This window comes from Homo sapiens, chromosome 6, assembly GCF_000001405.40.
Source record: "Homo sapiens chromosome 6, GRCh38.p14 Primary Assembly".
In the NCBI taxonomy this organism is placed as follows: Eukaryota; Metazoa; Chordata; class Mammalia; order Primates; family Hominidae; genus Homo; species Homo sapiens.
Genome location: NC_000006.12, coordinates 87,123,326 through 87,367,118, shown reverse-complemented (window position 1 = coordinate 87,367,118; position 243,793 = coordinate 87,123,326). Strand labels below are relative to the sequence as shown.

Sequence of the window (243,793 nt, the reverse complement as noted above, 5' to 3'; positions counted from 1 at the left end):
ATGTTTGCTGGAAGGATTAGGGTTCTGAAACCACTTTTGCAAAACTTATGACAGTGAGAGAAATCTAACATAGCAGACTCCATCTTGCTTCTAACCTCACAAGCTTATTGCCCTTGCTCATTCCTGAGTGCAGGCCAAGCTAACCATGGGAGGAATTTATTGTTTAACATTAAAGCGAAGAAGATAACAGCCCCTTCCCAAAACTACCCTCCTCCTAGTTCAGGGACTAAAACCACCTTTGTAAAATGAATGAAAGGCCAAAAGGTTAGAATTATGGGAGGAGCTTGAATTCTGCTAAGACCTATGCATAGTTCAGTGATAACCAGCCATGTTCCCTAGCTTGCTTACTACTCAGGAGTCATGTCGCCAGAGGTCACAAGAGTTGTAACTTTCCCAATTGTTCCTACAGATAACATCACTATTGTAAAACCTAAGATTGTTCTTTGAGATATTTTTCAGATGTTTGCATCCTGATGAACTGACACCACTTGGACCCATGACTCATACCAAGGAAATAAATCAACTGGTCCTGTAACTCCCACCCAGAAGCTGACTCGGCATGCGAAGACAGTTCCAACACTCCTGTGATTTCATCTCCAACCAATCAGTAGCACCCATTCCCCAGCCCCCTGCCTGTCAAATTATCCTTTAAAAACCCTACCCTCTGAGTTCTCAGAGAGGTGGATTTGAGAAATATCTCCCATCTTTTTTTCTTTTACAACTGGCAAATATAGATGAGTCTGTAGCCATACCAGACCCATGTGGCCCAACTTTCACGTAACAAAGTAGTACAGTGTTTTTCAGTTGCCATGGACCCTCAGGTCATGTAATCTGAGCATGCCCAGATGGACCAAGTGTTCAACCACAGAGGGAACCTGATTGCTCTGACTCAGGAGTGGGAACTGAATTAAGAAGTGGACACTGCATGGCAGGATCCAGAATCCAACTGGATTGAGCTTTGGCATCACCCCATGGCAGGATCCAGTTAGATCATGCCTCCTGACATCCCCTCATTGCAAGACCCAGTCAGATCATGCCTCATTACCCTATGTTTATAAAACCTGACCCAGCCCCCAGCTCAGGCAGACACTGCTTTGGGGACTATCCCTGGTGTTCTCCTTACTCCTTATAAGTAATAAAATCCCCTTGCTAAATCTTCTTTGGTTGTGGTCATTGAGTTGACACCCACCAAGTGACTGAACCTGCTTGTTGTGTGGGTAGCAAGTCCTTCCTGAATTACTTTATATGGGAGTCCCAGAATTTAAATTTTATCCTACTGAATTTGAGAGAAATTGCTTTTTTAAATTCACAATGCTACTGCATTCACCAAATGATAAACTGTCTACTGGAACTTAGCACACCTGCCCAAAACAGGAACAACCTAAGAACACTTTCCTTTACTTGTTTTCTATGGCAATAAATGCTGAAATAATTAATTATATGTCTGATGTAGAAATGAATAAAGACAGATACAGAAGTGTGTTTAGGCTTCATCCAAGAAACCTTTCCCCTCTTAATCAGTTTGCTACCTCTCACTATTTTTTCTTCTCAGACTTGGCTCAATATAATCTGGAATGTGCTTTTTAATATTTTGGTTTTCCATGAAAATTCTTATAGCCCAATAGTACCCTGCACAAGGCTGGGGAATCAATACATGGTTTTTGAGTAAATTTATTTAGTCTGGAATGATGTCTTTTGTAGTGGAATTTCAACTGAAGACTTCTAATCAAGAGTTGTTTTGTTCTCCTTAATAACAAGATTAGAAGGTGTTTTCTTTCTTTCTGGCAGAATAAAATCTGCATGTCCTGGTGAAAGCTTAGGAAAGGTATAATTGATGTATTTTTGAAATGCCATCCTGGTTTCCTGTAATTCCTCCTCTAGGAAATCTTTCCAATTTGTCATGATTCCCAGTTGTTTTGCTATAGACAGCAGCTCCCCCTGGGTGTTAGCCAGTTTATCCATCATATTGCCAAGAGTGGCCTGATGTGTTTTCTCTGCTTCTTGAAGCACTTCCTGTACCTCTTCTTGCCTCTGCCTCTGAGCTATGCCATAGAGGATGCTCATTTCATGTTCTTTTTCCCTCATCAGTCGGGCCACACTGGTCTTCTCATCCTTAATAACTGTGACACCAGTATTCACAATTTCCTCCACGGCTTTGCTACAAAAGATAATATGGATTTATAATTTAGATGGATTGGCCACTAAAAACAAAATAATTTCATCTTTAAACGCAGATGAATGAGCAATTGTTGAGATGAGCCACCAGCCTGAGACAGGCTGATACGGATGAGCTTTTGGATTGCATTAGCTGTTATCAAACAAAACACATTTTCAGAGCAGGGAGGCTTCCTATGTACTTCCCTGCTGTGGGCTAGGGTGAGGCCACTAGTCTAACTTCTAACGGCAACTTTAGGAACCTGAGATCACCTTTTTCAGGAAAATATACATGCATTGTGCTTAAAAATGAGGAGATAAGGGTCAGAGTTCCAAACTCTGTAGAGAAAGTATTTCTTTATATTAATCCAGCTGCTGACCTTTAGCCAGAGATGAAAAATCCTTATACTCACAGGATAGATTTAGCTTTAATCTTGATTTTATCTGAGCAATACTCTATGACAGTCACCTCAAGCTTTTTGGTCTCGGGAGCTCTTTACAGTCTCAAAATTATCGAGGAAGCCAAAGAGCTTTTGTTTATATGAGTTATAGGCATTGACATTAACAGTTATATAAACTAAAAGGGAGACATTTTTAAAATATTAAAAATCTCTTATGAAAAACATTTTCCCAAACAATGAAATATTTCATGAGAAGAATGGTATAATTTAACTTTTTTTTTGAGACAGTGTCTTGCCGTCACCCAGGCTAGAGTGCAATGGCCTGGCCCTGGCTTACTGCAACCTCCAGCTCCCAGGTTCAAGTGATTCACATGCCTCAGCCTCCAGAGTAGCTGGGATTACAGGTGTGCACGACTACACCCAGCTAATTTTTGTATTTTTTAGTAGAGATGGGATTTTACCATGTTGGCCAAGCTGATCTCAAACTCCTGACCTCAAGTGATCCACCCGCCCTGGCCTCCCAAAGTGCTGGGATTACAGGTATAAGCCACTGTACCCAGCCTAATTTTTTTTTTGCACAACTCTTTAATCTCTGGCTTATTAGCAAAAAGCTGAATTTTCATACTGTTTCAATTTATTGTGATATCACACATCACAAAACCCCTGGAGAACACCATTTTATATTCATAGGAGACTAAGAGTGAAAAAGGCAAATAAAGTCTTAGTGTTATGCTGCTATAAAGACACATGCACACGTATGTTTATTGCGGCACTATTCACAATAGCAAAGACTTGGAACCAACCCAAATGTCCAACAATGATAGACTGGATTAAGAAAATGTGGCACATATACACCATGGAATACTATGCAGCCATAAAAAATGATGAGTTCATGTCCTTTGTAGGGACATGGATGAAATTGCAAATCATCATTCTCAGTAAACTATTGCAAGAACAAAAAACCAAACACTGCATATTCTCACTCATAGGTAGGAACTGAACAATGAGAACACATGGACACAGGAAGGGGAACATCACACTCTGGGGACTGTTGTGGGGTGGGGGGAGCGGGGAGGGATAGCTTTAGGAGATATACCTAATGCTAAATGACGAGTTAATGGGTGCAGCACACCAGCATGGCACATGTATACATATGTAACAAACCTGCACATTGTGCACATGTACCCTAAAACTTTAAGTATAATAATAATTTTTTAAAAAATTTGGAAAAAAAAAAAGAAAATAGTTTTAATGTCATGGACTGCCTCTTTAAAGAGTCTCAGGGACCTTGAAGGGTCTCTGGACCACATATTCAGAAGCACTGCTAAATGATTAATATACTTCTGGCTATAATGTAGGGTATTATATAAAATTCATAGCAGCCAACCATGTTGACCTCTTACCATGTCCAAGCAGGTTAATGAGCATTCTATGCATACATTAATTCAATGAATCCTCAAAAACAATTCTGTAGTGTGGTTCCATTACTGTGCTCTTTTTATGAAGAAGACATTGAGCTCAGGGAGGTTAAGTAATTGGACTAAGTTTGTTTAATAAGTTAAAGAGGCAAAATCTGCAACACAACTCAGGCAGTCTGAGACCAGGGCAAAAGCTCTTAGCCACTGTGATACATTTCCAGTGGATTTCTGCAGTTAACATAGTTTGAGCAGAACCTCAAAGATTTGAGGTTTTAAGATCTCAAATGTATGGCTGTTAATAAAAATCCTCCCCCTCTGCCTCCCAGTCTAATACAGGCTTTCCAAGATTTACCACTGGCCCTATCTCCTAAATTCCATCCTCCAAGATGCAATTCTCTCATCTTCTCTGAGTCTTTCCACTTGACTTTCAAACCTGACAGACTTCCCTAGTCTTGAAGTAAATCACATCTTTCTTTAGCCTCCGTAGCCACTATACTATTTCTCTTCTTCCTTTTCCCACCAACTAAGCTATTTCCAATATTAATAACAGGGGTAATGATTATTGAGTACTTACTGTATTGCAGGAACTGTGGTGAGCATTTTACATGCACGATATCTCATTTAATTTTCACAATAACCCATTGAAGCTGATACTTTATTTACTTATTTACAGATGAATCTTGCTCTGTTGTCCAGGCTGGAGTGCAGTGGCACCATCTTGGCTCACTGCAACCTCCGCCTCCCAGGTTCAAGTGATCCTTCTACCTCAGCCTCCCAAGTATCTGGGATTACAAGTGTGCACCCCCACACATGGCTAATTTTTGTATTTTTAGTAGAGGCAGGGTTTCACTATGTTGGCCAGGCTGGTCTTGAACTCCTAACGTTAAGTGATCCACCCGCCTTGGTCTCCCAAATTGCTGGGATTACAGGTGTGAGCCACCGTGCCTGACCTATTTTTACTTATAACCTGTGACTATTCCCTTGTAACAGGTGAGAAATGGAGGCTTAGAGAAGAGTGAGTTGTTGTTCAATGTCACACAACTGAGCACGCTGGGGAGTTCCTGCCCTTAATCATTACCTGCTTCAAGCTCATGAGTGGGCACTATACATTTTTCGTCAGGAGGGTAGCACAGTAAAAATAACATTTTAGACTTGTTATTCAGGTAACAGTGAGTGAACTGAATCTTAGTGGGGTGAGCTAGAGAGACCAATTGTATCATTTCATAATATCCTTGAGGTGCAATGATGAGGGTCTGAACTAATGACAAAAGAGAGGGTTGGGAAGAGGGAGAGAATGGGTTAAGCCTAGGAAATATTAAAAAGTCATAGCTGCCAGAATCTGTGACTGCAAGCATATGGGAGAAGTGGGAAAAAGAGGAATCAAAACCAACTTGCTGATTTTCAACCCGGGTCACAGGAGAATGGAGGTTCCATTAATAGAAGTGATGCTGTGTATAGAGTGGGCAGTGTGCATCGACACACATTCTAAGGATTTAGTCTGATGTCTGATAACATCCTCAGGCTGTTGATGAGATTGTCAGGGTGATGACCAGGGACCAATCTCCAAGGAGGAAGCTGTGCTCCCTGTGTCCTCTGACATAAGCAGGCATGAGTTTCCTGCCAGGTGGGGCTGACTTTCCTCTCACCCAAATGGGAGGTTTCATTTATGGGCTAACTGGAAGGCTCTACCAGAATTGAGTCAGGCAAAAGTGATCCAATAATGTATATCTTGGATGACGCCAGCTCCCACCCTCAATGACAGTCCCTTTCAGACTCCCTGATATCAAAATCTCTTACTGCTAACAGAATCTGGTACTTTAAAAAATCTTTCCAACTTTTCTTTCTTCTTTTTTTTTTGGTTTTAAACAGGGTCCCACTCTGTTGCCCAGGCTGGAGTGCAGCAGCACCATCTTGGCTCATGCAAACTCTGCCTCCTGGGCTCAAGCAATCCTCCCACCTCAGCCTCCGGAATAGCTGAGACTACAGGCATGTGCGACCATGCCCAGCTAATTTTTGTATTTTTTGTAGAGACAGGGTTTTGCCATGTTGGCCAGGCTGGACTCAAGTGATCCTCCTACCTCAGCCTCCCAAAGTGCTGGGATTACAAGCATGAGCCACTGCGCCTAGCCCCACTTTTCCCAGCCTGCCTTAGTGCTTGAATATTTGATCCTTTCATTCTGATGAGTTCCCTGAAGTTGTGGAATTGAAGCCAGGAGTGGGGTGGGGTGCAGTGCGTCGAGGGTGTGACCTGCAATGACCATTTATCTTTGTATCTCCCCTGCCTAGTGTGGTGCCCGTTGTGTATACAACAGGCAATCAATAAATGTATGAATGAATAAGTGGGTAATACAGACGAAACTCTCTCTAATACATGTTGTGCTGAATAACACTACAAGTTTAAAGCAGCTATATTGGAACATTACAAAAGCTTAAAAGAATTAATGAGGCTGGGCATGGTGGCTCACGCCTGTAATCCCAGCACTTTGGGAGGCAGAAGCAAGTGGATCACTTGAAGTCAGGAGTTCAAGACCAGCTTGGCCAACATGGAGAAGCCCCATCTCTACTAAAAATACAAAAATTAGCTGGGCATGGTGGTGAGTGAGTACCTGCAATCCCAGCTACCTGGGAGGCTGAGGCAGGAAAATTGCTTGAACCTGGAAGGTGGAGGCTGCAGTGAGCAGAAATCGCATCACTGCACTCCAGCCTAGGCAACAAAGCAAGACTCTCTCAAAAAAAAAAAAAAAAAATTCATGCTTAAAAAGGATTCTTAACATAAGCGAAATATTTGCCATAGGAAAATAGCCAATTCTTGGGATATGTGTAAAATGTTTTTCAATGTACATAAATTAGTCTACCTGTATTTTTTTTATCGAAAGAGGGCCTAGAAAGCTTATCATATGAGAAAGAACTGTGAAAGAACTAGGTATTAGTACTTTTTGGTTTTTCCTTCCCTTCTTCAAATTAAATCTTGGACATAATCTCTCTCCTCAAACATTTGAAGGATCACCACGCACAGAGGAGGAGCAGGGCCAGAAGCCAAGGGTAAAGGTAAGGCCCAGAGTTTTTGGATCCACATTAGGAAGAACATGACAAGTAGAGGTTGTTCAGCATTTGGACCAACCACCTCAACCAGTGACATCAAGGAGGCTCACCGATGACTGGCTGGCATCTGGCAGAAGGAATGGCACGTCCAGCTCCATAACCCCCAATGCCCATTCTGATGTGAAGTGAATGTCTATGCTTTCTGTGAGCAGTGAGGTTCTTCTGGCATCTCTATCTTTATGAGGCTGTACACTTGTAATTTTGAAATACACACCGTATTTCAGGGTGGCACTGGCCAGAAAAGTAACTATTTTCAAAATAGTTGTAGTGTGTGTCCAAATTTATAGGATTCAGTCTGATATTTTATAAAACAGACTCTTGGAGAATGAAAACAACTTACTAAATAAAAACATAATCTGATATCTAACAACTCAATCTTAACTAATAGGGAAAAAATAAACTACGGAAAGTCCATAGTAGCAATTGATCCTTTGCCTGGTTAGTCTGTAAATAAGCTATTAATCTACTTTTCATTAGAACTATAGGACTGTTAGTACTATTTCAATCAGGTACAACCACTGTGTTTACCAGTAACCTATGTTCTGATTTTCCACCTGGGACATGGGGAACCCCTGGCTCTCTGGTCTGGCAGGAGACTGCAGGCATTTCAGAAGTTACGCAGGTGAGGGACATCTCCAGATGCCAGCATTCAGCAGTGCATTTCTATCCCCGGGTTGTTAACACTCTTGAACCTCCCCTTGGCTCTGCCTCATTATACATCATACTTTCTCCTTCCATGGCTTTGCGCATTCGGTTCTCATTCGTTTGCCTCTCTCACAAGTGGGACCTCTTACCTTGTCTCTAAGGCCCAACCCACGACTAACTTCCTCCAAAAAACCTACCTCACTACATACCCCACCCATACTGCTTGATCTTTCCAGGACTTTGAACTCTTGCAGCACCTATGTGCTATTTGTACCAGTCCATCCAGCCTTGCTTGTTGGGGGCAGCCATGCTCTAGTGATTTTACACAATGTTGAGGAAGGGCTCTTAATTTGTGCCACATCCACAGAAGGTACTTGATGAGCTCTGGTGAAGTGAACAAACCCTCTAGAAAACTCACATAGCTTCTCTACCTGTAAAGCAGGTAGCATAATGGAAGGTCATAAGCTTTGGCATCATAAAGGCCAGGGTTCAAATCAGGCCCTGTCACCTCTTTCCTCTGTGACCTTTGGCAGTTTGCTTAGTTTCCCTTTAAGGCCTTAACCCTCCAGGGTCTTTGCCTGAAGATATGTAGGATGATACAATCTCCTAGGAAGGGACACCCAGATGCAGGGAGTATACAAAAGGCCTTGCATGTGCTGGGAATTGAATAAGGGAAGCTGTCAGTAGGAATTACAGCCATGACCACAAAAAATCCTGAGTGGTCACTTCATTCATGCCTTGCCTTGGGCTAGAAAACAATTAGAACCTTTACAAACAGATTTTTTTTTTTTTTGAGACAAGTCTCGCTCTGTCGCCCAGGCTGGAGTGCAGTGGCGTGATCTCGGCTCACTGCAAGCTCCGCCTCCCAGGTTCACGCCATTCTTCTGCCTCAGTCTCCCGAGTAGCTGAGACTGCAGGCGCCCGCCACCATGCCTGGCTAATTTTTTGTATTTTTAGTAGAGACGGGGTTTCACCTTGTTAGACAGGATGGTCTCGATCTCCTGACCTCGTGATCCGCCTGCCTTAGCCTCCCAAAATGCTGGGATTACAGGCGTGAACCACCGCCCCTGGACTTTTTTTTTTTTAACTTTAAGAGAAAGAGTCCAGTGTCTCCTGGGCAATCTGTTTAGAATCTAATCACCTCAATCCACAAAACGGTTTTCTGTATAGTTAACAAATTTCTCATGATATATAAATGTTCTGAATCCTTAAGTCTTGATGAAAGTTTATAGTAAAATAAAAAATCTGCATAGAATTCTCAACAGTGGTCTCTCTCCATATATTAGTTTCTGCAAATTCTCTAAAGAACAGAGGAATCTAGTACTTTCTAGAAATAAGATCTGGTGTGCTGAAGAGTGGCTTCGACTAATTGGAAGAAATTTAAACCATTTGTTCAATAAATATTTCAAGAATGCCTACCATGTGCCAGACTTTCTTCCAGGCACTTGGGAAACATCAATAAACAAAATGGGCATTCTAGCTGGATATATTTTAACAGTACACATGGCAGTTCCTTAATCCTAGTCTACAGATTCAATAAAAGGCAGACATTGAAAACCTTCCATCAAACCTCACAGAGGAAAGGGCTGGAGGGGGCGCAAAAACAATCTAGCAAGAGAGGGAGGAGACCGCAAGTGTGTGTGAGGAGGGGACCCAGAGGCTCCCACAGGTGAGACAGAGCTCCTGCAGATGGCTGGCAGGAGAGAAAAGAAAAGAGGATCCACCTTCCAGTGCATTGGGCCATGACTCATTCCCTAACCCCCTCCTGGTATCCCCTCTCATCTTCCTCTTCTACCTCCACAATGACCTGCAGTCTATGCAGGAAGAGAGGTACCAGTTAAACTGTCACAGCTGCAGCTCTCATTCTCATTTATCTGTACCTCCTCCAGGATCTTACCTGTGTCCCTGTTCTAAAGAGTTCTAATGAAAAAGATTTTACCCATTAATTATATAGAAATGTATCTGTTTGTTAACTCAAGCAGCAAAGCAAAAGGGACCAGTCACAGACTAGGAGGCCAAATAGGGAGGTCTCAGTCTCAGCTCTGCTGCTACAAATCAGTGATCATGGGCAGGTAAATGACCTGGTAAAAAAATCTGGAAATTATGGTTTTTCTCTTGCACCTGACAATCCCTGAGCTCCTAACTGCTGTCCTGTTCCAGCAAAGAATCATTACATATATAGAAATAGTTACCGTGGTTTTCTTAAAATATATATATGTATGATCTGATCTGTGATTATGCACATACATATGGCTGTAAACACATCAAAAGGGCATGGAAGGATATAGACTCTATTGTTTAAAATAACTGTCTCTGGGAGGCAGGGAGGGTGTAGGGGAAGCAATGCATCAGGACTTGCAATTTTTGCTCTATATATTTCCATAATGTCAACTTCTTTTGCAACATATATTACTTGCATAATAAGAAAAAGACCAAAAAGTAACACAAACACAATAGTGTATGATCTAGGCTAGAGAATGTGAAGATTGATTTTAATGATGTGTTTATGGGAAACTGTTTCTTGATTCCTGTCCTTGGCTTCTTAAAACTGGTGATACAGAATGAAAAATACCATATTTAGAGAGTAGCTATCTTTCAAGCAGGGACAAGAAGAAGATATGATTGAGGAAGAACACACGAGAGCTTTAGAAAACAGCAATTTTCAATCCCTTAAGCTGGGTGGTAGGTTTTTGAGTATTTATGTTATTATTTTTCTTTAAACCACACACATACTCTACAATATAAATTGTTCCCTATGTTTGGTATTTTCCATAATAAAAATGTAAAAACACAAAAACTGGGCAATATCTACCTATGTACTGTAACCTTATCTGTTTCTCCAGGTTGATTTTGATAAAGGAAGTTACTAATTTGTAAATGAGTTCTCTGGAATACCTTTTCTGGGCCTGGATTGCTTCCTGGGCGATGTGTCTTTCTTCAGCCCTGGCTTTCTCCACAGCTTCGACCTTCTCTCTGTGGCATTCCATCATAATCCTTTGGATTCTGTGGACCATGCGCTGTTCTGCAGCCAAGTGCTCTCTCTTCATTTCGTCATCCATGTTTTGATACATCTCTGTCTTAGTTTTAGCTGTCACTTCCTGAAGCAATGGCAAAACTAGGTTTAGCTATTACAGACTTAATGTTTAAAACTGCACATTAGGAGGCTATTTAAACCATAGTTTTATCTATCTGCTAGCAAGTGTACCTGTTAACACTGATGATTTAAAAGAAGAGTGTGTATGATATGGAAAACTTTTATTTATATGATGTTAGGTGAACCAAAAATGTACAAACTATGTAGCATAAATATCTACGTAGATAATATTGAAAGGGAATATGGAAAAAAGAAAATAGTTGGGTTAGAGGGGTAGGGTTAAAGGTCTTTTTTCTTGATTGTCTAAATATTCTAGTATCATATTATCATTATACATAATTACATAATGCAATTCTGCTTTAGTAAGCCAGTCCTGGAAAATGGCAGAAATAATTACTATGCCTCGTGTCTCCTGGGTAGGAGGGAACTAAGGAGAGGAACCACTAGTCAAACCAAGACCTGTGGAAAACAGAGCCACAAATTGTGCTCAAGGAAAACCCTGTCACCATTTTGGAAATCCACAGTGTGCCTGGCAGTCCGAGGCCCAGAAGCTACATATACAAGAAGGTGGGGATCTTAGTCCTCAAGGGATTCACTGTCTAGTGAAGGAGGCCAACAACGTAACTGTGCAATACAGTTACAGAAATATAACAATATGTAGAAATATAACATTATAAAGAGGAGGAGCAATTCATTCTGTCCAGGTATTTTAAAACTTTCATTTAAAGGTAATTGTTTTTTTTTGAGACAGGTTCTCATTCTGTTGCCCAGGCTGGGGGGCAATGGCACAATCACAGCTCACTTCAGCCTCCACCTCCCAGGCTCAGGCAGTCCTCCCACCTCAGCCTCCCATGTAGCTGAGACGACAGACACTTGCCACCATGCCTGGCTAATTTTTGTATTTTTTGTCAAAATAGGGTTTCACCATGTTGCCCAGGCTTGTCTTCAATTTCTGGGCTCAAGTGATCTGCCCATCTTGACCTCCCAAAGTGCTGGAATTACAGGCATGAGCCACCGTGCCCAGCCCAAAGGTAAATGTTTATCTCTATTTGGGAAGACATCAAAAGAACATAGAGAAATTAAGTTATTTCATATAGCACATCAATGGAAGAACTAGGGATAGAAGCCAGGATTGCTGACTGCCAGTTTCTCACTTCATTCCTGGCTGTGATGCTGGAGTCTTTCAAGAGATTCATCAATTGTACAGTCTTGTAAGATATAGTACACTGGGTTTTCTTTCTTTTTCAATAGCTGCAGAATCCCTTCTTTAAATGAAATCTTACCCAGAATAGAAAGGAATAAAACCAGTAAGAGTTCTCCTGGCTGAAGATTGCTCAACTCCCTTTAGCACCATTTCTATGGGAGCCCCTGAGAGAGCCAGCTCTGTTTACAGCGTCCAGAGAGAATCCTCAGCTGAAGCTGAGAGAAAGTCAAGAGAACTCTAAATTATAAGGGAAACTGAAATTGCTTCAGCTTCTTAGAAGATTATTTCAACAATTAAAATATTTGTTAAGACAAACCTTTCAGCTTTTTCATGAGAAAAAGTTCTCAACTTCTCACTTTGGCTACTTCAAGGGTGAAAAGTTAAAAAATGAAACAGACACTAGAAATCAACTTTAAGAATCTCTCCAAGTGGCCTCAGTTCATGTATTTAGAAAATCTTTTTAGGAAAACATTGGCCATTTAGAAATGCTAGCTGGGTTTCCTACACTGCAGAAGGCTTTGTCTCTTAAATCACTAAAATTTTTTTGACAAAAGAATATTTTGAATGGAAATGTTTCTAAATGTCTTTAACACCATAAAAAGAACATTTTGAAACAATCTAACACTTTCTTAATGATCCAGGCTTGGTAGACAAAGATGAATGATTGTACTGGACCAAAAACTTCATGTGGCATTTAATAATTGTTGAAGTTCATGGAGCCCCTTGTATCTGTCATAAATGACTCCAGATTACTTTGCTTTTTGAAATTTAATCTTTGCTCTTTGTAGGTATCAAATCAAATTTTTTCTTTTCTTCAAAGAACAAGAAAATTACTTGCCATCAGGCTGAGGATGCTGCTGTAGCTTCTATCAGTGAGCCCCTTTTTGTTATTTTTACTTTCCAATATTTAATCTATTTCCAAATTGAAAAATCAAGCAACCCTGCTGGGTGTGGTGGCTCATGCCTATAATCCCAGCACTTTGGGAGGTTGAGGAGGGCAGACGATTGGAGGCCAGGAGTTCGAGACCAGCCTGGCTGCCAGGCCAACATGGCAAAACCCTGTCTCTATTAAAAATACAAAATTAACTGGGTGTGGTGGTGCACACTTGTAATCCCAGCTACTTGGGAGGCTGAGGCAGGAGAATCACTTGAACTCAGGAGGCAGAGGTTGCAATGAGCCAAGATCACACCACTGCACTCCTGCGTGGGCTACAGAGAGACTCCATTTCAAAAGAAAAGAAAACAAAATAAAAATCAAGCATCTAAGTCTGTTGGGTTTAGGTTGCCAAATAAGCATAATGACATCTGAGTGGGGGTGAAGAGGTTCTGCTGTGTGTAATAAGCCTGAGTTATTCTCTTGTAGTCAGAGGCCTTTATTTAACTCCTTAGGGGGATATTTTAACTTACTTCTGGGTTTTCAAGTACATTCTCAGTAATTCAGACTGCTGGGTGGTGGTTGAGTTTAAGACAGGTGAAGTACTACCATAATATATTCCTATATGAATCAATATTTTTTTTCAGAATGAAATGTATTTAATGGAACTCTTGCAAACATCTATTGAAGAAGGAAAAAAAGCCAGTGTCAATAGGGTGGTGTAAGACCGTTGTATGCCTGAATTTTTTTGGCACAAAGTGATTGTGTTTGTTTTTTTTTTTTAATTTTCAATTTTTGTGGTGTATGAGGTATTTTGATATAGGCATACAATGTGTAATAATCACACAAGGGTAAATGGAATATCCCTCACCTCAAGAATTTATCCTTTCTTTGTGTTACAAACAATCCAATTACACTCTTTCAGTCATTTTTAAATGTACAATAAATTATTGAATCATAGAATTTAAAAATGACATTCCAGCCCTTTATTTTGGCTGGGTTGTGAAGTAGGTATTCAGATAATTAGAAATTATCTGATTCCTAATTAGTAACTAGGAATTCAGATAATTGAACTCAGTCCCTCTTTTATGTAATGATTTAATAAAACCAAAATTCATTTACTGCCTCACATAGCATGTGGAATACATATTTAAAGCTCCAAAAATTATTAAGTAACCTGCTGTTTGTCAATGTTCTTATTTAATGTAAGGAGACCTTACATTGAAATAAATTGCTTTTACTGAAATGCATCTTGAGTGAGTCACCCCACGTTTTGAGATATTGTAAGAAATAGATTCATGGACTCCATCATGTTAACTGTACAGATGTTTGACAGGCATTTTTACATAATGTCCCCCTCAGGAGATATTGCTCTGAGGTTTCATAACTAGGAATATCTGAGCCTCTCAAGTGCCTAATTTGCCTGTACCTTATGGGCATGGTGAGTCACAACATTTCTCTCTTTGCATTGGCTGCCAGAAAGCTCAAGGCCCAATCAGTGATAATTGCACAGGACATCATGGCATATATACATTTTTAAGTTTTAAATTTACCTATGACTTTACTATATTTTCTACTGTAGTTTTTCATTTATTTTTCCTTTAGCTTTCATCTTCTCATTTACTTTTTGATATTATTGTCTTTCAATAATATAAACACCTTTTCAAAAGATTACCTATCCATCAAACAAGATCTAGAAATTTTATCTAACAGCATGCATTTGAGACACACCAAACTCTTAACATCACGTAAGAGTAATACCTGGTGGTCTTGACACATCAAAATTTAATATTTGGTTCTAGAGGAACTTGGTTTTCTGCTATACATTGGTAATCTCAAACTTTAATATGTGTGAGAATCACTTGGGATGCTGATGGAGTCTGTAGGTCAGAATGAGGCCCAGGAATCTGTATGTCAGGACCCCAAGTGAATAGATTCTGATGCAAGTGGTTCACCGACAAGCCCTGAGAAGTAGTACTGATGTCTGTATCTTGGTATCCTACAGATATAACAGGTTGAAATAACCCCACACTACTCTTAGACAAATCATTCCTTCATAAGTAAAAAATATCTGAAATGGTGGTATAAATGTAAATTCTCAACCCCCGGACAAATATTTCAGGAAGGTCGATCCCCCTTTAACTATTTACCTTTAAATAGGGCTTCTTTCTACTGATGCACTAAGTACCTCAACTCCACTCAAAGGCTGCGTGGGGTACAATAACATTATTTAAAGAAAGACTAGCATGTGAACCTTGAAACAGGAATCACATCTTCCTTATGTCTTTACAACCTAATGCCAGGAAGGACATTCAAAATGTGTATCAACCAGCACAGTAGGGCCCACCTATCTGAATGGCCTCTGGCTGCAGCATTATAGCAGGGAACTAGAGCCCCTTGCCAAGCCATGAGTTATCCTTTTAAATTGCTGGATTGGGAGAGGTCCAGGAGTCTGCTGGGGAAGCAACCAGGGTGACCAAGGTGATAGAGGGCTTAGCGGGTAACTATTTATCAACTGATAGAGAAGTACTTTAATACTTTAATTGCCAGTATGGCCATACTTGTACATAGCAGCTGAAGAGCAGGCCTGCCTAAGACATGCTATAAATGCTCTTCACATTTTGAACTGAAATGGGGAATGGGCAATGGGCCACCACAGCCAACCCCTCAGACACCATACCAACCCTGGCTGAGGTAGGCCACTGGAGCGAAGCAGGGAGCATCCCACTAGCCTTCAGGACTCATGGGGAGGAGCTCCCCTTCCTGACAGCAAGTCCTCTCTGGGTAAAGACAGTTGATTTTATCTCACCCGGTACAGATCTAATATACGGTAGGTGCTCATTGTTGCAACAACGAATAAATTGGCCTGCAGTCCCTGAACTGCTCATTACTGTTCCTAAGTTAGACCAAACCTGGGTCCGGACCTCTGTCACTTTCCTCCAGCTTCTGCCCGTGTATTGTCATACCTGTACCTTATCCTGTCCTGTCCCTCCCTTGACCAAAATGTGAAAATAGTTCTGTAACATTTTCCTTTGAGCAGATTTTGTAATCGAGGTACTGAACTAACAATGAATCCTAGGGTCTCCACCTGAAAGTTTGTAAGTTACCTAGAGTCATGTACTTGAACAGGCTACAGGTTAGTAACCTTCATCTGTGACATCTGGCCCTGCATTAAATTATTGAGGGACAGCTCAGATGTCCCTCTTAGCAGTACAGTAAATGCAAAATTTAGAAAAAAGGATGCAATCAGAGAAGGAGGAGAACAGCCTGCTTCACTTGTTCAACTATTTGAGCACCTACTAAGTCAGGGAATTGTGCTGGGCACCAGGGCTAGTCCAGTGATGAGACAGACACCCCTGCTGAAAGCTGCAGTCATGTGGGGGAGTCAGACACTCAACAACTAACCACACAATCATTTATTTAATTACAATGGTGAAGACTGCTATGAAAAAGATCAGGGTGTCATGGACAGTGTGTGGGTGGCAAGGCAAGGTTGGTCAGGCAAAGCTTCCCTTGGGAAGTAAGCTATGGGGTTCTTCTTCACTTATTCATCACTGCTCTAGAGAGCTCAGCATCTCTTCTGAGAACCTCCCAGGGGATCCCAGCTAATGGCCATGAAACACCAGTCTAGATTTCCTTATTATTTTTTTCTCATTCCCTTGCCAACTTTTCTTTTTACTAATGTAATTACTTTTAAAAGACAACAAATAAGCCACTATAAAAACCTGTAAATCTTTCTGATGTTCCTCTTTCAAAATCTGAATTTCAATTTTGTGTCTGTCATTTGCTTCTTCAAGTGCTTTCTCCACTGCTTGTTTTTGACGTTCATTAGCCTTTGAAAGAAAGAGTCCATTTATCTATTAATGTATCAGAATAAGCACAAGCAAACTTGGCTTATTTAGGATGTTGGTAAATCAGGTTTTCAAGTTTACTGAAAATTAGCAACAACCATGGAGTCCCTAATTTCTTGCCCCATTCCCATCTCAAACCTCCCATAGCAAACTGTCTGCCTTAGCCAGAGATGCTCTAATGCATCCCAATCCAGAGCTAGCCTTGCTGTTTTTGGAATCGCTAAAGGCAAGGCAGCTTTACTGTATGTAGGCTGCTGGGTTGCCTTTTCTCTTTGGCACTTTATTTCTTGCTTGATTGACTCTCAAAGTAACATATGTGCATTGTGGAAAATCTGGAAAACACAGTGAAATGAAAAGACGCACAAAGCTAGAAGGAGCTGAGTAAAGAGGCAGAGTACCATCCAGGTCCCCCACATTCAGTCTTCAGAAAGAACTTTAACTCTATTTGAAAAGAATACACAGAACATTAGACCAACTTACATTCAAATTGTAGACTATTTACAAACGCATCACCTTGTATTAGGGTGTATAATTGATGGTTCACAATCAGTTTGAATTTTACCACTAATAAAAATAGATGACTACAAAGATTTTGAGATAAATCAAAATCTGGGGTATACAGAACTGGAGTATTCATAAAGAACTGGAGCATTATGTATGTTCAAAATATTTTCATAGCAAGCTTTTGCTGGCATGAATACTGAGCAATGCTAATACTATTTGCTATAATGTCTATTTTATAAAGAAACTGACAAACATTTTTCTAAGCACTGTGGTTCTGCTCTCAAGGAGCTGTAATTCTTTTACGGGAAGTTATTGATGTCATTCTATGATTGGAAGAAGTAGGGCTACAGGACTGAGGCTTTGCTTCAGTTTGATGCCTTGGATCCCACTGTGAGCCCCAATATTCAAATTGCCCTTATAGTGCTCAGCAGTCATATCGACGAGGTATCAAGGATTTGGGAGAGAGGGGAGGAAAAGGGGAGTAGGCCATAATGAAGCATTTGAGGAAACAGGAGTGTTACATGCTCCACAAATGGATGGTCTATATATTAAATGTTAGGCCATAAGAAACAACTATCAACAAGGAGTTTTCTTAGACATTTTTTTTTCTTTTTAGTTTTGGTTTCAATCAAATCAAAATAAAGGGAGCAGGAGTCCTCCCTACAGAGAGGGCAGCTGAGAAGGAAGGAAGCTCCTGATGATGCCGGCTTCTTACTAAGCACCTACTGTGTGCCAGGCATATTATTTCACTGAACCCTCCCAACTATCCCACAGAATGGGTACTATTATTACTTTTTTACAATGAAGAAACCAAGACTACAGAGGTTGTAGAACTTGCCCAATGTCCCACAGCTAGCCAGGATTCAGTCAGTTCTGACTACTACACTATACAATTGTTTCAGACAAATCCAAAATGTGAAAGAACGGTAAAGATGGACTTTAGGTTGACATGTAACTTCTTTTACCTGAGCCCATACTTCAGCTTCTGCTTTCGCAATGTGTTCTCTGAGTATATCTTCTTGAAACTGCTCTTCTTTTTTCAGAATATTTGCCCCAATATCTGTGTATTTGAAGAGCAATGGTCACAAACCTCCACCGACTGCTTCCTGGCTTTCCTTTCCACCATTATCTAGTTATTTATGAGGGCTATTTAGGAGACACGTCCTTTTAGGAGATGCCAGTATATATATTTCAAAGATACCCATTGAAAGAGTAAGATTTTCTCTGATTAGGAGGGAATTCACAGCACTGTCAGGCCTGGATAGAGTTGGTCATTCCCCTCATCACACCCAGTCCACACAGCAGACAACTGGGGAGGTGAAATAAATGCCCGAAGAAAGGGACATATTTTGTACACCCAAAGTAGAATGATGAGTGAATATTCAAGAGGTCTTAGCACATTATACAGCTCTCTCTCTCCCTGTTCCTATTTGGGTGCTAGGGCTAGCATCAGGAGAAGGGAAGTGGAATGCCTTCACATTACATGCCTTTCTTTAGCATGTGGTTCTTTGTGGGTTTAACTGCTTCAGTATGGAGTGAGCTAAGGGGTAGAAGTTTACTATTTTTCTGTCAATGATCTAATTTGATTTCCAAATAATAACATTCCCATAATAATATCCTCTCTACCCAGACAAGGTAATAAAAGTCTAGAGAGGCTAGAGGACCACGCAATATCAGACAGCCAGGTCTTTTTCCACTGGGATTTCTCTTTTTTTTTGAGAGGGAGTCTTGCTTTGTAGCCCAGCCTGCAGTGCAGTGTCGCCATTTCGGCTCACTGCAACCTCCGCCTCCCGTTTCAAGTGATTCTCCTGCCTCAGCCTCCCGAGTAGCTGGAATTACAGGCGCCCACCACCATGCCTGACTAATTTTTGTATTTTTAGTAGAAACGGGCTTTCACCATGTTGGTCAGGCTGGTCTCGAACTCTTGACCTCAAGTGATCTGCCCACTTCGGCCTCCCAAAGTGCTAGGATTACAGGCGTGAGCCACCATGCCTGGTCTTCCTCTGGGATTTCTAAGCTGAAGGTAATAGATTCTTAGAGCTATCTGGATCCACATTCCTCCTTTCCCAGCTGCCGGAGTAAGTCTAGCTGCAGCAGTAAACCATTAAGCCAACTCACTAAAAGGGTAAGCATGGACAGATTGAAAGCCTTGATGCCAGATTTCCCTTGGGTTTCTCTGTTAAAAGAGTCAAGAAATTCCATTTCATGCAGTCTATTCTGAGTTATGTTTCTGTCACTAGCAATTAAAAGTATATGTTTGGCGGCACAGAGTCTCCTACTAGTTCATCAGCGAATCTTAAAAACACAGGGCAGCATATATTACGGTGGAGATGGACACATACTGCAAAAGCCCAACATTGTGTAGAAATAATTAGAAAAGATTTTCTAGGACAAAATGTGACTAAGCATGGACCATCAACGTATTGAACTTCATAAAAATGTGATACAAGTGTAGGCTATCACTATCCTCTTTTATGTTTAAATCCCATTGGTTTTATTAGTTGTTCTCAACCCTGATTGTACAACAGGATCCCTGCAAAGCTTTTTTTAAAAATGCACATACTGTAAAAGGAACAAACTATTGATAAACAACTTGGATGAATCTCAAGGGCATTGTGCTGAGTGAAGAAAGCCAATCTCAATGGGTTACATAATCTATGATTCTTTAGATAGCATTCTCAGTGATAAAATTATAGTGATAGAGAACAGATTAGTGGTTGTCAGGGGTTCAAGTTTGGGGAGAAGAGAGTGACAGCTAAGGGGTAACACGAGGGAGTTCCTTTGTGGTGATGGAACAGCTCCATGTTGTGATTGTGGTGATGGCACATTAATATACACACATGATAAATTTCATAAAACTCTATGCCGGGGGAAAAAAGTGTACATAAGGTCTGTACCTGAGTTAATAGTATTGTTTCAATGCCAGTGTTCCAGCTTTGACAAAGTGCCAGGATTATGTAAGATATCAATGGAAGCTGGATGAAGGGTACAGGGGAACTCTGATCTATTTTGCAACTTGTGAGTCTTAAACTATCTTGAAATAAAAAAGGTTATTTAAACGTGAAGGAAAAAATACACATGCTTAGTCCTGACCGTAGAGGTCCTAATTTAGTGGCTCTGTGTTAGATTAGTATTAAATCCAGTGGGTCTGTGTTTGGATATCTGTATTAATATTTTTTTTCAAAGTTCTATATAGTGCACTGCCAGGATTGAGAACTATCGTCCTATGAAATACTCACTAGCTCTTCTACGGACATTTCAAAATGCTTATAAAGAACAGACAATTTCAACTTTCTTTCTTTTTTAACTTAAAACAGTTCAATGACAAAGGTCACTGAATAGAAAAGATTAATTTCTAACAATAGATTTAACTTATCCACTTAAGGTTTGGGTTAGATATTCCATAAGGCATAAGGAATCAATCATTAAGGTATATCTAAGAATGGAGATACACTGTCCTGGGTATGAAAAGTCACTTTAGAGATCATAATGAATCATTCATACTAAGCACTTACTAAATGCTAAGAAACAATTTTGGAATTGATGTTTTTAGAAGATGATTCCAATTTGATCTCCCCCTACATTTTAGTTTTTTTTTCCAAACACCTCTGCTCTCCAGCTTCTTATATTTTCAAATATCAGGAGTGAAATGAAATCACCCTTAGTTTACCATTTTAAAGGAAGAGAGGATCAGAGAAGTATTGTGAGAGTTCTTAGGAAAATACCTACAAGGCTCAAGGTCAGACTGAAAACTCTTACGGGGATAAAAGAGAGATGGAAACCTATAGTACAATTTGATTTGCTTATTATATATACATACGTATGTACAGTAAACGTCCTCATGTTATCTATATGTATCTACTTTTATGCTACCAGCTACTATTTAAAGGTTATATAGTTTCTTTTACCCATTTATTAGGGTACTTTAAAATTTTTTTTTTTTTTTTTTTTTTTTGAGGCAGAGTCTCGCTCTGTCACCCAGGCTAGAGTGCAGTAGCACGATCTCAGCTCACTGCAACCTCCACCTCCTGGGTTCAAGCAATTTTCTTACCTCAGCCTCCCGAGTAGCTGGGATTACAGGCGCATGCCACCATGCCTGCTTAAATTTTTTTAGTAGAGACGGGGTTTCGCCATGTTGGCCAGGCTGGTCTTGAACTCTTGGCCTCAAGTGATCTGCCCACCTCGACCACCCAAAGTGCTGGGATTACAGGTGTGAGCCACTGTGCCCATCCAATTAGGGTGTTATTTAGAGATAATATTTCCTCTCCTACACATACTGAAAGGTGCTCAAGTATGGCCAAGGGCAAAATGAACTCACATTTACTATTATGTGCCAGGATTTATAATAGATACAAATACTTCATTAAAGTCTCATAACAACCTGTAAGATAGGTATTAGTATATTTATTTCCACATAAGGAAACAGATTGAGAGGCTAAATACCCTGCCCAATACATACAACTGTAAGTGGAGAAGCTGTATTCCAACCCATATTCTCCTCAAATATCCCTGTAGGGACAAGCAACTCTGAAGAGAAAAAAGCTGATAAAAGTCTATGTAACAGAAAGAATGACACATAAGGCTATGAAGCATTAGAACAAAGGAAAACGATAAAGTCACTTACCTAGTATGTCTTTGTGAGTGTAAAAGCGTGTCTTAAGTGGCTTGTATTCATGGATCCGTTTGAAGGTTTTTCCAAAAGGGGCTGGTGGAATTATTTTATTACAAACAGCACAGCAAACAAAGTTTTTGTAATCTGAATTTCTGATCATAGTTAAATTTCAGATGTCTTCTCCTACTTACAGTTAAAATAATCTTAGAATCAGAAAAAGTCGTTTCAAGAAAAGCTGAAAGTTTAAGAAAGCTGGAAGAGGTTCAGGGTTTTAGGATAATGCTAGAGGCTGGTAAGGATTAAATGGTTCAAGTGATTAGGCTGTGGTTATGTGTCTAACGTTAAAGAATGGTGCTAAAAGCCCCTGCCATAGAAGGTATGGGCACCAGATTTGGGAAGATTTAAGTAGTTGCTCCTTCCCAGACTCTAGCATTAAGTTGTTAACTTACTTGGCAACTGTTGCTAGGTAAGACAAGCTTTGCTCATAAAAGCAACTTCAAATAATGACAAAAGGGAGCATGATACAGCCATTCATTTTCCTGATACTTTCTATATTAGTTTCCTATTGCTGCTGTCTTACTCTGTTTTCTGTTGCTTATAATAGAATACCTGAAACTGGATAGCTTATAAAGAAAATGAAATTATTTCTTACAGTTTATGGAGGCTGAGAAGTCCAAGGTGGAGGAGTTGCATCAGGTAAGAATCTTCTTGGTGGTGGGAACTCACTGAAGATTCCTGAGGTGGTATAGGGTATGACATGGCCAGGGGCTGAGCTCACATGCTAGCTCAGGCCTCTCTTCCTCTTCTTATAAAACCACCAGTTCTCCTCCCATGATAATCCATCAATCCCTTAACCCATGAATGAATTCACTCACCCCTTAAAGGCCCCACTTCTCAATACTACCACGTTGGGGATTAAAGTTCAACATGAGTTTTGCAGGGGACAAATATTCAAACCATAGCACCACTGTGACAAACTACACAAACTTCATAGTTTAAATGTAACACAAATTTATCCTCTTGCATTTCTGGAGATCAGAAGTCTAAAATGAGTCTTAGGGGCTAAAATCAAGTTGTTAGAAGGGCTGGTTCCTTCTGCAGGCTTCAGAGGAGAATGTGTTTGCTTGCCTTTTCCAGCTTCTAAAGGCCATCCATATTCCTTGGGGTCATGGCCTTGCATCATATAGCCTTTTCCCCCAGTGCTTCCATAGTGACATTGTCTCTTCCTCTGATCTTCTGCCGTGCTTTAAAGACCTTGGTGATTATACCAGCCCCATCTAGATAATCCAGGATAATCTCCCCATCTCAAAATCCTAAACTTACCCATATCCGTAAAGTCCCATATTTACAGGTTCCAGAGATTAGGATCTGGACATTTTTGCAGGGAAGGAGAGCATTAGTCAGCCTACCACACTTTGTTTTAAATTAGTTTTTAAAGAATTAATTTCTTTTAAGGCCAGCAATGGAGGTAGCTTAATTTCTTTTAGGTTTTTAATAAACATGATGTGTTGGTGCCATGGTAATAAAACTGGGAAATATCATGGTATCTTGAAGAAGAAATTACTTTCATTAAGGCAGCATTCAAAATTACTAAGCCTGGTTTTAAAAATCACATGGTTAACTAATTTGTTCCTATAATTTTAGATAAACAGCCATAGAAATTCCACCTATCGCAAAAATCTGTGCAACTGATTGTACCAAGTAACTGAATTTATAAAATTGCCTGACAATGTCATATGCTGCATCTACTTGGCAGGACTATTTTATAATAAGTGAGTGCCATCAGTGAAATTAATTTCAACAACAGGACTCCCATAGGGCCCTGAGCTAAGTGTACCACAAGTTACTCTATAATTTATATTAACACATACGGCCTGATAACTGGCTGAAGACCTTAAGTAACTATCAAATTGTGCCAGATTTGACTTCAAGAAAAGGGTTAACTGGGACTTGGAGAGGAATTAAAAACAAAGAGATGAATTAGTATGAAGAATGAGGATTACTGCATCCACACAGTTAATTATCTGGATTGAGAACTGAGGCTACTTGTGCCAATAACTTTCCTATCTGTTACTAGAAATTCTTGCCCAGATGGAAGGATAACTAACTGGCCTTGATTTGCCTGGGACTGTCCCTGTTTTAAAACTGAAAGTCCTGAACTTCCTTAGTGTCTGGCAAATTGGAAGAGTTGGGCCTCCTATGGAAGATAAGGCTGTAAAACCAATAAATACTTTCAGTGTTTGCCTTAGGAAATCCTTGAAAAACAATTTATCAATTGGACAGCTTGCTGATCTAGGCAAACAGCTCTTCCATCAGAAGATTAGACTACTCCCCTGGGCAAAGAGTTCACTTAACATTTATTGAACAATAGTTTACTAATCAAGACTTGCTTCAAGATCTAATCTGTTCTGTCAGGTACCTTGCCCATTCTCAACCAGATTCCTGCATTGAAAGACCCTTCTTTAATCACTTGAACTCAGACTTCCAAAAGACTTTAATATCTTCCCCTGACCATCCCATTCTTAAATACAGCTAACTTTGTAAAAGTGGTATTTCCCTTTAGTGCAGTAGATTTAATAAGCTTAGTTTTGTTTGATCATCAGGTTGTTCTGATGGTCTTGTGAGGGAGCTGGCAGTTAACAGTCCTTTACATAATTCTGTTTTAAAGTACAGGAGTGTTTCTCTACTTAAGATCTAAACTTCTTATTTTTAAGGGCTAATGTGGCTGCTTTATTATTATGTGCACATTTACACATAGAAGGTGGTATAGTATGGTGAAAAGATCCCTAGACTTTAGAGCAAGAAGATACAGGTTCTACTCCTGACTGAGAATCTCCCTGATCTTTGGTAAATCTCTTAGCCATTCTCAGCCTATTGTCTTAACCATAAACTGACAGGATTGGATCAGGTGAAGTTCAATGTTCAGAATCTTTGGACTATTTGAAAGGTATTTTATTTTTGATGGTTATACCCTCATTCAACAAAGAAAGGATGAAAACATCAACACATAGGCAGGCAGCTGTTGACACTCAGCACACACAAAGACTGTCCTACAACTTGTAGTCACTCTGTAAAAAGTATCATAGTCAGGTACTTGTTCCTAAAATTCAGTATGATTCTTTCCACACACTACTTTTCACAGCTTTGTGCTTGACTGACTCTAGTTACTTTGGTTCATTCACATAGATCTTACATGACTCAAGTCTGCACCTTGTACAGTTTCTGTTGCCCTCCTGCACTGCAATCTCTTGACAGTTCACGCAACTAATAACTCCTCTGCCACCAAACATCAGCTTATTCTGTTGAATAGTAAAAAATTCTAAAAGATGGCAATGTGTCATTAAATGCATAAGTTAAAAACAGAAGAACCCTAGTTTTGTGATAGCCAAAATACACAGGGAAAACAAAAACAAAAGAGTCTTTAAAAGGGATTTTGTATCACTGAAGTGCATTTTAAACTATATGAAGTACATTATACAGACAGGCATAGCAAATACATATTTGGGGCTCAGTAGTAAAGATTTTATTTAGTTTCATGTAAATTCAATTAGCTAAGTTCTTTAATACCTACAAATCACACATAATTACATTTTCATGTACCTTACAAAACCATAATAAAGTATGACAAATTAAAAATAACATTATGATAAACTCTGCCTGTGCTGTTATTATTACTTGGTAATATTAATAGCGACTGAAGCAAGACTTCAGAGGTAAGATTTACTACTGAGGCCCAATGACAATGATTTGGAGAATTAGGTATATATCTAGAAATGAAACGGGTCCAGAACCCTTGTAAGAAAGATTTGAATTCTATAAGGCAGAATCTGGCCAGACACAGGGGCCTAGCCTTGACCTCTGTCCTAGGCCCCTGGGCCAGGTGCCAGGACAACCAAGGCCATTCTGCTTCTCACCTCCAGTGGGTACTGACCGTAGGGCTAGGCTTTGTTTACACTCATTTTTACCCCCATTTCTGTCCCCACTTCCATAAAAGACACTTCAAAATGCTGATGCTTCAGAGAATAAGAAACATTCTGAAAAGGAAAAAAACAAAAAGGCCTGCTGGCATATAAACTTCAAAAGAAAAAAAAGGTACAATAAGGAGACCTTATCTATTCCTTATCCATTGAGTAGTTGTAGTTTTTAAATAACTATAAGAACACTTGGTCTTATGTTTATAACATTACAGTAACATTAATTAACACAAATTAACATAAACAAAATTAATTAACATTAATTAACATAAACACTAAAATAGATAACATTTAGTTGTAGTCAAAATCATCATACCTCAGTAAAACATACTTTTTTTTTTTTTTTAAAGAAAAACTCCAATTACTCTGGGATATTCTTAATCCTTATTTTAGTAGCTGAGTGGAAGGATCTTTTCCATTAAAATAAAATTCTGTCCCAAAAATAGCTAAAATGGAAACTGAAATATATGAACCATTTGTGACACTATAAAAACTACTTGTCAGAGCCAACTCAGTTTCTCATATCTCATATTTTTAATATTGACTTCAGGCCTTAAAATTTCTATTTATCTTTCTTTAAAAATATAGGTTCTATGCCAGGGAGAACATGAACATTTCCTTTGCAAGTAGCAAAACACAAGTAAACTTTCACGACAGCTGCACCGGCATAATTCATCTTAAAATATTTAAAACATCATGCAAATTTAACAGCATGGGTACTTTTATTATACAGAATTTAATAATTAACAAAAACAACTTCCATTCTCATGGCACTTTTATAAGAGGTAAGGAAAGAAAAATATTATGACGCTCACTCTGTGGAAAAAGAATGAGATAATGGCTGCAGCTGTGAAAGGACAAAATTTACGACAGTTGTCTGGTTGCAACTGCTATCTTCTCTCTTCATTAGCATGTTCTAGAACAAGAAACATGATACTGTACACTCACAAGGTCTTTCATTTGAAGATTTCAGAACCTTTAATAAAGGTCCATCTGCACTAACCAGCACTACTAATCCCATTTGGATGTTTTCCGCCTCATATAACTGTGCCCCTCACTATCAATAGCTTCATAGAGGTCCTTTTTATTCTCTTGTATTGCATGTAGATAACCAATATATGCCACGCAAAGTGAAAGAGTTACCAATCCGAAAGCCATTACAGGTTTGTTCTGTCAAAGAAAAAAAAATTATAAAGCTTTAGTAAGACTAACAATTTGAGGAGACCCAAATATCGGTTGCACTTTCCTCCTGACATGCCACATCTTTATTACAACACTAGCATTACCATGGCAATATTTCAATTAAAATCATTTATTCAGTTCTTTATTCAATTAGCTAAGCTACTGATTATCTAGAGATTATAGAAGACTCTTGCTTCTCCTCTCCAGGCTTTCTCCCATCTACACCCTGGACATCTCAGACCTCTACTCTCAGGAAGGTGACAGCTGGGAAAGGAGTGGGGCAGGAAAACTGGTCAGCACCCGGAGTTTTCAATGTTATCTGGGTGAAGTGGAGGAGCTGCTTAACTTCCTGGGTCCTGGGCCCAAGTCTCTCCATTTGCAAACTTCAAATTAGTTCATTTTATTAGGAAGTGAGGAATGAACTAGACATGCTATTCTTCTTGCCCAAGTCATGAATAACTGGCAAAAAACCTTTTATATAATAGGCACAGAAATGATGATGATGTATACACTCTTCTCTGGGAAACTACTCCATTACCTCAAGAAATTTAGTGATGGGAACAGCTATTATGCTGTTAACCTTGATTTACTCTTGGACAATCCAAGACCCTAAGAGGCAAAGTGATGCTTTCAGGTTAAAACACACACACACACACACACACACACAAACACACACACACACACACACACGCTGTGTTTTGTTGTTGTTAAGAGGTTAAGAGACAGGATTTCACACACACACACACACACACACACACACACACACACACACACACACGCTGTGTTTTGTTGTTGTTGTTAAGAGACAGGATTTCATTCTGTTGCCCAGGCTGGAGTGCAGTGGTGCAATCATAGCTCACTGCAGTCTCAAACTCCTGGGCTCAAGCGATTTTCCTGCCTCAGCCTCCCAAGCTGGGACTACAGTTGTGCACACCATGCCTGGCTAATTTTTTTGTATTTTTAATAAATACAGGGTTTCACCATGTTGGCCAGCTGGTTTCAAACTCCTGACTTCAAGTGATCCGCCCACCTTGGTGTGAGCCACTGTGGCCAGACTAATTTTAAATTTTTTTGTAGAGATAGAGTCTCAGTATGTTGAACTCCTGGCCTCAAGAGATCCCTCTACCTCAGCCTCCCAAAGTACTGGGATTGCAGACATGAGTCATGATGCCCAGTCAAAAAAAAAAAAAAAAAAAAGCTTTTAAATACAGGAAAGATGTTCACAACTCCAGAAAAGTATTTTGTCTATTAACTTTGTTACTCCTGAAACTGTACCTCAGACCCTTTTCTTTGCATGTTCACACTCAACGAGTTGGTCTTTCTTAGGTCAATGTAAATGCACAGTAGTGATATAAATAACAGTTTCTGCTTCTGTCACCATACCTGCTGTACCACTACTGAGAAATAAAAGAAACTCTTTAACTGTGGAATGTGAGCCCCCTTTAAATTATCAGGCCCAGAGAGGCATTGGAATGAGACAGTAGTCATGTCTTGAGCTAAGTAATAATTTTGAAGCCCTTGTTATGTGGGCTCTGGACTGACACAACCAATAGCTATATATTAACCTTACAATGCCCTCCACTAGACATTATAACTCATACTCTGTAGTTCAACAATGTATAATTACTAATCAATGTCATTTCTGCAAACCAATGAAAATTACTGAAAAGCAACTTTTGTACTTGCCCCCTCTCCTGATTCATCTTTTTTCTTAAAAACTCCAGCCTCTCTTTTGCTCTCCAGAGTGCTTCCCAAGGTTACTCTGAAGTGTTTCCCAGGCTGCAGTCCTCAACCTTGGCCCAAATAAACTCCCTACCTATATTAATTTGCCTCAGTTTCTTCCTTTAGGTGACACTTCTATTTCAAAATAAGGGTCAAACTTTTTCACTTAGATGAACACCTAAGAAAGGACACAGACTCAGAGCAGTTTAAATTTACAATTCTTGAAATGCTTTTAGCAATTAAAAGAACACATTAGTTCAAAGCTTTTAAAATATTTTACCTTGATTTAATGATCTGATTAAGTTGATCTATTTAACTTTAAAAGTTTACATTGATAACTATGTTACTAAAATTCTAATCAGATTCAACACACTTAAATATTTATCATATTTTATTTTAATTTGATTTTACATTTATTTTAAAATAGAATCTACATTTATTTAAAAATAAACTCAGCCAGGCGTGGTGGCTCATGCCTGTAATCACAACAATTTGGGAGGCTGAGGTGGGAGAATCGCTTAAGGCCAGGAGTTCAAAACCAGTTTGGGCAATATACTGACACACCATCTCTACAAAAAATTTTAAAAATGAGCCAGGCATAAAGGCGTGCACCTGTAGTCCCAGCCACTCAGGAGGCTGAGGTACAAGGATCCCTTGAGCCCAGGGGTTTGAAGCTGCAGTGAGCTGACTGTACCACTGCACTACAGCCTAGGTGACAGAACCTCTAATAAATAAATGAATATCATCAAATCAAATGTTTTGGAATTTTTCACAAAGTATCTGTAATATTGCTTAGATAAAAATATTACCTACAGGGTAGAATTGCAGTATGTTAAGAATGGTCAGATTTTCATTTTGGTTTCCTTGCTTAAATGGAAGGTCTTATTTACCTAATAGTACCTGATCAAACAACAAAAGTTGTCTTCAAATTAATGCAACTATTAAAATAGTACTTTAGATAGTTTGAGAAGCCAATCCAATAAAGGGCAACCATTTTTCATTATAACTCTCAAATGCCCTTAAAATATTTACTTTTATATGTGTATTTATATGTGAAACAGCATTTACAATCGTCCTTCCACCTGCTTTTATTCACAGAGAGGTCTTACTTGTCAACATAAAATTTCCATGATAAAATCAAATACAAGAAAATTAGAACTTTCTGACAGTCTGGTTGGATTAAACACAAAGTCTTATCCTGGATGTATTTCTTACAGGTTTAATGAAGAGCTCTGGATTCACAGCACGAAATAAGGTTGTTGTGCGCACCCCTCTGAGCCCTGGGCTTTGAAACTCTTTCTCTTTGGGTGGTTCCTTTTTGAATGTTGGAGGCTCAGGTGCTGAAGACATCTTGATCAATGATGATTTATTATCTAAAAACAAAATAATATATTTTTTCCCTTCATAATTGTGCTTCTCTGATAAATTTCTTTAAAAAGTAATTCTTAAATTCCTTCTTTGAATTCCAACCCAGATACATACCAAATGTGATTGTCAGTTATCTTATTACTTTGTATAATGTACTTTGTAAATGGTGCTTTAACTTTAATTTGTTAATTTTGTTCATTATTTTAATTTTCATCTCAAAATAAAAGTGGTGGGCAAAGGTTGTTTTCCTGCTTTTATAGAAGACTGGAGAATTGTTTGTTGCTCTGAGTCACGTCGTATCATATGCAACCAAGACTATGAGTAGGTGAGGCCAGTAGGTTATCCGTTCCTTTCCTTAGTTCCTTGCTTTCACTCCTCCTCACCTTTCAACAGCCCCTCCATAACACCAACCTGAGAGAATGACCAGCATTCCTTTGCTCATTATCTTCTCCTACAGATTCACTCCTGGCCAGTTTCCCCCACTGCTCCTCTGTCTTCCTCCACTAGCCCACACACGAACTCATTTTCCCAAGCAGTAAGGATAAGGAGCTGTTTGTACTTACTCTTCCATTGCCAATCAGCAACTTTCTGGGTAGGTTATGCCCTGCTATCTCCTTAATCTGAATATCCTTTTTTATCTTAGCTACTGTAAATCTATCCTATTAAATCCAAGTGTGTCTTTTGTCTTCTTGTTTTCCTAGCTGAAATGTCAGCACTTTGGGAGTATTTTTCTCTTCTAGGTATTATTAGGCAAAAGCTTATTTTATCCTCTCTGCCATCTAATGCTGGGATGGGAGGTGAGGGTTGAAAGAGGGGAGGTAGAGAAAGAAAGCTTCCAAAGATGGACATAAATGACAATATAGTAAAATTATTTGGGGGAAATGCTGCAATCGCTGTACAGTAAATGTTATAAAATAAAAGTTAAGAGCCAAACATTCATACTTAAACACACATTGGGGCTTTGTTTGCACAAGTATTTTTTTTTTGAGACAGTCTTCTTACTCGATTGCCTAGACTGGAATGCACGTGCAGTGGCGTGATCATAGCTCACTGCAGCCTGCAGCCTCAAACACCTGGGCTCAAGTGATCCTCCCACCTCAACCTCCCAGGTAGCTAGGACTACAGGCATGCACCACACCTGGCTTTTTTTTTTTTTTTTTTTTTTTTTGGTAGGGACGGGGTCTCGCCATGTTGCCCAGGCTGGTCTCAAACTCCTGGCAACAAAGCAAACCTGCTTCTGCCTCCCAAAGTGCTGGGATTACAGGCATGATCCCATGCCTGTATACTTATACCACACCTGGCCAGTATAAGTATTCATTAAGCTTACTATTTTATAGACTTTATAAAATCAATATTTTCACAACTTCGTAGTTAAGGAGAAAACTAGGAACTTGGCTTTTCAAAATACTTTGTGTTGCAGTAGTCGCTGAATGTTCATCTATATCATTTAATTGGGTATGCACCTCAAGAGGAACATCTGCTTGAAGAAAAAGGAACGTTCTAAGCACTTTCTATACTTGCAAAGGCTTCAGAAATGTTCACTGTTGCTGGTTCCATCACTTATTCCTCATGCATATCATGATTATCATTGTTGCCTTCTTCATCGCTATCACCACGGCTTTCTGGTTCAATTTTTACATCAGTTAGCACTCCTGTAGCAACTTCAGGATTTGGTAACTTGGGAAATAGTTAAATTGCTATCTGTAGCCACACAGTCTTCAAAATTAAACTGGTTTGAGACATCAATGACAGCAGCAGTTGAGTGCTAGATTGGTTCAAATACCACATTTAGTTGCAGTCTTCTTACAGGAGGACCTCAGGGGATTCCACAGGAATCATGCCTGTGTTTTGCTAACATTTCATGATTACAGATAACTTTATAGATCACCAAGTCTCTGCAATCATGTCAATGGCTTACTCATGTTGCTTTTCTCCATTTTTCTCTTCATGCTCTACATTTAGAAAGAGTTGTTCCAACTGCTTTCAGAAGTGAGCTGTCACTGTGCCAACTGTACCCTGATCCAATGGCTGCAGAATGGCTGTGTAGTTCAATGGGAAAAACTCAACCCCTACATGATCCAAGTGTAGGAGTATGTTGTGGGCAGACCAATTGTCTACTGGCAAGAGCATACTGTGTATTGCTCCTTGCATTCCCTTGTCAATCTTTATCAGCTATTCAGTAACACATCTCTCATTATTCAGGCATGTGTATTGGCTTGGTAATCACGGAGGAACATTTCTGAAGCACTGAGAGTTAGCTGACTTGCCAAAGACAATTGTTCCAAAATGCATTACAGTAGAAACACCAATCATCAATCTGTTTATTTCCTTTGCAAAGTCTACCTTTGGCATGAAGCATATGATAAGGTAACAAGAACACCTGTTTCATCAGCACTTAAAACACCATTCAGGCTGGGCGGGGTGGCTCACACCTGTAATCCCACTATTTTGGGAGGAAGAGGTAGAAGGACTGCTTGAACCCAGGAGTCTGAGACCAGCCTGGGCAACAGGCTGTATCCTGTTTGGATACAGCTGGACCCTGTATCCAAAAACAAACAAACAAACAAACAAACAAACAAGCCACTGAAGCTGTAACCAGCAATTTTTGTTCTTGTTTTTAAATTTCTCCTGCATGTAAGTTAATAATTTTCTCTACTGAAACAGTGTTTTCTTCACTACAGGCAACTTGTGAAACAATTCCAGAATATGCCCAAAGTTTGTTCGGGCAGCCCGCACTTGCTTGAAACTCACCATGCCTGATAAGCTCTGGATGTTTGTCCCCTCTAAATCTCAAGCTGAATTGTAATCCCCAGTGTTGAAGGTGGAGCCTGGTGGGAGGCATTTGGATCATGGGAGCAGATCCCTCATGAATGGCTTGGTGCCATCCTTGTAGTAATGAGCGAGTTCTTACTCTATGAGTTCATGTGAGATCTGGTTGTTTAAGTGTGACACTTCTTCCCCTCCCTCTTGCTTCCTGTCTCACCATGTGACATGCCTGCTTCCACTTAATCTTCCACCACAACTGAAAGCTTCCTGAAGCCCTCACCAGGGGCAGATGCTGGCACCATGCTTCCTGTACAGCCTGCTGAACCGTGAGCCAATTAAACCTCTTTGCTTTATAAATTACCTAGCATCAGGTACTTCTTTATAATGACGCAAGAAGAGACTAACACAATTCCTAAGGTTGGCAAAAATCCAATGCTTTCTACAGCACAGTTACATGCCCATTTCTTGCATGAACCTGATATCATGCAAAAACAGTGATAAAAGGGACCTCACATTCACTTTTGCTTTAGTCCCAGAATCCCTTTTTAAACTTTCTCTTCAATCTTGGCTCAATCTTTCAAAAATGTGAACAATGTTGGGGTAGTGGTGTTAAATTCCTTTGCTATTTCTCCTTTGTTGTGGCAGCAATCTACTGCTTCCACTACTACCATTTTTTTCTTCTAATGAGAACTGCTGGTGTTTCATTTTTCTTCTCTTAGCCACGATGGTGTTTATAAAGGTATTTAGAATTTAAGTAACAAATGTTGGCCACCAGGTGCCTATAACAGGTGTCAGTGATGTTTCTCCCTGTGCTAAAAACTTGTTTGACTATAAACGTGGGTGCTATAGTTTGGGTATTTGTCTCCCAAACCTCACGTTGAAATCTGACCTCCAATGTCGGAGGTGAGGCCTAGTGGGAGGTGTTTGGGTCATGGGGGTGGATCCCTCATGAATAGATTAATACCCTTCCTCGGGGAGCGTGGGGAGCAAGTGAGTTCTCACTCTATTAGTCCCCTGGAGAGCTGGTTGTTAAAAAGAGCCTAGCACCTCCCCTCTCTTTCTTGCTTCCTCTCTTACCATGTGATCTCTGCACATGCCAGATCACCATCACCTTCCACCATGAGTGGAGGCAACCTGAGCCCCTCACCAGAAACAGAGGCTGACACCATGCTTCCTGTACAGCCTGCAGAACCATGAACCAAATAAACTTCTTTTCTTCATAAATTGCCCAGCCTCAGTATTCCTTTATAGCAACACAAATGGGCTAAGATAGGAAAAGAAAATGCAAAATGAAGCAGTCATTAAAGTGGAAGCAGTATTATAGTCTGTCAACAGCCAAACCTATAAGGAACATTAGGAAGAAAATAGCCCATGGCCATGTTATTAGGGCTGAATCTCAGCCTCAGAGTGTGCCACTACATGAAACTGAGGCATTAGATAAAAATACTACAAAGGCCTGAAAAAGCAAATATACAAAGGTAAAAGTCATTGTAACCAGAAACTGACATAAACAGCATTTTTCCAAGGTGATGGAAAAGATGGGTATAGAAGTTCATATTGCAGAGCACAGAAGGGTCCTCAGAGCATAGTTTATTACATATACTTTGTGTGGATGATAATGTGCCAGGAATTGAGGAGGATGAACTCACTCCACACCTGATGTCCAAAATTATATAAAATTATGTTACATATAATTATATATTAATTATATGTAATTTATTAACATAATAAATTATATATTAAACAATAATGTAATATACAATTTACATTATATATTATTATTACTCCACTCCTGGGGTATATAAAATTATATACTGTATATAATTTTGGACTTCAGGTGTGGAGTGAGTTAATCATCCCCTCAGGGAGGGCATTAATCTATTCAGAAGGGATCTGCTGTCATTTATATATATATATATACATATATGGGGGGGGAGGAGAGGAGGAGAAAGAGAAAGAGAGAGACTAGTTACAACTAACAAAAATGTCAGTATTTTAAAATTAAATGGATGCAGTGATGCTGAGTGTTATGAAATTCAACCTATATGAAATATGTCTGTAAAAAACTATATAGTTATATAGCATTCTAACACTAATTGTGATGACTTAATTTTATTTGTAAGATTGCTTGATCTCCTTTTTTCCTTAGCAGAACCTATATTTCCTTTATAATGAATCAATAAAATAATCAGGGTAGTATTTGTTATATTGCAACTCCCAGACACTCACATTTACCTTAATAATTCACTGTTTATGTTAAACTCTGCTAGAAATGACAGAATATTTTGACTGGAAACTCACATGTATATTTTTAAAAGATTTAATATACCACAATTTCCACTGTTACTGACACTTTCTGGAAAGTATGAGAGTAACATTTTCTATTATTTATCATTCTTTTATTAGAAGTGGGATAAAACAGCTCAGTTTTATTGCTGCTTCTCCTTTATGAGCCACAGTCACTGATGATACAACAATTCTCCCAAAATTCCATGAACTTATTTACACCATCTATCAAACTAAGACTTTTTAACAACCATCTATACTTTGTTAAAAAAAATTCAGATTACTGAGACCAGAAAGGGTCTTAGCAGCCAAGAATTTGTTATATATAACTATTTTAAAAACAACAACAAAAACAAAAACAAAATCTTTTCTACATACGAGAAAATTCTTCTGTATTTGTTCACATGCCAGCCCACAGAGCTGTACAAGTATGGCTGACGAATAAATTCAAGATGTGCCAGGAATAAATAAAACAGGTAGAATGCAAAACCTTAGTCATTTCTTCACACATGTATAAATTGTTTTGGGGAAAACAAATCTGTATTTTAACAAGTAAACTTTTAATCCTGAAGTTTAAGTTGACTAGCTGTTTTCAAGTACAAAACTAATACAAGTTTCAATTTTAAAAGCTGCAGAACTAATCATAAAGTCAAGGCATGGCAATAACTTACTCTGACATTACCACTCACCTAAGACAAAACCAGTTAATGTCCAGCACACTTCCATCAGAACTTTCTTAGTCTTCCCACTAGTTTCTCCACCTTCTTCTCTTACTTTTTGTTTCCACTGCAGCTGTCACTCATTTACTTACATATGATATTGACCAATCTCTAGTTATTATCACTTTGAGGATCTATTTATTTTTAAGCTGCATTTAAAAACCTCATTTACTGTGTTAAAACAGTAATGACATAAAACATACATACACATAGATTAGCAAGGATGCTGGGAACCTGGCATTACACTGCTCTTGGCTAAGTAATTTTGTGATTAATTTGTGTGCGGGCCTACCTGCAAAATAATTAATCAGGCACCCCTGGCTGTGCAATCTGCCCCACTCTTATTTCTTCTTCATTTTTCCATCACCCACTTCTTGTTCCCTTTTCCATGCATGATTAAGAAACTGTTATTTATCTTTTCTTAAAAAAAAAAATAGAGGAGAGTAGAACATTTCACAGGTGCCTGTAAAAAAGGTCTAAACTAAGGGGTATTTGCTTCATTTGTTTCTCTCTGGTAAAATGTTCTTTACCTTTTTCTTCTGTCCATCCTCCTGTGACGGAAGCGTGCAATGGAAAAAGGAAGAAGCAAAGATAAAGGACTGCCCGTTTACCCAACTCCATGAGAGTCATTTACATCTCAAAGTGTAAGAATAGTAAGCCCCTGAAATTAATAACACACAATGTGAGAGGCTGTACAGATGGTCCTACACCGAGAGTCAGGACTAGTCATTTTTGAATGATTTTCCCTTCTTTAGCAAAATTCTTGCTCAGGGAGTTATTCCAGAATACTTGACTACCTATTAATATATTGTACATGCAAATTAGACTAAGATATAAAGAATATAAGAATTACTTTGAGGGAAACACTTAATCTTCAAACATACATTTTAGAAATAAGCACCTCAATAGAAGACAAAACAAAATGACCAGAATCATAAAATGTTAACGAGCAGGAACCTTATTAATAATGAAAGCATTTCCTTTAAAAGACAGAGAATTATAAAATGGGCAAAATATTTTAATGAAAGTATAATACACTTTTTTATAGTTTCACATGCCACATTATCTTAATACTTAAGAAACTAACTTGAACTTTGGGGCAGAAAACCTTAAAAATAATTTAAATTAGTTTAAACAAGTTTGGGATAGAATCAGAGGACTTCATGGCTTGAGGGGAAACATAGCATAACCTCAGATTCTCACTTTGCTACTTATAAGCTGTGTGTCTTTAAGTGACAACTCTGATTCTCAGTTTCTACCTTTATAAAAGGAGCAATACTATCTATTGCATAGATAGGTACTAAATGTGTGCATTAATTAAGATGACACATTTTAAAAGATGCAGATGTTCAATGAATGGTAGCTACTTTCATACTCACCATTTAGTCTAACTCCCCCTTCTAAACCCCTTTCTGAGAAACCCAGACCCAAGGAGATGTCCTTACCAGGAGGGTGCGATCACCTAGGTCTCCCAATTACCAGCCCACCAATATTTCACCACCTCACCCCATCTTACTCTTGAATTGATAAAAGGCCTTTGCATGTATATTACAATATTTAAGAAAAAAAATTATAATCACTTAAGTTTTAAAAATTGATTATATATATGTTGTTTTTAAGGTAAAACATACTTTCTAAAAAAGTATCTTTCCTGCCGGGCAGGGTGGCTCACGCCTGCAATCCCAGCACTCTGGGAGGCCGAAGCGGGTAGATTGCTTGAGGTCAGGATCACTTGAGGTCAGGAGTTTGAAACTAGCGTAGCCAATATGGTGAAACCCCGTCTCTACTAAAAATACAAAAATTAGCTGGGTGTGGTGGTGCGGGCCTGTAATCCCAGCTCCTCGGGAGGCTGAGGCAGAATAATCGCCTGAACCCAGGAGGTGAAGGTTGCAGTGAGCCGAGATCGTGCCACTGCACTCCAGCCTGGGCGACAGAGCGAAACTCTGTCTAAAAACAAAACAAGAGGGGAGGAGCCAAGATGGCTGAATAGGAACAGCTCCGGTCTACAGCTCCCAGAGTGAGCAACGCAGAAGATGGGTGATTTCTGCATTTCCAGTCGAGGTACCGGGTTCATCTCACTAGGGAGTGCCAGACACTGGGCGCAGGTAAGTGGGTGCGCGCACCATGTGAGAGCCGAAGCAGGGCGAGGCATTGCCTCACTCGGGAAGTGCAAGGGGTCAGGGAGTTCCCTCTCCTAGTCAAAGAAAAGGGTGACAGACGGCACATGGAAAATCGGGTCACTCCCACCCGAATCCTGCGCTTTTCCGACGGGCTTAAAAAATGGCGCACCACGAGATTATATCCCGCACGTGGTTCGGAGGGTCCTACGCCCACGGAGTCTGGCTGATTGCTAGCACAGCAGTCTGAGATCAAACTGCAAGGCGGCAGTGAGGCTGGGGGAGGGGCGCCCGCCATTGCCCAGGCTTGCTTAGGTAAACAAAGCAGCTGGGAAGCTCGAACTGGGTGGAGCCCACCACAGCTCAAGGAGGCCTGCCTGCCTCTGTAGGCTCCACCTCTGGGGGCAGGGCACAGACAAACAAAAAGACAGCAGTATCCTCTGCAGACTTAAATGTCCCTGTCTGACAGCTTTGAAGAGAGCAGTGGTTCTCCCAGCACGCAGCTGGAGATCTGAGAACAGGCAGACTGCCTCCTCAAGTGGGTCCCTGACCCCTGACCCCCGAGCAGCCTAACTGGGAGGCAGCCTCCAGCAGGGGCAGACTGATACCTCACACGGCCGGGTACTCCAACAGACCTGAAGCTTACGGTCCTGTCTGTTAGAAGGAAAACTAACAAACAGAAAGGACATCCACACCAAAAACCCATCTGTACATCACCATCAACAAAGACAAAAAGTAGATAAAACCACAAAGATGGGGAAAAAACAGAGCAGAAAAACTGGAAACTCTAAAAAGCAGAGTGCCTCTCCTCCTCCAAAGGAACGCAGTTCCTCACGAGCAACGGAACAAAGTTGGACGGAGAATGACTTTGACGAGCTGAGAGAAGGCTTCACACGATCAAATTATTCCGAGCTACGGGAGGAAATTCAAACCAAAGGCAAAGAAGTTGAAAACTTTGAAAAAAGTTTAGAAGAATGTATAACTAGAATAACCAATACTGAGAAGTGCTTAAAGGAGCTGATGGAGCTGAAAACCAAGGCTCAAGAACTACGTGAAGAATGCAGAAGCCTCAGGAGCTGATGCGATCAACTGGAAGAAAGGGTATCAGTGATGGAAGATGAAGTGAATGAAATGAAGCGAGAAGGGAAGTTTAGAGAAAAAAGAATAAAAAGAAACAAGCAAAGCCTCCAAGAAATATGGGACTATGTGAAAAGACCAAATCTACGTCTGATTGGTGTACCTGAAAGTGACGGGGAGAATGGAACCAAGTTGGAAAACACTCTGCAGGATATTATCCAGGAGAACTTCCCCAATCTAGCAAGGCAGGCCAACATTCAGATTCAGGAAATACAGAGAACGCCACAAAGATACTCCTCGAGAAGAGCAACTCCAAGACACATAATTGTCAGATTCACCAAAGTTGAAATGAAGGAAAAAATGTTAAGGGCAGCCAGAGAGAAAGGTCGGGTTACCCACAAAGGGAAGCCCATCAGACTAACAGCGGATCTCTTGGCAGAAACTCTACAAGCCAGAAGAGAGTGGGGGCCAATATTCAACATTCTTAAAGAAAAGAATTTTCAACCCAGAATTTCATATCCAGCCAAACTAAGCTTCATAAGTGAAGGAGAAATAAAATACTTTACAGACAAGCAAATGCTGAGAGATTTTGTGACCAGCAGGCCTGCCCTAAAAGAGCTCCTGAAGGAAGCACTAAACATGGAAAGGAACAACCTGTACCATCCATTGCCAAAATGTAAAGACCATTGAGACTAGGAAGAAACTGTATCAACTAACGAGCAAAATAACGAGCTAACATAATGACAGGATCAAATTCACACATAACAATATTACCTTTAAATGTAAATGGACTAAATGCTCCAATTAAAAGACACAGACTGGCAAATTGGATAAAGAGTCAAGACCCATCAGTGTGCTGTATTCAGGAAACCCATCTCACGTGCAGAGACACACATAGGCTCAAAATAAAAGGATGGAGGAACATCTACCAAGCAAATGGAAAACAAAAAAAAGCAGGGGTTGCAATCCTAGTCTCTGATAAAACAGACTTTTAACCAACAAAGATCAAAAGACACAAAGAAGGCCATTACATAATGGTAAAGGGATCAATTCAACAAGAAGAGCTAACTATCCTAAATATATATGCACCCAATACAGGAGCACCCAGATTCATAAAGCAAGTCCTGAGTGACCTACAAAGAGACTTAAACTCCCACAAATTAATAATGGGAGACTTTAACACCCCACTGTCAACATTAGACAGATCAACGAGACAGAAAGTCAACAAGGATACCCAGGAATTGAACTCAGCTCTGCACCAAGCAGACCTAATAGACATCTACAGAACTCTCCACCCCAAATCAACAGAATATACATTTTTTTCAGCACCACACCACACCTATTCCAAAATTGACCACATACTTGGAAGTAAAGCTCTCCTCAGCAAATGTAAAAGAACAGAAATTATAACAAACTATCTCTCAGACCACAGTGCAATCAAACTAGAACTCAGGATTAAGAATCTCACTCAAAACCACTCAACTACATGGAAACTGAACAACCTGCTCCTGAATGACTACTGGGTACATAACGAACTGAAGGCAGAAATAAAGATGTTCTTTGAAACCAACGAGAACAAAGACACAAAATACCAGAATCTCTGGGATGCATTCAAAGCAGCATGTAGAGGGAAATTTATAGCCCTAAATGCCCACAAGATAAAGCAGGAAAGATCCAAAATTGACACCCTAACATCACAATTAAGAGAACTAGAAAAGCAAGAGCAAACACATTCAAAAGCTAGCAGAAGGCAAGAAATAACCAAAATCAGAGCACAACTAAAGGAAATAGAGACATTAAAAACCCTTCAAAAAATTAATGAATCCAGGAGCTGGTTTTTTGAACGGATCAACAAAATTGATAGACCGCTAGCAAGACTAATAAAGATAAAAAGAGAGAAGAATCAAATAGACGCAATAAAAAATGATAAAAGGGATATCACCACCGATCCCACAGAAATACAAACTACCATCAGAGAATACTACAAACAGCTCTATGCAAATAAACTAGAAAATCTAGAAGAAATGGATAAGTTCCTCGACACATACACTCTCCCAAGACTAAACTAGGAAGAAGTTGAATCTCTTAATAGACCAATAACAGGAGCTGAAATTGTGGCAATAATCAATAGCTTACCAACCAAAAAGAGTCCAGGAGCAGATGGCTTCACAGCCGAATTCTAACAGAGGTACAAGGAGGAACTGGTACCATTCCTTCTGAAACTATTCCAATCAATAGAAAAAGAGGGAATCCTCCCTAACTCATTTTATGAGGCCAGCATCATCCTGATATGAAAGCCGGGCAGAGACACAACCAAAAAAGAGAATTTTAGACCAATATCCTTGATGAACATTGATGCAAAAATCCTCAATAAAATACTGGCAAACGGAATCCAGCAGCACATCAAAAAGCTTATCCACCATGATCAAGTGGGCTTCATCCCTGGGATGCAAGGCTGGTTCAATATATGCAAATCAATAAATGTAATCCAGCATATAAACAGAACCAAAGACAAAAACCACATGATTATCTCAATAGATGCAGACAGGCCTTTGACAAAATTCAATAACCCTTCATGCTAAAAACTCTCAATAAATTAGGTATTGATGGGACGTATCTCAAAATAATAAGAGCTATCTATGACAAACCCACAGCCAATATCATACTGAATGGGCAAAAACTGGAAGCATTCCCTTTGAAAACTGGCACAAGACAGGGATGCCCTCTCTCACCACTCCTATTCAACATAGTGTTGGAAGTTCTGGCCAGGGCAATTAGGCAGGAGAAGGAAATAAAGGGTATTCAATTAGGAAAAGAGGAAGTCAAATTGTCCGTGTTTGCAGATGACATGACTGTATACCTAGAAAACCCCATTGTCTCAGCCCAACATCTCCTTAAGCTGATAAGCAACTTCAGCAAAGTCTCAGGATACAAAATCAATGTACAAAAATCACAAGCATTCTTATACACCAGCAACAAACAGAGAGCCAAATCATGAGTGAACTCCCATTCACAATTGCTTCAAAGAGAATAAAATACCTAGGAATCCAACTTACAAGGGATGTGAAGGACCTCTTCAAGGAGAACTACAAACCACTGCTCAAGGAAATAAAAGAGGATACAAACAAATGGATGAACATTCCATGCTCATGCGTAGGAAGAATCAACATTGTGAAAATGGCCATACTGCCCAAGGTAATTTACAGATTCAATGCCATCCCCATCAAGCTACCAATGTCTTTCTTCATAGAATTGGAAAAAGCTACTTTAAAGTTCATATGGAACCAAAAAAGAGCCCACATCGCCAAGTCAATCCTAAGCCAAAAGAACAAAGCTGGAGGTATCACACTACCTGACTTCAAAGTATACTACAAGGCTACAGTAACCAAAACAGCATGGTACTGGTACCAAAACAGAGATATAGATCAATGGAATAGAACAGAGCCCTCAGAAATAACGCCACATATCTACAACTATCTGATCTTTGACAAACCTGAGAAAAACAAGCAATGGGGAAAGGATTCCCTATTTAATAAATGGTGCTGGGAAAACTGGCTAGCCATATGTAGAAAGCTGAAACTGGATCCCTTCCTTACACCTTATACAAAAATCAATTCAAGATGGATTAAAGACTTAAACGTTAGACCTAAAACCATAAAAACCCTAGAAGAAAACCTAAGCATTACCATTCAGGACATAGGCATGGGCAAGGACTTCATGTCTAAAACACCAAAAGCAATAGCAACCAAAGCCAAAATTGACAAATAGGATCTAATTAAAGAGCTTCTGCACAGCAAAAGAAACTACCATCAGAGTGAACAGGCAACCTACAAAATGGGAGAAAATTTTCACAACCTATTCATCTGACAAAGGGCTAATATCCAGAATCTACAATCAACTCAAGCAAATTTACAAGACAAAAACAAAGAACCCCATCAAAAAGTGGGCGAAGGACATGAACAGACACTTCTCAAAAGAAGACATTTATGCAGCCAAAACACACATGAAAAAATGCTCACCATCACTGGCCATCAGAGAAATGCAAATCAAAACCACAATGAGATACCATCTCACAGCAGTTAGAATGGCAATCATTAAAAAGTCAGGAAACAACAGGTGCTGGAGAGGCTGTGGAGAAACAGGAACACTTTTACACTGTTGGTGGCCTGTAAACCAGTACAACCATTGTGGAAGTCAGTGTGGCGATTCCTCAGGGATCTAGAACTAGAAATACCATTTGACCCAGCCATCCCATTACTGGGTATATACCCAAAGGACTATAAATCATGCTGCTGTAAAGACACAAGCACACGTATGTTTATTGCGGCATTATTCACAATAGCAAAGACCTGGAACCAACCCAAATGTCCAACAATGATAGACTGGATTAAGAAAATGTGGCACATATACACCATGTAATACTATGCAGCCATAAAAAATGATGAGTTCATGTCCTTTGTAGGGACATGGATGAAATTGGAAATCATCATTCTCAGTAAACTATCGCAAGAACAAAAAAGCAAACATCACATATTCTCACTCATAGGTGGGAATTGAACAATGGGAACACATGGACACAGGAAGGGGAACATCACACTCTGAGGTCTGTTGTGGGGTGGGGGGAGGGGGGAGGGATAGCATTGGGAGATATACCTAATGTTAGATGTCCAGTTGGTGGGTGCATCGCACCAGCATGGCACATGTATACATATGTAACTAACCTGCACATTGTGCACATGTACCCTAAAACTTATAATAATAACAAATAAATAAATAAACAAAACAAAACAAAAGTATCTTTCCACCTCTTGGATGTAGTACTGTCTCTGAAAAAAGGGGAAAGGCTTTGCTGGCGACAGCCTGAGTACTGACAATCTGAGTCTCATCTGGCTTCCCCCAATGTCATGGACTACTGTTCGGTGCCGAAGGCTTACTCAAAGACAGACGCATTGGAAGCCTCCAAAAGAAAACTTCATTCCGTTAAGTTCTACACATTGTGTTGCAGGGCTGAAAAAGCACGAGTGTCCGCACTATGACAAAAGAAAAGCGGCGTCTCCTCAAAACACCACCATGTTCCCCTATGAGTCTGGTGAGCCAAGACACTAAGAAACTGCAGGAAACGAGAGAGTTCTCGGGGTGGGGGTGTCCATGGATGAAGCACCGAACAAACTGGAGCCCGCAAGGTGAGTACGGGAAATGGGCTCTGTGGGGCCAGAGAGCTTCACCGACTTGGGGTGCGGGTACAGGGAGTCCACGGAGAGGCAAAGATTTGGGCTATCCGAGAGGACGCTCCCTCCCTGGGAGGGAGACCGGCAGGGCAGCTGGGAAGGGCAGAGACGGGAGCGTGATGGTGCGGCCGCCCTGGCCCCTCCAGGCCGGCGCCCAGCCACTCAACACCACCGAAGCCGCCGCTTACCTTTCGCGGGGTCACCTCCTCTCCTCGCCCGAGACGCCCCGCCCCGCTTCGCCGCCCCGCCTGCTAGAGAGAGCGGCGGAGGGCGCCCCGCCCGGCGCCACAGCGTCCCCTGTCTTCCGGAGGCTGCGGCGCAGCGGCGCGGGGCTGCGGGGACCCATCCAGTGCTAGCCTTTCCGGTTCTGAGGACCTCGCGCCCCTCCTTGGGGTCTGCGGGCTGAAGTGTGCAAGGGACGTTTTTGCTTTCTTCCCTTTTTGACCTTTAGTTTTCCACCTCCCAACTTCAAATTACGTTCCAGTTCGGTGTGTATGTTTGTATAAATAAAAGGAGACATCTCCTAGAAGTATGTTTATTTCATGAAAGTGGAAAGCATTCTGATTTGGGAAAGAAAGCTAGATCTGATTTCTTCCTACCCCTACTTTAGGGGAACAGTCATTTAAGTGTAGAGTTAATACTCTGCCATTACGTTAGGGCCTTGAGAGTCCAAGATGCAGGATGTATGCAGGTGCAGTTGAGACAAGAATAGATATAGGGATGCTGGTTTGCACATACTTTGCTGATGTTTAAGTTTGTTGGGATACACGTGAAAACTGATGTGGTTTGGCTCTGTGTCCCCACCCAAATCTCATATGGAATAATAGCCCCCTTGTGTTGAAGGAGGGGCCTGGTGAGAGGTCACTGAATCATGGGGCCGACTTCCCCCTTGCCATTCCCATGATGGAGTTCTCAGAAGATGTTTGTTTATAAGAGTGTAGCACTTCCCCCTTCACACTCTCTCTCTTTCTCTCTCTCTCCTGCACCACGGTAAGACGTGCTTGTTTCCTCTTCCACCATGATTGTAAGTTTCCTGAGGCCTCTGGAGCCATACCTCCTGTACAGCCTGTGGAACTGTGAGCTAATGAAACCTCTTTTCTTTATAAGTTACCCAGCCTCAGGTGGTTCTTTCTAGCAGTGTGAGAAGAGACTAATACAAAAACCAAAAATAAAATTCTAAGCACCACCATCACCAACCCACCCCTGAAAGGAATGGACCTCTGTCTTGGCCAAGGTAATCTCAAAAAAACCCTGAAAAATGAGTTCAGGCCCTGATGGGAAGGGGTGGGCGGTTGGATATGCCTCATTATACCTTCCTCCCGTTGGAGGTTAGACACAACTGACCAGCATTAACATTAAAACGGAGATCGTAAGACTGGTAAAATATACTGTAGCAATAAGAAAATTCCAACCTGACTCTGGAATAACATCACGTGACACATAGTGGGACCTGAAAGAAATAAAAATATGTTACCCCAAAATATATTTATTTGACTATTTTGAAATGGCCTCGCAAAGCTGTCTCTTGTTGGGGAAAACTTACATTCTATAGAAAATCTCTTTCCCTTACTAGATCTTTTTTTTTTTTTTTTTTGAGATGGAGTGTCGGAGTGTCACTCTGTCACCCAGGCTGGAGTGCAGTGGCATGATCTCGGCTCACTGCAACCTCCACCTCCTGGGTTCAAGCAATTCTCCTGCCTCATCCTCCCGAGTAGCTGGGACTACAGGTGTATGCCACCAAGCCTAGCTAATTTTTGCATTTTTAATAGAGACAGAGTTTCACCATATTGGTCAGGCTGGTCTCGAACTCCTGACCTCAGGCAATCCACCCACCTCGGCCTCCCAAAGTGCTGGGATTACAGGCGTGAGCCACTGTGCCTGGCCCCTTACTAGGTCTTTTCCAGAGAGTCTGACATCTTTTAAGGTCTGATAAGAGACATTCACATCTATTCTTTGAAGCCAGCTACCCGGAGGCTTTATCTACATAAGGAGAACCTTGGCTGCCACAACACCCCCGCTTACCTTAACTCCAGCTGGCTTCACATCTTCAGGCAGAGCTTAACTCTTTCAACTAATTGAAAATGTGAAAAATCTTTGAATTCATCTTTGACCTGGAAGCCCACCCCCACGCTGCTTTGAGATGGGCCAAACCAATGTATACCTTACATGTATTGATACATGTCTTTGCCTGTAACTTCCATTTCTCTAAAATGTATAAAATCAAGCTGTAGCCCGACCACCTTGGGCACATGTTCTCAGGACTGCCTGAGGCTGTGTCACAGGCCATGGTCCTTAACATTGGTGAAATAAACCTCTAAATTGATTGAGACCTATCTCATAGACTTTCTGGTTTACACAAGTTATATTAAAATGAACAGAATAGTTGGAATAGAAGGTACCAATATTTTGGCATGGGTTTATGTAAAGCTTTGGTAAATATGTTTCGAATTTAAAACTTTTTCTCCCAAGCCAAATTAACTTCACATTTGATTTGAGGTTTAATTTTTAAAAATTTTTAATATTTATGTGTATGTATTTATGGGGTACATGAGATATTTTGGTACAAGCATACAATGAATAATAATCACATCAGGGTAAATGGGGTATCCACCACATCGAGGATTTATCATTTATGTTACAAACATTCCAATTATACCCTTAGTTATTTTTAAATGTACAATCAACTATTGCTGACTGTAGTCACCGTGTTGTGCTATCAAATACTAGATCTTATTCATTTTATCTGACTATACTTTTGTACCCGCTAAAAATCCCCATTTCCCACTCCCCCCATCCCCACTACCCTTCCCAGCCTCTGGTAACCATCATTCTACTCTATTTTCATGAGTTCTTTTGTTTTAATTTGTATCTCCCACAAATAAGTGAGAACATGCAAAGTTTGTCTTCCTGTGCCTGGCTTATTTCACTGAAAATAATGTCCTCCGGTTCCATCTATGTGGTTGCAAATTGTTTTTTATGGCTGAATAGTACTCTGTTGTGTATATGTACCACATTTTCTTTATCCATTTATCTGTCGATGGACACTTAGATTGCATCTAAATTGGGTTATTGTGAATAGTGCTGCAGTAAACATGGGAGAGCAGATATCTTTTTGATGTGTTGATTTCCTTTCTTTTAGGTATATACCTGGCTTGAGGTTTAATTTTTAAAAGTTCATTGACAACTGGTATTACAAGGCAATCTTCTGACAAAATAAGTTAAATTTCAATTAAAAAGCTGTTACTGCAGTAGCTAAAAACAATTGGAAGGCTATAAAATATTATTATGTTGCATCCTAAGCAGACCCAAACTTTTTTCTTATCCCTTAGGGTTCTCAGTGATCTGTAACATGTCAAATATCACTATGGAAACAAAGTACTTTTACTGTCATGATCAATAGAAAGTGATCAGATGAAAGAATACAAGAAACATAAGCATGTGTAAGAAAAGAGCACAAGCTGTAGGTAAAGATAACAGAGAAAAGCCTGAAGGCCTTGCCCATTTCATGGATATGAATACAATGTGAATGATAGGACGTGTTTAGTCATTTTTGTTTATAATTCATTCCATTTTATGCTGCTTTTAAGAAATTACTTTGAAGAGTGATGCCAATCTGATTCGGCTTTTGTAATCTTCATTTTGAGCAGGGCCATCAATATTTAATAATATTTCCAGGAGATTTTGTATTTGATGGGATTGCATAAAGCAAAGATTAATCTGTATGAAAACACATTCAAAGGGACCAATGATATCTATTTTAATCTGGGGTTCCCAAAGTGTGCTCTGGGAACAACACTGGTGGTCTGGGAGCCTTCTCAAGGGACCACTGATGCCACTAGCGCTTTTTAAAATTCAGGCAAGAATAGTTGGTTGACAATATTTAATAAAAATCATACATTACTGGTATTTTGTCAAAGCCAGGTCTTTTTTTAAAAAATAATAACATAAATGCTGGCACTTATTTCTTTTCCTACCAGAAAGCCAAGCCAAAGTAGTTGATATGATCAATGTGAGCCAAGGATATCTGACTCCCTTGAATGAATTATTAGCTGACAAATGAAAAAATTACACGTTTTGGTAATTTGAAAAAATCTTCCTAATTCTTCACCCCTCCCTGTGTCCCCACCTTTATCCATGCTCTCCCACTCTGACTCTGGGGGGTCACCCTTGTGATTTATTTTTGCTAATATGATATTAGCAAATGTCACACAAAATAAGCTGGAAAAACACCTGAACTGGTAAACATACTCCAGCTAGCCTGCTGGAGATGAAAAACATACAGAGCAAAGCCAAGTCATCCTAGTCATTCCAACTGAAGCCACTGTAGATTGACCAGACAGGTGTGCAAGCCTTGAGTGAGGTCAGTCAAGCCTGCCCAGATCAGCTGAACTCTGCAGATTCATGAACTTAAATATGTGTATTTTTGTTTGCCACATTGAGGTTCAGTTCGTTGTTGTGCAGAATTATGGTGCCAATAGAAACTGATAATATGCCCTCCATTGTAAATTCCCTGGGATCAAAGAGTATTTGCCTGATAGCTTAAGGAGCAGTCTGTTTTCTAGTGGTGCTTGTAAGAAGGACAAACATCTTGCTATTTTTGAAAACTGTATAGCTGTCTGGCATCACAGGAATGTCTGACCTGGGAAGAAAATGAAATCTATCAAATGGTGTGATATATAAATTAGTAAAAAAAAAAAAAAATAGAATGGGGAACTGATATTATTAGAGGATCACAATTCATTACTCTTTTTCTTCCATATAATTTTAGCAGAACTGTTTTTAATACTTTTCATGTCAGGTCATTTTGTATTTACTTCTCTCACATTTTGAAATATTAGAAATAATAATAATTTATTCTATATTATTTAAAGTCTTAAAGTACCTTAAAAGTGATATGAGATGAAAACATTTTAATTCTAACTGTTCTTCTTTTGAAAAAAGCATAAGTTTATTATCAGTGTAGTTAGGCTCAGGTTAGCAGGAAAATTTTTGGTGCATTCAGTGTGCCACATGCTTTCCTGGGCACCAGGAATTCAAAGATGATTAAGACATAATCTTTGCCCTTAAAACTCTTAAAGATTAGTGAGGGAGGCTGGCCACCATGGCTCACGCCTGTAATCCCAGCACTTTGGGAGGCTGAGGCGGGCAGATCACCTGAGGTCAGGAGTTCAAGACCAGCCTGGCTAAAATGATGAAACCCCATTTCTACTAAAAATACAAAAAATTAACTGGGCATGGTGGCGCGTGCCCGTAATCCCAGCTACTTGGGAGGCTGAGGCAGGAGAATTGCTTGAACCCGGGAGGCGGAGGTTGCAGTGAGCTGAGATCACGCCATTGCACTCCAGCTTGGGCAACAAGAGCGAAACTCCGTCTCAAAAAAAAAAAAAGGAAAAGATTAAAGATTAGTGAGGGAGACAAATTAAAACAGATAATTTCTTGTTGTTTGTTTGTTTGTTTGAGACAGGGTCTTGCTTTGTCGCCCAGGCTAGAGTACAGTGCCGCAATCTTAACTCACTGCAATCTCTGCCTCCCAGGCTCAAGCAATTCTTGTACCTCAGCCTCCTGAGTATCTGGAGTTATAGGCGTGTGCCATCATGCCCGGCTAATTTTTTTTTTTTTTGTATTTTTAGTAGAGACAGGGTCTCACCCTGTTGGCCAGGCTGGTCTTGAACTCCTGATCTAAACTGATCCATCCACCTCAGCCTCCCAAAGTGCTGAGATTACAGGCATGAGCCACCACGCCCAGCCAGATACTTTCAATATAAAGTGATTTGCACAAGATTCTATGGAAGCACAGAGAATTATATGTTGTTTGGCCTGGATATAACACAGAGGATGGTATGTGGCTGATGACTGAGCCCAGAATCACAATCAAAGTGATAAGCAAGGCAAAGAAGTTAGAAAGGATGTTTCAGGTCAGAGGAGACAGAATGAACACAAACCTCAAAGCATGAAGCCATATAGTGTGGTGCGGTGTGTTTCTTATTGCTAAAGAATGGATAATAAAATGGAACATGAGAGAAATGACACTGGAGAAACAGATGGGGCCAGTCCAGGAAGGCTCAGATGCATCCACGTTTAGGGAATGAGTACAGCAGGAGACCACAAAAGGGTTTGAGAAGAAATGGTCAAAACAGAGTGAGGAAGATCAAAAGTGGAGTGTTTTGAAAGCCAAAGGAGTCAAGATGATTAAGAAGATTAATGCCCCAGTGGCTTTGCCACCAGCCAAGCTCCCCTACAAGCTGTTGTCCTCCTTTCTAAAATATACATCTAATCATGTCACTGTTTGGCTTCACACTTCCTGATGGAACACTCTTTCCTACACCTGCCCTTTGCCTCACTCCTACTTATCCTTCACAAGGATAATCAGGGGAGGCATCACTCCCATAGCTCAGCCCTGCTTGGTGTGTAGGAATTGTATTCTCTGGGAGCTGACTTTTGGAGAAGAACTGGAGCTATGCAAGAAAAAGAAAAGGCTAAGAAACAGAAATAATTTTATGAGGAGGGGACTAGAGCAGGACAATCCTGAGCTCTTGCAGAGATTGGGCACATGGATCCAGCAACTTCTACCCCCACCCATTCAAAATATCTAGTGACTAGCATAGGAGTTGATAGGAAAGGCGATCATTTCCTTCTTGCTTAAGTGGGAGGGAAGATATCTGCGCATCAGCTCATGTATACAGAAGAAATTGAGAACAGCAAGTTTTCTTGTTCCTTGGCCAACTGAAAACAAATCTGATCCCCTAAAGGGATGGTGATCAGGAAGAAGCTGAAGAGAGAATTTGTTGAATATAGGGTCTTGAAGACTCAGCACACACCTGTTATTTCAGTTGCAAATGACAGAAACTTGACTGAAACTAACTCAAGTTCAAAAGGAGTTATGTTACCATATGTAATGGGAAGTCTATGGAGGGAACAGATTTCAGCAGTGAGATATGGGACATCCAAACATGTCAACAGGAATGTCTTGTCTCATGTCTCCATTCTGTTTCTTTCTTTCTTTCTTTTTTTTTTTTTTTTTTTTTGAGATAGAGTCTTACTCTGCTGCCCAGGCTAGAGTGCAGTGGTGTGATCTTGGCTCACTGCAACCTCCACCTCCCAGGTTCAAGTGATTCTCATGCCTCAGCCTCCCAAGCAATAGTAACTACAGGCACACCCCACTATGCCCTGCTAATTTTTTTTGGTATGTTTAGTAGAGATGGGGTTTTGCCATGTTGGCCAGGCTGGTCTTGAACTCCTGACCTCAGGTGATCCACCCGCCTTGGCCACCCAACGTTCTGGGATTACAGGTGTGAGCCACCGTACCTGGCCTCTATTCTGTTTCTTAAATACACTCATTTCATATATTGGGCACATCCCTGCTGGCAGCTCCAGGTTTCTATCCTGTTAAAATACATCCAAGTGGAAAGGAAGCCTTCCCTATCACCCATATATCAAATCTCATGGAACAACTCTTTTGGCCTTGTTTGGGTTTGTGCCCTTTTTCAGGACAAATTGCTTTGGACAGGAGGAAAGATATCATTGCTGGACAGGCCAGGGTTAAGGTCACATTATCATAATTGTGGAGGTGCAGTTCCCCACCAGTTGGGTTGGGAAACAGATGCTAGGAAGATGAAATCAGCAGACGCCCACTTCACACAAGGGGTCGGCGGGGAATATGCTCCTGAAAAGCAGCATCCAGAAAACAACTCTTTTCCACTGAGTGGTGCTTTTGCCACATTTTTGTGGAAAAGAGATGCTTTCTTCCAATGGTGGCTAATTAAATGAGGGGGCCAGAGTGGAAAGATAGCTGGGCCTATCTTTGCTCTGAGTACACATGAGAGAGCTATCGTCTCTGAGTGCACAAGAGAGATTCCTGAGTTACCTAAAAAAAGTTTATTATTTCCTGACATCATATGATTTATTTCTTTATTGTTTCTCTTCTCCATTAGAATGTCAGTTCTGTGAAGGCGTGGATGCCCCAGGAAAGTTCCATGGAGCTCCATGCAAGCTCCATTCCTAAATGCGTTAAGTTTTGCTTACAGCTGGATTCCCAGATATATTAAAGAGTTCCAGAAATATTAATTGAAAGAATGTTGAGTAGACTAGGGAGATGTTAAGTAAGGAGGTGGGGTGCCATGGTGAAGTGAAGTAACCAATGCATTGCTTTGAATCCATAGACCCTGAGGGGCCACTTGCCCAGAATGAAGGTGGGAGTGAGATAAAGTCAAAGAGGGCTAAGTGGAAGAGAGTGGAACTGGTCAGGATGGGCCTACAGCCTCTATCCATGTCCTAAAAAATTCCGTAGCTTCTTCCCACAGCACCCAGGGTTACAGAAACAACTTGTCTCAAGGTGCTGAGGCACAGGTCTCTTATTTCTTCATAAACTTCATCCCATAACTGAAATAAAAACACAAAGAAACCCCTAAACTCACCCTTCTTCTTACTTTTCTACCCTTGCCCAAACCTACTTCCCAGAAAGGAGGGAAAAAAGGGGAGCCCTCTGAGATAGAGAGGGGCCCGTGTGAGGCTTTGTTGCAGATCTTTTGTAACTAGCCACACCCTTGGGTAGGGAGGGCTAAGGTCCTAAAGTTTCCAGGGAGAAGCAAATAAGTCAGTGAAATGCCAGTATCAATGTTCTAATGGCCTTATATTTACCCAGATACTAGAAAAGCATGGAAACATTTAGGTTGTACTAGAAATTGCTGCTTACCATACAGTGCCTGTGAAATAAAACAACTTTAATGTAGATATAAAAAGCAGTACCTTATGAAATGTATAGCTATTTAGGGGAGATGTCCCAGAGCTTAACAGATGAACTCACAAGATTTCTTAGTGCTTCTGAAGACTTGTCAATTGGTCCAAAACATCCACATCCCCTCAGCATTATCCTGCATGAGGAGTTCTCAAACTTGAGCATGCATTAGAATCACCTGGAGGATCTTGTTAAAACACAGATTACAAGATCCCATTCTCAGAGCCTCTGATTCTGTAGTCTGGAGTGGGCCTGGGAATTTCCGTTTTTAAAAAGTTCTGAGGTGCTGCTGCTGCTCCTCAAACCCCACTTTCAGAAACGCTGACCTACATGATAAGGTGATTTCTTTCCTTTTCCATTTGCCAAATAAGTCATAATTGCTTTTTATTACATAGTTTCTACTTTGGGGAGAGAGACGTGTGATATTTTAACTCAAAAGAATTCTCTGAAGATTTATATTTCTGACCTAGTGAAGCCTCCAACACAACAGACATAACAACCATTTCAGATGGTTGAGATTTGAATATGATTGGAATTAATAATAAATCTTTATGGATTAGGAATGGGGCAATTTTATTTGAATACAGTGACATTTATCCTGAGAAGGTACTTCACAAGACTTACAAGAAATACAGAGATTTTGGGAAGATTAAAACTCTATTTTTAACTCCATCCTTTTAGGGCATAAAGCAAATAATTGAGTTACTTACATGCATTAGCTATAATAAAGTCCTTTACTGTAATAGTCCTAAAAGGGTGTCCCATAATGCCTCAAATAAAACTGAAAAGTCTTAAGTTCAATAAGTAGTAGGAAGAATTCCTTCTCTTTTATTTTTGTCTATCTTTTTATCCCCTTTCTTCTCCTGTTCCTTGATACATTTGAAAACTTGTGAGGTTTTCCTCAAATCATTTAGAAGTTGTTATACAATAGATGACACACAGGCAGGATTATTTGTAGATTACCGTCATTGTTTTATTCACAGCAGAGCTGTGAATGTGCCAAATTAAGATAACCCAGTGACAAGCTAAGTGCTTTTCTTGATTAATGATAGAAGTTGTTTAAAATGCACAGTGAAAAGACTGAAATCTCCAGGAGAGGACAGTCTCACATGGTAACAGGACTTTTGGGTTTTTCTAATCTGAACAAGATGCTCACCTTATTTCTGTTTCAGATCACTAAACCTCTACCACTCATTCCAAGCAACTAGGAATGCCCTGTCTCTTTCAGCCATGGCTCATAAACATCATATATTACACGTTTTCTTCCTGAAGAAAGTAGAGCTTTGATCAATACAATTTGAATAGGGAGGCGGGTAAAGAGTGTTCTGCCATTTCCCCATGAATGTCTGATAAAATAAGGCAAAGTGGCAGCAGGTATGTAATAACGGAAACTGGGTGAATCAAGGCAAAAGGGATAATTGGCTTGTATACTTGTAAGAGATTCTCTTCTTTTGTTAAAATGTTCTTTAATACTGTTGTTGCATTTATTTTCAACAACATACTTAAGGCATAAACTGGTGCTAAACTTAGAGCTTTGCCTTGACCACCTCCAGTTTTTTTTTTGTTTTTTTTTTTGTAGACAGAGTCTCACTCTGTTGCCCAGGCTAGAGTGCAGTGGTGTCATCTCGGCTCACTGCAACCTCCGCCTCGCGAGTTCAAGCAATTCTTTGCCTCAGCCTCCTGAGTAACTGGGATTACAGGTGCCTGCCAACATGCCTGGCTAATTTTTGTATTTTTAGTAGAGACGGGGTTTCACCATCTTGGCCAGGCTGGTCTTGAACTCTTGACCTCGTGATCCATCCACCTCAGCCTCCCAAAGTGCTGGGATTACAGGTGTGAGCCACTGCACCCGGCCCGACCACCTCCAGTTTTTAAGTAAACTTTTTGTTTAATTGAAGTATAACATATGAATAGAAAAGCATACAAATTCTAAGTCTACTGCTTGATGGATTTTCACAAGTGAACATACTCAGGTAACCAACATCCAAAATAAGAACTGGAATATCACCAGCATCCTAGAATCCCTTATGTCTCCTCCCACTCACTATCCACTCCCTCCCCTGGGAACTGACTTTTTTATTTCTATCACCACATACTAGTTCTTTTTTAGTTTTAGGCTTTACAATTCTTCATACTGATGCATTTATTAGTTCATTATTCATTCCCATTGATGTCTAATATTCCATAGTATTAAGAATCAAGGGTACCTGCATCAGCCTGAACTTAACTATGGGACTGAGAGCTGAGACCACCTGTGTCAATATTATTGCTTTTATTCCCCAAGAAATTCTTGCCAGGAAAAATGTGATTGCAGAACAATAAAGTACTATACTGTTTGTATCAGCAAATTCTGCAAACCAATTTATACAATCAGTTTGCTTACTGAGGTAAACAGCTCACTTAATCAGGACAATAGTTTGCTCTTCATAAAACTCATCTCCAGACTGTCACCTTACTGTGTCCACCAGTCCTAAAATACTGTGTCATGAACTTCACACATTCCTATCAATTCCCCACCTTGAAATACCTGCCTTAACCTCATGAATCCAGAATCCCAAACCCTGTATATATTCCTCTGTGATTTCTCTTTTTAGAGACACTAAGACTGTGTAAGCTTTGCTTGGTCAACAGGTTTTTCTGGTGGTCTTTGTGAGGAGGTTGACAATATGAATATTTCCCAATGTATCTACCCATTCTAATGTTGATGGGCATTTGGGTATTTCCAGTTTGAGGCTATTATGAATAGTGCTGTTGTGAACATTATTGTATTTTGATGCACATATGTATATATTTGGGATTGGAATTGCTAAGTCATTGGTAACCATATGTTCAATTTTAATAGATTCAATAGTTTTTCAAAGTGATTGCACCAATTTATACTCCCAGCAGAAGTGAATGCAAGTTTGTTTCCATATCTTCTCAGCAATACTTAATAGTGTCAGTCTTTTTGGTATTAGCCATTCTGGTGGCTGTGTAGTGGTAGCACATTGTGGTTTAATTTGTATTTCCTTGATGGTTATAATTATTCTCTTTTCATATGCTTATTTTTAAACTTTTTATTTGGAAATAAAGATAGACTTACAAGAAGTTTATTCCTTATTTTCTCTTTTGGCTCCTGCTTTTGGAATCATCTCTAAGAACTCTGCCTATCCCCAGTTTGTGAAGATTTGTTTCTGTGTTTTCTTCTGAAAGTTTTATAGTAATATAATATGTTTTACATCTAGATAGATGATTCATTTTGAGTTAATTCTTATACAAAGTGTGTTTAAGTTAAGATGTTTTGGTTAAGGTTCAATATTTTGGCGATTAGTATCCATTTATATGCTTATTTTCCATTGGGGTATCCTTTTTTACAAAGTACCTGTTTTTTGGCTTTGATTGAGCTTCTCAATTTTTCTTGTTGATTTGTATGAATATTTGGTTTATTTTTTTTTATTTCAATATGTTTTGGGGGAACAGGTGGCTTTTCATTACATGGCTAAGTTCTGCAATGGTGATTTCTGAGATTTTGGTGCTCCCATCACCCAAGCAGTGTACATGGTACCCAATGTGTAGTCTTTCATCCCTCACCCCCCTCCCACACTTGTTTATGTTTTCTTATTAATTTTTATGAATTCTGTATAGGTGCTGGATATAGTTTTCTTGTCAGATACATGTATTGCAAATATCTTCTCCCATCCTCTGATTGCCTTTTTACTCTCTTGATGGTGTCTTCTGATTAACAAGTTCTTAATTTTAATGAAATTCAAGTTATCAATTCCTCGAAACACTGAAATTCAATTTATTAGGCCTTATGATTAGTGCTTTTCATATCATATCTAAGAAATCTTTTCCTACACCCTGGTAATGAAGATATTCTTCTTTGTTATATTCTAAAATCTAGAAACTTTATTATTTTATCTTTCTTGATTACATCTACCATCCTTCTACAGTTGTATTTTGTGTATCGTGTGAGTTAGCAATCAAGATGAATTTTTTTTCCATATGGATTTCCAATTGGCCCAGCATTGTTTATTGAAAAGACCATTTTCTCCCCCATTACACTGCAGCATCACCATAAAAGATTAAGGACTATATAGGAAACCAGCCTGTTGCATGAAAGAGTGATCCATCTTGATGCAAAATTACCATGATGACCAATGTTTGACTCTTGCATACCAAGGTGTTCTGCAGCAAGGTCTTTAAACAATGCTCATAGCACAGACAACCCCTCATAAAGCTGCTTCTCTGACCTCTCCAGTAGTCACAAGTTTCAGCAAGAAAGTCTGAGATATGAGCAGCTGTATGTCTTACCACAAAAGCTTCCTATAGAAAGGATACTTTCTAGAGGGTGGATGCAGGGATTCACTGTCTTACAGCCACCAGAAACATGGTTTCTGTTTTTAAGTCCCTATTAAATATTTTCTTTTTTCTTCTCTGATCAATACATCTCAAAACAGAAGAAAAAAAATCAATATTTTCTTTCTGAGAAACTGGTTTTGTCAGCCTCTTCCTTCAGCCTTTCAGCTCCCTTGGCCTTTGGGGTAGGTTGCATATACCTGCTCACCACGGAAGAGACTGTGTATGTGTGGGTCTGTTTCTGAGCTTTCAGAGAATTGGACTGTGCAATTGTGGGAGCTGGTTGAACAGTCTCTGTGAGGCCGTTGTCTCCATGTGTGATGCTGGAGTGGGAAGTCCACGATGCAGGCAGTCAGGCAGGGAAGACTCTGGAAGGCTGGAACTCAAAAGCACAAGCTGGAAATCCATAAGGAAGAACTGAAACATTTGTCTTGTTGCCTCTGACCTTGGTGACAAGGGTATCCTGCAGAAGCCTGTGCCCTTCATTACAAAGCTAAACACGTACCTGGCCCATGAGTCAGGGAAGATGAAGGAGGATCCAGGAGAATGTAGAGCAATTGCAGGCCCAGCTGCTGCTTCACACCAACAAGGTGAATCAGTGTGACAGCAACAACGTGTGTCAGCCGCCAAGGCTGTGGCTTCTCTTCCAAACCTCCCACATCTCTCCCTGACTGTCCATGCCAATCGGAAACATGCAAGAAAGGGAATTCAGCCCAGCCAGAGGGACACTTCCAGTATTCATTACAGATGATTCATAATATCTTTGTCTTTTTTTGTCAGGAAAAGGAGATGGAGATGTGTTCCCTATAAGATTATTTTAATTGGGTAAATTTAGATTGCAATTCTTTTCTTTCAGCACGTCATATATGTCATTACATTGTTTTTCTGGAATCCTTTATTTTTATTATTTTGTTTCTTTAAAAGTCATGCATTTTTTTTTATCTGGTTGCCTTTAAGGTCTTCTCTGTCTCTGGTTTTCAGTAGTCTTATCACGATATGCCTCAGTAAGTTTTCCTTTGTGTTAATCCTCCTTGGGATTCATAAAGATTCTTGAATATATGTCATGATAATTTTTGCATGATTGAGAAAATTCTTGGCCAATAATCAAAATTATTTCTCCCTATTTTCTCTTTTCTCTCATTTTGGACTCTGAGGATTTATATTTTAAACTTTTCATTATGCCCCAAATGTCTTTTTCTTTTTTGTTAAATACATATTCATCTTATTTTCTCTCAATGCTTCAAGTGACATTTTCTACTGATTTGTTTTCCAGATTAATAAATCTTTTTTCAGTTAATCTGCTGTTAAAGCTATCTTTTGCAGTCTTAATTTCAGTTACGGGATATTAATTAGAATCTGTAATTGATTTTTTTATTATACTTTAAGTTCTAGGGTACACGTGCAGAATATGCAGGTTTGTTACATATGTATACATGTGCCATGTTGGTGTGCTGCACCCATTAACTTGTCATTTACATTAGGTATATCTCCTAATGCTATCCCTCCCCCCTCCCCCGACCCCATGTCAGGCCCCGGTGGGTGATGTTCCCCTTCCTGTGTCCAAGTGTTCTCATTGTTCAATTCCCACCTATAAGTGAGAACATGCGGTGTTTGGTTTTTTCTCCCTGTGATAGTTTGCTGAGAATGATGGTTTCCAGCTTCATCCATGTCCCTACAAAGGACATGAACTCATCATTTTTTATGGCTACATAGTATTCCATAGTGTATATGTGCCACATTTTCTTAATCCAGTCTATCATTGAAGGACATTTGGGTTGGTTCCAAGTCTTTGTTATTGTGAATAGTGCTGCAATAAACATACGTGTGCCTGTGTCCTTATAGCAGCATGATGTATAATCCTTTGGGTATATACCCAGTAATGGGATGGCTGGGTCAAATGGTATTTCTAGTTCTAGATCCTTGAGGAATCGCCACACTGTCTTCCACAGTGGTTGAACCAGTTTACAGACCCACCAACAGTGTAAAAGTGTTCCTATTTCTCCACAGCCTCTCCAGCACCTGTTGTTTCCTGATTTTTTAATGATGGCCATTCTAACTGGTGTGAGATGGTATCTCACTGTGGTTTTGATTTGTATTTCTCTGATGTCCAGTGATGATGAGCATTTTTTCATGTGTCTGTTGGCTGCATAAATGTCTTCTTTTAAGAAGTGTCTGTTCATATCTTTTGCCCACTTTTTGATGGGGTTGCTTGTTTTTTTCTTGTAAATTTGTTGGAGTTCCTTGTAGATTCTGGATATTAGCCCTTTGTCAGATGACTAGATTGCAAAAATTGTCTCCCATTCTGTAGGTTGCCTGTTCACTCTGATGGTAGTTTCTTTTGCTGTGCAGAAGCTCTTTAGTTTAATTAGATCTCATTTGTCAATTTTGGCTTTTGTTGCCATTACTTTTGGTGTTTTAGACATGAAGTCCTTGCCCATGCCTATGTCCTGAATGGTATTGCCTATGTTTTCTTCTAGGGTTTTTATGGTTTTTGGTCTAACATTTAAGTCTTTAATCCATCTTTTTTTTAATAGTTTTTTTTTTTTGGCTAAAAATTTTTTTTTAAATTTTATTATTATACTTTAAGTTTTAGGGTACATGTGCACAATGTGCAGGTTAGTTACATATGTATACATGTGCCATGCTGGTGTGCTGCACCCATTAACTCGTCATTTAGCATTAGGTATGTCTCCTAAAGCTATCCCTCCCCACTCTCCCCACCCTACAACAGACCCCAGAGTGTGATGTTCCCCTTCCTGTGTCCATGTGTTCCCATTGTTCAATTCCCACCTATGAGTGAGAATATGCAGCGTTTGGTTTCTTGTTCTTGCGATAGTTCACTGAGAATGATGATTTCCAATTCATCCATGTCCCTATAAAGGACATGAACTCATCATTTTTTATGGCTGCATAATATTCCATGGTGTATATGTGCCACATTTTCTTAATCCAGTCTATCATTGTTGGACATTAGGGTTGGTTCCAAGTCTTTGCTATTGTAAATAGTGCTGCAATAAACATACGTGTGCATGTGTCTTTATAGCAGCATGATTTATAGTCCTTTGGGTATATACCCAGTAATGGGATGGCTGGGTCAAATGGTATTTCTAGTTCTAGATCCCTGAGGAATCGCCACACTGACTTCCACAATGGTTGAACTAGTTTACGGTCCCATCAACAGTGTAAAAGTGTTCCTATTTCTCCACAGCCTCTCCAGCACCTGTTGTTTCCTGACTTTTTAATGATGGCCATTCTAACTGGTGTGAGATGGTATCTCATTGTGGTTTTGATTTGCATTTCTCTGATGGCCAGAGATGGTGAGCATTTTTTCATGTGTTTTTTGGCTGCATAAATGTCTTCTTCTGAGAAGTGTCTGTTCATGTCCTTCGCCCACTTTTTGATGGGGTTGTTTTTTTTCTTATAAATTTGTTGGAGTTCATTGTAGATTCTGGATATTAGCCCTTTGTCAGATGAGTAGGTTGTGGAAATTTTCTCCCATTTTGTAGGTTGCCTATTCACTCTGACGGTAGTTTCTTTTGCTGTGCAGAAGCTCTTTAGTTTAATGAGATCCCATTTGTCAATTTTGGCTTTTGTTGCCATTGCTTTTGGTGTTTTAGACATGAAGTCCTTGCCCATGCCTATGTCCTGAATGGTAATGCCTAGGTTTTCTTCTAGGGTTTTTATGGTTTTAGGTCTAACGTTTAAGTCTTTAATCCATCTTGAATTGATTTTTGTATAAGGTGTAAGGAAGGGATCCAGTTTCAGCTTTCTACATATGGCTAGCCAGTTTTCCCAGCACCATTTATTAAATAGGGAATCCTTTCCCCATTGCTTGTTTTTCTCAGATTTGTCAAAGATCAGATGGTTGTAGATGTGTGGTATTATTTCTGAGGGCTCTGTTCTTTTCCATTGGTCTATATCTCTGTTTTGGTACCAGTACCATGCTGTTTTGGTTACCGTAGCCTTGTAGTATAGTTTGAAGTCAGGTAGTGTGATGCCTCCAGCTTTGTTCTTTTGGCTTAGGATTGACTTGGCAATGCTGGCTCTTTTTTGGTTCCATATGAACTTTAAAGTAGCTTTTTCCAATTCTGTGAAGAATGTCATTGGCAGCTTGATGGGGATGGCATTGAATCTATAAATTACCTTGGGCAGTATGGCCATTTTCATAATATTGATTCTTCCTATCCATGAGCACGGGATGTTCTTCCATTTGTTTGTATCCTCTTTTATTTCCTTGAGCAGTGGTTTGTAGTTCTCCTTGAAGAGGTCCTTCACATCCCTTGTAAGTTGGATTCCTAGGTATTTTATTCTCTTTGAGGCAATTGTGAATGGGAATTCACTCATGATTTGGCTCTATGTTTGTCTGTTATTGGTGTATAAGAATGCTTGTGATTTTTGCACATTGATTTTGTATCCTGAGACTTTGCTGAAATTGCTTATCAGCTTAAGGAGATTTTGGGCTGAGACAATGGGGTTTTCTAGATATACAATCATGTCATCTGCAAACAGGGACAATTTGACTTCCTCTTTTCCTAATTGAATACCCTTTATTTCTTTCTCCTGCCTGATTGCCCTGGTGAGAACTTCCAACACTATGTTGAATAGGAGTGGTGAGAGAGGGCAAACCTATCTTATGCCAGTTTTCAAAGGGAATGCTTCCAGTTTTTGCCCATTCAGTAAGATATTGGCTGTGGGTTTGTCAGAAATAGCTCTTATTATTTTGAGATACGTCCAATCAATACCTAATTTATTGAGAGTTTTTAGCATGAAGGGCTGTTGAATTTTCTCAAAGGCCTTTTCTGCATCTATTGAGATAATCGTATGGTTTTTGTCTTTGGTTCTGTTTATATGCTGGATTACGTTCATTGATTTGCATATGTTGAACCAGCCTTGCAAACCAGGGATGAAGCCCACTTGATCATCGTTGATAAGCTTTTTGATGTGCTGCTGGATTTGGTTTGCTAGTATTTTATTGAGGATTTTTGCATTGATGTTCATCAGGGATATTGGTCTAAAATTCTCTTTTTTTGTTGTGTCTCTGCCAGGCTTTGGTATCAGGATGGGGCTGGCCTCATAAAATGAGTTAGGGAGGATTCCCTCTTTTTCTATTGATTGGAATAGTTTCAGAAGGAATGGTACCAACTCCTCCTTGTACCTCTGGTAGAATTTGGCTGTGAATACATCTGGTCCTGGACTTTTTTTGGTTGGTAGTCTATTAATTATTGCCTCAATTTCAGAGCCTGTTATTGGTCTATTCAGGGATTCAACTTCTTCCTGGTTTAGTCTTGGGAGGGTGTATGTGTCCAGAAATTTATCCATTTCTTCTAGATTTTCTAGTTTATTTGTATAGAGGTGTTTATAGTATTTTCTGATGGTAGTTTGTATTTCTGTGGGATCGGTGGTGATATCCCCTTTATCATTTTATATTGCGTCATTTGATTCTTCTCTTTTCTTCTTTGTTAATCTTGCTAGCGGTCTATCAATTTTGTTGATCTTTTCAAAAAACCAGCTCCTGGATTCATTGATTTTTTGAAGGGTTTTTTTTGTGTCTCTGTCTCCTTCAGTTCTCCTCTGATCTTCGTTATTTCTTGTCTTCTGCTAGCTTTTGAATGTGTTTGCTCTTGCTTCTCTAGTTCTTTCAATTGTGATGTTAGGGTGTCAATTTTGGATCTTTCCTGCTTTCTCTTGTGGGCATTTAGTGCTATAAATTTCCCTATACACACTGCTTTAAATGTGTCCCAGAGATTCTGGTATGTTGTGTCTTTGTTCTTATGGGTTTCAAAGAACATCTTTATTTCTGCCTTCATTTCATTATGTACCCTGTAGTCATTCAGGGGCAGGTTGTTCAGTTTCCATGTAGTTGTGTGGTTTTGAGTGAGTTTCTTAATCCTGAGTTCTAGTTTGATTGTGCTGTGGTCTGAGAAACAGTTTGTTACAATTTCTATTCTTTTACATTTGCTGAAGAGTGCTTTACTTCCAACTATGAGGTCAATTTTGGAATAAGTGCAACGTAGTGCTGAGAAGAAGGTATATTCTGTTGATTTGGGGTGGAGAGTTCTGTAGATGTCTATTAGGTCTGCTTGGTGCAGAGCTGAGTTCAGTTCCTGGATATCCTTGTTAATTTTCTGTCTCATTGATCTGTGTAATATTGACAGTGTGGTGTTAGTCTCCCATTATCATTGTGTGGAAGTCTAAGTCTCTTTGTAGGTCTCTAAGGGCTTGCTTTATGAATCTTGGTGCTCCTGTATTAGGTGCATATATATTTAGGATAGTTAGCTCTTCTTGTTGAATTGATCCCTTTACCTTTATGTAATGGCCTTCTTTGTCTCTTTTGATCTTTGTTGGTTTAAAGTCTGTTTTATCAGAGACTAGGATTGTAACCCCTTCTTTTTTTTGCTTTCCATTTGCTTGGTAGATCTTCCTCCATCCCTTTATTTTGAGCGTATGTGTGTCTCTGCATGTGAGATGGGTCTCCTGAATACAGCACACTGATGGGTCTTGACTCTTTATCCAATTTGCCAGTCTGTGTCTTTTAATTGGAGCATTTAGCCCATTTACATTTAAGGTTAATATTGTTATGTGTGAATTTGATCCTGTCATTATGATGTTAGCTGGTTATTTTGCTCATAAGTTGATGCAGTTTCTTCCTAGCCTTGATGGTCTTTACAATTTGGCATGTTTTTGCAGTGGCTGGTACTGGTTGTTCCTTTCCATGTTTAGTGCTTCTTCAGGAGCTCTTGTAGAGCAGGCCTGGTGGTGACAAATCTCTCAGCATTTGCTTGTCTGTAAAGGATTTTATTTCTCCTTCACTTATGAAGCTTAGTTTGGCTGGACACGAAATTCTGGGTTGAAAATTCTTTTCTTTAAGAATGGTGAATATTGGCCCCCACTCTCTTCTGGCTTGTAGAGTTTCTGCCAAGAGATCCGCTGTTAGTCTGATGGGCTTCCCTTTGTAGGTAACCCAACCTTTCTCTCTGGCTGCCCTTAACATTTTTTCCTTCATTTCAACTTTGGTGAATCTGACAATTATGTGTCTTGGAGTTGCTCTTCTCGAGGAGTATCTTTGTGGCATTCTCTGTATTTCCTGAATTTGAATGTTGGCCTGCCTTGCTAGGTTGGGGAAGTTCTCCTGCATAATATCCTGCAGAGTGTTTTCCAACTTGGTTCCATTCTCCCCGTCACTTTGAGGTATACCAATCAGACATGGATTTGGTCTTTTCACATAGTCCCATATTTCTTGGAGGCTTTGTTCATTTCTTTTTACTGTTTTTTCTCTAAACTTCTCTTCTCGCTTCATTTCATTCATTTGATCTTCAATCACTGATACCCTTTCTTCCAGTTGATGGAATTGGCTACTGAAGCTTGTGCATTGGTTATGTAGTTCTCGTGCCATGGTTTTCAGCTCCATGAGGTCATTTAAGGACTTCTCTACACTGGTTATTCTAGTTAGCCATTCATCTAATTTTTTTTCAAGGCTTTTAGCTTCTTTGCGATGCATTCGAACTTCCTCCTTTAGCTTGGAGAAGTTTGATCGTCTGAAGCCTTCTTCTCTCAACTCGTCAAAGTCACTCTCCATCCAGCTTTGTTGCATTGCTGGTGAGGAGCTGCATTCCTTTGGAGGGGGAGAGGTGCTCTGATTTTTAGAATTTTCTCTTTTCTGCTCTGTTTTTTCCCCATCTTTGTGGTTTTATCTACCTTTGGTCTTTGATGATTTTGACGTACAGATGGGGTTTTGGTGTGGATGTCCTTTGTGTTTGTTAGTTTTCCTTCTGACAGTTAGGACCCTCAGGTGCAGGTCTGTTGGTGTTTGCTGGAGATCCACTCCTGACCCTGTTTGCCTGGGTATCAGCAGCGGAGGCTGCAGAACAGCGAGTATTGCTGAACAGCAAATGTTGCTGCCTGATCATTCCTCTGGAAGCTTCGTCTCAGAGGGGTACCCGGCCATGTGAGGTGTCAGTCTGCCCCTACTGGGGGATGCCTCCCAGTTAGGCTACTCCGGGGTCAGGGTCCCACTTGAGGAAGCAGTCTGTCCGTTCTCAGATCTCAAACTGTGCTGGGAGAACGATTACTCTCTTCAAAGCTGTCAGACAGGGACATTTAAGTCTGCAGAGGTTTCTGCTGCCTTTTGTTCAGCTATGACCTTCCCCTCCAGAGGGGGAGTCTATACAGGCAGGCAGGCCTCCTTGAGCTGCAGTGGGCTCCACCCAGATAGAGCTTCCCGGCCACTTTGTTTACCTACTCAAGCCTCAGCAATGGCGGGCGCCCATCCCCCACCCTCGCTGCTGCCTTACAGTTTAATCTCAGACTGCTGTGCTAGCAATGAGTGAGGCTCCGTGGGTGTGGGACTCTCTGAGCCATGTGCAGGATATAATCTCCTGGTGTGCTGTTTGCTAAGACCGTTGGAAAAGCGCAGTATTAGGCTGGGAGTGACCCGATTTTCCAGGTGCCGTCTGTCACAGCTTCCCTTGGCTAGGAAAGGGAATTCCCTGACCCCTTGTGCTTCCCGGGTGAGGCGATGCCTCACCCTGCTTTGGCTCACACTTGGTGGGCTGCACCCACTGTCCTGCACCCACTGTCCGACAAGCCCCAGTGAGCTGAACTCGGTACCTCAGTTGGAAATGCAGAAATCACCCGTCTTCTCTGTCGCTCATGCTGGGAGCTGTAGACTGGAGCTGTTCCTATTCAGCCATATTGGAACCGCCCCTCTAATTGATTTTTTAAATGTATTTTCATCCTCTGATGAAATTTTCCATCTTGTCATTTATTTTCTTGAATACATTAATAGCTATTTTAAAGTCCGTATTAACTAACATCAGTATCTGGATGCTTGTCAGTCTGTTTATTTTTTTAGCTTAAACAAATTTTTACTACACAAAGTTGTCACATAATTGGATATTTTCCTAGTTTGTACACAATTCTTATTCTCTACAGAAAGGCTGCTTAACTTTTCATCTGGTGATAGTAAGCACTAAAATTCTGACTTATAGAATAGTAGTAAAAATACCTCTGTGATTTAAGTTGAAAGAAGTACATTGGTACATGGTGGTTGCACCCAATATCAGGAATGCACAAATGTCCTTTTATACAAAAATACAAAATAAATTATTTGTAGGCATGGACAATGGCAGCAGTAACCCATTATATATTGTCAACTGAAACCAGTAACTGATGGTTATAGTGATTTTCTTAAACATCAGCCTTCAGCCATTTTCTCCAACTGACTTCTCTGAAGTTATTGGTGAGGAACACTGCCTTGAGCTTCCTGTCACAGTTCATTAATAAAGCACTATTCTAGGAATAAGAACATCTCACCTCCCATTCCACCCACTGCACCCATTCCAGGGTTCTTCCCTTTAGAAATTTCTGTAATTACAGCTTATGATTTAGTTAACAGAGTGCACCCCAGCAGCGCCCAATAAAGCAGTTCTCACAATGTTTGTTGGGTCAATTTTTCCTTTTTCCACCATATTCATAACATAGCATCATCACCAACTTCTTAGGAACTTTGCATAATTTTCTCAACTATCAAAAATCCTTCAACACCTGCATTCTTAACAATAGTCACTGCAGGATTTTTGAGTGTTCTTTTAATAACTTCTGTACGAATTTTTAAATCTTCATTAGCTGGAGTTAATGAATCCAAGGCTCAAGTGCACTGGAGCAAGGCACAACCCCCTCCCAGAGCAATGCCTTCTTCAACAGCAGCTCTTACAGCATTAAGGGCATCTGTAACTCTGTCTTTCATTCATTCACTTTGACATCACTTGTCCCACCAGCCTTCAGCACTGCTACTCCATCTGAAAGTTTTGCCAGACATACATTCAGTTTTTCCTTTTCATATTCACTAGTTGTAACATCTAACTGCTCAACGATTTCTTGAATATATTTTTCAATTTGAGCCTTAAAAGGAAAAACATTTTCCTTTTAAAAGCATAGCATCATATTTGGTCAAAATGACCTCTCCAACTTTTTCTAAGTTACGAGGCTAAATAGCTTCAAAATTTAGGGCTAACCCCTCTTCACTAAACACCAGACCACCAGTAGCAATAGCTGTATCTTCACGTTGGTTCTTTCTGTTGTCACCAAAATCTGGAGCTTTGACTGCTATGATCTGAAGACCAACTTTTAGCCTATTAAAAATGAATGTACTTCGAGCTTCTCTATCAATATCTTCAGCAATTATGACCAAGGACTTACAGTGAGGATTGGCAATTTAAAGAGCAGGTACAGTGGTCTGGACACTAGAAATTTTCATTTCATTCAATACAACATAGGCATCCTGGAATTCACATTTCTAACCTTTTGACGTATTAATAAAGTATGGAGAAATATAGCCTCAATCAAACTTTATGCCTTTAATAATTTCTAATTCATCATTCAGTGTTTTTCCATCCTTTACTGTGAGGACACCCTTTCTTCCAAATTTATTTGCATCAGAAATGATGTTGACAATTTCTTTGTCTCCATTTGCAGAAATCGTAGCAACCTGAGCAATTTCTCCAGGGGTTGTCATGGTTCAGACAGCTTCTTAAGTTCAGCAATTATAACATCAACAGCTAACATCACACTTCTGATTTCCACAGGATTAGCACTTTTGCTAATCTTTTCAAAGCCTTTCTTGGCAAAAGAGCATGGCAGTACAATAGCACTGGTGATGGCCTCCCCAGCTTCTTCATTTGTGTTATTAGCAACATCTTGAACAAGTTTAACTCCAATATTTTTATGTTTATCCTTTACATCAATTGACTTTGGAACAGTCACACCATCTTTTGTTACTTTAGAACTTCCCCAGTTGATCAATCATTGTTTTTGGCCCTATTGTAACAGCTACAGCATCTGCTAAAAAGTCTACACCCTGAAGCAGTAAGGCTTGGGAATCTGCACCAAATTTTACATCTTTGGCAAAATCCTGTGAGATAAGGGGCTAGTACCCTGGACACCGGTCTCATCTGGCAAGACTGTGGGTAATTGAAGCATTTCTGTCGGATGGCAGCGAGGCGTGGGTGCGGTGAGACAGGTCGTCAGTGGCGAGTGAGGGGCGAGCCCATTTCCATGGTTTTGATTAAATGGCTGAAATTATGCATTTTACACTATAGAAGTTAGTTCTTTCTAGATAATGCTGTTTTCCTCTTGAGAAGTATTTTTTTGTTTTGTTTTGTTTTTAGCTTCTGAGACACAGAGTAGGAACATATCATCTTCATCAGATAAGGACTCCATGTGATTTAGAGTTGGATTTCAGCCCTTTCATTTCTTATTTGCCTTACTGAAATTCTGGGGTATGTACCAGGACTTCTTTACGTTGGCAAACACTGAAGACTAATTTTAACTCACTAGCACCAAGATATGCCAATAGCTCAACTTCAGTCCTCAACCTGACAGTATTCACTTTCCTCTTGGTTCTCCACTTCTTGGCCTGTGCTGCTTCTATATCAGTGAAAACCTAAGGGAAATAGAGAAGGTGAATGTTGGGTTGGCTTCAGTGAATTTTCTTTCTCTCAGTGATCTTGGTTCCACAATCCCCAGTTACACTGGTGGCTCTCTGATGCCTTCAGACAATTTAACTTTGTTTTGTTTTTTAGTTATATTAGCCATTCTAGTTGTTCTCAGCTAGAGGATTGATTGGCCACAAATCTGTCATAGCCAATAGGAGGAGAGCCCTCCATTCCCTTTGATTCTGTCTCTGACTCCAGCCAATACCTGCTTTCAAGGACCAGAACACTTTTACTTACTTTTGATTGATCAAACCTCTTTAATTCTGGTGACAGAGTTGTTCAAACACTCTTTATCTCCTTGCCTTGTCCAAGACAAGCCCTTCTCTGGAGGATCATCATAAGAAAACCAAAGAGAAAGATGGCCCTGCATTCTAGGGTCAAGTGAACTGTTTCTACAAAATCTTTAAGTCCTCAAACCCAGTCTCCTCATTTGCCCTGACCCTGCCTGTCCAGGTGGAGTGAGGAGCACCACTAACTCAGTGCTCATCCTACTAGAAGCTCCTGCCTCATGACACTGTAATCATTTGTGGAAGCCTAGAAATGTTTCTATAATCTACTAGACTAAATTCCTTAAGGAGCTTTTATTTTCTGTATATTCAATTGCCTTTTCATGTGACAGTAACTTGGTTAAATTTTCTCTAGAGAATCAACAAAGATAATTCAGTCATTTCTCTAGTGTAGTTGTTTAAAATGTGCTTTTTATTATTAACAATTTTTAATTTTATATTCTTTTTTCTGATTACTTTTTACTAATAATATTTACACTGGGAATGATCAATTTGTGGAAAACTTCCATTAAGTTTCTCCATATTTGGAAGATTTTTCCACAGACTAAAATCTGCCTTGATATATTTCTCTTCCAAACTCACATTCTTTTGATGCTGGGTATCACTGGACACATCCAAATTGCAATGAGACATTGATCTCTGCTCCTTTGGTTACAACATTGGGTGAGTCAGCACAGTGGGAGGTAGTATGATTCTTGGAAGCTACCCCTATACCATAACACATAGCCATAAATTAACTGTAAATATGATTGAATGTGAACCACATAAATACACCTCACTAAATCAAAACTAAGCCCAAATTAGCTTACCCAAACCCTTCGTTGGGTCCTGTGGCCACTCCAACTCTATCTAACAGGAGGGGAAGTGCAATGAAGGAAAAATTACAGTAGAAAGAGACAGCTGTTTTGACTGATTATGGTTAAAATGTATTTGCAGATTTTACAGAAACATGTTACTATGAGAACATACTGCCCAGGCCCTTCCCAGGGCCTGACAGGGGCCATGAAGCTTAAACTTCATTAGCTTCAGGGTAAATCTACCTTGTATTTAAATATTATTAAAGATCAGCCCCTGCAAAGAGTTGGCTAATTTAGAATGTCGGCTCTGAAATAATCATAGACCAAGAAAAGATGGCTAGGTCTTTTCCCTTTATATAAATTCATACATACGATCTTGGAGAGATTCAGTACCACATCAACCCCCTTCCCCTAATAGTCTCATGTCAATAGGACTTCCCAAGAGGAGGAACAAAAGAGTAATAGTTATTCCCCAAATCCTTTCTCTCTTTCCCTCCAAGTCTTCAGTCCAACACACTTGTAATATTATTTATACTTTTCCTCTTTAACCTTAAATTGAACTAACATTCATTAAATACCTATTACCTGTCAGACGCTGTTACCCAATACCTTCACATTATTGCCAGATAATTAGGGCAACAATTCCTGAGGACATAATGAAGATATAGTTGCAATGAGTCTATTCCAATCACTCTAGATGGGAGATCATTACTTATGTCCATATTTATGTTTCATATATTAATCTACAGGGTACATTTAAAGTATAAGGATTTATATAAATTTTCTAGAATAGGATTCTATTGCCTGTGTTTATGTCTCTATATAAAATTTAACTCTTAAAATAGGATTCTTCTTGGGGGTATGTGTGAAAGTGGTTAAGAATTGTTTATTTGGCAAAAGTTGGTGGAGATCAATTTTTTGTTTGTTTCCCAACACCTGCATTAACATCCCTGTGCACACACAGTTTTTCTTAAGCAAATTCAAATAAGGAAGGAGCAAGATAAAATCCTAGATTTATCTGTCACCTGACTATAGTCACTATTGTACTGTATATACAGCAAATACATTAGTTGGCTCTAAATGTTTTCTGATACTGCACACTTGTTTTCTTAAGATCCACAAAACGCTGAAGAGTGAAATATGGCTTTTCATTTGTTGACTCAACAACCAGAAAACTAATTAGGGCTGGAGGCACATGCCATCATCAACTTAAAGCCCTGTCAAACCCTGAAAGGTCTGAGGCAGTGGTAGCTAAATTGATGTTAGGTAATATGTGAGTTCTTCTTTCTTAGGAAAAATAAGATCTCAAAACATTTCTTGGACATGGAAATTGCTTAGAACATATTTAATGCTTTAAGTGCAAATATTGAAAATATGAGCCCTTCAATTTCTGGGAGGAGACAGGGTATCTGGCTGGGACCAGAGCGGTGGCTCTGCTGACGGTCAGCCATGGTGTGGGGCAACGTCCTTCATGCCACTAGATTGCCAGGCAGCAATGAACTGTGATTAAAATCAAGAGATCAAGACTCACATTTTCATTTGAAAAAGGTTGAAAACTCACTTCAGATATAGAAATGGTGCTAAAATGTGACCATTTCTATGCCCCTCAGATATTCTGTACCCACAGAGTATTTCCCCTCCATTCTTTCCTACATCAGGCAGAAGATGGATGAACTACCTATGGCACCAGAAGAGGCAGCAGCTGAAGGCACAGAGCCCTTCACCCCATTCTTCCCTGAACAGGAAACCTCAAAAACACTTGTCATTTGACAGATTTGATGTCACAAATGTCAATCATTACTAAGTAATGATTATTGCATTCCTGAAGTTGCTCTAGATGCTACAAATAATCTCCTACTACTGGTATAACTGAGAATTGCCAGGCACTTCCTTCTTCATGTAGGTATCTTATGTTTCCAAATTGTACCAAAAAGTAGTTGTTCTGAGATGTGGAGGCAGCCCTCCCCACAAGTGTTTTGCTGCCCAGTACAAAAGGTAGTTGTTTTTTTCCCCAAAATCTATGCATACTTCTCTCATTTCTTATGCCATTTTTTTTTTTGGCCAGGAAATTATACAACCAAAGGTCAGTGTTGCTTACAAAGATAATGATAGCTGTCATCTATTGAGCAGCTGTTGTTTCATTTAACCATTATAAAAACACTGTGAAGCAAGGAATGCTTTTCCCATTTTGAGACAAGGAAATGGAAGTTCAGAGAAGTCAAGCATCTTGAGCAAGGCTACGAAGTTAAGTAAGAAATAAGTCCAGGATTCCAAGCCCAGTTTGTTTGAACTCAGAGTCTATGGGCTGGATATGTATTGTGGGGAAAAAAACAAACAAACCTGGAATTAGAAATGACACCAAATTCTGATAAGTAACTCCCCCGTACCTTGCCTCTCCAGGCTAAACATCTCAAGTTGCTACAATCCTTCTTTCTATGACATAGTTAGGGATGTCCTCATCACCCTGGTCACTGTCTTTTAGACCTACTTGAGTTTGTCAAAGGCCCTATTCAGGCCAGAACAAAACACAGTGCTCCAACTGCCTCTAACCAGTGCAAAAAAGACCAGAACCCCTGGCTTCTCTTGGGAGGGATACTGCTGAGAAATAAAGGTCAAGTTTAAAGCACAGTTCTACATGTGTGATGGTTCCCAATGCATAATAGTGCTTATACCTCCATCACTGCAGCCAGCTCTGGTGCTAATGCTTAGAACCTTGACCATGTTCTTCTCATAGGGCATCTGCATTCAACACAACTCTGTGGTCTTTCTCGATAGAGTGATCACTCAGATGTGTTTTCCTGCAGCCTCCACCCTTGTGTGGTTCATTGAGGGGGACACACCAGTCATTCAAAGGCTCTGGCTTACACTGCCTTTGTCTGCTCTGGGCTGTGCACTTTCTGATTATCTTGCAGCGTCACATATTCACACTGAAGAGGCAACTATTAAAATTGAAATCCAAAAGGGGCAGAGAAGAATGAGGCTTATAGTATTCATCCCATTTCTCCAGTTCTGCCTTTCTTATTTCGCTTTATCCTTAGCCTTTTGACTTCAATATGGTGTTATTTTCTATTACAATGCTCCACTCTTTCTGTGGTCATTATTATATTTGTTTCTCCCAAACCAAAGATGGAGGTGGAAGAATTAAATCCCTTTGTCAAAAGTGTAGCAGAGGCACTGTGTCCATAATATGCCCATGTTAATGCCTCTCTTTCCATAAAGATCCAACTTGTAACCTGCTCTCCATAGAACCTCTTCTGATCAACCCCAGCCCCTGGTAATTTCTCCGTCTTCCAGCTTCTGTGTGAGATACTGCAAGATACTGGAGGGATCTTTGTCTGGAAAATTACACCTCTGTCATACTGGATTCTTGCATGCTACCTTTGTTTGGGTTAGTGCTGACATTTTTAGAAGGCTGGGATCCTCTGAATCATCAGTGCCTGGGGCTTCAGTACAGTCACCTTCAAGGTTGTGGCAACAACAAACGTCCTCAGCCCCGCTGCTGCTAGCAGAAGGTGTCTTAGCACAAACAGGTGATGCTTTAAGGTCATGGATAAAGTCTGGTGAGTGCCAGTAATAAACAAAGGAGTGGAAACTGAAAGGGACAAACAATTCCAGAGACAAGACTTTGGGATCTTATCACGATGGAAACCCTTTGGGAACTGGGAACTGGATCGATATTCTGGGATCCTGGGATCTCTGTAAAAAAAAAACAAAAACAAAAACAAAACAAAAACCCAGAAAACAAAGCAATATCTGCTTTATTGGATTTATCTGGTAATTTATCCAGTAATTGCCCAGTAACATAACTAATAATATAAATTGATGATTAAAAAAATAAACTGTAGGCTGGGTGCGGTGGCTCATGCCTGTGATCCCAACACTTTGGGAGGCCGAGGCGGGCAGATCACGAGGTGAAGAGATGGAGACCATCCTGGTCAACAGGTGAAACCCTGTCTCTACTAAAAATAAAAAAATTAGCTGGGCGTGGTGGCGCGTGCCTGTAGTCCCCACTACTCGGGAAGCTGAGTCAGGAGAATTGCTTGAACCCGCGAAGGGGAGGTTGCAGTGAGCCAAGATCGCGCCACTGCACTCTAGCCTAGCAACAGAGCGAGACTCCGTCTCAAAAAATAAAAAATAAAAAATAAAATAAAATAAACTACATTCTTCTTTGGATTTTTGGATTGCATATATGGATATATGGAATAACCAAGGGTTGTGAATATGAAGAGCAACCAGAGAGAACCTGTGCTGAAACTCACATGGTTTGTGGATGTGGACATCACAATGTGAAGGAAAGAGCTCTGAGACATGGGTTTCATCTCTAGCTCCTTTCTATACTTTTCATGCTGGCTCTGAGACCTAAAGCAGGCCACTCTCTGGTTATGTTTTCTCATCTCTAAAATGAAGGAATGAAGGTGTTAAATTTCATACCATCTAAAACATTTCCAACTGTAAAATTCTCTTCCTAAGCTATTCTCATTCTAGCAGGAAATAATTTTGTTTTCATTTCTACATATCTTTAATTTTAGATGATCTCATGCCTAGAAATGGTTCCATAAAAGGATAAAGTACTTTAAATCACTCCCTCTCTCTCTCTCATCTGTTTTTTATATACATAGAAAATGTCTGTTATCAATGATTTCTGGGGTTGGGAAAGTGATTTTTACTTCTCTCTACTGCTGTACTATTAGCTTTTTTTATAATAGTATACATTACATTTATTAAAAATATGAAAATGAAAACTATGCCCTTTTACTTTCTGGATTTCCAAGAATAGGACTTATGAAGTGAAGTTAAATTAAGCTCATCAAAGATAAATTAACTTAAATTGTTATTTTGCTCATTGAATTTTGGTAAGTAGCTTTTGATAAAATGTTGGAAAATCATTTAAAGAGATGAAACACACTCTCATTGTTCCAGCTTCTTTGTGTAGATGATAGCAAGGTTTTATACAAAGTAATATTCAATGAACTGCGTGTATATGAGCGATTTTGGATTTTTTCCAGTTTCAGTTCTCTTTCAATACATATTGAAAACAGCAGAAACCCAGGAATTCTCATCTAAGTTATGTGCCAAAACAAATGATCAGGTTACACCTGTTTGGCTTACACTACCTTGGAAACCACTGGGCTTAAAGCACTAGTTTGCTCTCAGGGAAACAATATAACCAACTCATGCTTTTTTAAATCAAATGAGTAACTGACTGGATCTCTTATTAATCTCCACATCTGTGTAAAGAGGTAAGTTAAGCTTATTTCTCTTATGATAGGTTTTGTCTATTTAATGGGAAAATTGCATTTCTTGTAGTTTTGTCTATTTAATGGGAAAATTGCATTTCTTGTAGTTTTGTCTATTTAATGGGAAAATTGCATTTCTTGTAAGTGGGTAGTCATTACTTTTTAAAAAGTTCCAGTAAGAGAAGTTATCCAAATTATTGCAAACCTCATCATACTGCCATTCAGTTTTGTGCCGCATCACATGTGCTCTTTCTGGATAAGCTGCCACGAAGTAAGGTTGCCTATGTGGAATGTGTGGTTGACTCTAGAGCTTTCAGAGGGTGTAGCCAAGAAAGAATGCCAGGCCTGAGCAAAAAGTGTGAGGGCTGATGTGAATGAGCAGGACGAGGGGGAACAGAGGAGCAGTCCAGGATCTTCTAGGGACATTTTCTGTGTGGATGGAGGGCAACTTTAGCACTGTTTTTAATAGGGGATTCTCTAAAAATGACAATGCTTATACAGGAAATTTAAAAACCTTGCAAGTGGTGTGTATGCACATGTGTTGGCCTATGTGGGTACTGTTCTTTCTACTCAGTATTTCATGGATTCCTAGTGTCGAAGTGTTTTTTATATTATTTTTTTAATATACAATTATTTACATGTATCAAACCTAAAACTACTTGTAGATTTATGGCTCTTATGCATCTATATTTACAAAATAAAAATTGAACATTACAAAACGAGTACAATTAAAATAATTAAAGTTTAACAGACAAAAGACATCATGTTGCTGAAACTAAATCACTGCTCATTGAGAGAACCAGCTACTGACTATAGAAGCCTGATTCTTTGAAGCTAGGCTCACTTGTTCTGTGGGCCAGGTAATGGCTTGTTTGTCGTCTACCACTCGTCTCCAATCAAACTACTAGCAGGCTTCATTCCTGCTGTACATCTACCCATCGTGGCTTCATTTATTTGGCTTTCTCTTGAGCATACCCGTTATGTGTTGTTTCTCATAGGCTAAAATAATTAAAGTTCTGGTACTTGGTTCCATTATGATTTTAAGTACTATGTAAATGTTTTGTGCAAAGGGCGAGATAGTAAATATTTTAGGTTTTGAGGGCCATACTGTCTCTGTCGCAACTACTCCACACTGCAGTTCTAGCATGAAAGCAGCCATCGACAACAGTAAACATTTAGGCGTGGCTGAGTCTCAAAAAGTGTTATTTACAAAACAGGTGGTGGACTGGATTGGGCCTGAGTGCTGTGTAGTTTGCAGAATGCTCATAAATATGAGTGCAGAAATGCTGAAATCCTCTGGCAGTCCTTAAATATGAGCTGGTCATTCAGCTTTTTTGCTTTTCTGTTTGTTTTTTAAAAGCTTAGGAATATGAACGTACATATAAACTTCTTGTAGACACTTAAGAATATAACAACAAACCCTCAGTGGGCCACAGATCCTGGGTTTGGGAAACACTGTTTTAGGGATTTTCCAAATAGGCCATCTTCAAAAATAAAAATGCCTCATTCAGATGGGGAATGAGAGTTTGCTAGTGTCAGCAGGCACAACAGGACTCAGAGATGGAAAGATGCCCCTGGGAGGAAATGCTTTTCTTCAGGGGTTAGATGATTTGTGTGCAAGGCAGAACAGAGTTATGAATGTACCAGAGAATCCAGCACTCAGGGGAGAGTAGAAACTAGCCAGGCAGAACTTGGGTTCTTCTACTGCTGGATTTGCTACTGACTTATTGGGAGTGTTGGATGAGTATCCCACCTCTTTGAGTTTTTCAGTTCTTCCATCACTAAAATGAAGGTTGTACCATACATCCTGCTTACTACTGAGGATGGAGGTAAGCATTGGATGAGATGCTGTGAAATGCTGCATAAATGGTCAAGTGCCCAAGGATGAGCATTTTGTTACTAAGAGGTGAAAGGAGCTGTGTATGAAGGCTGAAGGATTTTTCAGGGAGTGTCGCTGGCAGTCTGCAAGGCAATTGGAAATCCAGTGCTCCTCGAACACAAGTTTCAAACCAGCACTTTTGGGGAATGACGAAGCAGCTCTCTGGCTCCCAGCAGTGCAAGGGCTTTTTGGACAGTATTTATGCAGGTAGCCTTGCCTGTCTTCCTCCCAGAGGCCAGCTTGACATTGCCTGAACCTCGCAGGAAGTTAAAGCCTCCAGTGTTGGGCAAGAAGTTGCTGGTGTGGCAAAGCTCATCCTGCAATAAGAGAAGAACAAGTGGGCTGCTCAACAGGGGTTTCAACAGTGTCACCACAGTCAGAACTGGCACTCATTTCCAAAAGTTCAGAAAGTCAGGCACATTGTTTACTCAATCTATTCTAAGGGATTCATCCACATGAGCCAAGCCCAGAGACCTGATCTATAAAATGCATCTCCAGGAACTGGAACTCTTGTATCTAATTTCAGGAGGACTTCCTTGCACAGCATAAACAATTTCAGCATGAAAAAAATTATTACTCAGAAGCTTGCTTGGTAAATTGGCGTAATGAGAATCAATTGTTATGTGTAGTATCTGAAATTCAAAATTTCCTGTGCATTCTACATTTTTGCTTCATCTGGCAACTCTAGTTCCTTCTCTTAAAGAACATGTGGTCTGTACAGATATTAATCACGAAAACAAGTATATGATTACAACTTATAAGTGGCATGAGGGAAAAAAAGCCAACATAATGAACAAGAATACCAAGGAAGACCTAATTTAGATTAGTGGGGTCAGGGAAAGCCACTCTGATTCAGGTTAAGGGGACCAGAGTATTGCAGGAAGGAGGAACAGAATGGATGTAGTGTCTAAAGGAGAAACTGAAGGAAGGAAAGCATGTCTGGAATCCAGTATCCTTTGGAGATGTGCAAGACAAGGTTGGAGATGCAGGCATGGGCACCACTACACAGGCTATTGTTGTCCAGATAAGTGTTTGGCCTTTTTTCCCCTACCCTCAATGCAACAGAAAACCATGGTAGGGCAGAGAAATGAGAATATACAGTCTCCATTTTAAAAGTTAATCTGAATGGATAATGGGTTGGAGAGGGCAAGAATGAGAAACAGAGTGACAGATAGGAAGCTATTATGGTGTTCCAGGCAGGAGATGAAGGTGGCATGGATTAGAGTGGTGGAAGCGCAGATGAAAAGAGTGAAAAGTTTTGGTATGTATTTCAAAGGTAAAAACTTTGGCCTTGAATGTAGATTGGATGTGGGGTTTGAGGCAAAGAGAAGGATGAAGAATGACTTCCAAGTTTCTGGCTTCAACACTTGGGCGGATGGTGGTGCAGTTTACTGAAGCAGAGAACACTGAGAAGGATCAGTGCTTTGGATGGTGCTTCATAAAGTGAAGAAAGTACTGGCAAGATTTCACTTTTGAATATTTTAAGTTTATGAGATGACATCCTATTGGAGATGATAAGAAGGCAGCTGAAAGTCAGAGATGAGAGGTCCACACTGGAGATACATAATTTGGGAGTCATTGACATATATGTAGAGGCAAGAAAGATTTAAAAGGATTCACTATATGATTTTCCGACATGGTAACCTTCCAGATGTCCGTTAATTGGCTTGCTTTGTAAACATTATTCTATAAACAGCTTTCTCCAATTGTTACAAGAACCAAATATATACATATGAAAGAGTGATAGGTCTCTGATTTCATAGTGTTTATTAGGTTTATTTTTTTCAGATTTAATTTTGTATATTCTTATTGTAAAGAATAAGAATGCCATTGTCTTTCCATCCTTTGAAAATAGGGGCCAGGCACGGTGGCTCATGCCTGTAATCCCAGCACTTCGGGAGGCTGAGGTGGGCGGATCGCAAGGTCAGGAATTCGAGACCAGCCTAGTCAATATGGTGAAACTCCGTCTCTACTAGAAATACAAAAATTAGCCAGCCGTGGTGGTGGGCACCTGCAATCCCAGCTACTTGGGAGGCTGAGGCAGGAGAATCGCTTGAACCCGGGAGGCGGAGGTTGTAGTGAGCTGAAATTGCACCACTGCACTCTAGCCTGGGCAACAGAGCAACACTCCATCTGAAAAAAAATTTTTTTAAAAAAATAGGATGGACATTTATAAAATAAAAGTCATAATTATGACATTTGATGCCATCATCCTCTGATTATATTCAAAGATCAGTCACTTTTTTTTTGTTGCCTTTCTTTTAGCAACACAGTCTCTTACCTTCCTCCTACCTCTAAAATGCCCAACAAGGTACTTTCAAATGTTTAGTAAGATTACATAAATATCCTCTTGAGTAATACAGACAAACGCCCAATGATACATGTCATAGGGAAACATATTTTTTCCTTTTTAATCTTTGGGGCTTTGTTTTAATAATTCATAAAGACATTAACCTTTCCGGTAGGCTTAAGAATCCTTTTTATTTAATACAATTTTGTTTGTGTTCTGAAAACCAAGGACATTGAAGTATTTATTCCCTGCTGAATAGGGCATTGTGTACATGTAGCTTTGTTTTCCCTGAAAATACCTCTTAGCCTTCATTTGCCTTCTCAGGGCTCTGGAATGTGGGCTTGCTCTATATTGCTTCCTCTGTAAGAGAACATGTATTATGCTCCCAACATGTGTGCTGTTGGAACATCTCAGTTTTCTTAACTCCCCGTTTCCACTCACACCACCATTTCCATGATTCTCTTTTGGCTGAGTCTATGCAGAAAACAAGAAGTATTAATTATTGTACTATAGGAAACAGGACCTGAAAAGGCAAAGTTTTCACCTGAGAAATTATAAAGTAAATTCATGGCAGGCCTGGAGCTCTAGCCCATATCTACAGGTTATGGTAGAAAGTTAAAGCAGTGGCTCTCAACTGGGAAGATTTTGTCTTCTCTCTCCAGGGGACATTTGAAAATATATGGAGACATTTTTTGTTGTCACAAATGGTAGGGGACAGGGTTGGCTACTGGTTTCTAGCTGCTAGGAGCCAGAGATGCTACTAAACTTCCTACAATGCACAGGACAGCTGCTGAAACAAAGAATTAATCAGCCCAAAATGTGTATGGTGCAAGTGTTGAGAAACCTTGCTGTCAGTTAATGGAAATTAGACTTGAGCCCTGCTCTGCATCTTACTTTGTGACCTTGAGAAAGTGTCTTCATTTCTGAGTCTGCCTTTTCATTTGCAAGAATAAAACCACCACCATCATAAGGCAAACAAAGACAAAACAAAAACAAAAACAAAAACCACCTTTCAGAGTGGTTTTGAGAGATCAACTCAAAAGCACAGAACAGAGTTCTGAGCATATCATGGACCCAACAAACAATGAATCAGGCCCATCCCACGAAGTTCAATGATAAGATGGAAGCAGTCAGTGCCAGAAAGAAAATGTCACCGAAATGAAAAAGAAGGCTCTTCAGATTCTTATTAGCTTTTATTGAGAAAAGAGCAAGAGATGCGAAGAAGTTTAAGAGAATTAAATAGCATCGTGGATGTACTAGAAGGGGAGGGAAGGAGATAATGAGACTGGAAATAGAACCTAATGAGAGTTGTAGGAGTGACAGAGATTTCAGCAGTGACCTGGAGATGGATTTGAGATGCATTTAGGAGGAATCTGAAGAACTTTGTGGGCAATTAAAAAGGTCATGAGAGAGGAGTCTAGGATGAATATGAGATTTCTGACAGGCGCTTGGGTGTTGGTGATGCCATTCAATAAGAATGAAGTTGAAGGGCAAGGAAAAGAATAAATTCAGTTGTAGATGTATCAAGTTCAGAATTCTTGTGGGACATTTAGATGATCATCATGAGGCAGGGAGCTGTGTAGGTTTAGGGAGAGTCAGGAAGGTGAAAGCAGAAGTCGAATCCATGGGGATGAGTGAGATTTTCTAGGGAGAGCATAAAGAGTAAGAAAAGAGCAAAGGACAGAATTCTTAAGAGGTGGACAACAAAAACGAAGATGAAAGAATCAGGAGGCGTGAAACAAGAAGAGAGGGTAGAGTGGTATAGAACTCAAGTCTGAAGAAGTTTCAGGAATGCAAGCACAGGCAACAGTGTCAAATGTCACAGGAAAATTACATAAAATCCAAGTGTCCAGAAGATTTGGCAGTTGCATGACAGTGCTAACTTTAGCATAAACGTTAAGTACAATGATGAGCAGAAAAACTAGACTCAATGAGTTGAGGAGTAAATAACAGTTGAGGAAGTAGAAATGAGGAATAAAGGAAGAAAGACTGTCAACAAGATAAGCTATGAAGATTCTCCCTCTCCCCCACTAAAAATGGACAACACTTAAGCATATTTGTATACTGAGAGAAAGGAGACGGGAGATTGAAGACCACAGAATACAAAACACAGAAAACTGATAGATCAAGAATGGGATATAGAGCGTGAATGATTATTTTGGGGTAAGAAGAGGGAGACTCTCTTTCCAAACTGGGTAAAGAAGGTAAATTTGGTATGAATATGTCAGTCTGGAGGGTGAAGGAGCAGAGTTTAAGGAAATTTGTATTGGGGAGCTTCACTTTTCATTATCAAATTGGTGGCAAGCTGAGCTGCTGATATGGGATATGGGAACCAAGAAGAAGCAGGGGCAGGTAATAAACCTTAAGGACTGGGAAGGGCATTAACGAATTAGAGAAAGTGAGTAGAGACTATAGCGTCAACAATCTGGTATGTGAAGGACATCTCAAGATACCAGGATCACCTTGATATTCATGTCTAATTCTCTTCATATCAGTAACATGACCCATCCATCTTTAGAGGGAAGCAATAAACTAGAAAGATTTTGCCAACCACAGAATTGTTTGAAAATGGGGTAGTGGGCGGTGGGGTAGATGACCAACCAAATCTCAAATTAAAGTGGACATGGGATTAATTATGTCCATGGGCCAGTTGTATCATCTCCTTGTATGTAAGACAGCATATCCTTCGGGATTCTTAGAGAGCCCTAAACCACCAGAGTTGTTATAATGCAGAAATTGTAATTTATCTTACATAATCCCTCAAATAGTAGAAACGATCTGTAGAATAGAAATAAATGGATCCTGATGAAATTGTCTTATTTTGCAGAGTCTTGCCTTCTTTTGAGCCTAAGTCATGAGTTGGATGTTCCTCAGAGATCTCCTGAGTGGAGTAAATAAATACTCCACTGGGACTGGATGGATTTGGCTGGCTGTCGTGTTTGTCTTCCGTTTGCTGGTCTACATGGTGGCAGCAGAGCACGTGTGGAAAGATGAGCAGAAAGAGTTTGAGTGCAACAGTAGACAGCCCGGTTGCAAAAATGTGTGTTTTGATGACTTCTTCCCCATTTCCCAAGTCAGACTTTGGGCCTTACAACTGATAATGGTCTCCACACCTTCACTTCTGGTGGTTTTACATGTAGCCTATCATGAGGGTAGAGAGAAAAGGCACAGAAAGAAACTCTATGTCAGCCCAGGTACAATGGATGGGGGCCTATGGTACGCTTATCTTATCAGCCTCATTGTTAAAACTGGTTTTGAAATTGGCTTCCTTGTTTTATTTTATAAGCTATATGATGGCTTTAGTGTTCCCTACCTTATAAAGTGTGATTTGAAGCCTTGTCCCAACACTGTGGACTGCTTCATCTCCAAACCCACTGAGAAGACGATCTTCATCCTCTTCTTGGTCATCACCTCATGCTTGTGTATTGTGTTGAATTTCATTGAACTGAGTTTTTTGGTTCTCAAGTGCTTTATTAAGTGCTGTCTCCAAAAATATTTAAAAAAACCTCAAGTCCTCAGTGTGTGAGTGCCACAGCCTCAGATATGTTGAATGTGGTAGGAGAGGGACCCCTCCCCTACTCCAGAATCTTCACACTTGGCCATAAACACACTCCCTCTACCTGAAGCAAAGCTACTCTGTGACACACAAGAGGGTTAAACAAAGAAAACCTGCATCCCTCCTCAGCAAGGCCTAAGCTGAGTTGGAAGACAAAGCACATCAGCCTTAGTATCATTTGGGAGGAATTTTTTTACATTGTCAATATGCTTTCAGTTATGAGCTCTAGACAGAGGTCTCATTGTTTTGTTGTAGGGTTCTCCAGTATGTGGATAACATTAGTTGTTTTAGAATAGGTAATTGCAAATTAGTCTGAAGAAATCTAACAGGATTCTTTTAAGAGCTTAGATTTTTCAGGGAAAAAAAAAAAAAAAGAAACCCTGTGTCAGTTTTCTGTTTTTTCTAACTATCTCATTACAATTGGTGCACAATGAACTGGAAAATATAAAAAGTGACACTTTAGGCAAATGTGATGGCCTCCGAGCTGAAATGAAGGAACTGGCAATCTTTCCAAAGTGGCAGCCAAGGCCCCACTCCCTGTCCTACTCAATCTCTGCAGGGAAAAACTGTGGGATAGGATAGCAGCCAGCTGGGGACACACAGAGGAACATTCAACAGGAAGGTCCCGCCTAGGGAAAAGGCCACAGAGCCCAGGCCTCTTGCCGATTCAGGGATCCTTGGATATAAGTGGATTAGAGGAGAGGGAGGAAAGCTATCATTTCAGTGGTCTCCAAATCAAGTAGAAATATTACTGGGAGGTATCCCACTTAAGCCTGAACCAGCAGACATCCGAAAGGGTCACTCTAGAGTCAGAAAGGAAAGCAGGTCCCCCAGAAGGCAACACATTGATAGGAAGTGGAGGCCACAGAAAAAGAATGTGCCCACTTGATAATTACTTAAGACTTCTATTTAACCAAAAGAACATTGAAATACTTTGTAAATATTCATATTGTTGAACCTTTCATAATCAGGAATTCACTATGTACTATACTGTAAGTCATAGTTCGCCTATAATTTACTAGTATATCTCCCTCTAGGACAGATAGTAAAATGTGTACTATGTTGTTACAGTGGTGCAAAAATGTTTTAAAAGTTTATCACTTGTTTTGAAGACTAGAACTTTCTTTACTTTTCTATATTTTCTTAGCAATTCACAGATATGTTCTCTTTGGATTTAGTACTTTAACATATGTACATTTCTTCAGAATAAAAATAAGGGTATTTCACAATGCTCTTTGGCTGTCATTGGTATCTTTGCTAGACTGCAGTAGGTATGATTACTATGTGAAATAAAACATGTTCTGACAACTTTAGAACAGGATTTGCAACACTGCTTGGCTAAGAAATTATTCTTCTCCCTCAAGAATTTAACAGAAAATCAGGGCATAAAAATGTAATTTTAACAAAAACCAATTATGTCTTCCATACCTTGCCCTCTTTAGAATATAATCTCATTACAAGTCATGCGCAATGAAGGTTATTTGGGTCATTACGTGGTCTACAGACCATGTCAGCAGCAGCGGTCATTATTTCTATCTTAAAGACTGTGTTCTAGACAACAGAGAGAGAGGTGAAATTTGTGGTTTACCCCTTTCTTCAATTTATACCACAGATCACTGCTGGACTTGAGCTTACAAACATGTACTTTATCATTGAATATGAAAACATCTAGCCTGCATGAATGCAGGTAATCATGAATTTTGTGTGTGTATGTGTGACAATAATAGATGGTTAAAAAAAATTTAAGGTTTTTGAGACCCTGATCACAGCACAGAATCTAGAAAACAGGGTTTCAGAATGCAGAACTGGAATGGAAATAAGGGGCTTTGTCAGTCTGAGGAAGAGTTTGATGCCAAAAATGTTTTGGGGGAGCTCATCCTCTTCATATCAGTTATGGCAAGTTCTGCCTAAGCAAAAAAGTCCAACTGCTTGGCCATATATTCTTTGCATTTCCACTTTGTATAGAAGAAACTGAAAGGTAATGTGAGCAAGGGCAATGGCATTGAAGATGTTTAAATAGGAAGGTGAGTGATTTTCGTTCCTTGAGTCTTGCTGGTAGTGCCTTAATTTACAAAGTGAGTTTCCTATGAGAACATTCTGATGGCTTTCTTGGGGTCAGTGAGGACCCAAAGTATTTGATTGAGAGAAATTGGCAGTTAATTTGTACCATATTGTTTCTCTTATTGGTAAATTAATATTGATTGAGCACCTGGGAGCAAGACACTGTGCTATGTACATCCCAAGATTTAATGCATAATTCCTGCTCAAGAAAATGTCCACTTCTGTTAAGGCTCATGGAGGGTGAAGTATCTTAAACCTGTGTCCTGGTCTCACTGGCCCACCTCAACTGTTCTACTCCGAAACCTTCTGGTGTCCACAGAGCAGACAGTAACCTTGGAGATGGGGAAAAAGCAGTCACTTTTCTTCAGGGACATGCAACTAGTACAGGCAGACTGAACAATCAACCATAGGTCTTCCCAGATCACTAAACAGAGGTCTCCCTAATTTCATTTAAGCCACTCCCAGCTTGCAGTGATTATTCCGACTGCTCTGCACTTGTCCCATACTCTTTCTAGTTACAGACCTTGTTCCTGGCCACAGGAGTTCTCATTAGAGCTGGCAGGAAATGTTTTCAAGCACTTGTACAAAAGAATGCCCAGAGCTCTAAGTGGCTGTGGTTCCAGTCTTCCCAGTGGAATGAAGCCAATCTAGAAAAAAGACTGTGAAGATGAGAGAGGAGAGGGAAAAAGGCAAAGACTTGAGGATGTTTGAACTCCTCAATCCCATTGTCCCTGAGTCTGGCTCTACCCCTAATCTTTCGGTGGTTAGTTACATGAAAGATAAATTCCTTTTTGCTTAAGCTGGTTCAAGTTGGATTTCTGTGTCTTGTAACTGAGAGTCCCAATAAAGCCACCTTCTTCATAACTTTCTTTCCTGTATAATACAAAATTTTAATAATTTAAAAGCCTATAGTGCCCTGCCTCTCCTTATTCTAGCTCATATCCCATCACATACATGTAACACTTTTCTTAAACACTGATGTCGATTTATTCCTAGTTTATTTTGTTTGTATATTTAACACTGCACAGAGCACAAAAGTGAGGAGCACTTCATAGCTCTTTAAAAGACTGATTAGAGGGCAAGTGCAGTGGCTCATGCCTGTATTTCCAGAACTTTGGGAGGCCAAGGCAGGAGGATCCCTTGAGTTTAGGAATTCAAACTTGAGGTGGGCTATGATCGCGCCACTGCATCCAGCCTGGGTGACAGAGCAAGACCCCGTCTTTTTTTTTTTTTTTTTTTTTTCGAAATGTAGTCTTGCTCTGTCCCCCAGAGTGAAGTGCAGTGGCATGATCTCAGCTCACTGCAACCTCCGTCTCCCAGGTTCAAGCAATTCTCCTGCCTCAGCCTCTCGAGTAGCCAGGATTATAGATGCCCACCAACATACCCGGCTAACTTTTGTATTTTTAGTAGAGACGGGGTTTGCCATGTTGGCCAGGCTGGTCTCGAACTCCTGACCTCAGGTGATCCACCCGCCTCAGCCTCCCAAAGTGCTGGCATTACAGGCCTGAGCCACCACGCCTGGACAAGACCCTGTATTAAACAAAACAAAAAAACTAATGAGGAAAGAAAGAAGCAGTGGTGGAGCACGTAGAGGCAAAACATGTCAGAATTCAATTGAATTTTTATGACAAAAGCCCAAGGAAGGTGTTCTAGGAAAGACCTGCCAGAAGTGCTTTCTCTAATATAAATTGGGCCTTTTTTCACAAAGCAAATCTTCCTTTGGCTGTAAAAGATATTGGTGACCGTGAGGAGCTCTGAGAATTTTCTGCAGACCCATCTTGTTTCCACAGTGTTAGACAGTCTAATAAACAACTGAGATACTTATCTTTTAAAAATACTACAATCTTCCCAAATATTGTTTGAAAGCAAAGTAAAATGAGTTCTGGATGTTACTGACATAGGTCTATATTCCCATCTATTTAAAGGTGAAGTATCAAATCCTGCTCCAGCTACAAATAATTTTTATTTTTTTTCTATTAAAAAGGAAAAATGTTCAGAGGAAATATGTAATTTGTTAATACTTTATCTTAAAAAACCTTCAGATATTAATGCCTCCTATCAGAGTAAAGAGAGAGAATGGCTGTTGTGTAGAATTGGGGATGAATCAAAAACAGGACATTGAAAAAGTGGACTTGATTCCTCTTCTTTTGTAAAAGGTCACTATTAAACTCTGTGCTGTGGATTGGGGCCAGAGCAGACAAATATTAAGCAGTACAACTACCACATTCTTGGTATAAAAATGTTAACTAAATAGATGATCAGTAATCCCGTGATTAAAAGAGGTATTAATCACTAGGTTAGCCAAGAGTTTTCATTCATATTTATCTCAAAGAAAAGTGCAGTAACTTGAGATTTGACTTTCTGTGGAAGATAAGCAAACCCGATAAGCTAATTCTCTTAGAGAAGATTGTTCCTAATTACATTAATTTGATATTAAAAATTAATCACTGTGATTATGGTCAAGGACTTTGTCTTATTCATCTCTTTATATCCCTATATCCCCACAGGTTAGGTCCCTGCACTTAGCAGCTCAACGTTTCTTGGAAAAAAACGTTGTGTTCCTCTTCCCTCTCCACTTAACCCAGATTTTGTTGGGGATGTCAATGTGCCCAGCTAAAAAGGTATATTTTAAAGTCTCCTCTGCATGTAGAGGTAGCTGTGTGACTATCTTCTTGTCAAAGCAACAAGGTGCTTTGGGGAAAGTTGCTTAAAAAGTGTGCTGACCTAGTTTGCATGCATCTTTTTCCTGCCCCCACCCCTTCCTGCCTGAAACATCATAGCTTAATGTTGCCGGCAACATCTTTCTGCCATGAGGTGACTCTGAAGATGGATGTGAGACCTTCTGAAGATAGGCAGGCTTCTGGGACACTGATGCCACTATGAAATTGCCTTATCAGCCTCGAACTGCCTATTTTCCTACTGTCTGCTTGTTGTTATGTGAGAGGCAACTTAACTCCTACCTGATATAAATCACTGACTCGTTAATTTCTTTTACTTACTGCTCCAAACAGTTCCAGAGTACATTCACATTAGTGACTAGGATGAAGACACAGAAGGCATGCCTATATCAACTGAAGACAAAAGAAATGCCTAGTATTTGAAACATTTAAAAATTGAAACATTTAAAAAATTGAATTGAAACATTTAAAATTGAAACATAAAAAATCTCAGCAGGGTTAATTTTGTTCAGAATTTAAGTCAGGTGAAATGGAACAAGCAATCATTCTGCAGATTTAAGATTTTAGTATGAGACCAAGATGATATTAGTTCACGATATGAATTTCTTGGAATTTTAGCTGTCCACCACCTTAACATGAGCAAAGTGTAGTATGAGACTTTTTTGAGCTCATTTATACCTGTATTAACAAAGGTGTGTGTCCAGACTGTAGTGAATTGTTTTCCCAATGCTTCAAAGACAACTTATTTTGTGTTTCAAAGTTGCAGAACCAGGACCAATGGTTGAAAATAAGAGAAAAAGATTTTTCTTTTTTACCTAATAATTGGAAAGTTTTATTAATTTGAACTGCCTCAATGAAATGGTTGCCCAATAAAGTGGTGAGATTCCCTAACATTGAATAAGATGTTCAATAATATTTCCGGATTATATAGAAGGTACAGCTAGATGACCTCCAAATTTCTTTTAAACTCTTCAAGATCCCATGTTTCTAGTAACTAAATATTGGACAATGGCAAAATAAGACTTTGTATTGGCTGTATCTAAACCTGAGTCCACAGAAAGATCTCTGATGAACAGAATCATCTTTAAGAAACAAATTTCACGTATGACAGGGCAGCTCATTACAACAGACAATTTAGGTAGTCCCAAAGAACTGGTTATAATATGATTTATGTTCTTTAAAATCATGGCATTATAGTTAGTACCTGTGAGGTACTTAATATTTTGTGTGATTTAATTCTTTTCTCCACCTTGAGAAATTGTAAGGCTTCGATCAAATATTTCTGTCAGAGAGCAAAATGTGATATAAAATGGGGATAAGTGATAATACATATCTCACAGGGCCACTGTACAGATTATATGACTCATGCAAAGCACGGCATGTAGAGATTATTTTAAAATGTTAGGTGTTGTAATTAACAATACATGGCTTTATCATATCACTTATCTCTATGTTATTTGCTTACACATTTGTATCCCCCCCTCTAAATAGTGAGCATTTTGAATGCAGGCAAGAACTATGTCCTCCATCATTTTACCTTCAGGGGTTAACCCACAGTAATTGCTCAAAAACAATGAACATATTTCTGAATTTTTCAGCATAACTGTGTTGTATGAAGTAACAAAAATCACAATATTCTGGAACTGGAAAAAATCTTCAAAATACTTACGAATCAGACTACAACCTAGAATGATACAGTGACTTGCCCAGTTACCTGAAGTGACTGAGCAAGAATTCAGTTTTTTTAAAACTCCAAATTCAGTCTTCCAGAAATTTCCTGTAAAACATTTTTTCAAAGATCTTTGGAATACTGGCATATCCACATAATGACCGTTACTTTTCTTTAAAGCTTATTAGATAACTAAATATGTATAATCAAAACATGATGGCTTTAGCCTTTTTCCATTATGAAGGCTGGTCTATTAATCCTAAAATGGACCAATAGCTAAAGTGTCATAGTCATCTCCCAATAAAAAAAACCTGTACTTTAATAACTGTTTAAGTACCCCAAAATATAAATGACTACCACATATTAGCCCATGTCCCCTTTAAAATATAAATAAAAAATGGGAAGGTAATTTCTGGTTCAATTTTCAGACCTTAACTGTACATACTCCTTTCCAGTGTTAGTTTGCCATCTTGTGGCCTCTTAATCCTGTGCAATTCAGTAACTGAGCAACATGTATGTTAAGTTAGCCTATGAAACTGACAAGCTTTATACACTCATCACACACCTCCACTTTTAAACTTACTTCATATGGAGCCATGTAAGTTACTGTACTTCCAATTTCACTCCAGACCCAACTCCAGCTACAAGTGAAGCAAATCACCTAAAAAAAATATTCTGAGAAAAGTGCTCAAAGAACATCTGAATATTTATTGATTATGCATACACGTTTGCTGAAAAGGAGTGTATGTAACTTTGATGAAGCCAATATGAATATGGCCTCTGATAAAGAAGAGAAAGCAAGGTAGTAACAGGATTTGAATGTAAATTTTGCCAAATGGTGACATGGTCTTTCTCACTACCCTGACAGGATTATAAAATCTACCACAATGTTTGCTTTGTTGAAGGTGTGTGTATATAGTGTGTACATACACACACACACACACACACACGCTATTGACTACTATATAAATTTTCCTTCAAGCAGTATCTAGGATTGTTAACCTGACTCAGCAAGAACACACTGGTCCCTTGGAATAGTCAGATGGTGATAACACAAATAAGACTGAGTTACCTCCAGTGGTAGCTAATTCCTTTCTTAGTTATGAGAAATGAATTGCCATACAAAGAGCTCAGAACAGTTGCTGACACATGATTGTTTATTAAATATTACCTATTGTTCTATCTAGAGCCAGTCCTCAGCCTTGGGCTTCCCAAGCTTCTCTTCCAGGATCTTTGAGCTCGGCACTTTGTAACTGAGGGCCCAATTCTGTGTATGAGACTTGAAAACTCTAAGAGAGCGTGTCTGCCCTTTGCTTCAATGTTGTATTTCCAAGGAAAGCTGCCTAGAGGTTATAGCTTGGTCAGTAAAAAGAAAAAGAAAAAAAAATGTAGCTAGGCCACAGGAATGCTGGGTTCCAGATTATAGTTTTAAAATCAAAATTCAGTTTTTCTCTCATTGTCAGGGATATCAGCTTAGAGAAAGGCAGTCCGAACAACACATACCTAAAGCTCAAGGATTACACAGAGCCAACCAGCCTCTATTTTGTGCTGCTAAGAGCACATCATGATCAGAGCATTCTAGGTTTCTGGTCTTTTCACTTCTGGCAGAGCAGATGTTCTCTTTCATACGGTCCTCAAGATTTTGTTGAAATAAACTAGAATTACTTGTTTCTCATTTTATAGTGATAAGACTTTTTAAACTGAAGACATTAATGTATGACATAACTTCTAATTTTGCCTTATTTACTGAAATGAGAAGTGTATTGCACTACTTCCTGTATTTACAATGAAAACCTAAAAACTTTCCCTATATATTTCTGACAATCTCAAGCTTCATTCTTCTGCCTTGAAATAAATGGCAATACACTCATCAGCCAGGACAATGGAGAACATTCTGAACTAGGGGCCAGAGACCTATTTCATAGGTTTGCTGTTAAAAGTCTTTAAATTTTCCCATGTGACTGTCTTTATAAAATGGGGTTGCTAATTTTCCTCTTCTTATGGGGCAGGGGTGGTTGTGAGGATCAAATTTTAAACTGCATAAATGAACACCCAACTGCCATACTTGATTAGAAATTCTCCTTTAAGAGTACACATGCTTGAGAGAAAATTTTGTACTGCTGCAGCTGAGGTTTTAAAATCTTCAAATAAGTAAATCTAATGAGCCGATCAGTTTTAATAGGGTTGGAAGTAGCAAACAAGGATTGCCAAGAATGACTTAAGTATTTGGATAATGTAAAAGTGTACTGAAAAAACATAAACAAGACTGATTCTCTGTATATCCTTCTCCCATCCAAATCTTAAGTGTCAAGGAGTTGGTTAACATCTTAAAGGCGGCCGGGTGCGGTGGCTCAGGCCTGTAATCCCAACACTTTGGGAGGCCGAGGTGGGCGGATCACGAGGTCAGATTGAGACCATCCTGGCTAACATGGTGAAACCACGTCTCTACTAAAAATACAAGAAATTAGCCAGGTGTGGTGGCAGGCACCTGTAGTCCCAGCTACTCGGGAGGCTGAGGCAGGAGAATGGTGTGAACTCGGGAGGTGGAATTTGCAGTGAGCCGAGATAGCGCCACCGCACTCCAGCCTGGGTGACAGAGCAAGACTCCGTCTCAAAACAAGAAACAAAAAAAGAAAACATGTTAAAGCCTCTGTATAAAAGAAGCAAATCTGACTTGGCAAGAAGGGGGCATTCCTCTTGAGAGGATGACTCACAGACATCTCCAGTGAAGAACTGCCTGGTGTGATCTGCTCCTGAATAGTTTGAAACACACTTGTGTCCTCAAAAGCCCAGTGGCTTCTTGAACACCTCACTGCTACAGAGGGACCTAGGGACATGAGGGCCATCATCATCGTGTCCACTTCTTTTCTCCAACTTACGCAGGGGAAGAGGAGGATCCAGGAGACCTATGGGTGGTAGCACTAAAGACAGTGTAAGTGCAGCTTGCACAGTGAACATTCTTTTGCCATGTTCATAGCTATTCTGGGGAACAAAAAGAACCTGGTAGCAAACAAAACCTCTGACTACAAGTTTCTATTATAACCCTCCCAATTCACACTGACTAGAGAATTCTACTCTAGTCAGAGTCCATTAAATTCCTGCACAATTGCTTCTCATTTCCATTTCTCTCTTGGTTTCTCTGGTTTAAGAGTACACACTGCAGTGCAGACCTCTTGTAGACAGCCCCTTTGTTCTGTGCTCCCTACCTTCATCAACACAGCCACCTCCTTCCTGGCTCCAGAAGTTTATTCTTTTCCTTTGGAACCAATGTTAATTAAACCATAAGCAAAGGTGAATAGGTATACATATATATATACATGCACACATATATATATTAGTAAATAAATTACTAAGGATGGTTTTGAAATTTTCAAATAAGTAAATTTCTATTATATATAGAATACATGATATATATATGATATATATGATATATATATATAATATACATGATATATATATAATACATATACTGTGGGTCTTAAAAAACGAAAATCACTTACTAATCAGCTCCTAACACTGCTTCGTAATCACCTAGAGAAAATTCTTTTCTGATACTAGGATAATTTTTATGGAATCTTCCAGCTAAAAATACTAAGCAACCTATTATCTCATTTGGCTAAGCTCTGGACTGTTTGCCTGGTTTCAACTCTCAGCTCTGCCACATACTATCTGTGTGATCCTTAGGTAAGACCTGTAGCCTTTCCTCATATTACTCAATTTCCTCATCTTAAAATAGGGATAACAGCACTTAACTCTTAGAGTTAGTGTAAGAATAAGCAGAAATACAAGAAAAGTTCTTGGTGCAGTGCCTAGCAAATAGTAGCAGTCAATAAATGTTAACTATCACTAGCAGATCCGATGCACAGGGCCTAGGCAAGCCAGACAGACCAGATTCCTTGGACTTGAAGAATTATAAAGTTTATCTTTTCTTTTGGCCACTAAAACCCAAAATCTTCCTATTACCTATCCTCCCATTCCTACTATTCCAATTCTTCTTCTCTGACTTCCTCCAAATATGCCTGCCAATATTGTTAATTATGTTCCCTAGGGTTCCCTCTATTCTCTCTAGAACTCTTGTTCTTTACTGCTGCAGACTTATATACGGCAATTTCATCTTAACTGAACATGGATCTCCCAAGACAATACTCTCAAGAAGCTGCTTTCCCAAACTCCTTACGTGTACCACACAGCCTGTAGGTACACTCCTTATCAATTATTTTTTATTTGAGACAGGGTCTCATTCTGCCACCTACCCTGGGATCATAATCCACTGCAGCCTTGAACCCCTGGGCTCAAGCGATTGTCCCACCTCAGCCTCCCAAGTCACTGGAATTACAGGGATGATCCACCAGGCCTGGCCCTGCTAAAGCAAATTTAGGACTTCAGCATTTCTCACACTGGTTTCTACTAAGGGCATCTTCTGCGTACAGTCCATCCAATAAAATGGACCAAAGTTAATCTACATCGAATTCAGGAATCTAATTGTATGGCCATTTCCAGACACTGTGAACTGTACTACTCCTAAAATCATAAATTTCAATGTCCCAGTCTTCCATACCTCATTTTTAGCCTTATTCCCACTATACCCTCTTTGTCACCATTAAGACCTCCAGTTCCTTGACCACTCCCTTTTCATGTGTCCTCTTGGCTGTTTCCTTCCCTATCCAGACTCAACTCATCAACATATTACTTCTACCAGGACTACACAACCACCTCCTTCTTTCATCCAACTGAGGAACACTATCAGGTATACCATGGAATCATGCAGAGGGTGCTACTAAAATATTATGCTTTCCTAAATCACCTGGGCATTGAATGTGAGAAACAGCATTTATTAGCTGATTGGTAATCCTTTCATATCCCCTACTCAGCTCTTCCTCCTATCTTTTGTTTCAAATTTTCACCATTCAAAACTTCATTTTCTACTTTCCTAAGGCTTGCTGTTGAGTGGTAATGTTGTTTCTTTCCTTCCTGACAAGGAGCTCAACATTTCTACTTAACAGACTTAGTCTAAGAGGTATCCTTCCTACTTTGTAATGTTAATACTCCCAACCTGTGTTCTTGGACCAGGTTCCATCCACGACTTACCTACCTACCTAAGTAACAACTACCTGCTTTCACTTCCTTAGCTCATTCAATTAAACTAGAAAATAAACAGTATTTGGCATTCTTTAAAACTTCTCTAATGATCAATGACCACCAACAGTTAATTCTAGTAGTCTTTATCTTACTCTTAATTATCTCTCAATGGCATTTGGCATGACCATTGACACTTCATCATTCTCCCTCTTCTGGCTTCCATAATGCTCTGTACACTCACTCCCTTTCCTAGTTCTCACCTGACTCTTCCTTCCCAAGTCATCTTTGCTGGTCTCTTCTGCCTACTATATGTTGGTGTTCCTCATGATTTTCGCCTTGGCTATCTTTTTCCGTGGGCTTTCTGGGCATGCTGTCCTTTCTTTCCTCAAACTAAGGTTAAAAATGGCTAACTCTCAGACTTGTATATTAGATCTAAAGACTGATTTTGCTTCTCCCTTCAGTTCCAATAAAATGTAATAAATACTAACTATACCCCAGATCCTGAGCTAAATGCTTTGGAGATAAGACAGACCACTTGCCCTCAAGTAATTTAAAATCCAGAACTGCAGTTTCAGAGTCTCATATAAAGTACTGATCACTAATTAGGTTTAGCCATGGGATGCAAGGTTGGTTCAACATATGAAAACCAAAAATGTGATTGATCACATAAACAGAACTAAAGGCAAAAACCATGATTATCTCAACAGATGCAGAAAACGCTTTTGATAAAATTCAACACCGCTTTCATGTTAAAAACTCTCAATAAACTAGGCACTGGAGGAACATACCTCAAAATAATAAGAACCATTTATGATAAACCCACAGCCAACATCATACTCAATGGTCGAAGGCCGGAAGCATTCCACTTGAAAACTGGCACGAGAGAAGGATCTCCTCTCTCACCACTCCTGTTCAACACAGTATTAGAAGTCCTAGCCAGAGCAATCAGGCAAGAGAAAGAAATAAAGGGCATCCAAACAGGAAGAGAGGAAGTCAAACTATTCCTGTTTGCAGACATGATCCTATATCTAGAAAACTCCATAGTCCAGGCCTAAAAGCTCCTTAAGCTGATAAACAACTTCAGCATACTCTCAGTATATAAAACAATGGAGAAGAGTCACTAGCATTACTATACATCAACAACAGTCAAGCCGAAAGCCAAATCAGGACACAATCCCATTCACAACTGCCACAAAAATAATACAGTACCTATGAATACAGCTAACCAGGGAGGTGAAATATCGCTACAAAGAGAACTACAAAACACTGCCCAAAGAAATGACTACCCAAAGAGATGATTGGGCTGGGCGTGGTGGCTCACACCTGTAATCCCAGCACTTCGGGAGGCCAAGGTCGGCAGATCACCTGAGGTTGGGAGTTCGAGACCAGTCTGACCAACATGGAGAAACCCCGTCTCTACTAAAAACACAAAATTAGCCAGGCTTGGTGGTACATGCCTGTAATCCCAGCTACTCAGGAGGCTGAGGCAGGAGAATCCCTTAAACCCGGGAGGCGGAGGTTGCGGTGAGCCGAGATTGTGCCACTGCACTCCAGCCTGGGCAACAAGAGCGAAACTCCATCTCAAAAAAAAGAAAAAAAAAAGAAAAAAAAGAAAATAAAGAAAGAAATCAGAGATGACACAAATGGAAAAATAGTCCATGCTCATGGATAAGAAGAATCAACATCGTTGAAAGGGCCATATTGCCCAAAGCAATTTATAGATTGAATACGATCCCTATTAAACTACCAATGACTTTCTTCGCAGTACTTGAAAAAACTATTTTAAAATTCATATGGAAACAAAAAAGAGCCCAAATAGCCATGGCAATTCTAAGCAAAAAGAACGAAGTTGGAGGCATCATGCTACCCAACTTCAAACTAGACAAGAGGGATACAGTAACAAAAACAGCATGGCACTGGCACAAAAACAGGCACATAGACCAATGGAATAGAATAGAGAGCCCAGAAATAAGGGCACACACCTAACACTATCTGATCTTTGACAAAGCTGACAAAAACAAGCAATGGGGGAAGGACACCATTCAATAAATGGTGCTGGGATAAGTGGATGGTCACATGCAGAAGATTAAAATGGGACCCCTTCCTTAACTCAAGATGGATTAAAGACTTAAATGTTAAACCCAAAACTATAAAAACTCTGGGAAGGCACCTTAGTATCATTCAGGACATAGGCATGGGCAAAGATTTCATAACAAAGACTCCAAAAGCAATTGCAACAAAAGCAAAAATTGACAAATGAGATCTAATTAAACTAAAGAGCTTCTGCACTGCAAAAGAAACTATCAACAGGGTAAACAGACAACCTACAAAAGGGGAGAAAATTTTTGCAAACTTTGCATCTGACAAAGGTCTAATGTCCAGCATCTATAAGGAACTTAGGCAAATTTACAAGAAAAAAAAAACCCTCAAAAAAGTGGGCAAAGGATACGAACAGACAGTTTTCAAAAGACATACACGCAGCCAACAAACATATGAAAAAAAGTTCAGTATCACTGACCATTAGAGAAATGAAAATCAAAACCACAATGCAGTACCATCTCACACCAGTCAGAATGGCTATAAAAAGTCAAAAAAATATATGTTCACTGCAGCACTATTCACAATAGCGAAGACAAGGAATCAACCTAAATGCCCATCAATAGCAGACTGGATAAAGAATATGTGGTACATATACACCATGGAATATTATGCAGCCATAAAAGAATGAGATCATGTCCTTTGCAGGAACACAGATGGAGCTGGAGGCCATTAGCCTTAGCAAATTAATACAGGAACAGAAAACCAAACACTGCATGTTCTCACTTATAAGCAGGAGCTAAGTTATGAGAACACATGGACACAGAGGGGGAACAACAGACACTGTGGCCTATTGAAGGGGAAGGTAGGAGGAGAGAGGGGATCAGTAATAACTAATGAGTACTAGGTTTAACATTTGGGTGATTATTAAATAATCTGTACAACAAACCCCCATGACACAAGTTTACCTATGTAACAAACCTGCACATGTACCTCTGAACTTAAATTAAAAAAAAAAAAAAAACTGATCACTATACATCTCTGCATGGATGACCTACAGGAATCTCACACTCAACATTATCCTTTCCTCCAATCCAATTCCTTCTATGTTATCTTGGTAAACAGCATCAACATTCACAAATACTAAAGACAGAAACTTATGAATTTTATAAGATATGCTATTCCTCACATCGTAACCTCTACCAAATCCTTTCACTGGCACTTCAATATATTCTATTTTGTCCATCATTTTAAGAACTTTGATGAAATTCCATGACATTTTTCAGCCACCAGTCCATCTTTCCCTCCCCTTCACAAACTTTCAAATATAGGCGTTTAAACTTGCTTTCTATAATCCTCAACCTTCTTCTGGCTTCCACTAAAACTAAGTAATTGCAAAGGTCACTGATTATTTTCTTACCACTAAATCCAAAGGACACTTTAAATTCTTATGTTGGCAGAATGTAACAGAGCTGTACATGCCTCCTTTAAATATGTCCATCCTACTGTTGCCATGATTCTATTTTGCTATTAATCTGCTTCTAAGTACTGAGTTCTTCTGGATTCAGCCCTTTTCTATATTCTCTTTCCCTAAGCAACCATCCATTCATAAAATTGCTCCTCTTCATCTTAGCTTCATGAAGAAATGGTATGTCTTCAACCATTTATTTAAACCAAAAACCTCACATTTCTTTCCCCTCTCTCCTTTCCCATAATCCTTAATGGTCAAGTCCTGTCCAATATTTTAGATCTCTCAAGTCCATCAACTTTTCTCTCTCTCTGCCAGCACCAACCTATTCCAAGCCAGTATCTTCTTTCCTGGATGACTTGGACAGGCTTCCTAACCAGTCTTCTTGAATTCCCCATTGGAATGCTTCCCCTCCAGAGTAAACTTTTAAAACTCCAAGTGTAAGAAATCTCATTCCTCTGCTTAAAAACCAAATGTGAACTCATTACTTAGGATAAAGTCCAATACAAACAATTAGGTCTTCCTAAGACACTTAAGTGATCTGGCTCTTGCTTACCTTTCTTCACTTTAAATTTATCCTTAGCAACTTTCTATCATTTCCTCAAAAGCTATTCTTATCAGAGCTTTTTACACATGCTTTTCCCTTAGCCTGAGTTTTCACTGCCTTCCCTCCCCTAATTTTTACTTTTTTGAGATGAAGTCTCTCTCTTGTCACCCAGGCTGGAGTGCAGTGGTGTGATCTCGGCTCACTGCAACCTCCGTCTCCTGGGTTCAAGCAATTCTCCTACCTCAGCCTCCCAAGTAGCTGGGATTACAAGTGCCTGCCACCACATCCAGCTAATTTTTGCATTTTTAGTAGAGACGGGGTTTCACCACATCAGCCAGACTGGTCTTGAACTCCTGACCTCAGGCGATCTGCCTGCCTTGGCCTCCCAAAGTGCTGAGATTACAGGCATGAGCCACCGTGCCCGGCTAATTTTTACTTTTATAGGTAAGCCTTTTATTGCTTTCCCTTACCAGAGTATATATCATATTCTCACCCTATTATATATCCTGAGAATACCCTGTATTATTCCTTTATTGAACTTACTAAAAAATAAACATATTTTACTCAAAGTGCAGTGGGAAAATCATGAGTTTTCCTCCCTTTGAAATTACTTGAAAAAAAAAAAAAAACCAATCTGTCTGCTTGGTGGGGAATATTCTGGAAGTAAGCCAGTAGGGAGGCTGTTATAATAATTTAGGCAAAATATGATGGTGATTTGGATTAGAGTTATGATGACAAGAAAGGTTCCTTCCTACTTAGAAGGTAGAAATGACGGCTGGGTGTGGTGGCTCATGCCTGTAATCCCAGCATTTTGGGAGGCCAAGGCGGGTGGATCACGAGGTCAGGAGATCAAGACCATTCTGACCAAAATGGTGAAATCCCATCACTACTAAAAAGTACAAAAATTAGCTGGGTGTGGTGGTGTGCGCCTGTAGTCCCAGCTACACAGGAGGCTGAGACGAGGTGGAGGTTGCAGTGAATCAAGATCACACCACTGCACTCCAGCCTGGTGACAGAGCAAGACTCCGTCTCCAAAAAAAAAAAAAAAAAACAAAAAACAGAAGGTAAAAATGACAATTGTGACTAAACAAAGGGAAAAAACATGAATTGGTATGAGGACATCTAAAAGCCTAGCTTCAGAAAACCAGGTAGTGACTTCACTTATCAAGATAAGAGATATCGGGAGAGGAGCAGATTGAAAGTAGGACAAAGGACATAAAGGTTTGGACATGATATACTTAACTATGAAGTAGGCAGTTGAATATACAAGCAGAGAACTATGAAAACTCTGGTCTTCAGAGGTATAAATATGGGTAGGATAGATACATCGATCAGATACTAAACTCCACAGAATCATGCAAAGAGAGTGTAGAGAGAAATAGTGACCCAGAGGTCAGGTACTCGAAATGGAGCTAGGGATGGAATCAGAAATGGAGCAGCCAGAATAGGTAAGGAGAAAACCAAGAGAATATTTCAAGGAGTCATCAACCTTTCTGCATGCTCCTGAGGCAGTGAGTGGGGGCAGAAAAATAAACAATACATACGGCAGCATGGAAGACAGTGGTGATCCTAACAAGAAAAAATTTTAGGAGTGTTGTGGGAACACAGAAAGTGGCAGTTAAGTCAGAAGTGAGGAAACGGAGCATATATGAGCAGAAAAGTCACACTGGCTGTAACTGGGACCAAACAAATAGGGTTATAGTTGGATGAATAAAGTGTCTAACCCCTATTTTTTCAAGAATAGTAGCTACTAGAGTCTATTCATAAACTGTTGGAAAGGATCAAGTAAAAGAAATATTGATGAAACAAGAGAGCAACAGGAAGTTCTTAAGGAGATGGGCAGTGGGGGGATGGAATCCAGAAGAGGAATTTGTTTTTACTAAGTAGAATACAGTGCAAATACAAGCAGGTTTATTGATTTGGTGGTGAAAAGTTGAAAGGGTTCATGTCGTTTTTCTTTTTCCTCAGCAAAATGTGGTTAAAGGTCATGAAACGAGGGATGTATGTCATTTAAGCTTGAGAAAGCAAGTTACCAGAAAACTATAGAAAAACTGCCAGGTAGTGTTGAGTCTACTTAAGTTTTGGGATTACCAACCTATCTCCTGGAATAATTTTCTTCCATTCCACTGCTGAAGAGTAGACAGACGGTTTGAGGATTTTTCAGGATCATGACAGAGGGAGAGGTGTATGGTCTGAGGATATTTGCAAAGGAGTGCGTTTAACAATGGGATCTAGCTAGTTTCTAGGCTGAACAAGCTGAGGACAGGAGTAAGCTGATGAATAGTCAGCAAGTGGTAGTAATAAGGTAGAAGTATTCTTTTAGCAGAGATATCTTGAGCAGGTGAGCTACAAGTTTGTGGCCAGAAAAATAAATTGAATTCAAGATTTGGAAGTGATATGGGGTTTGATTGTGGCAAAGTCATTGAAGAACACAGGTATTATTATCATTTTCTTCATTGACTGGTAGTGTTGGAAGATATAGATTAAAGTAAGTATTTTTTAAAAAACTGTTGTAAAGAATGGGCATGTGAAACTTTATGATCTGGGTGTCTTTCCGATGAGGTGACATTTAAGCTGTGAACTGACGGGATATGGAGTCACCCATAGAAATAAGAGAAATAAGCATTCCAGATAGGCTTTGAAGTGGGGAAGGAAGGTTACTATGCGTTCAATGAAATGAGAAGAGTGGGAAATGGGAAGTAGGATAAGAATGTTTAAAGGCAGGGGCTTCTGGCAAGTATGACTGGATTTTAATCAACGTTTAATCACAATTACTTGAAATTCAATGAGCATTACTTGAATACCGGGTAATATTCAAAACATTAACAACCAATACAGCAAAGGAATCAACCCATTGGGATATATAAATTGATCAATCAGAATAATCACCATTTGCAAACAGCTGATACAATTGAATTGGTGTACACGTTGATTATCAGTCCTGGTTGAATAAATGCCATTTGAGATCAGCATTTCCCAAAGTGTGTTCTTTAGAATGCTAGTTCAGTGGGATATAACTAAGTATTAACATTAAAAGAAGAAAAATGTTCTCAGGGTCAATTAAGTCTGGAAAATTCCCTTTCAACTTTTTACATATTTACAGTAGAACTTTTGTCTTTAATATGCAAACATGCATTAAATTATTTAAGAGAGGCTGGGTGTGGTGGCTCATGCTTGTAATACCTGCACTTTGGGAGGTGGAGGTGGGTGATCACCTGAGGTCAGGAGTTCAAGACCAGCCTGGCCAACATGGTGAAACCGTCTCTACTAAAAATATAAAATCAGCCAGGTGTGGTGGTGTGCACCTACTTGGGTGGCTGAGGTAGGAGAATCACTTGAACCTGGGAGATGGAAGTTGCACTGAGCTGAGATTGTGCCAAAACTACAAAATTAGCTGGGTGTGATAGCATGCATCTGTAGTCCCAGCTACTGGGGAGGCTGAGGCAGGAGAATCACTTGAACTTGGGAGGCAGAAGTTGCAGTAAGCCGAGATCGTGCAACACTGCACTCCAGCCTGGGCAACAGAGCGAGACTCTGTCTCCAAAAAAAACAAAGAAAAAAAAAGAGAGAGAGAGAGAGAGAACTACAGCACACAATTTAGAAAACTTATTTCATCACAGCAATAACCTTCCACCTGCCTAGTATCTCACTACAATAAACATGCTGAAACAGGCTGCCTTAGACATTACTTTTTATTATCTCTCTTATCCATTAGTCTCTTCCCCAACTTCGTTAGCCTTTCTTCTGGCTCCCATCATTTTTTGCCTGGACTATTTTAGGTCCCCCTAATTAATCTCCAACTTACTCAATTTATCCACTATACCATGACAATTATCTTTCTAAAACTGATACTGATTAAATTGTTCAATATACATGCATCCAATAACAATTTTCAAAAACCAAAATAAAGACTTAATACAGCATACAAGAACACTCCTGATCCCACCACCCATCTGCTTCTTCAGCTTCACCTTCTTCAACTTCCTATCTTTCCAAGTGGCCCACTGGCAATACCGCAATTACGCTCTACCCCCAAGTCTGGAATTCCCTTGTCCCCCTGAACCAATGAGCATTCATTCATCTTTCAAAACTCATATTTTCTACAAAGACTTTCCCAACTACCTACCTCCTTTTCCAGAAAAATAGGGCATTCTTTCTGATGTCCCTAGGTATAGTATTATTGTACTTTCATATTATCTACAGCAACTGTGACTGCTCACTTGATAAAAATTTGCCTTAAAAATATGTCTAGCCCTTTAAAATAATAATGTACCTATGTTAAATTTAACACCGTTGAAAATTTCAAAAACTGTTACATTTCACTTAAGGTGATGTATTTTGAATAATACAATTCTGACCTGTAATATGCAAACTTTGCGGGTTCAGAAGAGGAAAAACTCCTACTTTTTAGTGATGAAACTTTAGCAAATTTAGGCTGTAGAAGATATCTCAAGACAATAGGCTGGGGAAAAGTATACCATGAAAAAAATATATTTTATGATTTTTTAATACTTAGACATTACATTCCGTATCAAAATTTACCAACATGCTATTCTATAAATTCATGTCTTTTTACCATAGTTTGATTTTTTTTGTTTCATGCTAAAAAGCCCACTCTCATAATTACCTTTAGTATACATTACCTGGAATATAAAAATTTCATTAAATGTTGGCAAACTCTTCCCCATGACATGTAAAACAATTAGAAATGTCTAGTTATAAATTTTCTTAAGCTAATGAGCAAAAGAAAAGCCCCAATACATTGGCATTTTCACTTAACAGTGGCTCATAGTTACAATGATCAGAAATAAACCTACTTGCTACTGTGCTATATAGGGCAGTTTTGCCAAGTGCCCACCTTTAAGAGCTAGGTCAATTTCTAAGAAAACTGTATGGAAACATTCAGTTGTTAACAAAAATTTAATATTAAAATTACTCAGTTATTTAAATTATTGTTAATTTAGGAAAAAGAAAACCCATGTATTAATCACCCATAAAATAACTTTTATTTTAATAAATAACAGTGGGCTCACCAAAGGGCAGGGATTTTAACGTGTCAGGTTTTATGCTTATTGGTAGTAAGTCTTAAACAGGTGAAATGAACTATTCAATAAAACCCAAAAGGCCCTAAAAATAAAATACTTTAATAATAAAAATTAAAAAGAAATTTCCAAAAGAAAATAGTTCACTCCTTGACCATGCTTATTTATTCAGAGTACCAGCGATTTCAGTAAGTGCTTCATTTTTCCTGCAAATCTGATGTTGCACAGGGAATGTACACATTTTCATACCATCACAATATCATCAATATCTCAGGCCAATAATATTGTGAATGCAACTGTTTTATAACAAACACAAAATAAAAAAAAACAATGTTACTATTTACGGCAAACAGAAACAAAAGTAAATATTGCAAAGATGTTTTCTTATGTTTCTACTACTGATTTTAGTTGGACTTTAAATGAAGGTCATCAACTCTCCTGGAATAACCTCTACCTCTCGCTGTGAATCCACAGTATAAATATGGTGAATAAAGCTAAACTGTAAGAGCTAACTATATACTGAATAACCAAAATAATTATAACTAATACTGTTCTTGAAGACCAATCTAATGAAAAAAGTATCATTAGATATGGTGAGAAATACAGACAAATCTGTACAATCTAACATCTATAAACAGTAAAATCAAAACATCCAACTTCCTTATAGAAAGTGTTTTATCTATGTAATTATAAATGTTAAGGACTCTTGTATTTTATAAACACAAGATGGGCTCACTTTGATGATATCAATTTTAAGATTTATAAAAATGTTTAAAAAAATCTTTCCACAAAACTTTATACAGTTTAAAGCTATACACCAATCTATAAATCTCAGAAAATGGAAAACAAAACAAAACAAAAAATCTTTATAAGATCACATGTATAAAACAAGAAATGAAATGTGATTTTATTTAAGGCAATACTGGGCTACTTCACAAATCACCACCTCAAATATTTACACTGCTCCACACTACTAGTTTTCTATCACATTCACAAAGGATTTTTTTTTAATACCAAATGTTTAAAATCTTCAATGTAGTAAATTCTTTATTCACATTTCCATTGTATTTCATGGACTCATAGTAACTATATCCAATTAGAAGCAATGAAAAAAAAAAACTGTAGCTATAGGAAACTGCTAGAGAATCTGCTTTAATTTCACATGAATACCACCCCAAAATCCTGGATGGCAAATTTACAAAGCAGAGCAAAGTGTTGATATAATGTGCCTATTTTGTGAAAAGTAATCTTGATATCATCTTGTAAATAAATGTTTCATGTAAAAATCAATGAACTATGGCAGAGTTTCTGGTTTTAGTTCAAAAAGTTCTTAATTTAAAACAATAAAAGAACAATTTAAAAAACTTGATCGCTTAGTTAAAAATTAAAATTCCAAATATAAATGTGTCATTTAATAGTTTAGACTTACAGACTGCTGGTGGCAGCACATGATTTACAATAATAAATATATACAAAAAAGGTATCTACAAATAAAGAGTACTGTTATACATGAGCAGTGACCTGGTGAAACATACCAATCACACAGATAATTGTTTAGTTCATGAAAAGGGCAACTGGGTGATAGAAATTTGAGGTTTAGCTCACTATTTACAATAACTGAAGTACTGATTCTGTTCCTCAAGTCCCATAGGGATAAAAAAAAGTTTTACATGACAAATGTCATGTTTTTTTTTTCTTTTTTGTTTTTGGCCAGGTTAATTCATGTCAACAACAAAAAAATATAATGAAAGTTTCACAATTCTAGCATGCTTGATGGCTTCCTATTTAAAATAAAATGGTAAATGATGTATTTATACTACATTAATTATCAGTACTGACCTCTGCCTGTGGCTTTACCTATACTGATATCTTTCATAACAGACATATCTGGATCATTTGAATGTACTTCAAGTTTTTTCAGACTGACGGTAGGTTTCATTTCCTGAAGTTGCTTTAAGACAAGCTCAGTGCAATCTTTAAGATTCTTGTCTAAAACAATTTTTACATTATCACTGCACTGAAGCTGTGATGGATTGGCAAACTGTACAAACGTTTCGCTTTCTTTACAAGGACATACATGATTTCCACTAGTCACAGCAGTCTTATCAATATTTTTTCTTGAATTTGAATGGGATCCTTTTTTGTTTCCAGTATTCGGATGGTCTTTGTCAGTATTTTTCTTCTGCTTCACTGCAGACTCCTCAAGAAACTTCAGAAATGATACTTCAAATCCCATTGGCTTAAAAGAGCTCCAGTCAAAAGATGCAGGATGCTCCTCAATGGTTTGAATGGCAACAGCAGTTTCTTCTTCTTTACGCACGCTACTTAACTCAGCTGCTGATGCTGGTTCAGCTTTTTCAACTTTCCTTTTTTTATTTTGTGAGACATTTTTTTCCTTATTAACTCTCTTCAAATTACTTGCTTTTTGTCTTTCTGACTGGCAGAGGTTATCTTCCTGAAAATCATTACTTACATTTGAAGAAGTATTAGCTTGGGTCTCTACACTTGTGCTATCTTCATTTATTAATTTTGTAATAAACAATTCTGTTAGTTCATCCATTTCATCTTTTTCATTTTTTTCAACTTCCTTTTGTGAAACTGTAGCTGTTGTTCTTGAATTATCATTGCTCTCTGATACACACGTGTCAGAATCTTTCACATCATTCTTAGCACCTTCTTGCTCAGACGTTTCCTTTACTTGTGAGTTGCAACACCGTTTGAATACAATAAGAAGATTTCGGTGTTGTGATGTAAATGCCTTAGATAATTTATGGCACTTATAATGTCTAATTATATTGCTTTCACTTGTAACAACTGAAGTACATCCCTTTATCATACATGGATACTGGGTTACAAATCTGCTTGTACACTCAGACAGGGCATCATTTCTAGCCTTTATAGAATATACATGCTTCCCACGTTTCAGAGAATAAGGCTTATTTTCTTCAATCTGCACAATCTTTGCATTCTTGTTTTCTAAATTATTTTTTTTCTTTCGTTTGGTCTTGGGCATTTTTATTCCTTCCTTTCCACATCTGCTGTGCTTGGTCCCCCGATGTTTAGACTTTGATTTTTCTTGGTTTGCCTTGCTTGACATATTTTCCTGGCCTGGTGTTAATCTTCTTGGACGAATCAAATGAGCCTTATGTTTGTCATTATGCTTATTAAAAATGTGTCGGAGGAGATTCGACCGGGTTGCATATATACGGTCACAGCCTTCACAATCACATTTGTATACACCATCTTCTTCTGTTTTACTTGCCCTTAGTCCAATCCCGTGGTCTGCCTCTAGATGAACAACATAGTTCAAATATGTAGTAAATGAAGATTTACACTCTAACTGGTCACATGGAAACTTCCCAACATCCACTGAAGCAGTCATACTTTCAATTTCTTCAGGAGTCATTTCATGAAGTTTCATGTAGTGTTGTATTAGGCCAGTAATTGCTTGGAAAATTCGAGAACAGTCACTTACCTGACATCGAAATTCTTTCAAAGTTTGTTTAGTTTCAGTTTCTTCACTTTCTTTACCAGCTTCACTTTCCTCTTCGACCTCTGCTGAAAATGCAGGTAGATCTGATTTGTGTACAGCCTGGTAATGGAGAATCAAGTTTTGCTGTATCGTAAAGGCAGCAAAGCATCCCTGGTGAACACATCGATAAGGTCTGTAAGGACTGTATCTTGTTGGAAACTCAAGGGATTGGGAAACTGGCTTCTTTCGTTTTTTCTCCTCCTTTTCTTTTTTATGCCTCCTAATCTTCCGTCCTTTGGTTTGTGTGTTTGTGAGTGCATTTGTATTACATTGTTCTGAAGTAACTGTAATCACTTGTAAAGAACTTTCTGTTTTGTCAGGACTTTTTTTTTCTACAAGTTGTTTTTCTGGGATCACTGCTACATTACTGTGGGTATTTTGGGTCTCTGCTCTCAATTCTAAAGCAGGCTGAGATTCCTTTTTATTTTCCTCTGTCATAGCTAGCTGTTTTTTCACTTGTGTACTTCGTGAGGCCGGCACATTTTCACTCTGAGATTTTCTTCCATAAGGCCTTTTAATTTTTAACTTTACCATTTCTTCAGTTGTAAAATGATGCACCAACTGACAGTGTGCCCGGAGGTTAGAATTTCTTGTAAATGTTTTTGTACATGTAGGTACTACACATTTAAAGGGAGCAAATTTCAATTGATTCTTCTTAATTTCAAGAATCATTTCTGGAGTGTATTGATGAATTTTACCATAGTGCTTAAATAGTGCATCCTTTGTCATAGCACTGTAGTTACAGCCTTGGTTTTGACACACAAAGGGTTTATTAACTTTGTCATTAAATTGAATGTTTATCATTTCAGAAACTGGCTGAATAACTGTGATATCTGCAGTTGATTTAACAGGCGTGGGAGTCAGTGTCACTGATGTATTTATCAGTACACATTGGGATGCTGGAGTGGATAGGTCATTTTCTAATTTTAATTTCTGTAAGCCTTCTAAAATTTCCTGTATTTGATCCTCCTTATGTGATACTTCAGACTGAGGAATGTTACTTTTTGTTGGCATGACACTTATAAAGGAGGAAAACGGAGAAGAATCGGGTAATTTGTTATTTTGCACAGTGTTTACTGAAGGAAGCTGAATGTTATAATTTATTTGAGCATTTTGTGAAGTTTCACCAGCACCCTGAGATCCACTTTTTACCTCAAGTATTTGAGAATTCATAGCAGTTTTAATAATTTCAAGAGTCTTTTCAAAGTTTTGTATAACATTGTCTTCAGAAATCTGCAAATCAGAATTTATTGAAGTTGTGCATGAATTCAAAGCCATCATTTGGGAATCACCATTTTCAGTTTTTAATGTTAAAGGGGCTAACACTGTATGGGACTCAAGACTGGTTTTGAAATTCTCTTTTACATCAGTCATAAATAACTGATTGTTAACATTATTTAATTTCTGTGTTAGATTTTCCACCAAACTCTGAGGTTCACAAGTTGGAATTACATTTGAATGAAGGTTAGTAGTTGGGATTTCAACACTCTTTGCTATGAGTCCCATTGTTGTTAAGTCACTTGTTACCAAGTTTTGGGAAGCGTTAGGTGCAATTAGTGGAGGAGCAACTTTCTTTCTTCTCTTAGAAGCACTGTTTCCCTTTTTATTTAAATGACTGGATCTTGTGTTCTGAGGACCACTTATAACAGAAACACGAGAACTGTTACTGGTAAAATTTTGTGATGGCCCACCAGAATTAGGAAATGAACTAGAGCACAAACCATTTTCAACAGTCTTCAGTAGTAAGTCATTCGTTGGAAAAACAGGCAAGCTGCTACATTCCTCAATGGAGGAAGTTTTGGAGTTTGACGTCCTATTCTGGTTGGTCAGCAAGGTGTTTGGATGGCATACAGTGTGCAACAGGGGTGGTACAGTTGGATTTGGCATCACCGTTGCATTTACTTGTGATGCATCAGAGACACAACCTGTTGAAACATGAGAAAGCATTTCGGCACCCTCAAATGTACTGGGAATGCCAGCAGTTTCCAAAGCCTGTTTAATAATTTCACTACCTTCTTGACTGACACTGGTATTAAAGTTAGTCACACCAGATCGAGGAAATGTATTTGGTAAAAATGCTGGCGAGCGATTTTCAGCAAGAAGCTGTAGAAATGATGGATCTTTAAAACATGCTTCTGGATTGAAGGTAGATTGTTGTGGCTGCTGCAAATTTACTGCATTTGTGGAGAGAATCATGCTGGCAAGAAGAGAAGGCTGTCCATTACTCTGTAGAAGTTCTTGAGCAATTTCGGCTCCATCCAGTGGTTTACAGTAAGATCGCTTGGATAAGTGCCCACCCAGTGATCTGGGATTAGTAAAAGCCCTGTAACACCTGCTACAGATAAATTTCCCATCTCTGATAATTGCAGGCCATTTAGCCCTTTTGTTGTGCTTAGGTTTTCTTTCCTTCCCATTTGGGCCCCGCCCACGGTCTTTTTTAACTTTTTCAGGTGCAGACTGTTGGGCATTGGTGCTACTGAAGTTATTTGCAACATTCACTTGTGAAGGAAAAACTGCATTTTCACCATTACCCCCCTTTAGAAAGGAGGAATTAGTGTTTCCTTCAATCTGTGAGGAATAATGATTTGTATTATTTTCCAGTTGGGAAAAAACAGAATTAGTCCCACTATCTGCTGGTGAAGGGAAGAGAGACATTGAACTACTTTCTGCAGGTAAAGGAAGGAAAGGATCTGAGCCACTGTCAATATTCAAAGGCAGAACTGTTTTGGTTAGATCTTCCATTTGTGCTGGCAAGGCAGTACTAGGTAAATTTTCCATTTGGGAACATAACATACCACCTTGTTCATTTTTATCCTGAGAAGTTATATTTGGATTTATGACACTTTCCATTGAGGACAACAATGGAGTTGACACACTTGCTAAATGAGCTGGAAAAATGGGTGGCGAGACATGCTGCAACTGGGCCGAACAAGCAGGATTCCCATTGGCTTTGGTCTGTGATGTAAAAAATGGATTTGAGCTGTTCACCGGTGATGGCAAAAAATAAACAAACTTTCCATTATTTGGTGTATTTAAGTTGTTAGCTTTCTGACCTTTTTTACTTTTGCGCTGCATTTTAAATGCAGCATATTGGTCAGGGTGTGCTGTCTTCATGTGTTTCCCAATACTCTGTGAAGAATTATAGGTTCGAGTACATCCCTCGACCTGGCAGCTGAATTTCTGAACTGGAGCTTTTGGAGGCACTGATGGAGTTCCTAATGAATTACTTAGGTCGGACTGCGGTGGAACAAATGCAATACTTTCTAATGTCTTAAGAGGTAAATTATAAAGATTGGATGATGTTTTAACATTATCTCCACATTCAAATTTGGAAGTTGGTAAATTGTTTTGAAATGCTGCCTGATTTTGCACAGAAAAGGTCATCAAGTTGTTCACTTGTCTTTCTAAGTTTTGTGGGGTAAGGTCACCTATTTTGAGAGTTTCTGAATTTACTAAAGAATTCTGAGTAACATGGGCATCATTAAAGCAATCTTGTTCTTTTCTCTCCTGGAAACCTGGATGACACAAATCATTACAAGTATCTTCAACTGGCGTATGTAAGTCTGTGACCAGTGCTTCACCACTGCCTTCCACAGTTGAGTTTTCTTGCTTTCCAAAGTTATCCTCAATCCCCTGATTGAGAGACACCTTAATGGACACAGCTACTTCACTGGATTGAAGTAGAGGAGTAGTAGCAGGGTTTTCCAAACCATTTGACAATGGTCCATTAGCTTGCCTGAGCTCAGAGGCAGAAATCTGGTCTTGTTTGGTCACAGCTGATTCTGCTTTGCTTTTATCCCAAGCATCACTTCTATCTGCTAGTAAGCTGTTTTCAATGTTATTTTCTGAAGGAAGCATAGATCTTTCTTTCTCAATATTCTCTGCTGTGTTCTGATTCACTTCAGAAGGCTGAATGGAATCTCCAGATGAATTAAGTTGGGCTTCAGGAGGCAGCACTTTTTCAGGAGGAGTACTGTGATCATCCAGATGCTTTTCCAGCTCACCCTGAGAACGATAAACTTTACCACAACCTGTGAACTTACAAGTGTACGTATTATAATGTTGTGCTTCATGATCATATAGTAAATAAGCTTCCGAAAAAATTCTTCCACATTTAGGAAACATACATTTTGCTCTAAAGACTTGATGCTCCTTTCGGTGGGTTAAAAGCTCGGCGTAACTATTAAAACCAGCTTTACATTTCATCTGTATACAGATATATGGTTTACTGCCACAGTGCATCTGTAAGTGATCATTGAGATGAGTAACACTCACAAAATGCCGCCTACAGTACTGGCAAATAACTTTTTTGCTCTGCATTTCAAGAAAGCGCTTGGCGTCTTCATTATCTTTATGCCCCTTCACATGAGCAATTAAATTTTTAAAGTACTTAAAGCCCTTTTTACAAAAAGTTACAGGGCAATTAAATTCATTAACAGGTACTGGTTTCTGGACTGGAATCACTTCTGGCTCATAGGATTTATCTTTGTCATCATTCTCATCATCTGAACCATCATTGTCATTAAACACTATAAAATCTGTTGAATAGAGACTATTCTTTTTTATAGGTCGCTGCTCCTGTTTAGCCACAGTATTAGTCTTCTGATTTTCATTGGTAGTTGTGATCTTTGGAGGCCTTCCCAATCTTCTTAATGGTTTCATAGCTGCTAGTCTCTCTTTACTAGATTGTTTAACATGCAGTGTGACATGAGGGACAAAAGTTTCTTTAGAATTAAAGTTCTTTGCACATATGGGGCAACTATAAATTCCATCTTTGTAATGTTTCTGAGCATGTCGTACTATTCTGTGACCAAGGAATTCTTTGTCACACAACACACAATACTGCATGTAGGCTTGCCAATTCCTAAACCGAGCAGATATAAATCCCCTCTCTCTTAACTGTTTTATCTCTCTCTTCTTCTGCTTTTCATCACCAATGTCTTTAAGAAGGCCAGAATTAGCACCAACTCCACCAGAAAGCCCATTCATAGAAGTTTCTTTACTCTCTTCTTGGTAGTCTACCACTTTTTCATATACTTCACTGTCATTTAGTTCATCTATTGAAGACACAATGGATGCTTCTTCTCCCATTAATGCAAGACATTGTCGTTTCAAGGTTTTCCAATCCCAGAATTCTGGATCAAAGGGCCATTGAGTTTTCAATACAAGTAACAGCTCACAGCGTAAAGAATTTGGTATTGGAAGATTCTCTTCATCATATTTCTGGTCTGGCTGATTATACAACATTTCCACAGCATAATACGCATCTACTGTAGGCTCAATAAGAAATTCACTCAGTTGACAAGCACGTTTAACTTCCAGATCATCAGGCAACAAACATGAAATGGTCTTGCAAATAGATATTTTCACTTCAGTATTTTCTGTAGACTCCAAGCGAAGAGCCTTTACACACAGTTCTATACAGGTAGCAAGTCCAGCCCCTTCAGTCTGTGAAAAAGCAAATAGGAAATGTTAATTTAATCTACACTAATCAACACTAATTTATTTCAGAATTTAGTTAAGATTGAGATTTGTTTTACTCAAATCTTGCAATAGCAACTTATGAAAGGATTCCCCTTCTAAAGCACTGCAGCTTAGTCTGGTATGTGTGTATGTAAAATGAACTGCATAGAAGGGCAGAAAATGTTTAAGTATTAGAAGCTAAGACTTTGGTATGGAATTATTTAATGGCTAGGCAAACTTGGAAGTTATTTGACTTTTCTGACCTTTCCCATCCCACTTATAAAACAGAGGTCAAAACAGCACTTAAACTTCATTAAACTGCTGTATTAAAGGAGATTAAATATGTGTTATAGTTTAGTATAATGTCTGGCACATAGTAAATGATCAATAAATGTCATCCTTATTGTAACTCTTACTTCCTGTTTGCATAAGCAATCTAACTGAAACAAAACCCTTCTAATCTAATTATAAAACTGAGAACATCCCCATATTTCCAAACTGATCAGTACTGAAAGAAATAGTTTGCTTCTATAAAATAAGGTACTAATCCCTAATAGTGGAGATTCTAGTGCTATCATAAAACCAAATGTCAAATTACCTACCTCATGGCTGGACCAGCTTAAGAATTAGGAGTAGGGGTAGACATAGCCCAACAAACTTTTTCTTTTGAATTAGCATCTTGAACTATTATTATTAGATAGCAATAACAAAGGTAAGTCATTTGAAAGACACATGGAGTAAAGAGATAAAAATGGGTTTTAAAGACCAGAAGGGAACAATGATAAATGAGAAATAAGATAGCCACAGGATGTGGCCACATTCACTGGAATAAAATATGTACGATACAGGATCAAAAGGCAACAAAGAAAATAAGTAGAGAGAACTGATAGGGCCTCTATTTTCATTAAGTTAAGAAGAAAATATTTTACTAAATCAGAAGCTTAAACTTGTAGGGCAAAAGTATTTTAGTATTTTTACTAAAAAGGAAAAGGAGCCTGGGATACTGAATTGGTCTTGATTTTAGAAACAGCAAGAGCACAATGACCAAAAAGAAAATGAATAGAAAGAAAAGTATGAAGAGACGTATTTTTAAAATGATAGGTTAGGCTGGGTGCGGTGGCTCATGCTTATAATCCAAGCACTTTGGAAGGCCGAGGCAGGAGGATCGCTTGATCTCAGGAGTTCGAGACCAACCTGGGCAACATAGGGAAACCCCCATCTCTATAAAAAGTACAAAAATTAGCCAGGTGTGGTGGTATGCAGCTGTAGTCCCAGCTACCTGTGGGGCTGAGGAAGGAGGATCGCTTGAACCTGGAAGGCTGAGGCTGCAGTGAGCAGAGATCGCACCACTGCAACAATCCAGCCTGCATGACAAAAGTGAGACCCTGTCTCAAAAAAAAAAAAAAAAAAAAAAGGCTGGGCATGGTGGCTCATGGTTTATGCGTGTAATCCCAGTGCTTTGGGAAGGCAAGGTGGGAGGGACTGATTGAGGCCAAGAGTTTGACACCAGCCTAGGCAATACAGAAAGACCTCATCTCTATCAAAAAAAAAAGAAAAAAAATTAGCTGGGCATGGTGGCATGTGCCTGTAATCCTAGCTACAAAGAAAGCTGAGGCAGGAGGATTGCTTGAAATTGGGAATTCGAGGCTGCAGTAAGCTAGGATTGCACACTGCACTCCAGCCTGGGCAACAGAGCAAGACCCTGTCTCTTAAAAATAATAATAAAAAAATAAAAAATGACAGGGAAGATGAAAACTGGGAAGGAAGTGGGACCATATGGGTGTCTCTTGATTTCATATAAACTTGTATATGTTATACTATTCCTAGATAGATCTGTGCCTTAAAACTTGTACAGTAAAACATCTGCATCTCTGTTACATGCCTTAAGGGGCTGCTAATGGTGAACAATTAGGCCACTCCTCTATTACGATATGCAAGAAAGAAAAAAATCACCTGTGGTCTGTGAAGCTGCATACTACACACAGAAAGACACAAAGAAAGAAGTCTGGGAGGAATTAAGGGCCAAGTAAACCATAAAGATGATTAAAAGTAATACTGAAGGCACATATAATAATGTCAGAAGAACTGGTACAAGTTCTTACTGGTGAAAGTTCTGAGAAGCAGTGTGATTATTCAGAAATTCAGGAAATGATGGAGAAATTTTAAAAAAGGATTAAGAGAGGCCTGGTGTGGTGGCTCACGCCTGTTAATCCCTGCACTTTGGGAGGCTGAGGCAGGTGGATCATGTGAGGTCAGAAGTTTGAGACCAGCCTGGCCAACATGATGAAACCCAGTCTCTACCAAAAATACAAAAAATTAGCCAGGCGTGGTGGCGGGCACCTGTAATCCCAGCTACTGAGGAGGCTAAGGCAGGAGAATCACTTGAACACGGGAGGCAGAGGTTGCAGTGAGCCGAGACTGCACCACTGCACTCCAGCCTGGGCAACGAGAGCAAAACAACGTCTCAAAAAAAACACAAAAAACAAAAAAAAAACAAACAACAAACAGAAAGGATTCAGAGAATGAAGGATTTCTGGATGAAGGGTATCTGTCTTGCAGAATATAACTATTTTATATCATATGAATATTGAGCCTTTTCTCCAGGAATGGCAAAAGCTGATTAAAGAATTCTACTTATTGCTCACAAGACACATCTAAAATTATTTAAAAGGGGAATTCCACTGACATTCTATTCTAATCCAGTCTGCAACTAAATTCAAAGGTTCATTTTGATTCATTAAGGGTGAGGAGCCTCAATAAATTTGCTTTAAAAACATTTTCATGTTATAATTAAACCTGAAACCTTTACATTAATGACAATGAAACAAAAGAAACTATATTTTACAATTTTTTTTCCTTCTGACCTTTCATGTGTGTACTTGAAAATAAGTGAACAGGCAATATTCAAATCATAAACTGGCTATACAGCAGGTAAGTTTTAAAAGTTGAATTAAAATTCACAACAATTTTCTATAAAGACAATGTAATTAAGTGATTTGCCCATAAAAATCTATTTAATTCATAACAGTTAATCACAAATACTAATAGCACAAGCTTAAATTGATGAGTCACAGGAACAGAAAGCTAAGTGACATTAATTCAGAGGAGGAACAGAAACTCAATCCCTTTCCAGGAAAAGAACAGCACCAGGTAAGTTCTGGAAAACAGAAAGGTTTGTCTTTTGTACCCTCTTCCCATTGCCTTTTCTGTTCTTTCCCTCTGGCTGCCTAGTATCCTTGACCTAAAGCCACCCAAGGCTTGCATGTTGCTTTCAGTTTCCCATGTAACATCCCATTCAGTTCTTCCCTGCCCACTCATAACATCATGCTTTACCCTGTTTTAAAACTCTTTAAATAATTACCATGTATTTCAGAATGAAATATAAACCTTAGTGTGGAATACGAAAAGGACTTCACAGTCTGACCACTGCCTCATCTGTTCTAGTTTCCTCTTTTATCTTTCCCTCTACTCAAACAACTGAGCTACCTGTAGTTCCCCAAATATTCCATTCTCTCATTTGTCTTGATACTACTTTATGTGTTTTTTTCTGTGACTAGGAACACTCTCTCCTCCCTCTTTAGCCATTACTAAGTGAGTAACGAAAATAGACAAGTGGGTTATTATGGCCCACTTCTTTTATTCATTCAGCACCTACTTTATACCAGGCACTGCACTAAGCAATGTACCCTCACTGGATATTCAAGATTCCACTCTAGTAGAAAGACCCATATAATATTGCTACTGGTTTTGAGTTTCCATCAACAGACTACAAAATCCTTAAAGGCAGGGATGTATTTTTCAACTCTTAAACCTCAAGGAGTCTAGTGAAGAGTATACTATATAAATAAAAAGATCCCAAGCCATCTGCTCCAATTCCTTTGCAGATCTCAATTAGGATTTAAGACATTAATTACAGTTGTCCTTTAGAATCTGGGGGCATTGGTTCCAGGATTCCTGTGGATACCAAAATCCACAATGCTCAAGTCCCTTATATAAAATGGCATAGTATTTGCATACAAACTATGGACATCTTCTCACATAATTTAATTCATCTCTGTATTACTTATAATACCTAATACAATGGCTACATATTACTTCATTTGCATAGATTCAATACAGTACACTTGTGGCAAACTCAAGTTTTGCTTTTTGGAACTCTATAGAATTTTTTTTTCCTTTTCTTTTTTGAGACAGGGTCTCACTTTGTCACCCAGGCTGAAGTGCAGTGGAGTGAACCTGGCTCAGTGGCATGATCTTGGCTCACTGCAATTTCTGCCTCCCAGGCTCAAGTGATCCTCCCATCTCAGCCTCCTGAGTAGCTGGGATTACAGGCACACACCATGTTTGGCTTATTTTTTTTTTTTTGGTAGAGATCAGGTTTCACTGTTTTACCCAGGCTGGCTCAAACTCCTGGGTTTAAGCCTTCCAAGGTGCTGGGATTACAGGTGAGCCATCACACCTGGCCCCTGAATATTTTCAATCAGTAGGTGGTTGAATCCACTGATGTGGAACCTATGAATATGGAGGGCCAACTGTATTTTAAATTAACATATGAGTAGCTGGTTGATAGTCTTCAATTCCTGGAGTTTTTTTTTTTGTTTTTTTTTTTTTAAGGGTTACCAGTTGGCTGGGTACAGTGGCTCACGCCTATAATCCTAGCACTTTGGGAGGCTGAGGTGGGCAGATCATCTGAGGTCAGGAGTTCGAGACCAGCCTGGCAAACATAGTAAAACCCTGTCTCTACTAAAAATACAAAAATTAGCTGGGCATGGTGGCGTCCGCCTGTAATCCTGGCTACTCAAGAGGCTGAGGCACGAGAATCGCTTGTACCTAAGAGATGGAGGTTGTAGTGAGCCGAGATTGCACTACTGCACTGCAGCCTGGGCAACAGAGGGAGACTCCATAACAAAAAGAAAAAAAAAGGTTACCAGTTAATTCAAATCACTACATCGAGGTTAACCTCTCTATATGGAAAATGAAGAGAGTTATTACACCAGAATCTAATCACTATAGCTTAACTTTAAGGTCTCTTCAGTCCTAAAATAATAATAATCTATGATTCTAGTTTTAAGATAAAACCTCTGCTTGATCAGATTTCAGAAAGTAGAAAAAAAAAGGGAAAAACATTTCATGCAACAAGAAGCAAGGTTTTTGGACAGAGCAATTACCATGGTGCATACTATCCCTGTCAAGAAGGCTGCTGCGAAGGTCATGTGTGGTGGCTCATACCTGTAATCCCACCACTTTGGAAGGCCAAGGCACGGAGAATTACTTGAGCCCAGGAGTTGGAGATAAATCTGGGCAATATAGTGAGACCCCATCTCTACAAAAAATAAAAAAATTAGCCAAGTGTGATGGTACACACCTGTAGTCCCAGCTACTTAGGGGGCTGAGGTGACAGCATTGCTCAAGCCTGGGAAGTTGAAGCTGCAGTGAGCTGTGATTGCAGCACTGCACTCCAGTCTGGATGACAGAGGAAGACTCTCTCAAAAACCAATGAACCAACAAAAGCAACAACAGAGAAGAAGGCTGCTGCCATGGCCAACTTCCAAAGCTATTCATACTTTTAACTGCTTTTTTATATACTCTAATTCTGAACCCAAACTCTCTGGAATAGTGTTACCCAACAGAACTATTAGTGATAACAGGAATGTTCTATATCTGTGCTGTCCAGTAGGATTGCCACTAGCAACATGGAGCTACTCAGCAACTAAAATGTGACTACCATAATGGACAATGCAGCTCTTGTCCAGTATTTTGCACCCCATCCTCTGGCCCACCATGGTCTCTTTATGAGTGGTGAGTAAGACTGAAGAAGGATGGTCACTTTTACCTAACCTCCTCCATTCATCTGATTTAATAATGAAACCTATGGTGATTAAGGTCAATTGCAAGTCAAGATTTATAGCCAGTTTGGCTTCTAGTTCCAAGTTCTTTCTACTCTACTCTGTCATGCTGCTCTTTAAGTTAGTGGCACAACCTATGATTTAAAACTGCATAGTAGTTTCATAGGAAATTTATTATTGGCCCCTTTCAGGTTTTTGTTTGTTTTGTTTTGGAGACAGGGTCTTGCTGTGTTGCCCAGGCTGGTCTTGAAATCTGGGGCTCAAGTGATCCTCTAGCCTCAGCTTCCCAACTAGCCTGGGACTCAGGCGTGCACTCCCATGCCCAGCTACTTTATTTTTTAACTGCAGCACCACAATATATAAATGAAAAATCAGGACAAGTTAACAAGGTTGACAGAGGAAAAACTGGAAAGCAGGATTCATTCATATTCTTTCCTCCTGAAAATGAAATTATTTTTAGAAGAGAAAAATGAAGATACATCTAAGACTTACTGACCAATGACAGATTTTAAAAGGTACTTATAAAGAGGGATAGGGAAGTATCTTTTGGTCTTTCCTTTCAAAAACAATTACAAAATACAAATAAAAAACAAATAAAAAATTCACTTAAAAATACTTCTTGTTATCATGCTGCATCTCAGTTTTTAGATTCTACACAATGGTAGCACCTTTGGAAGGTGTTTCCTATGTACATTTAAATGGAAATCAACTGCATTTCTACAAAGGTTACTATAAGAAAATCAGTAACTTTATGAAACTTGAGTTCTGATTTATTAATACTTAATAGTAAAAAATAAGTGGAAGCACATATACAACCTCTGTTCATTAACTCCCTCTTCAGTTGTGTCTAATCTGTATAATCCATCTGCTAAAATTTTCATTTCGATAACTATGTATGTTTATTTCCAAACGTTCTTTTGACTCTTTTTACGATCTGCTTGGTCATTTTGATACTTTCTCATACTTTAATTCCTAAATTTTAAGTGTTTAAATACATATACTTCCTAGATTTTTCCATAATTATATTATTTAAAGTATTAGGCAAGTAATCCTATTATTCCTTTGCTGAAAATCACTCAGGTCAGATAGTTTTGTATGTTTATAAATCTTAATGGTGAACTCATGTTAAAGCAGGGCTTTATGAGACGCCTGTGTTGACAATATGTCCCTCCTAAAGCAGTTCTGCATTTTCTTCTGCAGGAATCTTAGGTATTCATCCTCACCTTCTTAAACATTAACTTACTTGGCATACGGATTTCTGAACTACACAGCTAGGGTAAATGTGGCTCCCAAATCTGTATGAGGGTAGACTTGTAGTTATAACTTCCTAAAGATTTTCCTCCTCTGACCCAGAGTCCAGTTGGACATACCTAAAATTCCCTACCATCCATATGTGTTAGACAGTATTATTTTTCTAGTCTACCTTTTCAATAAAATTAAAGTACTTCACAGGTTCCAGCTTCATGTAGTGATTGTGCATGCATGCATGCATGCACGTGCGTGCGCATGTGTGTGTGTTGCGGGTGGCAGGGGGCGGTGGTGAGGGGGTGGTTGTTTCAGATCTACCTACCCAAGTAGACAAGAAGAGCTGGCCCAAGATCTTTTTTTTTTTTTTTTAAGACCAAGTCTCACTCTGTTTCCCAGGCTGGAGTGCAGTGGTATAACCTTGGCTCACTGTAACCTCCAGCTCACTGTAACCTCCACCTCCTGGGCTCAAGCGATTCCTGTGTCTCAGCTTCCAGAGTAGCTGGGACTACAGGCACCTGCCACCATGAACAGCTAATTTTCTTTATTTTTAGTAGAGCATGGTTTTGCCATGTTGGCCAGGCTGGTCTTGAACTTCTGGGCTTATGTGATCCACCCGCCTTGGCCTCCCAAAATGCTGGGATTACAGGCGTGAGCCACCATGTCCGTCCGGCCTGCTTTTTGTTTTTGAGACAGGATCTTGCTTGTCACCCAGGCTGGAGCGCAGTGGTGCAATCTCGGCTCACTGTAATCGCTGCCTCTGAGGTTCAAGCCATCCTCCCACCTCAGCAGGGACTACAGGCAGGCGCCATCAATTCTGGCTAACTTTTGTACTTACTTTAGTAGAGATGGGGTTTCATCATGTTGGCCAGGCTGATCTCAAACTTCTGACCTCAAGTCATCCGCCCACCTTGGCCTCCCAAAGTACTGGGACTATGGATGTGAGCAGCCTGGCCTGGCCCAGGATCTTATATCTGTATAGCTATCTCCTGTCCCTGTGTAGATATCAAACTTCCAACTACTTAGTCACTGCAAGAAGCAACATATCCCAATCTCCAGGTTAGGTGAGACTCAGCATCAGTTCAAGCTTTCTGTTCCCGTTTTTAGGTTTTACCTTTTGAGCCCAAATATTCCTGCAATCTCAGCTGCTATACACTAAAAAAAGATGTTTGTTTTATTTTATCACGTATTTGTGGCTGTTTGTAAAATTTCAGATAATGTAATCTTCCCTTCTGCTAGCAGAGGAACCTAGCACTATATATTTTTCTTTATACTTTTAAAATTTCTTTTTTTGTTCGTTTGTTTGTTTGTTTGAGATGGAGTCTCGCTCTGTTGCCCAGGCTCGAGTGCAGAGGCACGATCTCAGCTCACTGCAATCTCCGCCTCCCAGGTTCAAGCAATTCTACTGCCTCAGCCTCCTGAGTAGCTGGGATTACAGGTGCACGCCACCACACCTGGCTAATTTTTGTATTTTTAGTAGAGACAGGGTTTCACTATATTGGCCAGGTTGGTCTCGAACTCCTGACCTTGTGATCTGCCTGCCTTGGCCTCCCAAAGTGCTGGGATTACAGGCATGAGCCACCACGCCCAGCCTACTTTTTAAATTTCTATAGCCAAATTATCAAAGTAGTATAACCCCTAGAACCAAAACAGAAGAATGATATAATTTAAGTATTACATATTACTTTTCTTCTGGCTAAGAACAAGTCCCTGGTTCTCAACTGCATTTTTAAGTTTTTCTGTATCAAATATCTTAAAGGACTAACAAGAAAATGTTCAAAGGACTAACTGAAAAAATTTAAAAATCACTGAAAAGGGAGCCAAAATCATAAAAGTTATAGTCTTTTATTAATGATAATGTACACATTTTAACCTTAAAAATATTCTGATTATTCTTACCTCTGAATTAATAACTTTAATCAGGAAGAAAATGTGATATACTGTTTTCGTTAACAAAGAAAGTTGACGACACCTCTCAAGGTACACTTGTATAGATGGTTCTACTCTTTGTTGTAATTTACTCCAAAAGAGAGTAAGTTCCCTTAAAAAAAAAAAGTTATAATAAGAAAAGTTGGAGCAGTAAGGTAATAATCATGGACATCAGTCCAGTCATTACATTTGAAATTAAAACTGGTTTTATATTCCAATCCTATATGCATGCTTAAGTTAAAATGCAAGAAAACAGATCCCAATTTTCTAAATACCAAATAAAATCAGAATATGATTTATCATTTTATTAATTAATATTTTTCAGTCCCAGAGAAGCACTACCTTCTACTAGGAAAGCATCTAACATTTTTTTTTTTCTGAGACAGTCTCACTGTCACCCAGGCTGAAGTGCAGTGACGCAATCTCGGCTCACTGCAACCTTGCCTCCCGGGTTCAAGCGATTCTTCTGCCTCAGCCTCCTGAGTAGCTGGGATTACAGGCGCGCACTGCCATGCCTGGTTAATTTTTGTATTTTTAGTAGAGATGGGGTTTCACCATGTTGGCCAGGCTGGTCTCAAACTCCTGACCTCAGGTGATCCGCCCACCTCGGCCACCCACAGTGCTGGGATTACAGGCATGAGCCACTGTGCCCGGCCAGCATTTAACATTTAAACAAGTTTTACAGATGATGACTTTGAGCCACATGTGAACTTTATGTAATAAGAAAGCTCAAGATATGTGTGTGTACGTATATATGTGTGTGCATGTGTATATATAATATATATATAAAAAAAATCAATGACATGATTTTTAAACAGCATTTCTCTTTTATCTTCTAACAAATTTAAAATTGACAATAAGGTTATTATTATTAGATGAATATAAGAACCAATGATGACAAAAAACCCAGAAGAAACCAATCTGTGCCACAGTAATTTCCCAGTTGATTTACTGGCTTTCCAGGTGATTTTCTGTCTGAACTCTGTACTACTACTTCTTTGCCCAACTCTGCCCTCACTACTGAGTCATCAATCAACTCACAACTGCTTATCTTCAACAGTGTTTCTTAAACATAAACTTCTATGTTGCCCTTCAAGAGCTTATAATGGACTGCTTTTGCTTAGCATATGAAACTCAGCTTTTGATGCCTTTGTAAAAACCAACAAAACACATTAATTTCTTAGTCATCACTGATTTTCATGCTGGTATAACTAGAAAACCTATTACACTTGTCCTGGATAAATACTTCTTATTTATTCTCCCTTCAGAATCTTTCTGCCTTTCACACCAAGCCTCTCTGTATTGCATATACTATTTTTCCTTCATAACGAGGCTCAATGCTCAGAAATCCTTTATAAGCTTCAATCTTTATTGATTACACAACCATTGATTTACCTTGGCTGTTCTATTATTCATTTGTATGCTGTCATTTGGTAAATATTCTTAAATGTTGGAATTTTATAAATCAAATTTTCTTATGTGTTCCCATAATATCAACACAACACTGAAGACTAATAGTGCTGTTGACTGACCAGATAAATTGTCAGTGTTAGCTAAGCTAATTTAAGGCAGCTGATCTTCAGTTTTTACATTAACTGAAACCAAGATCTCTGTTTCCTGTAGCCTCCCAAAGGATTACATATAACAAGCTATGCCCAACTGAAAATGTACCATAAAAAGAAATGTATTGCTTACATATCTAAAAAAATGTTATGGTGGCATTAGACAAAACAAGTCTTTCTTTCACTTTCTAACACTTAAAAATTTCCTGACCAAAGATAATTCCTGGTATGCATGCTAAGGAATTGTGTGGCCTTTAATACACAAAGTTTTGAGTTGTAACAACTACTCGATAATAAGTTTGCACAGCATGTAATATCTAAATATAAGCCTTTTGTCTTAAAAAGATTTTAAATTATGTTCCTAAGTTATATGAATTCTCACAGCCTATTTTGCATTCTTATTTAACAAATATTTCTTTAAAAAAAAAAAGATCAACTCACCAAGCGCAGTACATATCTCCTTGTTGGAGCTGACGTGACAAAAACGCAGTACATAAAACAAGAGCGCTTTTTTCATCACCCTCAGATTCTAAGTTACAGATCATTTCCAGTGCATCTTTGCAATCAACTTCTGAAATCTAAAGAAAAAGCCAATAGAAATATGCCACAAAATGGTTTTATATTAGAATATAGAGCAATATACCTTTAGTTTTCATTAAATATTTAGATAGTTTTTATGAATAAAATGCCATTAATTCATACACTATCAAGTCAGTTATAATTTGTCATTACTGGGACAAAGACTGGCTGCAGTTAAAAAAAAAAAAAAAAACCTTTCTTTATAGCCAGTAGAAATTTATATAGTAATTCTGAGAAAATTAAGAAACACCGGAGAACCAACTATTTAAGAATTTACAAGCATTTATATGTAACTAACTGATGATAACTATAAGCAATCTCTACCCATTAAATCAGATCTGATCATGAAAAAAAAATGCAGTACTTTTATTTTTTCCCCTTTTATCCACTGATTTAAACAAGCATTAGAATCAACAGAGACACACAGAGAGGTACACTGGGTATAGACTAATAAACTACGTATCTATTCATGAGGGAAAAATATAGTATGAAGCATTTTATGTAACTGTACCACTTTTAAAATAAGCTCACCTCAATTTTCTATAAATCTCCACTATTTTTCTTTTCATATAAATTTACTCCATCTCAAAGCTTGCCAACAGTCATGCATGTGTACGTATAACCTAGATGAAGGCAACTTGCTTCATTTAATGATGCACTTACATCTATGATTTCTTTTTAAAAAAATTAAAATTTATTACCTCATTACAATGATGTACTATATAAAACGAACAGACTTTACCTGTGATTGCTACAAGCATCTGCTATAAGACAAGGGATCTGACAAACAGCATACAATCACAAATTACCAGTGTTCCACAGAATAGAAAGATTAATTCCAATATGGTACAACTGACAGATGGCAAAAAGAACTGAAGACAAAACAGACCATTAGCACTCACGTACCACAGAGACTATGCCTCTCCTAGTTGATTTTCTCTCTTTCATAAAATATTGAGTAAGCAAAATGTGCATGTGTAAAATGTAATGTGTTTAGGATTCAACAAGCATGTAAATGGAGAATGCGGGTAATCCTGAGGTCAATCTTTGATAATAAGGATAAACGCTGTGGGGCAATAGGTTCACAGGTTCTATTTTACACATTAAATTGGGCCTTCTTAGAAAACACTAAGACAAGAAAAAAAAATCGTGTGTTCAACATAAATGATTACCCACAGGAATTATGAAGTTAGTGGAAGAGTTAAGACTGAAATCTAGTCTTATGCTACCTGGTACAGTGTTGTTCCCACTACTCCTCTCTCTGCCTCTTTTTCAACAAATCTTTATAAGCAACTTGATTTAAGCAAATAAAAAAAGACCGAAGGATATATATTTATAAAGTAAAGATTTAAAAATATCTACAATATGTTAAACACACTGTCAGACATTTTATATATATTATTAATCGTAACTTTCCCACTAGGTAGGTATTATCACTAACATTTTATATACAGATGGTCTGCGACTTATGATGGGGCTACATCCCAACACGCCCATCCTAAGTTGAAAATAATGTTAAGTTGAAAGTGCATTTTTGACTTAAAGTATTTTCAATTCAAAGTAAGTTTATCTAGATGTAACCCCCTCATACGTCCAGAAACTTACTGAATGTGTACCACTTTCGCACCGTTGTAGAGCTGAAAAATAGTAAGCTGAACGATCATAAATTGGGGGACCACCTGTATGAATGTGCTAGTTAAGTGGTTAAGCCACAAATCCAATCATGTCTGGCTGACATTAAAGATCCAAGCTCTGGCCGGACACGGTGGCTCACGCCTGTAATCCAAACACTTTGGAAGGCCAAGGTGGGTGGATCACCTGAGGTCAGGAGTTTGAGACCAGCCTGGCCAACATGGTGAAATCCCATCTCTACTAAAACATACAAAAACTAGCTGGACATGGTGATGCATGCCTGTAGTTCCAGCTACTGGGGAGGTTGAGGTGGGAAAACCGCTTACATCTGGGAGGTGGCAGCAGTGAGACAAAATCGCACCACTGCATTCCAGCCTGGGTGACACAGCAGCACTCGGTCTCAAAAAAAAAAAAAAAAAAAAAATCCAAGCTCTTTCCACTTCATCACAATATATTTTATTCAAAATTACGTTAAACAATTACCCTGTGACACTCATGCAATGCTGCCTGGTAGATGCCACCACTTTATTTTATATATTTATTTATTTATTTATTTATGAGACGGAGTCTTGCTCTGTTGCTCAGGCTGGGGCACAGTGGTGCCATCTCAGCTCACTGCAACCTCCGCCTCCCAGGTTCAAGCGACTCTCCTGCCTTAGCCTCCTGAGTAGCTGAGACTACAGGTGCGTGCCACCACGCCCAGCTAATGTTTTGTATTTTTAGTAGAGATGGGGTTTCACTGTGTTAACCAGGATGGTCTCGATCTCCTGACCTCGTGATCCACCTGCCTCGGCCTCCCAAAGTGCTGGGATTACAGGCATGAGCCACGGTGCTCAGCCAATGCTAATACTTCTTTTAAAGAAAGAAGGCCTAAGCGTTAAGTTCTTTGCTCAAAGTTATGCACTTAGTGGCAAAGTCAAGATGTCAACCTAAGTTTAGCTTCATAGTCTGTGATCTTTCCAGAATTCCACCTGCACAGGAATACTAAGGCCATATATTCATATGCTGCTAAATACAGATTTTTACTTGTTCGGGTTTAATAAAAATCCGTATTTCTTGAAAGTCTCATTTATTTTTAATCTTATCATTTTTGTTGTTCTTCTAAAACCTAAGCCACTCTTAGGCTGGGCCCGGTGGCTCACGCCTGAAATTCCAGCACTTTGGGAAGCCAATGGGGTGGATCACGTGAGGTCAGGAGTTCGAGACCAGCCTGACCAACATAGTGAAACCCTGTCTCTACTAAAAATACAAAATTAGCCAGGCATGGTAGCAGGTGCCTGTAATCCCAGCTACTTGGAAGCTGAGGCAGGAGAATTGCTTGAACCTGGGAGGTGGAGGTTGCAGCGAGCTGAGATGGTGCCACTGCACTCCAGGCTGGGCAACAAGAGCAAAACTCTGTCTGAAGAAAAAATAAAAAATTAAAAAACAGAATCAAATAAAAAATAAAACCCCCTCCCCCTCCCCCACCCACCGCCACGGGTCTCCCTCTCCCTCTCTTTCCACGGTCTCCCTCTGATGCCGAGCTGAAGCTGGACTGTACTGCCACCATCTCTGCTCACTGCAACCTCCCTGCCTGATTCTCCTGCCTCAGCCTGCTGAGTGCCTGAGATTGCAGGCGCATGCCGCCACGCCTGACTGGTTTTCATATTTTTTTGGTGGAGACGGGGTTTCGCTGTGTTGGCCGGGCTGGTCTCCAGCTCCTAACCGCGAGTGATCTGCCAGCCTTGGCCTCCCGAGGTGCCGGGATTGCAGATGGAGTCTCGTTCACTCAGTGCTCAATGTTGCCCAGGCTGGAGTGCAGTGGTCTGATCTCGGCTCGCTACAACCTCCACCTCCCAGCCGCCTGCCTTGGCCTCCCAAAGTGCTGAGACTGCAGCCTCTGCCCGGCCGCCACCCCGTCTGGGAAGTGAGGAGCGTCTCTGCCTGGCCACCCATCGTCTGGGATGTGAGGAGCCTCTCTGCCCGGCTGCCCAGTCTGGGAAGTGAGGAGCGCCTCTTCCCGGCCGCCATCCCGTCTAGGAAGTGAGGAGCGTCTCTGCTCGGCTGCCCATTGTCTGAGATGTGGGGAGCGCCTCTGCCCCACCGCCCCATCTGGGATGTGAGGAGCGCCTCTGCCCAGCCGCGACCCCGTCTGGGAGGTGAGGAGCCCCTCCGCCCGGCAGCCGCCCCGTCTGAGAAGTGAGGAGCCCCTCCGCCCGGCAGCCGCCCCGTCTGAGAAGTGAGGAGCCCCTCCGTCCAGCAGCCGCCCCGTCTGGGAAGTGAGGAGCGTCTCCGCCCGGCAGCCGCCCTGTCCGGGAGGTGGGGGGCAGCCCCCGCCCGGCCAGCCGCCCCATCAGGGAGGGAGGTGGGGGGCAGCCCCCGCCCGGCCAGCCGCCCCATCCGGGAGGTAGGTGGGGGGCAGCCCCCGCCCGGCCAGCCACCCCGTCTGGGAGGGAGGTGGGGGCCAGCCCCCGGCCCGCCAGCCGCCCCGTCAGGGAGGGAGGTGGGGGGCAGCCCCCGCCTGGCCAGCCGCCCCGTCCAGGAGGTGGGGGGGCGCCTCTGCCCAGCTGGCGCCCCGTCCGGGAGGTGAGGGGTGCCTTTGCCCGGCCGCCCCTTCTGGGAATTGAGGAGCCCCTCTGCCCGGCCGCCACCCCGTCTGGGAGGTGTACCCAACAGCTCATTGAGAACGGGCCATGATGACGATGGCGGTTTTGTCGAATAGAAAAGGGGGAAATGTGGGGAAAAGATAGAGAAATCAGATTGTTGCTGTGTCTGTGTAGAAAGAAGTAGACATAGGAGACTCTATTTTGTTCCGTACTAAGAAAAATTCTTCTGCCTTGGGATGCTGTTGATCTATGACCTTACCCCCAACCTGGTGCTCTCTGAAACATGTGCTGTGTCCACTCAGGGTTAAATGGATTAAGGGCGGTGCAAGATGTGCTTTGTTAAACAGATGCTTGAAGGCAGCATGCTCGTTAAGAGTCATCACCACTCCCTAATCTCAAGTATCCAGGGACACAAACACTGCGGAAGGCCCCAGGGTCCTCTGCCTAGGAAAACCAGAGACCTTTGTTCACTTGTTTATCTGCTGACCTTCCCTCCACTATTGTCCTATGACCCTGCCAAATGCCCCTCTGCGAGAAACACCCAAGAATGATCAATTAAAAAAAAAATATATAAATCAAAACCAAAAAGAAATAAAAAAATAAAAAAATAAAAAAAATAAATACTTACTGAAAAAAAAAAACCAAAAAAATAAAACCTAAGGCACTCTTGCTGAGTGCTCATATGGTACCAAATTTATCTATTATGTATAAGGCAAGAAATTTACTTCCCCAATGTTATTACTATCATTAGCTTACTTTTTTTTTTTTTTTGAGATGGAGACTCGCTCAATCACCCAGGCTGGAGTGCAATGGTGCGATCTCGACTCACCGCAACCTCCACCTCCCAGGATGAAGCGATTCTCATGCCTCAGCCTCCTGAGTAGCTGGGATTACAGGCTAGTGCCACCACGACTGGCTAATTTTTATATTTTCGTAGAGACGGGGTTTCACCATGTTGCCCAGGCTGGTCTCAAACTCCTGACCTCAGGTGATACACCCACTTTGGTGTCCCAAAGTGCTGGAATTAAGGTGTGAGCCACTGCACCCGCCCAGCTTACTCTTAATATTTAAAAATATAAATTTGTGATTGCCTATGTGTATTTTTTCATATACATGCAACATACCAACTGAAACATCTGCTACATTCAGTAACACAGCAAACTTCATTTCTCATAGGCATACTAATGAAACAATTTTCATGGTGTACTTGGGATCCTTCATTTCTCTTATTTGCCACTAGATGGCTGTCTTGAAAAAATATGACATTAAATAGAATGCAGGAATAAGGAAGTCATATACAAAGTAGTAAATTACTAATTAAAATCATGAAAAGTGAAACATAGCCACCAATGAACAAGATTTAAAAATCCAAAGAAGCAAAATTCAGAGATTACCAGTATATTACCTATATAGGGACTATTCTCTATTGCTCTGACAAATGAGCAAAAATTTAAATACCAGAAAATTTAGAACTCTTAATAAAATATTTAAAACCAATTAGAATGATCTGTTTGCTAAAGACACATTATGCTGAATAAAGTCCCTTTGTAAAGCATAACAATTATTTCAAAGATGTAAATAATAATTTGTATGTTTTAAAATGGCTCTTTATGCCAACTATTCAAAAAATATAGAACACTATCAATATTTTATATGAATTTACGAAGTATACTTTTAAAAAGTATTGGCTGTAATCACATTTCAAAAACAGTTTCAGTTGGGTGCGGTGGCTCACGTGTGTAATCCTAGCACTTTGGGAGGCCAAGACAGGAGGATTGTCTGAGCTCAGGAGCTTGAGACCAGCCTGAGCAACACAGTGAAACCCTGTCTCAACTAAAATACAAAAAATTAGCCAGGCATGGCGGCGTGCACCTGTAGTCCCAGCTACTTGGGAGGCTGAGGCAAAATTAATTGAACCCCGGAGGCAGAGGTACCATGAGCTGAGATCACACCACTGCACTCCAGCCTGGGCAACAGAGCAAGCTTACTCTGTCTCCAAAAAAACAAACAAACAAACAGTTTAAAAAATTGATTTGCTTATCAAAATAATATTGCTTTCCATATAGAAAATAAATGTTAAACCTGTCATAACTAAGAAAATATAAAATCAAGAGTTAATCAAAATTAACTCTTGGGCTAGCAAATATTTAAGACTAATAATCTCTAAGAAGATATTTCACACTGTTTTTGGAAACATAAATTGCCATAATCTTTTCTGGAGGATAGTTTGAACCTATCAATTTAAAATGTGTTGATTCTTTGATCCAGCAATTTCACTTCCAGAAATTTACCCTACCAGTATACTCCCCACAAGGATACACGGATGTATGTAAAAGGCAACAATATAAGTAAGTGTCTACCAATCTGGTTAAAGATATTACAAATGCATACTATGGAATTATGTAGCCATGAGAAAGAATAAGGTTGATCTATATGAAATGATATGGAAACATGTCCACAATAATAGAGGGAAAAGGGACCGGCAACCAGGGAGTGTGTATGCGATTTTAAGTATTAAAAATGCATGTATGTGCATAGAAGAATGTCAGAAAGATTATATATCAAATTTTAATCTTAATAATAATTACCTAGTGGAGTATTAATTAGGGAAATGAGACAGCTACAGAGATACAAGATAGAAAGTTTTAGTTTTTAAACTTCTATATTTTAATGATAAAACAAATAGAAATATTGGATCTAAACTAGACACTGCTAACTTAATTTTTTACTACTATACCAAGAATCCAGACCAAAGTTCATTCCTTCCAGAAAGGCCAGATAAACACTTAATCTCTCCCAGCCCCATTCCTCTGCCATCTACCAAGGCTAGCTGCTATTTCTTTTCTTTTTTAAAAAAAAAAAAAAAACAACCTATGGGGTATCAACTAGCTGCTATTTCTATCACACCGAAAGGGTCCTGGGAAACAGTCAATCCCTTGCCTCACTTGGACAAAGATTTCCTCAGAAAGATCACCACCAATCCAGGCCATTGCTGACTCCTTCTAACAAAGTCTGTTCCCACTGTCCTTTAAGGAACACGTAAACAAAACCAAACCTCAAATACTTGTAAGAAACAGGCAAGTAACGTACATTAATGAAGTGGACAAAGAGTAGGGTGGGCAAGTGAGAGAGCACATGGTGCACACCTCTTCTAAAGGGGGCAATGTCTCTGGGTTGGGGACAATAAATCTTAACTCACCTCATATGGAACAATGAATAAGTTTCTAATGTGTTTATAACAGAAACATTAAAGAGCAATCATCTCTAAGCAAAAAAGGACTTTTAACAAAGTAATGTTGTTACTTTGTAACAAGGGACTTTTAACAAAGTAATGTTACTATATATGTGTAGTGCTATGTAAGTGTAGACTTAACATCTATCTGTCCTGTTCTGCACTATATGATCTAGTTTTTTTCCTGGGATGGAGTATATAAACCTTAGTGAACCCTGCTTATGAACATGAAAAGTCTTAATTCTACCTGCTTAACATGAGAAGTGGGGGGGAGGGAAATAGTTCCATATGACACTGGAAGTACCCAGGGTCTTCACAGAATTTTCCTGATCATCTCCCAGAGTAGGCTGGACTGTTGTTACTCAACTCTGGATAATTAAACCAAGAAGGAACTTAGGCTCAGTATTGCAAGACTGGATTATTCAGAGAGCTAGAAATACAGATTTTTTTTTTTTTACTAGATTTTTACTTGAGACACAGATTCACAGTCTTCAACTTCAAAGCTAACCCAACAACTCTATGCTTAGATAGTCAGTTTCCTAACAGGAGATACGCTTCTTTAGTGAAGGGCCTACCCCTTATTCACCTTTAAATCCCACCTCCCCCAATCCCCCCCAATGCTTATACAGAAAAAATCATTCACTTAATACAAATCTGTGGAAGGGGAAGGGAGGTCAGATGAACCTTAAGGGCAGGGACTGAACTGATAATAAAAGCTTTCGTGGCACTGAAAAATATCTGAGAAGCAGCAGCACAATAACTAATGATTTTTTTAAAAATGTTACAACACGTCAAAGGTGATTTCAATAAATTTTATACATCTGCAAATTAACTTATCTAGTTATTTGGAACTAATAAGAAAATGTCAGTCTTCTATTTTGCTCTCATATATAATAGCAATTAAAAGGCCAATTACCTGTAATAAAATAAATAATAAAGAAAAAAATCTATAGACTAGTTGAAGTCCAAACTAATAGTGATATAGTATCCTAGGCTACAGACCATGGTTCCACTCCATCTAGCCTACAAACTGTCTGACATTACTCTTCCCACTATCCTCAATATCCTCACATAAGAAACCCAACAGGTTTATTTCTTATCTTGGTCCAAGCCTACCACTTGCCTTCCTACTTGTCTATTCTCAAGGAAAAAAAAAATCACACAATCATCATTACAAACCTCATGTGGCACTGAGCTTTCTGTATGAGGCTATTCTGCTTTGAGACTGATGACAATACCTAAGAGGATCATGCATGCTCTATTAGTTTACTTCTCTGTCTTATATCTCAATTTTTCCCTTAACATATCCTTATGTTTTACCTACAATCCCTTTGTTTTCCTCTCTATTGCTCTGGAGTCAAAGGATATGTTATTACAGATATAAGACACCCGTACACATTCAGTGCCCACTGAACACTGATCAACCTACTATAGGTTTTCTTTAAAAAAAATTTTTTTTTTTTTTTGCGACAGAGTCTCACACTGTCACCCAGGCTGGAGTGCAGTGGCATGATCTTGGCTCACTGCAACCCCCACCTCCCAGGTTCAAACGATTCTCCTGCCTCAGCCTACCAAGTAGCTGGGATTACAGGTGCCCGCCACCATGCCCAGCTAATTTTTGGTATTTTTAGTAGAGAGAGGAGTTTCACTACGTTGGCCAGGCTGGTCTCAAACTCCTGACCTCGTGATCCGCCCGCCTCGGCCTCCCAAAGTGCTGGGATTACAGGCGTGAGCCACAGGCACCCAGCCAATCTAGTATAGTTTTATCTAAATTCTTTAAATATACACGCCCTGTTTCTTGATCAACAACTTCTAATTCTCCTACCCTGTTTCCAACTTCCTTTTGAAATTGTAAGTCCCTCAAAATGCAAAATTGCAAAATTCCCATTTGGATCATGATTCCATTCTCAGAATTTTGTAGTCATAAACTATACAAATATGTGAATACTATGCTTTATACCAAACTAGAAGTGAAAAGACAATGTCTCAGAGAGAAAATAAGGTTTTACATTAAATAGGCAAATAAATACGTACTCAAAATGATATATAGCATAGATGTGCATATATATATTCTATATAGAATTTATATGACAAAGTATTTCCAGAGATAAGTCACAAAAATTCTATAAAGTTACTTAAATTAGCCAGTTTAAAAGATGTGCAAGTATCTTGAAGTCAGACAAGATTGAAGTTAAGGCCAAAAGCTGACAAATATAGATATTTTACTAAACTGTTAAGCCACCACTATCTTTCCCACAATTTAGCCAAAGCATTTAAAAGATGTATATTATTTAAAACAGAAACTAGGTGCAATCAGTTTACATATAATTCTAAAAGCTACTTAGAATCAAGTTGCCACCACTCAAGAACATACCAAAAATGTAAGATTGACAATGATCTCTTCGCTATCTAAGAGAAAAGGAAATCAAAGACATTCTAATTAAAAATTAATTTCTCAACTTAAAAAATAATTACTAATGAAAGAAAACATACTCACCTCTTCGATTAACTTTCCATTTGGTGATGATGTACAAAGACAGACAAGGTAAGTTTGCTTAAAACTACCTTTTATGCCAATCTCTGGATGGTCAGAACACAGCTTTGCTAGAGCAGTTGCTTGACTTAACTGATTTGTTTTGATTAGATGTTTAATTCTCATATCCAACAAGATGGGACCCTCAAAAGCTAAAAATTCATTCACTTTAAAAAACAAGACATAATAGATTATTAACATTTGGTAATAATTCATTTGCAATACCAACACTTATAAGAAATATTTTTAAACACGGGAACTAAAATGCTTTTTTTCAATTTTCTATTATTGCTAGTAAGGCTATCACAAAAGACTTGACCTTATAAGCAAGAAGAGATTATATTGCTAACTTTTAAAAGTTAAGTACTTTTGGCCCTTATATAAGGGACCATTTAGAATGAGCTGAATAAACTTGTTGATGATGAAAATAGTTCTGTGTTAAATGCTAATAGTCAATGTTATTAAAATTACACTAATTTTTTTTCCTACAGCAGTTATTCTTCAACACCAGCAGTTAGCATCCCTAAAATCTGTAATGCTAGGGCATTACAACCTTCCACGATGAGTAACCACAAAAAGCTATTGGGACATTCCAGAAGAAGAGATTCAACTAATATTTTGTTCAATACTGATGGTATATTTTTCATTTTACAAAGCTGAAATCTGACTTTTAAAAATAGATGTTTTATAATGAATCAAAATATCTACAGAAAAATAAATAAGATGGGAGAAAAGTTTGCCAAAGGATAAAACTTCGCCAAAGGATAAAACTTCTGTGGGTTTTATGTCGTTATTTTTAAAACATCAATGAATAAACTCAAAACAGTCACTTATGCATAAAACATTTCTACTTTGTTCAAACCTCTGACTATCCCCTAGTGCTTGTTTGGTCATCTACAAATAAGAATTAATATTTTTATTTTTTGTATTTATGAAGGAGAATTTAAGTTTTAACAAGTTTAAGTTTTTCCTAAGTGTTCTTTACCAGAATAGAAATCATGTTTAAAAATTTATTTGACAATGGCTAGCCTGAAACCTTGGGAAGGCTTTTAGTAATAACATTTAAAATGCTCCATGAATAAAACACAGTATCTTCTCTGCTTGTTAACAGACTGAAAGATACATCTGGTAAGTAATTTGCAGGTTAGAATACAGAAAATGAGAGATGTTCTTTACTTCTTGTAATATCCTTTGTTTCCCTCTAGTACTTTCATTTTTAGATCTAACTGTACTCCACTATAGAAAAGATTCTTCTATAAAATGCTATGATCATGGCTCGTTGGTATTAAAACCATAAACATATAAGCTATAGAACACAAGATCTCAAATCTAATCCTTTTCTTGAAGTCTAGACCTTTTCACCTGCTACCCTCTATTCTTTACATTACACTAAAAGGCATAAAGGGTAAGCACAGATAAATAAAGCATATGTTTCTGGTGCCTCTGACTACATGTCTTTATGAGATAAAGGGCATTACTTTTCTTTTTTAATATTGCATTATCCTATTAGGACAATTACAATGCAGTTACAGTTTAGTTCACTGCCAAAGCAAAAGATTTTAAATATAAGACTAAAAAACAAAGTTATAATAAAGTTATTCTGGCTATCAAGAGCTTTAGTTTCCTAATTCAACAATTTTCTCCAAAGGAAACTCTAGAGATACAAAGTCTGGGAATTATTGCAAATATTCTCACAAAAAAGTCACAATCAACACACTCTAAAAGATCATGGTGAAGAAATAACTTAAAGGTGGGAAGTATTTCACAAAACTGATGGTCCCAATCTCAAATAGGCCCTGCATTCTCAAATAGCAGCATTTAAGTTAGAACGACAAATTGTGTAATTTCTGCATTAAATCAATGTAGAAGAATATTAATATTGCAAATTTCAAAGCCATAGGCTTTTGTTTGTCTCTTAATGATGGGAAACCACTGCCACACTTAGGGCAAAATGGATTTCAAAAATACACAGAATATTTGAGTAGAAGGAAATTTATAGATCATTTTGTCTGTTCCATCATTTGGCAGATGAGTAAACTGAGGCTCAGAGAAGGCAAGTGACTTCCTAGGGACATAAAGCCAGTTAATGACATAGCGAGGAGTAGAATGAGTCTTCTGACTTCTAGCTTTATACAGTGTGAGGTAAGAAAAAGAATTTTTTTTTTTCTATTTGACTACTGGGTCTACTTCTCATTGGAATGGCACCTTACAGCAGTAAAAACCTGTGAAGTAGCATCAGCCTTTAAAGGAAGATAATTATATATTCTGAAGTTCATGATTCAAATGGATCAAAAGTGGTTTACACTCAATTCAGTCCTATTGAAAGCTCACTTCTCTCCCTCTACTTCTTCACTACTTTTTTTTCCCACTTCTCTGCATCTTTCTATTTCTCTGCAATCCAAGATGTTTTTCCTTATAATGTTACAATATTGCAACAAAGACTGTTTTCATGCTTCTCAGACTTATCTTTGAGTAGCTTAGACGTATCAAATTTCACTCCCTAGTCTGCTTTTCCCACTAGCATCCCACAAAGTATAAAATATTTATAATTTTACTCATGTGTCACCTTTTTATGTTTTCTCTATATTCACAGACTTCAACAGAAAAGCAGGCTTTACTATATTTGGGCCTATCAAGAAAGCTATGTGACATAGATAACACTACTTCACATGGCAATATAAATAAATGATATTTAGCCAATTTGATTAAAAATGTAAAAGAGCCTTCTTCCTATGTCACTTTCTTTTTTTTTTTTTTTAAGACGGAGTCTCTCTCTGTCACCCAGGTTGGAGTGCAGTGGCGCAATCTCGGCTCACTGCAAGCTCTGCCTCCCGGGTTCATGCCATTCTCCTGCCTCAGCCTCCCAAGTAGCTGGGACTACAGGCGCCCGCCACCACGCCCGGCTAATTTTTTTGTACTTTTAGTAGAGATGGGGTTTCACCGTGTTCGCCAGGATGGTCTTGATATCCTGACCTCGTGATCCGCCCACCTCAGCCTCCCAAAGTGCTGGGATTACAGGTGTGAGCCCCCACGCCGGGCCATGTCACTTTCATAATATTAAAAGGAAACCACTAATTCCTACATTAAAGATAATTAAATACAAAATATGAGTTGATTTTCTGTGATAAATAATTACACAAGAATTAATTGTGTACTATGTACCACAGGTTACACTAGGTCCTAGATTCCCCCTAAAGTGGGGTCAACTCATTTACTGGGTTCCTATTCTCATGCCCAGATTTGCATGATTTCCTTTGCAGCATCTTTGACTAGCTGTTTCAAAAGCATCTCAAACTCAGCATACAATATCTCTACACCACATTACGTGTCATCTCCACATTTCCATCTATTCAGTTGTGCTCAAGGCAGAAACCTAGGAGTCTGCCTTAAAAATGCTCTCTCCTACCTCCTTTTCACCCAGACATCAATCTATCACCTAGTTGTGTCACTTCCAATGCCTAAATACTCAATTCCATTAACTCTTCTTCATCTCCACTTCCATATTGCTCCCCCAACCCAACCCAACCCAGCCCAAATCACTAATCAGACTACTTCGTAGCAATCTACTAGTCGTCTCCATCTACTCTTACCACCTCCATCACTTCACTAGAATCCAGGGTGCTTCTGGTATTACTTTAAAGCACACACTTGATTGTCTTCCCTGTTTAAAACCTTCTAGTGGTTCCATTGCTTTCAAAGCAAGGATCACTTATCCTTTTTAAAAATACTTAATTTGTATTCTCTCTTAGAAATAATTCAGCAATTAGGCTGGACACGGTGGCTCACACCTGTAATCCCAGCACTTTGGGAGGCCAAGGCAGGTGGATCACCTGAGGTCGAGAGTTTGAGACCAGCCTGACCAACATGGAGAAACCGTGTCTCTACTAAAAATACAAAATTAGCTGGGCGTGGAGGCGCATGCCTGTAATCCCAGCTACTCGGGAGGCTGAGGCAGGAGAATTGCTTGAACCCGGGAGGCGGAGGTTGCAGTTAGCCGAGATTGCGCCATTGCACTCCAGCCTGGGCAACAAGAGCAAAAACTCCGTCTCAAAAAAGAAAAGAAAGAAAGAAACAATTCAGCAATTAGGCAAGAAAAATAAAAGAGATACAGATCGAAAAGAAGTAAAATCATCTGTTAGCAGATGACATGATCTTGTATGTAGAAAGCCCTAAAGATCCCATTTAAAAACTACTGCAACTAATAAACAAATTTGGTAAAGCTGCAAGATATAAAAATCCACACATAAATATCAGTTGCATCTGTACACTAACAATGAACAGTTCAAAAAGGAAATTAAGAAAATAATTCCATTTACAATTGCAACAAAAACAATAAAATAAGAATAAAGCTAACCAAGGAGGAGGCGAAAGACCTGTAGACTAAAGATTATAAAACATTGTTAAAAGAAATGAAATGCATAAATAATTGGGAAGGTATCTTGTGTTCATGGATGATAAGACTTAATATTATTAAGATATCCATACTAGGCAAAGCAATCTATAGACTTAACACAATCTCTATGAAAATCTCAATGGCATTTTTTTTTGCAGAAATAGAAAAATGCATCCTAAAATTCATATAGAATCTTTAAGCCAAAATAACTGACAAAGAACAACAAAGTTGAAGGTCTCACACTTCCTGATTTGAGATGTATTACAGAGCTCAAGTAATCAAACACTGATGATACTGGCATAAAGACAGACATGTGGACCAATGCAATAGAAAAGAGTCCAGAAATAAACCCTATCATATATGGTCAAATGATCTTTGACAAGGGTGCCAAGGTGACTCAATGGGGAAAGAACAGTCTCTTCAACAAATGGTGCTGGAAAAATTAGATACCTAAATGCAAAAGAATGTAGCTGGACCCTATTCCTGCACCATATACAAACATTAACTCAAAACGGATTAAAGACTTAGATGAAAAATCCAAAATTACAGAACTCGTAGAAGAAACCATAGAGAAAAGCTTTATGACAATAGACTGGCAATGATTTCTTGGCTATGACACCAAATGTGTCATAGGCAACAAAAGCAAAAATAAAACTACATCACACTTAAAAACTTTTGTGCAAAGGACACAACACAGTAAAAAGGCAACCTTTTCACCAGAGTGAAAAGGAATGAGAGAAAATATTTGCAAATCATATCTCTGATAAGGGATTAATATCAAGAATATATAAAGAGCTCCTTTAACTCAACAACAACAAAAAAATCCAGTTAAAATATGGACTAATAACTTGAATAGATATTTCTCAAAAGATAACATACGAATGGCCAACAAGCATACGAAACATCAAAAATCATCAGAGAACTGCAAATGAAAATCACAATGAGATATCACCTCACACCCAGTAGGATGACTACTACGAAAAAAACAGAAAACAAGTGTTGGTGAGGATGTGGATTAACTGGAACCTTCGTACAATACTGTTAGGACTGTAAAATGATGTACCCTCTATGGAAAACAGTACAGAAGTTCCTCAAAAAATTAAAAATACAGCTACCATACGATCCAGCTATCCCACTTCTGGTTATACCCAGAAGAACTGAAAGCAGGCTCTTGAAGAAGCGTTTGTATGCCCATGTTTATAGTAGCACTACTCACAATAACCAAGAGGTGGAAGCAATCCAAATGTCCAACTACGACAGATAAATAAATAAACAAAATGTGGTATAAACATATAATGGAATATTATTCAGCATTAAAAAGTAAGCAAATCCTTTCACATGCTACCACACGGATGAATCTTGAGGACATTATGCTAAGTGAAATAAGTCAGTCATAAAAAGAAAAATATGATATGATACTGTTTATATAAGGTATCTAAAGTACTCAAAATTATAGAAACAAAAAGTAGGGTAGTGGTTACAGGGGCTGAGGGCTAAGGGAAAAGGGGAGTTGTTGTTTAATGGGTATAGTTTTCACCTTGGGGTTCAAGATGAAAAAGTTCTGAAATATGTTTACAACAATGTGAATGTATTTGACATTACCAAACTTAAAAACAGTTAAGACGGTACATTTTATCTTGTGTGTGTGGTTTTTTTTTACCACAATTAAAAATATATTTAAAAAAACACAATTCAGCATTGTTGGTCAAAAAAAAATCCAAATTAAGACATTTAATAAAACACAATGCTTCAAGTTCTAGAATACTGGTTGCCCAGAGAGTCTAATTTAATTGGTATGAGGTAGGGCCCTGGCACTGGTCTATCTAAAACCTCTCCAGGTAATTCTAATTATAGCCAGGATTGAGACTACTGCTCATGGTAACTTCCAAATGACCAATTAGGGATAATCAACTTTGACCCCACCTCTTACCCTTTCCTGAAGAAAGATGTTACATTTTCAGGAAATAGAATTAACTTTCAAAGATTAGAAAGTATTTCATATCATAGATGAACTTAGTATGCTACAATTTTTGCGTAAAATAAGATTTAATTATGAGTATTAGATTTAACTAAATTCTGACAGATTTTTCCATGTAACATTATAAAATATACCCATTAAAGCCAGGCATGGTGGCACACGTTTGTAATCCCAGCACTCTGGGAGGCCAAGGCAGGTGGATCACCTGAGGTCAGGAGTTTGAGACCAGCCTGGCCAACATAGTGAAACCCCGTCTCCACTAAAAATATAAAAAATTAGCTGGGCATGGTGGTGCATGCCTGTAGTCCCCGCTACTCGGGAGGCTAAGGGAGGAGAATCGCTTGAATCCAGGAGGCGGAGGTTGCAGTGAGGCAAGATCATGCACTGCACTCCAGCTTGGGCGACAGAGGGAGACTCCGTCTCAAAAAAAAAAAATCTATATATCTATATATCTATATATCTATATATATATAGATATATAGATATATATACACACACTAAAAAATAATGTCCTTGTCTAGGAGCTTTAAGAAACCAAAGAGTGCGTTTAAAAATCCTTTTCAGTAAAACTGAAAACTTTGGGTCATATAATTAAATACTTATATTTAATTATAAAATAGTAGGGTATAATCTGCATGTAATCAGATCTGACCTCACCCTATTTACCTGGGCAACATTAGTTATCGCTAGCTCTCTCCTCCCATCCCCTCTCCTGCTAAAATATTATTGCATCTTAGGTATGCTAATATCTAGCAAACTAAGAGCAATTTTTCCATTTTCACTTTAAAATGCAAAGTTTATTACTAAATAAGGGCTTATTTCCCACAAAACCATGAATGATTTGTAAGTATCATGGAAAATCTAAAGCTTTAGAAATTTCCTTTGAAAAGAAAAGAGTTCTGGGGGGAAAAAAGAGAACTGCAGTGCTCAAGATGCAAGAAAGGACTGGCAAGCTGACAAAACTGCAATTTATGCAATTGCAAATTAACCCAATATAGAAGTAGAGGGAAAGTGCCTAAAAAATTCAGTGTGACTATAATAGGGAGTTGTCTTAGAGCTTAGATTTTAAAATAATACATACAGAAGAAGGAAAAACAGGTTTAAGACCAAGGATGCACCATGAGTGTCAGACACCTGGTACTAACAACCTATGCAAAATGTTAATAAAAGTAAAACCCAAGATGACACCTAACTCACCAAAAATGCTGAGAACAATAAAACTGAGCATGGTGAGACCTTCTTGGGAAAGTCTGCTACTTGGGTTTGATTATGTGCTATTTATGATAGCAGAGAAAAGTATATTTCTTCTACTCTTACTACTCTACTTCTTTGATAAGCTTAAGATTTAAGAGTAGAACACACCATAGAATAAGTGAAAACAGATGGCAAAATGTAATTTTCAAAACGGGGCTGATGGTACTTCTTGCAAAACTGTAGAAACGGCAACAGATGTAATCCTGAATAAGAGTTTAAAAATTAATTATATTAAAAAAGATGGGTTGTGATTGTTCAGAAAAAGAAGTGAGACTAGTAAGAGCCAAGATGAATTCACTAAACATAAATTAAGTTACACTTTTCACAGAAATTCATCTAAAAATGGATCATATACCCATATGTAAAATGTGAAACTATAAAATTTCTAGAAAAGACCATAGAAAAATCTATATGGCCTTGGATTTCACGATGAGATTTTAGATAAAATACCAAAAGCATGATCCATGGAAGAAAAAACTGGGAAGTAGGACTTTATGAAAATGTAAAACTTCTGCTAAGTTGCTCTTAAGAGAAAGGACAAGCCACAAGAGGATTCTTTCACAAGAGGGAAAGAAAAGATTTGCAAAACACATATCTGAAAAAGAACTTGTACCCAAAATATACAAAGAACTGTTAAAACTCAACAATAAGAAAACAAACAACCCAATTAAGAAATAGGCAAGAGATCTGAACAGATGCCTCACCCAAGATATACAGATGGCAAATATGCATATGAAAAGATGTTCAGAATCATTTGTCATTACAGAAATGCAAATTAAAATAACAATGTGATATCACTACATGCCTATTAGAATGGCTAAAATTCCAAAAACGGACAATACCAATTGTTGGTAAGGGTATGGGGCAAAAGGAATTATTCATTGCTGATGAGAATACAAAATGGTACAGGCACTTTAGAAGACAGTTTTTTTTCAAAGCTAAACACAGTCTTACCATATGACATAGCCATCATACTCCCATGTATTTTCACCCAACTGATCTGAAAACTGACATCCACACAAAAACCTGCATGCACATGTTTATAACGGCTTTATTCAAATCACCAAAAACTGGCAGCACATACATCAAAAACAGCATCCATTACATGGCTGTACCACAGTTTGTTTAGCCATTCACCTTTAACAGGTGAATGGATACTGTGGTATAGCCATATAATGGAATATTATTTAGTGATAAAAAGGAATGAGCTAATAGCTCATTGGTTTAACAGACACGTAAAGCCCTGGATGAATGTTAAATATACAATGCTATGTGAAAGAAGCTTGAATGAAAAGCTTTAATTACGTGACATTCTGAAAAAGGCAAAACTATAGAGATGGCAGATAGATAAGTAGTTGTCAGGTGTTTGGGAGAAGGCTGGATAGATGAAACACAGTTTTTTTGTTGTTTTTTTTTTTAGGGAGTGAAACTACTATGTATACTACTGTAATGGTGGACACACGACACTATTTTCATTTGTCAAAATCTATAAAACTATACAACACAAAAGAGGGAATCTTAAGGTATGCAAATTGAAAAAAAAGTTATTTAGGAGGTTCAGGAAGCCCAAGATGGAATACAGAATACAACAAAATAACTATATTACAAATGTATGAAAAGAACCTCACTGAAAGGAATGGAGAAATAAGGTGCTGACCTAAGTAACTTTGGAAATGAGTGGAGAATGTAAGAATAAAGTAAAAAAGAACTGTACAAAAGCACTGTACTGTAGTTAATAAAGTTTTTTCCTATAGGGGTATACTAGGATTAAGTAAATGGATGGCCAATGGTGGAAAAAGCTAGTCTGAAAGGCTACATACTGTATGATTCCAATTACATGACATTTTGTTGAAGTGGGAGGTCACAGATAAGCAAGGGAAGGAGGCTACAATGATCTTTGTGTTAATGAATTAGACTTGGAGACATCAGTAAGAATTCATATTTAGTTTAATATAGATCTTGGTTTCTAATACCATTCTCCAATAAAAGGAGCAAGTCCTCCCTAGAGAAACGGTTGATTCCAGGACTCAGGCAGGAAATACGCCAGATGAGCCTGGAGCATATTACAGTGCCAGAAAGCAAGGAAGTAATCACACAAAAAACAAAACCCATTGATGAGGGACACAAGAGTCAAAGGAAAGAGCTGCCAACACTGGAAGAAACTGAGCAACAAAATAAAGTAGTATCAGATTATGACCAAAGAATAAAATAAATATATATAAGGCCATACTAATATAAATGACTGATTGAAAAAATAAATAGGGAGGAGACAAATCTCCTGTGTAGAATTCCAGATAACATGTAGATACTGCTTCCTCAAGGAGGTGGAGCATAACTTCCCACTTGAAGATGGGCTGCACATTGTAATTTCATTCTAAAGAATATAACATGGAAAGGGAGAAAAGAGTAACTTCACAGTGGAGAAACCTGACACATGCTGCCACAGCTAGGTGGTCTAGGTTCACATCAACAGTGATAAGTCGGCTGGGTGTAGTGGCTCATGCCTGTAATCCCAGCATTTCGGGAGGCCAAGGCAGGTGGATCACTTGAGGTCAGGGACTCGAGACCAGCTTGGCCAACAAGGTGAAACCCCATCTCTACCAAAAAATACAAAGAAGTTTAGCCAAGCATGGTGGTACATGCCTGCGGTCCCAGCTACTCGGGAGGCTGAGGTGGGAGAATCGCTTGAACCCAGGAGTTGGAGGTTGCAGTGAGCTGGGATTATGCCACTGCACTCCAGCCTGAGTGATGGAGTGAGAGACCCTTTCTCAAAAAACAAACAAACAAACAAACAAAAAACCTCAAAAAACCTCAAAACAGTGATAAGTCATGTTGACAACAGATACCCTTTATATAATGTGATGGCAATGGTACTTTACCTTTCTGGTCTTCCTCCTCAAAACCCATAACCCCAGTCTAATCATGAGAACAACATCAGACAAATCTCAATTGAGGGACACTCTACAAAATACCTGACCAGTACTCCTCAAAACTGTCAAGGTCATCAAAAACAAGGAAAGTCTGAAAAACTGTCACAGCCAAGAGGAGCCTAAGAAGACATGACGACTAAATGTAATGTGGTATCCTGGATGGAATCCTGGAATAGAAAAAGGACATTAGGTAAAAACTAAGGAAATGTGAATAAATTATGGATTAATTAATAACAAAGTATAAATATTAGTTTATTAATTGTGACAAATGTACCAAACTAATGTAAGATATTAATGAGAGTGAAAACGGGTTCAGGGTATATGGAAACTCTTCACAATTTTTCTATAAATTTAAAACTATTCTAAAATAAAAACTTTTATGTAAAAAATAAATTAGGTCAGACTAACCTCAGTATTGAATAATCTTACATAAAAGAACTTTAGCCAAACATTTGTCAAAAACAAGGAAAGTCTGAAAAACTGTCACAGCCAGTTTTTCACAGCCACAAACACTTGTTATGGTCTTTCACCAAATCCTTTAGACAGAAAAGGAGAACCATGGGCCAGCATTATGGGAAAATAGGTATATTTGATAAAACAATAATAATCAACGGATATGGATGTAAGAACTAAAGGCAAGCAGAAAGATTTTTTTAAGTATCCCAGAAGCTTGATTTCTGGACATGACCTTTTTATGGTTATGATGAAGAACCTGGATGCCAATATGGTATATGAAAATGAAGTCTGCAAAACGAGAGGAAATTGGGAAGGACAAAATCCTTGAATAACAAAATCAGGATTAAAAAGAATCTTGACAAGTTGGGGAGACAGAAGGGATCTAATATGGTAAAATTACACAGGAAGAAAAAGGTAATACACTTGTACACCAAAAGAAAAAGTATACAAACGTAGATTGAGAAGACATAATTAAAAGTTAGCATTTATTTTTTAAAAATTTTAAATGATTTTAGTAACCTCATTGAGTTGTGAGAATTACATGGCTGCCCAAAAACGTAATGTCATCTTACATTACATTAACTTAAGTATAAATTGTTAGCATGAAGAGAAAGAAGATACCTCTGACCTCAAAACTGGCCAGATCATATTTAGAGTACAGATGAAGTGCTGAGATTTACACATTTAAGAGAACTACAAAAACATAAAATGCACTCAAAAAAGAGGAATCACGATTGTAGATTTATAATCATGCCACATCAAGGTTTTTAGTCTACAAAAGAAGACTTCCATAAATATGTACACCTGCTATATATCCACAAAAATAAAAAATTAAAGAAAAGAAAAGAAGACTAAGTGTAGACATGATGGCAATCTTTAAAAATCTCAATTGCTACCAAGTGAAAGAGAGATTTATACTTTACTATGGCTTTAGAGGCAGCACCAGGTCCAAAAGCTGGAAGCTCCAAAAATTAGTTTTCACAATTTTCACAATGAAGATTTTCTAATCGCAGGCTAAGAATAGACTGAACTACATAAGTACCATACTCTAGAAGTGTTTGAGCAAAAGCTAATTTATTAGTGATGTTTTAGAGGGGAATTAAAATTGAGTAACAAATAATTGAGCATTAAGCACCTTTCCAATCCCAAGATTATGACTAAAGAGAGGCATAAGTAATATTTAAGTATGCCTAAAGTTCCTTTGATATTCAAAACCATCTACTTGACTTGTATTGGTTTAGTTATTAGAGCTACCTCACTCTAGGATACTCAAATGTTGAAGTGAAACCAGTATCTTTGAGTCCTGTCCACCCTTACTCTCCCAAATCAAAGAGTATTTCTCAGTTGAGCTGGGCTTTAGTAGGTCCAAAATCAGTCAATTGAAAAAAATAAACTAAAATAACTCAGAATTAATCAGATTAGTCACTGTTCAAATACTACATCAAAACTTCAAAGGCTTCACTATAAACAAACGAATGAGTATAACCTATAGAGGTATACTCATTTTCTGGGCTCTTATTATTCTCTTCAAACTTGCTGCAGGCTAGATTATGGGTGCAAATCTCTCCATCATGTAACATCTCTCTGGTTGTTTCATGAGCTGTATTGTATTAGTTTGGCTACCTACAATCCATCTACTTTGCAGAAAACTCCCCTGGCTGCATAGTCCTAATTATTCCAGTGGCTATGACAAGATGAAGGTCAAGAAATAAAGCAGCACAGAGATGGGCAGAGACATTGGTTAACAGATACAATGTTAGGCACATTCAAACAAGTAAAGAAATCAAGCACATTATCTTTTCAAATAAAGTTGAAATCTCTGCTAGGATAAAGGTTCCTTTTTCCTGCTTTAGCATAATATGTGAATTTGGCAAAATGCTGTTCAGAAACTGACAATGGGAAAAGGAGTTACTCCTTTATTTAGAGTAGGTGCAACTCTATTTTATTAGGCTAGATGCAACAGGGCATTAATAGGGAGAGGCTGAGGTCTGATTTTAATTCCTGGCTCTGCCTCTCATCACTGGTAATGTGGTATGAAAAAAATACTCATCTTTCTGAACCTCTATTTTCTCATCTGAAAAACAGGGACAATAAGGATCCTATCTTTTTCAAAGCATTCACTATGATGGTTAAATAAAACCATGCATATAAAAGCACTTTCCAAACTGTGAGGAACTTGTAATTTGATATTATTACTAATATATCACATCTAATATTTCTAAAAGCTGAGAAGATCAGAAAGTATAATTTGGTGCTAGAACTAAAGCATACTGGTATTAATCTATTGGGAATAAAGTTAATATGGCAAGGCAAAAAAAAAAATCTAAGATTCTCAACTTTTAAATTTATTGTTAGGCTGGGTGTGGTCAGTCATGCCTGTAATCCTAACACTATGAAAGGCTGAGGTGGGAGGATGGCTTGAGCCCAGGAGTTCGAGACCAGCCTGGGTAACACAGGGAGACCCTGTCTCTACAAAAAATAAAAATACAAAAACTAGCTGAGTGTGGTGGCATGTGTCTGCAGTCCCAGCTACTCAGGAGGCTGAAAGGATCACTTGAGTCTGGAAGTGAGGCTGCGGTGAGCCATGATCGCACCACCGCACTCTAGCCTGGGCCACAGGGCAAGACTCTGTCTCAATAAATAAGTAAATAAATAAATTACTATTATTAAGTAATGAAAGGATCTCCTTCCAAGGTCTCGAGAACACTGTAGCTAATTTTTGGATATCCATGAAGGTAGGGGATACTAAAAATAAACCTCTTGTGAAAACTAAGAAACAAGTACACTGCTAGAACGATCAAGAAAGCATGGAGAAAATGGTGAAGACAGAAATCCAGTAGGAATAACCAATCTAAAGAGAAGTTTGAAGATTGGCTGGGAAGGCTTTGGGTAAACATCAAAGTACCAGAAGAGCTCACAAGCAATAGACTTAACACTCCCTTCTCATGGCCTTCATAACTTGCTATCACATAGCAAAACTTCCTAGAATTTGCCACTGATCAACAAGAAAAGCAGCAATAAATGACGGAAGAAGCTTACAGTGGTAAATACATGCTTTTCCATTAGATATATTACAATTTTTTAAAAAAATTTACTTCTTTAGTTAAATACCTTGGGAAAGGTTAGGGTGATATTTGGGCACATTTTCCTAAATAATCTCAAGAAAAGTATCTAGAATACAACTGTACTTTTCTTCAGGGTCTATATAAATTTTAAACTCTAAAAAACATTAAGTGTTATACATATAAGTAATTTAGCCATCTACTTTCAATAGGATACCAGGCTGAGCTCATAAAAGAAAAACGCAGGGGATACAATAAGACTGAGCAATAAACTGAGAAAGCATTTTAATCTTAGAGACAAAAGACTTAAAGAGTTCTAGTACTGACTTCTTATTTTATTTTGAGGAAAAGCATTTCAGCACCCTATTTCTGTTTCTCCCAACTATCAAATAAATTATCAAATATAAACTGGATTGCCACCTGTCAGAAGTTACAGAAGGAATTCCTCTGTTAAAAAGATGTTGGGAAAAAATTCTAGTTTATCTGTTAATCTATGATTCTATAATCGTATAAATTCATCTTCCCCAAAATAAAATAAAGGCGCAGGGCCTCAAGCACACCTCAGAAGATATTTAATTAAATGGTCCTTCTTTGGAATATCTTGAGATAAATTATATCAAAACAACTTTAACACTTATTTTTTCTAGTCTAATTATTCTTTTTTTTCTCTGTCTCTCGAAAATTTACCTTTATCCTTATCCAATGGTTCCTGGGAAAGAATAGTGCACAGTACCGGGTTTTTCCACACCCCAGTCTCTTGAGCTAGAGTAGCTAAAAAATGCAATTCACAGCTGCCATTCTCCATCAGCTTTTCATGAGCTACCTATAAATATTAAATAAACATCCAAAGAATTACAACAGATTTTTAAAAGCAAGCTTATCAGGCTTTAAATATAACACTAAACTTCTGAAAAGACTTTCATCTTAAAAATTTCACATCACATTACAAAGTACTCAATTCCTTCTAATATTTAAAGATGAATTTCAAGGATAAGAAATACATCATTTACAAATCTTAAATAAATATAATGTATTTACAGAAGTAAGTCTGTATTTTTTCTTCCCCAAAATCTAAGCCAGGAGTAAAGTTATTCCTCAAGGAAGCAATCAGAATATCCATACGCATAAAAGACCTTACACATTTTATATCCTCTGTGTTTAAAAAAGTTTTCCCCCAAATCTACCATTAATAAAAAGATTTGCATAACGAACTAAGTGACAACTTATGCATATTCCAATAAAAGGGAATTACAAAAAGAAAATAACTAAATGCATGATTTTTTCATTTATTCATTGTATAGTTCTGGCAATTTCACATTAAAGCTGATGATGAACCTTGCCTGCTAGTTGTTTCCAAGTGTTCATGAAATGGGCATAGTCTTCAGTCCACAAAAGACCAATAGTTTTTATTCAATTCAGAAACTGTTTATTGAGAATTTCTATGAACAAAGTTCTAGAGAAGAGCAACTAGTCCCTGACTTTATGGGGCTTATCCTCTGGGTAAAGAAATGTTTAAATAGTTAAAACACAGGGAAAATAAATGCTGTTAAACAGGCATAAACTAACCTTGAGGAAGCTCAGAAATGGGAGCAAAGTGTTGTAGAAACTCTTAAAGCTGCATGCTATGTTCAAACAAAAAGTCTAATCCTCAAAGCCATCCAAATATTCCCATTCCAACAAAGTTCAGGTGCTTTACTAAGTTTTCTTTAAGTAACTGAATGTAGAGGGATGTAAAGAGTTACTTCCTTCATAATCCATCTAAAAAGGTATTAACTAGTCCTTTTGTTTCAAAAAGAAAGTGTAAAATTTTATCTTACGTTGGCAAACAAAATCAGTAGCATTTGGAATTCTGGTTATGCATATTAATTCTGTGGTAGGGTGTATCTGAATGGCAAGCAATAGGAAGTTTCAAAATAATTTACCTAAAAATACTTTTTGGAAAAAAAACCTAAGATACAAGTTACGGATATCCGAAGTAGAATATGCATGATCAAAAAGTTAGTTGCAATGTGACAAACAGGACAAGACACTTTCATTTCAACAAACAGTTATTAAGCATCTGTTATGTGTAAGACATTATGCAGAATCCTATGACGTTAAATAAGATATGAATTCCACCTTCAAGGGCCTGTTGCACTTGATGTAGATTTTAATGTTTAATATTAAAACAGGAAAGTTTATTTCTCTGCCTAACTATAGCTTATTTTACATGCTTCTAAAGTTTAAGGCTATACCTCTTTAATATATTTCTTACAGAAAATCTTAAGGCCTAAAGATATTTTAAGAACTCTGGAAAGAGAAATGGAGAGAAAGAGAACTATAGCTTTGAAACTAGCTGGCAGGAGCATTCTTTTTAACTAACCAATTAATCAAAATTTAGTTGAAGCCATAATACATCCAGCTCTAGTGTTGAAACAAAATTTAACATTCTTGAAAAAACTTCAAGACTACTAACTGCTAAATTGTGTAGTACCTCATATAAGCAGAATAACAACACTAAATAAAATAGACAAAGCATGTGTTTTCAGACAGAAGAAAAGGCATGGGCTTTGGAATAAAGAACCTTAGTTCGAATAACTACTATGTGATCTTAGCTAGACAAGTTTGGGCATATAATTATTTTGGAGTATGAGCCTCAGTTTCCTCACCTTTAAAATGGGGAAAATATACCTATCCACACAAATTTTCATGAGGATTAAATGATATATGTGAAATTCTTATAAAGCACATTGAAGACTTTCAGAAACCAGTTTAACTGTTTCTAAATCCAAATGAGGGCACTTTCTTTTGTGTTCCCTTGCTGCTCTTACAAAGCCCTAATTATCTGATCATAACGATTATTCAATCTATCTAAATGTATATATACATTTAGCAAACATTTGTTGAGATCTACTCTATGTAAGATACTAGTGTCAATAAGATCAGTAATTAATGTCTGTCATTATTGAGATGTCTTAAAGTTTAACTGAATAATTTTTTTAAGAGTAAGGAAAACTGACATAAGATATACCTGTATTAAATCTAAAGATAAAGATTCTCACCTGCACCAGTGTCTGAAATTGTTCCCACTGTTTATCTGATAACTCAACAGGCAGACACAGTAAAAGTTCAACACAGCTTCTAAAAAACAAAAAGTTGGTAAGGAGAGGAATAATTATTAAAATTCAAAGGAAATTATAAAACCAGTAATTCTAGTATCATAAGCAGACTCCCCATAACTAATCTATTTAAAATTAAACTATAAGACTTGAGATTTAATGTTGTGTGTGTGTGTGTGTGTGTGTGTGTGTGTGTGTGTGTGTGTGTGTGTCTATGTATTTTTAAAGCTAAATCTAGTTTATTTACTCAAAGGTCTACTCACAATGCCAAGCGTTCCAGAACCAAGGCTACATTTTCACATTCAGAGGTAAGATAAGGTCGGGCTTTAACATAACTTTGGATAGCCACTGTGTATACCTCCAATAAAGGTAAAGGATCTTCTGAAGTTTTCCATTTCTCTGCATATTCTAGGAGTGTCTGTTTTGGAAGGAATAATAAAAAGTATTCAAAATGTAAATCAAAATATACATTGACTCATCAGCTGTTTTTTCCTGAAAAATTTTGAAAAATACAGATTTTTATTTATAAAAACAAAAAGTAGTTTATATTGATTAAAATATTAAATGAAATAAAGTCATAGTCATATTTTTGGCAGCTCTCTGTAGGAGAAAAGATTAGTATTAATTCATCCAGCAACAGCATAATTTCATCAAGGCTAGTTTTAAATAGGGCAAGAGTTATCTCCTCTATTCCCTAGTAAGTTTTAAAAGTTATTTTAAAAAGACATCTGAGCAAGTAACAGTTGACCAGGCATGCAGTGAAGAATTTGAAATAATATCTGTTTTCTATTTCTCGTAGAAGCAGCAGAAAATTCAATATTGAACAACAAAATAAATCATGTATGGTCAGCAAAGACGTGTCCTTTTTCAGTCCATAAAAAAATAACAGTACATACAAATTAATAATTTTTTGACAAGCACTAGCAATTAAAAAGTCATCCAAAGACTTTCAACATATAAAAATCAACATTAAAGATATTAAAGAATTATTATAAGGTTAAGTAATTTTTGTAATAGTGTTTTTTTAATTAAAAATATTTCTCATCTTTCAATTAAGTGAATATTTTAAATTTACCTCATCAGAATTACTTTAAAAGATGCTATTTATCTTACTGAATAAGAGATGGGAGATAATGGAAAGATAAGTTATACAGAAACACACATGTTAAGACTCTTACCTAAAAGGTTCTATAGTTATGCTAAATGAAGAGAGATTCTAATTAAATGTTTTTATAACACAGAAGACTGCCACAATTGGTCCTCTCCACACTTCAGGGTTTAAGACTCATTTAATCAAACATATGGAAATTCAGGTTTCTTTTCCTAGAAAATAGGGTATTGAAGGAAAAAAAAATTTCCTGAGGGCCTGTATCCTCTGGCATACAGAAGCACTTTTAAAAACTGGAGGGAGGGAAGGGGTGGGGGGGATTGTATTCTACTACCAAAGCACTTACTACCTTGACCTCTCTACTAACTTCCAACTAACAGAATTAGTAAGTGATTAGACGAAAGCAATAGAAAAAGTAAGCTGGTAAACTAAAGGGCAACAAAATAACTACTCACCGACTGAGTAGCCATATATTCACAGACCTTGGCTCTCAACTAATCCTTTCCTTTCCTTTCCCCCTAAGAAGTGAGGGCAAATACTGATTGCTAGAGACAGAAAGGACAGAAAACCTGCAGCCACAGTGCAGGATGTAGGATGGGGTGTCGGGGGATACTCAACTAGGTCCAAAACCAACTCCACAGCAAAATTTCTCAGTAAAGTTGAAGTGGAAAAACGTGTTTCTCAGATATCCAGGAAAAAACACTGCAATCTTTCCCAGATGAACCCTGAAACAAATTTGCTCTCATCCACACTTGCACCTCACCTCACAATCCCATTATATCCCAAACCTTCATGGTACAAAATAGATTCTACGTGAGGATAAAAACAACCAGAGATAAGTTCCTTAGCTCAATCCACATGAAACCCAAAGGTAAAGCTATTCCTGATCTTTTAAGTTCCAAGCAGGGACAGAGATGCTGGGGAAGAGGGGAATCCATGTTTCTGTACCCTCTTGGCATTGTTAAATGTAATGATGAACAAATGACATTGTAGCTGGTCATGAGATGAAGCTGCCTACATTATACCCAAGCTGCCTACATTATATCCAAGATTATTCAGCTTCGATGTAAACACAGAAATTAAAGCCTTTTATTTGCCTAATCATGTCACTATTATACATATAATCCCAATCCAGAGACTCACTTTTGCAGGTGCTGGGGCTCAGAAACTGATACCCCAAACTGTGGCACTTTGACATGCTGAAGAAGCAGCCTCAGAGTCTCTCCGACCTTCCCCTGTTTCTTCCCATCTCTTGATCCTCTTTCTCGCAAAACACAGTATGAAGTTGTTCTGTGAAGTTTCCTTATCTGTCTAAAGTCCAGGCCCACCAAAGAAGAAGAAAATTACCTTTGATCCTGTTAAATATAGTGAACCCCAAGTTTCTCTTCAAAGAATCAGTATGTCAGTATGTTCAGCTCTCTTATTCTTTGATTCTCCATTTTAAAGTTTAGCTTCCTGGTTCTCTTCACCCCCTTGCTTCTAAGTTTCAGTAAACAACTTTCCCACCAGTCCTAATCAGTAGTTCACATCTGTTCCCTGGTCACCTGGTCCATCCTGACTCATCCCGGTCACCTGCTTTACCTGAGTCACCCCTGGTCACCTGCTCTGACCTAAGTCACCTTTAGTTACCTGTTTCTAACCATCCTTCCCGCCAAACTACTCACCCTACCACTCTGGCTCATACCCCCTGCTCTTTTTAAAATAGCCAGTTGGAATTAGCTTAGACTGTGCGGGCCAACCCTAGCCAATACAGGAATGACACAGCAGTAGGGGATACCTGCGTCAGGAACAAGAACTCCTTCCCCTCCCCTGTCCGGGTGTGGTCTCACCATTGTTCCATCTGCAAGGAGCACCCTTTCCGCAGAAAGTAAAAATTGCCTTTCTGTGAAAATTAAATTTATGTTTGAGTGCTATTTCTTTGTGGCACCGGGAATAAGCATTTCTAACAGTCCCCTCCCTGAGTTTTCATTAACTGAACTCATAGGGCAGGAAGACGGAAGTCTGTCAACACACCTAGCCAGACTTTTGTCACAAACCACTGAATGCTTAGCAGGCTCAATAGACTTTGTCCCAGGCCACTGTATGTTCAAGTCCATTGAATTCCCCTAAAAATAATTTACAACCCTCCTCTAAAATCACCCACATTTCCCCACCTCCCTTTCATTAATAAATCTGTATGCCATTTCTCCTATTAATCTGCTGTTTGTCAGGTGATTTTCAGTGAACCTTCAGAGGATGAAGGGAAGTTTTCTTTTGACCCCTACACAGAAGAATTCTTAACTTTCTTCTAAACAGCCCTCAAATAAAGAAGAACTTATATTTCTTATGGATCTGAAATGGTTATACTCTCCAATCTTTTGACCAGCTAGATGATTCAGAGGACAATGACAGAGAACTATGGACTGCTAGAAATGAAAACATTCTCTTGCATGGTGATTTTGATTAGAGCAATTAAAACCTGGGATTAGTTCCTGGTTGAACCAACATGAACTAGGAAAGATTATACAAGAAAATTTGGAATTCAATGATGCAACCATTCAATCAAAAGGGATGTTAAGATTCATGACCAGTCTTTGAATTCAGTTTGTGCCACTGGCAGGCATACAAGTATGGTATAATAAAAAATAACTGGTCTTTGTCCTAGGTTCTTAGCACAAAGCTCCTAAAACCCTTGAAATCTACGTAAGTGTCTTTTTCATGTTAATGAGATAACATTAGGCTGAGGAGCTTCTAGATAGCTTTAAGACAGGGACTGGTCACTACAAAGACCATGCCATGATTAGAGAGATGGAACTTGTAGCCCCACCCCCCAGTCTTGCAGGAGGTAAAGGGGCAGAGATTGAACCCAATCACCAATGGCCAATGATCTGATCAATCATGGCTATGTACTCCACAAGACCTCCTAAACAACAGTAGTCTAAGAGCTTCTGAGTTGGAAAACACATCCATGTGCTGGGAAGGTGGCACATCCCAACTCCACAGAGACAGGCTCTGGTGCTTGGAACCCTTTCAGATCTCACCCTAGGTACTTCTTCATCTGGCTGTTCATTTGTATCCTTTATAATACCTTGTAATAGTAAGTATAGCATTTTCCTGAGTTCTGTGAGTTATTCTAGCAAATTACTGACCCTGAGGAGGGGGTTGTGAGAACCCCTAACATTGTAGCCAAGTTGGACAGACTTGGGGACCTGGTACTTGCGACTGGCATCTGACCAAAGTCCTACACTTTTTTCCCCATTAAACCAATGGTTTTTGTTACGACACCCCTTCAAGAATGAATGAATGTCTATACACATATATTTATATTTATACACATATGAACAGACAAAGATAAATGTCACTGTAATCTGGTTTGAAGATGAGTTGGGGGGAGATGGCATAGAGGGGAAAAGACAAGGAACAAAACCTAAATGTCTTCCTGCAATGCACCATATTGCTTCCATTAATGAGTAACCTGTAAGAAAAATATGGTAAGAAAATTTAAAACTGTTTTTTGATGAATGACTGATGGAACTAGGGATGCTTTATCTGGATACTAAATAATATTTACTGAATATTTACCATGTGCTAGGCGTTGTTCTAAGAGCTTTACATGTACTACCTATTCAGTAATTAGGTAAATTATAGTAATATGCTTATATTAAAAATTAACTAACCAAAAGTAGTGAAATAAAAAGCCATAAGACCACAGAGCTAGGAAAGGCAGAGAAGGGATTCAAATCCTCATAGTCTGACTTCAGAGTGTTCATTCTTAACTACTATGTGATACATTTCTGGAGAAATAAAAATTGACTTGTAAATCCAATTTTTAAAATTTGGATTAAATTTTAGATTAAATTAGCCAAATTCACAAATCTAGAGGCTTGTCACATAAGAGAGGAGTTAATTTTATTCTGTGTGTCTCACAGGTCATACCAGGACCACTAGGTTGAAGTTTAAAAGAGACACTTTCCTGTTTCCTATAAGACAGAACTACCAAACCATTAGAGTAAACCAAAAACAGAACAAGTTGGCCTCCTGAGACAGGTGGTGGCCCACGAACTGAAGTTATTCAAAGAGGAGCAAGATGATTCAGAGTTGAGGATACTGAAAGGAGTCATATATTAAAGACACACTCCACCATACCAGAAGGGACTACACTAGTGAGTATATGTGTGTGTTCATAAACTAGTGGCTCATGGATGTTTTGATGTGCACATTGTTCAAAAAGTATTTGAATTAGTTTCTAATATTTAGAAGTCATATATTTTACATAAAAACTTGGGTTTCTGGCTTTTCTTTTAAAACAAAAAAAATTGGCAACTTTGGGCCCACATCCCAGCATGGCAACTAGCTAGGGCTGAGTGATGACCCAAGATCTCCCACTGAGATCAGACACAGGCTCTGTGGGTGCTACATGCCTCACCTCATTCTTTGTTTGTTTGTTTGTTTTTGAGACAGAGTCTTGTTCTGTTCCCCAGGCTGGAATGCAGTGGCATGATCTCGGCTCACAGCAAGCTCCGCCTCCCGGGTTCACGCCATTCTCCTGCCTCAGCCTCCCGTGTAGTTGGGACTACAGACGCCCGCCACCAAGCCTGGCTACTTTTTGTATTTTTAGTAGAGACGGCGTTTCACCTTGTCAGCCAGGATGGTCTTGATCTCTTGACCTCGTGATCCGCCCGCTTCAGCCTGCCTCACCTCATTCTTTAAGGGAGCTACTAGATCCCCACAAAGTTATTTGTGGCTACTGCATCTGCTCTATAGTGTGTGTTCTGGGGCAAGCCTAGGATAGAAGAAATAGGTAAGAGGTTAAAGGATCTCTAACACACTGTTTCTTGCGGTGTTTTTCATTATTGTCCCCTCTTAAGGAGACTTTTGACTTTTTTTCCTAATTGTTCATCATCCTCAATGATATTTTGATACCACAAATTAAACTATGTATCTGTTTACATGTAACAAACAATTTAAAAAAAAATTTTTTTCTTTAAGAGCCAATTTTTAACCCCTTGAGAACAAAAATGCACACTTTAACAATTTGGCTCTTAAGTTTATTTCTCATTATTTAAATAAGCAGAGTCTAGAACATACATGCTTTAGGGAGAAAGAGTATAGATTAACTTCTGATAGCTTCCTTTAGTTGCCCTAAGGATTACCACGAGGGAAAATAAAAGAGAAATAAAACCGCGGGGGTGTTACATTTAATAAACATGGGGATTAAATTACATTATTGTCCTATGTAAAGATAAGACTAGTGGAGTGTTGGTTATGGTTATATTATTACATTCATGTTCCACTTCCAATTTACATCTAGGGTTCTCTAGAACAGAAGTTCTCAAACATTTTGATCTCATGACTCTTTACTCTCTTAAAAATTACTGAGGATCCCAAAGAGTTGTTTATGTGAGTTACAACTACTGACATTCACCATATTCAAAACAAAAACTGAGACTTTTACTTACTTATAAACAAGTTTAAAATAACAATAAACCCATCACATTACCATAAATAAGATATTTTTAATAAAAATGCATTTTCTGAAAAAAGTGAAAAGAGAGGCATTGTTTTACATTTTTCAAATCTCTTCAATGCCTGACAAGAGAAAAGAGCAGGTTTCTCCTATCAGTTTATGCACTTAATTTGCTGCAATACCACACATCATGTAAACTTTGGAAAACTCCACTGTACACGACTGAAAGGTGGCAAATAATGTCTTACAGTTTTGACCTTCTAAACCCGCTGAGGAGCCTTTGATGAATGTGAAATACTCTTTAAAACTTCTAAGTTATTAAAATGTATTTTAAGGTTTTGTGTAGAAATGGTAGACTGGACACATTCACTTTGCACCTTACTCTCCTCTCCCCAAACCTCACTGAAACTACAGTAATTTTTTTTAAAGTGGCATAAATCCATAAGAATAGGAACATGGGAATGGAACAAAAAGAAATAAAATCTTAAAAGCTGGAAAGCATATGTAAGACTGACACTCCAAGAAAAGTGACTCCTAAATAGGCTTTAGGTAAAAACAACAACAAGAACAAACAAACAAACAAAACCCACTAACTCTGCATAATCACCAAAGGGCTCAGGAACTGGGAGCACTAGATGCCTCTGAAAATGGGGAGGGGGGGGTGAAAGTGGGGCTAAAAATGAGATAACTGGTTGAAAAGTCTATTTTAGGAGTTAAGCCTCCCTGATTTCCTCCTCACTCTCCACACCTAGAAAACCCAAGCGAGGTACTGCCACTCTTCCTCAGTAAAGAAGTTTAAAAAGAGGTGTTTGGACACAGTCAAGGAAAAGTATCTTACTTTTCAGGGCAATAAGTCAACTTTACATACTCCCTATAGACAGCAAGCCCCTTTTTTCCAACTCACTGCCTGAACTTCCAGGTCCCTAGCTGAGTCTTTTTCTGGGAAATCAAAAAGAAAAGACCCAATATTCTGACACCAAGCCTTCATCAGGGACTGAAACAAACTAGACCCCCTTATTTGTGAAAATCACAACAAATGTCATACATGAACTTGGAGCTCTCAATCACCTTTTTAGCAGTATACCCTTAAATATGGTATTTAAAGACCAGTAGACATTTTTAAAAAGCTTCTAATGTTGAGAGAAATCAAAACAAGGGGGAAAAAAAAAGCAACTTTGAATAAAGAGAAATCATGCAGGAAGAAAGTAAAATTTCAAGAAACTATCACTGATATTCTTCGATATGTGAGAAAACATATTACATCTACGAACAAAAACACCATGTTATAAGAAATAGTTAAGGGAAAAAAGACTAATAAAAATTATGGATAGGAGAAAAAAGATTTTAAAATTTAAAGAATAATGCTAGAGGTCCCATAATAAATAACAGGAGTTCCAGGAAGTCAGAATAGAGAAATTGAGGGGAATAAAGAAAATATTTAATTCAAATTAATTTTCTAGAACCTAAGAACATGAATTTTAGGAATGAAAAGACCCACTGAATGTCCAGCACAATTACTGAAAATAGAACTGTACCAAAGTACTTTCTCATAAAATTTTAGAGCTCAAAAACAAAGAGAGGATCAAAATAAGATTGGTGGGGGAAGAGGCAGCAGACTTCTCAACTGCAACACTGGAGCAAAAAGAAAATGAAGCACTGCATTAAAAGCTATGGGGAAACTATTTATATCCAACGATTGTAACTATTAAAATAGAAAAGTCATTTTCGGACATACGTGGTCTAAAATTTTTTACCTTCTAGGCACATTTTTTCAGGATGTTACTGAAGAAAGAATTTCACCAAAATGAAAAATAAACCAGGAAAGGAGTCAGAATGATACACAGAAAAAAGGGAGCTCTAACATGAGAGAGATGAATGCAAGTAAGATTCCAAGAAGACAGTTGTGCAATGGGCCTGGAAAATAATTATAGCATATTAGATGGATTTTGGATAAATTTCTTCAAGATGAAATTGATAGATAACCTAATGTGCTTGAATAAGCTTAGAGGAGATTTAAACAATTGAGGGAGAATTTGGATTGAATTGGTGATAAACACACAGAAAATTAAGCTAAGAAAAAAATACAATAATTTACGTCTGGAGAAACTGGACTCACCAATTAGAAAATGCACATTCTTCACAAACACAAGTAAAACAGTTACAAAAACTGAACACAAACTAGGCCACGTAGACAGTCACATGAAATAAAGAATATGTTTCACATTTTTTATATTTTTTTCACATTTTTCCACATTCTTTGAATAAAACGCAATAAAGTTAAACACTTAACAAAAGAATACCCTAACAAAGAAAACTACAAACTTGAAATTTTAAACTGTACTTCTCAGTCAGGGGTAAAAGAAACCATAATAGAAATCAGAGAATACTTAGACTTGAATTACAGCAAAAACACAACCTATCAAAATTCGTAGGATGCAGCTAAAGCAATCTTAAGAGGGACAGTTTTAGATGCAAATGTTTATACTGTCACTTCTGTTACAGCTTAAAAAAGTACATATATACACATTTGTTCTGACACAACATTAGCAAAACAAGAATTTCTCATTTGCTTATGTACTATTTTTTGGTGGGAAACATTAGGTGAAAGCAGACAACTGTACCCAAATGAACTGAGCTGTTAGAATACGCAAAATGCACATGCGCACGCAAATCAAAGATGTACCAGCTACCTTAGTTCACCATGAGTGTTATTAGCGATACCCATTCACAAGTGGTGTTACAACTTTCTATCCAATTTCAGAGAACTCTCCTCCTGCTAATTCACATTAACTCACAAACTACATCCCTTTCGACACCCACTTTCCTTCTGGTGCCCACTTCTGCAAAGAAACTTCAGATCTTTTTCAAGGTAAACTACCTATGTATTTAACTACTTAATAGGTATAAAACTGTGCTACTGTTTCAATAAGGTTCTGCGTGTGTGATGACGTTTTTGCATGCTGTGTCTCTAAGTACACTTTTTCGGTAAGCCCCGTGATCTTTAATGTGCAATTTTGCATGACAAAGTGATTGTTAGGAATTCATATATTGTAATAAAACAAAACTGGCTGCATTTAAAAAGAGAAAATAAAGAATAGCCAAAGAGAATATTATTGGGACAAATGGAGAAATTTAAATATATATTGTAATTAGATAATAGTGGTGTGTCAATATTACATTTCCTGAGTGTGATGATTGTGTTGTGAGTATACAGAAAAATGTATTTGGCCTTAGGAGATAAACGCTTAAAGTATATAAGGGGGGCAATGTCATAATACTGGCTAACTCTTAAAGGATTCAGAAAATAAAATGTGAGATAAAGCAAATATGGCAAAATGTGAATGAAGGGGGAATCTCGGTGAAAGCTATGTGGGTATTCATGGTACTATTCTTTTAACTTTTCTGTTATGAAGAGTTTGAAAAGCAAAGTACTGAGGGTGGGAAGTGTGGTAGATTGAATTCTTCACCTCTCCTTGTTTCCCTGTCCTTTGTCACATGACTTTGGAGTACTTATCATAATGGTAGAAAATATTTTCCTAACCATGTGACCTGTTCTGACCAAGAGAATGGGGCAGAAGTGATAGTAGGACAGCTGTAAGTTTAAGCATCTTGTTTTCTTTTATGCTTCTGCCCTCACAATGAGAAGATACGTCCAGATTAGCTTGCTGTCCCCAGCAGGGTAATGAGAGGTAGATGTCATCCTGTTGCTCCAGTTGAGTCCAACCTGTATCAGGTAACAGCCAATCTGAAACATATCTATCAGTCCAGCCAAGATCAACAGATACTTAGCCAGACCTCAGATGAGTGAGCGATAATGCTTACATTAAATGCTACTAAGGTTTTAGTGGTTTATTATGCAAAATTTGGCGAAAATAACTAAGTAGCCAACTTAAATTGGACAAAGAACAGGATAAACTCAGAGTATAAAAACGTAAAAGTAATAAAACTGAGATGAGAAATAAATGACATAGAAAATAAAGACACAGATTGTGGTGAGGATGTTTAAAAAAATAAGAAAACACACAGAGAGGGTCAACAAAACTAAACCTAGTCATCTGGCAAAGCTGGTCAAGAAAAAAAGAGAAGGCACAAATCAACAGTATTGGAAATGAGAAAGGAACCATAACTACAAGAGCAATAAAGATGTTTTAAAATCAAAATATATTGAATAATATTATTTGAAATAAGATTATTAAGAATCATCTTATCTGAAAATAACTTAAAAATCTGAATAAAATGGGAATGGTTAGAACATTACTAAAATGTTCTAACATTTTAAAATGGTCTCACAAAGAAATAGAAAAAAATAGTCCTTTACCTATTAAGAAACTAAATCCAGGTTAAGAAAAAAAAATAATTATCATACAATTTTTATAGAAAAGTCCAGCAAGCAGGCTGGGCATGGTGGCTTATGTCTGTAATACCAGCACTTGGGGAAGCCAAGGTGGGAGGATAATTTGAGGCCAGGGGTTCGAGACCAGCCAGAGCAACATAGCAAGACCTCATCTCTACCAATAATTTAAAAAATTAGCCAGGTGTAGTGGCACATGTCTGTAGTCCCAGCTACTTGGGAGGCTAAAGCTGGAGGATCGCTCGAGCCCAGGAGTTTGAGGTTGCAGTGAGCTATGATCTTGCCACTGCACTACAGCCTGAAGACAGAGAGAGATATCATGTCTGGGGCCAGTGGAGAGCGGGAAAAAACCCCAGCAAACAATTCTTTAGGAAACAGATAATCTCTTTATTACAGAAGCTTTTGGATGAAAGGAAGAGTGGGAAAATTCACTAATTCATTGTTTGAGGGTACTATAAACTTGAGATTAAAACTGGGTACATACGGTATGAGAAAGGAAAAAAATCACAGGCCAATCTCAGACATACACAGCGATTTAAAAATCCTAAATGTGGCCAGGCGCAGTGGTTCACGCCTGTAATCCCAGCACTTTGCGAGGCTGAGGCAGGGAGACTGCCTGAGGTCAGGTGTTCGAGACCAGCCTGGCCAACATGGTGAAACCCAGTCTCTACTAAAAATACAAAAATTAGCTGGGCATGGTGGAAGGCGCCTGTAATCCCAGCTATTCGGGAGGCTGAGGCAGGAGAATCGCTTGAACCCAGGAGGCGGAGGTTGCAGTGAGGCAAGATCGTGCCATTGCACTCCAGCCTGGGCGATAAGAGCGAGACTTAGTATCAAAAAAAAAAAAAAAAAAAAAAAAAATCCTAAATGTTACCAACCAAATCCTACAATAAACTTTAAATTAAAAAAAAATTTTTGAAACAATCACAAAGTTACAGAAAAGTTGGCGATACAGTACAAAGACATTTTTTTCCTAAGCTATTTGGTAGTTAGTGGCCAACCTAATGCCTCACTACCTTCAAAGAGTATGTATTTCCTACAAACAAGTACATTCTCCCACATAACCACAGTATGACCACCAGAATCAGGCAATAAACACTGATACATTACTATTATTTAATCTGCAGACATTATTCACGTATGCCAAATTATCCCAATGACGTTTTATAGAAAAAGATACAGTAGTAGTACAGTTTGCATTTGTCATGTCCCTTCAGTCTCCTTAAATCCTAAGTAACACTTGAAAGACTCTTTCAGGACCCTGGCACCATTGGAGATTATTATAGGCCACCTATTTTGTAGAATATCCCTCAATTTGGCTTTAGTATTTTCTCTTGATTAGATTTAGGCTACGCATTTTTAGTGAGAACAGCACAGAAGTAATGGTCATTTCTTCTCATTATATCCTATCAGGTGGTACACATTATGGATGATGTTCATTTTGATCCCTTGATTAAAGTAGTGTCTGCCCTCCTCACTCTGCTTAGGCTTTGACTCGGCATGCTGGAACTAGGCGGCTCTCTAGGTAGTTGTCCCTTCCTGTTCTGCTTAGGCTCTCACATACTATGCCAGGCTGCCCCTATGCCTGCTCACCCTGCTCTGGCTCTGACTCCCCATACCAGGTAGCTCCTTCCCCACCCATGGATGCCTAACTCATCTCACCTGGGCCCTAAATCCCCACACACAGCCACCCCAGTCACCTCCCTATGGTGCCCTCCTTATCTTGAGTGGGGTCTGATGCCTTCCCCCAACATGATGCTACTACTCAATCTGGGCTTTGACATTCCACTCTGGGCCATTGCAGCACCCCACCCCCCCTTGCAGATACATACCTTGCTTTGACCCACATAATGGCTTCAGGACTGAATTATTCAGGAAGGGAAGAGAAACGGTTGCAATATACATTTTAAATGTATTTTGGGCCTAGTAGGTGTTATCCTAGAAACGTGAGGATAATTTAAAGTTAGGAAAATCGCTCAGCACAGTGGCTCACACTTGTAATCCCAGCACTTTGGTAGGCTGAGGCGGGTGGATCACTTAAGCTCAGAAGTCCAAGATCAGCATGGGCAACACGGCAAAACCCTGTCTCTACTAAAAATACAAAAAGTTAGCCAGATATGGTGACATGTGCCTGTAGTCCCAGCTACTCTGGGGTGCTGAGGTGGGAGGATCACCTTAACCTTGGAGGTCAAGGTTGCAGTGAGCCATGATCATGCCACTGCACTCCAGCCTGGCCAACACAGTGAGCCCTGTCTCACTTTAAAAAAAAAAAAAAAAAAAAAGGAAAATATATTAATGTAATTCACTCTAATAACAGATTTTAAGGGGGGAAATTATATGATTACCTCAAAACCATTAAAAAGATATGCAGTAGTCCCCTATTTATTCATGGGGGATAAATTCCAAGACTCAGTGGATGCCTGAAACCCTGGATAGTAGTGAACTCTACATATACTATTTTATCCCTATATATACATATACCTAAGATAGTTTAATTTGTAAATTAGGCACAGTAAGAGATTAACAAAAATAATAAAATAGAACAATTAACAATATTCTGTATTAATGAAAGTTATGTGAATGTGGTCTCTTTCTCTCCCCCCTTACTGTATGTAATACTTTTGTACCAGGGTAACTAAAACCACAGAAAACAAAATCATGGATGGGGCGGGGGGAAGGGGAAATATTGTAATCAAAATGCAACTTGAGGTAAAGAAGAATCAGTATCTCTTTACGACAAGGAACAGAAGGAAAGCTCTTTAATGTGATAGAGGGTATCCAGAAAAACCCATAGCAAACTACATTCTGGGAGTATGAAATGTTAGAAGCATTTCCCTTTAAAGTCAGAAAACAAAACAAAAATGCCTATCACTGCTTCTATTCAAAACTGTAGGGCTAATCAGCACAATCTGAAAAAGAAATAAAAGCAGTAAGAACCAGAAAGATAAAATAAAAATGTCACCATTGCAGACAATGCACACGTAAGAACTTCAAGAGAATTCAGTATAGTAGTTAGATATAAGATCCATACACAAAATCAACTGCAATTCTATTTTTTTAAAAAAGCAGTTAGAAACTATAATTTTTAAAAAGATAACATTCACAGTAACAAAACTCGTGAAGTACCTAGGAATGAATCTAACAAAGTATTTATAAGATCTTTTCAAAAAAAAGTATAAAACTTTATTTAAAGAATAAAAGGAAGGGTGCATAAATGGAAATACCACATACATAGATAGTGGAAGACAAGTTAAAGATGACAATATGAGCCATATTTAAAAAGTCAAAGCAATGCCAATGAAATTCTCCATAGGATTATTTACAGAATTTGACATGTTGATTCTAAAAATCATTCAAAAGGCCAAATCAATTTTGAAGAGCCAGGTTTTTGAATTTGGAAGATTATCTGCCCTAATCAGATAGCAAGACTTATCCCAAAGCTATAGAAATTAAGACAGTGTGATTTTGTTATAGACATAGATGACAGAAATGAAAGAGCTTTAAAACAGAATTACATATATGTGAGAGCATGGTATATAAAAAAGCCCCATCAGAAACCAGTGAGGAAAGTACAGACTATTCCATAAATAACCTGAAACAACCATTTAAACAGGAAAGAAAAATTATAACTATTCCCAGCATATAACAAAACTATATCCTATATGGACAAGTAACTGAATGTGAAAAGCAATACTTTAAAACTTTAGGATGAGGCTGGGTGTGGTGGCTCATGCCTGTAACCCTAGTACTTTGGGAGGCTGAGGTGGGCGGATCACTTGAGGTCGGGGGTTCAAGACCAGCCTGACCAACATGGAGAAACCTCGTCTCTACTAAAATACAAAAACTAGCTGGGTGTGGTGGTGCATGCCTGTAATCCCAGCCACTCGGGAAGCTGAGGCAGGAGAATCGCTTGAACCCGGGAGGCGGAGGTTGCGGTGAGCCGAGATCATGCCATTGCACTCCAGCCTGGGCAACAAGAGCAAAACTCCGTTACAAAGAAAAAAATAAAACAACAACAACAAACTTTAGGATGAAAACATAGGAGAACATCTTAAGACCTTAGGGCAAAGAAGGTTTTCTTAAGACAGAAAATACACATCATAATGGAAGATAATAATAACTGCAGATACAATAGAATTAAAAACTTCTGTTCAACAAAACCCCATAGAAAATCAAATAAAAGGCTACAAACTGGGAAGACATTTTGTATCTCATATTCGCAAATAATACATAGTGCCATATGCATAATACAAAATTCATAATATAAATATAAGTCTACCTCGGAATCTCAGGGTTGAGATTGGTCCACCACCATTTTTACTTCTGAGTATGTTGCCTTTATATCATCTCTCTCCCAAATTGTGAGAATTCAGGAGAATCTCTTACTTGTGATGAAATCCAATAATCTTATTTCCACATTGTTCTGGTTGAGACACTTGTTTCCCCATATCTCAGGCTACCATCCCTGGCAAACGGCCCAGTGCAGTAGTTATTTCAGTAGCAGTTTAGCATTTTCAAAGAAAATCAATTATGAATTTAACATGATTCACATTCCCATATATACTCAATGCTAGGATGTGAAATAACCATTCACAAAACTGAGTTTCTGATAGCTTTGAATCCCTAAATAATCTCCAATATGGATGCTATAACACAATCTCCAGACTTTCTGAGAATTCTAAAACTTCTGGCTCCAGGGCCTACTCTCTTTGTAGCATTCTGATGGCACGAACCAATCATAATCCCAAAACCTCCCTATTCCCTAGCCTGACATGGTGTGGCCCATAATTTCTCTGTTCTTGCATATTCTTTGCTATAAACTAGGCTTACAGAAGCAACCACATTGATGCCTTGGCACAAAGGGTTTCAATCTTGGAAAAACACGAGCATGTTTGATGCTAACCTAATTGCTAAGAAACCTGACTTTAATGGGAGCAGAGATTTTTTTTTTAAATGTCTAGTACATAACATAGAAAGGGAATGTTTTTAGGTTTCATCCACTGAATTAATTCTCATAATGCTATGTAACTGTTTCTCCGTATAAAACACTCTGAAAAGGACAATTCTGACTTCAGCTTAGTCTCCACAGTATTTCTGGCTTTGAACTTACTTTCCAAAAACACTAACACAGTATGTCTGTTTGATCTGTACCTTTACATTGTGACTCCCATAGTCAAGCAGTCATAATGAAGGTAAATACATGGCTCAAATCTGAAGTGAAGACTTTAGCCCAACATATAGCTAAATATCATGTGGGAGGTCCAAAATTCTTAAGAGTAAACCCCCTTATACAGAATATAACCCCTAGTAACTTCAGAGACCTACAAGCCCAGGATGTACATAATTAGATTCAAAGAAGCAGAGTCTAGCTGCCATAAATAATTATAGCACGAGCCTCAATCTCAACTTGCTGGGGATAAGCCAGAAAGGCTGCCACAGTCTACTGTGTATGTCTATCATGGGCCAGTTGGCACACACAATACATCCTTACTTCAGAACATGAAATACAATGGTAGGAAACCCAGCTTTAAAGGTGATTGATTCCTTTAATTTCTATATTCTCTAGTAACTGCTCTGAATAGAAATAAAATTAAACAGAAATAGGTTTTCCCTTAGTCATTTATACTCATTGTATAAGTGACTTTTTGATGAAAAAGAAATTAAAAACATTTTCCTAGAAACAAATGTTAATATAGGCTGAACCAGAGGGCATGTGATCCATTCTCAGCGCAGGAAATGGTACTGAGACAACTGAATATCTACATGCATAAAAATGAAATGAGATGCTTACCTTGCATCATACACAAAACCCAAAATGGACCATACTTAAATGAAGAACTAAACCTATAAAACTTCTTGAAGAGTTCTTCGAACACCAAACATGATCTATTTTTATAAAGTTCATAAATTGGACTTCAATTCATCAAAATAAAAAATTTCTGCACTTCAAAAGACCCCATTAAAAAATGAAAAGCCAAGCCATAGGCTGAGAAAAAAATGTTTATAAATGATACATCTAACAAAGGGCTCATATCCAGAATACATAAAGAACTACTACAACTCTAATAAAAAGACAACCTGGTTTTTTAAAATGGGCAAAAGATTTAAATGGACAGTTCACCAAAGAAGATAAATGGCTGAAAATGCACATGAAAAGATTTTCAATATTATTAGCCATTAGGGAAATACGAATTTAACTATGAGAAACCACATCCACTAGAATGGCTATAATTTTAAAAAGACAATATCAAGTGTTGGTGAGTATACAGAGAAACTGTAACTCTCATGCATTGCTAAGGAGAATGTAAAATGGCACAGTCACTTTGGATAGTCAGTTTCTTAAAAAGTTAAACATAAATTTACTATTCAAACCAGCAATTCAACTCCTAGCAATCCACCCAAAACGAATATAAGCTTGTTGGCCAAAAGAAAAGTATATGACTGTTCACAGCAACACTATTTATAACTGCCTAAAACTAGGAACAAGCCAAATGTCCATCAATGGTTTGAATGGATAAGCAAAATGTAATAAATCCATATGGCTGAATATTTTTCAACAATAAAAAGGAATGAAATATTTGATAGCTTTTATCCCATTTAGTAAGAATATTCATGTATTCTGCTGTGTTTATGAGACGCAACCCAAGGACCCTTTGAAGTTATTGTGTAATACAATATATGCACCATATTCTTTTTTGAACGAAGAACATTTCTGAATTCTGATTCACATCTGGCTCAGTTTCAGATAAAGATTGCAAAGTTCACAGAGAATAACTTCCCCAAGTCTAATATATTTAAGTACTTCGTATCTTATAAAACCTATTTTAAGTCTCATCCATTTCCCAACTACAAAGCAGTTCTAATGTTAATATTTTCTAAAATGACTAACATGGAACACATAAACATGCAATGGGCCGGGCGTGGCTCCTCAGGCCTGTAATCCCAGCACTTTGGGAGGCCCAGGCGGGCGGATCACGAGGTGAGGAGATCAAGACTATCCTAGCTAACACAGTGAAACCCTGTCTCTACTAAAAATACAAAAAATTAGCCAGGTGTGGTGGCGGACGCCTGTAGTCCCAGCTACTCGGGAGGCTAAGGCAGGAGAATGGTGTGAACCCGGGAGGCGGAGGTTGCAGTGAGCTGAGGTCACGCCACTGCACTCCAGCCTGGGTGACAGATCGAGACTCCATCTCAAAAAATAAATAAATAAATAAATAAATAAATAAATAAATAAAATAAACATGCAATGGTGACTTGGTTATGTCAGGATTTAAATTTTAAGCTAATTGGTGTCATCTGTTACACAGATCTCTAGCTATCTGAATTTTCTCTCCAACTTATCAAATTTATAGAATCAATTTGAAACTGATGAAAAAGAAAATACCAATCAGTATCTATTAAACATTGCTTAAAACAGCAATGATTCAAATCATATTACTTTTATCTTCAGGAAAAATTAACTACATTTCAGAGAGACCTGTTCTTAAGATACATAAATATTCTTAAAATAGAAATGATCTGAAAATCCCTTTAACTGTAGCAACTTCATAACCCAGAATCAAAGACTGAAAACACCTACTGTTGAAAGCTAGAAATGAATGTACTTCTTTCAACTAAAACAGATACTTCTTAGATAAAAAATTGAAACTAACTCAGGCTCTAATGAATGCTTTTTTTTTTTTTTTTTTTTTTTGAAACAGCGAGTCTCACTCTGTTGCTCAGGCTGGAGTGCAGTGGCATGACCTCCGCCTCTGGGGTTCAAGCAATTCTCCTGCCTCAGCCTCCCAAGCAGCTAGGCTTACAGGCATCTGCCACCAGGCTCAGCTAATTTTTTTTTATTTTTAGTAGAGACGGAGTTTCACCCTGTTGGCCAGACTGGTCTCGAACTCCCGACCTCAGGTAATCCACCCGCCTTGGCCTCCCAAAGTGCTGGGATTACAGGTGTGAGCTACTGTGCCCAGCCTTACTTAATGCTTTAAAAAAAAAAAAAAAAACCCAAATGTTAAAAATCTGATATTCTCAAATTGTACTCAGGTTTCAAAAACATTTATGGTACTACCTAACCTACTGCAATTAAATGAAATACTAAATTTTCTGCTATGGGATAGATTTCCAGAAGAGCAACTGCTAGAATATAGCAAACAGATATGCTATTTTACTAACACATTTACTGGCCAGGTTTATTTTACTGGCCACATTGCTTTCCCAAAAGGTTGTTTTCTCATGTCCACCAAAGTTTGAGAGTGCCTTTCTCTGTATTACCTCTAGCAAGAAGTCATATACAGCCTATTAAATTCTACAGTTTCTCTAATTTGCACTTCTTTAACTAATAATGAATCTGACCTCCTTTCTCATTTGTTGGACATTTGGATTTGTTTTGTCTGTTGCTCTATCACACTGATGGTCTCTTTTCTTGTCACACTGCAAGAATTTAATATATTACAGAAATTTACCTTTTGTTCATCAACAGTTTTAGAAATAATTTTCTGGATCTATTGTTTTCCCTGTTGGCTTTGTTATTTTTACCATAAAAATTCATTTTTATATTATGAAATATGTCCGTCTTTTTATGCTTTCTGGGAATAATACAAAGACTAGAAAGTCTTCATTAGGAAGGACTAAATACGCAGTCTCTCAGATTATCTTTCAAGATTTTGTGTGTGTGTCATGAACACAAGCAGTCTTTGCTTTTGCACAGTTCTGAAATACACAGGTACCAGCCATCACAGTATAAATAACAGTCCCCAACAACCTGGTTCAACACTTAGTTACCACAGTATATCAACTTTGAGTAAGTGCATAGCTTCTGAATGCTTGGTCCACAAATCACTAAGTAAATAAGAGATGTGCATCATGATCAGTAAGCAATCACATAACTTTTCCCAAAATTTGACAGCAACTGGTTACTGGGCACCTATTTGTTATTCAGTATATGCATGAACAGCAAAGTGTGTAACTGTGTTGCCTTCCTGTCTCCCAGTGATACACTGATTTGACATTTTACAAAAGTAAACAGTCAAAAGAGGGGACTGACCAACAAAAATGAAAGTGTAGCAAGGAAACAAAAAGTGGCAATGCTGAAAGTGGAATTGGAAACTGGTTATGACCAAAAGATGAAGATATCCCAGAGGAAAAAAACATCACATTAAAGGAAGTCTCTGAAATACTTCATGACTTTGGAAATGCAAAGTACTATATAAAATGTTGAAAACTAATACAAATTTAGAAAAGAAAATGACAATTTGGCAAGGCACAGAAGAGATGCTTGTTCCATATCTTAAGTTATACAATTAGAAGGCAAGCATCATTGAAAGTATTCTTGATAAGCTTTTTACAAATAGAAACATCCTAATTCTCAATTTTTTTTTCTTTTTGTTTTTTTTTTTTTGAGACGGAGTCTCACTCTGCTGCCCAGGCTGGAGTGCAGTGGTGCTATCTCGGCTCACTGCAACCTCCACCTCCTGGGTTCAAGTGATTCTCCTGCCTCAGCCTCCTGGTTAGCAAGGATTACAGGCTTGTGCCACCATGCCCGGCTAATTTTTGTATTTTCAGTAGAGACGGGGTTTCCCCACGTTGGCCAGGCTGGTCTCGAACTCCTGACCTCAGGTGATCCACCTGCCTCAGCCTCCCAAAGGGCTAAAATTACAGATGTGAGCCACCACGCCCTGCCTAGTTCTCAATTTTTCTAATGTTTCAAATTTTTAGATAATTTTAAATATTTTCTATTTTTTGTATTTTTAGTGTATTAATTCTTTTCCATTTCCCAATACATTTGTGACCAGTCATGGGTGTTTTTAATAGTTTAATGAAAATTTTAACGGTCACAGGAAAACTATAAGATTTCCAACAGATAAAGTATTAAAATTGCTTTGCAGTTTCAGCTCTCATCATTTCTGCAACACCTCAAGGTGCACCACGCAAATGAAGGAGTGCCTGTATTTAAATCTTTATCTAAAAAACAATTTTGTATGTGATAGGACGGTCCATTTTTATCTTTGGACAGCCAGTTGATACCAAATCCTCTTATTAAACTTTTCCCATTGAATTTAACACTATGTTGTTATATACTAATTTCCCAATTTGTACCAGAATTTTTTCACTCTCTACTTGTTCTACTAATATACTTTTCTGTTCCTTAAATGTTTACATATTGCTATAATCTAAAATGCGAAAAGGCAAATCCTCCTTTTACTATCTTTTGCACAGTTATTTTAATCTATTCTTCAACATTTTACTTTGTCTTAAACTACTAACACTATGTTAAATAAAAATAGTACTAACAGGGATGCCTATCTGTAACCTGTTTACAATGGAGATTTTTGTGATTTTATCATTTAAAATTATGTCCTATTACTTTCTAAAACTTAGTCCTTATTACATTTAGATAATTTCCCTCTATTCCCATTTTACAGAGTTTTTACTGGGAATGGTGATTTTATCGAAGGCCATTTGTAGCATCTACTGAATACAGGTTTTTTTTTTTCAAATGAGCTTTTCAATTTAATATAGTATATAGACATTTTCAGGTACAGAACCAGCACTGAATTCCTGCAATACCATCTGTTTTGTTATAAGGATTTTTCGCATATATTGCTGGATTCTATTTCCTAATATTTTATTTAAACTTTTGCATATATATTCTGTCACATGTGAAATTGGCCTACAGTTTTCTTTTTAAACACTATTTGTTAGGTTTTGATATTACTTTGTAAAATAAATTTGGAAGCTTTTATTTATGGCCTATAACAGTTTTAACAATAGAACTTGTAACCATTCAGACTTTTCTTGATTCAATTTCAGTAGTTTGTATTTTAAATGGAAATCCACCATTTCTTGTTGTTTTCAAATTTGGTGCTACAGAGCAGCAAACTTAGTTCCTCCCCCCTAGATCCATGGTTGTCTCCTTATTCCTGATTTTGCCTACTTCTGCTCTCTCTTTTTTCACTTGGTCAGATGTGCAAGTTAAACTTACTTATGAATTTACTCTTTTTCAAAGAATTCATTTATTTTTAATTCTATTTATTTCTGCTTCATTAATTTGAACTTTTTTTTCTAATTTTACATAAATATTAAATTTCATTTTTCACTCTTTAAATTAAAAAGTGCTTGTAAACAGCATTTTTATGTCTAAGAGTGAACTCAAATTATTCACATTTAATTTTATTCCTTCTATATTTATCATTTAATCTCCCCTTTCTTTTCCCTATTTGTGCTACCAAGTTTGTTTTTATTCTGTTTTCCACACTTACTTAGAAGTTCTAAATTCATTCTGATAGCTGTGCCTTTTCTAGACATACGACATGAAAAAGTTTCCACACTGAATTTCCCGTGCTCCAATTCTCCCTAGTTATCCACCTAAAGGATGAGCCCTTTAGGTTGGTTAGTTTATTTCCTCTGTTCTTGTTTTTCCTCTTCCTCCATTAGACCTTTAAGATGTTTTATCTCCCTCTTCTATCTCTCCTCATCTTAGTTCCTAGATTTCATTAAGATAAATTAGTACAGGCTGAGTATCCTTTATCCAAAATGCTTGGGATCAGAAGTGTTTCAGATTTTTTCAAATTCTGGAATATCTGCATACACATTAATGGGATATCTTCAGTATGAGACCCAAGTCTAAACATAAAATTCATTTATGTTTCATGTAAACTCTACACTTAGCCTGAAAGTAATTTTATATAATGTTTTTAAATAACTTTGTGCATGAAACAAAGGTTGTGCACACTGAGCTGTCTTATTACCCTCGGAGGGCGTGCTTGTGTGGGAATCTGAGTATGCACGTGCAGAAAAGATACATTACAGTTGAAGGGCGCAGGTTGTTTTTTCCCTTGGGGACACTGAATAAACTGTGTTGCGCCTGCATTTTTCTTTTTTTTTTTTGGAAGGTCTCTCACTTTGTCACCCAGGCTGGAGTGCAGTGGTGCCATCTTGGCTCACTCCAGCCTCAACCTCTCAGGCTCAAGCAATCCTCCCACCTCAGCCTCCCAAGTAGCTGGAACTACAGGTGTGCCACTGCCTGGCTAATTTTTGAATTTTTGATAGAAATGTTTTTCGTCATATTCCCCAGGCTGGTCTCAAACTCCTGAGCTCAAGCGATCTGTCTGCCTCCGCCTCCCAAAGTGCTAGGATTGCAGGAATACCACCATACCCAGCTGTGTGACCTGTTACATAAGCTCAGGTACGTTTTCCCCTTGTGGCATAATGTCGGTGTTCAAAAACTTTAAGATTTTGGAGCATTTCTAATTTAGGGTTCTTAGATTAGGGAAGCTCAACCTGTACTTAAAATTACCCTCATCCCAGATACTTGGAGGCTAGGGCAGGAGAACTGCTTGAGCCCAAAGGTGGAGGCTGCAGTGAGCCGAGTTGCCATTGCACTCCAGCTGGGACAACAGGAATGAAACCCTGTCTTTAGAAAATAACTTCCTCATATTTAATGTTTTTTGCTTCAAGATTCTTCATATAACAGTAATTGAACACATTCCTGGTCAAATCTATTCCTTATCCATTAAGATCCCTGGAAATCCAGCCCACTGAAATAAAAGTACCAGTATATGTGAACTTAAAATACAGGGACGTGCAATGCAATACTGTTCCTGATGGTCAAGATCTCACAAAAAAGTAAACGTTCATCAGTAGAGAATTAATGAATAAACTGTGATACAGTTACTATAAGATTCTCATGGAAACATTCACATGAGCCATTATTTATTTAATAATTAAATGCAACGAAGTATATAATTCCATTTTTGAAAAATCAGAACTGAAAAAGGCATTGTCTATATGTGTGGATGTATCTATGTCTGTGTACAGAATTACAGGATCTTTAAAAAATTACGGAAGGGCACAAACCTAAGTGAATAAGGGTTTCCTAGAGGGGTCTGGGTATGTGGAAGAGTGTCCATGATAAAAAACGTAAAATCGTCCTTTTTGTGAAAAATTACAGTGTATATTGGAATGTACAACATGCATGGAAGCACAATAACTGACTTATCCATGATGGAATTCTAAGAAACTTACCAAAAAAGTTATTTTCGCTAGGGTTAAAAAAAAAAAACCACCCTCACCCTAAAAAGTGCATCTAGATTTATATTCACTTTTTAAAGTAACAGAATTGTTCCAGTAGCTCTAGAAAGACTGTTGAGATATTTAATTGGACCTTCTTACATACAGCAAAATTTCCAATGAGAAACTGCAACTCATTCTCTGATAAATCAATCCGTAAACCATAAAAACAAAGTTCTATGTTAAAAGCATTTTCTTCCCCGGTCTGTTGTTTTGCCTTTTGTGGTTCCCACTATAAAGACATTATAAATGTTTTTGTAGTCAAATCTGTCAGTGAATCTTTAATCATTTCTAAGTTTGTGTTACCCTTAGAAAGGCTTCCCCATCACAAAGCAAATGTTTATGAGAAACAAATTCTCAAACCTCCCCAGTATCAGGCACATAAAGATTAAAAGTGCCAGGCATGGTGGCTCACACCTGTAATCCCAGCACTTTGGGAGGCCAAGGGGGGTGGATCATCTGAGGTCAGGAGGTCGAGACCAGCCTGGCCAACATGGTGAAACTCTGTCTCTACTAAAATACAAAAATTAGCTGGGTGTGGTGGGCACTCCTGCAACCCCAGCTACTTGGGAGGCTGAGCCAGAATCGCTTGAACCCGGGAAGCGGATGTTGCAGTGAGTCGAGCTTGCACCACTGCACTCCAGCCTGGGTGACAGAGCAAGACTCCGTCTCAAAATAAATAAATAAAATAAAAGCAACAAGGAGACATGATTGTAATTATAAATTATAAAGCTTCAAAAACAAGTGTTGTAGAATGTTTATCACTGCACTTTTGGAGGTCAATTTGGGAATGCAAAACTTTACATAGGCATACTCTCTGAACCAAAAATTCTGGTTCCAGAAAACAATTCTAACCAACTATTGCCACATACATGTAAAGACACTGATATTAATATAAGGGTATCTTGACACAAACTCTAACCAAACATTGTTAACAATCTAAGTGTCACTAATAGAAGACTGTTTAATAAAAGCTTGTCCAACCCGTGGCCTAGGATGACTCTGAATGTGGCCCAACAGAAATTTGTAAATTTTCTTAAAATTATGAGTTTTTTGTGATTTTTTTTTTTAAGCTCATCAGCTATCATTAGTATTAGTGGATTTTATGTGTGGCTCAAGACAATTCTTCTAGTGTGGGCCTGGGAAGCCAAAACATTGAACACTTCTGGTTTAACACATTATAGAATGTCCATACTATGAAACATTACATTTAAGGATGTAGTAGCTTTGAATACACTGATATGGAATCATGACCAAGATTTATCATTAGGTTAAAAAAAAAGTATGGTACACAATATTATGTATTATATGATCCCACTATTTAAATATAAACATATAAGTACAAATGAATTATATTTGTGTGAATGCATAGGAAAATGTCTAATATACTCAGTTTTGTAAACAGCTACCTCTGAAGAGTGGAACAATTTAAGGAAGATATTTGTATTGCTTCATTTTTAAAGAAAAATGTTACTTTTATAACTTCAGAAGAAACAGTAAAGAAAAAATGCAAAAAGACTATCAATACTATGTACCAGAGAGATAGCTTCAAAGATGTTTATTAACTATTTAAATGTTCCTTTGGAGAAATTTTTCTCCAGTCTTCTTGAAAATACATATCCTGGGAGGCTGAGGTGGGCAAATCACCTGAGGTCAGGAGTTCCAGACCAGCCTGGCCAACATGATAAAATCTCATCTCTACTAAAAATACAAAAATTAGCTGGGTGTGGTGGCACGCACCTGTAGTCCCAGCTACGCAAGAGGCTGAGGCAGGAGAATCACTTGAACCCGGGAGGCAGAGGTTGCAGTGAGCCAAGATTGCGCCACTGCACTCCAGCCTGGGCGACAGAGCAAGACTCCGTCTCAAAAATAAATAAATAAATAAATAAAAGTATAAAATAAAAAATGAAAATACATATTCACTGGCCTAACAACTCCATTTCCTGATAAATTTCCCTGTAAGCAAGCATAGGTAATCTTCACTGCTTTAATAACTTAAAAATCTCCTAGGATCTTTCTTAACAATATTCACTTCTAAGACAATGTTCATTAATGCTTCTGAAAGTACCTGAATGAAGAAAGCTAGCAGTAAAGCATAAACATAATAAATTTTGTTAGTTATTACGTGGTATTATGGTTAGCAAGGATATAAAAATGGAAGGTTGTCTGTATATGAAACTTACATCTTACAAATTTTCTTCTCAATCCAAAGACTAGAATATCCCTCTAATACACACATATGCATACACACATACACACACAAAGGTTAGGGAATATATCAAAGGGACATACAAGTGAAAGAGTTCCTGTGGGCAAAGTTGGAACAATTTGAGCAACAAAATAAAGTGGTGTTGGATTATTAACCAAGGTATAAAATAAATATCCATGAGTCTATACTGACATAAATAAATCACTGAATAAATATAATGTGGGAGAAGAAAAATTTCCCATGTAGAAGAATCCCAAATAGTTTATCTAGATTCTGCCCTCAAGGAAACAGCCTAACCTCTTAAGTGTGGGCTACAAATAGTGGCTTCCTTCCTTCCGAGTACAGTATGGAAGGGGAAGGGTGAAGAATAACTTTACAGTGTAGAATCTGACAAACAGTATTAAACCAGCCAGGTAAGTTAACATCAACTGTGCTAAGTCATGTTGAGAATATACATCTTTGATGATGGCACTTTATCTCTGTGGTCTTCTTCCCCCCACCCTGTAAAAAAAAAACATAATCCCAGTCTAATAATGAGAAAAATATTAGACAAATTCATATATTCTACATAATACATTACATGGCCATTACTCCTAAAAGAAAAGTTTGGAAAATAATCATGCTCAGAGGAGCCTAAGGAGATATTACAAATGTAATGTGTATCCTAGATGGGATTCTGGAACAGAAAAAAAAATTAAGAAAAACCTAAGGAGATCTGAATCAAGTATGGACTTAGTTAATAATAATAATAATATATGAATATTGGATCATTAATTGTGACACATACTATGTGAATATAAGATCTGACTAATGGGAAACTGTGGCTATATGTGAACTCACTATACTATCTTCCCCATGCTTCTACAAATTTAAAACTAATAAAAAATTTATTTTGAAAAAGACATTTTTTATTTTATTTATTTATTTTTATTTATTTATTTCTGAGTTGGAGTTTCACTCTGTCGCCCAGGCTGAAGTGCAGTGGTGCGATCTCAACTCACTGCAACCTCTGTCTCTCGGGTTCAAACAATTCTCATGCCTCAGCCTCCCCAGTAGCTGCAATTACAGGCGCTCGCCACCTTATCCAGCTAATTTTTGTATTTCTAGTAGAGACAGGGTTTTGCCATGTTGTCCAGGCTGGTCCCTAATTCCTGACCTTAGGTGATCGGCCCGCCTCGGCCTCCCAAAGTGCTGGGATTACAGGCAAGAGCCACGGTGCCTGGCCTGAAAAAGACTTTTTAAAAGCCTTCATTATTATGTTCATTTTCAAACCTATAATAATTTATCTGCATTGTATTAAAAAAGTCTTGTTTAGATTAATATATAGCCAGCCATAGTAATTTTTTTTATTAAACAGTTTAATTCACTGTTGTTTTTCAAGTAAAAACAGCCAAAACAACAGTGAATTAAACTGTTTAATAAAAAAAAATTACTACGGCTGGCTATATATTAATACAATGCAGAAAATTAAACAAGAAAACTGACATTCTAAAAACTAATTTCAACATAAGCATTTTGTAAGAACTTTAAATAATCATGTAATTTTCAAGTTAACATGGTTACAAATTAGTGTTATCTGATTTGCTCTCCTCTATCCTTCCACTGAAATACTCATAAAATCACTCTTGGATATATACAATGTTTATATAGTTCTGGAAGCTTAGAATACTGGTTAAAAATCTGAGATCTCAGGATAAATTAAACAAAGCATAGAGGCTTATAATAGAAATATAAGGCCAGGAAGACAGTAAGGGATTTCTACATTATCTGTCAGTTGGGTATCTTTACCTTAGCGATTTCTCTTTGCTCAAGGTATCAAAACAGCCTGAGTTGTTTCCCTTCCCTAGCCACGCTGACCATTTGTACACCTGTTTCCAAATGCATTCATAACTGTACAACTTGCAGGTATGTGAATAATGATGAAAGCACAGAGACCACGGTAGAATTAAAGAATCAAAACTCACTATCAGAGAGTTGTTTTTCATGTACAACTGGCAAACTAGAGAATGCTCAAAATATCTAAGAATAAATTCCCCAGGCATGTTTTATTTGGCTCATACAGTCTTTTAGGGTCTTTTCCCCCAGATATTTTGAATTAATTGCCAATATTTCAAAATTGAGACACTATACACAAGCAACTGGACCTAGTTCTCACTGAAAAATCAAAAGACTCAGCAAACACCGGCCAGCATTCCCATATGGCAGTAATAAGCAGATAGGTAGCAGTTGGTGAATTAGGGTAAGAGCTCTCTTGTTCCCCACTGTCCTTTCTCTATCCAAGTCATTAATTTACATGCCTGGGGTCTACAGGCATTTAATGTTGCAACTACTCATACAGGGAAACAGCTAAGTAGTAAACACAGCTTTTAATCTGGAGCATCAAACTACATTAAGTCAACAGCAAATATCAAACTTTTTTTTTTTTTTTTTTTTGAGGCAGAGTCCCACTCTGTTGCCCAAGGTAGAGTGCAATGGTGCAATCTTGGCTCACTGCAACCTCCGCCACCTGGGTTCAAGTGATCCTCCCACCTCAGCCTCCTGAACTGGGACTACAGGCATGCACCACCATACTTGGCTAATTTTTGTATTTTTAGTAGAGATGGGTTTCACCATGTTGGCCAGGCTGGTCTCAAACTCCTGACCTCAGGTGATCCGCCCACCTCGGCCTCCCAAAGTGCTAGGATTATAGGTGTGAGCCACTGTACCTGGCCAAATATCAAACATTTGACCACAGAGTGGGTTCATTCAACCACTCTCCAGTTTAAGATCTGGCTAAGCATTAAGATTTAGTAAAGTGAGTTACTGAACAAGATTTTCTTTTAAACTTTACTGATATTTATCATGAGTACAGAGATTTAGTAAAGTGAGTTACTGAACAAGATTTTCTTTTAAACTTTACTGATATTTATCATGATTGACCTGGACCCATAATTAATAGTACTTAATATACATTTAAATCAGAGAAGACTGACAACTTTTTCTAGTTACTGCAGGAATTTCTTTTTTCTAAAACTTTGGATTACTGTTTGTCTTAAGATTAGAAATTAAACGCAATGTCACTGAAGTGAGGAAAAAATTAATTTACTAGCTCATATAATATTAATAACTAAAAAAGACCAGAATGATATACAACTATAGTCCTGAACTGAGAAAATCATACACACCAAAGGCTCTAGTCTTACCCTCCTCATTTATCCCATGAACCCTTGCTGCTAATGTAACGTGAGTAGTTGGAGGAAAAATTTTTAGTTCACGCGTTCAGAGAAACTTTAAGTTCTGGAATACAGGAACAACTATAACAAAAGACTGGACACAGCAGCAACTGAGAGGCTTGCCTCTTTGGAGATCCTTCCACTCCAAATTATCCTTCCTCCGAATCACCTGTACTTCCCTGCCTGTTTTTTGAGACCAGGTCTTGTTCTATCGCCCAGGCTGTAGTGCTGTGGCATGATCACGGCTCACTGCAGCCTCAATCTCCTGGGCTCAAGTGATCCTCTCACCTCAGTCTTCCAAAATGCTGGGATTACAGGCATGAGCCACTACACCTGGCCATTTCCCCATACTTATTATCTACCTGAAATCTTATTTACTTAAGGCACATCCATACAGTATCATAAGTTAGTTCATATTGTTTTCTTTAGCAGCTAACTGAGCTCTCCTATATTGAAGGAATAGGTTTGAGTGAAGATGCAAAGTGTACTCACAGAAATATGAGAACATCAGCTACTTGAGAAAGAGGACTGGAGAACTAAGAGGGAATGAAAATGAAGTGGTAAGGCATTCCCAAAACAAAACTCTGAATTTGACAGTGGTCTTTCCTGCACAGTATCCTGTTCCTAGAATATAAAGTAACATTACAGTTTTACTGTGAATTTAAAAAATACTTTTTGTAACTAGTCTGGGAATTTAACCTCCATTAATAACCTAGAAAAATATGCCTGAAGGCATCCTTGTATATTAATGAGTTGACTGATGGCTGGCAGCCCATAGGTAACTTGAGGACAGGGGCTGGACATCAGAAAGGCCAAAGCATGACTACAAGGTTGAGACTTTTATCCCCACCTGTCCCCCCAACCTCTGGAGAGCAGAGAGGGGCTGAAGACTAAGTTGATCACCAATGGCCAATTACGTAATCAATCATGCCTAGGTAATGAAACTTTCATAAAAATCCAAAGGACTAGGTTCAGGAATTTCTGGAGAGCCGAACGTGCATGAGGTTTCTGGAGGGAGGTGTACCCAGGCAGGGCGTGGAAGGTCCCTGAGCCCCTTTCCCCCATATCTTGTCCTATACATCTCTTCCTGTCAATACTTTGTAAAATCCTTTATAATAAATTAGCAAATGTTTAAAAAATAAAAAATAAAAAGTAAGAAAAATAGAGGGCTGGGCGTGGTGGCTCATGCCTATAATCCCAGCACCTTGGGAAGCTGAAGTGGGTAGATCGCTTGAGCTCAGGTGTTCAAGACCAGCCTGGGCAACATGGTGAAACCCCATCTCTATCAAAAATACAAGAAATTAGTTGGGTGTGATGGCACGCACCTGTAGTCCCAGCTGAGGTGGGAGGAATCACTTGAGCCCGGGAGGCAGAGGTTGCAATGAGTGAGATTGTGCCACTGCACTCCAGCCTGGGTTACAGGGCAAGACCTCCTCTCAAAGAAAGTATGCTTCAAGTTCTAGAATATTCTAGAATACAAATGGTACACCAACAGAATTAAATTACTGTATTAATTAAATTGTGACACCGGTAACGAAAGCAGTGCTCATCATAATCCCAAAACACACAATCCTAAATGTTGAAATCCAAAATATCAAAATCCCGGAAGTCTAAAATCCTGAAAATCAATCTTGAAATGTCAAAATCCTGACAGTCGAATTCTGGGGAAAGGTTTAGCACATTTTTGGGTTGTACAAAGGACATTTGCATCATATGAGTTGCATCATGTTAGGTGGAACTATTCCTTTGTTAATGTCTTTATTTGGAAACTAAGTATAGTTTAAGGAAATGCATATGGGTACGTGGTCAAAGGGTAGACTTATGGACTTAATTTTAGGTGTCAACTTGACTGGATTAAGGAATACCTAAAAACCTGTTAAAGCACTATTTTGGGTGTGTCTGGGAGGATGTTTTCAGAGGACATTAGTGTGTGAGTCTGAGTGGACTAGGTAGGGAAGATCTGACCTCACTGTGGCACCATCAATTGGCCAGAAGCCAAGAGAGCAAATACAGAAAATGGATTGGTCTCTGAGAGTTAGGACAAGACTTTTCTTCTGCTTCCTTGGATATGAGAACTTCAGGCTCAGGGGCCTTTGTTCTCCAGGACTTACACTAAGCAGCCCCTCAGGGTCCTCGAAGCTTTCAATCTCCCACTGAGAGTTACACCACCAGCTTCCTTGGTTGAGGCCTTAGGAACTGGACTGAGCTTTGCTACAGCAACCCCAGAGTCTCTGGCTTGCAGATGGACTGTTGTGGAACTCCTCAGCCACCAGAATCTCTTATGTGAATTCTCCTAATAAATCTCTTCTCATATATCTATATACATATCCTATTGGTTCTCTCTCTGGAGAACCCTAATACAGACCTAGTATTGGAGAAGCCAATCATTCCTTCTTATTGTATTCCTTACAACACAATGGAAGACATCTACGGAACTGTCCCCTCAAAAAAAAAAAAAAAAAAAAGCCTATGGTAAGTTGAGCGCACTAAGCTCCTTAATGGTGAAAGACAGAAGTTTAAAAGCTAATTATTACTGGTGATGTGAAAGCAGAAAAATACTTAATTGCAATGGCCAAACAATAACCAGACTTCCAAAAAGACAACATATACTTACAAAATGTGTAGAGTACACCACTCTCCAAAAGTTCACAGAAGTGAAAATGCAGGCAAAAAGTAGGAGAAATCTCCCATGCCAAATTATTCAATCATGTATTACTTCTGCCCCTTCACACATTGTGCCAATTAGCTATGCTATCTTTCATCTTCACATCATTTCCAATTTTGGAGGTATAAATTGTATAAAGGTTTAGAGAGTTCTAATTCGTTATATGCATTTTAGTAAATGTGACTCTACAAAAGTGTATTATCACAACACTGACTTTGTGTGTAAGCACTGTGTGTATATGTGAAAACATTGAAATTTCCTCAATAAATGGAGATGTCCTTTTTTTACATCTGTATTTGTGAAAGACAAAATCTCTTGAGATCTTGGCTCTCTGGGCAACTGCATATGTGGTGGTGAATCATTACAGTTTTTGGCTGACCTCATCAAAAGACTCAGTTGTCCATCATGGTATTTGAGATGACTACAGTTATAATACTGCGTGTATACAATTACCAACCATAGTGATATGTATTTACACATTTCACTTTGTGACCTATTTCTTTATGAATAATGGCTTATCTGCTTATAACTGTTATACCCATGTGACTATCCTTAGTGTATCTATTTATGCTTGCAAAAATATGTATGTCATTACTGCCTATTTTATGGTGTAAAGTGGTTTATGTTCTGTGGTATTTTATGATTCTCAAATCCCCTTTTAAAAATGTAAATAAACATCTTTTAAAAAGTTTGTAAAAATTATTTTTTCCAGAATTAATGGAATTTCAATCCTTTGGGATTTCAGACATTAGGGATTTTGATCATTGAGGATTTCAACATTTGGGATTATGGTGTTCAGGATTGTGTCTTTTAGAATTATGATTCAACCCCAACTGAAGGGACCATTTTATTTTTTTAAACAGTCATTTCTTAGATACAATATGCTTGAATTTCATGTTATATTTTCCTGCAGGGGCCAGCCTGTAAGAAAAAAAAAGTATTTGATAACAATATATATTTTAAATTATTTTATTCCCTGTTTCTGTCTATTGCAAAGCATTCTATTTGCCTTTAAGATTATTAGATGCGGCTCTTTGTAATTATAAACTTCCTCTAGTACTTAACACCCTTACTGACTCTAAGGTGTCAAAGACTTGAATGAAGCATCATTCTTTCAATTGCAGGGGAGAAATGACTATTTGTAACTTTATTGCAAGCATTTTTTCTTTTTCAGCAACATTCACTGTATACACAGTCATTTATAATCTAAGTTTAAAAAAACTGACTCCTACACAGAAGTCATCACTGCTTTTAAAAATTTATGTAAAACACTATCTCCATGAGTGTTTCATTGGGAAGATCACCTACAGAGCCAGGGCCATCAGTTTTATCTTCAATAATATCTCTCTACACAAAGTTGTCACAAACAGTGAAGTTAAAGCAGTAGGACCAGGAAGTAGAAAATCTCTCAAAAAGATTCTGGTGTCCTGCTGTTTTACTGATTTATTAAAAATAATATAATTTACTTAATACAAAATGCAGGTTCATTACTTCTATACTAATGTAAAGGCTACTGGATATAGCAAATTTAACACGTTGCTATGGAATCAATAATATGATTGTTAATTTGCTTTTATTCTTTCCTCCTTCAATTTCTAGAAACATATCATCACCAACTATTTTACACATATAACTTCAAAGGAAAAGCCAAATATGAAAATGAACACAATCATATTTAGATGTCTACAAATGAACCATCTATTAGTAACAAGTTAGCACTAATAAATTAGTCACAATAGTTCATCTTCTGGTCTCTCTGCCTCACCAACCCCACATCCTCTAAAAGCGTAGGAGTGCTTTTCTTTTACCCGAGCCTCCTACTTGGGGAAATTTTTAAAAGATAATTTACATGACTGTCATTTGCTAATTTACTCAAAAGGAAATAACCAGGTGGAAATTTTTTAAGCTACCAAGCATGATAATAAAGTAATAGAATTGAAAAGTTCTCATTTGATGTTTCTTGTTTAAATTACAATATAATAGACTTTTAACTATGGAAACACACTTACACAATTATTCCATTCTCTCAGCTCAACCATTTTTGGGATCGATGACTTTGAAGGGCTACTCCTGCATAGTAATATTCCACTAGAGTGAATAACTGCATTTACAACCATGATATTTTTTAATAACAAAGCTAATTACCATGGACTAGCAGTGACCCAAATATGCCCTGTATATGAGTGGGTGAGGAGGAAGCACTGGTACTAATCTTCAGTTTTCAAGCACAAGGATAATATGTAATTTAACTCACTTTAGCCCATTGCATCTGGTAGGATCCAATCAAAAAAATGAGAACCGCCGGGCGCCTGTAATCTCAGCACTTTGGGAGGCCGAGATGGGCGGATCACCTGAGGTCAGGAGTTTGAGACCAGCCGGGCCAACATGGCGAAACCCCATCTCTACTAAAAATAAAAAAAAATTAGCTGGGTGTGGTGGTGCGTGCCTGTAATCCCAGCCACTTGGGAGGCTGAGGCAGGAGAATTGCTTGAACCCAGGAGGCGGAGGTTGCAGTGAGTCGAGACAGTGCCACTGCACTCCAGCCTAGGCTACAGAGGGAGACTTCATCTCAAAAAAAAAACAAAACAAAAAAGAACCACACCCTAACTTGAACAGGCAAAGTTTCATATACACATGAACAGAAGACAGGAAAATACTGGGTAGAAGAGGGCAGATCCCCGGCAAATGCCCCACACTCAAGTCTGAAGACCAGTGGCCCTAAAAGAGGACAGCCATTCCTGTTTTTGCGCCCAAAAAGTTGCCTTTGGCCCACCACTTCCCCCATCTTGCCCCCATTTAACCCAAGACCTTAGTGGGCACACACACAAACTGCTGAATGTCAAGAGAAGCGGTGGAGAGCGGCAGAGAGCAGCAGGGTGGCATGGCAGAGGAGGAAAGAGGCACCTGAATATTGAGAGGAGTTTGGCTGAGAACAGCTGAACTCCAGGGGAAGATTATATCCCCCACCCCTCCCCACCTTCTGGCTCCCCATCCATCTCACTGAGAGCCACCTCCACCATTCAGTAAAATCTTGCACTCATCCTTCGAGCCTGCGTGTGATCCGGGACGCTAGGGAACAGCGTGGGATATGGAAGGCTGTCACACTGGCCCTCTTCCTTGCAATAAAGCAGAGGGTCCATTGAGCTGATTAACACTCAAAGCCGTCTGCAGACGGCAAAGCTGAAAGAAAGAGCTTTGTAACAGTGGGGTTGCAGGCACTCACCCCTAGACATTACCATGGGGCCAAGAGCCCAAAGCTTCCTCCTGGTCTCTGCACCTACCTGTCTGCATGCTCGCCCTAGGGGTTTGAGCTGCGGGGCGACCAAGCAGGTGAGCCACACCTCTGTCACACCTCCTGCAAGGGGAATCAGGGAACTCTCAATTACAATTATTAATTGTAATAGGAAAATAACTATCAATGTGTAATGAAAATTCTGAAGAATACTCAAGTACTCAAGGGCTGAGTGAGGGTATCCACGGAAGGAACAAACTTAGAAGAGGGTCCCCACTCCCCATAACTAGGGTTCAGGCCTTATTGGAATTATGGCTGCAGCCCACTGGATGGCAAAGTAGTTCTCCCTGTGGTTGCTGGGGCTTAAGGGGCTCGAGGTTGAGCATACACAGTCAGTTGGGACATTGAGAATCTCATTACCAGCAGGGCCTGCACAAGGAAAGCCCTCCTGAGTGTAAGTAGACATGCAGGGGAAGTTGGAATATTGGCAGCTGGCTCTCCAGAAGGCAGGCATGAGGTCTGGGGTGTGCAGCCTCATGCTGGGAAAACTACAGAGAGGAGGTCACTAAGCTGACGCTGGGGCTGTGAGCTAGACAAGGGTCTGTCTGCTCTTGGCACATACTTGGGGCAGAGGACCCCTGGATATCCATAGCCACACTACTGGCAGCCGTGCATTCACAGTAAGAAGAAACAAAACCATAAGCCCGCCCTTGTGCACTGTCCTTCCAGCACTCTCCACTCACAAAATTAACATCACATAAAGAAGAAATGCCGAAGGCAAGCTTGTTCAACATCAACATGTGGCCCAGGATGGCTTTGAATGCGGGCCAATGCAAATTTGTAAATAAGGTTTTTGTTTTGTTCTGTTTTTTTGTTTTGTTTTGTTTTGCGATTCAGCTCATCAGCTATTGTTAGTGTATGTTATGTGTGGCCCAAGACAATTCTTTCAATGTGGCCCAGGGAAGCCAAGACATTGGACACCCCTGGCCTAAAGGGTTAGGCTCCAATATTGCAGATCAAGTAATGAAGAGGTAATTTAGAGCTGGGAGAGAATCTGGTAACTGGCACACTCAATACTCGGGGATCTTCATAAAGAATAAAACATGGCAGAAGCAATAAACTAGAAATACACATTAAATTAAATCTGACTAAAAGATAGCATGAAAAAAATCTGACTGGGCTGTTGCTGTAATGTCTCCGTACATGGAGGAAATAGGGCAAATAAATCAGGCAGTTATTTAATAATGTATTCTTAGAAAACTTCATTACTCACAGCACTATGAACTAGTGGTTTCCAAACAGAGGATGTACACTGAAGTACAGCAGGAAAAAAAGTATATTAAATTGTTCTGAAACATAAAATTACATCATAAACAGACTTGAAAAACTATATAAGCCGAAATAGTATATATATTTATACATATGATTTATAATTAGACATACTTATATTGAGGTTTTCTATTCAAATGTTTTCTGGTAAGGTACCCAATTAAAAAATTTGAAGACCACTGCTGTAGAAAATAGCCCTACTTCTCTCCACAGTTTACATACTCCTTTATACCATATAGAGTCCACATTGGCCAGGCACAGTGGCTCATTCCTGTAATCCCAGCACTTTGGGAGGCTGATGCGGGCGGATCACCTGAGGTTGGCAGTTCGAGACCCTCCTGGCCAACATGGTGAAACCCTGTCTCCACTAAAAATACAAGAATTAGCTGGGCATGATGGTGCACACCTGTAATCCCAGCTACTCGGGAAGCTGTGGCAGGAAAAATCTCTTGAACCTGGGAGGTGGAGGTTGCAGTGAGCTGAGATCAAGCCAGTGCACTCCAGCCCGGGCGACAGAGTGAGACTCCATCTCCCAAAAAAAAAAAAAAAAAGCCACATATATCACAAATACAGACTTGTTTTTGTTTAATCCAATAAAACAAATAATCTTATATTAATATTTAAAGATTGGGAAACAATGTCTGCAACAAATTGCTATCACTATAGTTCATAAATATGTATTATTCAACCTTTAAAGGGCCTATACATCACTTAAATTCAAAACTAATGAAATTCCCACTAATATAGAATAAAGAACCCTAATTAGCACATTCTTAAATAAGGGTATTACTAAGCCTCCACAAGGGTAAAATGCTTACATTCTGCTTTCCTGAAACTTAGTTTCAAAAGATTCAAGTTTTCTTTCACAAATTCCTTTAGTACCCTAAAGCAAACTTCAACAATCACACCTACACACTGTCCCTAAAAAAAGAAATAAAATGTTTTACTTAGTTTGGGTTCTGCTTTTCTTGTGTTGTTAAAAATTCCTAGTTACTTGACTAGGTCGTTATTTTACATCTCTGTACCTTAGTGGTCTCATAAATAAACAGGGATAGTAACCACCTATTTCAGAGAGGTGCTGAGGACTAAATAAATAATTTCCCTCTCTCTTATACACATAGGCAGACATACACAACACACAAACGTAACAGTTCCTGGCATATAACTTTAATAAATGTAAGCTAATAAGAGTACTACTACTTATTATACACTCACATTTGCTTTATAAGAACTGTTTGATCAAACTGAATCCTTGCCCTGAATATAGATATCCAATTCAGAAATGAGATGAAATAAGAATAGTCAAAAGTAACATAATTTCAGTAAAGAACAGCTTCTTAAAGGCACAAAATTCACCTTTCTTCCAAAAATTGAAACCACCTATTCAAGGAGAAAACCATTCAACAAGATTTAATTACTTACAATTCAGCAAACTAGGCATGTTCCCTCTTTTTAAGAACACCAGCTTGGGAGGTAGAAGAAAGAAACACAATCATAATACAAAGAAACTATGAAAAACATACACAGTTCAATAAAAAGAATGAGGAACACGTAATTAAATCCCTTTAGTAGCATAGGAAGGCCTAATGAAAATGTAGAATTTGAATAGCCTTACCATAGACTAAAGCAAAGAGATGTGGTGAAACCAAGTCAATAAAAAAAAGAAAACACTAAAGGAGAAAGCTAAGGCAAATGCACAGAAGTGAGGGAGGATACATAAGCTGTAGTATAAGAACAGACTACAAAGCCCTAAGACTACAAAAAAATAAGAGATATGGTGCCAATCAGTTAGGATGGGACACTGGAAGCATGAAATATTCCTGAATGTAAGGTTTATGAGCTAGAATTTTAGTTTTCATGGAACAATAGCATTTTACATGGTGCTTGTTAATGTGATGTGCACTGTACTGATGCCTCATTTAATCCTTACAAACCTATGAAGTAGATATGACTATTATCCTCATTAAAGAAATTAAGAAAATGAGCCCATAACTAGTAGATGGTGAAGTTGGGATTTTAACTCATGGTGTCCAACCCAGAATTTGAATTCTTCAACATCACATAGTCTTTTAAAGTCTTTAAGGAACAAATATGGTATCTGTGCTTTGGAAGGATAACTAATAATCTTAGTGACAGTATAGAAGACAGATTTAAAAAGAAGTGAATGGAGGACAGAAAAGTAACTTCATGAAAAAACAAATATTTGTTAAATTTTCCTATGGCAAGAAAACTATGTAGCCAGTAATGACATATCAAATTTAAGCAGCAAAGGATACAAGAAATAGTACAGGAATAAAATTGACAAAACTTGGTAACTGGCCTGTGGAAATAAGAGGAGGAGCTAAAAATGACTGAAGGATTCAAAACATTTTTTTTTTTTTTTTGAGATGGAGTTTCGCTTGTCACCCAGGCTGGAGTACAGTGGTGCGATCTCGGCTCACTGCAAACTCCGCCTCCCAGGTTCAAGTGATTCTCCTGCCTCAGCATCCTGAGTAGCTGGGATTACAGGCATGTGCCACCACCCCCAGCTAATTCTGTATTTTTAGTAAAGACGGGTTTTCACCATGTTGGCCAAGCTGGTCTTGAACTCCTGACCTCAGGTGATCTGCCCACCTCGGCCTCCCAAAGTGCTGGGATTACAGGTGTGAGCCACTGTGCCTGGCCAAGGATTAAAAATTTAAGTGTGTGTCTGTGGGGAGGAGTGGGGGGCCGGGGGAGGCGGTGCATCAGAATAGCAACAGGCTTTCTTATTGGTGGGAGGATGGAGGGAAAACTGGATGAGTTCCATTTTAGACATATTTAATTAGAAGTACTTACTAAACATCCACGAGGAAGAGTTCCACAGGTGACTGAAAATGGAAGCCAAGGGCTAAAAGTCTATAAAAATAATGGACACCTGGAAATCCTATCCAGAGTGAGTGACGGGAGATAATGTCAGAGTGGATGACTGCTGAAGATGAGTATGTAAAGCATGGATTATCAACCAGGTCATCAGGAACCACTTTCTGAGGAGAAAGTCCTGCCTCAGACATAATGATGAGTTGGGAAAAATGCTTGAGTGTTGCTAGTGAAGAGTGAAAGGAAGAAAACATTGAGGGTGATAGGGTTCAGTAAATGCTACCCCAAAATATGGTACCTTGGTATTTGAGAAAGTAGCAGAAGCAGGAAGGTTTCTGACCTCCTCCCACCCTTCTCCCCTGAAACAGGCCATAAAACAATTTTCTGACCTTCCCCTAAAGTAAGTCATAAGACCCTCATTCCAGAGGTGCCCTCGCTATTCCCTGAGGAAAGGAAATGTCCTTATCTCTGAAAACACAGGAACATTAAGAATCTGCACAAACAGGCCTTGTTAAGCTCCCCTCCAGTTTATTACCATTAGATCCTACCTGCTTTGACCAATCACATTTCCCCACCACTGTCTATTCTTCATCAAATCCAAGCACTGAAATACACAGGTTTCCCTGTATCTTTGGGTCTTCATTTCTGAAAACTTCATGTCATGTGAAACTTTTATTAAATAAATTTGTGTTATTTTCTCTTCTTAATCTGTAGTCTGTTAAAGGTGACTCAGCCACGAACCTAGTGACAGGTGGGAAAAAGCTAATACTTTTTCTTCCCTATGAGGGAAAGCCCCCCCCACCACACATATACTACAAACTTTTGGATCTAGTCCTCTTTAATATATTAATAATAGCTATCATTTACCTTCCAGAAGGTGAAAGGAGTAAAGACAATAAACAGTCACAAACGTAGAACCAGGAGCGTAGTGTAAATAAATTGAAGGTAAGTCTAGGTGGGGTCACAAACATTTTAAACAGCCAAGAGGAGTTGGCCAGGAAGCCATTTCAATCCACAGCCAGGCATCAGTTCAATATTGCCAGATCTTCTGATTTTCCAAAAGCCCCAAACTCTCATTTCAATATGAAAGTTTATGATTTCTTAAATGCTGACAAATTTTCTTTAAAACAATGTATAGGCACATGAATAGTCTTTGAACTGCTGGGTTGCTATGCAGGTCTACAAGTACTACAGATATGCCAAGCCAGGTGACCATTAAAATAACATTTTCTTGGTCAAGGGTGGTGGTTCACATCTGTACTCCTAGCACTCTGGGAAGCCAAGGCAGGAGGATCGCCTGAGGCCAGGAGTTCAAGACCAGCCTGGGCAACATAGTGAGACACTGTCTCTACAAAAAAATTCTTAAAAATTAGCCAGGCATGGTGGTGTGGGCCTGTAATCCTAGCTACTCAGGTGGCTGAGGCAGGAGAATCACTTGAGCCCAGGAGTTCAAGGCTGCAGGTAGCCATGACTGTACCACTGCACTCCTGGGTAAAAGTGAGACCCCAACTCAAAAAAAGAGAACATTTTCTTTTGTATGGTTGAAGAGTTGAATCCAAACTGCAATGAAAAAGTAATGAAGGCAATAAAAACAATACCTTTCCAAGAAGTCTGGCAATAACGATGAGGGGAAAAAAAAGAATTAAGGAAAACCTTTTTTAGGAAGGAGAAGTTTCACATAAGGAGAGAAGAAGTCAGAGGAAGGGGCAAAATCTGAAGAGAGATGACCAGTGAAGCAAAAAGATGAGAAAGACATGTACTCGTCCATAGGCTAAAAGACAGAAGTGATGAAAAGTGATGAAGACTCAAAAAAGTGGGATGGTTCTCTGAAGTGGTGGGGATCAAGTACACATACGAGAAGATGCACTTTGGAAAGGGAACAGCCACTTCTTCCTTAGGTTTCCCAGGAAGGAAATGAAAAGTCCAGAGAAAATCTGAGATGACGACTTCGGGAAATGTGTAAGATAACCTCGGTCTTCTCAATAAATTTTTAGAAACATTAGCACTGAGTATATTTGCATAAATTTCACTGTTTGATAATATTGTTCCTCTGATAAAGTATAATTCCCCTATTCATACTATATACACATCGGTGTCATGATTCCAGAGAAATATATTTAAAATCTTAGGTACCAAAAAAATGAGTTTAATGGGCCTTAGTACGTAAGACAAGAATAAGCAGCGTAAGTCTTTAAAAATTAAATCAAAGGTATGAAACTCTTCAGGAATGGCTTTATTATGACTCTAGGACAAGAACATTCACTATCTTAGTACAGCGAAGCAAGCAGTAGAAAGAGGAAATAGGAGGAAAAAACACCAGTTTAGGAAGAAAATACTGTCAGAAGAGAACTACACTTTAACTCCCCTCATGACCCCTGCCAACAGTGCTGTTATATTCTAGAGCACTACTTGTCAAACTGTTCTGCAGCAGTTACTTTTTTATTTTATACATCAAGGTATCAGGTAAGACTGGGGAGAAAAGGGAGTTTCCCTATTCTATTTTTTAACTGTAAAACCACTATCTAGATGACAAGAAACTGAACAGTATTTTATTAACACTAAGATTAATGTTCTTGGACAAATCACACGGCTGCAGGTTGTTCAGAGGTGGTGCCGCAGGCTGAACATGTCCTTCCTTTCCTAGAGCTGCCGACCTATCCTGCTGCTTGGGTGTTGGTGAATTCCTGCCTGGTGGCCCAGCCAAAAGCACATCACTCTGCTACCTTAACAGGAAATACACTGGCATTGCAGAGAAGCTTAATGTGAAGCTCCTGCACTATTCTGAGAGCCTTTTAGGTGTCCCCATTGCATATAACATGAAAGTTGTGGTGAACTGGGAGATATTTATGATGATCAAGGACACATTAATCTTAACATTGAAGCAGATTTTGTTATTTTCTGCCCTGAACCAGGGTAAAAGGTTATAGTACAGTTAACAAAGTGTCTTCTAGTCAGACTGGCTATTTTGTACAAAAATATTTTAATACGTCCATCCCTAAACCTGAGATGTCAGCTGAGCAGTGGCAGGCTGTGGAGATAAATGTGGGTGATGAACCAGAATATGAAGTGTTTCATCTAGATTAAGATGCTACTGAAATATTCTGCATTTAGGGAAAACAATCACTAGTTTACAACCCAAGAGCTCTGAAGTTTCTGATAAACCAGCACTGAAGAAGCTTTTGAAAAACTTCCAAAGAAGAAAAAGAGAAACCAGAAAGACCCAGAGATGAATGAAGTGGATGATGGTACCACAAGCTAGCAAATTTTGCAGATGTCACCCCAAAGGAAGAGTTAGACTTACAGATTATTACTAATGTGAATAGCCTCTGGGAAGATGAGCCAAAGGAGGAGAAAAAGAAAAAGCATCAGGACTAGGACCTTGTTTTCCAAAGCAGTGACTCCAGCAGTTATCAAAGTGACCATAGAAAGAAAAAAAAAGAAAGAAACACAGTGAAGAAGCTAAATTTACCCCACTTTTGGAATGCTCGCCTAAACAGAAAATAAAAAAGTAATCTTCCTTAGGGAGTTTTAAATATGATTCAGTTTTTAAAAGATTGACTTATACACAATGGATGAATAAATGTTTTGAATGATATGGAATGCTAGTGTACATCAGCAGTTTACAAAACAGGGAACACTTGATAAGGAGTTGGATTTTTTTTTGTGCCAAAATTACAAAACTGACAATAAATTAATCTGGAGAATTCCAATATTATTAAAGTGCCATTTTACTGTATATAGAATAAAAAAGTAAGAGCTGCTGTCACTCTCAACTCTTCCATCTTTCCAGGTTTTATACTACATAAAGTTATTCCTATAATCTTAAGACTATCAGAAAGAATTATAATACAATATTACATCATTAAAAATGAGTTAAATATAGGTTTTTAATTTTATTTGAAACAGATTTCACCTTTAATCATTACATGCCATTTCATTTTTTAATTAAAAAAAAATTTTTTTTTTTTTTGAGACAGAGTCTCATTCTGTCGCCCAGATTGCAGTGGTGCAATCTTGGATCACTGCAACCTCGACTTCCCAGGCTCAGGTGATCCTCTCATTTCAGCCTCCTGAGTAGCTGGGACTACAGGTGTGCACCACCACGCCCAGCTAATATTTTTTATTTTTTATAGAGATGAGGTTTTGCCGTGTTGCCCAGGCTGGTCTCAAACACCTGGGCTCAAGTAAGCCACCTGCCTTGGCCTCCCAAAGTGCTGGGATTACAGGTATGAGCCACCATGCCTGGTCCTATGTTATTCTGCATTTAGAAAAACTCAGGGCATTTATTGGTATTAGGTTTCCTTTTATCATGACTACTATAGTACTTCTATTGTTTAACTTAGAATGGTTAAACATTCTAAAGAATGCTTAATTAGTCTCCAGGGTGCTAATGAACCACGCCACTCACTGACTCCTGGGCAACAATACTCACTATTCTTTCCCACCAGGTGCATATGTATTGTTTTCTTTTTTCTTTAAGTCTAAGAGGTTGATGAAAAGAGCTGTTCTTTTGTTACTTGTCCATTTGTGCCTCAACCATTCTGATTCTGGTGTGTCTTGGAGGAGTAGTCGGATGAAAGCAAGATAAATGTGATTCTGACTACTGGGAAATTTCCTGATTACTTTTTAATGATTGGGGTAGGCTATCATAAATTGTTCTAAAGAGAAAAACAGCTGTTCACTGCTTTCACTAAGAAAATGTAGCAAACAAGGTGGATGCAGTTCCTTCCCTCATAGGGTATCATAGGGTAAAGAGTACACAGTATAAGAGACTATAGAAAATTAGTAATTGTGCTAAGTGCTATGAAGAAAAAGAGATTGCCCATTCACAGTTACCTTTGTTAGTATTTGCAAACAGATAAATGGTTGAATTGAACTCTCCATGTCAGGCATTTTTGTTGCCATTTAACTAGTACCAGACATAGTGCTAATCTCATAGTTTAATGTTCAATAATAAGTATGTTCCGCTAGTGGTATATCTTGATTTAAATCTAGATGATAGGATATAGAGGTTGGAGAGTGGCAGACATTCCCACTGGTTTACAAGTAGATGTGCCAGACAATGAAAGGGTGCAAACCAGTATATTTCATTACAATTGAGATTCATGTGAGTATACAGCCCTTGAAATGTTAACTAGTCCAAGCTGACATATGCCATCAGTATAAAATACATACCAGACTTTGAAGATGTACAAAAAAGACTGTAAACTATGTCAATTTTTATGTTGGTGAAATTACAACATTTTTGGTATAGTGGATTAAATAACTTTTTAAAACTAATGTTATTTTATGAGGGAACATTTTGGATCTACTCCTCTTAAAAGTATTAATAGCTAACAATTACTCTGTAATTCTAGCACCATAATAAGCAAAGTACTCAGCAAACATTATGCCTTAATCACAACAGCTTGAAGCAGATATTATTACCTCTAGTCTATATGTAAGAACAGAGATTAAAAAAACAAACAAAAAAAAAACCAACAAAAAACCACAACCCTGAAGTCCTTCAGGAAGTGCCAGAGTTGGAATTCAAATCATAGTTCAAAATCTGTTCTTTTAGTTACTATATAATCCCAGCTTCTCTCTCATCCCCAGCCTCTCAAATTCTAGTTTAAAATTTTGGACAAAGGAAAGGTTTCAACTATAAAGCCACTAATCTCCTGGCACATTCACTCCCATCAACTAACTCCAAACCCTCCACCACACACATGCAAAAGTATCTTTTATAAATTATTATAAAGTCTAATCCTACTTTCTTTAAAAGGTAGGCTTCAAACAAATTAATCAGTAATTTAATGTTATTTTTAAAAGTGATAATCATGGGTAACTTGAAAACAGTGGAATTATTAATGTTTTAAAATTATGCTAGGTCATATCATACATAAAACATCCAAAGTGTTTCCAAAGTAGTCTAAGTGTAAATGAAAATGTTACTTTATATTACAACAATCATTTAAAATAATTATGGCTTTCATCAATTCTAATAACAACCATAAAAGGTCCCCATTTGAAGGATAAAGAAACAAAGAAAAGCTACAAGTGGCATGCCAAGGTCACAATAAACAATATGTGAAAAAACCAACATCCTTAGAATCCCAAGATTTTAATTCACAGTATCTAATGGGCTGTCAAGCAAACTATATATGAAAGACAAAATCTAGGATGTAGTTTCTTTTGCTCAAATAAAACAAGATTTATAAAGGATGGTTTTCATGGATTAAAAAACCCACACCACAAATATTTTCATTCAATTATAGGTAAATCCTCAAAGGTCTTTTGGTGTTGAAAATAATTTCTCCTTAGGCAGAATTTGCAGTATCAGGTAATCTTTTCAAAAATATTTCATAAGCAAGTCACAATACTGGATATACTGATCAATTTATTGCCAACATATTCAACTTCACTTACTAGGGTTAATTCTTAATTACTAAAGAAGCAGTTTTATGACACATGCATTCAGAAATGCTTTCTACAAAATATCTTCATGCTGATGAACTTCATGGTCAGTTTGAGGATATAAATTTTATTGACAATGTCATTTTATGCAATGTGCACTATCCTATTTTAGGGAGGCAATTAAAAAAAATCCCAAGCCAAGGCTTAAAATAAGATTATACAAATATGAATAGGTTAAGTCATGGAATAAATCACCAGATTCAAACTACTTAAGTATCAGGCTTTTATGTTTTAGTCTCCTAAAATAATATAATAATCTTGTAGAAGTTTTGTTTTTAAAAAAATTAAAATTTGCATTATTTCAGAATATAAATTGACAATGCTTTTGAGTTAATGTATAATGTTTTAAGTTTTGTATATAGTGAAATCTATCATATTTGCAAAAAGTAGGGAAAGATCAGCAATACATGCATATGTTCATGTAGAAAAATGCAAAATGTAAACTATTTTGAGTATATACAAATTCTAGGCTGGGCACGGTGGCTCACGCCTGTAATCCCAGCACTCTGGGAGTCTGAGATGGGCAAATTGCTTGAGCCCAGGAGATCAAGACCAGTCTGGGCAACATGGCAAAACCCTGTCTCCACTAAAATTTCCAAAAATCAGCTGGGCATGGTAGCGCACATCTGTAGTCCCAGCTATCCAAGAGGCTGAGGTGGGAGGATCACTTGAGCCCGGGAGGTGGACGCTGAAGTGAGCTCTGATGGCGTCACTGCATTCCAGCCTGGGTGACAGTGAGACCCTGTCTCAAAACAGAACAAAACAAAAAAACAACTAAATGCTAATGGCTCATCTTTTAAAAGTAGCATAATCATTCCTATTTACTGGAAATAATTTTCTCAATATCACAAATAACTACTTCAATCAACTTTGGTAAATCAAAATTAGTGCTAGACTTAATTTAAATTATTTATATGAAATAGCTGATATAATAGCTTTCTGATTATCTGTATAACACTGTCTGCAATGAGGAACCAAGCCAATTGTTAATTACAGGGGGCCTTCAGTATCCATGGGTTCCATACCCATAGATTCAACAAAACTCGATGGAAAATACACTGGAAAAAAAAAAGGAGGCTGGGCGCAGTGGCTCACACCTGTAATCCCAGCACTTTCGGAGGCTGAGGCGAGCAGATCACTTCAGGTCAGGAGTTCGAGACTAGCCTGGCCAACGTGGTGAAACCCCGTCTTCACTAAAAATACAAAAATTAGCTGGGCATGGTGGCGCACCTGTAATTGCAGCTGCTCGGCAGGCTGAGTCACAAGAATCGCTTGAACCCGGGAGGCGGAGGCTGCAGTGAGCCGAGATGGTGCCACTGCACTGCAGCTGGGGCAACAGAGCAAGACTCTGTCTCAAAAAAATAAAAATTAAAAAAAAAGCAATAAAAAGTAACAATACGACAATAAAAATACAAACAAAAAACCAAAACCGTATAACAACTATTTACATAGCATCTACAGAGAAAGTATTTGGGAGGATGTGCTAGGTTATATGCAAATACTATGCCATTTCATTTAAGGGACTTGAGCATCTGGGGATTTTGGAATCTAAGGGGGGTCCTGGAGCCAATTCTCTACGAATACCGAGGGATGATCATACTATTTTTAAATTTAATTACCTCTTTCTAAATATAAAACCTGTTATTGGCCAGGCACGCTGGCTCACACCTGTAATCCCAGCAATTTGGGAGGCTGAGGTGGGCGGATCACCTGAGGTCAGGAGTTCGGGACCAGCCTGGCGAACATGGTGAAACTCCGTCTCCACTAAAAATAGAAAAATTAGCCAGGCACAGAGGTGCGCACCTGTAATCCCAGTTACTCGGGAGACTGAGGCAGGAGAATCACTTGAACCCAGGAGGCAGAGGTTACAGTGAGCTAAGATCATGTCACTGCACTCCAGCCTGACAAGAGCGAAACTCGACCTCAAAAAAAACTATTACGAAGCTAATATATAACATCACCTCCTATATATCAGGCATCAATAAGGATGCCAAATGTTCCACATGAAGACATTTTCCAGGTATTTGAAATTTTATTTTTTAAAGCGCTGCTTAGTTTTAGCCATTTAACCATATGCCTCAGTCTTCCTAAACAATCACTTAATAAAATTTAACATTTTTTGATGACACTGGGTCATACTGAGCAAGTATTACATAGTAGTAATGATGAGGTCCTACAAGGCAATTTGAATTAACTTGGACACTAAAACTAAATGGTTCTTGAATCCTATGATCTCATAGGTCTTCAGATTAAACAATTCATCGTTAGTAAAGCATCTAACAGTGCCTGTTCTGAATACTGATTCCCTTTCTCTTCAATCTGGTTGGTCTTGCCTCTAACTCCAAGGTTCCGCCCATTTGCAGATTATGGAAATTAGGTAACTGAATTTCCTAACTTGTAAGTAAAACAACATTACTGATTTTGGACAATGACAGTCTGAGTGAGGATAGGTGCCTTCAACCAAAGACAATGCAGAAGCTTCACTAAGAGTCCTTTTGGTTCTGCCTTTATAGGTAAAGAAAGGACTACACTCTGGATAATCATATTTGCTTTAATTTTGAATGCCAGTTAGGTGGCATTTTCTGAATCAGCGAAGAATTCCTACACAATCTTAGTTCAAATTACTTTCTCAACCACATAAAGAGCAGTAAAATATATCTGACAAACATAGCTCTCCTCAATCTCATAATTTCAAAAGTATTACAGGAAAACTAAATGTACAAACAGCAAGGTTGTCATTAAAACAGAAGTTTTTTGTTTTTTGTTTTTAAGACAGCGTTTCGTTTCATTCTTGTTGACCAGGCAGGAATGCAATGGCACGATCTTGGCTCACCGCAACCTCCACCTCCCTAGTTCAAGTGATTCTCCTTGCTCAGCCTCCCAGGTAGCTGGGATTACAGGCATGTGCCACCAAGCCCAGCTAATTTTTGTATTTTTAGTAGAGATGGGGTTTCACCATGTTGGTCAGGTGGGTCTCAAACTCCTGACCTCAGGTGATGCACCTATCTCATCCTCCCAAAGTGCTGAGATTACAGGCATGAGCCACTGCACCTGGCCTAAAACAGAAGATTCAAGAGTCAGCTGTACTTTAACTGAAAACAAAATGTATTGAGGGAAAAAAGATTTCAGGATTGCCTTCAGAAGTTTAACTTTTGCAAGTTTTTCGCTGAAGTGACAGCAAATTTTTCCTATACCAATAGTACAGTGTCTGCCACAAATCACGCACCAAGTAACTGCTAATGGAATAAATAAATGATTTTTCCTGCAGTTCACTTCCTAGTTTAAGGAAATAAATGGTAGTATTTTTACTATTAAAATAGTTTTCCAACACTACTACAATAAAACAGTATAACCTATTTCAGGAAAAGAGTCAAGTAACTCTTTAACAATAGAACACGGAAAACACAGGCAGCAAAATATACTTAATTTGAACCTGGATTCTAACCATATCCTAACTCTGGGACCTTGGGCAAATCAAAACTCAAAAGTGTTAATATCTGAGGACAAGTAAAGCTCTGAGAAAAAAATCTCAAAGAAATACTTATGGAGAACTTACTACATCAAAGCATTGTATGTACAATGAAGGAATCCAAAATCTGAGGACATAGAGCATGCAATATAGAAACAAAAGGCAACAAATGCATACATATTTATGACTCATGTATACTTTTCTAACCAAAACTGACAAAGCTTGAAAAAATTTTCAACCATTGAAAATAAAGTTAAATTATACTGAAAAATCCATGCTATACAAGCAACATAACATAGTCAATGACAGAAGTCAAAAGTAACTCTCAGAGCAAGTGCAGACCAGAGAAGGGTATACTTGGAAAATACGTGATCATGCTGGGCTTTAAGGTACAGGTAGAGTTGAGAATGATTCAAAAACTACTTGTTTATGATGTCTTCCTTGTGCCAGACACTGTGCTGGGAGCCTTCACCAGTGTCTCTTACTACCCTCTATGGGTAGGTGTTTATCATCCCTTACCTCAGCCTTATTTTTTCAAAGAAAGCATGACTTACAGAGCTAAATATTTCTCCCAGATTGTGGGGGAGCTCATAGTTGAACCCAAAGCCATTTGGCTTTCCACTATTGTAACACTGCAAAGTTATCTAAGCAGTCACAAAGGCAGTAAAATGAACAGATATGCTTGTGAGGAAATTAATAAATTTAAAGGGAGCAGGAAGTTCCTGTAGAATAATAAAAAGTAATGCTGAAAAAAGTAAACAATGGAGGGAGAGCGCAATGGGTTCATGCTTAAATGCAGATTTTTTCCTATGCATCAGTATTTCTCAAATCGGGTTCTGTGAACATAATATGTTGGGTTTCTAGCATTCACTTTAAGAAATGTAAAACTGTCCAGGTGACAGGGCTCCCGCCTGTAATCCCAACAGTTTGGGAGGCCAAGGCAGGCAGATCACCTGAGGTCAGGAGTTTGAGACCAGCCTGGCCAACATGGTGAAACCTAGTATCTACTAAAAATACAAAAACTAGCCAGGCTTGGTGGTGCCTGCCTGTAGTCCCAGCTACTCGGGAAGCTGAGGCGGGAGAATCGCTTAAACCTGGAGGCAGAGGTTGCAGTGAGCTGAGATCACGCCACTGCACTCCAGCCTGGGAGACAAGAGCGAAACTCTATGTCAAAAAAAAAAAAAAAAAAGAAATGTAAACATGTATTTTAATTTTGATGCTTCTCCTAAATAAAAGAATGTTCTGGGCCAACTAGACTAAAAGACTAGCTTAAACATAGGAACTGCCTACTTTTTTACTTACTACTGAATTGAATCCCAGTGACCCTCTAAAATAGTATTTTTCAAACTGTGGGTTATGACCTATTGGTGGATTATAAAATCAAGAGCAACATTTTAAAATAAGTGAAAAACTGAATGTGCCACACATAGTAAAGATAAGTATGGTTTTGTGGTCATTTTGTTTCAGTGTGACAACTAAATGGTGAAGTAAAATAAAGTTATATCTTACTCCCGGGTGAGTATCCCTTATCTGAAAATGCTTGGGACCAGAAGTGTTTACCATTTCAGATTTGAAATGCTCAACCTGGATAAGCTGAGGTTAATAACTTGTAACTCTAACTGAGATCTACAGACTTACTCTCTTTGATTTCTGCAAACTGAAATCTGAGAAACACTGTTACAAGAGGTAGACTGCCACTGAGAAAGACAAAAGCAGAACTTTGGGGAATTTCAAAAACCAAAAGGAATGTTAAAAGCGAGTTCATTGGGACAAGAACTAGGATGTCATTATTAGACTATACAAGGTAGAGATAATGTAACACAACAAATTCAGACCAGGTTTAATATCAAGGTAAACAAGCATAGTAAATAAAGAGGTCATTCTGGCCAGGTGAGGTGGCTCACGCCTGTAATCCCGGCACTTTGGGAGGCTGAGGCGGGCGGATCAAGAGGTCAGGAGTTCGAGACCAGCCTGGCCAACATGGTGAAACCCCATCTCTTACCAAAAAAAAAAAAAATTAGACGGGCATGGTGGCACATGCCTGTAGTCCCACCTACTTGGGAGGCGGAGGCAGAAGACTCGCTTGAACTGGGAGGCAGAGGTTGCCAGTGAGTCGAGATCACCCCACTGCACTCCAGCCTGTGCGACAGAGCAAGACTCCATATCAAAAAAAAAAAAAAAAAAGAGGTCATTCCACAAATCTTCTAAAGTCTCAGTGATGGGGCGGGGATGCCTCTCTTCTATTTAGAGATTGAGATCAGAAAGCAGGAATGCGAATGACTTTTGCCAATCGAAGGGACAGTCAGATGTGGTTAGAGAAGATGAGTGACAAAAAAGAAAGCAGAAGCAGTGCTATTGAAAGGAAAAAAATTAAATGTGTCCCATAAAAGTGCCTCACACTACAGTAGGGAATAAAGGGAAAAGGGACATGTGGTAGAGTGTTATAGAAATGGTCCCTAAAGAATCACATCTCCCTGTACCCATAGTATGTGTGATCCCCTTCCCACAAGGTGGCTGAGTTTGACCACTTAATTGGCAGTAGCTAATGGGACATCATTATAAATATGACACCAGGAGGGGCATACAAAGTAAAGCATGTGTGGAAAAGAACTTACTCTCTTGATGCTATGTAAAGAAATCCAGACTACCTTACTAGAGAAGGCTAAGAACAGAAAAATGAGCCAGCCCAAGTGAAGCCTTTAGACCAGCCTGTCTGACAACCACCAGACATATGAATGAAACCATCTGGGACTATTCAGCCCCAGAAAACATGAGAGCTGACTGCAGAACCACTCAGCAGACCCACTGACTTGTGAACAGTAATAAAAATGGCTGTTCTTTTAAAGGTACTAAGTTTTTGGATAGTTTGTAACATGACAATAACTGATACACGATACTTGGCGGGGCGAGGTGGGCGAAACAAGGGTTGTAACATTCTGAAATTAACTTTTATTTCAATGCCTCAAACTCAGAAGGATGAGTCTTTAGGCCATGTAACCATAAATCTACACTTACAAGATTAATCAAAACTTCTTGGCTTGGCATCCTAAAGTCTTAGTCTGGTTTTAATCTATCCTTTCAATCCTATCACTTGGCATTTTTCTCCAAAAATGCCAGTTTGAATAGTTGGTCCATTTATCTGAGCTTTTATTCTCATCCCTCCCACTTCTCTTTGGTTATCCAAAATCCTTCAAGATCCAATGTAAATACTGTTTTCCTTTCCTGCTCAATTTTCAGCTAAAATAATTTCAAGATGCTCTACTTCTCTTAATCCATGCTTACTACCCCACTAGATGCCTTACTATCTAATACTGTCACTTAACAATTGATACATGCTATAGATTTTGTAAGCTCTTTATGGGTGGAGGTCCACTCCATAATTCTCCATAGCTACCTTAGTGTTCCCACATAAGAACAATTTAAACATCTGATTAGAATAAATCAAAAGATATATGTAACTAAAATGTATGTGGTTTTTTTGGGGTTTTTTTTTTTTGAGGCGAAGTCTCGATCTGTCACCCAGGCTGGAGTGCAGTGGCGCCATCGTGGCTCACTGCAAGTTCTGCCTCCTGGGTTCACACCATTCTCCTGCCTCAGCCTCCTGAGTAGCTGGGACAACAGGTGTCCATCACCACACCCGGCTAATTTTTTGTATTTTTAGTAGAGACGGGGTTTCACCATGTTAGCCAGGATGGTCTCGCTCTCCTGACTTCATGATCTGCCCGCCTCGGCCTCCCAAAGTGCTAGGATTACAGGCGTGAGCCACCGCGCCCAGCCCTATGTATGTAACTGAATTTTAACAAATCTTCTTAGCTGAACATATATACTTAGAGACTTTAGTCTTTCTTTTTTTAATGTAAGTCAAGGGGGAAAAGGTAACATTTTTCTTTTGAGATACATTGTGCAACTGCCAATGCCAAAAGAAAAACAATGAATCAGGAGGCTCTCCTGGAAAATAATACATTGTTAAAAGTCACAGTGTATGTATGCTGACAAACATATTAATGAAAGCAAACTTTCCATTTTACAACTATAAGAGCATACTCACACTGATTGGTTAATTTTATAAACTGAATTTATCTGTAGGAGTTGGGAAAAATAATGTAACCTCTCACCTTTGACAGAATCTCAAGAAAATAAGTAGAGCAGCAGTTTTATAGTTAAAAACCTATGAAAATCCTGTTTGGCAGGTTAGTAAATGTTATGAAGTACAGCTGCAGAATAAATCTTCTCTTCCCTCATTTTAATTTAGGTCCAAAAAGGATAAGAAGGGGGCAAGCAAAGCTTAGTTTTGCTGAAATTGATATAAGCATACTCTGCAAAGTAGAATTTATTATCTCTAACATGCAATCATACTAATTATGAACATTTAAAAAATTATTTCCCATGAGCACTATCTAAACTTCTAAAAGTTTAAATGACTTATTGCTCCCTCAATACCTAAAGTAATTATCACTAATTAACAAGCAAGCTGTCTTTTCTTCTGATTTAAAGTGTCCTACAAATTAAGATAGCCTCTAATAGTCAAAAAGAAAGTCTAATTTTTAAGGAAAATGCTTAGTTTCAAAGATCTTGCAGTTATAATGTAACATGTATATAAACAAAAGAATCAACTTGTATCAAACTGATGAGACATAAAATATACAAAGAAATGTCCTAAATATGTAATCTAAACATTCTGTAGCTCTAACAGTTTTAATTTGGTTTTTATTTCTTATACCAATCAGGCACCAATAATGGCTAACAAAGGTAATGAAGACTAGCTCAAATAGTACCTCCTCAGGAAAGCCTTCCCTGATACCCCAGCCTGAAGTGCTTACTACCTACTTTGAACTCTTTAAGTTGCTATACATAAAATTAACTTACTCTCCTAAATATCCACTGATAATGAACTGATTAATTAGACCCAGCCATAGACTAGAATTACTATATACTATAATAGGGAAAGCCAAAAACTTACATGAGCAGCTATGGAATGAGCTAGAAGATGCTTTTGGGGGGAGGGAAAGCAAGATACAGTGTAGTTATCTTTATTTTCTTAAAAAGAGCAAACTAGTTCTGGAAACCATTAGGGGATTTGTCTTTGTGGAAATGAGACTGGAACTCTAGAATGGGAAAAAGATCAAGTTTTCATTGTATGCCCTTTCTCAGGGTGAATTTTAAAAAACCATTTCAATTAGTACATTTTCAATTTAAAACAAAACAAAACAAACAACAAAAAAGCAAAACCAGGCTGGGTGCAGTGGCTCACGCCTATAGTCCCAGCACTTTGGGAGACCAAGGTGGGAGGACTGCTTGAGCACAGGAGTTTGAGACCAACCTGGGCAATGTAGGGAGATCTTGTCTCCACAAAAAATTTTAAAGTTAGGCATGTTGATGTGCACCTGTGGTCCCAGCTACTCAGGCTGAGGCAAGAGGATCGCTTAAGCCCAGTTGGTCAAGGATGCAGTGAGCCGTGACTGTGTCACTGCACTCCCACCTGGGTGACAGAGTGGAGACCCTGTCTCAAAAAAATAAAAATAAAGCAAAACAATTTGTTAGTTAATACACTGCCTTTTGACATCTTTTCAGCTGTCATTTTGAAGTGATATTTAAATATTATCTTACTAATTTATATCCCACTAGTTGCCCGTATCTTTTATCTCCTATAACATCTAAACCTAGGTCCTTGCATATAAATGCTTTCTTAAAAGTACAGAATTTATTATATCAAAATGTCAAATCTTTTCTTTAATCAGGATAATTATGCTGAATTTGCTACCCTCTTTAACCTAGCAAAAGTTGTTTTACTAACTGTTTATGCAATTGCTTGTAATTTCTGCTAAGAAAGTAGAAAGTTTCTTGACCTCTCATGGTCAGTATAAATTATACTTAAATATTGTTGAATATCATTTACCTGGACCTGTTCCAAATAAAGTATATTTCTGGAGCTTAACTATCTCAATATGAAAAGAGTAGAAGGACTAAAAAAAAAAATCTTCTAGATATACTATTTTTCTTTCTGTTCAATGTTTCTGAAAAGGGTACTTAGAGGAATTACGCTTTCATTTGTTGGGACGGTCCTGATCACTTCAGAAAACTTAGCATTGAAGCTCATGGGCACTAAATGCCAGTACCACATCCCTAGTCATAGCAACATCCAAAAACCTGATCCCACATATTTCTAAGTGCCATCAAAGAGAGAACTGGAGGTAGGGAAAGTACTATGCCCAGTTGAGAAGCCCTGCTTATATGAACTAAGAAAATTATATATATATATATACACACACACATCATATATATGTATATATACACACACACACACCGTATACATGTATGTATACACACACACATCGTATATATGTATATATACACACAAACATATTTTTTTATTAGAGTCTCCTGTATCTTATATCCTCTGTAACATCTAAACCTAGGTCCTTGCATATATATACACACACACACACACACACACATATATATACAAACACATGTACGTATGTATACACATACACACACGACTGTAATTCAACCCTTCAAAACAACTGTCAGCCACCAGATCACTACTGATCAATGGTCAATAACAGTTACAATCAACCAGTCGGCCAGTCCAGTATATAGTGCTGTCAGCAAATATCATACTCCAACAAATCAACTATTACAATGGCCAATTTTTCCAACGAACTATTATTTTAAAATCTCTTTAGAACAACTCCTCTGTTGGAATGTTTCTTTTAAAACTCCCAAATAACCTCCCTCTTTACTGTACTCACCTCAGTGATAAAATATATAAATCATAGTTTACTACGATTATCTGTCTACCTTCCTCCAGAGACTATAAACTCTTTGAAGCCAGGGACCATGATCATCCTTGCCTAGCCTGTATACAGTAGATGTTCAATAGAAATGTTGAATGAGTGACTACTGGCCCAGTCTAATACAATTAACTAGTCTAAAAGGTTCCAATTATAACCAATTTTTGTATAATAAATACAGTAATAATCCTAAAACAAGTAAATGCAAGAAATTACTTCTGGTTATTCTATATACTTATTCTAAGTCAATTTTAAGAAAATGAGTTGGTTATATTGCCCATATTAAAGCTAACTTTGAAAAGATACAAGGAAATTTAAGAGCTGGGCATGGTGGTGTATGCCTGAGGTCTCAGCTACTTAGAAGGCTGAGACAGGGCCGGGCGTGGTGGCTCACGCCTGTAATCCCAGCACTTTGGGAGGCCAAGAGGGGCGGAACCAGCCTGACCAACAAGGAGAAACCCTGTCTCTAGTAAAAATACAAAATTAGCCGGGCATGGTGGCACATGCCTGTAATCCCAGCTACTCAGGAGGCTGAGGCAGGAGAATTGCTTGAACCCAAGAGGCGGAGGTTGTGGTGAGCCCAGATTGCGCCATTGCACACCAGCCTGGGTGACAGAGTTAAACTACATCTTTTTTAAAAAAAAAAAAAAAAAAAAAGAAAGAAAAGAAAGCTGAGACAGGAGGATCACTTGAGCCTAAGAGTTTGAGGTTGTAGTGTGCTATGATCATACCTGGGCAATGTAGCAAGACCCCATCTCTCAAAAATAAAATAAAATATATAAAAAAATTTAAAATTTATGACGGGCGCTCTACTATGCCCATCCTCTACTTACTCTTCCCTCCTCCCACTTAAGCTTTAAGCAAATTCTCATTTAAATAAGCAAAGGGGGGGCAGGTGGCTTATTTCCAGAATGAGCAAAACAACACTGTTAATAAGAAAAACATTTAATGCCTTTCGTTTCTATTCTGCTACTCAGAATTCAAAAAATCTATTAATCTTCTACCTCACTCAAAAATAAAAATCTATAAACTACGGATCATAAGCAACTCCTGTTTCTGTGGGTTTCACCACATTCTCCAGAAACTGAACTTTTGCTCATAAAAATTACATAGAATGTAAACTAATTCATTTTTTAAAGTAAATGCAAAACTAAGGGTTACACAAGCACTGAGCATCAACACTGACAGAATATTAATTCTGAAGCCCATTAACTTTGACAAACGTTTATTCATCTTTGCCTTCTTGAAGCGTGTGACTATCCCAGTTTTACAGGAAAAGCTTAAACAGAAAAAGTTAAATAATAATCTCAAGGTTAGAAACTAAGACATAATTTCTAGCTCCTAGTATCCCTGGTACTATATTTAGATTGCGCCAATAAATTCTTTAATTGTTAACCATTGCTTCACTCAACTTCGTATCAAAATGCTAGGTGATAATTGCTAAGATACAATTTTATTTTTATTTTTTATTTTTTTGAGACAGGATCTTTCTCTGTCACCCGGGCTGGAGTGTGCACAGTGCACCATCTCTGCTCACTGCAACCTCTGCCTCCCGGGTTCAAATGATCCTCCCACCTCAGCCTCGTAAGTAGCTGGGACTACAGGCACTCGCCACAGCGCCTGGCTAATTTTTTTGATTTGTTTTGTTTTTTGTATTTTTTGTAGAGAAGGGGCCACGCCATGCTGCTCAGGCTCAAGCGATCCGCCCAACTCGGCCTCCCAAACTGCTGGGATTACAGGTGTGAGCCACCTCCACCCCTGTAAATAAACATAAATAAACAATTGTTTCAAGTTACCTCCACTTGACAAGATCACTAACATAAATAGGTTACCTGAGAAACAAAACAAAAAACCCCACCCCAGAAAATGTTCCAGAGGAAATCAGACACACTCTGTATCGTTTCAAATGGAGATTACTTTTAAGTGTATTTAAATTATTCTGAGCTTACAGTGTATGAAATATTTTATAATTTTTGAAATCCACAAATCCAGCATTTGTTTCATTAGTGTTTGATGTTTTTTTGTCAGTAGCATCAATAACAATTTATGTGGCAAGACTAATCACTTAATGAAACTGATATAGGAAATTACTTTCATTCTGATTTTTAAAATGCTGTTTCACTCATTAAAAAACTCAAGTCTGGCGGGACGCGGTGCTCACACCTGTAATCCCAGCACTTTGGGAAACAGAGGTGGGTGGATCACTTGAGGTCAGCAGTTCGAGACCAGCAGTTCGAGACCAGCCTGGCCGACATACAGTGAAACCCCAAACCTCATCTCTACTAAAAACACAAAAATTAGCTGGGCTTGGTGGCGCACGCCTGTAGTCCCAGTTACTTGGGAAGCTGAGGCAGGAAAATCGCTTGAACCCAGGAGATGGAGGCTGCAGTGAGCTGAGATCGCACCACTGCACTCCAGCCCGGGTGACAGAGCAAGACTCCATATCTCAAAAATAAATAAATAAATAAAAATCTTTAAGTGATAACTTTACAACGTCACACACTCACAAAAAAGCGGGGGGGAGTCCAGCTTGCATGAGATTCTATTTTCCCAGAATTATTAATCCTGCTTACAAATACTGCTGACAAAAAAAGAATTTACAGTAATTAGCCTTAAAACTATCAGTGGACACTATTAGGGGAAAATGTCTTTCAGCAAAGCTAGACTTTAATAGTTTTCACTGATTATTATATAAAAACTGATTCGACTTACAAATGAAATACTTCCTATTATGGGTATCTTAGAGAAATTTTTTTATCTCTAAAATAAATCTTTAAAGACCAATTAAGAATGAGTGGGTACTGCAAAGTAGAGAAACTGAGAAATTTCAACAATTTTTAAATATTAAAATTCAAAGGAATGAGACTTTAATTTTGCCACAGGTACTCACCAGACCTATTTACCTAAGTAGGGAGCTTTCACATTGCACATCCTCCTAGACGTCACCACTTGATCTCACAGTTTTTGTTTTTAAGATTATGAACAGCCATCAAATAATTTGTGACAATAAAGTGCATACAGCAACGGAGATTCTTTTGTATGTGATCACGTATCCCCGACATAATAAAGAAAATATTTCAATATTTGGAAGCTAAAAAATAAGTGAAAATGTAATCTACTCAGCTAAAATGGTCAACCATTGTTCTACGTTAAGATCAGTATTTTTCCAAAACGAATTCTCTGTAATGATACACTCACAAGTTAACTCTAAATATGACCTGTGTAAATTGTGTCTTCTTTTTCCTCCTCAAGACAATCAAATCAAAGTCTTCACCAGAGCCAGCAACACTACCTTGAAATTTTAAACCTAAGTGTAAGGCTCGTAATGAAGTGCAAATGTAGTCCCAAACTCTCCGATTTTCACCATGGATGAAATGATTTTCATCACTAGCAAACAGTGTTATTAACATTCCAAATTCTGGTTAGAATGCAGTCACTGGTGAGCAGTGCCCTTGGGCAAGCAAAGAAAAGATTTGAAACTACCCAAAGCACAGATCCACATGAACCTCAGTCTTCTCCCACTTCATCAGGAAGCCAAATAGGAAGGACTCCAAGAAACAGGGGTGAGGGGGTGATCGGGACAGAAAGGATAGTGGAAATCATACTCCTCGAAGGGCGAAAGCAAATGAGAAACGGACTCTGGAAAAACCGCCCCAAAAGGACACTCAACCTGAGACAGATGTACAGGCACAGCTCCTCTACACTAAGGAGATAAAGCTTTACCACAGAAGTGATGCACCAAGCAAGCAAGTATGGGCAGGAGGGGACAACCTCCGCCAAGCACCCCCTCCCGAACGTCTAGCTCAACTAGAAGGGGTCGGCGGGGACTGCTCCTCCGAACATCAACAAAGGCCCCTTCAGTCCTAAGGCGAAACTCGAACAACAAAGGCCCGGAGACAGCCAGGACAGGGCCGGGGCTGGGGGGCGGGACGGATGAAAGCAGGGGAAGGCAAAGGAATCAAACCAGTGGGGGCGGAGGCCCGTCGGAGTGGGAAGCAGAGGCGCAGAGGCGGGAGGCGCGGTAATCCCCAGTGCACAATAAAAGGAGGAGGAGGAAGAGAACCTGGCCTCCATTCTCCTACTCTCTCCAATCCGCACCGTGTACATTTCCTCAGCCGCGGGGACCGCGCAGTCCCGAGTTCAGGGAAGGAAAGGGGAGGGGGGATTTTCCGCCTTGACCGCAACTCCCTTCCCCCAGCCAGGAGCTGCAGACGACAACAACCGCCACAACTGCAGCCACACAAAGGCGCCTTCCTTCTACTCCCGCTCCCACCCAGGCGGAGGCGCCGATGATGCCAAGGAAGCGGCGACCACCTCTCGGCCGCCTAGCGCTCGCTCGCCCTCTTCCCCCTCTAGCTGGGGAAAGGGGGAGGGGACCACCGGGCGCCCTCACCTGGCACAGCTGCTGACAGTAGTCGGTGGCCGCTTCCACGGCCGGTACCCGGCTCTCCCGCAGCTGTAGCTCCAGCTCCTGGAGCCGCTCGCCCAGGCGCTGCAGCTCCGCGACGCAGCCGCCTTCGCCGCAACTCAACCTCTCCTGCTCGGCCTCTTCGTCCGCCATCTTCACACCCCGCTCCGTCGCGTACGCACCTGGGTCACGTGATAACACAATGCCACGTTCGGCGGGGTCACGTGCCGGGCGCGCTTGCACGGCGCCGAGCACGTACAAAGGGCCCGATGGGGAAGATATGGGGGTGGGGAGAGTGGCGCGAGAGAGCCCGAGGGAGGTGAAGGCAAGGGGAAAGGAGAAGGGCGGGGTTGGGGCGGTGCGGAAAACGGCGGTTTACTTACCCCGAGCGGGAAGTGGGCAGCAGCGGCCGAAAGGGGCGGGCTGGTGAAGGCCTGCTCTCGGTCACGTGGGCGCCGCGACGGGAAAAAGCCTAGGGAGGGGCGACCCTCTCCGGCGTCCCGATCCCGGCGTGGCTTTCCCCAGTCCACGAAGTCTTCTACGGACATATCCTCCTGTTCCCCAAGAGGATGGCACAGGGAGAGTTCTGAGTGGTCTCGGGCAATGGCTGCATTTGCTGTTGGCCTGTAAGCAGGCCAGAAGCAGAGGAAGAGAGAGAAGGTAAAACCCGCCCATGGACCGCAAGCGTGAGAGCCAAGGCAGGACTATGAACTGTCAAAATTGTCTCTGACTTCTCACCAGGCCGGAGAGGAGGGATCTAGTGCGTGAGGTACCAGATCTCGTCTCACTTGACTCTCCTCCTCTTCAGCACCAAGAACGCCTGTCCCCTGGAAACACATTCTCTAGGGGGTGGAGGCAACAAAGGAAAAGAACAATTGGGTCAGAGCAGAATGAGGTTCAATCCTCAGTCTGGAGAACGGAGCAAATTCATGAAAAGCATAGTTTAAAAGAAGTCAGAATATGAACAGACCAGATGACTTTTAAACCACGAAAACATTTCTAGAATAAGTGATAACTAACTACTCTGTTTCACCGTGATTTAGACTCTACTACACTCTACAGAAATCACCAACAATGACAACAGGCTATATATGAAAGCTATTGAAAAGAAAGTAGGTCAAGGAAAAAAAAAACACCAATAAGGACTCCATTAAAAATCATAACGGAGGAGAGGAAATTGATGCTAAAATAAAACAATATTGTCGAGAATTATTATAAATATCTACAGCATTTTTTTTTCCTAATGCTACAAATAGAGGTAGCATTCTGAACCACATTTTACTTACAAGCTGAAAAGAATTAATACTTGGCACTTGAACAAAAGAGTAGAAGAGGTGCTACAAAAATCCAAGAGCTTAACCCTAAAGTTCTTAATAAAACTAATATTTTTTTTACCGTTAGAGCATTAGACAAAAGACCTATCTCTCTTGCAACTGAATAGTCTACAGAAATTTAGAAACAATGATATTGATGAGGCACCCAGTCTTTTCATTTACTCTGAGTGAAGTATATTTTTTTAGTACAAGGATCTAAAATAAAAATACTTCCCATTGTGGGCAGCGTCCTCTTCAAAAGATTTCTAGTAATTAATGGAAAGTGTTCTACATACTATGTTGTCCAGAATAAATGTTTTATAACGCATCAGTGATGGTGATGTTTTTAAAGCGGCATTATATAAGGTGACCAGGCACAGTTAAACCCCTTATGAAAAACAGTATCAGTTAATATTACATATTAACAAGGTAGAATCTTCAAATGTTTAATCTTCAAATGTTTACTCATGGAAGAGACTGGGAAGTACATTCAAAGGCTGAGAAGAGAGGATATAATAGTATCACTGAGTTGAAAAAGGAACAATTAAGGCAGCTAATGATTTTTAATATTTTCAGTTCACTTTCCCAAGTTAAGTATTTTAGATACCCAAACCAGGTTTCACCAGTTTATGTTATCTTAGGATTCCAGTGAAAAAATGCAAAAAGGGAAATATGAGGTTAGCCAAATGTACCCGTAAATCCAAGGTAAGGTATCACAGGTTAGCAAGCTCATTTCCACTTCAAGTATAATGGTTTACACCACACCTAATCTATAGAAAGAAAGAAAAAATGGGGGTTGAGGGGTGGGAGACATATATATCCAGATATTGATTTTTAAGAGAATTGCCTGATAATGTAGGTCATTCCTACCTCTTGCACATAACAACCCTAAAACTATGGAGACTTGATTAGCAAATTGATTCTGAGCACCATTACTATCTGGTAAATGTCCATCAGCATGGATGGCCATGTCTTTATGTTTATTTAGTATCTGTGAACCCTATGTCCACATTCCTCCATTTCTTCTCCTTTGCACACACATAGAAATATTTAGAGCCTACAGGAAATGTAAGGATTGGGGGTGAGTGGTGTAATTAACACTCATTTATTGTGTACTTGATATTTGCAGGCACTACTTGGTTTGGGACAAGTCAGAGGCGAATAAAAGCTCTTCCTGCCTTGAAGAAGCTTACAGTTTTGTGGGAAAATGATCTGCAATGGGAATACATACGATATGACAAATGTTCTATTATGAAAATGCATGCCTGTATTCAACTTAGAACATCAAAGTAATCTCAGATACTAACAAGAATGTCCAACGAATCTCTACATAAGTGCAGGCTTTTTTTTTTTTTTTTTTTTTTAATGAGAAGGATTGAAAATACTATCCCGTGACAGGTCAACCTTGTCTTGGAAATCTCAGAAATCTCAATCTTATCCATAGAAAAGTCATGACTTCTGTGCTTATGTCCATTTGTTCTTTAAATACCAAACTGTCAGCTCATAGGAACCATTTACACACACACACTGACACACACACAAACACGCACACCCCTACTTACTGAGATGTTCCTGGGGAGATTCGAAGACCTGTTCCATTGAGAAAACAAGAATAAGCCCCTGGGGCAAAAGACTCCGCGTCTCTGGGGAACTCAGTATCCGCGCCGCGAGCACCCATGCCCATTTTGAACACAACGCGACTGCTAAGGACGTGGTGTAATCATATGGACCTTCACTCCCAAGAGACTCGATTTCAGAGAAAATCTGGGAGACAAATTTAGATCCCTACCCGCACCCACGCGATCAATAAAGCTGGGGAGACCTTTGGGGGAGGGGACAGATGTGCTTGCATCCGGGCCGTGCGTGCCTGCTTCACGGGTTTTCCGGGCAGCACCGGCCCGCACACGCCGGTGCACTCTTTTTCTGGAATTCTTGAAATAGCCGGGCCTGAGGACAGTAAGGGAGCTGAGTTGTGTCTGCTACAGACAAGCGGCGCAGAGCCTGGGGGCCAAGCCAGGGATGCAGGGAGCGCGGCGTTAGCGGATGACGGATAGCTCAGGGCTAAGGCCTGGCAGGTCCTTCCTACCCCCGACCCAGTACACCCCGCAGCCCCGCCCTCGCCCCAGCACGCGAGGTGAAAGCGCGAGGCCCGGGGATGGCGGAGAGCGTGCGCCACTATCGGGGCGCTGTCTCTTGCCCCGCTCTCGCCCTGGGCCGGAGAACGGAGAAGGTCCGCAGGCCTCGGGCCACGGAGGGCACCAGATCGGTCCGCTCTGCTCCGCTAACCCAGCCTGCGCCCCTCCACCCCGCCAAGGCCCTGCTGGGCGCTGCGCCGGTTGCTCGCGTCCTCTGTTGTCGCGGAGCCGCCGCCGCCGCCGCCCGCGAACCAGCAACGCCGACACCCAGCAGTTGCAGGCCCGGCGTTTGCCGCCGCGGTTTTTCCACCCAGCACTGAGGATCAAGCCCGCTGTAGCCTGGCTGCGACTCCCCGCTTGGGAGCAGAGGCCGCCAGGGGCCTCCAGGCCGAGAGATTCTGGAGCCTTTCCAGGGCGCGGCGGGGAGCGGGGCCTCCGGAAACCCACCCCGGGGATGCTGGAGTCTGTCCTGCAGAGGCCGTGGCGCGGGCACTGCTGCCTGATTTCGAAGAGGCTCCATCAACCTACTCTCTTCCAAAGGGCTGGGCAGCCCAGCCACAGACAGGCAGCCTCTGGATCTCAGAAGTGAGGGACGGAGTCTATCCTGGGTTTGGTCCAGTAGAAACCCCCCACCCCCACCCCCAGAGTCTGGGAACCAGTGCTGTGCCCACAGATGCAAAGAGAAAGAGCATGGGTTAAAGCGCTATTGGGATCGGTTAGACACCACACTTTTCCAAGGAAGACATTTTCTTCGAGAGGAACAGCAAAAGGAGTCAATATAATGTTAAAAATATTAAGGCAGGTGCTGTGCCACATGTTGAAGTGATTCCAAAAGCAGAGAAAACATGGGACTCACATTTAAGAGGATTAATTGTAGCCTTTGAGTTTTTCCCAGAAAAAAAAAAAAGGCTAGCATATATATTTTCATATATTTATATGAACAGGTAATTAAATAAGGAGGGATTTTAAAAAATTGTCTATTTGGATATCGTTTTCCTTTCCATTTGAGGAAAAGCCAAATGCAAATAAGGAGAATAATATTTAAAGAACATGCTTTTAATAGAGCCTCAATTATCCTTCTAATTTAACCAAGATGAAAATAATTGTGAAATAAAGCAAAATAAAATCTTGGAAGCATAAATGTGTTATACATTGTTCTTTTGTTTGTTTGTTTGAGACGGAGTCTCACTCTGTCTCCCTAGGCTGGAGTGCAGTGGCGCGATCTCTGCTCACTGCAACTTCTGTCTCCCGGGCTCAAGCGATTCCCCTGCCTCAGCCTCCCAAGTAGCTGGGATTACAGGCACCCACCAACACACCAGGCAAATTTTTGTATTTTTAGTAGAGATAGGGTTTCACCATGTTGACCAGGCTGGTTTCGAACTACTGACCTCAAATGATCAGCCCGCCTCGGCCTCCCAAAGTGTTGGGATTACAGGCGTGAGCCACCACACCCAGCCTGTTTCTATAGAGAATCCTGGAGTTGGTTCACAGCATTTCTCCAAAGAATCAGAGAGAAATAAATATTTTAAAGTGCCTTTCTTTTCCTATATTTCTAAATTTTAATCACTGTGCCTCATTTGCCTCATCAGAAATTCAAGGTTATTTAAAAAAATTAGAGAATACAACTTTTGTGGCATTTGGCTTTTTAAAGAAATAATACTGTGCAGATGTGACAAACTTGGAAATTCCCAGGTCTCTTCCCATTTTAGGACATCAACTTCTTAGTTTTGCTGGTTTCTGTAATTCTTATAGATATGTTCTTCAATATAACAACAATAATAATAATGTAAATAATATCATTTTGAGTAGTATTCAGCTCATGTATCAGGCCAGAATTGTTGTTCCCACCAAGTGTTTACCCTCTGTCACATTATCACATCTTTACAAAAATATTCTCTTTTTTTTTTATTTTTATTTTTTTCTTTGAGATGGAATCTCACTGTGTCTCCCAGGCTGGAGTGCAGTGGCTCCATCTCGGTTCACTGCAACCTCCGCCTCCCGGGTTCAAGCGATTCTCCTGCCTCAGCCTCCCGAGTAGCTGGGGCTACAGGCGCCCGCCACCACACTGAGCTAATTTTTGAATTTTTAGTAGAGACGGGGTTTCACCATGTTGACCAGGCTGGCCTCAAACTCCTGAACTCAGGTGATCCACCCGACTTGGCCTCCCAAAGTGCTGGGATTACAGGCTTGAGCCGCCGTGCACGGCCTCACAAAAATATTATCTTACTCATTGCTCCTCTCCTCAAATCCTCATCCTCATAAATTTCTCTGTAACCAGGCTCCTCTGTGAAGCCTTCTTTGTTGTGCTTGGTGTGCTCTGGTGGAGTAAAATCTGGGTGCAACATCTGTAAACAGAGTAGATTTGACTTATTTGTTCTGCTTTTCCTTAGGTTACCTGCCTCACAAATAGTCACTCTCCAAAGCTCCTATTGTTTTGATTTACTGCTTACTGCATTTTTATTTGAAATCTGTCATTTTGCCTTTTATTAAAGTTAGTCTATAGATGAGCCTTGTTCACCATCCTGTAAGCCCTTTGAGAGTAGAACTGTATCTTATAACCGGCTTACCTCCTCTAATACCCTTTGGCAAATTGCAGTATAATAAGTAATCGATAAATGCACATTGAACTAGATTCAATTCTGTTTATACTTGGCAGTCATATATTGATTTATACTTATCATCATTATTATCTAAAATATTCTAGACTCTACAGAGAGATCAGATGCCTTCTAAACTTTAGGACCTTATTTATAATAGTCTTTCAAATATTTTAGGAGACTAAGATTTATCAACAAAATTGTCTATAATCAAAGTTATAACACAAGTAAAATCAAAAGAAGACAAGATGTATGCTCAGTTATTACAGTATAACAGATGAACTGCAAATACATGGTCTCTAGCTTTCTCTTTCACAAACTTAAGGGAAAAACTCATGATGAAGCTACTGAGAAAATAATCATGTTAAGGAAACAATTGGATTGGAAATTTGGAATCTGTTGAGATAATTTTAAAAATCTGTATTGTGACAAAATGTAAGAGAGATGGCAAAATTTTAAAAAGCACAGATTGAGTTTTTTCCCTAACATCTAGCTCACTCCCTAATATGGGCCCTAAGACCTTCCTAGAAATCTAAGGAGAAAATAAACATAAGGAGAGTATCTCCAGGTAGGACTTATTCTTCAGGGAGGAAATAACCTTAGAGCAGAGTTTCTCAAACTTAGTCTTATAAAGAGTACTTAGACAATTTGACTTAAATGCAGATTCTCAGGTCACACCTCTAGAAAGTCTTATTCAGTACATTGAGGTTGGGCACTGGAAACCTGCGTTTCTAACTAACACTCCAGGGCCTTTCAGATTATACAGTTCTAGACCTGTGGTTGTCTAATTCTGTCTTCTCTTTCTTTTCTTCAACTTATGTCCCTTTCACCAATTTTATAAAAAATGCTTGAATACCTTCCTTCTGGCTCCATCCAGCAGTGGGCATAAAGAACTTTAAAACAATTAGAGCTAACTTGTCATAATTTCTTCAGATCTTCCTGATTATCCCAAGTGTTTGTTTTGTGAATCATTTGGACCCTAAGCCCTAGTTCAATGCCTGGCACATAGTGGGTATGTTTTCAATAAATATGCATTTTCCAATCCCTTCCTTGTGCATTCTCTAGCAAGGTTACTTGCTGAGGACAATAACTTTATTACTTATTAACAGCTGTATCAGAAGAGGTATGCAGGGATAGAAGGAAGGCAGTTCAAAACTTTTCTGTATTTATCTGCTATGACAAAAGGCATTTTTCATTTTATACATGTAAGGGTAAATGGAGAGGGAAGAGAGCCAGTTAAAATTTTCATCTGGTTGAGTTTCAAATGTCCATGGTTTCAATAGTCCCTATAATTGAGAATTAGGTGCTATTAATTTTTAAATTATAAACATAATCTCTGTTTGTGGTAAAAATTTCAAGCAGCAAAGGAAGACATAAAATAAAAAGTAAACATTTTCTTCCTCCATTTCTGACCTCTTGTTCTATCCCATTCACTACACTCAGGAATATTAATAGTTTCTTGCTTGTCCTTTAAGAATTTTTTTCTCATATATAAACATTTATGGTTACATCAGCTTCTCACTTTCTGAAACAAATCAGCTCATACCTCCTATTTGGGCAGTTCTTTGCCTTCCTTTTTTCCCTTAATAGTTCATTTAGAAATCTTTTCATGTCAGTATTCTTTTTAATGGCTGTGTGGTATTCGACAGTATAACACAAGATAATTTAATTATTTCATTGATGAGCAATTAGGTTAATTCCATTTTTTTAACTATTAAAAAGGATGCAGATGCAGTGACCTTCCTTGTGCACATATGTGATTATATCCATGGAATAAATTCCCTAAAGAGGAGTTGTTAGATCAAAAGCAGTGTGTAATTTTTTCTTTTTTTTTTTTTGAGACAAGGTCCTGCTCTGTCACCCAGGCTGGAGTGCAGTGTCATGATCATAGCTCACTACAGCCTGGATCTGCTAGGCTCAAGCAATCCTCCACCTCAGCCTCCTGAGTAGCTAGGACTACAGGTATGTGTCGCCATGACTGGCTAATTTTGTTTATGTTTTTGTAGATGCAGGATCTCACTATGTTGCACAGACTGGTCTGAACTGTGCTTGAGTGATCTTCCCTCCTTGGCCTCCCAATATGCTGGGTTTATAGGTATGAGCCACCTCTCCCAGTTGCAAGGTGTGATTTTAATTGTTAGATGGCCAAATTGCCCTTCCAAAATGTTGCATCAACCTATATTAAGAGAGCTGATTTTCCAGAAATCCCTAATAAAACTGTGATTTATCCACCTTAAAAATAATTTCATAGTTTTAAAATAATATCTCATTTTGATGAATGTTTCCCAAATTTTGGATCAAATTGAGCATCTTTTGACTTGTTGGCTGCTACTACTAATTTTTGAAAGGTATACACAGTTAAAATCAGATACTATTTTAAGCAACTCTTAACATTAATATAAAATTACACAAATATACTGTGCTTGAAATTGTTTATTAACTTCGATGTTAAAATGTATCTTTAAAAGCATAACTACTTCTCCTCCTCCTCCTCCTCCTCCTTCTTCTTCTTTTTTGAAAGATAGTTTCCCTCTGTTGCCCAGGCTGGAGTGCAGTGGCACGATCTCAGCTCACTGCAACCTCTACCTTCTGGGTCCAAGCGATTCTTGTGCCTCAGCTTCCCGAGTAGCTGGGATTACAGACATGTACCACCACGCCTGGCTAATTTTTTTTTTTTTAAGTAGAGACAGGGTTTTGCCATGTTGGCCAGGCTGGTCTCAAATTCCTGACCTCAGGTGATCCTCCTGCCTTAGCCTCCCAAAGTGCTGGGATTACAGGCGTGAGACACCATGCCCAGCCTAGATAACTTATTTACTTAAGTCAATGGAGGAATATGAAGATAGGGCTAATGTTTCTTTCCTTTTTAAATATTTCTGCCAATAAAATAGCCTTTGGGTATATTTTACTGCATATAAATTAGTGACAAAAGGTAAAATGGGGTACTTATTTTATACAGAAAATACATAGTGAAGCAAGGAGGCAATTTCTTTTACTTTTGCTTTAGGATGCCCATATCTTGCTGTCATTTTCATTCTACTGTAAGATTTCTTTCTTTGGTGCTCTGCACTATTTCGAGTGTAGAAAGGAACAGAACACTTATAAGCACTCAACTGTCTGGAGCATTTGTATGTCATTTAGAAAGCAAGAATCATTTCTCGCCAAGCACTGACTGGCACCACACAGCAGGGGTATAAAGCTGAACGGAGAAGCCATGAGAAATTTATGTTTCCCTTTTCTGTGAAATGCATAAAACTAGGACTTCAAAATAAACCAAATGTGCTTCAAATGAATTTTCAAGATTAAAATCAAAACTTTTTCTAACTTCCAAAGATCAGTATATGTTGCTCCTCACAGAATTATTAGAAACTGCTCTGAACATATTCATTTGAAGTTGTAAGGCTATAACTATGAAAACCAGCTTTATGACAAACTCAGCCTTTTGGAGAATTTTGCATCTTTCATATAATTAAGCTGTTTATATGGGAAGCAAAAGACTATTTTTTAAAGGGTAACTGACCACCATTACTTCCGTGTATAAGTTTTTTGCACTGAGAACTTTCACAATTACTCCAAATACGCTCCCTGCAAAGCATAATAAAAACAAAGCACATCATTCTGTTAAAGAGGTCTATATGTTAATACATTTGGCTTTGCAATATGCCATGCAGGATGCCTAGAGAGTTTGCAGTGAGCACCTTCATGAATTGAAGCCCAAGCTCATCATTTCTACCTCTGATTTCATAAGACCATTTTCTGTACATTTACTTTGGAAAATAACTTCCTGGTGAAACATTTACTACTGTGTTGTACAACTGTTAAGTTTCTATTTTGGGGGTATATCTTCAAAGACCCTTAAGACCTGAATTTGTGTTTTGTTTGCTCACGATATTGAGTGATTAATTTTCTCCTTGTTTTTGCCTATAGTAATATAATATGGTTCCTTTTTTTTATTATACTCTAAGTTCTAGGGTGCATGTGCACAACGTGCAGATTTGTTACATAGGTATACATGTGCCATGTTGGTTTGCTGCACCCATTAACTCGTCATTTACATTAGGTATTTCTCCTAAAGCTATCCCTCCCCCTGCCCTCCACCCCACAACAGGCCCCGGTGTGATGTTCTATGCCCTGTGTCCAGGTGTTCTCATTGCTCAATTCCCACCTATGAGTGAGAACATGTGGTCTTTGGCTTTCTGTCCTTGAGATAGTTTGCTCAGAATGATGGTTACCAGGTTCATCCATGTCCCTGCAACGGACATGAACTCATTCTTTTTATATGGCTGCATAGTATTCCGTGGTGTATATGTGCCACATTTTCTTAATCCAGTCTATCACTGATGGACATTTGGGTTGGTTCCAAGTTTTTCCTATTGTGAATAATGCTGCAATAAACATACATGTGCATGGTACTATAAAGTACCATGATTTATAATCCTTTGGGTATATATCCAGTAATGGGATGGCTGGGTCAAATAGTATTTCTAGTTCTACATCCCTGAGGAATCGCCACACTGTCTTTCACAATGGTTGAACTAGTTCACAGTCCCACCAACAGTGTAAAAGTGTTCCTATTTCTCCACATCCTCTCCAGCACCTGTTGTTTCCTGACTTTTTAACGATTGCCATTCTAACTGGTGTGAGATGGTATCTCATTGTGGTTTTGATTTGCATTTCTCTGATGGCCAGTGATGATGAGCGTTTTGTCGTGTGTCTTTTGACTACATAAATGTCTTCTTTTGAGAAGTGTCTGTTCATATCCTTTGCCCACTTTTTGATGGGGTTGTTTGTTTTTTTCTTGTAAATTTGTTTGAGTTCATTGTAGATTCTGGATATTAGCCCTTTGTCAGATGAGTAGGTTGCAAAAATTTTCTCCCATTTTGTAGGCTGCCTGTTCACTCTGATGGTAGTTTCTTTTGCTGTGCAGAAGCTCTTTAGTTTAATTAGATCCCATTTGTCAATTTTGTCTTTTGTTGCCATTGCTTTTGGTGTTTTAGACATGAAGTCCTTGCCCATGCCTATGGCCTGAATGGTTTTGCCTATGTTTTCTTCTAGGGTTTTTATGGTTTTAGGTATAACATTTAAGTCTTTAATCCATCTTGAATTGATTTTTGTATAAGGTGTAAGGAAGGGATCCAGTTTCAGCTTTCTACATATGGCTAGCCAGTTTTCCCAGCACCATTTATTAAACAGGGAATCGTTTCCCCATTTCTTGCTTTTGTCAGGTTTGTCAAAGATCAGATGGTTGTAGATGTGTGGTGTTATTTCTGAGGCCTCTGTTCTGTTCCATTGGTCTATATCTCTGTTTTGGTACCAGTACCATGCTGTTTTGGTTACTGTAGCCTTGTAGTATAGTTTGAAGTCAGGTAGTGTGGTGCCTCCAGCTTTGTTCTTTTGGTTTAGGATTGTATTGGCAATGCAGGCTCTTTTTTGGTTCCATATGAACTTTAAAGTAGTTTTTTCCAGTTCTGTGAAGAAAGTCATTGGTAGCTTGATGGGGATGACATTGAATCTATAAATTACCTTGGGCAGTATGGCCATTTTCACAAGATTGATTCTTCATATCCATGATCATGGGATGTTCTTCCATTTGTCTGTGTTCTCTTTTATTTTGCTGAGCAGTGGTTTGTAGTTCTCCTTGAAGAGGTCCTCCACATCCCTTGTAAGTTGTATTCCTAGGTATTTTATTCTCTTTGTAGCAATTGTGAATGGGAGTTCAATCATGATTTGGCTCTCTGTTTGTCTGTTATTGGTGTATAGGAATGCTTGTGATTTTTGCACATTGATTTTGTATCCTGAGACTTTGCTGAAGGAGATTTTGGGCTGAGACAATGGGGTTTTCTAGATATACAATCATGTCATCTGCAAACAGGCACAATCTGATTTCCTCTTTTCCTAATTGAATACCCTTTATTTCCTTCTCCTGCCTAATTGCCCTGGCCAGAACTTCCAACACTATGTTGACTAGGAGTGGTGAGAGAGGGCATCCTTGTCTTGTGCCACTTTTCAAAGGGAATGCCTCCAGTCTTTGCCCATTCAGTATGATACTGGCTGTGGGTCTGTCATAAATAGCTCTTATTATTTTGAGATACGTTCCATCAACACCTAGTTTATTGAGAGTTTTCAGCATGAAATAATCATGTGGTTTTTGTCGTTGGTTCTGTTTATGTGACAGATTATGTTTATTGATTTGCATATGTTGAATCAGCTCTGCATCCCAGGGATGAAGCCAACTTGATCGTGGTGGATAAGCTTTTTGATGTGCTGCTGGATTCAGTTTGCCAGTATTTTATTGAGGATTTTTGCATTGATATCCGTCAGGAATATCCATCTAAAATTCTCCTTTTTTGTTGTGTCTCTGCCAGGCTTTGGTATTAGGATGATGCTGGCCTCATTCTTTTTCTATTGGTGGGAATAGTTTCAGAAGGAATGGTACCAGCTCCTCTTTGTACCTCTGGTAGAATTTGGCTGTGAATCCATCTGGTCCTGGACTTTTTTTGGTTGGTAGGCTATTAATCATTCCCTCAATTTCAGAGCCTGTTTTTGGTCTATTCAGAGATTCAAATTCTTCCTGGTTTAGTCTTGGGAGGGTGTATGTGTCCAGGAATTTATCCATTTTCTCTAGATTTTCCAGTATATTTGTGTAGAGGTGTTTATAGTGTTCTCTGATGGTAGTTTGTATTTCTGTAGGATCGGTGGTGATATCCCCTCTATCATTTTTTATTGCATCTATTTGATTCTTCCTCTTTTCTTCTTTATTAGTCTTGCTAGCAGTCTATCAATTTTGTTGATGTTTTCAAAAAAACAGCTCCTGGATTCATTGATTCTTTTTGAACGGGGTTTTGTGTCTCTATCTTCTTCAGTTCTACTCTGATCTTAGTTATTTCTTGCCTTCTGCTAGCTTTTCAATGTGTTTCCTCTTGCTTCTCTAGTTCTTTTAATTGTGATGTTAGGGTGTCGATTTTAGATCTTTCCTGCTTTCTCTTGTGAGCATTTGGCGCTATAAATTTCCCTCTACACACTGCTTTAAATGTGTCCCAGAGATTCTCGTATGTTGTGTCTTTGTTCTCATTGGTTTCAAAGAACATGTTTATTTCTGCCTTCATTTCGTTATGTACCCAGTAGTCATTCAGGAGCAGGTTGTTCAGTTTCCATGTAGTTGAGCGGTTTTGAGTGAGTTTCTTAATCCTGAGTTCTAGTTTGATTGCACTGTAGTCTGAGAGACAGTTTGTTATAATTTCTTTCTTTTACATTTGCTGAAGAGTGCTTTACTTCCAACTATGTGGTCAATTTTGGAATAAGTGCGGTGTAGTGCTGAGAAGAATGTATATTCTGCTGATTTGGGGTGAAGAGGTCTGTAGATGTCTGTTAGGTCCACTTGGTGCCGAGCTGAGTTAAATTCCTGGATATCCTTGTTAACCTTCTGTCTCGTTGATATGTCTAATATTGACAGTGGGGTGTTAAAGTCTCCCACTATTATTATGTGGGAGTCTAAGTCTCTTTGTAGGTCTCTAAGGACTTGCCTTATGAGTCTAGGTGCTCCTGTATTGGGTGCGTATATATTTAGGATAGTTAGCTCTTCTTGTTGAATTGATCCCTTTGTCATTATATAATGGCCTTTTTTGTCTCTTTTGATCTTTGTTGGTTTAAAGTCTGTTTTATCAGAGACTAGGATTGCAACCCCTGCTTTTTTTTTGCTTTCTGTGTGCTTGGTAGATCTTCTTCCATCCCTTTATTTTGAGCCTATGTGTGTCTCTGCACGTGACATGGGTCTCCTGAATACAGCACACTGAGGAGTCTTGACTCTTTATCCAATTTGCCAGTCCGTGTCTTTTAATTGGGCATTTAGCCCATTTACATTTAAGGTTAATATTGTTATGTGTGAATTTGATCCTGTGATTATGATATTAGCTGGTTATTTTGCCCATTAGTTGAAGCAGTTTCTTCCTAGCATCGATGGTCTTTACACTTTGGCATGTTTTTGCAGTGGCTGGTACTGGTTGTTCCTTTCCATGTTTATTGCTTCCCTCAGGAGCTCTTGTAAGGCAGGCCTGGTGGTGACAAATCTCTCAGCATTTGCTTGTCTGTAAAGGATTTTCTTTCTTCTTCACTTATGAAGCTTAGTTTGGCTGGATATGAAATTCTGGGTTGAAAATTCTTTTCTTTAAGATTGTTGAATATTGGCCCCCACTCTCTTCTGGCTTGTAGAGTTTCTGCCAAGAGATCCACTGTTAGTCTGATGTTCTTTGCTTTGTGGGTAGCCTGACCTTTCTCTCTGGCTGCCCTTAACATTTTTTCCTTCATTTCAACCTTGGTGAATGTGACAACTATGTGTCTTGGGGCTGCTCTTCTCGAGGAGTATCTTTGTGGTGTTCTCCGCATTTCCTGAATTTGAATGTTGGCCTGCCTTGCTAGGTTGGGGAAATTCTCCTGTCTAATATCCTGAAGAGTGTTTTCCAACTTGGTTCCATTCTCCCCGTCACTTTCAGGTACACCAATCGAATGTAGATTTGGTCTTTTAACATAGTCCCATATTTCTTGGAGGCTTTGTTGATTTCTTTTTACTCTTTTTTCTCTAAACTTCTCCTCTCACTTTATTTCATTAATTTAATCTTCAATCACTGATACCCTTTCTTCCAGTTGATTGAATTGGTTATTGAAGCTTGTGCATGCATCACGTAGTTCTCATGCCATGGTTTTCAGCTCCATCAGGTAATTTAAGGTTTTCTCTACAGTGTTTATTCTAGTTAGCCATTCATCTAATCTGTTTTCAAGGTTTTTAGCTTCCTCCTGATGGGTTCGAACATCCTCCTTTAGCTCGGAGAAGTTTGTTATTACCGACCTTCTGAAGCCTACTTCTGTCAGCTCGTCAAAATCATTCTCCGTCCAGCTTTGTTCTGTTGCTGGTGAGGAGCTGCGATCCTTTGGAGGACAAGAGATGGTCTGGTTTTTAGAATTTTCAGCTTTTCTGCCCTGGTTTCTCCCCATCTTTCTGGTTTTATCTACCTTTGGTCTTTGATGCTTGACCTACAGATGGGGTTTTGGTGTGGATGTCCCTTTTGTTGATGTTGATGCTATTCCTTTCTGTTTGTTAGTTTTCTTTCTAAGAGTCAGGTCCTTCAGCTACAGGTCTGTTGGAGTTTGCTGGAGGTCCACTCCAGACCCTGTTTGCCTGGTTTTCACCAGCAGAGGTTGCAGAACAGCAAATATTGCAGAACAGCAAATATTGCTGCCTGATCCTTCCTCTGGAAGCTTTGTCCCAGAGGGGCACCTGTATGAGGTGTCAGTTGGCCCCTACTGGGAGGTGTTGCCCAGTTAGGCTACACGGGGGTCAGGGACCCACTTGAAGAGGCAGTCTATCCATTCTCAGAGCTCAAACACCATGCTGGGAGAACCACTGCTCTCTTCAGAGTTGTCAGACAGAGACGTTTAAGTCTGCAGAAGTTTCTGCTGCCTTTTGTTCAGCTATGCCCTGCCCCCAGAGGTGGGGTCTACAGAGGCAGCAGGCCTTGCAGAGCTGCGGTGGCGTCCGCCCAGTTCGAGCTTCCCTTGCCACTTTGTTTACCTACTCAAGCCTCAGCAATGGTGGACGCCCCTGCCCCTGCCAAGCTGCTGCCTGGCAGGTTGATCTCAGACTGCTGTGCTAGCAGTGAGCAAGGGTCCGTGGGTGTGGGACCCACCAAGCCAGGTGCAGGATATAATCTCCTGGTGTGCCGTTTGCTAAGACCATTGGAAAAGCTCAGTATTTGGGCAGGATTGTCCTGATTTTCCAGGTACAGTCTGTCACAGCTTCCCTTGGCCAGGAAAGGGAAATCCCCCAACCCCTTGCGCTTCTGGGGTGAAGGGATGCCCCACCCTGCTTCGGCTCACCCTCCATGGACTGCACCCACTGTCCAACCAGTCCCAATGAGATGAACCAGGTACCTCAGTTGGAAATGCAGAAATCTCCATCTTCTGCATCGATCACGCTGGGAGCTGCAGACCAGAGCTGTTCCTATTTGGCCATCTTGGAATGGAATCAATATGGTTCTATTATATTGGATCTTTGACCTCACTAGCAACTTCTTCAGGCTGTTAAGGTTTTTCTAAGTTTCTGCTGTCAATATTCTCATTTTACTTTCTACTTTGGCAATTTCATCCATCTTTATGGCTTTGATTTTATTCCTATGACTGTGACTCCAAATCGTATCTCAATTCCAGATCTGCTATCTGAATTTTTGCCTGATCAACAACTTCACATATCTAATCACCTGTTGGACAGCTCCACCTAGAGGTTTTGCCAGTGAATTTATCAAAGTCCCTTCCCACCCTTGCCCTCACTCAAGCTAAGCTTTCTCCTGACTTTCCTGTTTCTGTTCAGGGCACTACTATCTTTCCAAGTTTTAGGTACCAAGCCTTAAGTCCAGGTTTGACTCCTTTTCCTTTTCTTCATATGCCATCAGTTGTTCAGATTTGCCAATGAAATCTTTGTATCACTTCTCTTCCCCATTCCCAGTATCAACTCCAAGTGGTTCTCTGGATCTCTTCTAGGGAAAGTTTTCTTCATGTGTGTCTTTATCTTCTGGCTCTTCCTACCAAGACATTTTTTAAAGTTGAAATATATTTTAGTCCAAAAATAAGTCTGGGAGGATATGATAAATTACACTAAATACTGGAGTTACGTGGAAGTCCGATTAATGGTCCCCATAAATGTCTATATCCTAATCCCTAGAACCTATAAATATGTTAGCTTATATAGCAAAGGAGAATTAGTGTTGCAGTGGAATTAAGGCGATTATTCTGGAATATCTGTGTGCGTACAATGTAATCACAAGTATCCTTTAAATATGGCAGAGGTAGGCCATAGAGGAGGTCAGAATCATCCCATATCAGAAGGACTAGACCAACCATTGCTGGCTTTGCAGATGAAGTGCAGCCGCACACCAAGGAATACTGCAACCTCTAGAAACTGGAAAATGCAAGGAAATTTTCTCCTAGAGCCTCCAGAAGGAATGCAATTCTGCCAAAACCTTGATTTTAGCATAGTAAGACCCATTTGGGACTTCTGATCTCTCAAGCTATAGGATAAACCTGTATTGTTTTAAGTCACTAAGTTTGGAGAAATGTGTTACACCAGTCGTAGGAAAGTAATGTTAGTGCTAGTGTCATAAAAGGAAGGAAGATATTCTCTAAACTGGTTAATTTTAGTATAATTAGGAAACTTTAAAATGGACATATTTAAGGCAGATGTTAGAAAAATAAGAATAATTTGGGCTGGGCACGGTGGCTCACGTCTGTAATCCCAGCACGTTTGGGAGGCCGAGGCAGGTGGATCACCTGCGGTGAGGAGTTCGAGACCAGCCTGGCCAACATGGTGAAACCCTGTCTCCACTAAAAATGCAAAATTAGCTGGGCATGGTGGTACACGCCTGTAATCCCAGCTACTTGGGAAGCTGAGGCAGGAGGATCACTTGAACCGGGGAGGCAGAGGTTGCAGTGAGCTGAGATTGTGCTATCGCACTCCAGCCTGGGCAACAAGAGCAAAACTCTGTCTCAAAAAAAAAAAAAAAAAAAGAAAAGAAAAGAAAAGAAAAATAAGAATGATTTGATTCATATAATAATTTATCAAAATTAGCTGCTAATATGTTACTGCTGAAGGTAATTAAAGGATGCCACATGAAATAGACAAGAGATCCTTGATTCAGAGAATATTTCCAAATTTGTTGAGTGTCATATAGTTGGAAGGCAAATAAGCCTTTGTATCAAATTATTTATGCTTTGTTTCCCTTACTAAAACAAAACTTACTGGAATGATGTATATGCCCATCAGAGTGTGTTAAATTCAACCAACATAGCTGTATTCAGAATTTCAATATCACTAGCTGTATCAGAAAGTTCACCTGTATAACCAGCTTCCCCTGGGGAAGACTGCCTTCCTATGTAATTTGATTTCCATAGTTACATAGAATGAGAACCTGGCCTCTTGAAAACAAGGTATTGATCTGGTAAGAATCTACCTTATTCTTATTCATGAAAGCTGTTTTTAGTTGTAAGCATGTAAGGTTCTGAAAAATCACCCTATTTTAAAGGACTATTAACTAAGGTTTGGAGTGATGATTGTTACCCTAATTTGGCATCTAACTTTTTGTAGATTGCCATATATTCAAGTTGTGTCATATTCTGCAAAAATAATATTAGTCATAGAGAGGTCAAGAAGTTCTGGCCCATCAGGTACTTGGGAGGATGAGGTGAGTGGATCGTTTGATCCCAGGAGGTGGCAGCTGCAGTGAGTTGAGATTGAGCCATAGCACTCCAGCTTGGGGAACAGAGTGAGATCCTGTCTCAAAAAAAGAGGAAGAAGAAGAAGCAGGAGGAGGAGAAAGAGGAGAAAGAGGGGGAAGGAGGGGAGGAGGGGAGGAGGGGAAGGGGGAAGGAGGGGACGAGGGGAAGGAGAAGAAGGAGGAAGAGAAGGAGGAGGAGAGGAAGGAGGAGGAGGAAAGAAGCAGAAGGAGGTGGAGGAGGAGAAGGAGAAGAAGAAGGAGAAGAAGAGGAAGAAGAAGAAGAAAAAGAAGAAGAAGGAGGAGGAGGAATAAAGAAAGAAGAAAGAAGAAGAAAGAAGATGAAGATGAAGAAGGAGCAGAAAGAAGAAGTCATCCCTGGCCTTGAACAGAGGCCCTGACTTTTTATAAACTGCAAATTTCAAGTGGGCCTTATCCCCTTTTGGTTTGTTGGTCTTTCAACAAGATACCTCTAACTCTAATTTACATAAGAGTGGATAGGAGAAGCGGGGTTGGGTGGGGAGGATAGCTCTCTGAGAACTTTTATGGAGAGGTTAAAATAATTACAGAGTTTATGAGCCCATGAAGTTTACTGTTAGTCCTACAGAACTTTCAATTTCTTGCAGAGATTTCTTTCTAAACTGTAAAATTTCATTCTATGCAAATTGTTTAGTCCCTTCTTTTCTTTTCCTTTACCCTATTATCAAAACATTCCCTGGAAAGTTTCCTTTATGATCTCATATATGCATATATATATACAGCACTAGAATTTCGAATAATACTGAGTTCAATTCAACGAGGATAATGTATAAAAATAATTGCTGCATGTTTCTTTAAATCCAGAGAGAGTGCTTCTAGTAATGTTGATGTGGTACCATGTCAATATATGCAAGCATAATTCTTTGTTTAAAACTTAGCCATGAAATTCCTCCTGGCAGATGGGTTCCAGAACCCAAAGAAGTAGTGCAGTTTGGACTATGATGGGACGATAACAGAATAAGTACCCATATTAAAGAGGATTATACCATATAGAAAGAGCAGGAATTCCCAGGCACTCTGCAAATAAAGAAGCTGATATGTAAAAAGTTTGAAGTCCTGGTATGGCAATAGCTCATTTCTATCATCTCTGTATATTCCCTGTACATGGAGTTGCCTGATTTTCATTACCAGGATTTGTAATTACTAGTCAGATTCTTTTAATGTTTGGGCCCATCTACAGTTCCTAATATCAATTAATAGCATATTCTAATTCTGGTGTTATAATTGATTTAATAACTTGACATTCAAGTTTTTACCTTTTCTCATTTTGGTTTCTTGACTTGGATGCAGTCAATTGTAATCAGATAACCAAATGCAACTTCATGTTTCATGCAGCTTTTTCTAAAGATATTAGTTTGGTACTGCTTTCCAGGAAAGAAAACTCCCTACTTTGAACTCTTTTATAAAGTGAAGGTTTTCTGTGTAAAAATCACACAAAATCCAAATTAGCTTGCTGTACTATAATACCAGAGGCAGAGTGAACATGGGAGAAACGGTTCTAAATGTTCATATTCTAGCAATATGCAATAAATAACTTTTTTCTGTATATTTCCTTGAATATTTTAGTCAATCGATATTGAGAATTGTATTTTTTCTCAGTAAAATAAACCAAAGCCTCTAAAAAATATTTCCCAAAAATACAAAATCAAGGATGAACTGAAACTCAATTTTAGTACGTGCTGTATTAGGTCCTTCGGGTTTTCGATCGATGATAAACATATGTATATTATTTGTTAAATGTCTATTGATTTCAGCCTTATGTTAAGAATCATTGCTTAGTGTAAAAATAATAGGTGTTAAATTATTTTTAATTTAAATAATTTAAAATGAAATGAATACAAATGAAAATGGTAAAATGGTAAAATAAAATAAAAATGGCAAAATGAAAAATAAATATAATATTTCTTTTTAAAAATATTAATAAGAATATAATGAATGTAATAAATTCCTCTTGTAACATAGTTGACTAGCGATAAGAAGAATGTAGGAAATATTAGGAGAAGAATGTAACATTAACCACTTTCTAATACAAAGCCTTATAACATATATCTTCAGCAGCTAAATTTACTTTCCTCCAGCTCTTCATATATAGATACTTTTCATTCACACAAATCTTTGTATTATTTACAACTAATTTATGGTATTGTGATGATGGAGAATTTAGCAAGAAAATATTAACTTCCTTCTCTAAATCTCCCCTGAGATTAACGACTTGCAAATAGATTCTTTGTCAGAGATGCAGTCTCCATTTTTTAACACCAAGATAACAGCTCCTTACACAGCTATCCTCCTACTTGATCAGGGACAAAATGTCACTTTTGCTGAAAGCAAACCACTGCTTTGACAGCAATCAAATGATCAAAATTTCACTTTACAGATATAAATTGTCGATGGATTTTTGTAGAAAAAAGTTGTGAGTTATGAATGAAGGAAAACTGAAGGAATTTAGGACAAACAATTTTGTGACTCATTCAAAAATAAGGATTTAAATGTATTGCTAAATCCTGTTTGTCAGAAGTATTATTTTAATAAATCCTTCAATAATTTTTAGAATACCTTTGACATTGAACCAAATTGCCATAATCTGTGACTGCACGATGTTTCCAAATACAGTCAGACCTCTGCATCTGTGAATCCCACATGTGTAGATTCAACCAACCATGGATTGAAAATATTTTTTTAAAAAAAGAATGGTTGTGTCTGTACTGAATATGTACAGACTTTTTTCTTGTTATCATTCCTTAAACAACACAACCATTTACACGGCATTTACATTGTATTAGGTATTATAATTAATCTATAGATAATTTAAAATATCCTGGAGGATATGCATAGGTTATATGGAAATACTACACTATTTTATTTTTTAATTAAAAATATATTTAAAAAATTTTTATTAGAACAGAGGTCAATGTGCATACACCATTTCATATAATGGATGAGCATCTGTGGATTTTGGTATCCTCAGAGGTGGGGGGCTGTCCTGAACCCAATCCCCCAGGGATACTGAGACATGACCATATTGATGGATATGGTCCTTCTCCATTTTCTTTTGTTCCCTTAACCCTTGCCAGTAGTTAGGCCACCATTGCCCCAATGTTCATCACAACAGAACCAAAGAACCAAGGTAGCGACTTCCTGTTTTTGTTTGTGTGATTGTTAATATTGAGTGTCTATTTGATTGGATTGAATGATGCAAAGTACTGATCCTGGGTGTGTCATTGAAGGTGTTGACATGGAGATGAACATTTGAGTAAGTGGACTGGGAAAGGCAGACCCACCCTTAATCTGGGTGGGCACAATCTAATCAGTTGCCAGCATGGCCAGCATAAAAGCAAACAGAAGAACGTGAAAGACTAGACTGGCTTAGCCTACCAGCCTACATCTTTCTCATGTGCTGGATGCTTCCTGCTCTTGAACACTGGACTCCAAGTTCTTCAGCTTTGAGACTTGGATTGGCTTCTTTGCTCCTCAGTTTGTGGATGTCCTATTGTGGGACCTCACCTTGTAATCGTGTGAGTCAATACTCCTTAATAAACTCCCCTCTATGTATACATCTATCCTATTGGTTCTGTCCCTCTAGAGAACCCTGTCTAATACAGTTTGCTTTCTCGCTTGCTTTTTAAGTTCAAATGTTCAGGTCCAAGTATAATACAGAAAATATAGGCAGTATAACATTTGACAAAATACCTAAGTGAGTTCCACTCTGCCCCCATCTCCCTTCATTTTGTTAAAGAAATAAATTATTCAATGACACATGTTAAAGATGTTATTCAGGACCATCATGATAGGTATTGAGACCACGGCACTGGGATTTTGCAATGGAGACAGATTGGTCTCAACTCTAAAGACAGTATGGACAAGTGGGAATTTATAGCCAAGGAGCAGGATGGGGTCAGTGGATGAAAAATTACTATAAGAGGAAATATCAGGGTGGTGAGAGGGATTCTCACTAAATAGACCTAAACAAGATTCTTGCTGAAGATAGGCCAGGGTGACTCAACATCACCTGAGGGATGGCAGAAGATGACAACCTGATCGGATAACAAGGGTGATCACATGTCAATAGTGGAGGGTTCTTGCTAAGCTGACTTAGGGTTCTTTGCTAAAACTGGATTTTGGAAGGAAGTACACAGATGGGCCTAAGAGAAGGTTCAGGAGCCTGGCTAAAGCAAGAAATCTTTGTCAATTCCTACCTGAGAGCAAATTAAAAAACCAAAAAACCTCTTCCTGTGCTGGAAGAGGGAGAGAACATTGGAAATAAAACAAAAGAGACCCCTAGAAAAGAGGCCTGCACCTCTCCAAACCAATCCCTGGATAGAGACAGGGATGATTTGATAGACTATTGAGATAAATTTAGGCATCTAAGAGTGTGTGTGTCTAGTGTCCTGCTTTTTGCCAGGAGGCCCTTTGGATCAGATGAGATGTTTAGGGTAGCCTAAACAATAAAGAGACTTCCAGGAAGAAGTTCAGTTGCACACAACTTGTTCTTTCATCCCTAACTCTATTTTAAAAACCGTACATAGCAGATACGTAATTAATGAACTAGAGCTATTTATAAAAATATCAATGAGGCCAGGTGCAGTGGCTCACGCCTGTAATCCCAGTGCTTCAGGAGGCCAAGGCAGGTGGATTACTTGAGGTCAGGAGTTTGAGACCAGCATGGTCAACATGGTGAAACCCTGTCTTTACTAAAAATACAAAAATTAGCCTGGGCCTGGTAGCGGGCACCTGTAATCCCAGCTACTCGGGAGGCTGAGGCAGGAGAATCCCCCCTGAACCCAGCAGGTGGAGGCTGCAGTAAGCTGAGATCGTTCCAGCCTGGGCAACGAGAGCAAAACTCTATCACAAAAAAAAAAAAAAAAAATCAATGAATTAAACAAATATTTATTGAATGTTATGTGTGATCATTTTAGAGAACTACAGAGGGAATAATATGTGGCCCATACAATCAATGTTTTAAGAGTCGTAGAAAGGAAAAATTCAGAGTACAATGAAGTAAGATTCATGGAGAAAGCAGGTCTTGGGTGGGAGGTGGCAACCTATTTAGTAAAAATAAAACAACTCCCCACTCTGAAAAAAAAAAAAAAGGCAGTCAAGGAAAGAATAGGTCTTCAAAAGGATGATCTTTTATTTCTGGAATCCCTTCTAGGCTAAACTCAATCACTAAAGCATGAAAGTATAAAAATGCAAAAGAATTAAAAACCAATAATAAATGACAAGTCTTATTCCTCTTAAGTTGTTCAATCCAGCAATGAGTAAAGAAATGCTCTTTGTTAAGGATTAATTGTGGATGTAGATATACTAAACGACTTCACTTCAGCAGGCAAAAGGGAATTACAGCTTTTTGTTTTTTCTCCTTGGTTAGTCTTCAGGCAGCAATGTTAAAAAACACCAAAATTATTCTGAAAAGTAAATTTCCCTAAAGAATCAAGTGCATTGCTTCTTATGTTAAGGACCAAGTGCTGCAGTTTGAGGGAATTTCTTGGGTGCTAAATTGTGAAATCATGGTGTGTGTGTGTGTGTGTTTGTGTGAGTTTCTTAAGAAAGCCCTTTCACTTATACCTCTTGGCTAAGCTTCTGTTGCTTCATTACTTCCTCCAGGTGCTTTTCTCAGAAAACATAACTATTTCATTACTTACTCTGAAAGGGTATTATGAAGCTGCTATGGAATAACTTGTGTCCCTTCGAAATTCTTATGTGAAGCCCTAACTCTCAGTGTGATAGTATTTGGAATGGAGCTTTGGACAGTAATTAGGTTTAGATGAAGTCATAGGGTTGGGGCCCCATGATGGGATTAGTGCCCTTATAAGAAGAGAGGCCAGATAACTTGCCCTCTTTCTCTCCCTGCCATGTGAGGATACAGCAAGAAGGCATCTTCTGCAAGCTAGAAAAAAGGTTCTTGCCAGAACCCGATCATACCGGCATCCTGATCTTGGATTCCAGCCACCAGAACTTCGAGAAAATGAATTTCTGTTGTTTAAGCCACACAGTCTATGGTATTTTGTTATGGCAGCCCGAGCTGACTAAGAAGCATTGCATTTGCCAGCAAGAGGATGCTTTCTGAATGTCAAGTGATTATTGACTTTTAGTCTACCGGAATGCATTATCATGAACATAAACTACTGTCTTTTACCACTTATATATCATCATGTCAGTGCTGGAGCTGAGTCTAATTACAAAATGCCAGTGGCAAAGAGACACCAATTGTTACTGTTTAAGAGAGTATAACTTAGACAGCAGAACTAGGCACAAATGAAAAAGAAGCCCTTAATGTTAGCTCAGAGATTAGGAAGCCTCACATCTCCCTGTGTAAGGGCCACACTTTTACAATTTGTACATATTACAAACTTTCTGTTTATGATAAACTTTACTTATTACCATATATACAGAGCTCAAGATGTTTTTGCTTGATGCGTATGTCTAGTTGAACAAGTATAAACCTGAAAAGCACTCTAATGCTTATGATTTGAGCTGCAATAGCAGACTCTATAGCAATGCCTTCTTGGAAAGTGTGGTGTAGAGAACCTTCAGAATGTTCAGACTGAATGACTCAATGAATCCCAGATTGGTTCAATGGCTTGAATCAGGTATGAGGGCATGTGTAGGAGAGAAACTGCTTGAGTTATCTAAGCCATTCCTAAGCCAGGAACATAAATTATCAGCCCCACCTTTTGGGGAAAGTCACATTATCTCATAAATTATGGTGACTGTGCTATATATACAGAATCAGGGGATGTCTGCATGAAAGTAATGACTAGAAGCTACTTTTGAAGACTTGTAAGGACAGTAATTTTTCTTCAAGTGCAAGTTCCCTTTATATGAAATTCTGGTATACTTAACCTCATTTCTGATTATGTGTTTTGGTAAGCATGAAAATTTTATTTCTAAAATAGGTTACTGATTGTTTTGGGGGGCAATTAAGAAAAGAGTGCTGTTACAGTGACTCAGGCCTATAATCCCAGCACTTTGGGAGGCCAAGACAGGCAGGTGGCTTGAGCCCAAGGGTTCGAGACCAGCTTGGGCAACATGGCGAAATCCTGTCTCTACAAAAAAATACAAAATGTGGCAGGGCATATTGGCATATGCCTGTAGTCCCAGCTACTCAGGAGACTGAGGCGGGAGGATCACTTGAGCCCAGGGTGGTTGAGGGTTCAGTGAGCCATGATTGCACCACTGCACTCCAAACCGAGTGACAGATGGAGACAGAGTCTCAAAAAGATAAATAAATAGGCTGGGCACAGTGGCTCACATCTGTAATCCCAGCACTTTGGGAGGCTGAGGTGAGCAGATCACATGGGGTCAGGAGTTCGAGACCAGCCTGGCCAACATGGTGAAACCCCGTCTCTACTAAAAATATAAAAATTAGCAGGGAGTGGTGGTGTATGCCTGTAATCCCAGCTACTTGGGAGGCTGAGGCAGGAGAATGGCTTGAACTTGGGAGGCGGAGGTTGCAGTGAGCTCATGCCATTGCACTCCAGACTGGGGGATAAGAGCGAAACTCCATCTCAAAAATAAATAAATAAATAAAATAAAACACAAAATACAAAATAAAAAGAGAGAATTAGAAATAGAAAATAAAAAGAGAGAATTAGAAATAGAAAATAGGAAAATGGCAAAAATATTGATGGCATATTAGGAGAACAAAAGTTTAGAAATTAAGCTAGAGAAAGAAAGATGAAAACAAATCCAACTCTGGGAACCACCCTGCTACATCTGTTAGAAGCAAGGAACTGAGATACCTCTAAAGGGTCAGGTGAACTGGGGACTGCCTTTAGGCCTACAGTGGGATTCTGGGGGCCAATAGTAAACAGTACTGGGTCATAAAAGCAGAAAAGCTTTAAATATTTGAATGAAGAAGCAGGCACACAAAAAGAATAACTTTTAGGATGTCTATTAACCTATAGAAAAGTTAAACAAGTTTACCAGCATTTCCTTGAAACTATAAGGAAAGCAGATTCTAAAAAGTTTCTCATAATCTGGAAATGTAAATGTAAATTAATTTATGGTGCTCGTCATTATCCATTTGAAATGTTTTAAAATCCAGCCTCAACCTCAGCCCTTATCTAATAGATCAAATGCACAGTGAAAGGATGACTGTATTTGACAGATGTTTTCAAATCTGTTCAGTTTCACTATATATATGTTTATTTTATATATATATGATATCCCCGAAAGGAGTTATGATATATGATATATATACCATATATAATATATATGATATACATGATATATGATATACATGATATCATATATGATATACATATATATGATATATACGATATACATATATATGATACATACGATATACATATATATGATACATACGATATACATATATATGATACATACGATATACATATATGATACATACGATATATATATGATACATACGATATACATATATATGATACATACGATATACATCTATATCGTATATATGATATACATATATATGATACATATGATATACCGTATATATGATACATATGATATACATATATGACATATATGATATAGATATATACGACATATATGATATAGATATATACGACATATATGATATAGATATATACGACATATATGATATACATATATACGACATATATGATATACATATATACGACATATATGATATACATATATATGACATATATGATATACATATATGACATATGATATACATATATGATATACATATATGATATACATATATATGACATATATGATATACATATACATGATATACATATACATGATATACTTGATATATATGATATACATGATATATATGATATATATGATATATATGGTATATATCATATATAGTACATATGATATATATCATATATACGATATATATCATATATGATATATACCATATATAATATATCATATATAATATATCATATGTATGATATATATGATATCTATATCTATGATATATATGATATCTATGATATCTATGATATATATATCATATATATGATACATATCATATCTATCATATCAATGATAGATATGATAGATATGATATATTATATATGGTATATATCACATATTATATATCATATATCATATATACCATATATATGATATATGGTATATATCATAATTATATATATCATATATGTCATATATGTATATCATATATGATAAATATCATATGTATGTCATATATATCATATATGATAAATATATGTATGTCATATATATCATATATATGATAAATGTCATATGTATGTCATGTATATATCATATATATGATAAATGTCATATGTATGTCATATATATCATATATATGATAAATATCATATGTATGTCATGTATATATCATACATATGATAAATATATGTCATATATAGCATACATATGATAAATATATATGTCATATATATCATACATATGATAAATGACATATATATCATATATGTGTCATACATGTGACATATATGTGACACGTATGACACATATGACATGTGACACATATATGACACATATATGTGACACACATATATGACACATGTATGTGACATATATATGACACATATATGTCATATATATGACACATGTCATATATAGATATATGTCATATATGATATATGTGATATATATCGCTATATATCACATATATCATATATATTGATATATATGATATATGTGATATATATATATATATACATATAAGTTAAACAAGTTTACCTAAACATATTGACACAAAGTAGGAGAAACATTATAAATGATCTCAATTTCAGACAGGATTTGCTGCTAAATGAGTCCAGGTCAGGTCAGGTTTTGCTGCCAAGTGAGTTATGAATGCATTTTCAGTTTTGGGAGAGTTTTAGACTTCAGATGTAGAACTGTGGGATTGCAAACCTATATTACTTTGTTTTTTAAAATGCCAAAACTCTGTTTTGGCTAAGAATTATTACAGAGTTGTGCCAAGTAATACTTTTTCAACTATAACTGAGGTCATAGAACCTGTTTTGCACAAAGTATAGAGTACAAAGGAGCAGTTATGGTATCCCCGAAAGGAGTTATGTAGACATTCCCCCAGAGCGACTCTAGGCACAGAACCATTGGGACAATTTTGTCTTGTGAAGCTGGTCATAGGAACACACTCAAAATTTCCACAACTTTTTCAAATGTCCTTGTTTCTGACAAAGTAGAGAAAGTAAGTAATCCTATTAGCACACATTTTTGGTCCCACAGATTGTCAGGAGATGAGAGTAGTCAATTATGGGATGCTTAGCCTATTCATTCCAGAATGCTAGCTCACTCCACCAAACTCCAGTTTGCCCCCGAACAGTTAACAGCATGTTCTGCTCAGGTTTCATAATGGGGTGTGTGTGTGTGTGTGTGTGTGTGTGTGTGTGTGTGTGTGTATTTGTTTACCAGTAGCATTCTCTCAATTTCTCTCTTTCAGTATTGCTCCCTTTCTCTCAATATCTCCCTCTCAATATCTCTTTCTCAATCTCTCTCTCTTTCTCAACAAGTTCCCAATTTTGCTGCTAGAAAAAATGGTTGCATTGGCTATTACCAAATGTCAGACTAGGAATAGGCATGCTTTTGACTATTTTGCCTTTTATTGGTTTGAAAATTGCAACTCAGCCTGCAATTATTTTAGCACAAACCAAATCAAAAGAAACATAAACACCAATACCAAACCATGGCATCCTAGATATACAAAGCAGAAGCATTTCAGGAAAAATCAATAGACTGAACAAAACAGAGAAACGGAAAATAGTAAATACAGGGAATGTGAGGAAAAATGGATGACAGCCTCCTAGAGTAACTGAATAGTGGCTCATAACAGAAAATAAAGATGGAAAAGCAGTGTGAGACCAGGCATGAACTGATGTGCATGGGCTAAAGTGCTCCCATTACTAATCTTTGTCACCTATGTGATAAATGTTAGGGGGAATAATATTTATGATAGCAATAGCTAATGTACATAGGTAAGTTTTTATGTGCCAGATATTATCTGGGTATTTTATGTAAATTAGCTTATTTACTTCCTACAGCAACCTTATGAAGAGGGTACTACTACTACCCACATTTTATAGGTGAAGAGACTAAAGCAAAGAGTAGTTCAGTAAACCTGCCCAAATTTGCAAAGCTAGGAAAGCATGCAGGTGGAATTCAAGCCCAGATAGCTTCTTCTGTCTTCACTGTTAACAACCATCATATTCCAGTGACAAAATAAGTGTGGGGACCAACTAGAGGAAGAGTCATTGTAGAACTAGGTTGCAGTGGAAGTGAGAATGCCTAGTGGGTTTTTTTTTTTTTGAGATGGAGTCTCGCTCTGTTGCCCAGGCTGGAGTGCAGTGGCACCATCTTGGCTCACTGCAACATCCACCTCCCAGGTTCCAGTGATTCTCCCACCTCAGCCTCCCAAGTAGCTGGGATTACAGGCGCGTGCACCACGCTTGGCTAATGTTTGTATTTTTAGTAGAGACGGGGTTTCACCATGTTGGCCAGCCTGGTCTTGAACTCCTGGTCTCAAGTGATCCACCCGCCTTGGCCTCCCAAAGTGCTCGGATTACAGGCATGAGCCACTGCGCCTGGCCCCTTTTGATGAAATGAAGTTTCTAAGATGGAGGTTGATATTCTTGCCTGCTGAGTTTAGAGCTCAGAGACTGTTAAATCTGGAGTTGTGGCAGCCACTTGCTATCACATGGACACTGTGCCTGCTACCACCACAACAGAAGAAAAAGTCAGGGTGTGGAGAGAGGCCAAACTTCGAAAATAAGACTTGAGTCTTGAATCCAGTCATGTCCAAACTCTCTCTCTCACTCAAGGTTTTAGTTGTGTGAGCCAATAGATTCCCTTTAACAAACTTCATTTGTATTGGGTCCTTTGTCATTAAAAAATGTACTAACAAATACAGGGTAAGAGTTTGGAAGAGAAATAAGTTTGGTTTCAACGAGTCATGCTTGAGGTTGTTAGTAAAACAATAACTGGAGATGTTCCATAGATACTTGGGAATATAAACTAAATGAAAGCTCACATGCGGAGATGCCTGTTCAGAGACTCCTTCAACAGTTAGAGTTGATTACAAAGAGGCTAATTGAACAATGAGTGTGAGTAAACTCTACAACTCGGGTGGTTGTACAGTTGAGTGGAAAATCAAAGACGGAGCTCCAGGGAAGTGTTCTTAATATTTTCAAAATACGTGTGCCCGGTCAATAACATTTTTAAGAAAATTTTCCAACGTAGGCTTAAGTAGTTGCAAAGTGTATAATTTCCTGCCTATTCTGACATTTTAAAGTAAAATGGTTATATCACTCTGTTAAATATATCACATGAAATCCAAAAGCTGTACCAATTTAATATTTATCATAAACCATTAAAAAATACATAAGTAAACTCTTCTTTAACATAGAAATGCACATCGTCAGCTTTTTTCTTGAACTCATTTCAATTATATTTCCCTAAAGTATAATTTTACCCTAAAGTAATGTATTTTAATGCTTAGAAATCTTTAATAAATCATTTTATACTTCTCTGCCACAAAAATATGTATAAAAACCGAACCTAAGACACTTTCATTTTCTGTGATTGTAGGGCTCTATGCTAAAAATGCTTTTCTAGATTGAGGTTTTAAAATGATTTTCAGTACCAATATACCAAAACAATGTATATATGTTATGATTTGGTAACTAATTATTAATACAAACCATTTTGGAAATGCATGTGGAGATAGCTGTTAGTTACATCATTGTTACCTCTATGCCACCTGCAGTGGTAATAATGATAATAGGAATAATAATAGAAGTAGTTAACATATATTGACATTTATTATGTGCCAGGCATTGTCTAAATCCTTTTCCTTTTAGTTTACTTACTCTTCACAGCAATACTATGATGTGGCGACTCTTACTACCCACATTTTAAGTCTGTCTGTGGATTACTATTACTTATGATTACTTCTCACTAGAAGAAGACGGGATTTTCAGTATCGATTCTATTTTTTAATTTTAATGATGTACAATCTGAGAAATCTTTACTCCCATAAGTAACTAAGGGGAATAGAAGGTTTTATTGTGGCAATATTATTCAATTTTTAAAACTTCGTTCAAGTTATGTGCTAAAAAATTGTATTTTTATTTTATTATTTAATTTTTAATTTTTTGTTTATTTTTATTTATTTATTTATTTATTGAGACAGGGTCTCACTCTGTTACTCAGGCTGGGGTGCAATGGCACAGTCACGGCTCACTGCAGTCTCAACCTGTCAGGCTCAAGCGATCCTCCAACCTCAGCTTCCTGAGTAGCTGGGACTAAAGGCAAATGCCACCATGCCTGGCTAATTTTTATATATTTTTTTTGTAGAGATAGAGTTTCACCATGTTGCTTAAGCTGGTCTCAAACTCCTGGGCTCAAGCAATCCGTCCACCTTGGCCTCCCGGAGTGTTGGGATTACAGGAGTCAGCCACTGCGCCAGGCCGCATTTTTATTTTAAATTATCTCATTGACAACACAATTAGGTGCTCCTTCAATTATGTTGAAATCATGGAATTAGAAACTACCTAACTTGCAAATATATTTGTTGCTCAGTCATTAGAGTAATTTCATTTCTGGGAAGTCTCCCAAAGAGGCTTCACTAAGAGTTATCAGATGATTATTAGTTCCTCTTACTCTTTCACTCAGAGGCATCTCAATATACACAGAAAATGCTAGGAAAATCTAAAAGTTGTTAGTTCACCTTTGCAAATATAATATTTCACCTGATATGTGATTTACTTATTTTTGGTAAAATTCTTGGAGCTTCAGGGTTAGTTCATTCAATCTATGGAAAACATCCAAAGTGTAAAATAATTGGCCAAACCAGTCGTTTTGTCAAACCAATGAGCCAAATCATACTTTCCTTTTTTTTTTTTTTTTTTTGAGAATGGGTATCACTCTGTTGCCCAGGCTGGAATGAAGTGGTGCGATCACAACTCACTGCAGCCTTAATCTCTCAGGCTCAAGCGATCCTCCCATCTCAGCCTTCTGAGTAACCGGGACTACAGGCATTTATTTATTTATTTATTTATTTATTTTAGAAATGGAGTCTCACTATGTTGCCTAGGCTGGTC

At 38.6% G+C, this 243,793-nt stretch overlaps 5 protein-coding genes, 1 long non-coding RNA gene and 3 pseudogenes across 19 annotated transcripts, besides 20 other annotated features; 3 read left to right on the top strand and 6 right to left on the bottom strand.

The window, feature by feature from the left end:
- Positions 1 to 1,655: 1,655 nt before the first annotated feature.
- C6orf163 (chromosome 6 open reading frame 163) lies at positions 1,656 to 22,306 on the bottom strand. The gene is made up of 5 exons (NM_001010868.3): positions 21,872 to 22,306; positions 18,213 to 18,307; positions 16,618 to 16,725; positions 10,616 to 10,818; positions 1,656 to 2,158 (listed from the first exon to the last, which is right to left on the bottom strand). Exons 1-5 carry the CDS (start codon positions 22,017 to 22,019, stop codon positions 1,723 to 1,725), a joined length of 990 nt encoding a protein of 329 aa, NP_001010868.2. The 5' UTR covers positions 22,020 to 22,306; the 3' UTR covers positions 1,656 to 1,722.
- A 2,483-nt stretch (positions 22,307 to 24,789) lies between these two features.
- SMIM8 (small integral membrane protein 8) lies at positions 24,790 to 44,531 on the bottom strand. Of its 3 annotated transcripts, NM_001042493.3 has the most exons (4): positions 44,487 to 44,531; positions 36,407 to 36,427; positions 29,953 to 30,110; positions 24,790 to 27,003 (listed from the first exon to the last, which is right to left on the bottom strand). In NM_001042493.3, the coding sequence occupies exons 3-4, from the start codon at positions 30,085 to 30,087 to the stop codon at positions 26,845 to 26,847; spliced, it is 294 nt and encodes a 97-aa protein (NP_001035958.1). In that variant the 5' UTR covers positions 30,088 to 30,110; positions 36,407 to 36,427; positions 44,487 to 44,531; the 3' UTR covers positions 24,790 to 26,844. The 3 variants fall into 3 exon arrangements, with proteins under 3 accessions (NP_001035958.1, NP_065158.3, NP_001274374.1); NM_020425.6 differs by lacking the exon at positions 36,407 to 36,427; NM_001287445.2 differs by lacking the exon at positions 36,407 to 36,427 and having other exon boundaries at positions 24,790 to 25,893.
- LOC100421022 (tigger transposable element derived 6 pseudogene) lies at positions 31,530 to 32,507 on the bottom strand (annotated as a pseudogene).
- Positions 37,412 to 38,096: an enhancer, noted in NCBI's record as "H3K27ac-H3K4me1 hESC enhancer chr6:88038741-88039425 (GRCh37/hg19 assembly coordinates)". NCBI's record gives its function as "activates a minimal SCP1, AML or CMV promoter by ChIP-STARR-seq in primed H9 embryonic stem cells {active_cell/tissue: H9 hESC(primed)}" and the evidence as "EXISTENCE:reporter gene assay evidence [ECO:0000049][PMID:30033119]".
- GJB7 (gap junction protein beta 7) lies at positions 37,841 to 84,139 on the top strand. Its single transcript, NM_198568.3, has 3 exons — positions 37,841 to 37,981; positions 44,076 to 44,253; positions 82,180 to 84,139. Exon 3 carries the CDS (start codon positions 82,207 to 82,209, stop codon positions 82,876 to 82,878), a length of 672 nt encoding a protein of 223 aa, NP_940970.1. The 5' UTR covers positions 37,841 to 37,981; positions 44,076 to 44,253; positions 82,180 to 82,206; the 3' UTR covers positions 82,879 to 84,139.
- Positions 38,097 to 38,783: an enhancer, noted in NCBI's record as "NANOG-H3K27ac-H3K4me1 hESC enhancer chr6:88038054-88038740 (GRCh37/hg19 assembly coordinates)". NCBI's record gives its function as "activates a minimal SCP1, AML or CMV promoter by ChIP-STARR-seq in primed H9 embryonic stem cells {active_cell/tissue: H9 hESC(primed)}" and the evidence as "EXISTENCE:reporter gene assay evidence [ECO:0000049][PMID:30033119]".
- Positions 44,420 to 44,709: a silencer, noted in NCBI's record as "silent region_17373". NCBI's record gives its function as "represses an Ori minimal core promoter by ATAC-STARR-seq in GM12878 lymphoblastoid cells {active_cell/tissue: GM12878}" and the evidence as "EXISTENCE:reporter gene assay evidence [ECO:0000049][PMID:35858748]".
- Positions 66,379 to 68,408, bottom strand: HSPD1P10 (heat shock protein family D (Hsp60) member 1 pseudogene 10; annotated as a pseudogene).
- Positions 79,518 to 86,183, bottom strand: LOC124901356 (uncharacterized). The gene is made up of 2 exons (XR_007059667.1): positions 85,493 to 86,183; positions 79,518 to 82,493 (listed from the first exon to the last, which is right to left on the bottom strand). It is a non-coding gene; the product is annotated as an uncharacterized LOC124901356 (long non-coding RNA).
- Positions 101,176 to 211,554, bottom strand: ZNF292 (zinc finger protein 292). Of its 12 annotated transcripts, XM_047418457.1 has the most exons (11): positions 156,521 to 174,741; positions 153,684 to 153,788; positions 153,050 to 153,217; positions 151,977 to 152,121; positions 151,062 to 151,216; positions 150,742 to 150,820; positions 148,388 to 148,523; positions 133,592 to 133,794; positions 123,508 to 123,644; positions 121,475 to 121,616; positions 101,176 to 112,469 (listed from the first exon to the last, which is right to left on the bottom strand). In XM_047418457.1, exons 7-11 carry the CDS (start codon positions 148,503 to 148,505, stop codon positions 105,318 to 105,320), a joined length of 7,752 nt encoding a protein of 2,583 aa, XP_047274413.1. In that variant the 5' UTR covers positions 148,506 to 148,523; positions 150,742 to 150,820; positions 151,062 to 151,216; positions 151,977 to 152,121; positions 153,050 to 153,217; positions 153,684 to 153,788; positions 156,521 to 174,741; the 3' UTR covers positions 101,176 to 105,317. The 12 variants fall into 12 exon arrangements, with proteins under 12 accessions (XP_047274413.1, XP_047274415.1, XP_016866067.1 ...); XM_047418459.1 differs by lacking the exons at positions 153,684 to 153,788; positions 156,521 to 174,741 and adding an exon at positions 211,360 to 211,554; XM_017010578.3 differs by having other exon boundaries at positions 153,050 to 153,788.
- Positions 109,076 to 109,602: an enhancer, noted in NCBI's record as "OCT4-NANOG hESC enhancer chr6:87967235-87967761 (GRCh37/hg19 assembly coordinates)". NCBI's record gives its function as "activates a minimal SCP1, AML or CMV promoter by ChIP-STARR-seq in naive H9 embryonic stem cells {active_cell/tissue: H9 hESC(naive)}" and the evidence as "EXISTENCE:reporter gene assay evidence [ECO:0000049][PMID:30033119]".
- Positions 145,899 to 145,988: a silencer, noted in NCBI's record as "silent region_17372". NCBI's record gives its function as "represses an Ori minimal core promoter by ATAC-STARR-seq in GM12878 lymphoblastoid cells {active_cell/tissue: GM12878}" and the evidence as "EXISTENCE:reporter gene assay evidence [ECO:0000049][PMID:35858748]".
- Positions 152,744 to 153,943: an enhancer, noted in NCBI's record as "P300/CBP strongly-dependent group 1 enhancer chr6:87922894-87924093 (GRCh37/hg19 assembly coordinates)". NCBI's record gives its function as "activates an origin of replication core promoter dependent on BRD2, BRD4, P300/CBP, MED14 and CDK7 cofactors, with strong dependence on P300/CBP, by STARR-seq in HCT116 cells {active_cell/tissue: HCT116}" and the evidence as "EXISTENCE:reporter gene assay evidence [ECO:0000049][PMID:35650434]".
- Positions 153,987 to 154,738: an enhancer, noted in NCBI's record as "NANOG-H3K27ac hESC enhancer chr6:87922099-87922850 (GRCh37/hg19 assembly coordinates)". NCBI's record gives its function as "activates a minimal SCP1, AML or CMV promoter by ChIP-STARR-seq in naive H9 embryonic stem cells {active_cell/tissue: H9 hESC(naive)}" and the evidence as "EXISTENCE:reporter gene assay evidence [ECO:0000049][PMID:30033119]".
- Positions 154,739 to 155,492: an enhancer, noted in NCBI's record as "NANOG-H3K27ac hESC enhancer chr6:87921345-87922098 (GRCh37/hg19 assembly coordinates)". NCBI's record gives its function as "activates a minimal SCP1, AML or CMV promoter by ChIP-STARR-seq in naive H9 embryonic stem cells {active_cell/tissue: H9 hESC(naive)}" and the evidence as "EXISTENCE:reporter gene assay evidence [ECO:0000049][PMID:30033119]".
- Positions 156,453 to 157,007: an enhancer, noted in NCBI's record as "NANOG-H3K27ac-H3K4me1 hESC enhancer chr6:87919830-87920384 (GRCh37/hg19 assembly coordinates)". NCBI's record gives its function as "activates a minimal SCP1, AML or CMV promoter by ChIP-STARR-seq in naive H9 embryonic stem cells {active_cell/tissue: H9 hESC(naive)}" and the evidence as "EXISTENCE:reporter gene assay evidence [ECO:0000049][PMID:30033119]".
- Positions 184,837 to 185,470: an enhancer, noted in NCBI's record as "H3K27ac-H3K4me1 hESC enhancer chr6:87891367-87892000 (GRCh37/hg19 assembly coordinates)". NCBI's record gives its function as "activates a minimal SCP1, AML or CMV promoter by ChIP-STARR-seq in primed H9 embryonic stem cells {active_cell/tissue: H9 hESC(primed)}" and the evidence as "EXISTENCE:reporter gene assay evidence [ECO:0000049][PMID:30033119]".
- LOC100418923 (RNA polymerase I subunit F pseudogene) lies at positions 192,856 to 193,947 on the top strand (annotated as a pseudogene).
- Positions 194,337 to 195,178: an enhancer, noted in NCBI's record as "OCT4-NANOG hESC enhancer chr6:87881659-87882500 (GRCh37/hg19 assembly coordinates)". NCBI's record gives its function as "activates a minimal SCP1, AML or CMV promoter by ChIP-STARR-seq in primed H9 embryonic stem cells {active_cell/tissue: H9 hESC(primed)}" and the evidence as "EXISTENCE:reporter gene assay evidence [ECO:0000049][PMID:30033119]".
- Positions 197,429 to 197,928: an enhancer, noted in NCBI's record as "H3K4me1 hESC enhancer chr6:87878909-87879408 (GRCh37/hg19 assembly coordinates)". NCBI's record gives its function as "activates a minimal SCP1, AML or CMV promoter by ChIP-STARR-seq in primed H9 embryonic stem cells {active_cell/tissue: H9 hESC(primed)}" and the evidence as "EXISTENCE:reporter gene assay evidence [ECO:0000049][PMID:30033119]".
- Positions 197,929 to 198,430: an enhancer, noted in NCBI's record as "H3K4me1 hESC enhancer chr6:87878407-87878908 (GRCh37/hg19 assembly coordinates)". NCBI's record gives its function as "activates a minimal SCP1, AML or CMV promoter by ChIP-STARR-seq in primed H9 embryonic stem cells {active_cell/tissue: H9 hESC(primed)}" and the evidence as "EXISTENCE:reporter gene assay evidence [ECO:0000049][PMID:30033119]".
- Positions 210,128 to 210,735: an enhancer, noted in NCBI's record as "H3K27ac hESC enhancer chr6:87866102-87866709 (GRCh37/hg19 assembly coordinates)". NCBI's record gives its function as "activates a minimal SCP1, AML or CMV promoter by ChIP-STARR-seq in naive H9 embryonic stem cells {active_cell/tissue: H9 hESC(naive)}" and the evidence as "EXISTENCE:reporter gene assay evidence [ECO:0000049][PMID:30033119]".
- Positions 211,247 to 211,586: an enhancer, noted in NCBI's record as "active region_24794". NCBI's record gives its function as "activates an Ori minimal core promoter by ATAC-STARR-seq in GM12878 lymphoblastoid cells {active_cell/tissue: GM12878}" and the evidence as "EXISTENCE:reporter gene assay evidence [ECO:0000049][PMID:35858748]".
- Positions 211,857 to 212,016: an enhancer, noted in NCBI's record as "active region_24793". NCBI's record gives its function as "activates an Ori minimal core promoter by ATAC-STARR-seq in GM12878 lymphoblastoid cells {active_cell/tissue: GM12878}" and the evidence as "EXISTENCE:reporter gene assay evidence [ECO:0000049][PMID:35858748]".
- On the top strand, positions 211,872 to 215,963 carry LOC124901355 (translation initiation factor IF-2-like). Its single transcript, XM_047419630.1, has 2 exons — positions 211,872 to 212,143; positions 213,817 to 215,963. Exon 2 carries the CDS (start codon positions 214,731 to 214,733, stop codon positions 215,409 to 215,411), a length of 681 nt encoding a protein of 226 aa, XP_047275586.1. The 5' UTR covers positions 211,872 to 212,143; positions 213,817 to 214,730; the 3' UTR covers positions 215,412 to 215,963.
- Positions 214,530 to 215,030: an enhancer, noted in NCBI's record as "H3K27ac hESC enhancer chr6:87861807-87862307 (GRCh37/hg19 assembly coordinates)". NCBI's record gives its function as "activates a minimal SCP1, AML or CMV promoter by ChIP-STARR-seq in primed H9 embryonic stem cells {active_cell/tissue: H9 hESC(primed)}" and the evidence as "EXISTENCE:reporter gene assay evidence [ECO:0000049][PMID:30033119]".
- Positions 214,530 to 215,061: a biological region, named in NCBI's record as "H3K27ac hESC enhancer GRCh37_chr6:87861807-87862307".
- Positions 214,942 to 215,061: a silencer, noted in NCBI's record as "silent region_17371". NCBI's record gives its function as "represses an Ori minimal core promoter by ATAC-STARR-seq in GM12878 lymphoblastoid cells {active_cell/tissue: GM12878}" and the evidence as "EXISTENCE:reporter gene assay evidence [ECO:0000049][PMID:35858748]".
- Positions 215,262 to 215,331: an enhancer, noted in NCBI's record as "active region_24792". NCBI's record gives its function as "activates an Ori minimal core promoter by ATAC-STARR-seq in GM12878 lymphoblastoid cells {active_cell/tissue: GM12878}" and the evidence as "EXISTENCE:reporter gene assay evidence [ECO:0000049][PMID:35858748]".

Excerpts from the sequence above, each read along its gene's own strand:
- C6orf163 (NM_001010868.3), bottom strand. The coding sequence starts at position 22,019 with ATGATCAGAAATTCAGATTACAAAAACTTTGTTTGCTGTGCTGTTTGT. Across the intron at positions 16,726-18,212 it reads AAGCTGAAGTATGGGCTCAG|GCTAATGAACGTCAAAAACA; the intron begins GTAAAAGAAGTT and ends TTTCTTTCAAAG. Across the intron at positions 2,159-10,615 it reads GCAATCCAGGCCCAGAAAAG|CAAAGCCGTGGAGGAAATTG; the intron begins GTATTCCAGAGA and ends TATCTTTTGTAG.
- SMIM8 (NM_001042493.3), bottom strand. The coding sequence starts at position 30,087 with ATGTCTTCAGCACCTGAGCCTCCAACATTCAAAAAGGAACCACCCAAA. Across the intron at positions 27,004-29,952 it reads CAGAGCTCTTCATTAAACCT|AACAAACCTGTAATGGCTTT; the intron begins GTAAGAAATACA and ends TTTCTTTGACAG.
- GJB7 (NM_198568.3), top strand. The coding sequence starts at position 82,207 with ATGAGTTGGATGTTCCTCAGAGATCTCCTGAGTGGAGTAAATAAATAC.
- LOC124901355 (XM_047419630.1), top strand. The coding sequence starts at position 214,731 with ATGACGGATAGCTCAGGGCTAAGGCCTGGCAGGTCCTTCCTACCCCCG.
- ZNF292 (NM_015021.3), bottom strand. The coding sequence starts at position 211,527 with ATGGCGGACGAAGAGGCCGAGCAGGAGAGGTTGAGTTGCGGCGAAGGC. Across the intron at positions 151,217-211,359 it reads ACTGTCAGCAGCTGTGCCAG|ACACTCCTAGAATATGCAGA; the intron begins GTGAGGGCGCCC and ends CTTCCAAAACAG. Across the intron at positions 148,524-150,741 it reads AATTTCAGACACTGGTGCAG|GTAGCTCATGAAAAGCTGAT; the intron begins GTGAGAATCTTT and ends TAATATTTATAG.